At 45.5% G+C, this 274,812-nt stretch overlaps 5 protein-coding genes, 1 long non-coding RNA gene and 4 other non-coding genes across 21 annotated transcripts; 3 read left to right on the forward strand and 7 right to left on the reverse strand.

The window, feature by feature from the left end:
- Positions 1-7,666: 7,666 nt before the first annotated feature.
- On the forward strand, positions 7,667-82,730 carry MAP2K1 (mitogen-activated protein kinase kinase 1). 2 transcript variants are annotated; one of them, XM_027553027.1, is made up of 11 exons: positions 7,667-8,212; positions 44,458-44,668; positions 46,076-46,222; positions 53,440-53,517; positions 54,073-54,124; positions 74,602-74,726; positions 77,538-77,739; positions 78,739-78,803; positions 80,550-80,611; positions 81,011-81,056; positions 81,696-82,730. In XM_027553027.1, the coding sequence occupies exons 1-11, from the start codon at positions 8,133-8,135 to the stop codon at positions 81,807-81,809; spliced, it is 1,182 nt and encodes a 393-aa protein (XP_027408828.1). In that variant the 5' UTR covers positions 7,667-8,132; the 3' UTR covers positions 81,810-82,730. The 2 variants fall into 2 exon arrangements, with proteins under 2 accessions (XP_027408828.1, XP_027408829.1); XM_027553028.1 differs by lacking the exon at positions 7,667-8,212 and adding an exon at positions 18,474-18,502.
- Positions 59,525-87,705, reverse strand: SNAPC5 (small nuclear RNA activating complex polypeptide 5). Of its 7 annotated transcripts, none has more exons than XR_003512984.1 (5): positions 87,558-87,705; positions 86,271-86,360; positions 85,364-85,500; positions 63,999-64,148; positions 59,525-60,528 (listed from the first exon to the last, which is right to left on the reverse strand). XR_003512984.1 is itself a non-coding variant. In XM_027553032.1 (4 exons), the coding sequence occupies exons 1-3, from the start codon at positions 87,645-87,647 to the stop codon at positions 85,381-85,383; spliced, it is 300 nt and encodes a 99-aa protein (XP_027408833.1). In that variant the 5' UTR covers positions 87,648-87,705; the 3' UTR covers positions 59,525-60,392; positions 85,364-85,380. The 7 variants fall into 7 exon arrangements, 5 of the variants coding, with proteins under 5 accessions (XP_027408833.1, XP_027408832.1, XP_027408831.1 ...); XR_003512983.1 differs by having other exon boundaries at positions 59,525-60,533; XM_027553032.1 differs by lacking the exon at positions 63,999-64,148 and having other exon boundaries at positions 59,525-60,392.
- Positions 87,706-88,973: 1,268 nt separating this feature from the next.
- RPL4 (ribosomal protein L4) lies at positions 88,974-93,683 on the reverse strand. The gene is made up of 10 exons (XM_027553034.1): positions 93,590-93,683; positions 92,049-92,220; positions 91,749-91,855; positions 91,283-91,421; positions 90,818-90,942; positions 90,420-90,549; positions 90,008-90,164; positions 89,612-89,695; positions 89,381-89,501; positions 88,974-89,298 (listed from the first exon to the last, which is right to left on the reverse strand). The coding sequence occupies exons 1-10, from the start codon at positions 93,590-93,592 to the stop codon at positions 89,068-89,070; spliced, it is 1,269 nt and encodes a 422-aa protein (XP_027408835.1). The 5' UTR covers positions 93,593-93,683; the 3' UTR covers positions 88,974-89,067.
- On the reverse strand, positions 90,291-90,360 carry LOC113900525. Its single transcript, XR_003513165.1, has one exon. It is a non-coding gene; the product is annotated as a small nucleolar RNA SNORD18 (small nucleolar RNA).
- On the reverse strand, positions 91,028-91,098 carry LOC113900526. The gene has a single exon (XR_003513166.1). It is a non-coding gene; the product is annotated as a small nucleolar RNA SNORD18 (small nucleolar RNA).
- On the reverse strand, positions 91,483-91,580 carry LOC113900528. The gene has a single exon (XR_003513168.1). It is a non-coding gene; the product is annotated as a small nucleolar RNA SNORD16 (small nucleolar RNA).
- On the reverse strand, positions 91,929-91,999 carry LOC113900527. Its single transcript, XR_003513167.1, has one exon. It is a non-coding gene; the product is annotated as a small nucleolar RNA SNORD18 (small nucleolar RNA).
- A 212-nt stretch (positions 93,684-93,895) lies between the features above and the next one.
- Positions 93,896-136,325, forward strand: ZWILCH (zwilch kinetochore protein). Of its 5 annotated transcripts, XR_003512985.1 has the most exons (19): positions 93,896-94,065; positions 98,616-98,667; positions 102,631-102,726; positions 106,561-106,679; positions 109,734-109,933; positions 110,475-110,545; positions 110,851-111,006; positions 112,307-112,378; positions 116,395-116,488; positions 117,016-117,064; positions 119,031-119,136; positions 119,664-119,743; positions 121,326-121,482; positions 121,981-122,009; positions 124,940-125,076; positions 125,976-126,071; positions 130,095-130,207; positions 134,447-134,561; positions 135,776-136,325. XR_003512985.1 is itself a non-coding variant. In XM_027553039.1 (16 exons), the coding sequence occupies exons 5-15, from the start codon at positions 109,756-109,758 to the stop codon at positions 134,533-134,535; spliced, it is 1,239 nt and encodes a 412-aa protein (XP_027408840.1). In that variant the 5' UTR covers positions 94,007-94,065; positions 98,616-98,667; positions 102,631-102,726; positions 106,561-106,679; positions 109,734-109,755; the 3' UTR covers positions 134,536-134,561; positions 135,776-135,797. The 5 variants fall into 5 exon arrangements, 4 of the variants coding, with proteins under 4 accessions (XP_027408840.1, XP_027408837.1, XP_027408838.1 ...); XM_027553039.1 differs by lacking the exons at positions 112,307-112,378; positions 116,395-116,488; positions 117,016-117,064 and having other exon boundaries at positions 94,007-94,065; positions 109,734-109,960; positions 135,776-135,797; XM_027553036.1 differs by lacking the exons at positions 93,896-94,065; positions 112,307-112,378; positions 116,395-116,488; positions 117,016-117,064 and adding an exon at positions 94,072-94,183 and having other exon boundaries at positions 109,734-109,960; positions 135,776-135,797.
- Positions 135,900-151,860, reverse strand: LCTL (lactase like). The gene is made up of 13 exons (XM_027553035.1): positions 151,743-151,860; positions 150,954-151,117; positions 150,285-150,372; positions 149,678-149,787; positions 147,943-148,071; positions 147,745-147,840; positions 146,328-146,382; positions 146,081-146,242; positions 140,255-140,529; positions 139,324-139,450; positions 138,949-139,148; positions 138,154-138,217; positions 135,900-136,068 (listed from the first exon to the last, which is right to left on the reverse strand). Exons 1-13 carry the CDS (start codon positions 151,858-151,860, stop codon positions 135,953-135,955), a joined length of 1,704 nt encoding a protein of 567 aa, XP_027408836.1. The 3' UTR covers positions 135,900-135,952.
- Positions 151,861-157,905: 6,045 nt separating this feature from the next.
- Positions 157,906-171,477, forward strand: LOC113899318. The gene is made up of 3 exons (XR_003512896.1): positions 157,906-158,010; positions 163,405-163,515; positions 171,406-171,477. It is a non-coding gene; the product is annotated as an uncharacterized LOC113899318 (long non-coding RNA).
- Positions 171,478-274,812: the final 103,335 nt, after the last annotated feature.

Consider the following 274,812-nt stretch of genomic DNA (forward strand, 5'->3'; position numbering starts at 1 on the left):
AGGGAAGACCGTGAGTACTAGACTGGGTAGCCTATCCCTTCTCCAGGGGATCTTCCTGACCCAGGAATCAAACTGGGGTCTCCTGCATTGCAGGCAGAATCTCTACCATCTGAGCTACCAGAGAAGCCCTCTGAGGCACTATCAACTAACAAATACTCACCAACAAAATCTGGAAAACACTGAAAAGCACAAAATAAAAAATAAAATAATCTCACCCACACTTTTGTGTACTCAGTCACTCAGTTATGCCTGACTCTTTGCAACCCCATGAACTGTAGCCCCTGTAGCCTGCCAGGCTCCTCTGTCCATGGAATTTTCCAGGCAAGAATACTGGAGTTGGTTGCCATTTCCTTCTCTATAATTTTACCCCCTAGAAATAAACACTGTTAGCATCTTGAAATATTTCCTTTTTCTTCTCTCTCTCTCAATCTCTCCCTCTCTCTATCCATCATATATATTTACACTGTATTTTGATAATAAAATGGCGCTCATATGTATATAATTTTTATAAGTGCTTCTGTCACTACTTTTGCAGCATTTTCCCCTGCTGTTATATTATTATTTTAAAGAGAGATTTTTAAACTGATGCACTAAGTTTCATCATGTAGATGGATCATAAAATCCTCTATTTTGGGCCATTAGTTTCTTAAGATAACATAATTTATTACTTTTTTAGCACAGAGAAATTCAAAGAAGGGAAACAAAAATTGCCATTATCTTCCTGCCTAGGAAATACCTGTTGACATTTTCAAAGAAAATTTTTTAAAAATAAAGCAGTTCATTTATATGGACAGAAAAATCTAACAAAATAAAAAAAAGTACAAAATGAAAAATGAAAGCTTTTCTTCCCACTCAGTAAGTCTTTCTTTCTAAAGGTAATTACTGTTAACTAATTCTTGATTTTTTTTCTTCTAAGATGGGGAATGGGGGAAAAAAACACTGAATTCATTGAAAGAGAGCAAACAAAGTTAGTATAAAAGAAAAATTAATTTGTGTTTACAGCTTGTAATTATGAGTAATGCTGAAACACACATCTCTGTTATATATAAATCTTTGTGCACATCTCTGATGATTTCCCTAAAATAAATTTGAACTGTATGCATTATGGACATTATATGAAATTGTTTTTTTCCCAACAGTTTTTAAACTAAGTATGAATGACATTGAGTTTTGTCAGTTTCTAAGTTTGGCCCCAGATTCTTAGAACTCAAAAGCGTGGATTATGATCTACTCAAACCATTCAACTTATGCCAAATATGTGGCATATTTCGAGTGGTTTGAAGCCACTTGAAATTGAAGGTAAGTATGAAAATTACAGAAAGAGGTGGTAGATAAAGGAACAATCATCATTATTTATGGCATGATCAAGATCTTTAGTGTCATTATAATTGGAGATACTTGAAAATGTCACAGCCAAACTTACCTGATGACTATCAAATAAAACCAATTGTACCTATCTATTACTTGGCAAGGTACCAAGAGGTTCTAGAAGATCATTAACCTGGGAATTAGATGTGTTCCTGTTCTACCCCTAACTAGCTGTGTGACCACAAAGGGCACCACTAAACCCTCCAAGGCTCAGTTGTACTATTTAATTCAAGTTCTAAAATTCTAAAAGGAACTGTCTCCCACTCTCTTTACACAGAAACCCCATATCAGGTACCAGACAAGGATTTAGTTATAAAGGTCTATCTATTCAGAGAAAGCACACACAGGAGTAAGAATAAATAGCAGTATGGCTCAGTAGTAATTATAACGACACCAAATTGCTATCAGTATAATGACAATAACAATATTTTATATTTTATGAGACAGTACCATGAAAACAATCTGGAACATCACAGAGAAGAGATTCCTTGCTCCCTGGGAGTATGAAGTGAAAAGTGAAACTGAAAGTCACTCAGTTGTGTCTGACTCTTTGCGACCCGGTGGACTATACCGTCCACAGAATTCTCTAGGCCAGAATACTGGACTGGGTAGCCTTTCCCTTCTCCAGGGGATCCTCCCAGCCCAGGGATTGAACCCAGGTCTCCCACATTACAGGCAGATTCTCTACCAGCTGAACCACAAGGGAAACCCAAGAAAACTGGAGTGGGTAGCCTATCCATCTTCTCCAGACAATCTTCCCGATCCAGGAATCGAACTGGGGTCTCGTGCATTGCAGGTGGATTCTTTCCCAACTGAGCTAAAACACATTGATGTACCAATCAATATAATTTAAAATATCTTAAAATACACATAAACCCGAGACTATGTGTCATGCACTGCTCATTTGTGGGGACGAAACTCTCTTTAGACAAATTCTAAGCTCTCTACAAGATGACCTGGCCTCTGAGCAGGAGTATGAATTATAAAAAGATTGATAGATGTTACAATGACTCTACCTGTGTAGGCCCTGTATTCTTTTATCATAGCTCTCAAATCTGTAGATTAAATGGTCACTCTCATTTTAAATTTCCTGCCTGTAATCTTTGCAAAGCACTTGACAGGAAAAGGATGATGCTGGGGTTTTCCATTGAGTAGAAGCAAGAATGGGGAAAAAAAAAAAAAAAACTGACCAGTGATGACAAGCATTCAAATAAATGTTCTGGGAAAGATTTGTTTCATCTCAGACCAGATTAGAGATTAAGAATATCCGGGACCCTGGACTGTGATTGCAAAGGAAGTCAAGACTTCCTTCCCCACAGCTGCCCTTGAGGAAGCTAGTATGTCCCAAGTATATCTTCTTTCATTGTGCTCCCCAAGGGAGAAAAGCAAAGTAGCACATCTCTCACGGATGCCAAACCAGGGTGAGGTCCCTACCCCCACTCCCCTCCAAAAAAAGGTGCCAGATCTGACATCCTGTCTGGTTGAAGCCACATCCTTAGACAGCAATTGAAATTGCATCAGCCTTCACCTTGCTGGGGCACCTTTTCCTTTAAACGAAGGGCAAGTGACCATTAAATGTGGCTCCCAAAATAACCCAGTGGTTTCATTGCATTTGGAATGTCTGACATCTAGAACTGAGGAAGTGGATGTACTGCCTCTGAAGGGGGAGGGGAGGGTGGTGTTACCCTGTCCACTGTGACCCTTCACTCAGTTACTCAATAGGAACAGCTGCCAAACTCACAGGAGCTTCAAAATCTAGACAATGGATTATATTCCTTAGCTGTTTATTTAAACATTACAAAAGTCAGCCCCACCTGGCAGAATGAATTATAGGCAAAGGGAGTTTTAATGACAGTAAAAGCCTTTAATAAAGAGCCAGAGTTCTCTCATGACTAGAGAGTAGGAAAATGTGGTATAAAAATGAAGAAGGAAATTCCCTGGCGGTACAGTGGTTAAGACGCCAAGCTTCCACTGCAGGGGGTGTGGGTCTGATCTCTGGTGCGGGAGCTAAGATCCCACATGCTACTTGGGGTATGGCAAAAAAAAAAAAAGGAAAACGTAAGGTGGAATTTCCTCATATGGATTAACTTTTGTTTACCATAACTTGACTTTTTTTATTTTGAATTTCCCAGTTGAATTTGTCATAATAAGAGAATAAAAGGTCTTAATTTGTAAGAAGCAAATATGGACTTGCTGCTAAAATAAAACTCATAGGCTGATAATATCATAAACTTCACTGATCCTAAAATATTAACTGTGTGAGCATGGCTAGTACGAACACAGGACTCCATAATGTAAATGGCAGTGTTTCATGAATGGTTCTTATTATCTTTTTATACTATTCTAGTTTTTCCCCCCATATTAAGCTGGCATTAGTTACATAAAATTTTTTAAACCCACAAAATACTCAGAAGGCCTATATGTTTTAATGTGAGAAAGGCCTATATTTTCTTTCAGTCTAAAAACCAAAATAGAAAAAATAAAAATACATTTCAGCTGGTCTGACCTATTTTCTGACAGGGAAAAAAAGTCTTCTTGTGATTTCTTTTTCTCCCATGTTTTATGGAGATGTAATTGACCTAAGACAGGAGGAGAAAGGGATGACAGAGGATGAGATGGTTGGATGTCATCACTGACTCCATGGACATAAGTTTGAGCAAGCTCCGGGTGTTGGCAATGGACAGGGAAGCCTCGTGTGCTGCAATCCATGGGGTCACAGAGTCGGTTGGACATGACTGAGCGACTGAACTGAATTGACGTATAACATTGTGTAAATTTGTGTACAAAATGTTGATTTGACAAAGCTATATATTGTAAAATGATTATACCATAGCGTTAACTAAGCCTTCCTTGTTGTCCCATAATGACCATTTCTGTTTTGTGTAAGAACATTTAAAATTTACTCTGAGCAACATTCAGTTATATACTACAGTATTATTAGCTATACCATACTGTATATCAGGCTCTCAGAACTCGTGGATTTTATAACTGAAGTTTGTACCCTTTGACCAATATCTCCTCATTTCTTCTCCCAAAGTTTTTTGTAACCTCTACTCTACTGTTTCCCTGAGTTTGGCTTTTATAGATTTCACATACAAGTGAGATCATACAGTATTTGTTTTTCTCTGTCTGACTTATCTCATTTAGAGTAAGGTCCATCCACATCACTGCAAATGGCGGGATTTCCTTGTATCTCATGGCTGAGTAATATTCCATTCCAGGTCTTCTTCCTCTGTTCATCTGTTGATGGACACTTAGGCTGTTTCCGTATCTTAACTACTGTGAATAAGGCTGTGTTGAATATGGAGTGCAGAGATCTCTGTGAGATCCTGATCTCAGTTCCTTTGGATACATACCCAAGAATGGAATTGTTGGATCATTTGGTAGATCTATTTTTAATTTCATTTCTTTTTAGAAACTCCACTAATTTTATGGGGGTTTTTGATGTATCAATTTGGGTTCCCACCAAAAAGCCCAGGGGTTCCCTTTTCTCCACACCCTGCCAATACTTATCTGTTTTTTTTTTTTTTTTTTTTATGATAGCCATTCTAACAGGTATTAGGTGATATCTCATTGTGGTTTTGATTTCCATTTCCTTGATAATTAGTGGTGTTGGGTAAATTTCTTTTTTTTCCTCTAGTAATTGTTTTATTGAGGGGTAACATAGGTCCAGAACACACACAGTTTTATTGAAAGATAATAAAAATCATACGTGGAACACACTTTCCTGTGATCTCTACCCAGAGCAAGAAAGCAAACGTTACCAGCACCTTAAAAGCCTCCTTCAACTCACCTTTTGATTCCTCTCCTCCTCAAGGATGCCTCTATCCCAACTTCTGCCTCCACAGACTAGATTTGTTAGTTTTGAGTAAATATATGTATAATATATATATATGGTATATACATAAATACATATATATTTCTCCTGTCTAGTTTCTTTTACCCAACAGGATGTTAATGAGATTCATTTATATCATTGCATGGTGTTGGTGTTGTTCAGTTGCAAAGTCGTCTGACTCTTTGTGACCCCATGGAATGCAGCATGCCAGACTCTTCTGTCCTTCACTATCTCCCAGAGCTTGCTCAAATTCAAGTCCATTGAGTCAATGATGTTATCTAACCATTTCATCCTCTGCTGCCCCCTTCTCCTCCTGTCCTCAATCTTTCCCATCAGGATGTTTTCCAATGAGTTGGCTCTTTGTATCAGGTGACCAAAGTATTGGAGCTCCAGCATCAGTCCTTCTGATGAATATTCAGGACTGATTTCCTTTAGGACTGACTGGTTTGATCTCCTTGCAGTCCAAGGGACTCTCAAGAGTCTTCTCCAACACCACAGTTCAAAAGCATCAAGTCTTTGGAATTCAGCCTTCCTTACAGTCTGAATCTCACATCTGTACCTGACTACTGGAAAAACCAAAGCTTTAACTATATGAACCTTTATTGACAAAATGATGTCTCTGCTTTTTAATATGCTATCCAGGTTTGTCATAGCTTTTCTTCCAAGGAGCTAGTATCCTTTAATTTTATGGCTACAGTCCCCATCCACTTTGGTAGGCTAAAATAAAATCTGTCACTGTTTCTACTTTTTGCTCATCTATTTGTCATGAAGTGATGGGACTGGATGCCAAGATCTTAGTTTCTGGAGACCTTTTACCCTTTAGCAGTCATTCTACTGTTTCTTGCTCAGCTTTCCCACCAAATCCTAAACAATCATTAATCTACTTTCTGTCTCTATAAAGTTGCTTATTCTGGACATTTCACATAAATGAAATTACAAAATGTGTGGGGTTTTGTAGTTGGCTTCTTTCACTTGGCATGATGTTTCCAAAGTTCATGAATGCTATAGCACAGATCAGCACTTCATTCCTTTTTATGGTCAAATTATATTCCATTGCATGGATGTGCCACATTTTATTTATCTGTTGATGGACATTTGGGTTGTCTCCATTTTTTGACTATTATGAATAATACTGCCACACATTTGCATAAAAATTTGTGTACAAGTTTCGTATGGATATTATATTTTCACTTCTCTTGAGCACATAGGAGTGGAATTGCTGGGTCATATCAGAGAAGGCAATGGCACCCCACTCCAGTACTCTTGCCTGGAAAATCCCATGGACGGAGGAGCCTGGTAGGCTGCAGTCCATGGGGTCGCTGAAGGTCGGACACGACTGAGCCACTTCACTTTGACTTTTCACTTTCATGCATTGGAGAAGGAAATGGCAACCCACTCCAGTGTTCTTGCCTGGAGAATCCCAGGGACGGGGGAGCCTGGTGGGCTGCTGTCTATGGGGTCGCACAGAGTCGGACACGACTGAAGTGACTCAGCAGCAGCAGCATGGTAACTATATTTAACTGAGGAACTGGCAGACTGTTTTCCAAAATATCTTCACAATTTTACATTCTCATTTTAATCTTTAAACAATTTATAAAATATGTTTTACATTGAATAAATTATATACATAATAAAAAATTCAAACAGCATAAATGGCTAAAAAGTGAAAAGCAAACTTTACCCTCTACATATTGCAAATGGCTAGGTGGCTGACAGGCTGCTCTGGACCATGGGGTGTAGATGCTTACCTGGTTTTGCACACCTAATGCCTTTAGGACTGAATAGAAAGGGAAAGAGGAAGAGGTGAACTGAATGTGTATTTTGAATCATACAAGTCATCTTCATTTCATTAAGCTCTTTATTCACATCTTTTTTCTTCAAGTTTTATAGAACCGGAATTATCTGTTGAAAGGACTTTTTTCAAAAGGTTTTTAAGATATATTCCCAATCTGCTCTCAGAAATGCCCCAATTTAAAGTCTCATCCGGACTGAATACTCATTTCCCTGTACCCTTGTCAGCAGACTAATACTGTGTATTACCACTTTACATGTAACTTTCTACTTGCCAATTTGCTACACACAAGGAGTCTCTTGACAAGTTGTCTATTCCCCAACGCTGCCTCTAGAAACAGGAAGGGGTCTTTTTCTTTATTCATTTTATTACTTTAGCTCCATCAATGTGACTCGGCCCTGGGGCTACAGGCACCGTAGAGGAGGAGACCGCGTGGCGACCTACCGGATCAAGCTCACCTCGACTAGCTATGGGAGCCAGGATGCACAACCTTTCCCGGTAGGTCCACCTGGGAGTCTCTAGGCGGCAGAGGGCGCTGTGGAGCCAGGGCCGGACCCCGCCCCCAGGGCCGCGCGCCGCGCCCCGTGACGTATTTCCGCGTCATCTGCCGCCGAGGCGTGCTCTCATTGGCTGTCAGAGAGGCAATTGGGGCGGAGCCAGGTGGGCGTGTGGAAAACGCAGCCTCCTGGAATTGGGGGGGCGAGGCTTCCCCTGTCCCCAGCCCTCCCCCAACTCTCCCCCGCCCTCCAGTCCGTCTCTGGGACTGCTGCGCTGAGCCGCTTGGAACGCGGCAGTGGCGGCGGCGCACTTTCCCGGGCTGTGGCTGGATCAGCGTTGTGGTGCGCGCGCCCGGGACCGGTTGACTGAGGGAGAGTGGGAGGGAATCCCGGGCTGCCGAGCTGCGCCGGCGGGGAAGCCCTTCGGTTCCCTGTGCACTGAGCAAGTGGGCCGGGGGTTCCCCCAGACCGCCACTGGCCCTTTGGCCCTGACGGGACCGCGCAGGGCGCGCCCCCCGAAGGCAGCCTTCGGGCTTGCGGCCCAGACTTGGCCCCGCGAGACCGGCGCGGGGCAGCTCAGAGGGAGGAAGCTAGAGGGGCCGCCCTCAGAGTTGGGAGCGCCTTTCCTGGGTCCAAAATGCCCAAGAAGAAGCCGACGCCCATCCAGCTGAACCCGGCCCCGGACGGCTCCGCGGTTAACGGGACCAGCTCGGCGGAGTAAGTCTTGGGGTGGGGGGCGGGCTGGGGAGGCCCGGGCCGGGGTGCAGAAGCCAGTCGGGTGTGCGCCTCGCGCGGGGCTCTGCTCGGGTCATCACGTACGTCTCGGGCCGCCGGGCGCGAGGAACTCCCGGCCGCCGAGGTATCAGTGACTAAGCACTGATTGTGCTCCTGACTCAGACCAGTCCGTGCACCCAACGAGTAGCGATGCCCCATCCCCACCCCTTTACCGACCCTTTCAGTCATCCCTGACCTCTGGTTATTTTCCCTCTCCCTAAAAAATAAAAACTGGTTTATCGCCCGCCTGTCCCCAGCTCTTTCTCCTAGATTCTCTGGGATTCTGGTGTGTAACTGGGAGAAGGGAGCCAATGTTTTGGAAAAATTAAGATCGCATCTGCGTCTTGAGATCAACTCAGGATGTATAATGTGGAGTTGGGACCGGCAAGCAGTCCTCACCTTCGTGCTTGACACCTGTGGGCTGGGAGTGGCTAGTCGCGGCCGCTGCCTGGCCAGCGAGTACGTGTGTACACCAACACCCCCGAGGCTTTTTACTTGTCGACTTTGGGAGCTCCCATTCCTTGGCCTTCTTCCTGGAGACTCTTGTTTTGAAGGGAGCTGCTTTTCTTTTCTTCATCTGACTTTTCATTCATTCACCAGATCTCTTCTCATAGGTGTCTCTCCTGGGCTGCTTTAATTGGCCATGAGCCCAATTTTGGACCTGAGACATCACACCATGTTCTTGGAAATCACACACAAGGTGTTCCATCTCTGCAACTTCCAGTGTTCATCACAAACCAGCAGTTTACTTCTTTAAACAGTGATGAGTCTGTTTGATGGACGTTTCTGAGTTGCCAGCTCTTTTGTATCCTAGGTAAGGGACAGGACTGTGTGAAGGAGAAAGATCTGGCGAGCTGGAGAAATAAACAGAAAAGATTAAGAGTTCTTAATCTCTTACCTGCACCCTTGGAAACTTTAGGAAACCACCTGATGAAAAGAACAGATTAGGCCTCGACCTTCTGCCCTTTGGTGATTTCTGTAACCTCTGTTTGTCTCTCTCGATGTTAATAGCCTGGGGACTTGTTGGCTTGGTGGCTCTGTCCACCCCTATAATGATCACAAGGCCAGTGGTGAACAGACCTGTGATGTGAGCTCAACCACATTCCTCAGACAAACTCCTTTCGATACTGAAGTATCTGTTTTGCATGATATTAACTTGCCCAGGTTAGTGGATAACTTTGCAAACATTGATGCACGTTTAGTGTACGGAATTTTATCCCCTAAAAATAGTCTGAAATCACCCCCACCTCCACCACCACCACCAGAGCGGGGCAGGACAGGACAAATTTTGACCACAGTGGATTCTGACTGAATGTTGTGTCCTGACCATCGTGCTCCCATTCGTTTTGGAGGAAGGTAGTGAGTGAAAGTGGGGTTTCCCAAGTGGCACTAATGGTAAAGAACCCACCTGCCAATGCAGGAGACAAGAGATGCAGGTTTGATCCTTTGGGTCGGGAAGATCCTCTGGAGGGGGGCAAGGCAGCTCACTCCAGTACTCTTGCCTGGGAATCCCATGGACAGAGGAGCCTGGTGGGCTACAGTCCATAGCGTCTCAAAGAGTCGGACACAACTGAAGCGACTAAGCCGCAGCAGCAGCAGTGAGTGGAAGTACCTGTAGTCATTCTGTTGTTGTGACCCAGTGTTCTTACAAAGTGACTGTAAGAACTCACAAGGAACTTACAAAGTTCTTACAATTGTGACTGTGTTCTTACAAAGGGGAGAGGGAAGAAAAAACGGAAAAAAACTATGCTGAAGTTGGTGGCAGATATATTTGGTGGGACTGGGAGATTCTAAACAGTGGGTAAAAGGTTGGACTCTGGAGTCAGGCTAAGTTTGTGGTTTTTTGATCTGGGTCAGGTCTCTCTAGGGCTTAGGTTTAGCTTTTTTGTTTGTGAAAATGGGTCTAATGATAGATCTGTTTAGAGTTGTGAAGACTAAGTGGGCTAATAGTAGTAGCTCTCCCGTCAGTGTTGGCTGCTGGTACCTTTGTTACTGGGTAGAGAATGCTGAGGGAAGCCTGAAGGTAATTTGCAGTCGTGGTGGTAGATGAGGCGCCATAGCTTCTGGATAACCAACCCCCTTACTCAGTTTTCTGTGCCGTGTGCATCTACCTCCGTGACTCATGGCTGTGTTACAGTAGGAGGCATCTCTGTGTAGGCTGCCTGAGACAAACGGGGACTGTTCCCCTGCCCCTTGCCTTCATGGGGGAAAGCTGTACACATCTGTTAATACATCTTTCCCGTTTTTCAAGCAAAGCTGATGTATTCATGTTTCTCTCAGTAGATCAGGCCATGATTTGGCACATTTTCATAAAGTGTAAAAAGAAAAAAGTCCATTGACATTAAAGAACTCTTGGTACTAAATTGGCAAGGTTGTTTGTCTGTGACTCCCTGGCACTTGGGACTGCTCTCTAATGGAGCACTTACCCCATTCAGACAAAGTTATGTTATATGAGACCTGGATTCTATGCAGCTTCTGGGGGTCCTTGAAGAAAAAGACTGCAAAAATATTTCTTTTGCAAGTTTGCAAAAATATATGAGTATATTGCAAGGGTGCTGAATGTTAGAGTGAAATAAGTTGGAAACAAGATCATGTCATTTCCCTGTTTAAAATGTTTTCTCTGGGAATTCCCTAGTGGTCCAGCGATTAGGACTTCCTGTTTCCACTGCTGAGGGCCTGGGTTCAATCCCTCGTCAGGGAACTAAGATCCCACAAACTTCACAACTCAGCACCGCTCCCCACACCCAAAAAAAGTTTTCATAGTTTCATTGCAGTTAGAATAAAATAAAATTGAAATTCTTTATATTGGGCTGTACGTCTGCTGTATCCCCCCTTCCCTGCCCCATCTCTTTAACCACACTTCCTGCTGCTCCTTTCTTCCGTTACGCTGGTCTTCTTTCACTTCCTCCATGGGATGGTCCATGCTCCCTCCAGACCCTCGCACATGCTGTTCCGTTGGCCTGACATGAATCCTCCCTTTCTCTTCCCAAGCTGCGAAGGAAGCAGTCTTCACCTCTCTGAGTAACTGTCATTTCCTCAGAGATGTTCACAGACCACCTAATCTAAAGTGGGTCCCTCTTTCTCATGTCACCTGACTTTTTTAATGGCACTCATTCACTGTCCATAATCTTTTACTGGGGTATTTTAATATTTCTGTCTTCTGTACACCTTATAACCTGTAAGATCGGATCGCCCTTTTTATATTTGCTGTTCAATAAGTAGTGCCTGGAATAGTACCTGGAAAGTAATCAGTGCACAAATGTTTGTGGAGAAAATTAGGGAAATTTCTAATATTTGCATAGTCTGTTTATCAAGTCTTTTAATAGCTTTTCTTTTTTTTTTGGTTATTTCTCCCTTTATTTTCATTCCCTCCTCCCCACTTTCTTCTCTTCCCAAGACACCATCTCACCCACTCTGGATATTTAATATATGGTCCTATAATTCTACCTATTCGTTGGGTATATGTGTACTTTTGGGAGGGAGATAGTGTTGTTTTGTGTGCTTAGGGTGCTGTATACTATTGTGCTATTATTCAGCCTTGAAGGAAATCCTGCCATTTGCAACACCATGGATGGACCTGGAGGACAGAATGCTAAATGAAATAAGCTAGACACAGAAAGAAAAATACTGCATGATTTCAGATTTTATATAGAATCTAAAAAAAAGGAATACATGAAAGCATAGAGTAGATAGGTGGTTACCCGGGGTGGGGAGGTGGGGAAAATGGGAGGATATTTGTCAAAGGATACAAAGTTGTAGTTAATAGGGTGAATACATCTAGAGATCTAATGCTTAGTGTGATGACTATAGTTAATAATACCGCGTTGAATACTGGACATTTGCTGGGAGAGTAGATTTCAGGTGCTCTTGTCACACACACACCCCACATGGTAAATGTGTGAGGAGATGTGTATATTAATTAGCTTGACTGAAATAATCATTTCACTATGTGTATATAGTGAATCATCATGTTGTACACTTTAAATATTTTCATTTTTTATTGAAAATCCTATTGTGCTATAAATCTGCATCAGTTGGGATAGACTAGAAAATCTCAGTAGTTTAACATGCTTTCAGGTTAATGGGAGACTCTTTTGATTGGATTCCAATCAGGGCCTCCGGCTGACTGAGGCACCATGTCTGAAATACGCTTAATGAGAAGGGAGTCTTGAGAACCACATGCTGGCTTTTAAAGTTTCTGCCTAGAAGTGGCACTTTTGCTCCCGTTTTTGTAAAGCAAATCACATGGCCATGGTGACCTTCACAGGGGACAGGGGCCTTCTTGGAAGGAAAAGAAGCAGCAGTATTTGAACGGAAGCAATGACCACCCTTAACTTTTATTTCAGGTTTTTCTTTTTCAAACAAGTGCTGTATTTCTGAGCTCTGTTCATAGTGTTAGACGTGTATCTAGTTAATTGTTTCCTTGGTTGCAGAGCAGTCTATCATGTGCATGTACCACATTTTACTTATCATTCCCCTAGAATAAGAAGACAGTTTTGTCGTTTCTAACCCCTTGCTGCTTCACACAGTGAAGCCATCACTGTCCTTAAATCTGCACCTCCTTTTGGACTCTTATAAGAGTTCCCTGTGGAATGTACTCAGAAATGGGATTGCTGAGTGTGAGGGTACTTTGCCTCTCCTTCCATGATAAGGCATTCGCTTACTCTTTCTTTGTGCTTTATTTTTTTTTTCTGTTTCCTTTTTATTTTTGAAATTGTGAAAGTACAAAAACACACAGGAGACTTGGAAAATACAGAACAAGTTATATGTAGTTCCACTATATATTACAGTTGTTTTTTTAAGTAGATAAATTAAGATTTTTAGTTGGGAGTTTCAATATCAAACTCTCAAAAATTAATAGAATGAATATACAGAAAAGTAGAAGGATAAAGTGGATCTGGAAGGCACCATGAACCAATTCAGCCTAATTAAAATTCATAAAGTTCACGTAACAGTAGGATACAAAATCTATTCAAGTTCCCATAGACTGTAAACTAGGAGACATTGAAACATATCCAGGGACATAAAACAAGGTGCAAAAATTTCATGGTCTAGGGGAATTGAAATCATATAGAGTCTATTCTTTCTTTGTGTTTTAAAGAGTACTTTTAACCCTCCCAAGGAGAAGCTGGAGCGCTGAGTAGAGTTCGAAGTTGCAATGCAGGGTGCTCCCCAAGACTTCACTTTTTCTTTTACCTTAGGCAAGTCTTTTGTACTTTCTGACTTTTAGTTTCCTTATCTGCAGAGTGAGGATGAGAGTGGTTTATAAAATCTCTGTCTTAGTGGCCGACGAGGCACTGCCTGATCAGGTTCTTAGTTTTCCCCATCGTCCCCTTCACTCTTGGCTCCAGCCATGCTGTGTTCCCTTTGCTGTTCCACAGTGTTGGTTGGCTGCATTCCAGGCTCAGAACTTTTGCTGTTCTCTCTACCTGGAATTCTCTTCTGCCCAATACCCACATGACTTGCTCCCTTACTTCCTTTGGAACTCTGCTCAAATGTTTCTTCACACAGGCCGTCTTGGATCACTCTATTTGTAGCACTCCCTGTCATGCTTGACTCCCTTATTTGCCCTATTTTTCTTTGCAGCACTTACCGCTAATCAGTGTTGCATTGTCTATAAATATTTATCTCCACCTCCCCCTGCCCTAAAATGTATGCTTCATGAAGGTGGGGGGTTGGTTTGTTCCTTGGTCAGTGAGTAGATCAGTGTCTGGCCCATAGCAGATACTCAGTAGATATCTGTTGACTACATGATTGAATCGTTCCTACCTTGAAGGAGTATCGTGAAGATTAAACAAGATAACACATACGGAAATGCTTTGAAGACCACAAGGTGCTGAATAAACAAGGCACATTGCTTGGCCTTGGTGGCATCCACAGCTTTTTGATTTGCATCAGCACTTTCTGCAGGTTTGTGGGAACACACATCTGTTAGTGTGAAAGCCCTTAAGGAAGGGGGCAGAGAGATTGAAATGGGTTGTTGTGCTTTTGGGGGTTCTCTTACGGCCTTAGGCGCTTCCCTGATGGCTCAGTTGGTAAAGAATCCGCCTGCAATGCAGGAGATCCTGATTGGATTCCTGGGTCAGGAAGATCCGCTGGAGAAGGGATAGGCTACCCGCTCCAGTATTCTTGGGCTTCCCTTGTGGCTCAGCTGGTAAAGAATCCACCTGCAATGTGGGAGATCTGGGTTCGATCCCTGGGTTGAGAAGATCCCATGGAGAAGGGAATGGCTACCCACTCCAGTATGGGCTTCCCTTGTGGCTCAGCTGGTAAAGAACCTGCCTTCAATGCGTGGGTTGGGAATATCCCCTGGAGAAGGGAAAGGGTGCCCTCTCTGGTATTCTGGCCTGGAGAATTCCATGGACTGTATAGTCCATGGGGTCGCAAAGAGTTTGACACGACTGAGCGTCTTTCACTTACGACCTTACCTGGGATGTGCATTACGATAACTAGAAGCTTTTGAAGTGGTTTTAACTGACTTTGTAGTTCTGAATTTAGGTGCTTCTACTGGTTTGTTGCAGCAATAACTAGTACTGGTGCAGTCTTTTGAGAACAGCTTCAGGTAAAAAGTAGGGGCAGCTGAACCTTGTGTCCTTGGGAAGAATGTCTCTGCTGTTGCACCAGATATAGAAAGAGCAAAAGGTTCATAAAGATGGCTTAGTCTGGGGCAGGGAGATGTGTAAGGTCCTTGTTTGAACATAAGCATGTACAGCATTCTACTTTCACTTATTTATGCATCTTTTGAAAACAGGGAGAGAATACTTCAGCAGAGCTTCCCATCTCTAGATTGATTTTTCTCTGGCTGATCCCTTTATTGTCCTTCCATAGCCCCTGCTTTTTACCTCTGTCTGGTCTTGCTCACATGGTTTCCTTTGTCTGGAATGCCCTCCTCCACTTTCCTGTGTGATTTTATTTTTGTCTTGTATTTGCCACCACACTTTAGGTGAGGGGAGGACCTATCACTATGAGCAAAGGAACCATGACTATCTTGTGTACTGATATTTCCCTCACATCTAGTCCAGGGCCTGGAATGAAAGAATGCTCCCATCTTTCAAGACCTAGAATAGAGTTCATCTCCCATGTAGCCTTTTCTGAGTAACTCCATGCTATTCTAGGACCCGAGTTTGAGACTTAGTTATGCTACTTCTATATTGCTGATCTTTGGCATGTCGTTTATTTATTAAAAAAAATTTTTTTTTGTATGTTATTTAACTTCACTGAGTCTTAGCTTCCCTCATTAGTAAAGTAAGGATGATAATATAACAAACCTGTGAGGGAAGGAGGGCAGGTGAGCATCATCCAAAATAACGTTATAAAAGTATTTTATGATTGTTGGAAGCTGTCTACATGGGAAGTGTAATTAGTGGTGCTGGCTTTGGTTTCTTCCTTCTCAGTTGACTGTTACCTTTTTTTCTTAATACCAAATTGCAAATGTTGATACATCATGTTAATTTATACATTTTATATGCTGCCTGTTCTTTGAAGTCTTACCCAAACCTGCATCTAATCAAGCCTTGAGATCTGACTTTCTGTTTACAGCACATACAGGGACAGAGAAGCAAGTGAAATGACACCAGGAGGAAACAGACAAATTCAGGATGTGGAATATTCTCTAAGACAACCGACCCGGTCCCTTTAGTCAATGTCATGCGGGAAAAGTAAGGGAGGGTGCTGTTTGAGAATAAGAGACTAAGGAGACATGCCAGTCAAATGTAATGAACCTTGGTTGGGTACTGAATCAAAAAATGTAATAGCTGTAAAAATGATTTCTTGGAACAACTAGGGAAATTTAGAGAATTATGGTTAATTTTTTAGATGTAATAATGGTATGATTATGTAGGAGACTGTTGTTGTTCATAGTTGATGAGTGAAACTTTGAAATGGTTCAGGAAAAAAAATCACACTCACATAGTAGATAAAGCAAATGGGGCAAAATTGTTCACAGTTGTTTAGTTGGTTAGTGTATGAGTTTGACTCTTCCCTTCTTTCCATAGTTCTTATGTTTGAAAAAATTAATAATAAATTTTTAAAAAGTACCCAGAGATTAAAATTCATCCTAAATCTTACGTCCTTTTTAACATTAACTTACATTTTCTTTCTCCCCCTTTGTACTCTGGCCTGTGTGTTTGTGTGTGCGCTTCGTCGCTCAGTCGTGTCCTAATCTTTTAGGCCTCATGGATTGTAGCCTGTCAGGCTTCTCTGTCCATGGGGTTTTTTCCAGGCAAGAATAGTGAAGTGGTTTGCTATTTCCTCCTCCAGGGGGGTCTTCCCTGACCCAGGGATCAAACCCGAGTATCCTGCATCTGCTGCATTGCAGATGAATTCCTTACCATTGTACTATCTGGCCTGTATTGTATAATAAACATCACATTAAATTCTGTATCATTTTGAAGTCATATGCTTTCTTTTTCACTAAATGTTCCTTGTGTCTTTTTTTCCTCCATTAATTTGATTACTTGGGACCATGCCTTTTTGGACCCCTGGGTCTACATCACTCCATTCGCTTAGTATAGTAAATCATTATTGGTAAATTGGACAAAACCAAAATAACGTTAAACAAACTAACCAACAACAACAAAAAACTCTTCCATGCAAGCTTCCATTGGTATGAATTGGTAATTGTTTCTACCACATCCATAGGAAGCACAGGTCAAGCAATGGAGAATCTTTCCAACATATTGAAAAAACGTGGAGAACCCACAGACTGGGAAGAAGATGAGGTAAGCTTGAGAAGAAAGCTTAGAGTCTCAGTTTTGTTTCTCTTAGTCCTTTCTTGAAGCTGCCAGTTTTGAAAAAATCATCCTAGTCTCTTTCTGCCACTTGATTATATTTTTACTTTGTGTCCTGTATCCTGTCTCTTTTGTCTGAAAACCCACGAGAGCTGTTTGAAGGCTCACATACCTGTTTGCTAAATTAACAACCTTCCAGAATGAATTGCGTTTTTTTGTTTTTAAAAGAGCAGGTGTTCTCTGAATCCTGGTGCAGGGCCTACTGCTAAAAATGCTGATCCTAAAAAAAATAAAAATAAAAATGCTGATCCTGCCTCTGATTTCTTGGGGGAGCCCCCAGGGGTATCCTGCTTTGATGTCAGCAAGGGAGTCAGATAAGAAGATGTTGCATGGGGGTTGAAGAAAAATCAAATAGAGTGATTTCTTCCCCCTGAACCCAACTCTTTTTTGAATATTTGCTTGCTCATGTACAACTTTAAAAGAAAATTGAATATATCAGTACCTTTTTAAGGAAAGAACCTGCAGACATTAAATTTTCCAGTTTAACTTTTGGTTATTCCGTTATATACATACATAGATAACTGTAATCAGTTGATGGGTTCCCCTCCTACCCCATTTTTACTCACAGACATAATTCTCATGCTTGTCATTTATTTTTGGCTAAAGAGTAGAATTTGATAGGACCTGGCTTCACAAGTGACACTTGTTGATTATTTATATGGCTTCCAAAGTTTTATTATTTACTGATACTCTTATAAGTATCTTGAACTAATTTGTTTTGTTCTTTTAAACTAATTCATACACCAAATCAGAGGCAGTGAACCACGTTACCCATTTAGTTATGTATTACTGAGTGTGTTCCATAAAAAGACAGAACCAATTTACAGTGTATATTTCAACTAGTTCCTCAAGCTTTAGGAAGTTGGGTTTTTTTTTTTTTTTAAATTTAATGATTTTTTTTTTTTTGATAGTTCAATAGGGCTCCCTCTCAGTCTGCTTTGCTTTGTTTGTCAGGCTGTATTTTTGAAATGGGATTATTTTCAGTCTAAACTAATATTTAATGAATGCATTTTGAATGCATGGATTCTGCTGGATGGTGTAGACAGGTGAGTAAGATTCTTTTTGCCTCCACGGATCTTAAAATCTCATGTATGGAGAGGTTGCAAGTTCACAAGAAGGAGGAAACAGATGGGTAGAGTAAGAAAAGTGCCCCAAGAGAAAGAGGTACAAAGAAAGTACTGTCGATGCTCATTGAGAGCAGGAAGAACGCACATCCAGTGGGGAAGATTAGGAGGGCCTTCACAGAGGAGATGACATTTGAGCTGGGTCTTGAAGGATGGCTAGGATTTCCATGGGAATGGGGGAGGGAGGGGGCCTGGCAGGAAGAGAGCTCAGGATGAGCAGCTTCACATAAGTGGGAAAGCTTGGGATGTGTAGAGGAGCCGGCAGCGAGCTCAGTGTGCTGGATGCATAGCTGCAGGTCGCAGGAGATGAAGCTGGAGAGGTAGGTGGGAAGGCTTTGTGGCACAAACTGAACACTTTGAAAAGTTTCGTGCAAGCTTTTTTCTTCTCGGACCATTTTTTAATAGATATGTCTAACAGTTTTGTTGTGCTTTGTTTTATTTATTTATTGTTAGTTTGTGTCTTTTATTAGCCAGTAGACATTACTTGTCTTTTGGTTTGTTGAAGCGATAGGTCAGTGTGCTTCGTATTTTTTCAGTTTTATAAATTATGTGGCTACTACATCATCCCACTGTGATGTTTCCCTTTTATATTGTATTACTTAGGGAAAAATACGTATATTTTTTATTTTCCAAAGCATGTCTTTTGTATGGTACAACCTACTTTTCTTTTGTATTCATACATGTAGCATTATTTCATAACTAGCAGGAGTATGTGGCTTCATTTTCTTCTAGCCTTTTCTCTCCCTTATATGGTCCCATCTGGAATTAATGTGTTTGGGGTGAGGTATGGGTCTATGTTAATTTTTCTACACAATGAGGTCTAATATCTTCATGGAGTTTATTAAATAGGATTTTTATCTCTTGTATTTTCAGGTTTATTTTATGTGGTCTTTATGGTATTTTTAAAATCTATTTCTAAAATTTCTTTTTAGCTCTTACATACTTTTGAGTCATTTTTTGTTATCTTAAATTGGGTAGGGTTAAAGATAACTTTAAAAATTGCCATGGTGTATATTTCCATTTATTAGTGTCTCCCCCTCTCTTTCTATTATGGTGTTATAGTTTCTTTTGAATAATTCTCTTGTGTCCTGAGTTCATATTTCAAATACCTAACATTTTGATGCTGTTGTGATGGAACATTTTTTAATTTGTGTATTCCATCTTGACTGTGATTTGATTTGTATGAATTGTTTATATCCTGAAGCTTTGTTAAATTCATTTATTATATCTAGTAACTTTTGATTGAATATCAGTATTTCTAGATTTATTAGTGTCATCTGCAAAACGTAACTCAATTCTTCCCTCTCAACACCATTTCTATTTTATAGCCATCTCAACTTGCTTTGCTCTCAATAGCAGTTCTTGTGTCCCAGGGGAACATTTGAAACTAATGAGGCTTCCCAGGAACCTTCGGGGCTAGGGGCTTTTCTGCTCTTTCCAAAGAGTTGTGAAAATAGGAAGCAGCTGTCCAGCTTTATAGAAGCAGCGCTTGTTAGGGCTGGCAGGGTTCTTACAGATCCTCTAGCCCTGTGCCTCCTTTTGCAGTATAAGGAAACCAGACCTAGAGAGGGGAAGGAACTTGCTGGGACTTCACACAGCTGGAGTTAAAGAAGGTACCTGAAATTTTATCCCAACTCAGATATATTTTCATTTGGTATGCTTACTTGGTCTGAAAAATTTCTAAGTTTACCCAAAACTGAATTTTGGTAATTTTACCCAGTCTTCTTAAAAATTTTTATAAACCTCTTTTTAGGTAATAATCTGAAACTCTGGAAAAGGATATCTCTCAATATCACCGCTCACCTAAGGTGTTTGAGGAAAAAGGGAATGAGGAAATGGAGGGAGGAAAGGCTATTTTATTTTTGTCCAGGATCCTTAGTAGGAGGGCCTATTTTTAAGCTTCATAATGTCAGTTTTTAAAGCAGTGGTTTTCAGAATAACCACAGACAGAAGTCCCTGTGAAATGAATGCCTTCCTAGAATTGACCTATTTTGAGTTTAAACTGTTACCCAAGAAAGGTTCAGAATTTCAGATGCTCTTAAGCACATTTACTTTTCAGACAAAGTAGAACAACTGAGTTGAGTGAATGATCTGCATAGGTTCCAGAGTCTGGTTAAATCTTGAAATTTGGGGAGTTGTAAGGAGAAGACATGACTAATCAATCGCATTGTTGTACTTACATGTTGACTGGATCCAGGTTCATTATGTTTCTTTATTGAGTTAGAACTTTAATTTTCAGGTTATTGTTTTTTTAAATTAGATTAGACCCTCACCACATTTGAGAGTTCCGAGTTGAAATTATTTGCCCTATTTGATTTCATATCTTCCTTCAGTAAATAATCCTTCAAGGATGTCCTTGTTGGGGAGGCCTCAGAAGTTAGCAGGATTTCTAAGCTAACTATAAACCTTTTGTCTAATGGCTTACTCAAATTCAGATTGAAACCCTACCAAAGTGCTAGCCTGTATTTCAGCTCCTCTGTCTCTTTCCCTCTCTCTCTGAGTCTATGGGATGCTAGAAAAACAAGAAGAGGGTAGTTTAACATTCCAGTAATTATTAACAGTGGAAAATACATCCTGCTTATCGTAGGCATCCATTTGTGTCCACTGATAAAACTTGGACATTGGAGCCACAGAAGAGTTCTATTCACCAAAAGAAGCACCAGTGGAACATTGGACCAGGCTCATAACACATTATATTAGTTTAGATAGAGAGTGCAACACTTATATTATTTTACTGGAACACTTCTAAAATATAGTCTTTTTTTTGTTTGTTTGCCTTATTTTATTTTGGTTACTAAATTAGTGCAAGGTTAGCCATACATGCAGCTTGTAAAAAGGCAGTCCTGAAGCATTTACAAATAAAAAAGAAGTTATAAAATATTTATTAGGGGAAGTCAAGGGGAGAGTTAGCGAGGAAAGTACCAGAAAACCACCAACAGGTGTTTTGGTTGCACTGAACAAAGTTTCAGTTTGATGGGCAATCGGGGGGAAGGGTTTTGTGAATTCCTGAAATGTGAGGTGGCATGCGAGGTGGAGGGGACACAGGGTAAGCGGAAATCAGCGGTTCCGGAGACACAGAAGGCTTGGGTTACTGGAGGCTCACCCCTTGCTGAGGATCCGTAACAATTCCTGAGCAAGTGGCTTTCTTGAAAAACAAGAGCTGCATCTGTAGGGCCCAGGTACAAGTAATCAAGTATGGGTCCTAGATCAGGAAAGGCAAAAGATAGGATAAAGGCAAAAGACATAAAACTTTATCCCTGAAGGACATCATAACTGAAAAAATAACTACCACTGATTGAGGAACTTCCTGATCTGTTTCATCCATTATCTTAAACTTGCACTAAAACTCTGCAAGAAAGGTCATAATATTCTGTTATACAGATAAGGAAAATGAAGTTCAGGAATTTGCATGTTTGCCTAACTAGTTAATGGTGGAGCTAAGTTTGGAACCCAGGTCTGTCTTGCTCTAACACTCAAGCTCTTCCCACATAGCCCTCCAAAGATCACATAAAATACTAGAGGTCATCTTCCAGCTACTCTTGCCAGAACTGTAGCCACTAGCCATATGTAACTATTTAAATGTTAATGAGTTAAAAGTTAAGAATTGGTTCCTAATTTATACTAGCCACACAGAGGACACAGTGCCACATGTGGCTAGTGGTTACTGTACTGGGCAGCACAGATTACATTTTCATTGTTGCAGAAAATCTGTTAGTATCTAGCAGTTATCCAATTTAACTCTTATTTATTTTTGCCCCTTTATTTTGCAAAGGAAAAAATGAAGGACAAAGGTACTAACTTGTTCAGTGTCTCCAGGCCTTTGGGCTGGTTGCCTGGTAGCTTTTCCTATGTTCCACCCCCTTCCTTAAAAAAAATTAGCAGAATAGAGATGTGCAAAAGCAGTGACTCCTACTCTCTCAGCTTTGCCTGGCCTTCAAACTAGATTCTTCCTCCTGAAGTACAGTCCTGAGTTTCCATGAGTTCAAAGAACATTTCGTGGTTAATTTCCCCCAGGGAAATGAAAGATGTTTTTTGGAAAGGAATTCCATGCTAAATGTATGAAATAGCACTTTGATTCCTTCTGGTTCTTTCTCTGCTTTCCTACTAAGCACTTCGTAATTGAACTTGCAGCTGCCAACCATTTGTCTTCCAAATAAGGCCAGCTTCAAAACAGTTCAAATGACAGAGGTATATATACTTTGAATGCCAGCAGCTGCTTGTTATTTGCTGTTTATTCCAATGGCATTTGTGTTAGGGTCAAATAGATTTAGATTATGCCCAGAATTACAACAACAGATTTCTAACTTGTGTGTTTAGAAGATTAAGATGTATTAACATTCATTTAACTGATATTTAGTACATACCTAATATGTATCAGGTACTTGGCTGAGAGATGGACAAAAAGAAAGTTTGCTGAAAATTAGAAAAGATGCCAGTGTTATGGCCAAGTTGAATGTGTTTTAGATTTTCTGATTTTTATTGTCAGTATTTGCCACCCATATATATATATACCTATTTAGTCCTAAATTCAATAAAAGCTTCAGTTTGGATCATAGCTTTGAAATAAAGTGAAGAATCACATGGAAATGTTCTTTTAGTACATGCTGTTAAAGACGTTTAAATTATATACTCCAGTGTTTAAATGACAGTCTAAAATGTATGTGTGTGCTTGGGGGATGAACCTGTGAGAAAAACCAAGGCATTGTACTGGGGTAGTATTTTTAGGAAGCCTAAATGTGATGTTTGATTTCAGTCTAACAGACTCATAGCTTAGAAAATTGTCTTTCAGAAACAGAGAAATTAAAGTTTGGGGCTTTTCCCAAAGGAAATGTTAAAATCACGTAAATGAGTATGCTCAGAGAGATTAAAAGCAAATTTGAGGAGCTTCTGTGGTGACTCAGTGGTAGAGAACCTGCCTGCCAGTGCAGGAGATACCAGTTCGATCCCTGATCTGGGAAGATCCCACATGCTGTGGAACAGCTAAGCCTGTGCACTACAGTATTGAGCCTGCCTCCAGAGCCTGGGAACCATGACGACAGAGCCTTCGTGCCACAACTGCTGAAGCCCGTGCTCCCCAACAAGAGGAGCCACCACAGTGAGAAACCCACAAAGGACAGTGAAGAGTAGCCCCTGCTCACCACAACTAGAGGAAAGCCTGTGCAGCAAAGAAGACCCAGCACATAAAAAAACAGCAAAGAAAACCGATTTGACTGATACCAAGGTGTCTGGGAGAGTGCCTGTCTTCCCTGAGAGCACAGAGGCGGAGCAGAGAGCACCTGAAAGGCGGTGGAGATGGTAGCATGGAATCTTGGGGGGCTCTGACACCTGGCCTTTCTGTCTGAGAGCAGGGGATGGGTGGGTGGGTGCAGAGCATCCAGAGGTCTTCACTGGATTGTTGAGAGTAGGATCTAATTTCTAGAAAGTTGGGGATGGGATTATAAGAGTTTTGGAGGCAACAGACCCAAAAGCAGGATGGTCTGAGGAAGACATTCACCTCTGAGTGGTACTTGTCTTTGGTGTTACTGCAGTGAAGAACCCAGCTTCCTGATCAGATTTTTGAACAAATGTTTCTGCTCCCCCACCCCAGGTGTTTCATTTGAATCTAGAGACCGACCCCTTTTTCGGAGGGATTTGAAAGTCTTCAGAATTTTCAGGCTGCAGTACTTTTGAATAATAGTACCTTATGTAGAGCAACAGTGTGAGATCTGAATTCCTTTTCTACAACTATTAACTCGCCACATGACCATTCTGTGCCTGCTTTCCTGCAAGGTGAGGTTGGTGGTAATGCCTTCTTACCTTTCTGGGTTTAGGTAATGAGCTCCACATGACCCTACAGGTCACCCCTGGGCCCGTTTTCAAGTTCTAAGTAGATCATAAGTAGGTTAAACTTTATTGTTGAAAGGAATCTTGGAGATCTTTTTTGCAGTCTTAATTTTGGCATAGATAATCTAGGACTAGAAGAAAACCTTAATAGAAGTTGACCTTGTCACACAGCAGGTTCTGCTTTGAATTACGAGTGTGACTTCTGAGTGAACATAGCCTGGAGACAGTGAGGCTCAGGGGAGAGGCCTTGGAACCAGCACACTTGAGTTTGAATCTTGACTCCGCCTCTATTTTCAGTGATCTTGTGCAAGTTTTTTCATATCCTTGAATCTGTAAAATGGGCACAGTAATCCCTACCCAGCAGAAAGGATTCATAGATACTTGGTGTGTGTAAACTGCTTTTTGATGATTAACTGGGCTCATGAGGAGGACCAGGACTAGATTCCTGTCCCAGGGTGCCTTATTTTCTATCAGGTGAGAAGGAGAGAAAATTCTCACCTCCCAAAGAACTTCCAGTGATGAGACTCTTCAGCTGTTCTTTATCCACACAGACTTAGAATAGAGACAACACCGGGCATACTTGCAATATCTGGGGATGTGCAGGAAGGAAAAGAATTATTTTCAGTGAAAGAGGAGGCTGCACAAGGTGCCTGGGAAACAACTGCCACAGTGCATCCTAATATAGACTCCTCCCAGCGTCTCGAGGCGGCCGTCTGCCTGGCAGGCACCACCGGGAAGCTCAGCTTTCATCTCCAAGAGTTTAAAGAGGATTTCCTGGGGAGCGTGTGTGCGTGTGTGTAGGAATAGGGAGGGGTAGTCACTGTCATACAGGGAAGGTATGGCTTCCCTTTCTTCCTGGGGCTCAAACCAGATGTTGAGGGTCAGTTCCAGGTAGGTCTTGGGTTCAGCTTCTCCTTCATGTTTCTTCTAGAGGTCTTCCTCAATGGGCCCTGGCCTCTGCTCATACTATGTCTTCTATTGGGATTGCCTTCTCCACCTTTAGTACATGTTGAAATCCTTGTTGCCGTTAAGTCGCTCGGTCGTGTCCGACTCTTTGAGGACCCCATGGACTGCAGCATTCCAGGCCACCCTGTCCTTCACCATCTCCCAGAGTCTGCTCAAACTCATGTCCATCAAGTCAGTGATGTCATCCAACCTACTTATCCTCTGTTGTCCCCTTCTCCTGCCTTCAATCTTTCCCAGCATCAGGGTCTTTTCTAGTGAATCAGCTCTTTGTATCAGGTGGCCAAAGGATTGGGGTTTCAGCATCAGTCCTTCCAATGAATATTCAGGATTGATTTCCTTTAGGATTGACTGGTTTGATCTCCTTGCAGTCCAAGGGACTCTCAAGAGTCTTCTCCAACATCACAGAACGAAAGCATCAATTCTTCAGCGCTCAGCCTTCTTTATGGCCCAACTCTCACATCCATACATGACTACTGGAAAAAAAACATAGCTTTGACTATATGGACCTTTGTTGGCAAAGTAATGTCTCTGCTTTTTAATATGCTGTTTAGGTTTGTCATAGATTTTCTTCCAAGGAGCGAGGATCTTTTAATTTCATGGCTGCAGTCACCATCTGCAGTGATATTGGAGCCCAAGAAAATAAAGTCTGTCACTGTTTCCATTGTTTCTCTGTCTATTTGCCATGAAGTGATGGGACCTGATGCCATGATCCTAGTTTTTTGAATGTTGAGTTTTAAGCCAGTTTTTTGACCCTACTCTTTCACTTTCATCAAAAGGCTCTTTAGTTCCTCTTCGCTTTCTGCCATAAGGATGGTGTCATCTGCATATCTGAGGCTATTGATATTTCTCCCAACAATCTTGATTCCAGCTTGTGCTTCATCCAGCCCAGCATTTTGCATGGTGTACTCTGCATATAAGTTAAATAAGCAGGGTGACAATACACAGCCTTGACATACTCCTTTCCCTATTTGGAACAAGTCTGTTGTTCCATGTCCAGTTCTAACTATTGCTTCTTGACCTGCATACAGATTTCTCAGGAGGCAGGTCAGGTGGTCTGCTATTCCCATCTCTTTAAGAATTTTCCACAGTTTGTTGTGATCCACACAGTCAAAGACTTGAGTGTAGTCAGTGAAGCAGAAGTATATGTTATTCTGGAATTCTCTTGTTTTTTCTATGATCCAGCGGATGTTAGCAATTTGATCTCTGGTGCCTCTGCCTTTTCTAAATCCAGCTTGAACATCTGGCAGTTCTCAGCTCATTACAGTTGAAGCCTGGCTTGGAGAATTTTGAGCATTACTTTACTAGCATGTGAGATGAGTTGCAATTATACAGTAGTTTGAACATTCTTTGGAACTGCCTTCCTTTGGGACTGGAATGAAAACTGGCCTTTTCCAGTCCTGTGGCCACTGCTGAGTTTTCCACACTTACTGGCATATTGAGTGCAGCTTTTTCACAGCATCATCTTTTAGGATTTGAAATAGCTCAACTGGAATTCCATCATTTCCACTAGCTTTGTAGTGATGCTTCCTAAGGCCCATTTGACTTTGCACTCCAGGATGTCTGGCTCTAGGTAAGTGATCATACCATCATGGTTATCTGAGTCATGAAGATCTTTTTTGTAGAGTTCTTCTGTATATTCTTGTCACCTCTTCTTAATATCTTCTGCTTCTATTAGGTCCATACCATTTCTGTCCTTTATTGTGCCTATCTTTGCATGAAATGTTCTCTTGGTGTCTCTAATTTTCTTGAAGAGATCTCTAGTCTTTCCCATTCTGTTGTTTTCCTCTTATTTCTTTGCATTGATCACTGAGGAAGGCTTGACATCCTAATCTTGCTCAATTTGTAGGTCAGCTCTCCTGTAAATCCATCACAGACTTGTCTTCCACCCACTCCAGGTAGTGGTCATCGTCCAGAGCATGCACTACATATCCCATCACATGTCAGTTGTTTGGGTAACTCAGTCTAGTTGGACTGGACTTAAGGAAGTCTGGAACTGGGTCTTAGTCATCATTATTTCCAGTGCACATCCTGTTTCCTAGAGTCTGGTTTGGTACCGTTCTGTTGAATGACTCAAGCCTTGAGATAGCAGAGGGCAGAAGACACTCCTTTCCCAAGGTTGAGGCTTGGCTAATCCTTGTGAAGTCTGACTTTGACTCCAATTTGTGATTGGCTGTTTTCAGTTTATAATATCTTGGTGCAAGAGGGTCACAGTGTCGGTGGTAATCATAGCATTTGTTCTGCGAGGCTCTGTGTGCTGCTTATTGTTTTTACATCTATTTATTTCTTTACTCAACCACATGTGGCAGGTGCAGTGTGTTATCTCTACCAGGTAGATGAGGAAGCTGGTCCTGGTTAAGGGCCATGTGTGTGTCTTGCAGGCAGCTAAGTGCCTTTTTAGTCAGTACGAAGCCTGGTGAAGAAACCGGCAGTGACATTCTGTGGTGTTCCCTGAGTCGCATGCCTGGCACAGAGGAAGGTGCAGGGAGTGTTTGGGGCCGGATGGATTGGCAAGCCTCTTTTGCATGCTGAGCTGAACACTTATCCCCAGCAAATGCTGGGCTCTTTGATGGATATGTGACACTGGTGGCACCTGTGGCTTTTCACACTCTCCCCCCACGCCTCTCCAGGGACTGGGATAGGACAGATGGCCACAGACATAGGATTGTCAGCTTTGCATCCTCTCTGCAGATCGCATTGGGGAACAGTTAAGTTTGTGCAGTAATATAATTTCGGTAACATGGTTTCATACTGCTAAGTTCTCTAACATTCTGGATAAATCACACTTCAGCAGAATTCATTTGGGAAAGGGTTTAATTTCACTGTAGGTGGCTGTGATTCCCACCCTCCAGCCCTCCCGCCCCCCTAATAAATCTAGGCTGATAAGGTGAATGCAGCACTAAGCCAGGCTATTTCTGGACCCAGGATAGCGTCATGTTATATTAATCATCCTTTTCACCTCCAGCACCTCTCATTCTTTCTCCTCCAAGCACAGCCACCTGTCTGTCCTTATGTATTAGATGTGGAAAAGATTTTGAGAGTTCAGTCTCCTGGATGTATCATGAAGAGACTGAGGTCCAGAGAGGCTAGGAAGCTTACTTGGTGTGGTACAGCTGGTGAAGACCTGAAACGAGATCGGAGGCCTCTGCTTTTTAGAGCGGGGCTGGGTTCTGCCCTGTCCCAAAGCCTGCCCTTCGATCTGTCTTACAAGTAGGTCAGAGTCTATATGTTCAGTTTAAAGTGAGGGAAAATGACCAGTTGCTCGTTGTTAAAGGCCTCCGGCGCAGAGTGAGTTCATTTCCTGTGAACCCTCACAGTTGTTCTTGACATTTCTTTGGTAATGGCCACTGAAATCTTGACAGATTTCTGTAGAGTTAGCTGCTAATAGGATTCAACTTTCTGGGAAAAAAGAAAAAGAGGGAAGTATATGTGGAGGGAGAGAAAAAACTATTGTTAATTTGGCTCTAGAAGTCATTCAACTTTGGTGTTTCAAATATGGCAGACAGACACAGAATCCAAGTCAGGTGTTTAGACTGCTGAAGATTAGTGAAATGTAACGGTAGGTGCAAGTCTGGCGTGTGAAAAGAAATAATGCTTTTCGTTTGTGGTGGAAGCTTCCATGTTCTACATTCTCCTACTAGGGGACTTGCGGATGCTTGGGAGCTCAGCAGTTAGTACGTTGTCAGCTGGTCTCTGGTCACCCCTCGTTAGGGGTGGGCCTGTTCCTTGTCTGAGGGGGAACCGTTGGGAGCGACTCACGTGCCTGGCCAGCCGAAGGGGCCCGTCGAGCTGCACTGGGTGGTGTACGAGGCAGGACGTCCCTCTGTAACAGCAGATGATAGTTCTCGGCGTAGGTTTCACATGTAGTAGGTGGTCAGTGTTGATTCATTTCTTAATTAAAAATGTCTATATTTTTCTGTTCTTTCTTTACTAAGAGGAGCTCAAGTCTCTTTAATTAAGGGAAAAAAAGGAGCTAATGATGCCCTGCTCCACTTTCAACACCATGACTAGCTCCCCCCATAGATACAAACTCTGCTCTGACTCCTAGTGGGTGCTCTTGTTTGGTGGTGTAGGAGTGATCTCTGGAGGCAGACAGCTGAGTTTGCAGTCCTGGCTCCACTCCTGCACCCCTGTGTCGATTGGGCTCGTTGCTTAACCTCTCATCCAAGTTTGTTGCCAGTGTTTGGGAGCCTACCTCTCCTGGAAGTTTGATGTCAGAAATTATCTTGACCATGAACCTTTGCATGGTCTTCCTTGGAAAAGCTCCAGTGGAACTGTCTATGAACTACTCAGGAGACAGACCTCTTGGCGGGGCGGGGGAATGTGGTGATCTTCACACGCATGTGTTGTGTTTCACCGCCTGCCCTGTGAACTTCTGGAGATCAGGACTTCAGTCTCGATGCCCCATCTTTAGCCCAGGCCCGACGTATAGTAGATAGTCTCTAAACATGAAATGCGTGCGTGAATGTCAGTGTTAGCTTACCAAGGTCATGTGGGACGGGAGGTTGGCTTCAGTGGGTTTTCTCTGATATCAAATGCACTGTTATGTGCATTGAGATTCTTGATACTGATGCTTGGATCATTTCTACTCTTTGTTCTTTTTTTACTACTAAACAAAGCTGGGCTAGTTGGAGCCCCCAGATAGGGCCAAGAGATATGGCCCCTGCCTGACTCTGTGGTAGGTAAAGTGCTTAGTCCCAAACCAGTATGAAGAAAAGTTGGAAGTATTAATTATCTGATCAAGTAGAGTCTAGTTACTAGACTGTAAATGATAGATAATGGGCAGGGATGCCATAAGTATCTTCGGGCCTGAGGGCCTGAGGAGTTAAAACTCCTCTCAGAATAGCCCAGGCAGCTCCTAGGAAGTAGCTTCTGAGGCAGGATGTGGCAAACCAGTGAGTAAATGAGAGCCTTTCTCCTTTGGAAGAAAAGGAAGTGGGTGGGGAGAAGTGAAGAGGAAGAGCCTGTGGACAAACCTTTTTTATCTGCTGCAGTAAGAGCATGCTTCTCTTTTGTATGCCAGGCAGAAACTGCAGAATTTTAACCCAAAGCGATCAAGGTCCAAAGAATGCTTCATAAGGCTGGTTTTGCTGTCTTGTTTTTCTCTACATCTAATAACTCAAGTTTAATATGCAGTGGAGTACTGTCTTAGTAGATTTTGTTTTGTAATCTTGGTCATTCATTCTCAAAATTCTCCAAGGGAGGCTTCAACACTACATGAACCAAGAACTTCCAGATGTTCAAGCTGGATTTAGAAAAGGCAGAGGAACCAGAGATCAAATATCTGTTGGATAATCGAAAAAGCAAGAGAGTTCCAGAAAAACATCTGCTTTATTGACTGTGCTAAAGCCTTTGACTGTATGGATCACGAAAAACTGTGGAAAATTCTGAAACAGATGGGAATACCAGACCACCTTACCTGCCTCCTGGGAAATCTGTATGCAGGTCAAGAAGCAATAGTTAGAACCGGACATGGAACAACAGACTGATTCCAAATTGGGAAGGGAGTACATCAAGGTTGTATAATGTTACCCTGCTTATTTAACATATATGCAGAGTACATCATGTAAAATTCCATGTTGGATGAAACACAAGCTGGAATCAAGATTGTTGGGAGAAATATCAGTAACCTCAGATATGCAGATGACACCACTCATGGCAGAAAGCAAAGAGAAAGCCTCTTGATGAAAGTGAAAAGAGCAGAGTGAAAAAGCTGGCTTAAAACTCAACATTCAAAAAACTAAGATCATGGCATCAGGTCCCATCACTTCAAGGCAAATAGATGGGGAAGCAATGGAAATAGTGACAGACTTTATTTTCTCAGACTCTGAAATCACTGCAGATGGTGACTGCAGCCATGAAATTAAAGGATGTTTGCTCCCTGGGATAAAAGCTATGACAAACCTAGACAGCATATTAAAAAGGAGAGATATTACTTTGCCAACAGATGTCTGTCTAGTCAAAGCTATGGTTTTTCCAGTAATCATGTATGGATGTGAGAGTTGGACCATAAAGAAAGTTGAGTGCTGAAGAATTGATGCTGTTGAACTGTGGTGTTGGAGAGGACTCTTGAGAGTCCCTTGGACTGCAAGGAGACCAAACCAGTCAATCCTAAAGGAGATCGGTCCTGAATATTCATTGGAAAGACTGTTGCTGAAGTTGAAACTCCAATACTTTGGCCACTTGATGCGAAGAACTGACTCATTAGAAAAGACCCTGATGCTGGGAAAGATTGAAGGCAGGAGGAGAAGGGGACAACAGAGGATGAGATGGTTGGATGGCATCTCTGTCTTGATGGACATGAGTTTGAGCATTCTCCGGGAGATGAAGGACAGGGAGGCCTTGCGTGCTGCAGTCCATGGGGTTGCAAAGAGTCGGACACGACTAGCTACTGAACTGACTGAATGTGCTGTCTAGGTAGATTTTGTTTTCTAATTTTGGTCATTCATGTATTCTTTAATGCTTTTTGAGGATTCACAATTAATGTGAGGTGTCACCCACAATCACACTCTTTTTGTAAGCAAGAATAAGTTAGAGGAAAGGTATTCTTATTTATTTTAGAAAAGCATCTCTTTTAATGTGGCCAGCTGTTTGTTTCAGAGCACATTCTCACTATGTTCATAACAGTCTTTGGTAACACAGGACAAGAGTATGCTTCCATTTAATACATGTGAGAGAGCTTGTTCAAGGTTAGATGATCAGTTACCAGCAGAGTTGATGGAGGCTGTAGACCTCTTGATTTCAAATTCAGGGTTATTTCCACAATTTTAGTGTCTTTTGTTAAGATTGTGGTTATACATTGGAGGTAAAGTATTGACAGAGGGTGCAATTCTGCAAATAAAAAAGCCCTCAGGCATTCAGTAATGCATATATGAAATGAGATAGCCAAACTGAATTTGGTGAGCTTCAAGCATAGCTGGAAAAGCAACCATCATTTATTAATGTATTGCATAGATAGCAATAATATGAATCAGTGTTGGGTTTAGGAATTGACTCCAGGACTGTGGTTTGACAGGAGAGAAACGCTTCTGTCCTTAAAATGAGCTGGTATGCACGATGGACTCGATTTGACGGTACTATCAAAGGCTTCTTTGAGCCAGTCTTTGGAACAGATAACGAGAGTTAATTATCTAAAAGAGAATTCCCCAGTGGGTTTCCAAGGAATTGGAAAGTTGAACTCAGCTGTTTTTAGACTTCAGGTTTCTACATCCTCTCAAGGAAACCAGTGTCTTCTGAGTTGTGCAGTTCTTGACTCTATTTCTGTTATGATTGCAAACTAGAATTTCTTTTAGGTTGATGTATAGTTGACTTACAATATTGTGTTAGTTTGAAGTATACAGTGCGGTGACTTGGTTTTTTGGCAATTATATTCCATTATAAGTTTTTACAAGATATTGGGTATAATTTCCTGTCCTATATATAGTAAGTCCTGTTGCTTTTCTATTTTATGTATTTCTGTTCATCTCTCCTAATTTGTCCCCCTCGCTCTGTATCTGTGAATCAGTTTCTGCTTTGTATATAGATTCATTTGTATAAATTTTTAGATTCCACATATAAGTGGTATCATATAATATTTGTCTTCCTCTGGTCTGGTTTGTTTCACTAAGAATTATGTTCTCTGGGACCGTCCGCCTCGCTGCGCATGGCAGTGCTTCATTCTGTTTTACGGTGCAGTGATCGTCCACTGTGTACGCGTACCACGTGTTCTCAAGCCAGTCGCCTGTTGCTGGGCCCTTGTCTTGGCTATTATGAATAGTGCTGCTGTGAACGTTGAAGTGCGGGTATCTTTTCAAATTAGAGTTTTCTTTTTCCCAGATGTATACCCAGAAGTGGAATTGCTGGACCATAAGGTAGCTTTGTTTTTTGTTTTTAAGGAACCTCCATACTGTTTTCCATAGTGGCTGCACCGGTTTCTGTTCCCGCCCGCGGTGTAGTAGGGTTCCCTTTTCTCCACAGCCTCTCCAGCGTTTATTATTTAGAGACTTCTGTTCATAGCTATTCTGACCAGTGTGAGGTGATGTCTCATTGTGGTTTTGATCTGCATTTCAACTGTTGGCGATATTGAGCATCTCTCATGTGCCTTTTGGCTATTTCTGCGTCTTCTTTCAGGAAATGTCTGTTTAGGTCTTTTGCCTGTTTTTTGATTGGGTGGTTTGTTTTTTTGATGTTGAGTCATATGAGATGTTTGTATATTTTATATATTAACCCCTTGTCGATCGTTTCATCAAACTAGAATTCTTTACTTCTTTAAATGTCTGCTTTGCATGAGTGCATTATTGGTGATTTGACCCCAAAAGTGCATACTTAAATTGCATTCTGGTCAAATTGTGATATCTTGAATGTATCTTAAATATTTTGAGAAACACTTGCATATACGCAGAAGGCGTGCAACGTGAGAGGCATGATGTGAAGGATATTGCGGCTTGTCTAATGGAGAATCCAGTGTCCTTCCAGGAAACTGAAGATACTCAGAAGTTGTTCTCCAATTGCTGTTAACAACCCTCTAAAAGTGAACATTTTCATTTGATACAAATATACAAATTTAAAATAAGTGTACAGTTCAGAATGGCCTATCATTTTCAGATTGCCTATGTGCCAGAAAATATACAGTCAATAAAAAAATACCAGAGAGGTGGGGGACAAAAGGCTCTCTGGAGCTGTACAGCAAAAATGAGCATTGCTTCACCAGGTAGTGGATCTGCGGAGAAAGTGGAGTCTTTAGAAACCAGGATCGCTGAATGACAGCAGGTCACAAATCTGGTGATGGAAGGTAAGACGTATAATATAGAACCAATGTATGCTGAAAAAAAAAATGTTTAAGTAGTAAAATAAGTATTCTGATGGCATTTTTAGAAACTAAGATGCCAGGCTGCTGTTTATTGCTAAACCATAAACAACATCCTCAGGCATTTTAGGCTGGTGTGCTAGGGCCACGTCTTAAAAATTTTTTAACTTAGAGTTTTTATGTTTTATTGAAATATAATTGACCTATAACATTGCATAAGTTTAAGGTATACATTGTACTGATTTGATATGTATTGCAGTATGATTGCCACCATAGCATTAGTGAATACCTTTGTCTTGTCACATAATTATCGTTTCTTTTTGTGTGTATGTGTGGTGAGAACATTTAAGATCTAGTCTCTTAGCAACTTTGAAATATATAATATAGTATTGTTGACTAGAATCACTGTACTGAGCATTAGACATGCAGAACCTGTTTGTCTTCTAACCCCAAGTCTGTAGCCTTTGGCCGGCGTCTCCCCATTTCCTCCCAGACCTAGTCCCTTAGCGTGATGTGCTGTCTCCTTCACAGTCTCGCCCCAGCTCAGCCTCCAGTTTCGTCTGGGCTCTCTCCTGGGCGCACCTGCTCTCTGATCACTTGGGACGGCTTGTAACTTGCAGCGCTCTTCTGTTCATGCTGATGCCCGAGCCTGCATGGAGTGCTTTTCCCTCTGCTGCAGAAACTGATACCCTTCAGTTCTGTCTTCAGTGGGCATTACACTTTCTGACTTTTGCTTTCCCTTCCTCATCTTAGATGGAGTTGTCTTTTTTCTGTTCCCATGTCCCGCTGTGCCCACCTCAGTTTCAGCATTATGGTCTCCTTTACCCTGCAGTCGTTGATGTACATGTTAGTACCCTTCCCAGTGTTTGGCTTGCACTGTGATATCTGTCTGTCTCTCTGTCATCTCTATATCTCTGTCTCCCTGTTTACACACACACACACACACACACACACACACACACACACAGAGCCTGGTGAGGCAGGACATTGTCTTCCACCACTGTACCTCCCTAACCTCTAGCGTAGATAGTGCCTATCACACCATGGATGCTCCATAATGAATCTGTGTTGCATTTTCACGGCTATAGACAGCACAGCTGTAACCTAGATATCTACTCCCATTCCTTACACCCTGCCCTCCTCTAGATTGGGCAGTCCTGGAGATTTAGATTCTCTTGGTCACTTCTGTTTCTTTGGGACTCACATTTCCCTTCTGCGTTTTTTCTCTTCTCTTTGCTCTGTGCTGAACCAACTTGGAATTTGGCCCTCTTTCCTTTGTTTCCATCAAACAACAGTAAGAACAAAATATACACAAGGCTGTTTGTGTGCATGGCAGAGTAGACTGAAGGTCTGGGGTGGGGAGAATGTCTTGTAGCAATAAAGACAACATAAACTTTGGTGGTCTTAGGTTTAGATGACCTCTGCCACTCTGCCATGTTGTATCCTTTTCTTCATCTTTTGCTGCTTCACAGCCACTCCCCATAGAAGTCTCTCCCATTTTATTCTGCGATCTAATCCATCTCTCCAGCTCCACCCCTGTGTGCTGCCCAGGCCTGCTTCTGCCTATGCCAGAGCTCAGGAGCAGCCCCTTCTCAACTATGGGCCAGGCTTCCGGGCCTCAGGTATCCTCCACTGTGAGGGAATTTGTTACGAGCACACTTATTTCCTCACCCTTCACCTTCTTTGAGACGACAGAAACGAACACTGTCAGTTTGGGTTTTCATTAAATTTCATTCTCTCTGGTCTATGATGTTACTTCTACCAGCTAGGTTTTGACTCTGCCAGACCAGTCACTCTTAAGTGGAGAGCCTGACTAATAGTTTAGGAACTTGAGTGCCTCCGTGAGCACGTGTATGGCCTTCTAGCCCTGGTCCTGAGATCAGGCTTCCCTGAGATTGCTAGAGGGGCCCAGGCAGTGAGATTTCCCCCAGAGGTGGTATGTGCTCAAAGGTGAGGTTTGCTGACCTCTCTTGTCTGTACTTTGAGCAAGGAGAAGGATGTTGCTGTAACAAACATGTTGTTTGTGTATTTAAGGGGAGAAATGGGTCTGGAGAAATGAAAATTTCTCAACGTGATCTAGAATTGGAGATGTGTTTTGAGTGCTGTGTTTTGTTTTTTGTTTTTGTTGTTTTGTTTTTGTTTTTTTTTTGACTACATCTTCCTGCTTCTGGGCACTAGCTATTGATTTTTTTTTGCCCCGGGGACTCAGCTGTCCTCACCATTTTGGGTTATGAGGTCTAAGGTTGTGGTTGGATCCTTTCTCCTTAAAGAGCAACCTGCACCTGTCGTTCACAGAACACCGTGGGCCATTATTATGCAGGGAGTTGCTAAAATGTCTTTCTCTAGAGCAGGGAATTGTTTAGTCGCTAAGTCATGTCTGACTCCTTTGCGACCTCATGGACTGTAGTCTGTCAGGCTCGCCAGTGGGTGGGATCACATGCAGCATTGTATTAAGGCCGCTTTCACCGATTTGTCCTTTCAAGAACAGTCAGCGAGTCCCATTCCGCGGCTGCCTTTGTTTTTCTGATGGTGACCACCAGTTTATTGGATTTTCTACCTAGGTCAGCCTTGGTGCTTTCTTTCATCACTTTCTGCCCCTTCCCTGCCGCCCTCTCAGGGCCGCCAGAACGTTTACTGCTCACCCCATGTGGACACCCGGTCAGCATCCTATCTCTTCCCTTCCCTCCCCAACCAAATTGTATGTCAGCCTCGGATGTTCCTCTGAGAGAAGTTTCTTTTGGGGTAGATGTAATTTGCTGCCCTCTCAGGGATTTTACCTCTTAGCCAAACACACTTCTTACTTCAAAGTCACTAATGGGTAAATACCTGGTGTTAGGGATGAGCTAAGTTAGAGATTTGTTTGAAGGACATGAGCTCTTTAGCTGGTGTGGGGGAAAGATCAAACTTTGGAATTCCAACCCTAGCTTTGGTTAAGTCACTTAACTACTTCTGGCCTCCATTTCCATGTCTGTAAAACAGGAACAACATACCCATTTTTAAATGTTGTTGTGAGGATTAGGTGAGTTAATGAGTATACCATGACTAGCATTTAGGAGCTCATCTCTTAACTGCATCTAAATGTTCGTTCTTTGTCAGACTCTTACATCCCTCTTTTGTCCCTATTAAGTAAAGGTGATGCATACCTTTTTGTCCTCTGTCTTCTGATCTTTTTTCCTCTCCCTCCAAACTCAATCACTTTTTTCTTTCCTTTTGGTACCACTACAGAAGACTGGTCCTTCAGAAATTAACTCAAGTGTGGCTAATATGAACACATTTTGTCCACTGGGGCAGAAGGAACCATAGGCTGTCAGTTCTTTCAAGCAACAATTTGACACGCCCTGTCTGATTCAGGATGTTGTTCACTATTTAAGAAGAGTGTGAGTGGGTGATCCTGTCACTCCAGAGGTTCCTGTGTGTGTGTGTGTGTTTCAGCATGCCTGTCTGCAGAAACATGCCATGGGAAGGTTCTTTATATGATTTCAGAAGGCAGTTTGATTCCAAGGATGAAGTTGGGTTGTTTTTTTGAAGGATAGGAATATGTGATGATTATTTATTTCTTTTACTCAAACTCATTCTCTTGACTTTTAAAAATATTTGCTTATTGGCTTGGAAGCTATTTGATTTAAAGTGAAATCAGTGATAAACATCTGTCCCGACTCTCATTTTCTGATTTTTTTACTTTTAAACTTGATTCTCCCAGTGTTCTTTGCTCTTAATGTTCTTACTCCCAGTTCTGTACCACAGTCTATATTGTAGACCCTGCTGGAACGCCCTTTCTCCTTTTTTGCTATCTAAATTTTATGTTCTTCTAGAATCCTACAAAAATCATCTTGATTGCTCAGCATATTCCGAACTGCAGAGCCGTCTGTGTCCTAGGCTCTTTGTGAGGCTTAGGGAACCTGAAGGATCGTCTTTGCTCTGAAGTCTTTGGGAGTGGTGGTGAAGCTGGTAAAGGCAGTAAAGGTGGTGTTTAACAACGTTGTGCACTTTTCTACGCTATTACTTATTGCATGAAAACGGGAAAACACAGGGATTTCATCAGTACAGTGGGGCTGACAGTGGCAGTTGTGCCATGGTGGCAGGAATTTAGGTGCTTATCCATGTTTAGCAGAATACCTGGCACACAGCAGGTATGCAATAAATCAGTAGTAGGTACTGTCAAATCACACATTATTCTTATTAACCAACAATTACTGACAATACCATAGCAATATGAAATATTTGTTTATCATTTTTGGTGATTCCAGTACTTTTTATATTGCACTTTCACTTAATCTGTGAAATCACCTTTTATTTACCATCACATCATTGTCTTAATTTGCCCTTCTTTGTCTGTATTCCTTTCACTATTCACCGAGGGCTTTGTAGTGTCAAATGGCGTGCATTCTTACCGAAGACCTGGGGAGATGAAACAAACCTATAATATGACATCAGAGGTCAACAGGCTTATTGGCAAACTGGACAGAACTGAGGAAAGAATCAGTGACCTAAAAGAAGGGTTCATAAAAACTATCCAAGCTGAAACACAAAGAGGGAAAAAAAGAATAAAAGGAAATCAGAACGGAGCTTTCAAGGCAGATTAATCTGATTATCAAGAGATACTGAGATTGAGAAAGAGAGAGGAGACAGAACTGACTGGAACTTTTAGAGGAATTCACTTTTGTGATTGTGGAAGCCTGTTAAGGCCAAAAGCTTCAGGGTAGGCTGGCAGGCTGGAGACCCATGAAAGAGTTGCACTATAAGTCCAAAGGCAGTCCGCTGGAAGAAGAATTCTACTGCTGGTAAGGCCCGTTCACATTATGGAAGGTAATCTGCTTTACTAAAAGTTTACCAATTTAAATGTTCATCTCATTTCCCCCCCAACACCCCAAAAATCCAGAAACATCCAGAATAATGTTTGATGAAATACATTGGCACTGAGACCCAGCAATGCTGACACATGGAATTAACCATCATATGTCCCTTCCTAGTCACTACCCTCCCCCACCAAAGGGTAATCACTTTTTAACTTTGTTTTTATTTTTGGATTTTTAAGAAATTGAAGTATAGTTGATTTACAGTGTTATGTTAATTTCTTCTATACAGCAAAGTGATTCAATTATATATATCTTCTTTTTCATATTCTTTTCAACTGTGGTTTATCACAAGATATTGAATATAGTTCCCTGTGCTACACAGTAGGGCCTTGTTGTTTATCCTACTGTTGTTTATATAATATTCTGTATTATAGTTTGCATCACTGTTTATAATAGTGTAGTTTAGTTTTGAATTCTTTATAGATGGAATGACATAGTGTGTATTCTTTTGTATCTGGTCTCTTTCACAGAGCCTGTATATGTACTCCTAGAATTTTACTCCCCCATTAGTTAACCAGCCCTTCCCAGAGCGCCTGCAGGATGGAGGTGGGGGGCTATAAGCTTCTCCCCACCATGTTGTCCGGGGCTGGCCATGGTCGGCACACATGGGTGGGCTGCGCTAACACAGGTGGGCTAGTCCAGGTTGGAGTCTGGAGGTTGTGAGCTGTGCCTTTGGCCCCTTGGCCTTCCTCATCCAGGCCCCTTTTCCTCTCTCCTTGCCTTTGTAGCCCCCTGCATCTCCTGCTGTCTGTGGTTTGGCCATGTAGAGACCCTTGGTGCCAGCTCTACCCCTTTCCCCTCACCTCCCTGGTTGAAGCTCCTCAGCCCCTCAGTCCAAATACGCCCTCTGCCTTATTCTGCACCTCCTCAGCTGGCTATCATGTTGATAGACTTCCTTTGAGACATCTAGACCACTCTCTCCAACCTACTCCCCATATCCTTTTTTTTTTTAGTGGGTGTGGAAATCAAGGATACCAGAAAAGGAGGCAGCTCCCAAGACCTCTCGGATGGGGAGTGCATAGGATGTAGGTCAGGGGCGCATCCTTAGTCTCTGGGGGTTGTTCCCTTTCTGCCTTTCTTTCCTCCGGCCCTACTGGCCGAATTCCCCAGGAGGAGGAGAAGTTCATCACTCCCTGGGCTCTCTGGTGAGGAGACCCACGTGCACCGGGGCTCCCCCTCCCCTCCCAGCACAGTGAGTGGGGGTCACCCCCTGCTCTTCCCTCTGTGCTTCCTCCTGGTGGGGGTGGGGCCTGCCACCTGCCGCCGCCGTGCTCAGGTTGGTGACAGACAACGGGCTGGTGTTTGGCGTGCATTTGTGGCTCATTTCTGTTTGGTGTGTGTCAGTCTGATGACCCCATTCCTTGGTCTGGACATTGCCTCCCTCCACCTTTCAGGTCAGCTTCCCGTTGTAATGACCATCAAAGTTGAAGGTGGCAATGTTTTAGGAGTTGGGAGACCTGCCGCCCGTAAGCTGTGGGACCTCGCCCTCTGTGCACCTCCGTCTCCTCACTTGTGGAATGGGTTGCATAAGGTGGTCTTTCAGGTCTCTCCATGTGCTGCCTTGTGTGCTGCTGCTTGATGTGAACATCGAGCCAGGAATGAAAGGTTCCAGCTGTGGCCGTGTAATGAGGCTTAGCAGATGGGTGAGTTGAGAGGGAAGGAGATGTTCTGTAGGCTCATCCCCACCCACTTCATTGTGCCTCCCTGGTGTTTTCAGAACATGAATGACAACCCATGTTTTTCTCCAAGTCCCTTGTTTTTCTTCTGTGTTCCCATTTCAAGCCTGTGCTCGTGTGTCTGGATGAACTCGTGTTTACTGACAGCCCTGGTGCAGAGTTCACGTTGCAGTGTGTTGTTCCCTTTCTGCCGTAGGCAGTGTGCGTGCTGGGGGTCGGAGCTATCGCAGCTGCTCCCTGAAGAGGGCCGGGTGTGTCAGAGATGGAACCTGCTAGGCTCCAGGTTCTTTTCTTAATCCCTAGTCCTGATATTGCTGATTTCAGTGAAAACCAAAGATTGTGAGAGAGGCTGGTTCTCATCCTCTGAGTGTTGGAGATTTGTCGGGTGGCTGGAGGTGAGGGGCCCCTCTCTTCCTATTTCCTCTGTGTGAAGCATTTCATCTTGGGAGGGCACAGATGAGCCTGTTGAACATTATCTGTTCCCTGTGTGAGAGGAAGCAGTACTGAATGCTGATATCTTACTGATTGATTTCTCTTTAATGAGTCGTGAAAGTCGTTTTGTGGCCAGGACTTTCCTTTCACCTTCAGATACAATCTTTTGTCTTTCATTCTCTGAAATAGTTTTTAAAACACATTTAGAGGCTTTTTAATAATTTTTAAATTACAGGAAATTAAATTACAGGAAGGACAAAAGACAGTAGTTTTTGGAGCCTGCTGTTGATGCTGTGGCTTCTCCTTATCCTCCAACCCACTCCCACCTGCCCCAACATTTGTGTTGAAATGTGTCAAAATGCCTGTATTTTGTCCCATTAGTTTTCTGTTTTGATCCTGTCCTGGTGAAGTAAGCATCTTCACACTCTGTTTTATAGGAGAGAAAACAGACTGTCAAGTTAAATGACTTGTTCATGGTCACCCAGCTAGTTGATGCCCAGTTCGGGATAAGCATCCAGGATTTCTGATTACTGTGACTCATTAATTTGGTGACACCGGTCCACCCCCAGTCGTCAGGAAAGTCTTGCCACCGTAGCTTGTAGTTTTTGCCATGTCTCCTTGCTCCGTGGCTCCACCCTCTGAAAGCACAAATCAGAAGCTGGGTCCTTAGCTGATGGAGTAGGCGGAAGGACCGTGAAGCACAGGAGGGAGGGCAGGGAGGAAGGTGGCACAAAGCCCAGATTTAGTTTTTCTTCCTCAAAATGGGAGAATTCCTTATTTCTGCCGAGTCAGAAAATGAGCAGAGTCAGCGTCCCTCCCACCTTCCCCCTCCCCCTCCTCAGCCCCCAAATGGGCGTGGCTTCTTGTGGCCAGTGTTTCTCACAAGGCAGTTGTTCAGATTGACTTACGAGGGAGACGGGGTGGCATCTGAGGCAAAGTGCTCTTCATGTAGGGACACCATTTATACCATTTTTTCGTCTGATTGAGCCCTGGTGTGTTAAGTGCGCCACCCTAGGATCTCACCCATGTTTGCAAGTCACCACCCTTGAAAGTATGGAACTTTTTGAAGAGGTAATACAGCATCATGATTAAGGTTAGAGATTCTCTCTGCCCAGGTTTGACTCCTGGCTCTGCCATTTACTAGATTACAACCTTTGAAGAGTTACTTCCCCTGTCTGTGCTTGAGTTCACTCTCTGTTGTAATTGTAGGGGTGTGGATTAAATGCATTAATATGTGTAAAACACTCAAAAGAGAATACGGTGTTATTAAGGAGAGTGATGATCTTTTCATCTAGCCCCCCTTTCTTCTCTCCCTCATATATGCTCAGTGTGGGGGTGTGTATGTGTGTGTATGTTCTTTTTTTTGGCCGCACTGTATGGCATATGGGATCTTAGTTCCCCAACCAGGGATTGAACCTGTGCCCCCTGCATTGGAGGCGCAGAGAGTCAACCACTGGACCACCAGGGACGTCCCTGTGTGTGTGTGTTCTAGAGAGCTTTTTGAGTCTGCATTTCCAGTCAGACTACTGACCCTCTAGGCAGCTGTAACCTCATCCAGGTTTTAGCTGTGAGGTCTGTCTGCATTTGACGTGTGTTTCTAAATGTTGTCATCAATGGGCTCCTTTGTGGAGAGACCTTAGAGAAGGGAAACCAGAGGGTGTGAGCTGTGCACTCCCAGCAGCCATGGTTCCAGCGCCCTACCTGAAGGCCTGAGGGGAGCATGAGGCTGAGCTGAGCCTTTCAGGATGACGATATTGACCAACTGTCTCGGTCTGCGGGGGCTACATCACAAAATACCATAGGCTGGGTGGTTTACATAACAGAAATTACTTTTCTCCTAGTTCTGGAGGCTTGAAGTCCGAGATGAGGACTGGTTGACTTGCCAGCATGGTTGGGTTTTGGCGAGACCTCTCTTTCTGGCTTGTAGAGACTGCTGTCTTGCTGTATCTTCACACAGCCTTTCCTTGGAGTGTGTAGGGGATAGGCCACCTCTTTTACAAGACTATCAGTCCTATCTGAATAGGGCTCTACCCATATGACCTTGGAGAAGGCAATGGCACCCCACTCCGGTACTCTTGCCTGGAAAGTCCCATGGACGGAGGAGACCTGGTGGGCTGCAGTCCATGGGGTCGCTAAGAGTCGGGCACGACTGGGCGACTTCCCTTTTCACTTTCATGCATTGCAAAAGGAAATGGCAACCCACTCCAGTATTCTTGCCTGGAGAATCCCAGGGACAGAGGAGTCTAGTGGGCTGCTGTCTATGGGGTCAAACAGAGTCGGACACAACTGAAGCGACTTAGCAGCAGCAAACACTGGGGGTTAAGGTTTCAACTTACGAATTTTTAGGGGACAGTTCAGTTGATGGCCCCAGCCTTCTTTCCCCGCAGAGTTACCCAGTGAGGAAGATGGGGAAAATCAGCCCCGTGTCCTCTCTGGCCCCGTGTACCATGTTATTTGTAAGGCAGTATTGGATCCTCCCATACACTGGGGAGGCATAGGGTCTCCATCTCCTTCTTAAGGTTTGGAGTATAATGTGAACGAAGAGTGGAAGACGGTGCTTGCTGTTACCCTTCAAGCTCCGAAATGGTGCCTGTCGAGGGGAGGTCACCAGCTTCCTGATGCGTAATGCCGGCCTGTCTTGCCACCCGTGTTGTTTGTCTAGACTAAGGACAAAAATGAAACATGGTAGAAGCGCTCCTTACCACCCTTCTCTTCACAGGCTCCCGGGAGGTAATGAGCGCTTTTCAGTGCTTTATGTAAAACGCACTAGCGGGCTGCTCTCTGCCACACCCACTCACTCTGGCACCCACTGGTTGGATTACGTGCTTACTAAGAGATGATTTGTCCCCAAAGTCATTTGTACAGTTACACCTGGAATTGTAATTAAGTAATGTATGTATTTAAATATAAGATAAACTGATGAAATATGATTGCAAACGAAGTGGTTTTCTTTTTTCTCCCTCTGTGAATACTGGTTAAGAGCTGTGCAAAGACTCAGTAAGTCCAAGTCAGTAAAAAAAAAAAATTACTGTCAAATTAGGTGAGCATTAAAATGGGAGAAAGTCATCCAACTCTTAAAGTTTTATGGAGATTATTCCGTTGACATCTTTGCTCCACCTGAAAGAATTTGGAAATGATAGGCACTGTATGTGGGGCTCTTACTCAAAGAAGGTGGGTGAATGAATGCACTTCATGTTTGTTGCAAAAGTAAAAATTTTAGGTATATCCTGTTTGCTGTGTTTTGATTCACCTTGTTCCTGATCTGATCACATGGAGAAGGAGGGTTTCTGTTGTGATTCAGGTTAGAGCCTGTTTCGACGATGTGCTTTGGTTTCAATTTAGTGATTTTAGGAAATAGATTGTACTTTGTTTATGGTGTCGTAAAACCAACACTCGTGGGACTTTTTGAAACTGGGGTTTTAAGGCAGAGTAAGGTGGCTCACTCTGGATTTTAGTAGATTCTGTGGTTCCTTTCGTAGGCCCAGAGCCCACTGAGAGAGAACTCATTCCCTTATTTTACAAACGAGGAGACCAGACCTTGAGAGGGGAAGTGTGTCTGTGGTGCGCCGTGAGGGGTGGTAGAGTGCAGGGGGCAGAGCCACAGCAGGTGAGACCCTCCCCGAGCCGCCTCCGTCAGCTCGCTCTCTGGCCCCAGCGCTGGAGCTCTCCACAGCAGGAGCGCTCCTTTGGGTGGGCTTCTCTGATGCCGGTGTTGACCTGTGCTCCCCACTTTGGGACAGGACCAACCTGGAGGCCTTGCAGAAGAAGCTGGAGGAGCTGGAGCTCGATGAACAGCAGCGGAAGCGCCTCGAGGCCTTTCTGACCCAGAAGCAGAAGGTGGGGGAACTGAAGGATGATGACTTTGAGAAGATCAGTGAGCTGGGTGCCGGCAATGGAGGTGTGGTGTTCAAGGTCTCCCACAAGCCGTCCGGACTTGTTATGGCCAGAAAGGTGAGGGCACTTTAAAAAAAAAAAAAAAAGGACTGAATCAAGCTTGCCTTGGTAGACAGGTAATTGGATTATCTCTTAGAAGACCTGGGGGCCTGGAGACAAGGGTGGAAAGAAAATTGACTTTTCATTCAGTACACTTTTGTGCTATTTGAAGTTTGAATTCGTGTTATCTGTTAGATTACAGATAAACACACTCATGATGTGTTAGTGTATTTATCCCACTCCCCAGACTGGAAAATAATAGCAAGGAACCCTTTGTTAGCTTTCTGGGTGCTCTGGAAAGAAAGCTGAGATGGTCATTTGCCATTTTTCAAGAGCAGGGGCTGCTTTCATTTACCCAGCCCCAGGGACACACATTGGAGAAGGAAATGGCAACCCATTCCAGTGTTCTTGCCTGGAGAATCCCAGGGACGGCGGAGCCTGGTGGGCTGCGGTCTATGGGGTCACACAGAGTCGGACACGCCTGAAGCAACTTAGCAGGGACACACAAAACACTGACTTCGTGTTGCTTCTCCGAGCTCCACCCCTGCCATGCTTCCCCTTCGTCTCCCTGCACTACGGCGTCCTGGCTCCGCACCCTGGCGTGCAGTCCTTGAGCTGGACGTGCCTCCCTGGTGACCCTGAGTCCTCCTCTTTCTGGACAGCAGATTTGGACTCTTCCATGTTTTGCAGCACACCATGTTCATTTCTGTCCACATATTTTTGCTCATGCTGTTCCTTCCATCTTTTCAAACATTTCCCATCTTCAAGGCCCACCTCCTGTCTAGCTTTCACTAGCGCCCACGCTGCTAACCGCTGCTTCCATGTCTTCTGACACTCATTGTCCGTGGCTCTTTTTAGAAGCTCAGCCTTATTCGGTAACCATTTCATGTTTTTGTCACCTGTCTCCTCAGCTGAAACAAGGGACAGCATGGTGGGGCGAAGATAAGGAGGCCCCCCAGGCCTTGGCTAAATCTCAACCACATCAGGCTCCTAAGGTCAAGAGGAAGTCTCCTGGGCAGCTTAGACTGGCAGACCCAGTTCCTCATCCCCTTCTGGTCCTGCAGCCCTTGGGTATCAACCAAGTCTCTAAGGCCACTTCCCCTCATCTCTCAGCTTCCCAGGTCCTTTTGTTCTTGGGAACAAAAGGGCCCCTCTTCCTCAGTCTTGGCTCCTGGGAGTGGAGGCACAGCTGTCCCTCCCCTGGGTACAGCTCCTCCAGTGCCAACACCTGCCTTGGTTATGTTGGCACTCAGCACTCTAGCTGGCCAGTAACCTGTTTGTTGAAACTTGCCTGTTTCCTCTCTTCCCACCTTTAGGAGCTTAAGCATTTCAGAAAACTTCTGTCTATCCACCCACCCACCCCTCCACCCCTCCATCCATTCATATATGTTTAAAGCTTCTCTTCCTTCCACTTTCTTTCCCCAGCTAATTCACCTGGAGATCAAACCTGCCATCCGGAACCAGATCATAAGGGAGCTGCAGGTTCTCCATGAGTGCAACTCGCCTTATATCGTGGGCTTCTACGGGGCATTCTACAGCGACGGCGAGATCAGCATCTGCATGGAGCACATGGTGTGTGGCAGCCTGGCAGCCTCTGAAGAGCGGCCTGGAAAGCTGGGGGCTCCAGTCTGACCTTTGCTCTGAGATGTGACCTGACCGATTGCTTCCTTGTTCCTCCCTGGATCCAGATCACTATCTGGGGCATTTAGGAAACCTGACTGTAGAAGTTGGATTAACCAAGAAAATGACAGGCCTCCTTCCTAAGTTCCCTGTCTCTTCAGAGAGGTGGCAGCAACCAGGTGTCCCTAGGTTGTACCTGCAGCACATCTCTCAGTTTTCTTGATCCCAAGATTTTGATGTGGGTCAAGCCTGGTTAATGTAGTTTAAACCCATATATTACATGCCATGCTGTGTACTAGGTACATGGTTCAGGGGTTATGAAGATGAGTGAAAGTGGGTGAGTCCCTGCTTTCAGAGAGTTTATAACTTGCTATAAGAGCAGGGTTAGCAAAATTAATACTGATGAACTAATAGCTATTGGGTATATATCATATTAAGCACCACCCTAAGCAAATTAATATTATATTTCTACAAACACCTTATTGAGTTGGGTACATTATCTGCATTTTACAAGTGAGGAAACTGAGGCACAGAGAAATGGAATAACTTAATCAAGGTCAGGCAACTGGTAAGTAGAATTAGTAAAATGTGAACCAAGGCTGGCTTACTCCAGTGTACTTTGTTGAGTTTACTGGATAGGGATTGGGGATCTCTTTCTATCCTTGATGGCCAGAAGTTCAAAGGGAGAGAGGCTGGCTTCAAGGTTGTTAATCTTTTCTGTCCCCAGTAGGCAGCATGGCACAGGGCACTTTAGTATCTGAGATGTTGATTCATAATTCCCTTCTTCACAAAAATCCAAGCAGACACTTTGTTCTGTTTGCCATTGTTTCTCCAAAGCCACAGCAGGTGCTCAATAATTATTTGTTTATAGATGTCACTTTCTTGTCGTGTCCTTGGAAAGTTTTTTATCTTTCTGATTCTCCATTTCCTCATCTGTAAAATGGGCACTATTATACCTGCCTTGTTGTGGTGAGGATTAAAATAAAAGATGTAAGTCTTCTACCACACTATCTGACTCAGAGTACACCTTTTGTAGACTTTAGCTTTTGCTTTATCCTCACTGGAGCTGACAATTCAGAGACCAAGGCTAACGTGACCGAGTCTCCCTGCTTCATGGGTGCTCTGCTTTCAGTCCCAGCCTTGTGTCCTTCAGCAACTTCTCTGCTTCCTTCCTGATTCTCTAGACCTGTCTTCAGCTCTGTAATGAGAGCCCCAAGGCCTGGTCTTAATAAACTCGAGGAGAACCCTCCCAGGATGTTTGTCCCTTGCCGATGCCCCTGTTAAATTGAACATCTTTTCATTTTAATGATTAAGAAATGCCATTCACCGGGTTTCAGGCATGTGCTGACTGTCTCTGCAGTACCATATGGAACGTAGGTTCTGAAATATGTCTTTGGTGCACCTGAAGGTCCCTGAGAAAGCTCTCATTCCTTCTTGCTTCCACGAGAGTGAAGCAGTCTTTCTGGGAAGCATGTGAGCGTTTCTGGCTTGGTCTCAACCCAGGCCTGGGGTGCCGATTATTCTCAGCCTGGTGGGGTGGGGAAGGGCAGAGGGGCGGGGCTGCTGCTCGTCCCTGGGGTTTCTTGTGCTCTTTGTGCTGATGATGGTTGGTTTTCCAGCTTTAGCCCAAGAGTTGGATGAAAATGTGTAAATGGCAATGGAGGTCCTTGAAAACTAGAAGGGTGAGAGGGTGGAGGTGATGGTGATCAACTAGTGGTAAAACAGGAAAGGCCTGAGCAACCTTTTTCCCGCTTGGGTCTTGCTAAAATAACAGAGAATGGGTGGCGGCATGGCTCGACACAATGGTAACTAGCTTTCGCATCTTCTGCCACTTGAGTCCTTTTCATGTTATGTGACTTGTTAATCATATCAGCCCTGTCATATGACATGGATTGACCCCCACCCCTACCCCAAGCTGGTAGATGGAGAGAGTAAGGCCTTGAGAGGTTTAGTAATTAGTCTAAGTTTTATAACCAGTAAGTGTCAGAGCTGAACTCTTAACTGATGTCACTAACCAGATCCACCTCCTTTAAATTTCATATTGCCTCCATTACGCTATGTAAGTCATGTACCCTCTCAGGATTTTCTCATCTCTGCAGAAAAATGTTTGGACTGGATCTTTTCTAGGGACCCCTCCCCATGCTAACCTTTTGAGTTGCTGTGGTTTTTGGCCCTCATAGCCAGTCAGTTCACTACATTAGTTAATCATTATGGAATCAGCTTCACATGCACTTATTTTAGTGCCTATTAGTACAAAGTGCCACATGAGCTGCTGCAGGGATGGGGACATTGAGAGCAGTGTCATGGTGAGGGTGTCGCTGTGGACATGGGGGCTCTTTGATCACCAGATATGTGTCTCCTCATGTCTACTGTCTTCTGAACCATCAGAAATTCTTTCCTGAGTAACCTCCAACCCCTTTATTAGAGGGTAGCACAAAACTGGAGGTTATTCTTCCTTTAATAGAGGAGCCAGGAGGTGGTTTGTAGGTTTGAGCATGGTTGACCTCCAGGGTGCTTGCTTCAGAGGTTAGGATCAGGCCCTAAACATTGATAGTCAGTGGCCTCTTCATTTATCCAGATCCGGCTGGAAGCCGTATGTGGCATCTTGCCACATGGTGTTCAGTCTTTCTGTTTGTCTTAAATTAACCTGTGTTGAGACTTCCTCATACTGGAACCCTTCTTTCTTCAGTCTGGATTCAGAGATACTGATCACAGCCTCATGCTCCTTGCCCACGTTCAGCCTTTCCCTCCCAGAGGACGAGATGACACAGGATGTCACGGGGGTTGGCACCCATTCTCTTAGCCCATTGCTAGTAGCTGCAGGTTGGTTGTTTTCCCCCATGGATTTGGCTCTCTGGGGTGAGTGAGATCTTCTCACTTAAGTCCTCAAAACAAGGTGTCTCTGGAATTACCTGAGGAGGTAATTACCTGGGAAAGGTGAGCCTGGGAAACTGGCCGTCAAAAGCTTTCTGGGGCCAAGCACAGTGTAGGACACCTATTAGGTGATATGTGTTGACCAACTGATGAGGCAGGCCAGGATGGGGGGGCGCGTGGTCAGGCCTGGGGCTCAAGAGAGAGTTAGGGCCTCCTGTTTCTGGGGGTACCTAGGCCCAGCTGAAACTGCTTCAGTACTAGTGGAGAGGCTCAGAGCTGCCAGGGACGGGACCCTGGAAGGAAGCAGTTGTGGCCTGAAGTCTAAGCAGCCATGCCCCAGGGTAGCTGTCTGCTCTCGGCTGGGCACGCTCACCCCTTCCTTGGTCCCTGCACAGGCCTCCTGCAGAAGAGCTCCTGCACCGGCTGCTTTGCCAGGACAGTTTTCTAATGGCTGCCTGCCACTTCTCTTTGGGGATTTCTGCTTTGTCTCAGCTTCCCCATTTGAAAGGTGCTGTCATGTAGAGCTCTGTTCATTAGCCATATCCTACCTTCCCAGGCTCTCTGGCCCTCTCTGTATCACAGTGTTTGCATGATGTTCTTTGTCACTGGCATTTTCCCCCAATGCTTTACTATAAAAAATTTCAGAAGTACAGAAAGTTGCAGGAATTGTGTAATGTGCTGTCTAAACCCACCACCTCAATTCTACCATTAACATCTTCCCGTGTTTGCTTTTATCACACCTGTCCATTTATGTATTGCTCAGATACATAAATTATTGGGATGCACTTTAAATTTGTCATTAGCATGCACTGAGCCCTATCTTCTCAATGCACTTGGCTAGGGCTGACCTTTTCTAGAAAAAAGCTGTGTTTGTACTGCCCAGTCTGGATTTTGAGACCCAAGGGGTACCTGGATGCTGCCTGATCAGAACAGGAATGTTCTTATCTTTGGGGAAGGAGACTCCTGCTCAGGGGTAGCTGAGCAACCAGAGAGCTGGGAACTCAGGGTTGATGTTTCAAGCTCTCTTTTTTTTTCCATAAAGCATTTGTCTCTTCTATAGAAAACCTTCACAAAAGCACCACTGACTTAGTTAATAATCGGCTTCTAAAAATAAGCCCAGTTTTCAGCAGCTTTAGTCAGCGAAGGCAGGTCCTTGGCAACTGCAGTAGAATTGAAACGTTGGGAGGTGAGTCGCAGGCAGCACTGGGTGAGCCTGACTGTGGTTTGTGCCTCTTAAATCCTGCTCCTCCCCTTGCCCATACTGTAACTCTGCTTGTAGTATAGAAGGAGGCTAAAGGGAGGAGAGCCAGCATTTCTTCCTTGTTAACAGAAATGTTTACTATACCAAGGTACTTCACTGGGCTGCCTTCTGACCTGGCAGTGGAACCTGAGAGCGTTTTCTGCCTTGTTTGCATCACAAATTTGGGCAGAGTTGCTCTGTTCCCTAGCTTTAAGTATACAGTCTTCCCTAATAATTAGGCAAAGTCGTTCAAACAAAGGGTCTGAAATCACATTCAGTTGAAAGCAAAATAGAAATAGCCAGAAACTTTCTGCACTGGAGTCCCTGTGCCTGTCAGTAAGGGAAATTGAGAGGTGCTGTGGCCTTTCTTGGAGCCTGCTGACTTGGGTGTGTTTACCTGGGCTGTGGTGCTGGTCTGATTTGGCCACCAGGGGCTTGTGGCATTGTGAAGGCAGCCAGGCTCAAAGGGTGACTCAGGCACCCGCCTGGGTCACAGCCAGGGTAGGGCTCTCCCGAGGGCTCTTGGAAAATGTGTCTTTACGGAGAAGTTCTCTTTGGCTCTAGATTAATAATTCCCATCTCATAGCACAGTTGAATTTTCGGTTGAATTTTGAAATCTTCCCCTGTGCTCCTTGGTTGTCTGACCCATCGTTAGGTAGTTGTGCCTGGGAGTTTGTTGTGATGAGAAGTCTAACGTATTCAGGCTGTTAGTATGCATATGCCTACACGCCTGCACACCTGCACTGTCTTCTTTTTCATTAACATCCATGATCCGTAGCTGATCTATGATAGAAAGTCATTGGTCCAAACTGTCCTTTCTGTAAGCGTAGAATATTAAGTTGATAATCTGTGGTTAGCATTATTTTAGGTAACTTTAAAAAATGATTTTTATTTACTTATTTTTTTATTTTTGGCTGCCCTGGGTCTTCATTGCCAAGCATGGACTCACTCTAGTTATGGTGTGTGGGCATCTCATTGCAGCGGCTTCTCTTATTGCAGAGCATAGGCTCTAGGACATGTGGGCTTTAGTCGCTGGTGTTCAGGCTTAGTTGCCCTGTAGCATGTGGTGTCTTAGTTCCCTGACCAGGGATTGAACCCATGTCCCCTGCATTGGCAGGCAAATTCTTAACCACTTAGACCACCAGGGAAGTCCCTAGGTAACATTTTTCAAAAGCTCTGTATCCCTGAACGAGTCTTACTTGTTTTCTCACTTCCTTTAGAAAGAAAGCAGTGTTGTAACTTCCTAACAAATTTTGCACAAACTGGATGCTCAGTAAGTATCTGTTAATTGATTTATAGGTTTAATTCTCCACTTTCATAAATGAGGTCAGTTTTTTTTTTTACTTTTAAAAGGTAAAACATTTATTTATTGTAGAAAATTTGTAAGTCATAGAAAAGCATAGAGAAGAAACTATTGCACGACAGAAATCCCTGATCTTACTATATAGACTGGAGCATTTTGGTAACATTTTTGATACTCTGATTTTGTGTGAGTATATGCACACTTTAGTTTTATAAAAATGAGATTATGCTGTGTCCTCCTTTTGTTTATTACGTCATGCATTGCTCTCCAACCTTCTGTTTCTTGGCTGCATCATAGAGACTGGGTGGTGTTGGAAGCGGGATCTCTGTGGGAATGTCTCTCTACTTATCCTACCCAGATCTCGCCCTCCTCAAAGGCTCAGGTTCCGTGTCCCCTTGTTGTGAACGCTTCTGCTGGCCGCTTTGTCCAGGGATCGCTCCCTCTGAATACCTGTAGTGATGTCTTTTCTCTTCATTTAACTGTTTGTTCCCTGCCCTGTTTCAGAGGAGGATTCACGGTGCCTCACAACTTTATGATGTGTTCTGTCTTCCCAACCAGAGGGTGTTATTTCCTGTCCTTATAGTTTCTTCATTTGTAGTTCCTCACATATCCCTCTGCCTTATGCAGAGGTGATTAACAGGTGATAGTTGATGATGGTAGCTGCCCAGGGTAGACAGGATACTTTAGAAAATCAGTCTGAGTTTGTAGGAATCATCTCTGCTTCTGGGGTAATTTTATATTGTGACTGATAATTGGCTGCATCCCAGGAGTACTAAGCAATTTAGTGTTTCTCTGCTTATGATCTCGTTGAAATGCCCTGTTCTTGGGAGTCCCCTGGTGATCCAGTGGTTAGAATTCCACTCCTCCACCGTATTCTTTTCTCCCCTTGCTCCTCTCCTTTTGCAGGTATGGAAATCATACTCATTCCTTGAGTAAGATTTCAGCTCAAATGCTATCTTCTGAGTGAAGTCAGAATTCTCCCTTCTTCTCTGGGTGTGTGCAGCACTTTTACTATATACATTTATTCTGTTTCGTTGTGTTTTGTGGAGTGGTATATTCTCCTACTAGTTTATAAATTTATTGAGGACAAAAGCTTGGTCTTTTTTGTATCTTTATCCCCCACAGAACCTCAAACAGTGCATGGTGCTTTGTAGGATTTGTGGAATGAATAATTACTTTCTATGGTATTTTTCTTTGGATTTTGTGAAGTATAATTCGTTAGGATAATACCAAATGCAAGTTTTGACTTACATAATGGTGACAGAATGGCAAACATTTATTGAGAACTTACTGTGGGCTAAATACTATTCCAAGGGCTTTGGATGTATGAGCCTGTTTAATGCTTACAGTAGCTCTGTGAGTATTACAGTAGCCTTATTTAATTATTGTCATTCCCACTGTACAAGTTGAGTAACTTAGTCAGTGTCCACTAGATAGTAAGTGCGAGTTGGGAATGCAGATTCAGATAGTGCGCCTCTAGAGCACTCCTAGGCTCTACTCTGTCAGTTCAGCAGAGTGAACCGCTGAATTAGTAATTTATGGGATGGTTATTCATAGGATTTGAGTTATTAATCATTTGCTAGATCCCACAATGTTTCACATTCATATCTTACTTGATATCTGGAGCACACCAGAGGGTACCCTTCTAGGAAGATCTGTCATGTGTGAGATTGATTTTGGTCCTGAAGTTTAATTCTTGAAAGAGTAGTGAGAAACACTGCACTAAACAGGCTCTGGTATTCTTGTTCTTAGGATGGGGGTTCCTTGGATCAAGTTCTGAAGAAAGCTGGAAGAATTCCTGAACAAATTTTAGGAAAAGTTAGCATTGCTGTGAGTATATTGAGAAGCTTTTCTTCCAACTTCTCTCATTGATAAATAGGAAAGGGACAAGGAGGAAGGTGGGAAGTTGACAAAGGGAGGTTTTCTAAGAAAAGTTAGGTTTTTCACTAGAATTTTCTCTTATCTGGATTCTAGATACAATATCCTCTCCCTTTCACTAAAACTAGCAAAGTAACTTTCTGTATGTTAAAATCTATCTTGAAAAATAGGACAGGGTATCCAAAAGAATTCTCATTTTTGGCATCAGAAAGCTTCTTTTTAGATTGCAGATTAAAAAAATGAATTCAGGCAAAGTGTTTTTTAAAATGTAAGTTGTCTAAACTTGCAATTACCAATTTTGCTTAAAAATCATATGCTATATACCATGTAAAAAGATGGTTTCTTAATAAGACAGATGAAAAAAATCAAAAGAGAGAAGAAAAATAAGGGAAGAAGGCAAATTTGTGTTGTTAGAAGAAGTATTTTCTAGATAATTTTAAAATAGGTTGAATATTTTCTAAACACCACGATTTCAGTTTCCCTCTTTTTACATTTCCTCTCACCTAGGTAATAAAAGGCCTGACATACCTGAGGGAGAAGCACAAGATTATGCACAGAGGTAAGAAATTATTTGCTAGTTGTGATGTTTTGGATTTTAGCTGAAATCTAAAAGTTGTTGCATCCTCTTTTATGTTTTGTTTTGGTATAAAAGGCATTTGCTGGTATTTTTTATTTTTACTACGACTCTTTGTTTAGTTTGTTGTCTGGAGAAGTAAGAACCACCCTCTTTTTGCTTTGTGGTATGCCTGAATATTATGCCAGTATACATATGCCAGCGTATTAAAAAGCAGAGACATTAATTTGCCAACAAAAAGTCCGTCTAGTCAAAGCTATGGTTTTTCCAGTAGTCATGTTTGGATGTGAGAGTTGAACTATAAAGAAAGCTGAGTGCCGAAAAATTGATGCTTTTGAACTGTGGTGTGGGAGAAGACTCTTGAGAGTCTCTTGGACTGCAAGGAGATCCAACCAGTCCATCCTAAAGGAGGTCAGTCCTGAATATTCATTGAAAGGACTGATGCTGAAACTGAAACTCCAGTACTTTGGCCACCTGATGTTAAGAATGGATTCATTTGAAAAGACCCGTTGTTGGGAAAGATTGAAGGCGGGAGAAGGGGATGACAGAGGATGAGATGGTTGGATGGCATCACTGACTCCAGGGACATGAGTTTGAGTAAGCTCCGGGTGTTGGTGATGGACAGAGAGGCCTGGTGTGCTGCAGTTCATGGGGTTGCAAAGAGTCGGACACGACTGAGTGACTGAACTGAACTGTTGCCTGTTACCTGAGACTGTGAAAGACATAGTCACCCAGTACGCACAGACCAGATCCCCAGCTGGAACTTAGTTACCCAGCCCTCAGTGTCCTTGGCTGCCCACTGGACTAGACTGTGCATAGGCCCAAAGCCATGACTGACTGGGTATGAGTTTGACTCTAAAGAAACTCTGGGTTTTATAAAAGTATACATACACTTATCATATAACCGTACCATTCTTAGGTATTCAAGATAAACGAAAACATGTAGATAGACTCATATGCAGATATTTAAAGCAGCTATATTCATAGTAGAAATAACTAAAATATTCTTCAGCAGGCTAAGAGATAAGCAAATTATGGTATATCCATACAATAGAATGTTATTCAGCAATAAAAAGAACAGACTTGACACACATAGTTTTTAAAAATTAATTTATATATGGCTGCTCTAGGTCTTCATTGCTGTTGGGGACTTTCTTCAGTTATGGGGAGCAGGGGCTGCTCTTCATTGCTGTGCATGGCCTCTCACTATGGTGGCCTCTCTTGCAGAGGAGCACAGGCTCTAGGCATGTGGGCACAGGAGGTGTGGCACACAGGCTCAGCGGCCCTGAGGAATGTGGGCTCCTCCCAGACCAGGGTCAAACGCATGTCCCCTGCACTGGCAGGCGGGTTCTTACCTTGCATCTTGTCTTATTCTTATTTCGCTGTACCACCAGAGAAATCTGACACATGTAGTTTTTTTTTTTTTTTAAACTTTACATAATTGTATTAGTTTTGCCAAATATCAAAATGAATCCGCCACAGGTATACATGTGTTCCCCATCCTGAACCCTCCTCCCTCCTCCCTCCCAATATACACATGTAGTTTTGATGACCATCAAAAACACTTAATGTTAGATGGAAGAAGCCTGACACAAAATAGTATAGACTATTTCCATGTATGTAAAATTATAGAGAAAACACAGATCTTTAGGGACTGAAAGTAGATTGGTGGTTGCCTGAGGGCTTTCGGAGAGATTAACATCAGTGAGGCCTTAGGAAACTCTCTAGGGGTGTTGAAGTATTATATCTAGATTGTTGTGGTAGATATGTGGGTATATGCATTTATCAAAAGTTAAACTTTCTGATAAAGTGGTTGTATTTTATAGTGTGTGTGTGTGTGCTAAGTCGATTCAGTTGTGTCTGACGCTGCGATCCTGTGGACTGTAGCTTGCCTGGTTTCTTTGTCCATGGGATTCTCCAGGCAAGAATACTAGAGTGGGTTGCCATTTCCTCCTCCAGGGGATCTTCTGTCAAACCCACATCTCTTCCGTCTCCTGCATTGGCAGGAGAGTTCCTTACCACTAGCGCCACCTGGGAAACACTTAATAGTATATAAAGCCCTTTATGTCTTAATGAAGTTTATTTTTTTAAAAAAAGATGAAGAAGCCAGAGGAAAGACAAATGGAAAACATAGTTCTCTGGTCATGTCCCTTTAGCTACAATGTGCCTTAGCACAGGTCTAGGAGGGGATGGCAGAGGAAGAGAGGAGTGGACTGGTGGGATTTACTGCCCAGCTTACGAATCATTCTGTATTCCCAGTGTTAGTCACTCAGTCGAATCTGACTCTTAGTGACCCCATGGACTGTAGCCTTTTGGCTCCTCTGTCCATGGAATTCTCCAGGCAAGAATACTGGAGTGGGTTGCCATTTCCTTCAGGGGATCTTCCTGACCCAGGGATTGAACCTGGGTCTCCTGCATTGCAGGCAAATTCTTTTACCATCTGAGCCACTAGGGAAGCTCTATGTACTGTGCTGCTGCTGTTGCTGAGTCGCTTCAGTTGTGTCCAACTCTGTGCAACCCCATAGACGGCAGCCCACCAGACTCCCCCGTCCCTGGGATTCTCCAGGCAAGAACACTGGAGTGGGTTGCCATTTCCTTCTCCAATGCATGAAAGTGAAAAATGAAAGTGAAGTCGCTCAGTCGTGTCCAACTCTTTGCGACCCCATGGACTGCAGCCTACCAGCCTCCTCCATCCATGGGATTTTCCAGGCAAGAGTACTGGAGTGGGGTGCCATTGCCTTCTCCAGTATGTACTATAATACATTCTAAATTTTAGAATAAGTGTTTTTTTTTTTAATTAAAAATTTAAAATGTACAATATATATAACACAAAATTGATCATTTTTACCATCTCAAAATGTACAGTTCAAGTAGAATAAAAAAAGAAATAAAATGTACAGTTCAATGATATTAAGTACATTCACATTGTTATGCAACCACCACCGTCAGTATTCTTAAGATGTCAGATTTGCTTTACTGGATCTGTAGTTTCAAACACATCCCATTAAAAATCCCAGTAGCCTTTGTAGAGTTGATAAATTGTATCTAAAATTTAAATGTAAATGCAAAGGACCTAGAATAGCCAAAACAACCTTAAAAAGGTAAAACATAGTTGGGAGACTAAGACTACTGGACTTTAAGGTTTATTATAAAGCTACAGTAGTCAGTAGAGTGTTTGTATTGGTGTGAAGCTAAGCATAATAGATCAAATAGAACAGAATGAAGAGTTCAGAAACAGATGCACACATACATAGTCAGTTGAGTTTTGACAAAGTAGTTCAATAGAAGAAGAAGAATTTTTCAACAAATGATGCTGAACAATTGGATATCCATATGCACAAAAATGAACGTCTATCATTTCCTCACACCATATACAATAATTAGCTCTCAGTGGATCATAGGTCTAACTGTATGGGTTAAAAGTCTAAAACTTCTAAAAGAAGACACAGAAGACTATTTTAGTGACCTCTGTTTTAGCAGAGAGTTTTAAAATGGGACACAGGGGCTTCCCTGGTTGTCCAGTGGTTGAGAGTCTGTCTACCAATGCAGGGGACACGAGTTCAATCCCTGATCTGGGAAGAGCCCACATGCCACTGGGAAACTAAGCCATGCCCCACAACTACTGAGCCTTCGTGCTGCAAGTACTGAAGCCCATGCACCCAGGGCCTGTGCTCCGGAACAAGAGAAGCCGCCACAACGAGAAGCCCGAGAACCCCAACAAAAAGTAACCTGTGCTCATCGAAATTAGAGAAAGCCCATACACAGCAACGAAGACCCAGTGCAGCCAAAAATGAATGAACGAATAAACAAATTTTAAAAGAGAAAATGGGACACAGAAAGCACCAACTGTAAGGCAAAAATCAATAAATTGTGCTTCATCTAAATTAATAACATTTGATTTTCAAAAGATGCTGTGACAAAAATGAAAAGGCAAGCCACAGACTAAGAGAAAATATGGGCAAAATATATATCCATCAAAGGACTTTATTGAGAATATTTAAAGACCTCTTAAAACCTAATAAAAAGATAAACAATGCAATTTAAAAAAGGTGGGTAGGGTCTTCCTTGGTGTTCCAGCGGCTAAGACTCTGCAGTCTCAATGCAAACTCCCAGGTTTGATCCCTGGTCAGGAAACTAGATCCCACATGTCACATCTAAGACCTGGCACAGCCAAATAAGTAAATAAAATAAGTGTTTTAAAAATGGGTAAAAGATTTGAAGAGTCACTTTACAAAAGAAGATATATGAATGGCAAATAAGCAAATGAGAAGATATTTAACATCATTAGTCATGAAGGAAATGTAAGTTACAGCCACAATGAGTTACTGCTACACACCGACTAGAATGTCTGTAGAGACTATGTTATTCAGGATGTGGAGCAATTGAAACTCTCAGTCACTGCTGATAGGAATCTGAAATGGTGCAGTTTATCAGTGTTTTAAAGTATGAAGCATGTATCTATGATATATTCAATGAATTCATTCCTAGAATTTTCCCTAAAGAAAAAAAGAAAGCATAGGTTCAATAAGGCCCTTCTACCTGGATGCTCATAATAGTTTTATTTGTAATAGCCAAAAGTAGAGACAACCTAAATGTCCATCAGCAGTTGAACGCATAAACAGATTGTGGTATATCCATACAATAGTATACTGCTTAGCAATAAGAAGAATAAAGCATAGAAAAGTTCAGCAGTATGGAAGAATCTTAAAAGAGTATGCTAAGTGAAAGTCAGACAAAAAAGAGCTTTGTTACATGCTGTGTGAATCTATTACATAATTCTAGAAATTGCAGACTAATCCGTAGCAACAAAATACGCATCAGTGCTTGCCTGGTGAATGAAGGAAGGGGTGGAAGGGAAGAATTACAAAGGAGTGTGAGAAAATTGGGGGGAGGGTAAGAGATGTGTTTATAATCATGATTGTGGGCATGGTCATATATATACTCATCAAGTGATACACTTTAACTATCAATATATGGAGTTTATTGTATGAAAATTATATACCAATTGGGACTTCCCTTTTGGTCCAGTGGCTAAAACTTCATGCTCCCAATGCAGGGGGCCCAGGTTTGATCCCAAGTCAGGTAACTAGATCCCACATGCCACAACTGAAGATCCTGCATGCCACAACTAAATAAGTAATTTTTGTTTTAAAAAAGGGTAAAATTATATATCGGTAAAGCTGTAAAACAAACAAAAAATAGTCAAGTTGCTGAAAACTATCTCTTTATCAAGAGAGATATAAAGAGGGATTCTTAAACACAGCCAGGGAAAGGGACAATTACTTTGGAAACAGTTTGCTAGTTTTTTAAAAAAAAAATTAAACCATTTACTCCATTTCTCAGTATTGACCTAAGAAAAATGAAAACGTTTGTTTGCACAGAGACTTGGGCACACATGTTCATAAGCATCTTTATTAATGATAGTACCAAGCTAAACAACCAAAATATTTATCACCAGATGAGCAAGTAAACAAATTCTGACATATTCAAACAACGGAAGACAGCTCAACAATAAAAGCGAGCAAATTGCTGATACACGCAACTTGGACAAATCTCAAAAACATCATGATGAGTGAAAGGAGCCTTATAGAAGAGCCCATCCTGCATGGTTCTACTAGAACATCAGAATTAATCCGTAGTAACACAGGTTGCCTGAGGGTCTAAGGGGCTAGAGTGAGGGTGAACTTCAAAGGGGCATGAGAGACAGTGAAGCTGGGCCAGGAACCCACATCTTCTGTTTTTAATACAGTCCTAAGTCTAGTCCTGGTGTTCTCTGTCATGTGGCTTCTCTGTGCCATGCTCTGCATTGTTGGAGGAACACTCACTTTATTTCCCTTCCGAAGAGAGGAAGGTTTCAGCTTGTTCCTGGAATAATCAGCTTGCTTTGCCCTTCCTCCTGGTGCTGCCCTCACTTTCCCAGCAATTTCTTTTCTGGCTCCACCATTTATTGCTTTTTGGCATAAAGAGCTGCTTTGTGAGCCAGGCGGGATTCCGGACAGATGTCTTCATGGAGAGCTCACTCCTTGCCCAGCCGACGAGGAGGAGTCACTAGAAGGACTTCTGCTCTGGTGAGCAGAGTGTGTATGCAGGCAGCCGGGCCTGGCCGCTCTGCATTTCAGACTCGTGTTGTTTGTGGGTCTTGTCCAGAAAGAATCCTGAAAGAATTCACTGTAAGGCCAACCTGGAAATGGACCTCCTCTTGCACAACTTGATTCCTTATCAGGAAGCACGATGAGTGGACGATTCCTGGAAGCTGAATTAGAGTGAGAATGAGAGAGTCTCTCTGCCTCTGTCTTTAGGCTTTCTCACTGCTAGTAAGTTCAGTAAGTTCCTCTTCTGCTTTACATGTATTCTTTTGCACTGAAATTTAAGCTCCGTTTCTTCTCATTCTGTCCTTGAGGAAAAATGGGGAAGATTAAAAAGGCTTTTTGTTTGCCTCACATTTAAAAAAAATTCTTTACTTTTTTTTTTTTTTTAAATCTCTGGTGTAATTTTTTTTCTTTTTAAGAAGAATGTTGGCTTTACCACTAGTGTACCGGGGAGGCCCCAGAAAAGTGTAGATAGGCCTTCAAAAACCTGAACCCCAGACTGTGTTGGGGCTGGGACCAGGAAGGACTGCTCTGGTCTGGGAGCCTGGGTCACTCAGGCAGAAAAGCAGCAGCCTGAGTCCACGGCTCCCACAGGGTGCCTGCTGCTGGGCCAGTTGGCCCTTCTTAGCCTCACTGGGGGTGCGCTGCCGGCTCAGTCACCCCCCAGAGGGGTCCGCCGTCACTGCCTCTGACGCACACGCTGCCACAACTGTCAGGCAGGCATCAAGCGGCCCTCCCTACTGAATGTGGGGTACGGGCTGGCACATCCACGTGCAGGATTTTTTTTTTTTTGGGGGGGCCACGCCACACAGCATGTGGGATCTTAGTTCCCTGCCCAGGGATTGAACCCTCTCCCTGGGCAGTGAAAGCACAGAGAGAGCATTAAGCCCTGGGCCGCCAGAGAAGCCCCCAACATTGTTAGGTTGAAGGTGATTTCTAGGTGTGCCTTGCTCTAAATAAAAACTACGGTACAAAAGTAACTTACAGCACAAGTTGTTCTGGGGGCACTTTTGCTTTTTAAAACATTGGCTGGAAGATTTGTCAAATATAATTTCTCACAGAATCTTCAGGAAGGCAAGCAAAAATTTTATCACTTTGATTCAGACTTCTTTTTTAGGGGGTGGGAATATGCCGGTGATACAAACTTAGGCATACCTGCACTTCCAAATTACTTTTTACGTGAGAGGAAGTATAGTAATGGTGTTTGGGTGAACAACTGTTTTCACCTACTGCTGAGGCCCTGTTTTTGCAGCTGGGTCGCGACCTCTTGAAAGTTTCAGTTTTCTTTCTCGGAGTGGGTGTATGTGTCCTGGACCTAGTGAGCTGCACTGCCTTGGGTGTGCCTGGGGCTGGCTTTCCTGTGTTTCTGGATGGGAACCTAGATATCAGCAGATGCTCACCCTCATTCCTGAAGTTCTTGGTCTCTGTATCGTGGAACGGGACTTCTTAGGTAGGACAAGTACAACCAATACTCCCCAAGTCTGAAGTCCTGGCCAGCTGTCTGGATTTCATCCACAGTGACGTGGCCCACTGTGATTTGTCTGCGTGCTGGGCAGACATTGTATTCTGTTTGCCTGAGTGTTCAAAGGGAGCAGGAGTCTGTGTGGTTCGGCCTGGTGTGTGTGGTTTATGGGTGGTTAATGAGGAGGTGGGGATTAGATCTGTGGTTCCTCTGGGAGTGTACCTTTTCTCTGAACTCTTTGGGTGACAGTCTTGTGTCGGTGCATGCACGTATTCCTCCATGTTTACTTGCCCCTGTAGGCACTTCCAAGAAGAGCAATTTGTATTGTAAAATATTCATTGGACACCTACCAAATGCAAGGGACTGGGTGAACCGCTGAGGAGGGCAGAAGATGGCTTGTAAGTGACTCGTGTCCTCTGGGGGCTTAGTGTCTGACGGGGAAGAGTCATGTCTGTGAGTGCTCCCAGTGGGCGGCGGAACACAGCCAGCGCCGTTGCTTTGTGCGTGGATCACCCCACCACCAACTGTCAAATAGAATCTGATGTGATGTAATTAGTTGGGATTCTTTGACAGTATTAGAAACCTAACTCAAGATTATTTGATCAAAAGAGGGAACTTATTGGCTGGAGTTACCAGGAGGTCCGAAGGCAGGGATGGGTGTGGAGTTGAAATGATAGTCTCAGGACTTTGGTTGCCGCTTGGCTTGACTTCTCCTTCTGTGCCTGGGCTTCCTTTTCAGTCAGGTTCTCAGCCCTGGGGCCACAGGGACCTCACTAGCCCAACACTTCTGGTCCTTAGTGCTCCATGTCCCTGAGGAAGCTCTGCCTCATTCAAGCACTGACCTCAGCATCTAGGTCAGCGCTTGAATCATTGGTCGGCTCTGCCTGGAGAGCCCCTCGAGTCCTGGGCCACTTCTTATGTCCAGGAGACTAGCTTATGAACGTGTCTTGGGGCAGGATAGATGGGGCCTCTTCATTGGCACCCCAGCAGGAACACACACTGTTGTGGGGGAATATATCCCAAATGAAAAAGAGGAGTTCTGTAACTAGAAGATGGGAGGAACAGATTCTGAAAGCAAAAAAGGGTGAAAAGAGTTGTTCCACTGTAAATAATATTAAGCATTGGGTCAGCAAGACAGAAAACTGCTAACACAGGATCAAAACAATAATTAAGCATTGAAGGCAGGGGTGGGCAGATTGGCAGCTCGCAGCCTGCTGCCTGTTTTTGTATGGCCTGCAAACTAAGATTTGTTTTTCAGAATTTTGTGACATGTGATCATTGTGTGAAATTCAAATTTCAGTGTCCATGAAGACATTTTACTGGAACACAGCCCAGCTTACGTGTTGTCTGTGGCTGCTTTTGTACTGTAATGGCAGAGCTGAATAGTTGCTTGTGAAAGAGATTGTGTGGCCCTCAAAGCCTTAAAATATTTGCTCTCTGGTCCTTTGACAGTAAAAGCTTCCTGACCACTGAGTTAAGGGAAAGAGGAATTCCTCAGCTGAGGAAGCTTTAGAATTGAAGCACGGAAGTCAGCTGTAAGATGATTAAGTTCTTCACTGAAAACAGGGTGTATGGCTTGGGGAGGAGACCCTAGCGCTCTGAGAGGGGTTAGTTAACTCCACTGGTTTCTGTGTAGCCTTTCTACTTACGGTGGCAGGAAGTCAGAGATCCAGTTCATCCGAAGCTGACCCAAGTGGTTAGCCTATGAGTTAAGGGGTGTGTGTGTGGGATGGGGGGCTCAGGGCTCGCATACAGCTGTGTTTCATGCTATTGAAAGCAGTGACTTGCATCACCAGCCCATCAAGCTGCTTAGCCCTCTCTCATTGTCAAGATCTTGTTCTGATTAAGACCCTGAAGAAAGATTATAGGATTTAGACCAATGCAGAGTTCATACTGTGGAGCCCGTGAATAATGTCTGCTTTGGAGTTGCTGGCCAGTGAAGATCAATAGATGCTGATAACAGAGTTAAATTAAGCCTCAGCTGGGTTTTCTTTTCCTTCTGTCAGATGGAGCAGCATGTAACCTGCCTGATCTTTATACCCAGTAGCTGGGGCTTAGATTTTTGAGGGAACGCCCAGCCAGATTGTGATTAGAGTCAGCTGTGAGGTTCTCTGCAGAGCATTAGAGTCGCTTATACCTTGGGGCCCTCCTGCTCAGAGTACCCTCCCAGAGAGTTCCTTATTGCCCAGGATAAAGCATTCTGTGAAAACAGGGAGCTCTCGAGTCAGGATGAGATTTCAGCATTCTACAGAGACTGAGAGTGGTTTTGGATCCTAGCCCTGGGGATAGCGGAGAGTCTTCAAGTTACCTCAAGGGACCCCAGCAGCAGCCTCAGAGGAACAGGGTTCTCACAGCCATCAGGATTTCAACCTCTGAAGTCCTCCTCTTACTCCAGTCAGACTTGCTGTTGGCACCGACAATCAAGATTTTAAGTGGCCCAAGTTTGTTGTTGTACAAGCTGTTGGTGGCAGATTCACATATAACGGGTTTCTGAGTGGCTGCTTCTGTGACCCCTGCAAGGCACTGTCATCCCTGCCAGAGTTTTCCTGGCGTCTTGCCAGGCTTCCCTGAGGCCTGTGAGGGTGGCCCTGCAGCTGCGCACAGCGCTATGTCCTGAGCACAGTCCCCGCCCGTGTGTGGCAGGGGGATGCCAGCAGAGCCTCAACCCGTGGGCGGCTCATGGTGTCCGGGGGGCACCCTGGCTGCACCTCAGCTTCCTCTGCCCGCCAGGCTCATCTCCTGCCAGGTGGCGACAGCCTCAAGGGGGCAGTTAGCTTACAGGAGAACCGATCCCTTTGGACTGTGTCTGGACCCCCCCACCTTGCAGATGGAAAGAAACACAGTGGCTGATTAGTAGCTGGAATCCAGCATGTGGTCTCTGGTTCGAAATGTGAGTCACGTTCTCTAGAATTACCTCAGTGCTAGACCCACAGCGATGGATTATGTCTCCAGACGAGTTTGTTTCTTAGCATCTCAAGTGAGGCAGATGGGCCGTTGGAGGAGGAAAGTGCTTCCTCAGATCCCTTTAGGGAAGCATCGTGGAGGAGGTGGTATTTGGGCTGAGCTTGGAAACATGGGGAGAAGTTACGCAGGTTGCAGTGTTAGCACGAGGGATTCTAGGTAGGGAAACACATGAATCACGATGACACAGCGGCCAGGAAACACAGATAATGTCCTTGCAGGAAACAGCAAGTCATTTAGAATATTTAGAATGAAGGATTCCTGGTGGTAAGTGGTGGGAGTTAAGTGAGAATTAGTTGAAGCAGTTGAGGAGGGTCGTCCCCGCTGTGTGCAGGGACTGGATTTTTATCCTGGGCAGTGGGGAGCTGAGGGGTGCTCCTGCACAGGGAAGGGAGGCAAGCTGTCCTTGGAGGAAGAGGCCTCTGGCTGCTGCAGCTCAGGTGACAGGGAGGGGAGCGAGGTCAGCGAGGAGGCTGCCACCATGGTTCTAGAAGAAGGTGGGTCTGAGTCACAGTAGTCATTGAGTGAAGGGCGAGGAGGACACAGGCTGGGAGAGATGACCCTGGAAAGCCTCTGAGAGCAGAGGCTGGGTGTGGGAGGAGGGGGGTGGGGTGGGCACAGGAAGGAAGCCCCTAGCTTTGCCCCTGGGCGCTCCCTAAGGCGGGGGGTGGAGGGGACCCCGAGGCTGGGCCTGTTCCCTTTAGGAAAAACCAGGCTGAGAGGCGATCCCCGCAGAGCTGTGTCCTGCTCCTTCTCATGATAAAGCCCTGTTTCTAGGGACGTCAGGGCCAGGGCACTGCTGCTCTCCTCAGGTGCAGATGGCTTCCTGAGGAGTCTGTGGGCCCAGGAGAGCTGGTCTACCTTGCAAGTTTAGTGACCAAAGAAGGGGTAGCTTTTATTAACCAGTACCTTAGCAAGGTGGAAGCCACTTTGCTCACAGTGCCCAGCGCTGCAGTGACAGTGGAAAATCCAGTGGAGAATCTCAGCTAGAGGGCGGGAACCAATATTAGGCTTAACAGCACCAGATTCATTAGAAACAGAGTGGTCTTTTCTTTTTCCACCAAGAAAAAGTCTTGGTTGAAACAAGGCTGGCAATGAGTAGATAATTGTTGACGCTGATGTTGGTACATGTTTATACTCCACTTTTGTGAATGTTTGGATTTTTAAGAGGGAAAAATGGAAAGAAGGAGGCAAAAGTACTGCTGTGACAAGTGGCATACATGATAAGAGCTTCCGGGAGAAGGCAGCCTTGTGGGTGTGCAGTGGTCAGGTGAGGCTTCCCAGGGCAGGTGGGAGCCTCTCGGAGGATTTTTTTTTTTTACATGTAACAGAAACTGGGCTTCCCTGGTGGTCCAGTGGTTGAGAATCTGCCTGTAAGTGTATGTTACACGGGTTCAGTCCCTGGTCTAGGAGGATCCCATGTGCTGTGGAGCAGCTGGGCCTGTGCTCTAGAGCCTGGGTGCCACAGCTCTGAAGGCCATGCGCTCTAGAGCGTGTGCTCTGCAGCAGGAGAAGCCACCACAGTGTGAAACTGATGCAGTGCACCCTGCTCGCCACAACTAGAGAAAGCCCGTGCACAGCAGCGAAGACCCAGCACGGCCAGTCAGTCAGCCGAAAACAAACAGGTAACAGAAACCAACTTGAGTCAGTGTAAACAGAAGAGAGGACTTCCTTGTAAGGGGCTGGGGGACTTCCCTGAGCATTGGCAACAGCCCAGATGTTGCCAGTGCTCAGGAAGGGTCAGGACAGGGGTGGAAGATAAGTGGGATCCCGAGCAGCTTCTGTCCACTTTTGGCTGCCTTGTCTTGCATGGTCTGCAGCTTGGCTTTCTCTGCTACTTTGTCCAGGGGCAGGAGGAAGGGCCTGCCACCCCCACCCCAGCTCCTCCCACCTCCACCCCAGTAAGCATCAAATCTGTTCAGACACAGTGCAGGCCCAACCCCACCCTCTTAGCCCCACTGCCAAGTCCCTGAGTATCCTAGCAGAACTCACCTGGTGCAGATAGTCTGTGGCGCTCCCTGCTATAGGGAAGGGAGGTAATCAAGAGGACACTTTTGGGTCACCTTCTCCTTCCTTCCCTCCAACAAACAAAAAAGACTAGAAGGATGGTAGGTCATATAAATACAGAGGGTATCTGGATTAGAGACCAGCCAGAGCAAATGATTCAGACAGAAACATTCAGGGACTCCTGGGGAACAGCATGGATCCTCTTGGCACTGACAGTGGTTGGGGAGGTGGGGTGGGTGGGGACATAGGTAGGAGCCAGACCGAACAGGATCTGATTGTTTATATTGCTTGTGTTTTTTTCTCAAACAAATGTTAGCTTTTATTCCCCGGCCCCAAGCTTCAGACTTAGATGACAAATAACAAGCTTCAGAGCTGTTGAAATCTAAATTCTATTTCTCATATGTAGTTCTTCTTACTTATGGAGTCCTTAGTACCTGCCATCAAGGAGGAATTACTGCTCTCACCTGACAGCCAAGGAATCCGGCTACAGGAGGCTCGTGATTATGGCCGGGCTCACACAGCCTATGCTGGTAGAGCTAGGATTCAAATCCAGATCTGCCTGACTCCAAAGCTGGTGCTCCCATTTCCATACCACAGTACATGCCTACTTATGGTAATTTTTGACGCCAGTTGATAGTAAGAGTCAGTGGATGTTACGATTTTTGGTTGTTAATGAACACAGATTAGCTCAAGCAGTAAAAGAGGTTGTTTGTTTGTTTGGCTTAGCCAACCAAACCCCAGGAAGAGTAAGAATGTAGCCTGGCCTTAGGGAAGATTGTGTCCAGGGACTCAAATGCCATTAGCTGTTATACTTCAGTTAAGATGTGCAGTCGGTTCTCTATACCTGCGTATACCTTGGATTCAGCCAACCTACAGATGGAAAATATTTGGGAAAAAGTTCCCCAAAGCAAAATTTGATTTACATTGCATTTTCATTGTGTTTGTAACTGTTTACATTGTATTAAGTATTATAATCTAGAAGTGATCCGCAAATCAATCAATGTAATACACCACATTAACAAATTGAAAAATAAAAACCATATGATTATCTCAATAGATGCAGAGAAAGCCTTTGACAAAATTCAACACCCATTTATGATAAAAACTCTCCAGAAAGCGGGAATAGAAGGAACATACCTCAACATAATAAAAGCTATATATGACAAACCCACAGCAAACATTATCCTCAATGGTGAAAAATTGAAAGCATTTCCTCTAAAGTCAGGAACAAGACAAGGGTACCCACTTTCACCATTACTATTCAACATAGTTTTGGAAGTTTTGGCCACAGCAATCAGAGCAGAAAAAGAAATAAAAGGAATCCAAATTGGAAAAGAAGAAGTAAAACTCTCACTATTTGCAGATGACATGATCCTCTACATAGAAAACCCTAAAGACTCCACCAGAAAATTACTAGAACTAATCAATGACTATAGCAAAGTTGCAGGATATAAAATCAACACACAGAAATCCCTTGCATTCCTATACACTAATAATGAGAAAACAGAAAGAGAAATTAAGGAAACAATTCCATTCACCATTGCAACGGAAAGAATAAAATACTTAGGAATATATCTACCTAAAGAAACTAAAGACCTATATATGGAAAACTATAAAACACTGGTGAAAGAAATCAAAGAGGACACTAATAGATGGAGAAATATACCATGTTCATGGATTGGAAGAATCAATATAGTGAAAATGAGTATACTACCCAAAGCAATTTATAGATTCAATGCAATCCCTATAATCTAGAAGTGATTTAAAGTATACAAGAGGATGTGTGTAGGTGCAAATGTGCAAATACTCCATCATTTTATATAAGGGTCTTGAGCATCTGCAGATTTTGGTATCCATGGAGGTGGGGGTTGGGGGTGGGGTGGGGTGGTGTCCTGGAACCTGTTAATTCTCGCTCATTTGTTTCTCTTCCCAAGTTGGCTATTTTCTCTCAGGCCAGCTGTATCTACCACATGGGAACCATTGCCTCTGGCTTTAGTATCATTATCAGGGAGGCAAGAGCTTTTCCCAGCCTCTGACAGAAAATCCCGAAGAACGCTCTAATTGAACTAATACTGGTCTTGTACCCAGAACCTGCCGGGTCACAAGGAGGTTGGTGGCCCAGCCTGCATCAGGGGCCTGCCTTGTGGCGTGGGGACAGAGGTCTGATGGTCAGTCTCCATCCGAAGCAGCTGGCTGGAGTCAGGGAGGCACACTTTTCCCAAAGTTAGTGTATGTGTTGGGGTGGGTCCTTCTCTTCTCAGGAGACAACACACGGAATGCCAGCTCCGTTTAGCTTAGGTTTGTCCTCACCTGGCAAACAGACTGTCCTCGGTGTTTTCCTTCAGGGCCTGTCTCAGGCTAAGCTAGGAATGGCTGATGAGTGACCTGGACTTTACTAGTGAATCATGCTGACTGTGACCCAGGCATCAAGGGTAATGCGTTACTTGGGTGCAGCTTGGGTCCCCATAACTATGGTGATATTATTAGAAATTCTCTCCCACTTCCCATTTAAAACTGAACAGATTTCCAGTCTAACTCTGCCCTTCCTTTTGGCATCTTTTTTTCCCCTCTTTCCTCCTGCTGAGCAAAATTAACTTTCAGCAGGTCAAACCAGGTTTTTTGCTGATTCCTCTTTCTTGAAGTACAGATGATAATGTCCAAGTAGCCAGCATTATTTTCCTGTCCACCGGTGGTGGTTGATTGGCTTTGTGATAGATTGCATATCTGCTTGTCTTCGGAGGTCACTTAATCTGGAAGGCAAACTATACTGCTCTAAGGCAGTATATTTTTTTGGCCATGCCATGAAGCATGTGGGATCTTAATTTCCCAACCAGGGGTCAAACCTGTGCCCCCTGCATTGGAAGCATGATGGAGTCTTAACCACTAGACTGCCAGTGAAGTCCCTACCTAAAGCAGGTTCTTTTAATGGGAAGGTTACTCTGTGGTCTTTAGCAAGTGGCTTCTACTTGAACCTTAATTTTCATATCTATAATATGGGGCTGCTCTGCCATATGTTATTATGGGGTTATTTGGAATGAGGGATCAGGGAGTCCAGGATCCATAAACTCATGCCTTGACTACTCCCTTTCCCCCTTTTTCTTTCTCTCTCTCTCTCCCTTCTCTCCCTCTCTCTCTGGTTTAACCCGTTTACCTTCTGTTGAGGCTATTATTACTATCTGATTTCAGATTCTGACCATTTCTTGGAATGGCGTGTGCTGATGAAAACCAAATCATGGCTTAATGCGACATCATCTTGTGTTAATTGTCAGCATTTGCGTGCCTTTTGGGTCAGGGATGAGCACTGCATTTGCAGAGAGGGGCACACAAAGGTAAAGAATGAAAGCAATTCAGAACTAATAAATCATGGGAGGGAAGTAAAAATTAAAATGCAGTTGCTGGACTTGGTTGCAAAACTCTTGAAAGCAGAGAGATAAAAATAGCTGCTGGTTAGGACCTGGCACACGTGCTCCAATGGCTTATTGTGTGAACTCACTTGTTAATCAGGAGGCTCTAGTTCCCACTGTCAGCACGTCTCCTGCAGTTAAACTTGCCCAGGAGGGTAATGAGCTGAAGCTGAGAAGGAAGTGCTTGCTCACTAATCCAGAGCACAGAATTATAATTTCTCACAATCAAACTTTAAGGATTTCAACCTACCCCAAGTCAGCTCCTGTTCCCAGATAAAGCTTGTTTTATTGGTTACCCCCTTGACAGGTAAACTCTTGGACTCTGGGCCTCGGTGTTTCTTTTCTGTTCAGTTCAGTTGCTCAGTTGTGTCTGAATCTTTGTGACCCCATAAATTGCAGCACACCATGCCTCCCTATCCATCACCATCTCCGGGAATTCACCCAAACCCATGTCCATTGAGTCAGTGATGCCATCCAACCATCTCATCCTCTGTCGTCCCCTTCTCCTGCCCTCTATCTTTCCCAGCATCAGGGTCTTTTCAAATGAGTCAGCTCTTCACATCAGGTGGCCAAAGTATTGGAGTTTCAGCTTCAACATCAATCCTTCCAATGAATACCCAGGACTGATCTCCTTTAGGATGGACTGGTTGGGTCTCCTTGCAGTCCAAGGGACTCTTAAGAGTCTTCTCCAACACTACAGTTCAAAAGCATCAATTCTTCGGCGCTCAGCTTTCTTTATAGTCCAACTTTCACATCCATACATGACCACTGGAAAAACCATAGCCTTGACTACACAGACCTTTGTTGGCAAAGTAATGTCTCTGCTTTTCAGTATGCTGTCTAGGTTGGTCATAACTTTCTTCCAAGGAGTAAGCGTCTTTTAATTTCATGGCTGCAGTGTGCACAGGGGTTAATAATGCTTACTTCACAGCACGGTTGTGAGGGTTAAAGATGACAGTGTATTTAAAAGGCCTGGCATAGTAGGTGTTCAGTGAACCAGAGCTGTTATGATGTCTTCCTATGTTGGCTGGTTCTTATTTCTTGAGTTCCGTCTCCTGTGGTGGTGGCAGCCTGAACAGGGACTGGTCCTTTCTAATCACAGCTCAGTGCAGGCACTTTATTAGTGTTTATAAAGAATAAACAAGTGAATTCTTTAATCCACAGAGGGGTAGAAAATGCTCAGAAGTCAAGTTGAAGTCATGTGCTTATGGGGGGGAAATCAAGCTTTGAACAGTGGTTATTTCTGGTGCAGAAAATATCAGAAAAGAAAATTCTTTCTTCCACTTAGTTTTTTCATAACACCTTATTCGTTTATGAAGAAGAGGGGTTTATCCTTTTTCATTGTTGCAGAGGCTGGGCAGGATCTGGGTTTCAGACCTTAGCATCTTATAGGTTTCCTAGGGAAGCTTGTCAGCTTGGGAGCTTAAAGGCTAGTGGATACGTCCTGTGAAATGCAGCATGGCCCATCATCTTCTGGGGCTCCTTCCAGCTTCACTCTCCTGATATTGGAGGGTTGGAAAGAGAACCCAAGGCCTGGAGAGGCCTCGGGAAGTAGAGAGGGACCACCTGGGCCTGTAACATGAACAGTGTTTGAGGCGGCTGCAAGGGAAGATGAGGGAAGAAGCCTGACTAAAACCTCCCCGGGCTCCAGAGCAGGGCAGTATTCCACGCTGGGAAAGGCCCTCAGAAGAACCAGGCTTCTACCAGAGGAAGAAGTGAGAGGGCAGGTGGGAAAGGAGGATGTTTTAGGTACAGGGATCAGTTAGGCAGGCGAGCCGGACATGGAGATGTGCTGCGGCAAGAAGGTGGAGAAGTGAGCAGGACTTGGAAGTGCAGGCCGAGGGGCCTGGCCTGTGCTGGGAGGCAGATGGGAGCCGCTGCAGGCTTTGTGCAGGGGCAGTCTCACTGGAGGCGCGCCAGTAGGTACTGTGTAAGACCGGCTGGAAGAGGAAGCTGCTGGGGACAGGAGCAGAGGAAGGAGGGGCGGGGACTGTGGGAAGCAAATCCAGGAGGCTGCTAGTGGGAGGAAACAGCCTCTCAGGCCTTATCTGACCTCTTTTCTGTCCCCAGAAAAGAGCCTGACTTCGCTGGGGTGCCAGGGAGGACCATGTGCTCCAGCCACATGTGCTGGAGTGGAAGAAGTTAGGATGTCTCCAAACAGCTTCTTGTCAGGCCTTCAGGGTCACCTTGAGGGGCCCTGTGTGTGCATTTGGCTTCCAGGATGAATGTGGTCCAAGCAGGGAAACACCGTCCCCCCTCCATCTGCATGGGTGTCTCAGTCTCCCAGGCAGTGTTCCCTGGGGCGAGTGGGGGAAGCAGGAGCTGACAGCCAGAGAGGGAGGAAAGTGGCATTATATAAGTTTGCAAAAAAGGAGGCTGGCTTGCCATGTGAACAGAAATCAGCCACAGAGGCAGTGCAGCCTCTCCTGAGCAGCAGCTGTGGCCTGGGGAGTGGTGTCTGAGCAGCAGGGGCAAGTGAGGGAGCGGGTGTTTGGAGCCGTGAACTGCCGGTCGTGGGGTGCAACCGTGAAAGAATCCTTCTTTGTGATCCTGTCACGTGTGTGCTCTGTAAATGCCCACAGTTCATCCAATGGGTTCTGGTCTCCATCTGGTGAGACTACGAGAGCTGTGATGGTTACCACCATTTTACCGATCCGCAGGCCACAGACTACAGAAGCCAAGGGCTCGTCAAGGCTGCATGTGGAACGTGTGGCAGGGCCAGGACTCGGATACAGGTCTCCTGTCTCTGTAGCTACTGCTGCTCTTGTGCTTTTATAAGAAGACCTAATAGGTCATTTCTGAACGGGCCATGGGAACATTGGAAGGTGAGGGCGCTCCGGGCTTTGTGGTCAGTCACTCAGGGTATGAGTGATGTGGCAACAGGGTGAGTGGGGAGAAGACAGGTCCAGGCATCACAAGGTCTGAATTCTGGTTCCCACTTTATCCAGTTTTTGCTGTGTGACCTCAGTCAAGTCCCTGGACCCCTTTGGGCCTTAGGCTTTTCGTCTCCACCATGAAGGGGAGGAACCAGATGCCTTCTCAGGCTACTTCTGACACTTGTGTCTATATGGGAGATATGGGGGTGTGCCAGTAGGTTTGGAAAGATCTCGAATTCTGTGCTGCTGTGTCCTGTGACACGTGGATGGTTGGGTCTTAGACAATACCCATGGTGTGAGGTGTGTGTGTCCCCAGGAGTTTAGCCCCATTCAGTCACAGGCATCAAGGAGTGCTTCCTGTATTGTCCTGCATCTGCAGTTAAAGGGGTGAGGCAAACTGCCAGCGTCCCTGCCCTGGTGAAGCCGGTGGTGGGCAGAGAGAGGCTGGAGCTGGCATGGCTGGGGATGATGAGGGGCTAGGTGGAGGTGGGCAGGTGAAGGACTTCCTGGGGTATGAGAGAGGGATTTTTTTGTTTGCTTGTTTACCCTTGGAAAGATACTTAAATGGATCTGTTAGAATCTGTGTAAGAATAAATAAATGCATTCTTTTGAGTATTGAAGGAGAACGTAATAAAATCTTAATAGTAGCTTTGGTAGGTTGGGATTACGAGGGTTTCACTTTTCCCTCTGGTTCTCCAGATGTCCTGTGTTTGTATACGCCTGTCAAAGATTCCCTATCAGGGTTTATGATTTTGCTCTGGGGTTTGGCCTACTCTCGAGTAGGTCTCCTTGATTGCCAATGTCTGTCCACAAACCTGGTGCCTGGGGCCCCTTTACCAAGTCCCAGCCTCTGCTCTGACTGCTTCATGGGACAGTTGTTTGAATCAGAGGAGATGGTAAAAGGAAGATGTTGAGAAATTTACTTCTTGGCAAAGGGAAGGGCCAGCGGACTAATACTGGTGGTGGGTGCCAGGGTGGCCGTGGGGCTGGCTCGAGTGCAGCGAAGGGAATGGGGCCCGTGCTGGGGACGCTGTCCTGACCCCGAAGAGCAGCTTTCAGGCCTCCCTAGTTCTCTGACCCCGACAACGAGAGACTCTACTTAACCAACAGGTAGACGCAACTGTGCAGGCTCTTAGAGAAGTGACTTCAGTGAAAGAGAATTGAAGGTTGGCTCCCATCCCCTGGCACACACATTTTTAAAACCCCCATCTTCTGTGCTTGTTGGGTCAAGAATAGGAGTACTGCCTCCATCCCACCCTCCTTTAGTCTTTTTTCTGTAGCCTCAGCAAGCATACAGGTCTTACTACTCCTTCCTCCCTTGTGATCCGGTGATAGGCGTTGTGTCTTGCCAGCAGAGGTGGCTGAAGCAACAGACCTTTCAGTCTTGATTACTCATGGTAACTGACTCCTTCCTGTGGGTCATCTGGCCAAGACTGGATTCTGAGTGGAAAACATTGGCTTTCTGTCTTGCTTCTGTAGCAGCTTGTCACTCCTCTGCTGACAGTTCTGAACCAGGGGGAATAGGGGCCATGGTGTCCCGTGTCCATAAGCCAAGGACTGGCTCTGTGATGAGGGCATTCGTGGTCAGGGCTAGTCTGTCTGGGCAGCGCTTCCCAGTCTACCTGTGTCAGTTCTCTACTTCTCTGTTTTCTTTCCCCTACAGATGTCAAGCCGTCCAACATCCTAGTGAACAGCCGTGGAGAGATCAAGCTCTGTGACTTTGGGGTCAGCGGGCAGCTCATCGACTCCATGGCCAACTCCTTCGTGGGCACCAGGTCCTACATGTCGGTATGAGCACCTCGTTCCATTTCTCGAGGTTCTTGTCTCATCAGGAATAGGAGCCAAGTGGGTGTCTTCCCATGTGGAGCCAGACCCTTGTGCTTGGGTGATGGGGATGGCGGGGAAAGAAATGAGGGATGAGCCTTGTGGTCCCTCCCTGAGGAGATCACAGTCTCAGGGGAGATGGGCTCGGCCTTTCACAAGCCTTGGAGCATAGTTGGGGCACTGGGACCTTGACTCACTGGAAGAGACAGTGGATCACAGCTTCAGCTCAAACCAGTGCTTGGATGTTTCCAGAGCTTGGCTTTCATTCTGTAGACATGGAGCTCCAGCCACCCTCAGGACCTCTGCCTGCTGTCTTTAGACCCTCAGAATGGCATGCCCAGAAATGCCCCCACCCCAGGTTGCCCTGCCTTTTCCATTAGCAGTAAACAGCATCACTGTTTCCTTAGTCTCCCGGGGTAGAAATCTGAGCATCAGCTTTCAGCCTCTCTGCCCAATCTCCCCGTCCTTTCAGCACCTACTGACCCCGACTCCTGTCCTGTGAGTCTCTTCAGAGTTGTCTTTCCCTGTGCAGTCTCTTCTCTCCCGCCTTGCTGCCTGTCTCCCAGTTATCTGCCCCTCTCCCACCACAGCACAACTTCCTGGTCCCCTGGCATCTGGTTCAGCCGACAGCCTGAGGTCCCTGAGTCCCCCCTCCTGTTTCCAGCTGCTCTGGCTCCCCCACCCACCCCCACCCGCGCCCTCAGCAGCATGGCTCTGTTCCCTTGCTTCCCCAACCCAGCCAGCTCCCTGAGGGGCAGGGATAAGCCTGCGGGTGGCTCCGTTGTCCTGAGGGTCCAGTTTGGGGCCTGGGCCGTGGTCGGTGCTCAGGGAATGCGTCACCAAGTGGGTGAATGTGTGGTCGACGAATGGGCGGGAACATGGCTAACGCTCCTCAGAACGATTCAGAAAGGGGAAACGTGGCTTTGGGTGAGGGCCGACTGGGGCCGAGTAGAGGAGCCTTACTTGGAGTGAGTGGGGGGTCCTCGGAAGTGAAAGGAGGGGTTGGCACAGGGGCTCAGGGCGTCTTAGCATATTGTGTTTTGTGTGCAGTCTTTCGAGCACTTTCACATCCTGCAGTGACGATCCCGTTTGAACCGTATGGTTGTCCCATTTTAGAGATGAGGAAATGTAGACTCAGGGAGGTGCGGTGACCCATGCACTTCCTGTTGCAGAGCCAGGGTTGAAAGCCAGGCTCCTGGCCAGTGAGTCCACCTTGCACCGCAGGCCCTCACTTGCTCTTCAGTAAAGTTTGGCAGCTGCTCCTGGCCCCCGTGTGGCAGGTCCTGCTCCCGTCCTCTTCCTGCTTGCCTGTCCCCTGCCTACAAGTGATGCCAGCCAGTGGCAACATGACTCACCGGGCGCTGACCCACACCTGCATCCCCCCATTCCAGTGGCTGAAAGACATGAAACCCATGGGCCCTTCAGCTTCTTTCCTGAATGTCTAAAAACTGAGCAGCTAGCACCCTGGGCTACTCAACTGCTAACTCTTTGGGTTTAAAATCAGTTAATAGGCCCTGGAACTTATACTGATCCTGGGTTTAGTGGTTTGGGTTTTGTGGTTATGTAGTCAGTTCCAAAATAGTTCAGTGTTGGAGTTGGTGAAAAACTCTATGGGAGAAATGATTTTGATGCCTGTATGAGTGTATGAGGGCTTCCCTGGTGGCTCAGATGGTAAAGAATCCACCTGCAATGTGGGAGACCTGGGTTCGATCCCTGGGTTAGGAAGATCCCCTGGAGGAGGGCATGGCAACCCACTCCAGTATTCTTGCCTGGAGAATCCCCATGGACAGAGGAGCCAGGAGTCGGACATGACTGAGCGACTAACCACATAAGTGTATGATGGTCAGAATAAAGATTTTTTGATAGGGTTCTTAAAATACGTGTTTTATTTCAATTAATGCTCAATAAAAATAAGCACTATGTACTTCTCTCCCACTATTTCCACCAATAACAACTCATATTTGCATAACATTTTGCAACATCTAACATACATTTTCATTTGGTTTGACCTTCTCAGTGCCCTAGGTAGCAGAGTAGGTATTTTGTTTTGTTGTTACTATCATTAGCCCCATTTTAAAGCTGAGGAAACTGAGGCTCAGGATCACCTAGCTTTTAAGTCCCAGCTTGGGACTTGAACCCAGATCTCCTGACCCCAGATCCTTTGCCTTTTCTAGTTTTCCATGTTGTCCAGAACAGTGAGTTAGTGGCAGAGCTGGTCTTAGAATTCAGCTCTTCTTACTTGCAAGGCTGGTGTTCTTTCTACCCACTGATACCTCATTTGTGACCCATGTTCCAGAAACTTCATATTTTGGATTCAGGACTCAAGATGAGTCTCTCATGCTGTGCTTTGGATAGGCTGTCCTGCACATGCAAGACCAGGATGGGCAGAGCTGGAACCACAGCTGAGGCTCAGCCAGGGTCCAGCTGGATTGGATGCTGTTAGTTCAGGGTAGGTTGGGGGAAGACATCAGTTAGGGGTCAGAGCCACGAAGGCCAGCTAGGATTTGGTAAACAGATTATTTGGGGGTAGAAGGGAAGCCAAATTAAAGAGGTTAGTGGAGGTCCTGAAACAGGATGTGAGCTCTGCTAAGGGGCAGGAGATAAAATGCATCAGTAGAGCCAGGGCTGGGACCAGGCAGGGGAGCCCAGCACTCCTGCACTGCAGACAGGCCTCAGCGGGGCAGGAAGTCCCAGGCATTCATGAGGACTCACCCATCCCTCTCTGCATGGGCCGGGCTAGCTCACAGGTGATAACTGTGTCTGTCTCTCCTGCAGCCAGAGCGACTCCAGGGGACCCATTACTCCGTGCAGTCGGACATCTGGAGCATGGGGCTCTCTCTGGTTGAGATGGCTGTCGGGAGGTATCCCATCCCTCCTCCAGATGCCAAGGAGCTGGAGCTGATGTTTGGGTGCCAGGTGGAGGGAGATGCGGCTGAGACCCCGCCCAGGCCAAGGACCCCCGGGAGGCCCCTCAGCTGTGAGTGGCCCAGTGTGGCCCCAGCTTGGACTGTGGGTGGTCCTTTCCATCAGGGGTTTCTGGAAGGCTGATTCCTGTCTCTGGCTGCCAGGCTGGGGCAAGGCGGAAGCAGAGCATGGGGTTCCAGTGTAGGAGATTATCATCATTACCAACGTCTTCCTTCCTACCATTTGTTAAGTGCCCACTGTGTTCCTGGCACTGTGCATAGTATTTTATATGTATTATCTAATTTAAAAAATCATAACTTTTTTTAGGTAGATTTTTTAATTGAGGTAAAATTCACATAACATAAATGCACATTTTAAAGTGTACAGTTCAGTGGTTTTTAGTATACTTCTCCGTATCATGCAGTCATCACCACTTTGTAATTCAAGAACATTTCCATCACCTCCACAAGAAGCCATTTCCATTAGCAGTCAGTCACAGCTCCCCTACCTGACACCCTAGTCATCACCAGTCTATTCTGTCTCCATAGATTTGCCTAGCATCGTCTGATAGCAGTTATGTGTGAGCACTACTATAATTTCCATTTTAGCTATGAGGAAATTGAGGCACAGGGTGCTTGACTTGCCATACACTTGTAAGTGGCCAAGTCTGACTCTGAGGAGGTAAGCTCTGTGTAGCACTGCCCGCCTCTCTGACTGTAAAGTACACCCAGTACTTGGAAGATCCTGGCCCTGCCGTTACCTTCTGACATTGTCCCTGCCAGGACATTGGTGTCTGAGGCCCACACGAGGGCGTGTAAGCGGGCAAGGGTAGCTGGTGGTGGGTCGCCAGAGGGGCTGGTCACAAGTCTTGGGTGTGGCAGAACCCAGCCTCAGACCCTGGCCAGCTGTGGCTTTGGCCCCCTCTGTGTTCAGGCTTTATCTGTGGCTCTTCTGTCTCTATCTTCCACGACTTTGTTCTAGTCCCTAAGGTCCATGCCTAACCCTAGCCTCAAACTGGCAGTTAACGTGTTTCTGAGAAGTGTTTTCTTTTTTCTTTTCATAAAATTTGCAGCTTATGGAATGGACAGCCGACCTCCAATGGCAATTTTTGAGTTGTTGGATTACATAGTCAATGAGGTAAGGTACTGCATGGCTTCTGTGACCTTGGAATTTATTTGCTTTTAAGGAAAAAACTCACAATTGACCTGTCTGGGAAACCTCTGAATTGTTCCCACAGCATGGGCTGTCCCTTCCCCAGGAGCATCTTCACATAGCTCAGAGTCCCTCATCCTCTCTGATTCAGGAGCCTCCACCTGCCCATTGAATGCTTTCTCATCCTTCATTGACCAGGCATTTCTTTTTTTCCACCAAGCATTTCTTGTGCACTTACTATGTGCTAATAAGCACTTTGGGGTGGTGGTAGGAATGAGGTCGGGATCCAGGCAGAGATGGAAAAACAAGTCTCAGGTCTTAAAGACTGTTAGGTTGGGTAGGGGAAGCAAGGCAAACACATGCATTGTCTCTATATAAAGCAATGAGCATAACGGGTGACAGTGTAGAAAGATATGGAAAATATTCACTATAAATTGTATGGGAAAAGTTGGTTGTAAAAGAGTATGTATACTATGACTGATTCTTTTTAAAATATGCATATCATGTGTACATAAAGTCTGGAAAGTAATATGACTGGTTATCTCACAGTGATGGAATTACAGGTCATTACATTACTGCTAGCTAACTTTAATACAAAGAAGATATATTATCTGTGAAGTATATATGCCAGTATATTTAAATGTAAAAGGGACTGAGGAAGGACAAGACTGACAAGTATTCATCAGTATGGGCCTGGGGGAATTAGAAGCTCTGGACTAGCACCGTGGTTGCTCAGAGGGTGGGGCAGGGCTGGAGGAGCTGGAGGGTAGGACAGAATTTCAGATGGTAAGGCACCTGATGCATGCTGGCATCAGGAACAGCACGGGTAGAGGAAGAGAAGGGACGAGCTCTGGCCTGTTTGGGAGGCAGCTGGAGGCCCCCACTCCGCTGAGGAGCGTGGTAGTGGGCATTGCCCCATTCTCTTCAAGACTAGTGGAATAACTTTTCATGCTTTCTCATTTCTCTCTAAAACTAGACCCCCAAAGGGTCAAAAGGTCCCCTTGGTCATTACAAATTCAACAGGGAAAATCCTGGCTCACAGCAGTTTAGAAAAATCACTGCCACTGGTCCACAGGCTACTGGGCTCATTTCAGCTCTTCACTTAGCTTTGTGCTAAGCACTGTGGGACAGAGAAGGGAAGGGGAGGGTCTGATCTAAGCTACATAAGGATGCAAGGAAGGTAGACTGTGTTGTATTTATATCAGGAAAGTCATCCTTTCCTGCTGGGACCCAGCATTCTTCCAGACCCAGCTCTCTGCCAGTTAATATTTTACTAACCTTTCTGCACTCCTTCAGCGCTCAGAAGGGGTAAACATTTCATGGTCAGCCTTCTGTGATACCCACAGGTGCTGTCAGGCTGGGCTGTGCTGGTGGTTTGCACATCCTCCTCGCTGCTGCTCCTAGTAGTTACTGGCTGTTTCCCTGCCATACTCCCAGATGTACGGTGGTGGAGCCTCAGAGCTAAAAAGGGTCAGCTGAGGCTCAGAGAGGAAATGATTTATTCAGCCACTCACTTTTAGTCAGGTTTAGACTGGTGAGTAGTCAGAACACTGACCTGGCCCCAGTTCTGCCTGGTTTGAGACTGACCGCTCCAACAGGGTAAGCAGTAGCCACGCCTCTCAGCTCTGCCTTTCCTGGACTGGGTAAGGGCGGCACTGCCCAGAGGTGGGAGTGGAGGAGGGAGAGGTGGGTAGAGCAGGACACTTCTTAGGTCTTTGCGTGTACTTGCAGCCTCCTCCAAAACTGCCCAGTGGAGTATTCAGTCTGGAATTTCAAGATTTTGTGAATAAATGGTAAGTCACCTCCTCGTTCTCTGAAAGTACTCTGGTTTTGTCAGGCTCCCCATCCCTCTTGGGGAGCACAGCTTTGCCTTTCACCCTTTAGCTGCTGCCCTTCTTCCAGAGCACTAGGACTCGGGTGACATGTCTGACTGTAGCAGGGGGCAGAACAGCTGCTGCGCTCAACACCTGCTGTAAAGGGACTGCCCTATTGCCTTTTGGCCTTAATTTAATTCAGCAAGTGTTTATTAACCTACTGTGGGCATGACACTCTGCTAAGAACAGGAAGGTGGGTAAGGCTTAGGCACTCTTCCTTAGAGCCCGTGGGTGTGGGGAGGACAGGCATGCACACATTAAGTAATCTGAGTTAGAACCAGCAGCAGCAACAGCTCACACTGTCTTTCTTCCTTTAAGCTTAATAAAAAACCCCGCAGAGAGAGCAGATTTGAAGCAACTCATGGTAAGTGGTTTATTTCAAGTCCTTACACTGTCGTTTGCTGCGTTTCATTTGCTGTCCTGTCGGTCACCCGTCCAGTGTTTGCTGAGCCCACACCCTACTCTGCCTTGACTGCTGTGGCCCAGCTGATCTGGGGCCTGCAGGACCCCAGACACATCTCCTCGGTCTTCCCATCAGTTTAATGGAAAAGCAGGGATAACCCTGCAGCCAGAGGGGATCCAGGGAAAGAAAGGGCCAGCTCGCCCCACAGGGGGACAGGGCCTTTCTGCAGTACTGACTGGCTTATTTTGTATTCAGCACCCTCACCAAGTAACTGTCTCCTGTGTGGTAGCAGAGGAGTGGGAATCCTCTAAGTGTCGGCACTCACGTGCTGTGTAGACCTGGTCACTGTAACATGCGCTTTCTAGTCCATCAATTCTCTTGGTCCTTCAACAGCTGCAAGGCAGAGCTGCTGTCTCCATTTCACGGAGAGCAGGCTCAGGGAAGGGGTAAGACCAGCAGAGCCGGAGCTCTAGGCAGGCAGTTGGACTAGGGTAGGCTCCTGGAGCTCCTTCCAAAAGCAGCACAGCCTCCAGACCCAGGACTCTTAAATTTTCTTTCTTGGCTTTTAAGCACACTTTCTGTCCATTTCCTCACACACAGGTTCATGCTTTTATCAAGAGATCTGATGCTGAGGAAGTGGATTTTGCAGGTTGGCTCTGCTCCACCATCGGCCTTAACCAGCCCAGCACACCCACCCATGCGGCTGGCGTCTAAGTGGTTGGGAAGCAGCAGTCCCTGCCCAGGGGCATGCACTGTTGCTTCCGGGCAGCCTTCCCATGCCTGTCTCTGTTCAGACGTGCATTTCACCTATGACAAAGGATGAAGAACACAGCATGTGCCAAAATTCTATTTGTGTCATTTTCAATATTATCATCTTTACTCTTATTACTATTGTTATTCCCCTAAGTGGATTGGCTTTGTGCTTGGGGCTATTTTTGTGTATATTGATGATGAAGACATGTGCAATGTAGAATTACAGTGAAACTCTGGTGACTGTGGGTAGTCATTCTTACTGAAAACTGCACTGCTTTCCCACACCATGAACTGGCTGGTCGCCTCTATTTTCGGGATTCTTTGACACTTGGTGGTACTTCATTCTTGCCAGGCATACCTTCTAACTGAGTAGGAAGGAGCCTTGTAAGATCCTTCACAGGCAGTGCATGTGAAGCATGCTTTGCTGCTATAAAAATGAGCATCAGAAAGTGTGTATCATGTTATTTTATTATGTTCTTGCTTTTGATGTAGAATTCAGCAAATTTTCATCAAAATCTAGCCAGAGCCCTTCACTGCCATGATAGCTGGGGCTTCACCAGTCTGTCTACTGTGATGATTTGTAGACTTCTGGTTGTATTTCTGTATTTATTTTTAAATCTACCGTGTGGATATTTAGTGCTATGTCTCTTTAAGTTTGGATTAGTGTTTCTAAAATGGTGGAGTTACTCTGAATGTTACAAATGGATCAAGGCATTAAAATAAATGAGATCTACCTTTCACCAAGTACTGATGCTATTGTAAACAACAGTGTGTATAGTGCCTAACAACTGTATGAAAATCCTTTTACCATTTTAATCCAGATGTTTAACAAGCCTAATCTCTTACTCTAATAAATATACTATCAAATTCAAAGGATGAAAACAGTTTCTGCTTTTGTGGTGGCATTTTCAGTGTCTGCAGTGGATAAATCATCAAATGATTTAGCAGCCAGGCATTAATGAGAGGGGAAACGCAAAGACAGGAAGGAGGCTGCAAGGTGGAAATACCACACTAAGGACAAGTTCAGTGCTTTGAACCAGTGTGGCTTCCTGGAATTCTAATCTTTGGACTTTGTCCAGTTCTTCTCAGCAAGCACCCTTATCGTCCAGCCACCTTTCCTGTGGGCCTGTGAACAGATCCCATTGATTTCTTCCATCTCTTCATCCGAGAGGAAAGCAGGAGAGGGGGCAGGACTGGCGCAGCTGGCACTGGGGCCTCTACCGGGGCTGCGCCGCGCTGCTTACTCCACTGAGCGATGGCTCCCCGCTCAGTGGGTACACCTGACACAGGTTCCTGCAGAGGAGAAGGGTGCCTGGACTGACTTCCGTGCCTGTGGGCTGGCAGTGAAACTGCAAAAAACCCACAAAGCATGTCCTAACTGGTCACCTTTCTTTCTTTGAAAAGTAACTTTTGAGATTTAGGTCATATATATGAGGCTGCCTAGTCAGCGCCTCTTCCCTCATTTGAGAGAGCAGGTGATAGAAAACCAAAATAAATAAATAAATATGTTTAAACACTTATTTCATTTTCAAATTAAAAACAGGAAATCTCCTAAGTAGGTAGTTCCATTGCAGATCTACGAGAGCCTGAGATACAGCCAGGATTTTAAATACTGGTCACTACTACAGCTACAAGGCTGCCTCAGCCAATCATTTTTCCCCCAAGAGGCTAACATCTGTTCTCTAAGTCAACAGTCTAACGCACATGTTTTCAACATACAAACATTCAGATGAGGTTTAAGAGCCACACCCTCCTCGCACCCAGGGTCTTTTCCTAACAGAGAGGATGTCACCACCTCTGAGAATGTCTCACTGAAGTGTGTAAACTAAGGAGTGGTGTGACCTGGAGTCTAAAACCTGGATGTGAACACTTTCAGGCTCCGTGTCTTTTGAGTGCTGTTTTAAATCTGTATTCACATCCAAAGGTACTTCACTTTGACAGTCAAGAAGATTTCTTCCTAGTAATTTTCACTAAGAATGATCTCATTCTCAAGAATGATGGTGCCTACATCGCTCATGCTATATTTTTAGAGCTCCCCAGGCCAAACTCCTTTTTCAAACTCCCTTACTGAGAGATATAATACTTGGATATTTTAATTTTTTGGCTATGGCTCTCGCAATCTTCCCCAGCCAGGGGCTGAACCAGGGTCTCAGCAGTGAAAGCACGGGAATCCGCATCACTGGCCCGCCAGGGAATTACCAATAGTTGGATTTTAAGTGATGCCTCATCAGCATCTCAGGAGGACACCTGAACCTGCTAGAGCACGTGTGAGTGCTCTCGGTTCACAGACACGCGAGCGAGGACCCCCAAAAAGGTGAAACACAGGCAGCCCACCGGTCATCAAGCTGGATTCATACCCAACTTTCCAACTCTTAAAAACCCATGCTTGTGTCTTCCATTAGGCCCCAAAATGGATACCTCGATGCTTTTTGTTGCAAAATGAGATTCACACTGTGTTTTCCAAGAGACATGCTCATTTAAGCTTCTGGCTACTTCATGTAAGAGTAGCTCAACATAACTTTAATGAAACATCGATTAACAAATAAGGCCATGCTCTCTCCTGGAACACTTATGTAAGAAGCTGTGCTTGAGGAGGTTGTGTTTTGTTTGGCTTTTCTATTTCTGGGCAGGGCAAATTACTTTTATAAAATCAAGCAACTACATATTTGTATATTCACTGGAAAAGGGACAATATGCAAAAATGAGTGTCAGCTTAACATATGAAGTGTCTCTCATTCTGTTAACTGTCAGTTTTGTATTACAAAATCCAATCTCCCAAGCCTCGTGATCCTTCTTCAATAGCACAATTCCTAAGTCTAGAAATGGGTTTAAACCATGCTACTGTATCGTTCACCCCAGAGGAACTGATCCTTTGGTCTGTTGTTGTCTGGAAAGCAGCAAACTGCATGACAGCTATTTATGTGTGACTTATTTCTAAGCACATTTTTACCATAATGATGTCTCAACCGAGGTGCGACGGCAGCCACCCACGGCATGTTAGCAGTCAGTTTACGACGTCACTGAGAGGTGGCAGCAGCTGTACTCTCAAGAGGCCCTCTGCCCTCCTCTTTGTCATCTCTCTCCCAGACTGTAGCCTCGCTCTGCTCACAAGGGTTCAGTGGCATGCAAACAGTGTTTAATTGGTTTTCTTAATAGAGGCATTGTTGGCTGCAAGGCTGGCTTGTATTTAAACTCTGCCCTTTTTGCAGATGCCAGACCTTCTCAATAGCATTTCAGAGGAAGTTTTTTGTTTAGAACACAATTATTTAATCTGACCAGCCTATAAACACAGCACCACCCGTACTGCTCAATGCTGAAACACTGCATCTCTGCTTTTCTATATGTCACCAACTTTTGTTAAAGCACTCTGAAACCTGAGTTATTGATGGAACTATTTTTACAACTACACATTCTCCTAAAGTTCTTGCTTCCTTTTAAAGCAGGCTATAGGGCCCATGAGAATTCTTTGAAGAGAGAAAGTCTCTGAGACTTAGAAATTAACTTGCGTGACTAACCCGGGCTCTTCTCCCCTTCAGGAATCTTCCTCCTCCTCTTCCTCCTCCTCCTCCTCTTCTTGCACATGGCTCCTTGTGCTCAACTCCAGTGCAGTTTGGTTGATTGATGCTTCATTGTCTACATGCACCAACATCTGCTTTAGTCAAGGACATTATGGATTAGTAGGAAGAACATTAGCCTGAAAAGAAGTTCTTAATGTTTTATAATAAAATCTCAATTGTATATTCAATCCCAATACTATCACTAAGAAGTGTGGCCACTTTCCTATTTCTCCAAATTCTACCCTGACCCCCTCCCCGCAACCTCCACTGCCAAAATGAGAGCACAGTAAATGCCCTAGATTTGATAGATTACCTGATTTACACACATGGTTCTTACATAAGAATTATATACTGGCTTAGATGTGCTGCTTTTAAATGGTTTTAAATGCGTAACACACAGCTGGGAGAACGTTCAAATATGGTTTATCTAGAAGATGATTTTCCTGAGGGCACTTGGTCAGAGGATATAAGGAGGACTAGAACTCTAGTTCTAGGCTTTGTGGTTGAAGCTACAGTCTATTATCAAATCCTAAGCTTACTTATTCACAGAGCAGCAGGAATTTTGACATACTCCTGCAAAGATCTTCACACTCTCCCCAGTTCACTGGAGTGACTAGAGAGAATGGACGAGTAGGAAGGTGGAAGCGATACAATAGTACAGCCAACCAAAGTGTACCCAGCTGGTAGATGTTCCCTGTTTAAGAGAGTAATATACACTAGCCAGTTAATTAAACCAGAAGGTTCTTATTAGCACTCCCCAGAGTTCTTTGGGCTTGATAAGGTAATCTACAATTTCTGATCCCTCAGCAGCCTAAGAGCAGAATGGACTGCATTCTCTCCCCAGGCCCACACGGATTAAGCTTACATCATGTGATGGTTCCGGTGCAGGCTGAGAAGGCAGCATCTCACCTTCTCTTCTAGAACTAATCATCGACTGGAGGGCCAGCTCTTCAACCTAGAAAGAGTGGAGGACACTTTCTTTACTCTGTCACCGGGCTACTGATGTGGGTGAAATGTACTGAGCATGCTCGGAGTAGGCATCAGAACTGAAAACAATGTAACCTCTGTGAAGCTCTAGAGGGAAGGGATGGGGCTCCTCAAGCCTTCTGGGCCTCTAAAGGAAACAGCATAGAAAGCTTCCTGCCTCTTTCTCCTAGGGTGAACAAGTGTTCCAGCTGAGGCGAGACTTCCACTCGCCCAGACCTAGCAGCTCAGGGGAGGAAAACACAAGCATGCCCTCATTACCCCGTAATGAGATAGCAAAGGCAGGAAGAATGGAAAATGGCAGCGTTTCCTAGCCATCGTTGGCACGCACAGATTAGACGTGTGCAGGCACTGCCTGTGTCCTGAGGGAAAGCACGCTATTTTCATAGGTCTCAGTTTACAAAGGGCCTTCATAACCCGAAAGTGCCCAGCAGGGATTAGGAGGAACATCTCACTAAACGGGGTTTCCTCCGCACAGGTCTGGGAAATGGCTCTAGTGGGTCTCAATCTAAATTCAACAAAGCAGCTGCGTCGGTAACAGATCCGGGGAGAAAAGCTACCGGGAACTATTTGGCTTGGTCAAAAAGTTCGTTCATCTTACATCTTACGTTCATCGTTCATCTGTAGCATCTTACAGAAAACCCCGAAGGAACTTTTTGGCAAACCCAGTACTGCGGTAGGGTCTCTTCTGGCAGGGCCTTGCTGTCCTCTTTTGCACAATGGAACATCCGCGAGTGGGCTGCCTTTGTGAGACCAGAGCTGTATCGAGCGACCATACGAGGTAGTAAAGAGAGGCTAGTAAATGCTGCAGGGGCTCGGGAGGGGAGGCAGGGGCCGTCTAGGCGAGCTTCGGAAGATCGCCTTTCCTCAGCGCGTGGTGCGGGCCGCCCACGTTTACGGGGCTGTAGTGGTCCGGTGGGGGTAGCAGTGTATTCGCCACACTCAGATGAATGAGCCTCAGCCTAAACCTACAGGATCAATATTCTTAGAGGGGTGGACCCATAATCTCAAATCCAGCCGCCCTCGATGCCTGTCTACGCCCCTAGGTCCGGGCGCGACGGCCAGGTGAGGAAAAGCTAATCGGCCGCAGACGCCTGGGCTCCACGTAGAGCCCGGCGGCCTGGGGCGCGGGAACAACTGAATGGAGAAATGGGGGGCGCGGGGTCACCTTGAGCCGGTTCAGCTGGTCGTGAAGAGCCGCTTTCAAGCGGAGCAGTGTCTCCTCCTCCTTGCGCAGCTCCTGCAGCCGGCTCAACATCTCGACCCTTCACGCCCGCCGGGTCGCTCGATGATGACGCCACCTCCGCGCTACCGGAAGGGGAAAAGCGGACTGGGAGGGGCTGGCGGCACGCCTCTTCCTACCGGCGCCTGCGCTCGTTTCCCCTTCGTGGACGTCAACTCCTGTATATCCAAACTTGGTTGTAGATCTAAAACCTCAAACTCCGGGGATGAGAACTCCCTAAAGGAAAGGGTGTTGGCGATGTAAAGGACCTGGGGATACAAATGGTCGGATACCGAGTATCAAGTAATTCAGCTGAACAGTGCTGTTCTTTCATCGGTGGAGGCTACTTTAGCTCCTCCAAACTTCAGTCACCAGCAAACAGGACATCAGTACAAGAGCCCTACTGAGTTGAAGGCTCAGGCAGGCAGAGATTCCTGGTTACAGGAAAGGGGTTTCCAAGTAGGACTGTGCAAATTAGAGGGCAAGAAAGTTAACTATTTTAAGCTGGATAGTGCTTTTTTATGCTAAGGAACAGAGATCCTTTTACCTATAAATTGGAGGATAGACTGCCAACAGGGCAAAACGAGATGCAAAACAAGACCCTGAGTAGGGAAGCACAGGTCACTTCCAAGGTGTTAAGACCGCGACCCGAGTTAAAAGCTTTGGAAAGACGTTTGGGTACATCCATCCTCTGCAGAAAGTATACTAAACCTGAAATACACAAGTGACTGTGGAAAAAAAAACCACTTGGCACTTTTTATACCAAAAGTGAAGTTGCTCAGTCTTGTCCAACTCTCTGCCAACCCCATGGACTGTAGACCACCAGGCTCCTCCATCCATGGAATTTTCTAGGCAAGAGTGGCTTGCCATTTCCTTCTCCAGGGGATCTTCCCAACCCAGGAATTGAACCCGGGTCTCCTGCATTGCAGGCAGATGCTTTACTGTCTGAGCCACCAGGGAATCCCTTTTTATACCAAAGGGTCCAAATATTAAAACGTTGCCAAGCATCTCTTCCACCAATTGTATCACAGAAGACTATTAACACTTCTGAAAGGAAAATCAATTTCTTATTGCTATTCTTTAAAAAATGTTCTCTGAATCTGCCCTCTTGTGGTTATGGAAAATGTCAAATCTTTATGGAACATGGCCCATTTTCCAAAGTGGTTTTGGGGGGAAGCTAAATAATTATTTTCTGTGTATTTCTGAGATAAGTCTTAAAAATGGATTTTATGCCTGAATTTACGGAACATCTCACTTCTCATTCACCTTGGATTTATACTAAACCCAAGGCTCCATTTTATACCAGACTTAAATCGAAATTATCAGTTAAAAAAACCCCACAACTCACACACCACATCCAAGTCATGTTTCTCATTGCCTCTTTGTTTAAACCTTTCTTTATTCAAAATCAGCTGTCCCAAATGATTCGGCATTTATGGAATAAACAAATTTAAGTTTACGCAGCAGCCTTCTTTTCCTCTGAGGTGGGTTTCTTTTCTGTGGGCTTCTTTTCAGCTGCTGGTTTCTTGGTCCCTGCAGCCTTTTTTCCCACCACAGGCTTCTTCAGCTTCTTATCGCCAACAGCCTTCTTTTCTTTGTTTCCCACCACAGGCTTCTTGCCCTGAACCCCTTTCTGATCTGATTTGGCTTCTAGTGCTGCTGCTGCCTTATCCATGCGGATTTTGTGCTGCAACAAATTAGGAAAAAAATCTAAGAATCAAATCTTTCTAAAAATCAACAGGTCCAGCAAAACCCGCATTATTGCTTACATTCCTGGCCTGTCGAAGAATGGTGTTCCTGCGCATGGTCTTTGCATATGGATTAAGCTTCAACATGATTCTCAGGTTTTTCAGTGGATTCTTCTTCAGGACTCTGCGATGAATCTTCTTGCTATAAAAAAGCAAATACTCTATTATTAATAGTTTATACATTATCCATATTTCTGAAATAACTGATAGTGTGAAGCTGAACAAGAACTACTGTGAATATCAAAACTTTACCGTGGTGCTCGGAGTGCTCTTTGGATTTCTGGGCTTTTCAAGATTCTGCTAAGGTCTGTATTGAGCATCTTGTGCATAGGGAGGCTGAAAGAAAAAACATTTAACAGAGGCTTAATTCCTATTTCTTAACAAAAGATTAATCATTTAAGCTCTACAGAACCCAATCAGAATTTCCACTATACTATCCCTTCCCCAGAATCTATTTCCACATATCGCATCTGTATACAAGGAGGAAATGGCAACACATTATTTAAAAAACATGCAAATCCATTTTGAACAATATCCACAGCATATATGTGGTGAAGTCCTTGCTGTCTCAAGTGCCAAGAGTAAGACACGACTTTGTGACTGAACAACAGCATAAACATCTATGTCCAGCATACAAACTATACTCACTTGTAGTTACTCTTGAGGGAGGCTGCTTTACGCCAAGTGCCATATAGCTCATCTAACTTTCGGAAAGCACTTTCAGTCCAAATGCAGAAACGTCCCACGTGACCACCAGGAGCAAGTTTCAAAATGTTCAGCTTGCTTACATTAAGCAGAGTAATTCCTTTGTAAAGGAAAAAGGAGAATCAGGGATCCTGTATTTCAGTAAGTGAAATGCAGATCATCTTTATAGCACCTAAGAAGTATTTTAATCATGAATGTAAACATCAATGGTATACTTATTCAGCCACGAATCAGAAGTTCCACAAAATCATGTGTTTCAGAAACACGGACCATGAAGTGGAATCTCATCATAATAAAAGCTGGGTAAGCTTGCATAACACAGGTAATTAAAACATGTAAGCATTACAATTATTACCAGGGATGTTTCTGAAGGCCTTGATGATACCATTGTCCTCATTATAGATGATGCAGGGTCCCCTGCGCTGGATACGGCGACGGTTTCTCATCTTGCCTTTGCCAGCTCTCATTCGCTGAGAGGCATAGACCTAACGAAGTAAAGTTTGATATTCTGATTGAGATTTGATCCCTGTATTCAATCTTCATAGTTTAAAAAACTTCAGTTTTACAGATGAGGAAATTGGAGGCACAAATGACTTGCCTAAATTTAACATAGCAATGAGCTTCCAAACTCAGGGAATATGGTTCCAGAGTCCTTGCTCTCATATCCACTAAGGTTTACTTATACTGTCTTTCAGTAACCTTTTGAAATGTAAAATCTGGCAACAAACTTGTGTGAAGAACCACAAAACCCACCTTTTTGATATCATTCCAGGCCTTAAGTTTCTTCAGAAGCAACACAGCCTCCTTGGTCTTCTTGTAGCCTTCAACTTTATCTTCCACCACCAAAGGAAGTTCAGGAACTTCCTCTATACGATGACCTGACAAAGCCAATTAACACTGACCTGGTTACCCTGCACCTTTGAAAAATTTAATCAAACCCACAAATCAAAGTGGCACATTTGCCAAATCAGAACTACCACAAAGATCATGTGTTTCAGAAACACGGACCAATGAGTGGAATCTCATCACTTCGAAAAACGTTGTAAAATTACCTCATTACATAGTATTCACTGAGTTGTTAGACTGAGGTGGTTATAACTAGCATTTAGTAGAGGGAAATGCAGTCAGACACTCTAGGATGGAGAGAATTCACACAGGCTATCAGGTTCAGATGTAAGAAAGGTTTACAGGATTCCTAGACAATAAAGTATCACAAACCTTTAGACATGACCAGCGCCGGTAAGGCTGAGGCAGCCAGTGCAGAGCAGATGGCGTATCGCTTCTGCGTCGTATTCACTCTGCGGTGCCAACGTCGCCAGGTCTTAGTTGGCGCAAACATGCGGCCCCCACGACACATCTATTTTCCCAGTTAAGAATCACATTTCTCCAAGTTTAGCAACTACAAACAGGTTGTGCCTTGCTCAGTAAAATTTTCGTCACCCTTCTGCACCAGCCTACTGACAGCAGGCAACTGTCGCTGGGAACAGAGTCGGACGCAAATTACGACATCATGGCAAGGAAGCCTGCGCTGCAGCCCACCTCCCAACAGCAAACCTGCCTGAGGAGTGTTCCATCTGGACACCAGCATCTTGAGCACAACATTTTCAAATCACTAAAATGAATAAGCCAGGTTCAGTCTGCCAAATGCCACAGCTGACAGTCTAGGTGGTGCAACAAAGGATACGTTTCCAAAAGCGCCCTGACCGGAACGGTGAGTCCCGCCACCTCGAACCCTGGGAATTCGAGCCACAGCTCTGCCGGTACCCCAAGACTCAGCACTGGTTTGATGACCTGAAATTGTTCAGAAACACAAGCTTTAGCTCCTTAACACATCATTCTGTGACTACTGTGTACAGCAGCAAACAGCATCAGAACATCCAGGGAAATCATGTTGTTCAGAAACACGGACCAATGGAGTGGGATTTCATCACTGCTATGAAGTACCCCTTAAAAAGTCAACCCAGGAAAACAGCTAAATCCATACCTGCTAATTCACTGACAGCATAGGGCTGTCTGTTGTTTTTGCGCAAGTTGGTGTGAACAAAGTTAACAATATCGGGTCGAATGGGAGCCTTGAACACAGCAGGCAAAGTGACATTTTTGCCAGAGGACTCCCCCTTTTCGGAGTACACTGATATCAGTGGACGAGCACACGCCTGAAAAAAAAATCAAAAATATTTATATTGAGAAACATCATCAAAAGCACTCAAGCACCAACCAAAGCATTAAAGGCTCATTTACAGAAAGGTCTAGAATTTGATGAGGTAGATATTGCTTAAGCCAAAAACAAAGACTAAGTTATCAACACACCATCAGGTCTATTATCAGTAAGTATTTGAAAAATACCTAAATTTCTCAAGTTCTGCCACAGAATTTCCATCATTTTCAAAGAGATTGCTTTATTATTAAACTTTCAAATCGGGCCTTAAAGAGCAAGATAATAAAAACCATAGTGCAAGGTTTGAAAATGCAGTTTAATGTCATCATCCAAACTCTCTCAGCCCATATGTGACCAGATCTACCAGGGCTCCACTTCAAACATCCATCCTTCCCTGTCATCCCATTCCAAACACATCTTCCAAAACTTACTACTAAAAAACGGCCTTGTTCTTGCTCAATTTTCTCCAGAAACTTACCCCCTGAAAATAAAAGGTCCTAAGCATGACCTACAAAACCTGCTCAACCTCGCTGCCCACAGACCACACTCTCTTCCAGATTCTCAGGCCTACACTCAGGGCCATCCCTCTCCTTCCTCAGATTTAACAAGTATTCTACCTAAACATACCCTTCCTCACCTAGCCTCCTTCAGGTGTCTCTGATCACGGCTTATAAAGTCCAATTACCGCCTCCTCTCCAATTCCCTCGACAACAGTACCATCCAACATTACAATGCATCTTGAGAACCCAATTACAAACAAAGCAGCAAAATAGTGCTGTTTCCATATTGTGTTCACTGAACTACCCAAGGCACATGGTGCTTTTACAAACGTTATTTATGCAGAAGCTACAAAACAATTAAAATCTAATGCAAGATCAGAATGCTTTCAGAGGCAATTGCTAAGATAAGCACACAATAATAAGAAATAAGTGAAATAAAACTTTTTTAAACAAAATCTCTCTTAAAACTTTCTCACTAAATAGGGTATGGAGACACAAGACCCCAAATTGACTCACCTAGCCTTAGTCTAACGCTCTGAGAATCTTCAGAGCGGAAGTCTTCAGCGGAACCCATACTTTCTAAGATCCAAGAGAAGCTAGAATCTCAAAGGTCCCTCTGGCTCCAAGAACTATCTGGGGTTCCTCCGTGTTATTCCAGACGCGCCCGGCGCCGGCCCGCACACGTTGCCTCTAAGATGGCTGCCGTAGAGCATTACTACCCACGTCCCAGCCACAAACACACGCCTTTGGTCCCCATCTCCTTCTCCTTGCTCCCCCTCCTGAAGACTTCATGCTCTGAACACCCAAGCCCATTCCTGCCAAGCCCCGAAAATAGAAGCAGGTCCACCGGAGAAGAGTTCTGCTCACCATGGCGGGGAGAGGAGAAGGCCACGCTCCTCTCAACCCGGCGGCTCCCACAGGAAAAGGAAGTGCCTAGCACTCCCACCCCATATGTAACCTTCAGCTCTTCCCCCAGCCTGCCCCGCCTCAGAACCAACTCAAGGACATAAAATATCTCTCCATCACGTTAAAACAATAAAAATAGCATATTATTTCTTCATATATGTCAAATTACGGTATTTATTGACTTCCAAAGCTAAAAAGGGCTCTTAGAACCCAGGGACTCCTTTTCGCGGAGTAATCCATGAGAGGCCGTGGCCAACTCTCGCGAGACGAGCGTCTTTTCCCCTCAACCAGTATAATTTATTTTAACTTTTTCTTACGGAAAGGGGAAACTATTGGAACCAGAGAAACCGCTCTGTGCTATAAAACAATAGTTTAACTGCAGAATGGAGCCTGTTGGATGGGGGTAAAAGTAGTCCCGGCAAGGAAGTCACGACCCCGTACGTCAGCGCCCGGCGCGCATTTCAGCTTGGCGGTTTCGGGTGTTCGGTCAAACTGGGGCGCGATGTGGTCGGGGGCTAACCGAGCTGCTGAGGAATTTTACGCTGGTCTTCTGCAGTGAGTTGTAGCCCCTAGTTTTGGCTTGGCTTTGGCCACAGCACTTCTCCCCTGGGGTATCTCGATCCCCGCCCCAAGCCTCTTGCCGCAGCCTTGGGGATTAGCGCCTTCCCACTTTCCACCGGCGCGAATTTGTAAATTGAGTCCGCTTTCCCGGGATCTGGGAGCAGCAGAGAGGCCGGTTTTCTGCCCCATTGTGAGGTCGGCCCGGTAGGCCTTCTTGCTTATAGTCTCGTATAGAAGAAAACGTGTGCTTTGTCGCCGGCGGTGGATGGTGACGAATTTTACGAGAGGTGTATTATTCAATCTGATAATGCACACACAACTTGTGATATGTTAGAGGCATCGAACAGGTTACAGGAAACTAGATGTTGATATCGTTCGCCTTGCTGGTGTGAAACGTGTTTTATAGTTTATTCAAGATAATTTTTTGAGCAACAGTTATAGCGATAACGTGATGGTGTGTCTGCTCTTCAAGACACTTGTTTTACAGTACCCTAGGACTTCGTTTTATTCGTATAGTGAAAGTGAAGTCGCTCAGTCGTGTCCGAGTCTTTGCGACCCTATGGACTGTAGCCCACCAGGCTACCCCATCCATGGAATATTCTAGGCAAGAATATTGGAATGGGTTGTCATTTCCTACTCTAGGGCATCTTCCCGACCCAGGGATCCAACCCGGCTCTCCCGAGTTGCAGGCAGACTCTACCATCTGAGCCAACAGGGAATCCTCATATAGTGAAGTACTAGTAATAAAGTGGATTCCATCCAGTTCTGTATCCGACACAAAAATCTAATCCAATAGTTCTCAAACTTGAGCGTGAATCAGAATCACCTGGCAAGTTGCCAAAACAGATTGCCAGGCCCACTTCCAGAATTTTTGATTTAGTGGGCCTGGGTGGAGTGGGATGAGATGGTTAGATAGCATCTCCGACTCAGTGGACATGAATCTGAGCAAACTCTGGGAGATGTGAAGGACAGGGAAGCCTGTGTGCTTTAGTCCATGGTGTCACAGAGATACAAGACTGAGGGACTGAACAACAGCAGGTTCTGGGTAGGGCTAAAGAGTGTCCCTTTCTAATCAGTTTCAGGTGAAGCAGATACTGCTGGCCTGACATCACACTTTGATAACCAACTGCTGTAATCGAACCCCTTTTTCTAAATATCATACTTTTTCATTATTTGTCTTCATTGCTTTTTATCCTGCTTATAAAAGTGGTAATGCTTATCAGTTTTTTCAACATTGTAGAAAGATCACTAGCTTCTTTTTTAGCATTTATTTATATTTGTTTATTTGGCTGCGCCAAATCTTAGTTGCAGCCCCTGAGATCTTCATTGCCACGTGTGGGATCTTTAGTTGCGGCTTGTGGGATCTAGTTCCCTGACCGGTTTGAAACCAGGCACCCCCTGCAGTGGGATCTGGGAGTCTTAGCCACTGGATCACCAGGGCGGTCCCTCACTAGCTTTTTCTTTTAAGGCAATGGCAACCCACTCCAGTACTTTTGCCTGGAGAATCCCATGGACAGAGGAGCCTGGTAGGCTGTAGTCCATGAGGTCACTAAGAGTGGGAGGCAACTGAGCGACTTCACTTTCACTTTTCACTTTCATGCATTGGAGGAGGAAATGGCAACCGACTCCAGTATTCTTGCCTGGAGAATCCCAGGGACGGGGGAGCCTGGTGGGCTGCCGTCTATGGGGTCGCACAGAGTCGGACACGACTGAAGCGACTTAGTAGCAGCAGCAGCAACAATATGTTGGATAGCTTTCAGTATGACAGCCTGTTGATCTGTTTTTAATGGCTCTATAATATTTCATTGTTTGGCTATTTTATGTTTATTTAACCAGTCCCTTGTTGATAAATTTTATTTAGACTCTTTGGTAATTCTTTCATAAGTGTTAGTATTTCTCTCCACTTTGAAGCATCAATTGTCTGTGTGTCTTCTCTTCAGTCTCTCATATTACTTGTGTAGCCACCTGCCTACTGGAAATTTCCAAATGAGACCTCAAACTCATTATCTGCGAAACTGAATCCATCTGTTCCCTGCAGTGTGACAGTTTCCTGAATTCTGTCTCTGAGTTAAGAGTTCCAAGTCCAAGACTGTCATTTGGTTCTATTTTCCGCCACCTCCATCCCATCTAGTCAGTCACCAGCTGCCTTTGTTTTCCCTCCATCCTGACTGCTTTGTTTACCATCATCACTTTTTTAAGTACTACAAGTTATTCAGTTATTTTCTGGCCTCCAAGTTTATCTCTCCACATCAGGAGGTCAGGGAGATTTTCTCATTTAAAATCTTGTAGTGAGCTCCTCTTAGCTTTCAGGATACAGATTAAGCCCTCTAGCAAAGTCCCTTCCTGTGTGCCACCACAGCATCCTGCATCCCCTCTTTGAGGCTCATCACCCTGTATTGCAGTTGTTGGCTGCAGTCAAGACTGTGAGCCAGGAACTATGCATTTGTTTTATATCTTAGACATTTAGTAAGAATTGTTGACTTAAAAAATGCACAACCTAGAATTACTGTTATTCAGGGGCCTTACTGAGTAGTATAGCCTGGCAATCAGCTTCAGATAGCTCTAAAGAAGTGTTCCTAAAAGGTAAGGAAGGAGCCAGAATACATAAGAGTTTTGCTGGGGGAAATAACAAACAAAAATGTAGTTGAACATCAAAAGTTGACTACTAATCCCAAGAACAGACATCTCAGGTTAATGATTATAGTGCTTTTCCACTTTGGGGAAGGTGTGGGAGTCTGGGCTCATTGAAATTACTCCTTTGGTGTGTATGTTAACTGTCTAGTCCTGAATTCTCCTCAGGGTGCACCAAGGTAGCTGCAGTGGCTGATGGCAGGCAGTATTGGTGGTGTATCAGAAAGACAGGCAACACTTTTTTGTTCACAGAGTGCCTGCCCATAAAACACATACTGGTGAAATGATTATTGAATGATGGTTGAATGATCCTTGAGTTACGCATGCATAGAGATAAACTTTTCTCAGGGACTTACCATGGTGGTCCAGTGGTTAAGAATCCACCTTGCAATGCAGGGGACATAGACTCAATCCCTGGTGGGGGAACTATGATCCCACATGTCTCTCGAGCCGCACACCTACTGAGCCCACGTACTCCAGACCCAGAGAGTCACAACTAGAGAGCCCACATGACCCAGTGAAAAATCTCATGTGACTCAACAAAGATCCTGTGTGCTGCAACTAAGACCTGATACAGCCAAATAAATAAATATAGGGGGGAAAGTCACAGCCTTGTCCAAAATGGCCACAGTGAATCAGTCACAGGCCTCATTTTTATTTTGATGAGTTACAGAGTGAATCAAATAATGGCATCCTGAAACTATTCTGTGGGTTCCTTTAGGACTCTAAAGATTCTTTTCTCTTAGAATGTAGATCAAGCTGATGTGCATTTTTAGTATCTTTATAGTTTACATGCTTTGGGATCAACTTTTTTAATATATGTAATTTTACATATTTATTTTTGGCTGTGCTGGGTCTTCGTTGCTGCTGGGGTTTTTCTCTAGATACAGTGAGCAGGACTTCTCTGGTTGCGTGCGAAGGCTTCTCGCTGTGGTGACTTCTCTTGCTGCAGAGCACAGGCTCTAGGGCGCGTGTGCTTCAGTAGTGTCAGTTCCTGGGCTCTAGAGCCCAGGTTCAATGGCTGTAGTGCATGGGCTTAGTTGTCCCAAGGCATGTGTGATCTTCCCAGATCAGAGATTGAATCCACGTCCCCTGCATTTGCAGGTGGATTCTTTACCACTGAGCCACCAGGGAAGCCCTAGGATCAACTTTCTTCAATAAAATGATAATTAGGATGTATCTTAACATTTTGTGCTTCCATTTTTAAAATGTTTTAGCGTTATCCAGTTTACTAATTTTTTGGTGTCAACTCATGAAAACAGGGAGGATAGCAATAGAAACTCAAGGCCTGGGACCCTTAAATAACTTCTCCATAATAACCCACTGATTTCAGTTATTTTTGCTTCCCAAAAGTCATGTCGTAAATTACATTTTAATAGTAATTGGTACTGTGTTTTAAAAGTTATACGAATAGAGATGGGTGACCTACTTTCCTGCTGCCTCTGAGAAGCAGTTGTACCCAGTTTGGGGCAGCTCTCTATCTTTTTTCTCTGGCTGTACTTAAGGACATGTGGGATCTTAGTTCTCCAACCAGGGATCAAACCTGTGCCCCCTGCATTGAAAGGACATAGTTTTAACCGCTGGACCGCCAGGGAAGTCCCAAGGGGCAGCTGTCTATTAATCTTTACCACATCTCTTTTCTTATTAACCTAACGCTATTTTTCTGCTTCTCTTTTCCCAACTGTGCCTTAGTGCTGTCATGAGTATTCTGAATTTTTAATTTCTCTCAATAACTCCAGAGTTTAAATGACAAAATACTGTAGCTTTATTTTTCACATGTGTTTCTGCATTTTAGGGAATTTGATGAAAATAAAAAAGGAATCCGTAAAGACCCATTCATCTATGAGGTATGAACAATTTATTTGGTTTTTAAACAAGTCAGTCATCCTAAAATTGTTTTTAAAAGTTGAGTTTATCAAAGTTAATTTACATACATTAAATTTCACCCTTTTAGAGTACAGTTCTATGAATTTTTACAAATGTATTTAGTTGTATTACCACCTCCGTAATCAAGAACATTCCTATAATCTCCAAAAAATCTCATGTTCCTTTATATTCAACCCTTTCCCCCGTTCCCTGGCAACTACTGATCTGTTTTACATCTGTTTTTTTGTGTGGCCTTTTCCGAATCTCATATAAATAAAGCCATATGGTTTATACCTTTTCTGTCTGGCTTTTCTCAATAAGTATAATGCATTTGTTTTCTGTTTTTTTTTTTTTTTCCAATGGCCATGCCACATGGCATGTGGGATCTTAGTTCCCCAACCAGGAACTGAACCTTCACCCCTTGCATTAGAAGTGCAGACTTTTAGCTGCTGGAGTCCTGAGTATAATGCATTTGTGATTTGACTGTGTTGTTGTGTGTATCAGTAGTTCATCCCTTTTTATTGTTGAGTAATAGTCCATTGTATGAATGCAGTTTGGTTATCCATTAACCATTCAGACTGGATTGTTTCTAGTTTTTAATAGTTTTGAATAAAGCTGCTATAAACATTCGTGAATTAAGCATCTAACATGCCAGTGTTCCATAGGTAAAACTTCCCATAGAACTTAATCCTCTAAAACAGTTAACAAACTAAAATAAATTATGTCTAAAAGACTAGCTGAGGATATCATTTATGACATCAGTGTCATAAATGATAGGGTTAATATCCATGTATATGAAATATATGAAAAGCTCTTAAAACCAATAAGGAATAAAGATAATCATAATAGATGAATAGGTAGAGGATAAAAATAAGTGTTGGAGAAGACTGTTGAGAGTCCCTTGGACTGCAAGGAGATCAAACCTGTTAATCCTAAAGGAAATCAGTCCTAAATATTCATTGGAAGGATTGATGTTGAAGCTGAAAGTCCAGTACTTTGGCCACATAATGCAAAGAGCCGTCTCACTGGAAAAAAACCCTGATGCTGGAAAAGACTGAGGGCAGGAGGAGAAGGCTGGGTGGCATCACTGACTCAATGGACATGAGTTTGAACAAACTCCAGGAGATAGTGAAGGACAGGGAAGCCTGGCATGCTGCAGTCCATGGGGTTGCAAAGAGTCCGTTGGACACAACTTAGTGACTGAACAACAACATTTCAATCCACAACAGTATTTGATCAAGAATGAAGTAGATATGAGGCTCCCCTGGTAGGTAGTTCAGTGGTTGAAAATCCATCTGCCAGTGTAGGGATCACGGGTTTGATTCCTGACCTGAGAAGATCATACATGCCCTGGAGCAGTTAGACCTGCAGGCCACAACTGCTGAGCCCGAGCCTCCTAGAGCCTGTGCTCTGCACTGGGAGAAGCCACTGCAGTGAGAAGCCCACGCGCAGCACTGAAGACCTAGTGCAGCCAAAAATTATTAAACCAAAAGAGTTCAGTAGATCAGAGTAACAAAGCATCCTTTGCTCTCTGTACTTGGTGTCTAAATGCTTCAATTTCCAAACTAAGAAATTAAATAGGTTCGAGTAATGAGATAATTGTCAATAATAAGCATATTAGCGGCTGTTCACCATCATTAGTGATCAAATAAATGAAATTTATAAAATAACAAGATACTATTTTTTGCTAGTTGAAATGGTAAAAAGAATGTAAATAGTGTGTTGACGTAAAATGAGAATGTGAATATGTGAATATGACATTTGAAAGGCAATTTGACAGTATCAGTGTGGTTTTCGATACTCATCTTAAGAAATTAATTAAAGGGGAAGTTCCCTGTTGGTCCAGTGGTTAAGACTCCGAGCTCCCACTGCAGGGGGCATGGGTTCATCCCTGGTTGGAGGAGCTCCACATGTTGTGGGGTGCCGAGGAGGTAGTAATTAAAGAATATTCCTTATCAGTTGTTTATTATAGCATATAATTTGAAAATGCACAAATGTTGAATAATACAGAATTAATTATGTGATGGTAGCTCCATGGTACTAGACAGCCTAAAAAAGTTTAATGGCATGGAAAGAAGTTCATGATATAAAACTGTTAGAATATTCTATTTATTTAGTAAGCAAAAATTATTGCATTATCAAAATAATATATTTCTATTTAAGTAGGTTTATTTATATGTCTGGGAAAAGATTAGGCAAAATATACACCAATAAGACTAATAATAGTAGTGACTACTCTGGCTATGTGGGTCAAGAAGCCATAGTTAGAACAAGACATGGAACAACTGACTGGTTCAGAATTGGGAAAGGGGTACATTAAGACTGTATCCTGTCACCCTGCTTGTTTAACTTCTATGCAGAGTACATCATGCGAGATGACAGGCTGGATGAAATCACAAGCTGGGATCAAGATTGCTGAGAGAAATATCAGCAACCTCAGATGTGCAGATGATACCACTCTAATGCCTGAAAACAGAGGAACTAAAGAACCTCTTGATGACAGTGAAGAGGAGAGTGGAAAAGCTGGCTTGAAGCTCAACATTCAAAAATCTAAGGGACTTCCCTAGCCGTCAGTGCTCCCAATGCATGGGAGCTGGGTTCAATCCCTGGTCAGGGAACTAGGTCCCACATGCCATAACTAAAGGTCAAAGATCCTGCATGCCACAACCAAGACCCGGCACAGCCAAAAAATAAAAAGTCTGAGATGATGTCATCCGGTCCCATCACTTCATGTTAAGTAGAAGGGGGAAAAGTGGAAGCAGTGACAGATTTTATTTTTGGGGGTTACAAAATCACCAAGGACTGTGACTGTAGCCATGAAATTAAAAGATGCTTGCTCCTTGGAAGGAAAGCTATGACAAACCTAGACGGTGTATTAAAAAGCAGACATGTCACTTTGCTGACAAAGATCCACATAGTCAAACTTACGAATTTTCCAGTAGTCATGTATGGATATGAGAGTTGGACCATAAAGAAGACTTGAGCACCAAAAAATTGATGCTTCCAAACTGTGCTGAAGAAGACTCTTGGGCTACAAGGAGATCAAGCCTCAAGAAAAAGGACCTCAACCTTGAATATTCATTGGAAAGACTGTTGCTGAAGCTAAAGTTCCAGTACTTTGGCCACCTGATGTGAAGAGCTGACTCGCTGGGAAAGATTGAAGGCAAAAGGAGAAGGGAGCAGCAGAGGATGAGATGGTTGGATAGCATCATCGACCTAGTGGACATGAATTTGAGCAAACTCTGGGAGATCATGGAGGACAGAGGAGCCTGGTGTGCTGCAGTTTGTGGGGTGGCAAAGAGTTGGGCACAACTCAGGGACTGAACAACAACTCTGGTTAGTAGAATATAGATGAGTTTTATCTGTTAGCTATCTGTTTTCAAACTTTTCTACAATAAATGTTTATTGTAATTGGAATGAAGAAATACACAGTACCTATAAAGTGAAAAAGTTCTAAATTTCATGGAACAATCAAAAAATAATGTTTAGTAAAGAGCTAATTTTATGGTTCCTAACAGTAAATCCAGGATGATTAGGGGAAGAGGATGTCAGTGTGATCCTAATCAAAAGGCCTTACAAGGCAGGGTGCTCTCTAGGTGGGCCTTGAAGCATACAGATACAAAATATAAGAGCTAGATTTTGTTGTTTTGACCACTCTAGGCTTGCAAGGATCTTAGTTCTCCAACCTGGGATTGAACCTATGCCCTCTGCAGTGAAAGCTTGGAGTCCTAACCACTGGACTTCTAGGGAATTCCCCAGCTAGATTTTCTCAACATGAAAAACAACATGGGCAAAGAAGAAATGAAATTGTATTTTTAAAACATTAGTCTTGTTCACATTCTCTTTTTCAGTTACTTGCATAGAACTGGTGTTTATGTGTTTAAATATTTGTACATATATATGTGTATCTGTAACATTGCTGGACCTTAATCTGTTTTTAATAGGCTGATATTCAAGTGCAGTTGATCAGCAAAGGCCAACCAAACCCTTTGAAAAATATTCTACATGAAAATGAAACCATATTTATTGTGGAAAAAGTGGTAAGTAGTGCTTGGGCTTTGTGGCTAATTCTTAACAGCCAGGTTTGGTTTCTGAGGGATAATCTCAAATGTACACATTTTCATGTCAGCATATTAGTGTGGATTCTAACATCTTTTAGTGATAAGTAGAGTGCTGTCCAATAGATAATGTGAACCACATATGTATTTAAAAGCTTTCTAGTAGCCTCAAAACAAAAAGGTGAAATTAAATTTCATACTGCAAAATTTACTTTTTCTTTTGTTTAGTTGTGTGAATTTTAACACACTTATACAGTCTGGTAGTCATCACCATAATCAGAACACAAAACGGCTCCATCACCCCGAAAACTCCCTTGTGCTATCCCTTTACAATCATTCCTTCTCCCTCACTGTAGCGTGGTCTTTTTAAGAGTGTCATGAATGGAATCATACAAAAGTGTATAAACTTTTGAGTCTGGCGTATCTCAGTGTAATAATGCCTTTGAGACTCATTCAAGTTGTATGGGAGAAGGCAATGGCACCCACTCCAGTACTCTTGCCTGGAAAACCCCATGGACAGAGGAGCCTGGTAGGCTGCGGTCCATGGGGTCGCTAAGAGTCGGACAAGACTGAGCGACTTCACTTTCACTTTTCACTTTCATGCATTGGAGGAGGAAATGGCAACCCACTCCAGTGTTCTTGCCTGGAGAATCCCAGGGACGGCGGGGCCTGGTGGGCTGCCGTCTATGGGATCGCGCAGAGTCGGACACGACTGAAGTGACTTAGCAGCAAGTTGTATGTGTTTAGTGGTTCTTTTAGTTGCTGATCCATCCCTGATCCAGAGAGCTAAATAAACAAGTAATATGATCATTTTTGTACAAAGTCCTATGTGAGCACAAGTTTTCTTTACTGTAAATAGCTAGGAATAGGATTGCCAGGTCTGAAATTATGTTTATAGTTTTTTTTTAATCTAATGTTAAACATTTCAATAATTAATGTAAAAATAAAAATGAGATTTTAAGCTCTTTTTTTCCATACTGCATCTTCAAAATTTGATATGGATTTAACACTTAAGTCTCAATTTGGTCTGGCCACATTTCAGGTGTTCAAAAGCTACATGTGACTGGTGGGTGGCTACTGTTAGACACAGCATAAGTCACTCTGACTCATGAATTTCTACTTTACTTTTCTCTTGTTAAATCTAACAAGAGGGACCTTCTTATTTTTTTCATCACTTTATAATTACATCCTTACACCTTTGTGTTTTAAATAGGGGAACCGTTCTGGCCGAGCAGTAGCAGTGGTTTTGGTTGAGTGCTGATAATGCTGTCATTTTACAGTTACTTTGGGGCCAGGACCCATTCTTTGGGTCTGTCGTTTCTTGAAGTAGATAGAAACAGGATACAACAGGGGAAAGTGGACATTCCTTTAGAAGGAATGCCTCTGTTTGCTTTAGGACCTGCATGCTGTCTGGATGGGGATTGGGATGCATGAACAGAGAGCACTCTGTTTTACATACTACACGAAAACTCCTTTCTGAGGAGGGGACTGCTTTATTTGTTTTGTATTAGTGATGCTTATCTATGGTGGACAGATGCTTGGAAAATAATTATAAGTGAATTATGTGGCTGAATTTAGACTTATGAGGAGAGAGAAAATGTGTGTAGAGCAAAAGCTGAAAGGTGAAAATGAGTTTCTAGGGAAAGGTAGAGGAACAGAGGAATTTGTGGAAATTGGTTGAGATACTAGTGAGAAAACAGCTTGGAGTTGTGAGGACTTACCTGGAGTTCAGTGAGGTCCTGGCATTCTTGGATGGAAAACAAGTAAAATGGCCTTCATTTCTGCAAAGGTCAATAGAGCTTACAGCATGAGTTTTAGATGGATAATACTGAAAAGTAGAATGGAAGGGAAAATGACATTTCTTGGATACTTCTAGGAACTATTTGGAAACACAGGCCTAGAAGGGAATAAAATCTAGAATCTGGCAGAAGAAATTCAAAGTTGAGGATACATCTAGGTCAGATAACTATTAAGTATTCACTGCTAGAAGACCTTAGTGGACAAGAACTTGAGTTTTGAAGTCAGACTACCTAGATTCAGGGGCTTCCTTGATGGCTCAGTTGGTAAAGAATCCACCTGTAACGCAGGAGACCCCAGTTCCATTCTTGGGTCAGGAAGATCTTCTGGAGAAGGAATAGGCTACCCACTACAGTATTCTTGGACTTCCCCTGTGGCTCAGCTGGTAAAGAATTCGCCTGCAATGTGGGAGACCTGGGTTCGATCCCTAGCTTAGGTAGATCCCCTGGAGAAGGGAAAGGCTATCCACTCCAGTATTCTGGCCTATAGAATTCCGTGTACTGTATAGTCCATGGGATTGCAAAGAGTTGGACACAACTGAGCGACTTTCACTTTACCTAGATTCAAATGTGGGTTTTGCCGCTCAGCTGCTTATTCTATATAAGCTATTCAGACAGCCACTAGCTCAGTTTTCAGTCCATAAAAGAGGGTTATTAATAGGATCTTTCTCAGGGTTTTTATGAAGAATAAAAGAAAGCTTGGAACAGTAGCTGGTACATAGTACATGCTCAGGAAATGTTATTTCGTTTAATTTTTGTTATTATTGGCAGTACTGAGCTATTTCACTACTTAAACACGTGGATATGAGAAACACAAATGAGAGCTGAGAGTCCTAAGAGGAGTAGACTTAAGAAGTAAGGGCTGTGCATTAAAAAGAATGAAATAATGCTTTGCAACAACGTGGATGGACCTAGAGACTGTCACACTGAGCCCGAGACACAGTGACTTGGCTTGCACAGGCTGCAGGGCTCTGCTGGCTGCTGGAAACCCTTAGGATGTGTCTTCCTGAAAACTAACCAAAGTTGTTGCTGTTGTTTTAATTTTAAGAATTCTATTTGAATATCTTTCTAAAAGATAGGTTTCTTCCTTAATATAATATACCATTGACTCCTGAACAACACAGGTTTTGGGATGCCCCACCATCTGTGTTGTTGAAAATCCTAGTGTAACTTTACAGTCGGCCCTCTGTATCTGTGGCTCTACATCCACAGATTCAACCAATCACGGACTGTGTAGTACTGCATTAAAAAAGTCCACATGTAAATGCACCTGCCTAGTCCAAACTTGTGTTGTTCAAGAGACAACTGTATTGCATAGTATAGTTTAGTATATACTACTACTAGGGCAGGGAGGCCTGGCGTGCTGCAGTCCACAGGGCCGCAAAGAGTCGGACACGACTGAGCAACTGAACTGAATTACTAGTATAGTATGGTATCAGTACTAGTGTTATAGTATGCAATTAATATTATAGTATAGTGAAATTGGAACAATATTAGAATTATAGTATTAGTACCAGTATTATAGTGTAATATAATATAGCATAGAATTACTATAATATAGCAAATCAATATAGTCTGGAACCATATACCCTATATTTCTGTAATAATGAGGTAATTAATGTCAGCTGCTGTAACAAATCCTGGAGACTTAGAAAATGAGTAGAAAGGGCTATGAACCTTCAAGTTTGGGGAATGACAAAATCAGGGAGTCTCCCATGGGTTTCCCTTGGTGTTTTGTATATAATTTTGTACATGGTAGAGCACTTCCTTTTCTGATGGTGTCATATACTTCCTTTATCAGTAGCAACGTAGATCAATATCTTCTTATTGGACAGTGGAAATACTTCTGATGAATGGTGAGATTTATTAGTACCCCATTGGTTTCTAGCTATGATTCCTGTCCTAACCCAATCATTTTGCACTTCAGGGTCTGGAAATCAGTACATTGTTCTAGCATAGTGAAGAGTTGACTTTACCATAGTGTTCTCTTACCTGGTTAAATAATTAAATGTTTTTAAAGCCTTTAGAAAAGGAAGAACCAAGTCCTATTGAAGAGCTACAGTCTGAAGACACTGCTATTTCTGATCTCTCTACTGGTGAAAATGTTGGCCTGCTTGCTTTACCAATTGGGAGAGCCAGGTAAGTTTTTCTTACCATAGTGGTGAAGGGTAGGATGTAAACTCACCAGGCAGGCTACAGTCCATTGAGTCGCAAAAGAGTCGAACATAATTTAGCAACTAAACAACAAGAAATTGTTATAAACATTGGGAAAAGCATAGGTATTTAGCCCAGATCCCTCTCTTTCTCCTTCCCCACCTGCTTGATGGATATACTTAATACTTAGGATAGTTCTAAATACTTGACTGTCCCATGGGTAACTCAAGTGTGACTAAGATGATTACGGTGATCTGCCTTTTCTCCATCTCCTTCTACTGTTTAATGTTGTTGCTTCGTAATTGTTTTCCTTACTTCTAATCTGGTTCCTTGCCAATCTTTTTTCCTCACTCCTGCCAGAGTGGTTTTATGAAAGCCTGATTGTGTTGCTTCCATGTTTAAAAAGCCTTCCATGGTCCTTTTGCCTCGTGATAAAATCCAGATTCCTTCTGAGTGACACATAGGACACAAAGGAACCTTCAGCCTCCAGTCCAGGGCCCAGCAGGGATTTGGAAACACGCAGGGTACTTTGTGATCGTCACGATGACTCAGGGGCGCTGTTGGCCTGAGCCGTGGATGGTAAATGTTATGCAATGCCTGGGGCTCTCCTGTCCAATGACGAATTATCCCACCCGCATGCCAGAAGTGCCCCTGTTGGAATCCCTACTGCCTCTGTCTGCTTAGCTACCCTCCCCGCTCCTACCATATGACTTTCCGTCTGCCTGGTCTCCCTCAACTCCAAAGCCAAAAGTATTTGCTATCAGGGAGTCCTGGAGGATCTGGTCATATATATAATACTAGAGAATAAGGGGTCTTCCCTGGTGGTCCAGAGGTTAGGACTTCGCCTTCCAACGCAGTGGGGGTGCGGGTTCGATCCCTGGTCGGGGAGCTAAGACCCCACATCCCTCCTGGCCAAAAAGACAAAGCATAAAGCAGAAGCAATGTTGTAACAAATTCAGTAAGGACTTTAAAAATGGTCTACGTTAAAAAATCTTTAAAAAAAAAATACTGGAGAATAAGGACTATAGTAGTATTCAAAGTGACTTTCCTTCAGAGAGGGTTTTTTGTTTTGTTTTGCTGTGTAGAAACTTTTAAAATCTTTTGTAGTTGAGCACTCTTTAATGGCTTCTTGATTTTAAGTCCTATTTTTTCTTTCCTCTCCCACAACTTGAGAATTTTTTATTCACGTTGTTTCCTCTAGCCAGTGTTTGTTTGGAGTCATCCATATGCTTATCATTTCTTTGCTCTCCATTTCTTCTTGCATTTCAGACCTTCCTTCTGGGATTATTATATTTCTTTTCTGAAGTACAGTCCCTTAGAAATGCCTTTTCTGAACATATGTTGGTAATAAATTTAGTTTTCATCTCTGAAAATTTGTAAGCTGTATTTTTGGGTAACTTTTAATTCTGATGCACTCTGAAATTTACAGAGAAGTGTAAAAGAACAGTACAAGAACTTCTGTGGACGCTTAACCAGGTTTCACCAAAATTTACATTTTGCTGCCTCTGCTTTGTGATTCTATGGCTTATTCCTCCTCCCCTCTGCTCCTCCTCTTATTCCTGTCCACACCTCATCTATATAACCACACACACACATTTTTGTAATGAAATATTGACAGTATGTTGGAGACACTGTGCTCTTTTACCCTTGAATACCTCACGATGTATTTCCTAAAACCTAGTACCTTCTCTTGTATAACCACAAGTCATCAAAATCTGGGAATTTAACATTGTTAAAATAATACTATCTGATTCACAGACTATATTCAAATTTTTGTGTTCGGTGACTAATGACCTCAAGCATCTCTTTATGTATTTATTGACTTCTTCCTTCTCCCACCCCTAACTTTATTGAGAAGTAATTGACATATTCTGTTATTTCTTTTGCTTAATCTCAGAGCCTGCTTCCACTCCCATTGACCCTGTAGCCCCACCATACTGAACTCTCTGCTTGTAGTAGCTATACTTTGTCAGTTTTTGGTGTGTGGATCTTGATCTGTCTGGTGTGCCTGGCTCTCACTTCTTCTCCGGGTGAAACATTTATGTATTTTGCCACTTTATTTCCAAATTTTTGTTTCTGGGACACTGTGATAGTGTGATGTATAAGAAGAAGCATATTTAGTCTTGGTCCACTGTTCCTGGAACCCAGCTCCTAAAAACCTTTGGAATTTCCTAGGGATTGAGAAGAATAAAGGTGTCTTTTTTAATGCTAATGAAGTGGCTTTTGGACCTCCCGCCCCTCCCCCCCAGTAAATTATGGATAGGGGCTGGTTGCCTGGGGAACCAAGCCTGTGAGTAGAGGGTTGGAAGTTTGAGTCCCACCCAACCTCTGAAAGGGAGAGGGGCCAGAGTTTAAGTTTAGTCACCTGGTGAGGGGTTGGGACTCAACCCCTCCCTAAGTTCAGTCAGTCACCATTGTGACTATGTAATGAAACCTCCTTTAAAACCCAAAGGAGAGGGCTTGGAGAGCTTCTGGGTCGGTGAACACATGGAGGTACGGGGAGAGCAGCTTGCTGGGAGAGGGCATGGAAGCTCTGTGCCCTTTGCCCCATACATTTTCCTTTGCTTCCCTTCTGTCTGGCTGGCTGTTCCTGAGTTCTACCCTTGTGTAATAAACTAGTAATCTAGCAAGTAAAATATTTCTCTTGAGTTCTGGGAGCAAATTAATTGAATTTAGGGAGGGGGTTGTCAGAACCTGTGATCTATAGACACATAGATGACAACTTGGACTTGGAACTGGCAATACAAGTTGGAGGTGAGGCAGTCTTGTAGGACTGAGCCTTTAACCTGTGGTTGCTGATGCTGTCTTTGGGTAGATAGTGTCAGAACTGAGTTGAATTGTAGAATTGCTAGTGTCAGAGAATTGCTTAGTGTAAGGAAAAAACCCCATTTGGGAATTGGTACAGAATGTTAGATGGTGATCAGAAGTGGGATCAGAGTCAGCATCGTAGCTATTGTTCATGGTATCTTTGGAAAAGAAAACTTTTGACTGATCAAAAATCTCTACGTCTAATTTATTCTTCCTACTCTTGCTTGCAAGGCAGTTAATTGGATTTTATACCATGGCTCACAATCCTAATATGACCCATCTGAAGATTAATCGGCCAGTTACTGCCCTTCCTCCTCTCTGGGTAAGGTGTGATGGTTCAGATCCTGAAGGTATCAGTTGGCTGGGAGCTGAGCTTATCTCAACCAGTAGCAACATCACAGGAATTGTCTTGTACATGGTCACCTGTAAAGGTGAGAGCTCACTCCTCTTTTGTGGAGGTGTGTGTATTTATTTGTTTGTGTAATCACTGTTATTTGTGTACCACTGTATTTATTTGTGTAATTGCTGTTTCATAGGTTTTACTAAAACTTGAGCACGAAGTGCACACAATGTAGCTTGTGTCAGCCACCACGAGTGTGCTCTAGTGTGTAACCTGCAGCATGTGGGAGACATTTCAGAGACAGATTTCCAAGAGTCTAAATAGGAGTTTATGGCTATTTTATTTGGGTTTCATTTCATTTACATGTGTGTATTTTTTAAAATTTTCATTGGAAGATAAAAAAGCTGAATATAATGATAATATAATTCCAGTGTCATAATAGGCATTTAATTATACTTTTGGTAGCAGTACTGACCTTTGTTCCACTTCCCTTGTTTTAAAAACATTTCATCTGTGGTTTAAAATTAATTTTGATAGTTATTAATATTGTGAATTAGATTGTAATTTTCTAGCTCTAATGATGTAATTTTGAACTGTACCTATAAAGTTTTTTTTTTTATCATGTCCTACAGTGGATAAAAATTATTCTGTAAATCTTGAAGACCTAAAAAAGTCACACAAGAAAAGACATCACTTGTCTACTGTAAGTATTTCTCTTTCATATTATTTTCTTCTGACTGCTGTCAATCTGCCTTCCTAGAGTAAAGGATTTTTTTCATTCCTAATAGGACTAGATATTTTTCTATAGTATCAAAATGTTTATTTTCATATCAGCTAATGACTAAAAATATATGCCTTTTAGCTAATCTTTGTGATGAAAAAGAATTGTCTCGTTTTTCCATTTGGCACAGCACTTTTTCTTCTTGGGGAAAAGAATCAGTCGTTTTGATAATGGGCCTTTGGCCTTGTGAAGGCGCCGCTGATGGTCTGCTGAATGTCTCTTTACAGTTAACAGCCAGCGGCTTTGCCCAGTACGAGCTCTTTAAGTCCACTGCCTTGGATGATACAGTTGCTGCCTCACAAACCACGATCACTTTGGATATTTCCTGGAGTCCTGTGGATGAGATCCTTCAGACCCCTCCGCTTTCTTCCACTGCAACTCTGGTAGGAGCCAGCCCTGCTTTCTGTTGAGTTTACTCACTGTGGGTTTACTTTGAACTTGCTAGTTCCTGGACAGCTCTGAAAGGTTCAGCCTGAAGTCTCGCCAGCACAGCCAGTGAAGGTTTTGCCAGGTGGTCTGATCCGTCAGTTATCTACAGTGCTGTAATTATGTAACTTAAGAATTTTCAGTGGGGACCCAAATGGAATCATCACAGTGGCTCATTATCCCTGCTGTTCTTAAAGAATGCAGATGTTGAGAACACATCAACAATCGTTGTTCTGTTCAGCCCTTGCACCCTATATTTACATTTCTAGGATCTGTCTTAAGAAATTATTCAGAATTGGTAACAAAAATACATGGGCAAAGATATTCAGTGCAGTCATACAGCTGTGTTTTGAAAATATTAAAAACAAAACCTGAATGATGTTTAGAAAAATAAATAGATTTCCTGATGAAATATTATATACATATTTTAAAATTATGATTTAAAATATCTTTAATAATGAAAGAAAATGCTTATTATTAAGCAAAAAAAAAAGCCCCAAAAGTACAAAATTTATGTACAGTGGGATCTCAACTATGGTTTTAAAAAATATGTACACAAAGTCCTGGGTAGTGTTAAGAGTGGTTTTTCCCAGGGTGGTGGGCTGGTGAATAATTATACAATTACATTCTTAACACTTTTCTTTTCCTGCAGTAGGTGCTGACATACAATGGCGTTTACTAATTTCTTTCAAACCTCCTCACCCCGCTTCAGCTTTTTTTGTTTGTTTGTTTTACTGAGGGGAGGGAGAGTTGTTTTTGGTGTGTGGTAATGCTAAGTTTGTCATTGAGTCTTTTTTTTTTTAATTTATTTTTAATTGGAGGATAATTGCTTTACAATATTGTATTGGTTTCTGCCATATGTCAACATGAATCAGCCACAGGTATACATATGTCCCCCAGCTTCTGAACTTCCCTGTCACCTCCTACCCTGTCATCGAGTCTTGAAGTGTGTTTATATTTCTACTTCTTGTCCTTTTGGAAATTCAGTGACACAAGCAGGAGAGTGTGTGTTCTGTGTAGCTACAGTTGTATTGAGAGGGGTTGTGGTGGCCTGAATTGAGGTTTCTGTATTGGGATGGGCAGAGTCTATATTTCTGGGGAAGGCATACCAAATGGAAGTGTTGACCTAATTTTTCAATTCACTAGTGTTTTATGAAATATTTTTAAATGTGTGGGTAGTTTGAAATGCAAGTAACTGTGACCCTGATGGAGAAAAGATGGGATTACCAGTGAAAACTGACTCTGGGAACTTTTTAGAATATCAAGGTGGAATCGGGAGAGCCCAGAGGTCCTTTGAGTCAGCTTCACAGAGAACTGAAATTTCTCCTTGTGAGTATCCTTCTGGAATTTGTTACCTGCATTAGATCTCATATTTCCATAAAAATTTTTGCTAGTATCATTGTTATTTAATTTTGTGTTCTTCAAAATTTGTTCCAAATGTTACGTGCTTGGCAGTTGGGGCAGTTGTCCTTGCAATTAAAGGGAACATTTATCAGTGAGTTAGTAGTTAATAACAGTTCTTTCACCTTTTCTACTGAAGTATTTGGATTTTATTCATATGATGGATTCCCTACTTTCCAGGTGAGTCAGCTGCCAGTTTATTCCAAATGTGTATATAATCTGCTTGTTAATAACTGGAATTTGATCCTGAAGATTAATGAGCATGTGTTTCAAAAATTTTGTGTTTCAGTAATTTTAGCTCCGCTCTACAGATTCAATTCCAAAGGGGCGGGCAAGGGGGATTCATTTTAATGCAGAGGAAATTCTGTATGTCTTAAGTTGGCATACAAAGACAGTTATATCCAGTCACTGACTATAGTTACTTTTTTCTTTTCTTTTTTAAAGAGCTTTATTGATATAAATTATAGCCCATAAAATACTTTTGTTTTAAGTATAGAATTCAGTAGTTTTTAGTGTACTGACAGAGTTTGTACAGCCATGACCGTACTTAATTTTAGGATATTTTCGTCACCCCAAAAAGAAATCCCATACCCATTAACAGAAACCTGCCAGCCACTGATTCACCTTCTGTAGCACTTCCTTCCTTTTTATTACTGAGTAACACCAGTGTAGAGGTGTAGTGTGTTTGTGTTTATCCATTTGTCAGTTAATGGGTATTTCAGTTGTTCTTACTTTTTGGCTATTCATGAATAATGCTGCCATGAATAGTATTTAAGTTTTTATGTGACATAGAGACTCTTAGGTGGGGTTGCTGGGTCACATGGTAGCTCTTTAACTACCTTTTAACTTTTAACTTTTTGTGTTTAACTTTTTGAGGAGCTGCCAGACTGAGTGGCTGCATCATTTTACATTCCCATAGCAGCGTATGAGGGCTCCAGTTTCTCCATATCCTTGCCTCCATATGCTTGATACTATATTTTTTATTGATGTTATAGCCATCCTAGTGGGGATGAAGTGATATCTCATTATGGTGGTGTTTTCTTGTTTTTTGGCTGCTTTGTGAGGCATTTGGGAGCTTAGTTCCCTGACCAGGGGTCAAACCCACACCCTTTGCAGTGGAAGTGCAGTCTTAGCCACTGGACCGCCAGGGAAGTCCCACATTATAGTTATGATTTGCGTTTCTCTGATGGCTAATGACATTGCACATGTTTTCATGTTCTAATTGGCTCCTACTTATTTCTTTAGCTTGATCTCACATCCTCCTCTGCTGCATTGAGCTCCCTGCTTATGGTAGCTCCAAGGCCATCACACCATCGCGTTCTGGAGTGTGTGTCTCCATCTGCCCAGTGTGCCCTTTTCCCACCTCTTTGCCGGGTTATCTGTGACATCTTCACCTGAGACGATTTACTGATTCCCCAGAATAGGTTGTGCTGCCGTAGAACTTTACGCACACCCCTTGTCAGAGGGTTTATCAAACAGTAATTTCTCTACTCCTCTGCCTCCCCTACTAGACGTGAGTGCCAGGTACCTCATGGTGTCTTCCACTTCTACCACAGTACCAGGCATTTTTCATACTTTTACCTCCTCTCATTATTTCCCTGTTTGTGAAAAACTTGATACCTTTTCTACCTTTCTCATCTTTCTTCTTCCTTGAGAGCTTCTCTTTCAGGACCCTTCCCGTGGGCTTCTATCATACTTGTAACCTCCTATCTCTGCCCTCCTCTCTCCACCCCAGCAGAGGGCTTATCCATTTCGTGATTTGATGAATGCCTTTATAAGGGAACTCCAGACTCCTGTCTGTAAGCTGCTTCCACTTCCAATCTTTCCCACTTTCATCAGTTCAGTTCCCAGTCTAGTAGAGCGTTCTTCCCTCCAATTCAGTTTGTCCAAAATGAAACTTGAATCAAATCTCCAGACTGGATCACTTTAATAAGCCCCTGATTTCTGTCTGCAGTTTCACCATTCCTTCCGTTCACAGGCTGGCAACCTTATCTGTTACTTCAGTAAGATCGAGTTACTGCCACAGCTGGAAGCTGCCATTCTGCTGTGTGCCCAGTATGTGGTGCTAGATGGTTCTGGTATGTTGCCTGAGGTGTCAGCAACTGGTAAATAGAAGAGCTGGCTTAAAACTCATTCAAACATATGTCTATCTGACTTGAAAGTCCAAGCTGTGTAATTAATGTAATCTCCCTTAGAAATTCACAGACTCTTCGATGTGCACGTTGCCATAATTTCTCCAAGTTCAATCCCCTGTATTTTTATAAATAGGTAGGATTTTTTTTTCTTTTCTTCTATTCCTCATATATTTCTGCCTATCTGTCTGTCTCTTTCTCTGAAGTATACTTTTTTTTTTCCCTTTGAGGTTTCTTTCACTGTGCCTATCTTACATAAAGCCCCTATCACTTCCCTTCTGGACCACTCTAATGATCTTTCACTGTTTCTCCACAGGGACACACACTCTTGGCATCTTGGGCAGAATCATGCTTTGTGGTTTGGGACCATTCTACATGCTGGAAGATATGTAGCCTCCTTGCATGCGTGCCAGGTTGCTTCAGTCATGTCTGACTCTTTGTGACCCTATGGAACATAGCCCTCCAGGCTCCTCTGTCCACAGGATTCTCTGGGCAAGAATACAGGAGTGGGTTGCCATGCCATCCTCCAGGAGATCTTCTCAACCCAGGAATCGAACAGCAGTCTCCTTTGTCTCCTGTTTTAGCAGGCGGGTTCTTAACCACTAGTGCCACCTGTAGCATCCTTGCTGCTGCTGCTGCTAAGTCACTTGTCATGTCCAACTCTGTGCAACCCCATAGATGGCAGCCCACCAGGCTCCTCCATCCCTGGGATTCTCCAGGCAAGAACACTGGAGTGGGTTGCCATTTCCTTCTCCAGTGCATGAAAGTGAAAAGTGAAAGAAGTCTCTCAGTTGTATCTGACTCTTAGCGACCCCATGGACTGCAGCTTTGGCCCCTACCAAACTAAATGCCCACAGTCACTGTGACACCAGAATTTACCTTCACATTTTCCTGAAAACTCCCTGGGGGTGGAGGATGATCTTACTTCCATTGAGAAACATTGTACTTCTTTTTTTCCTTAGACTCTATCCTGAGTATTTGTGATGGGGGAATTCTCAGCTGCTTGATCATGTCATTTTCCTGCCAGAAAATCAACAGTGGCTGTTGTCTTCCAAATGAAATAAAAAAATTATTTAAGATCACTCTTCCTGTTTAATCCCTACTCCTAGTCATCTTATTTCCTGCTGTTGCCTGGGGGTTTATTCCACCCTAGTGGAAACAGCTCATCCTCTCCATCGTATTGCCTGGGATGGTTCCCTCATATGAGTCAAGCCAGTGTTTCTCATTGTTCCTCTGGCTATTCCAGCCTCTTTTGACCTCAACCTCTTTCCTTACTTCAGTTTAGATATCCTACGTATAGGCATACATATTCATGTTATTTTTATGTAAACTTCTGTTCAGTCTCTGTAGCACACATAATTAAAGTTCAGAATACCATCTTTGGCATCAGACTGCTGGATATATGTCCTGGCATTGCCAGTTACCAACTGTGTGAGCTTAAGCAAGTTAATTAACCTCTTTTGGGCTCAGTAAAATGTGAGTGATAGTGGTATCTGCCTCACTGGATTTTTGTGAGGATTAAATAACATACTGCATATGAAACATTTAGAATAGTTCCTGGCGTCTCATTAAACATTCAGGAAAAATAGGTGTTAGGAATGCCCTGGAGGTCCAGTGGTTAGGACTCCATGCTCTCACTGCTGAGGGCCTGGGTTTGATTCTTGGTGCAGGAACTAAAATCCCACAAGGTGGGTGGTGCAGCTAAGAAAAAAGATACTAATGTTATTAATATTGATAATACATCTTACTGATAACTTTGTATTTTGCTAACAAGTTTTGGGGTTTTTTTGTTTGTTTTTAAATCTCCCACAGGTTTTGGCTGATGGTTTGAGGACTGGTGTAACTGAATGGCCTGAGCCTCTGGAAGCAAAATCTGCTGTTGAACTTGTGCAGGAATTTCTGAATGGTGTTTGTTTTCGTGACTCACACTTGGCTTTTGTTTATTTTTTCTTAATTGGGAATTTATGCTTGCTATATTTAAATGTAAATTTTTTTTTAGGCTTAGTATTTTTTTTTTGTTAGCTATACCTAAAGCTGTAGGTCTGTCATGGTGAGAGGGGCAGCTTTCATTCTGAATTGCTAATGATAAAAATCTCAGTGATTTTAAGAATTAATAATATGTATTTAATTTACATTTTATATACTGCAGTCATATTTGAGATTGTGGAAGAAGAGGGACGAAACAGTGACCTTAGAGCGCCTACCATGTGCTTGACATGTGTGCCAGGGGCTTTCACTGTATCTCAGTCCATCCTTACACCCCTGCCTAGTGGGCATCTAGTCAACCTCCATTGGAGAGTTAAATAATTGCTAAAATACCTGGTCATCATTCTACTCTCCTCATTTGCCATTTGAAAACAGGATTAGAGTGGAAATAATTGGGAAAGAAGGAGAATAAAATCCAGAGTTTAATAAGCTTTTGCCACTTTCTAGAGTTAAGTAAGCTGAATGAATTTGGTGATTCTACAAAAAAGACACCGAGGTAAGTGATTGTTATCGGAAAAGTACACTGAAAGAGCTTGTAAAATTGGGTTGTACTGTTGTCTTTCACATCATACGATTGCAAATGGGTCTGCTACAGCCAAGGTGGCGTTTTGAGGGTAGTTTTTTGTTGGTCTTTGATGTCAGCACTAGTGATTACTTTCCTTAAAAACTGATGGATATGTTTAAAGAGAACTAGGACGTATTTATTATTAATTGTTTAATTGCAGAAAAATGGAAATGACTATGTTAATATACTATGAGGTGATAAGGCAACGCCAAAGAATGCTCAAACTACCGCACAATTGCACTCATCTCACACACTAGTAAAGTAATGCTCAAAATTCTCCAAGCCAGGCTTCAGCAATACGTGAACTACAAACTTCCAGATGTTCAAGCTGGTTTTAGAAAAGGCAGAGGAAGCAGAGATCAAATGGCCAAATCCGCTGGATCATGGAAAAAGCAAGAGAGTTCCAGAAAAACATCTACTTCTGCTTTATTGACTATGCCAAAGCCTTTGACTGTGTGGATCACAATAAACTGTGGAAAATTCTGAAAGAGATGGGAATACCAGACCACCTGATCTGCCTCTTGAGAAATCTGTATGCAAGTCAGGAAGCAACACTTAGAACTGGACATGGAACAACAAACAGACTGGTTCCAAATAGGAAAAGGAGTTCGTCAAGGCTGTATATTGTCACCCTGTTTAACTTATATGCAGAGTACATCATGAGAAACGCTGGACTGGAAGAAGCACAAGCTGGAATCAAGATTGCCGGGAGAAATATCAATAACCTCAGATATGCAGATGACACCACCCTTATGGCAGAAAGTGAAGAGAAACTCAAAAGCCTCTTATTAAAAGTGGAGAGTGAAAAAGTTGGCTTAAAGCTCAACATTCAGAAAACGAAGATCATGGCATCCGGTCCCACCACTTCATGGGAAATAGATGGGGAAACAGTGGAAACAGTGTCAGACTTTATTTTTTGGGGCTCCAAAATAACTGCAGATGGCGACTGCAGCCATGAAATTAAAAGACGCTTACTCCTTGGACAGAAAGTTATGAACAACCTAGATAGCATATTAAAAAGCAGAGACATCACTTTGCCAACAAAGATCCGTCTAGTCAAGGCTATGGTTTTTCCAGAGGTCATGTATGGATGTGAGAGTTGGACTGTGAAGAAGGCTGAGCGCCGAAGAATTGATGCTTTTGAACTGTGGTGTTGGAGAAGACTCTTGCGAGTCCCTTGGACTGCAAGGAGATCCAACCAGTCCATTCTGAAGATCAGCCCTGGGATTTCTTTGGAAGGAATGATGCTAAAGCTGAAACTCCAGTACTTTGGCCACCTCATGCGAAGAGTTGACTCATTGGAAAAGACTCTGATGCTGGGAGGGATTGGGGGCAGGAGGAGAAGCGGACAACAGAGGACGAGATGGCTGGATGGCATCACTGACTGGATGGACGTGAGTCTGAGTGAACTCCGGGAGTTAGTGATGGACAGGGAGGCCTGGCGTGCTGCGATTCATGTGGTTGCAAAGAGTCGGACACGACTGAGCGACTGATCTGATCTGATCTGATCTGATATTATTATAGCATGTTAATAGGCTATGAGATAGTACATTACTGTGCCATCGGTGGCATTATTAAATTGTGCTAAACCTGTTGTCATTTGACAAGTAGGAAAATGGAGACCTAGGTAATTAAATATTTTTCCAGGGGAGGAAAACCAAATGCTTGCTTTTAGGCATCAGAGTTTGAAAGCAATTTTAGGGGTTCTGTTTTTCACTGTCTGTTTACTTGTATCTCCTCATTAATGGATGAAGTTGTAGAAGATACATTCATGCCTCTTATATGTGTTCATGATCCCACCTTTTCTCAGAGCAACATTTGCAAGTTTACTGGTCTTAAACTATTGTGCTTTTTAAAAAATAAACTGAGTATTTTCTGGCACTCACTTCTTTTCCAGATAGTGAAGCATGACGCTGCTGCAGTTGATGGGTCTATTGAGTGTCTTCTCACAGTACGGGGTGATCTCGATTTTGCTGAGCAGCTGTGGTGCAAAATGAGCAGTAGTAGGTGTCCATCAGCATTGTGAAATAAAATTTTTCCTGTTATTTCTTAGGTTTACTTTTAAGTCTTTTGAAAATAATAATGTATATTGCTAGCCTTGTATGGACATCTGGTTTCTGTTTTATCAAACTCAGTTCTAATAACGCATTGGCATATTTTGCTCGAGAATTATACTAAGACCAGGCAATTCATAGAACCTGTTCTTTACTCCTGCCTGAAGATTTAGGTGGGTTCTATGCTGTATTTGTATTAACCAAAACATATCTTAATGAAATTATAATTATTAAGAAAAGGAAAAGATATTCCATAATATTTGACTGAATATATTATTTTATGGCAACGAGTTTAATTTCTTTCTTTAAAAATGCTGCCTTTGGAGGGGGAGGGGGACTTTAATTTCTCTCCCTTTTCACCATCCCTAAAGTTCAGATACTTGTCTTCCCTCTTCATTGTGTATCCTTAAAATGAATGACGTGTTTGATCTGCAGAAATAACTATGAGAATAATGTTAGACTAACTTGCTTTAAAGGTGTGATTTCTTATCAAGACTTGGTGAAGTGTTTCTCGTTGGTCATCCAGAGTCTGCAGCGTGGTGCTATTCAGCCATGGGTAGGTTCAGTAGTGTGTGTGTGCTCCTTTTCAGCAGCAGAGCAGACTGATGACGGGCACAGGCTCTGCAGCAGACTGCCTGAGTTTGAATTTTTGTTTTGCAACTCTCTTACCTGTATACACTTGGCCAGGGTCCTTAATTCATGTGAAGCACTTAGGACCTAGTTCATAGTTAAGTGCACAGCATTTATAAGCTACCTCTATTGTCATTGCTGTTGCTGTGAACAGTCCTTCTCATATACTACTGATGAGAGTACAGATTGGAACACTATAAAGCAATTATGATAATGTACTGAGATCCTCAAAATGAATTCATCCTAAGGCCATATGCAGAAGTATGTGTCAAGAGTTTATGTATTAGGGGCTTCCCTGGTCTCGGAAGATCCCACATGCAGTGGAGCCAGCTAAGCCTGCGCGCTGCAACTGCTGAAGCCCGTGAGCCTAGAACCTGTACTCGGCAACAAGGGAAGCCACGCCGTGGCACCGCAGTGAAGAGCGGCCCCCGCTTGCTGCAGCAGAGAGCCCATGTGCGCCAGTGAAGACTCACCATGGCCAAAAGAAATAAGCCTTTTTAAAAAAAGATTGTAGTGGGATGCTCGTTATAGCCTCATTTACAGTAGCAAAAATTGCAAATGACCTATTAATGAATGTCTAAGTAAATCATGAAACAGCCACATAATGGAACATGTTAATAGTTGCTACAGATGATGTGCAGAAATGCTTACAGTGGTGTGTGGAGAAATGCTTACAATGTTCAGTGAAAGATAGAAATCTTGGAGAGAAAAACCTGTGAACAAATATGCTAAAATACGCCAATCCCTTCTGGTGGTAGGGTTACAAATAAATTTCTCCAACTGCATTATACATTTCTGTATTTTATGGATTTTCCATGATGAATTTATAGTTTTATAATGAAGAAAAAATCTAAGTTAAAAGCTAGAAACAAAAAGATTCCTCATTTAGTAGAATTATTTTAAATAATGCAACTGCCAATTCATAACAAGATAGAAACTTCCTAGGTGTGAACAGAGATACACTCTAGAGCAGAAGCTTGCAAACCCTCCCTCTATTTGATCATTCTGTGCATTTTAGTCTTGCCCATTGAATTTTTCTTAAGAGCTTCTGTTTGTGAGATATTTACAAGTATATCCTACCATGTACAACAAGTGCAAAGTGAAAATAGTATTAAAAAAGAAAAATGCAAAGGATTGTGTTGGAAATTTGAGTTAACAGAAGGACAGTAAATGAGAAAATGTCAAATGTCAAATATTTTAGGTATGTTTAAATTTAATTGTTTAGCATTTAGAACACATGTTAGATCTAGTAAGTTCACAGCTTTTTTTATTCTCCAAATGATTGAGTTAGTCTGTTGGCTATTATAGCCAATAAGGAGGTTTTGGGAATGGCATTTTAGAAACAGATAGGTTTGTAACTTAGAGGCTTTCATTCAAATAATTTATAATGTCAGGAGATGAAAAAATTTAAGTTTATAATTTTTTAGTTAATGCAGTTTGCTTCTCTTTCACTTACTGGACTTTTTATAGTTTTAATTGTGGCTTTATAAACTTTTCCCAATCTCTAGCTTCATAGTGGGAGTAACAGTTTACTGAGTAAGCTCATTCATCAGTCTTACTATGGAACCATGGACACGGTTTCTCTCAGTGGGACTGTTCCGGTTCAGATGCTTTTGGAAATTGGTTTGGATAAACTGAAGAAAGATTATATCTGTTTTTTCATAGGTAAGTCCCTTTCCCAACTCAAAAAAGTAAAAGCAACATCATAGTTGTCAGCCATAGGTATGCTCAGATTTTATCTTTGTACTTGACCCTGATTGTTTGTGGTCCTGGCTTTGCCTCTGGATCACTATGAGACAGGCACTTTCATTTTCTGAGCCTTATTTTTTTGTTTAATAAATAGATTAAAGATAACTATAGGTTTTGTTTGTCTTTATTTCAAATGTTTTGAGATTCTTTAGGGTAAATGTAAATAAAACCCTTTTTTAAAATGACATGCTGTTTTAATACTCATCACCTTGTTTCTATTAGGGGCAAACTGTGATCATTTTTAGAATAAGTATTTATGATGTAATATACAAGAAAATTCAGCATTTTGTGAGAAACTGTTTAGCTTGAGCATTTCTTTTATATATGAACTATGAAATGTTTTTCTTAGCTTGTTTGATTTGTAGTAGATAAAACCTAAAGCTTATTGGCATCTCTTCGTTTTTTTCTTGATAGGTCAGGAACTTGCATCTTTGAATCATTTGGTGAGTTTTTATTCTCAAGTTGATTTTTCTTTTATTTGGTCATTCTGCCACACAGTTATTAAGTGCCTATTCTGTGCCAGCTTATGTCCTAGGAAACAGATAAATTAAGACAGGCAATTACACTGTCTAGTAAAACAAACAAAAAAGTAGCCCGTCTAATGTCACCTCTCATTCTCTGTAAACGTATGATACTGCCTGACATAAGGTTGTATCCTGCGTAAGCCAGTGTACTTCCACAATTCTTCATTTATCTAAAGTGGTTAGAGAATGCCTTTCTGTGTTTGATAAGCCCTACAGAGGAATATTCGCTTTATATTCTTTTGACCCATTTCTTTATTTCTTCTTTGTTTTTATTTATGTATTTATTTGGTTGGGCCTGGTCTTAGTTGGGCCTGGGATCTAGTTCACTGAGCATGGATCGAACCCAGGCCCCCTGCATTGGAAGTGTGGAGTCTTAGCCACCAGACCACTAGAGAAGTATCTTGACCCATTTCTTTTACACGTAAAAGATTACTTTTCAAAGAATTTGCTATGCTCTTTAACATATTGATTCAAAAAATATTTCTGTGTTTCAGGGTCATGATTATGAGCTTTTGTATTTCCCTAATATCTTGAATTAGAAACTTAAGGAGATTAAAGAACATCCATAATGACCTTTGACATTTGTTGGACGATTCTTTTAGAAAATAGATCTTCAAATGATATCTGGTCTCATAAAAATACAAGATAGGATAACTCCAGCTTCATCTATTATGCAATGTAACACTCAACTGGATTCTATTGAGGTTAATTTTTGATATTCCAAGTTTAAACATTTTATTAAAGGTGTACATTTTTAGTGGAAACTTTTTAATAACATTTTCTTAAGCTTAGGAAAGTAATAACTTTTTGAAAATAAAAATACAATGCAATTATACCCTTAATCTCATCACTCAAATGTGAGTACCCTTATTTTTATGAATTCCCCTCAAGTCATTTAATATGCCTGTTTTTTCAAATATGGTTTGATTTCAGATTTTTGACACAATATTTCTTAGACTTTGAGAATCTCCCAGAAGACTTGTTAAAATGCTGATTCCTAGACCCCTGACTCAGTAGGTCAAGGGCTCTGGAATATGTGTTGTTGTTGTTGTTATTGTTTGGCTGTACCACATGGCTTGTGCGTGGCTCATTTCCTTGACCAAGAATTGAACCCTGGCCGTGGCAATGAAAGCCCATAATGCTAACCACTAGGCAACCAGGGAACTCCTTGGAATATATTTTTCTAAACAAACCGTCTCATCTCCAGATGATTCAGATGCTGGTGGTTTGCAGCAATATTAGTTTTCTATTGTTGCTATAATAAATTACCCCCACACACTTAGTGTCTCAAAGCCACACACACAAATGCATTACTTTATAGTTGTATAGTTCAGAAGTCCAGTCTGGGTCTCACTAGGCTAAAATCAGGGTGTTGGCAGGCTGTGGTCCTGTCTGGAGCCTGCCTGTAAGGGAAGATCATTTCCTGCTCATATGAGTTATTATTGATAGCAGAATTCAATTCCTTGTGATTATAGACCTGAGGCTGTACTGCCTCCCAAGTAGTCAGGAACTTCAGGCTTTGTCACCTCTGCGGGGTCTTGGGGACAGGCAGAGGTAGACCAGCCTGGGTTGTAGCATGAGCAGAGAGAAGCGAAGGGGAAGAACAGTCTGGATCTGTTCTTTGTTTTAAAAAAAAAAAAAGATCTAGGTGGTCCACTTCCAGAGTGGTCAGGGGACCACTGGGAATGTTGGGTGGCAGCTGCAAGGAATGTCGTAATTTGTAGCCAGTGGTGAGTGGGACTGTTTTGGGTCTTCCCTTCCTGGGACTTGACTGTTTTCCTACTCGTGTTATTTTCACATTTTGGAATAATCTGGGTCAGCATTTTAGCTGGGTGCTCTGCTCAGTTTCACAAGGCTGAAATCAAGGTATCATCTGGAGACTTGATTAGGGAAAGATCCGCTTTCAAATTCCCTCGCATTGTTGACAGAATTCATTGATTCATGACCCTTTGATGAAGGTTCCCATTTTCTTACTAGCTGTTGGCCCAGGACCATCTCCATGTCCTCGAGGTCACTTGGGGGTTCTTCCATGTGGCCGTCTCCACAGTGCCACAGTTTGTTTCTTCAAAGCCAGCGGGAGAGCATCTCTGATGCTTAGAGCTCACTGACACAAGTAATGACCAGGAGATTATCTCCCTTTTGATTAATTCAAAGTCAATCAGTAACCTAATCATGGGAGTAACAGCCTACCATCCTGGCCTCACTTGAGGAGAAGGGATTATATAAGATGTATATTCCAGGGGGTAAGAATCTTAGCATTGTAGAATTCCACTTACCATGGATTATTTCCTTAGGATTAATTCTCAGAAATAGGTCTGAGCATTTTATGATGCTTCACATAACCTTGCCAACTTTCTTTTCCAAAAGGTCATACCAATTTACCAGTAATATATGTTAGTAGAAGCTTACCAATGCACTTGATTTATTTCTTGGTATTACAGGTTTACTATCTATTTTTAGAAGTGAATATGCCCATCAGCCTGGCAAGCTTATTGAAGTTAAGAATTATCTTGTGGGTTTGCCATTCTTTCCATCTGGAGAGTTTGGTGGGTGGTACCAGTTACCTACTTGGACCTCCTCGGTGAAGCAGTTCTGTGATTTGCCTTTACCAAAGAATATGCATAATGGTTTGCTTAGAACATTCTTAGAGAAGACTTACTTAAGAGTTTAGTTTAAAGAATAGTATTGAGAGGAGGAAAGCTACCTAGTGGCTTCTTCTCCCTAACCCCAAGCCCCCACCTGTTAATCAAACATCCCCACTCAGGTGTAGTAGGCATAGTTAATTCTTTCCGGAGATGCCGCTTGTTCTTTAACTCCTTATTTCCCATGTCCATTTTCTTTTATTCCAGGAATATTTCATTTCTCCATCAGTAGATACACAGGAGCAGGTTCATCGTGTTCAAAAACTCCACCATATTCTTGAAATAGTAGTCAGTTGCATGCTTTTCATTAAACCTCAACATGAACTCCTCTTTTCTTTAACACAGTAAGTATTTCTGTTGTTTACTTCATAAAAATGTACTCTCTTCTGAAATAGTTGCAGCCAAAATAAGTGCCCTTTTTATTATCAGTTAGGGTAGAATCTGTGTACCTTCTCTTCATAGTAACAGAAAGGTTCTAAGTCACTGCCATGAGAAGGAAAGACTTTGGATTCAGGAGGAATCGAGCTGCACACTTGGATCTGGCACTTCCTTTCTAAGGAAGTTTCCTTTCACTGCATCTTGTTTTTCATCTATAAGAACAGCGTAATATATATAAAGTACTTGACACTTAGGTACTTAATAAATACTAGTTCCTTCTGTTTTCTTCATATCCCTATAAATTTGAGTCAAGCTAATCATTGCCCGCCATCTATATGGTGACTGAATGGAATCAGATTTCATCAGACCTATGTCAATAGTGTTGCTGAAATTTTAGAGGGTCTGTCAGTTTGGCTAAAAATAGTTTGGAATAATCTTTACACATGGATCCTGGATGTCTTATTTGTATTTTTTGAGTCTTCAAACTGGAAATAAGTATACCATTGAGTGGAAGAACTGGGATTCTTTTTCCCTGTGAAAGAAAATGTACCATTGCCTTTTCCAGAATTAGAATTTGCCTTAGTTGTAAAGGGAAAAGTTTGAAATTGTTACTAGGTTTTTTTGTTTGTTTGGGGGGTGTTTCTTCCCATTAAAGATCAGTAGTATGGGTGAGTTAACTCTTTAATTCCCCATACTGGGAAAACAGTGGAAGCTGTATCTTTGTCTCTCTTTTGCCTTTCTTTGTCTTTCCAATACCTTTCTCCCCACTTACACCTTTACTTGAGCTCAACTAAAATGTATTTTATATTTATGAGCAGTATGTCCACTATTCATTTTTTAAAAGTGAATTTTTTTTTCTCTTTAGATCCTGCATAAAATACTATGAACAAAATCCTCTTGATGAGCAGCACATTTTTCAGCTGCCAGTCAGACCAACTGCTGTTAAAGACTTATATCAAAAGTAAGCAATTTAACCATTAAATTATACTTCACCAACCATGATTCCAATTTCAGTATCTGTTCCATGGCACCTCATGACCCAGGCCTGCTTCTTCTCTGAAACCAGAAGCATCTGATTCCCATTCTCTGAACATAGTCTGATAGAGTCCTCCCTCTCCCTTCTCCCAGGCCTTTGATCTGCTCTCTGTAGACTGTTGGTCTGCTATGTTCATTTTTCTCTGAATTTGTAATTTTTTCACAGAATAGGGCAGAAACTTTAGCCAGAAGGGAAGTGACAGATTGGGAAGAAAGGGATCAGGTGATGACAAGTTTTAGAAAAGGCAGAGGAACCAGAGATCAAATTGCCAACATCCATTGGATCATTGAAAAAGCAAGAGAGTTCCAGAAAAACATCTACGTCTGCTTTATTGACTATGTCAAAGCCTTTGTGTGGATCACAACAAACTGTGGAAAATTCTGAAAGGGATGGGAATACCAGGCCAGCTGACCTGCCTCCTGAGAAATCTGTATGCAGGTCAAGAAGCAACAGTTAAAAGTGGACATGGAACAACAGACTGGTTCCAAATAGGAAAAGGAGTACATCGAGGCTGTATATTGTCACCCTGCTTATTTAACTTATATGCAGAGTACATCATGAGAAATGCTGGGCTGAGATTGCCGGGAGAAATACCAGTAACATGCAGATGACACCACCCTTATGGCAGAAAGGGAAGAACTAGAGAGCCTCTTGATGAAAGAGGAGAGTGAAAAAGTTGGCTTAAAACTCAACATTCAGAAAACCAAGATCATGGCATCCACTCCCATCACTTCATGGCAAATAGATGGGGAAACAATGGAAATAGAGACTTTTTTGGCGGGGGGCTCCAAAATCACTGTAGATGGTGACTACAGCCATGAAATTAAGACACTTGCTCCTTGGAAGAAAAGCTATGACCAACCTAGACAGCATATTAAATAGCAGAGACATTACTTTGCCAACAAAGGTCCGTCTAGTCAAAGCTATTGTTTTTTTCCAGTAGTCATGTATGGATGTGAGAGTTGGACTATAAAGAAAGCTGAGCACTGAAGAATTGATGCTTTTGAACTGTGGTATTGGAGAAGATTCTTGAGAGTCCCTTGGACTGCAAGGAGATCCAACCAGTCCATCCTAAAGGAAATCAGTCCTGAATATTTATTGGAAGGACTGATGCTGAAGCTGAAACTCCAATACTTTGGCCACTTGATGTGAAGAACTGATTCATTGGAAAAGACCCTGATGCTGAGAAAGATTGAAGGCGGGAGAAGGGGATGACATAGGATGAGGTGATTGGATGGCATCTCTGACTTGATGGACATGAGTTTGAGTAAACTCCAGGAGTTGGTGATGGACAGGGAAGCCTGGCATGCTGCAGTCCATGGGGTTGCAAAGAGTCGGACTGAGCGACTGAACTGAACTGATGACAAGTCAAAGGCGTGGCTGTGGGAGTGAGGGAAGGATTTAGTATTGGGGATTTCAGAGGGATGGAACTGAGGCTAAGACTGGCCATCCATGCAGACACTGAGGTTGCCTCAAAAAATGGTCTTCCTCACTCTTCTCTCAGTGTACAGTAGACTTGAAATTTCTTTCATACTAAAACTGCTCTCTTTATACCCTTCCTCTGTATATTTCCCTCTTAGCCAAACCTCATCCCTTCCCTGAAATTGTTAATCAGAAGTTGCCAGTGGCCTTCTAATGGGCAAATCCAGACAATGCTTTCCAGGAGAAGAGTGTTTTTGTCCCCTTAGGTAACTAGCTAGCCCACCAGTTCTTTTTCCTTCTGTAAGCATTTGTAGTGCTCTGTGGCATTTGACACTACTGCTTTCTTGAACCCATCCCCTTCCTTTGTTTTCTTGACCTCACATTCTGTCTTAATTTTTTAAATTTCTTTATTTTTGGTTGCCCTGGGTTCTTGTTACTGTGCTTGGGATTTCTCTCGTTGCAGTGAGCAGGGGGCTACTCTGCTGTGGCACACAGGCTTCTCATTGCCGTGGCTACTCTTGTTGCGGAACACAGGCTCTAGGTCTCTCAGGCTTCAGTAGCTGTGGTGCATGGGCTTAGCTGCTCTGCAGCATCCGTCTTAATTTTAACTTTACCTCTCTGGCCCACCTCTAAGACTGAGAATGGTCCTCTTTTCAAATTCTTCTTCCTTTGCTTTATTCATATGCGAGTATCCACCAGAACTCCACCATCTGCCCTCTTTTCTTACTTTCTGTCTTCACTAGGTGATGGTGTTCACACCCCAATCTTCAGTTCCTCTGGGCTAATGATAATTCATAACCTTTGTCTCCAGCTTCTCCTGAGTTTTACCCCCATGTTTCTAGGTATCTATTAGACATGAATCCTCAACTTCAATGTCCTGTAGGTGATTCAGACTCTAAATCCCAACTCTTCACTCCCCTTCCCAACACTTTTCCTCCTCCTGTATTTCCTCTCAAGTAGCCATCATTAATCTTCATCCAGTGCCCACAACATAAACCTCGGACATATCTTCCACTCATTGCTGTCACTTTCTCCCTCCTTGAAATGATTCCCAAGTCCTGACCTCCTTGGAAGCTCTTAAATCTGTTCCTTTCTCTGCACCTTTGCATGTGTTGAATATTTCACATCTGCTCATTTCATCCCTGGACTAAGTACAGTAAAATCCTTTTTCCTAGCTGCTCTGTTTGCCTCCATTAACTTCCTTCTCTTCCTTCCTTTGCCACCACCAAAGTGATCTTCCTGAAGTTCAGATCCCACCATGACTTCCCTCTGTTTAAGTGGCTTCCTTGCCTTTAGGATAGTGTTTCATCTTGGTGTGGTCTGAGCCCGTCCTCTGCCTTTCTGGCCCAGGTGCCTCCACACCTTGCGTGTGTCGTGTCTCTTCGAGTCAGAGGCCCTGTGTCCTTGCGTTTCCTCAGGCACCACACGTGCTTACCTGGCAGTGCCTCCACCCGTGTCTGTTCTTCATCCTGGATCTTTTCTGTTTAATTAACTGCTTCTTCTAATTCCGTTACAAGCTCTGCTCAAAGGTCACCATCTCTGAGGATTCTTTTTCAACTCTGCAGTCCCAGTCTAAGTCAAATTACCTCACGATTATGGCCCCCTCTTGTATCTGATATTTCTGTATTACAACATTTTTCAGAATTATTATTATTTATTTTTATTGACTATAGTTGATAAACTGTATTGTATTAGTTGCAGGTATATTAGCAGAGTAATTCAGTTATACATATGTATTTTTTTCAGATTCTTTTTTAATTATAGGTTATTATATGATATTGAATATAGTTCCCTGTGCTATATAGTAAATCCTTGCTATTTATTTCTTTTAGATATGGTGGCCTACATTTCTTTTATATATAGTATCTGTTAATTCTGTACTCACAATTTATCCCTCCCACACGCCTTCCTCCTTTGGTAACCATAAGTTTGTTTTCTATGTCTGTGTGTTTATTTCTGTTTGGTAAATCAGTTCATTTGTATTGTTACTTAGATTCCACAGTTAAGTGATATCATGTATTTGTCTTTGTCTGACTTGCTTCACTCAGTATGATAATCTCTAGGTCCATCCATAACGCTGCAGATGGCGTTTGATTCTCCTCTATGGCTGAGGAGCAGTCTGTGTGTGTGCGCGTGTGCACCACATCTTCTTTATCCATTATCTGCTGATGGACATTTAGGTTGCTTGGCTATCGTAAATAGTGCTGCTCCGAACATTGGGGTGCACATATCCTTTCAAGTTAGAGTTTTTGTCTTCTCTGGGTATATGCCCAGGAGTGGAATTGCTGGATCATCTGGTAACTGTTTTTAGTATTTTTTAAGGAACCTCCGTACTGTTTTTAATAATGGCTGCACCATATTGTTATCGTTTATATTCTTGTTTCTCTCCCTCTTTTGACTGTGCTTCTAAGGGTGGAAATTGTGACCTCTCCACCTCTTTTTCCTCAGTGTTTATCGCAGAAGGACTTCGACTGTACCAAGAAGGAACTGGATTGTTTTTTCTTTGATATTTTTTTCTTTCCTTAGTGAGAAGCCACAGAAATGGAGAGTGGAAATAAATAGTGGTCAAAAGAAGGTGAAAACAGTTTGGCAGCTGAGTGACAGCCCACCTATAGACCATCTGAATTTTCATAGACCTGGTAAAGTGGTTTGCGGTCTATTCATGTAAATTATTCCAATAGGAAATAAACTAAATTTACTAATAGAGATTATTATTAGAGCCCTTGTGCCTAGTTTTAACGGAGAAGGCAATGGCACCCTACTCCAGTACTCTTGCCTGGAAAATCCCATGGACGGAGGAGCCTGGTGGGCTGCAGTCCATGGGGTTTCGAAGAGTCGGACACGACTGAGCAACTTCACTTTCACTTTTCACTTTCGTGCACTGGAGAAGGAAATGGCAACCCACTCCGGTGTTCTTGCCTGGAGAATCCCAGGGACAGGGGAGCCTGGTGGGCTGCCGTCTTTGGGGTCGCACAGAGTCAGACACGACTGAAGCGACTTAGCAGCAGCAGCAGCCTAGTTTTAAATAATTTTCTTGAACTCTAGATATAAACCTATTTATTCTGGAAAAAAAAACATTATGAAAGAGTGCTTTTTCTCATTTTCCTGCCTGGAGGAAATTTTATTAAAAGAGGCCAAGCAATAGGGACATAGATGTGAAAATAGGTTATGAAATGGAAATGCCTTGAGGAAAAAAAAATGAAAATGCTAGCTCATACTTCACACTTGTGTGTACTATTTAAAACAGTGATGACATTTCTGCCCTAATACCATCTCTGTTTCTAAAATAAGGGTTGAGATTTCTAGTATTGTATCCAAGACGGTGTGTGTCCATGAAAGATGTCTTTTTGTGCCTGGTATGATTAGCTGCCCCGCTGAGTCTCCCTCCTTCAATAAGTACCTGTAAAACTGTTGTCTCTGTGCACATGGATTTTGTGAGGCTGTCATGTCTTATTTTTATAAGTCTTAAATGGCTGATTTAAATATTGCAGATATATCCAAAATAAAATCTGATCGTTTTATGACAGAATTCAAGAAGAATTTGAAAGGCTGGGAACACAAATAGTTGTATTGTAGTGATTGATATGTTGCAAAATTATTTCCAGAAATTGTTTACTCTCCCCCCTACACACCCAATATGTTTTGATTCAGATGTAATGGAAACTTCTCTAAAGTAGAATAGAAACATTGTGATTCACATGGCTGAACTGTAAAAGTCCTAAAGAAACTGAAATTTCCTAAGAACCATCAGTTAAAATTGTGCTATCTTTTCTAAGTGTGATATAAAAGCTGGAGCCTATAAAAGATTAAAAATGAACTATATAAAAGTAAATTTCTGCCTGGCAAAAAATGCCAGAGGTTAAACAACAGACAAATGATAAACTAGGAAAACAAATTTGCAGCTCATGTTCAGAAAAGGGGTGACATTCCCCAGTATATAAAGAACTTTCAAATCACTAAAAAGAAAAATGAGCAAGTAATATGAACTGTGGCAACCCACTCCAGTGTTCTTGCTTGGAAAATCCCGTGGACGGAGGAGCCTGGCAGGCTAACAGTCCATGGGGTCTCAAGAGTCAGACTTGACTTAGCGACTAAAACCACCACCACTGCCAAAAAGGAAATTCAAGTGTAATCTTAAAAATAAAAGATGCTCAACCTCACATGTAATAAGAGAAATGCAAATTTATGTTATGTAGATACTTTCACATGTCAGATTAGCAAAGATCAACCGGTTTGTTGTCACCGTGCTGGCCAGAATTTGGGGAAATCTTACACACTGCTGGATGGAGTGTCAAGTTGTATGGCTTCTGTGGAGGGTGGTATCCACCAAAATAAAATTTTGACCAGATTACTAATTGTGGTATTGTTTACAGTAGCAAAAATATAAAACCGGAGCATAGAAGAACCTCTGAAAAGAGACGATTAAACTTAACCCTGAGGTGTGGAATGATGAGGCAGGGGTGGGTCTCAGCTTTGATCATTAGAATCTGCTGCTGCTGCTAAGTCGCTTCAGTCGTGTCTGACTCTGTGCTACCGCATAGACGGCAGCCCACCAGGCTCCCCCATCCCTGGGATGCTATAAGCAAGAATACTGGAGGGGGGGCCTTTAAAGCCCTAAAACCCAAGTGAATCAATCGTTGGACATCAGAATTTTTAAAGTTCTCCAGGTGATTTCATTGTGCCACAAAGGTTGCTGCTGCTGCTGTGTCGCTTCAGTCGTGTCCGACTCTGTGCGACCCCATAGACGGCAGCCAACCAGGCTTCCCGTCCCTGGGATTCTCCAGGCAAGAACACTGGAGTGGGTTGCCATTTCCTTCTCCAATGCATGAAAATGAAAAGTGAAAGTGGAGTCGCTCAGTCGTGTCCGACTTTAGCGACCCCATGAACTGCAGCCTACCAGGCTCCTCCGTCCATGGGATTTTCTAGGCAAAAGTACTGGAGTGGGGTGCCATTCTACAAAGGTTAAAGATCATCAATTTAAACATTTTATCTACATTTGTTGTTTCAGTTTTTTTTTTTACTTAAAGGTGATTTATGATTTTATGTATAATTTTATTTATGATTTTATTTTATGATTTTAAAAGTTTAAAATACATGAATAAATGTGATATATTTTTCAAAAATGCCATTTTAAAATTTATTACCTGAAGATTAAACCTTTGTTAGGAGATTAATATAAGATTAAACACCTTTTAAATAAGATTAAACACTTTTTCCAATGATGCTGAGTAAGTGAAGTATACAGAACCTATCTTCTAGAGTCTTTGATGCTTCAAAAAAGAATGCAAGATATTTTGAACGGTAGAGTTAAATCTATTTGCTAATGTATTGGTCCAGTGACTTCTTTTATGAAAATAAGGAATTTTTATGAAATCATATATTTGTGTGCTTGGAAACACACTCAAACTCCATTTGACTTGAACCTTATTACCTCTTCTACCCATCATGTATTATTGATGTGTTTGTCTAGAAATTATTCAATGACCTTTGGCCCAAAGGAAGACCCACTGTTAAAGGAGGACCTCATTTGTAAAAGTCATAGATTATTCACACAAAGCTTCAGTTGTAAATATTAAAGCCCAGTAAATCATTTACTTTTGGCCAAAGATCATAGCCATTTACAAAATTAGACTTTCTGTTTCATTGGACTGAGCACTTAGGTCAAATACTAGCTTTTCAAGATACCTAATGGTATGATGCTCTTGAATAAAACAATTTACATCAAAAGCAGAAGACTGAAGAGAGAGAAGTGTACTTTTAGCTGCCCTGGGAAGAGAGAATAATGACTTGGAGTTAATGGGGGAGAAAAAGTGTCCAGTAGAGTGCTACCCACCCAGGGGGTGCTCGGCAGATGGTTGCTGGTAATGGTGGGAATATGGAAACCAAAATGTTGACCCACAAGGAAGTGGACATGGTCTCGTCGAAATGTTAATTGTATCATTTATTTTTGAAATACAACAGTCTTCAGGAGAAAAAAAAATGGATGTATTTCTAGCTCTAAGACTATACATCCTAAGTAGAAAATGTTTTCTGAAATATATATTACGATTAGAAAAAGACAGTTGTTTAACTGTAGCGAAAGAGGCACAAAAATTAAAGCAGTAGGTTCCCATATTTAAAATATATCTTTTTTTTTTTTTACTACACCACACATTTTGTGGGATTTTAGTCCCTTTCCAAGGATCATACCTGGGCAGCCTGCAGTGGAAGCATGGAGTCCTAACCACTGGACTGCCAGGAAAGTCCCCAAAATATATAATTAAAAAATTTTTTTATTGGAATATAATTGCTTTACAATGTGTTTATAAAATTGCTTTACCATTTTGTGTTTACAATGTTGTGTACAATACGATTTTTAAGAATCTAGTTTATCTTAGTTTTTTTTTTTAATTAATTTTTATTTTTGGCTATGCTGGGTCTTCACTGCTTCTCAAGCTTTTTTCCTCTAATTGCAGTGAGAGGGGGCTTTTCTCTGGTTGTGGTGTGTGGGTTTCTCATTGTCATGGCTTCTCTTGTGGCTCCCAGGCTCTAGAGCACAGGCTCAGTACTTGTGTCTCGGAGACTAAGTTACTCCACAGCATGTGGCATCTTCCTGGACCAGGGATTAAACCCATGTCTCCTGCATTGGCAGGTGGATTCTTTACCACTAAGCCACCAGGGAAGCCCTCTTAGTTTGTTTAGTCATTGTTTTCAGTGCATCAAGAAGGTTAACTATTTAAAGAAATTGTCTTTGCTGATTTTTGTCTTAACTGGTTCTCTTCAGGTAGAAGACACATCATTCAGACCACCTCTTGATTATTGTAAAATTCAGCAGTAACTTAGTAGAAAAGCTGACTGGTAATTGATTTTGATCTCTCTCTCTCTCTCTCTGGTTATAGATTTTTCTGAATTAACATTAAGCGGTAGCTTGGAAGAAAGGATATCCTTTACTAACATGGTTACCTGCAGCCAGGTGCATTTCAAGTGAGGTGTGCTGCTGGGGCCCTCCGTAAGGTAGTGTGTTCATTCTTTATTCTCTGAAAATACTTTATAATGTCCTAAGAATCTTATGCTTTTTCTTTTTTTCTATGACATAAATGCTGATTTAATACATTTGAAATATGAATTATTAGTAATCACATAAAAGGCTTACCGGGTGTTAGCTGTGCAAGTCTAATTTCTTTCCTACCTTCTGTAGTTGAAAGAAGCTGTCATAGTCAACTGACAGTTTAATCCTAAAACCGGAGAAATGAAAAAACAATTTTATGAGTGATAATGTCTTTGCATCTGAAATCTGTATATATAGTAGAGAGTTTGGTTTCAAAACCATTGATGGAACAGAAAAACCCTAAACAGGCATGTTGATTTGACATTGAAAGCAAAGTTTTGTGAAAAACAGTTGTAACTCATCCCAAATGTAGGACTAAGCCCCAGATGTAAGTACCTTTTTAAAAGGTTTAACTTGAGATAGTATTAACCAAAAGAATGAATGGAATAACCCTTTCTATGATCTTACTGTTTTGTGTTTCACCAATACTAAATAGATAGTGAATGAGTTTTCCTTAACATTCTTTCTTAAGCTGTGTTTTATACCCAATAAATGGATATTAATTTTAGCATAGTTAAGAATAAAATGGACTTTTAAAAAACTATCCAGTTACAGAGAAGATACATGAATTAAGTATATAATATTTCTTTGAGGTATTTCAGTGAGTAAAGGATACTCATTTAGCAGAAGAAAATTTCTCTTAGCAAAGTATACATCCTCATTTACTTGGTCCACATCTAGTGCTTTTGCATGACTGCCTGAAAGCGTTGTTATCTAAAGGATTGACTTTGTCGTATGTAGCGCAGTCCTAATGTGGTAATCATTTCTGCATTAAAATAATATTTCCAGACAGATTTTACTTTTCATTTTTATTTTTTATGTTTTTGAGTTTTTTTGGCCACAAGGCATGTGGGATCTTAGCTTCCCCCCAGAGATCAAACTTGCACCCCCTGCAGTGGAAAGTGGAAGTGTTAACCACTGGACCACCAGGGGAGTCCCCAGGACAGATTTTAAAATGAGATAAATCATAAAACCGTTTGTGCAGTATCCCTTTCTGCAAAATAAAAATCAGTGCATGATATACAGCAAAATACTAACATTGACTTTGAGAAGCGTGAGATTACAGGTGATTTTTATTTTGTTTACACTTTCTTTTAATTTTCTAATTCTTAAATCCTAGCTCAAACTGCATCCCCCTCCCCCAAAAAAATGGACAGAGGTAATTGGAAGGTAATTATCACAAAACCTGAAAACAGATATATGCCTGAGCCTTTAAAGGAGAAAAAGGAGAAAGAAGCTGAGGAAGATCCTGATGGTTCTCTCTGAAAGATGCAGCTGCAGAACAGGTGACCGCGTCTCAGCTCAGACTCCGCAGGAGAAGCATCAGGAGAACTGCAGCGATCAGTATACAGAGGGTGCAGACTGTGGGTACCACGATCTCCGTCACGATCTGCATGTAACTTAGCAAAGGCTCTGCAGTGGGGGGGAGAGACCAAATGGCAGATGAGAAGGCGACTGCAGCTTCATCCTGAAAGTTTCAGCTGTCCAGAAAAAGTTGCAACATGGCACCATCACACTTGCTAATTCTCATTTGCTATAAAAAAGAGAACCTGGTATATTAAATGTTATAAAAAATTGTGTAAGGGCTTCGTGAGATACTTTAGAAAATATGGATAAAGAATGCTGACTTTTGGTTCTTCAGTACTATAATAAAGTCTATATGTATGTCAGTGCTTGTGCTTACTCAGAATATTAGCAGCCATATTCCTCAGCTTCTATAATTCTCACTGGGTGATTGAGATGGTATTGGGTATGTTCAGGGTGGTATGGCCGTGGACTCATTGGAGGGATTTAGGGGGAAAAAAAATTTCTTGAAAAATATTTGGAGCCTTTCAAAGGTGTGATGTGAGTTTGAGTGAACTCCGGGAGTTGGTGATGTACAGGGAGGCCTGCTGCTGCTGCTGCTAAGTCGCTTCAGTCGTGTCCAACTCTGTGCGACCCCATAGACGGCAGCCCACCAGGCTCCCCTGTCCCTGGGATTCTCCAGGCAAGAACACTGGAGTGGGTTGCCATTTCCTCCTCCAGTGCATGAAAGTGAAAAGTGAAAGTGAAGTCGCTCAGTCGTGTCCGACTCTTCGAAACCCCATGGACTGCAGCCCACCAGGACCCTCTGTCCATGGGATTTTCCAGGCAAGAGTACTGGAGTGGGGTGCCATTGCCTTCTCCTACAGGGAGGCCTGGCGTGCTGCAATTCATGGGGTTGCAGAGTCAGACGCGACTGAGCAACTGAACTGAAAGGTGTGATTGTATATTTTAAGAGGTGTAGGAATTTCTATATTGAAAATTTTTATGGTAATTCTTACCATAGCTAAGTAATTTTAAGAGTTAAATGATAAGCATTATTTCATGTGCATTAATATTGTGGTAGACATTTATGAAATGCCTGCTTTTAGGTTTTGTGCCGGGTACCCTTGGTTACTGAGATAAATAAGGCACAGACCCTATTCTCATTGAGCTTGTGGGCTCAGTAGTAAATTCTACATCATGTTTCTGTATTACTTTAATTTAATGGAATATACATCTTTAATATTGCTTGAATATTTAGATGAGGGGGGAGGGGACAGTGGTAGATTGGCCTGTAAAAATAGCTGAGTTGGTAGGATTTGAACTAGCATTTTCCACCTCTGATACCACATTAAAGATGAATTTGTTAAATGTGCATAACAGTAAAAAAAAAAAAAAAATTGTTAAAACAGAAAGTGTATTTCTCTCGTTGCCCTTATGTATGGTGGTTTAGTTGCTAAGTCATCTCTGACTCTTGTGACCCCATGGACTGTAGCCCGCCAGGCTCCTCTGTCCATGGGATTCCCAGGCCATAGTACTGGAGTGGGTTGCCATTTCCTTCTCCAGGGGATCTTCCGGATCCAGAAATCAAACCTGGGTCTCCTCCATTGCAGGCAGACTGACTGAGCTACAAAGGAAGCCCCTTATATGTAAAGACAAACTACAGAGAAAAAGATGATATGCACTGGCATTTCTTGATGCATGTTTACTATCCTGCTTATGCTACATCTCTGACCCTTTTAGATCCCATTGCATTAGAAATGCCTTCTGTGAAAGCAAGGACCTTGTTTTGTTTATTGCTATGCCCCCAGGGCTTAAAACACCATTGAGCCAATAGTGACTTTAATAATTACTTGCTGAGTGAGTGAATATAATGTAATGTGTTTGTGGATTTTTCTTCATTCCATTTGGTAGAATGGTTGAATTTCTCCCTCCTTCCAACAGCCCACAATAACAATAGTAGATTTATAAATATACACTATCATTCAGAATCAAACTAGAGTAGATAAAATATTTCTTTTTCGTGGTAGATTTTTAGAAAACATTTTAAATGCTGATAGAAATTTGACATTGCTTCAAAGTAAAGGAAAAAAAGTCCATTTCTAATCATGTGGTTTCGGAAGATTGACTTAAGGTGCGTCCACATTTTGAGATTTTGGTAATACTACTACATATGTTAATTACATGGTTTAATTATCAAAGAATTAAACTCACCTGCAGCAAGCATCTGGTTGTTGATAGAGCAAATTTCCAAGGCTTTGAAGTACCAAGTTTCCACCTAATAAAAACCCACTTGGTAAGTAAGTTGTCTTAGACTATGTTTGTACTCTTTGAAATCATTTTTGGAATAGTGTGGGGTAAAGATTTTTCCAAGAATCTGCTTATAGTTTAAATCAGTTAATATTTATTGAACGCCTGTGCATCATTGTGAGGGAGCTAAAGAGCAGTTTTGATTCTTATAATCTAGCTATCTTTTTCTAATAATGCATGACTATCTTTTCTACTAATGCAAGAATAGTGAATACCTGATAACCATCAGTCACTGCTTCTATTTATAGTCCAACCAGGCTCACCCTAAAAGAGTGTTGATGAACAAGTGAGATTTTTTCAAAAGAATTAAGACACTCTAAATTACAACTTACATTCCCTGCCATTGGGTGCAACAGCATAGAGAATAGAGAGCTAATAGAAAAACGTGTAGCTTATAGAAAATGGGAGGTTTTACAGAATATTTTTTACTATTTTAATCTCATTTTGGAAATAGTGCACTTGTATTGCTGTGCCATTTGGTGGGAAAAGAAATGAAAAATTTTAATAACCCTAGTCTGCTCTTAATGCTCTGTGTGCTAGGATTGCATTGTTCTTACCCCAATTCCAAGCAAATAAGCAAGGAGGGGAAAAAACACCGGGCTCTGTTCCCAGATACCCCTGTGAGGTGCTTGCTAAACTCTGTACTCCAGTTACCTAGTTCTAAAATCCAGAAAGAATAACATTGAGAATTATTCCTACCTCTCTCTGATTGGGAAACCCATTGGCAATGATGATCCTCTTGTAATATTCAACTGAAGCCTTTGGATAGCGCGGCCTATTTTTCTTGTTGAAATCAATATAGTAGAATCCATATCTATCTGAGTATCCTCTCTCCCATTCAAACTTATCCAACAGAGACCAGGAAGTATACCCTTTTACATTAGCACCATCTTTGATAGCTGCAAAGACATTTTATTCCATTTTGAATATGTTTTGTTTTCTTTGAAAAACAGTATTGTGAAGATAAGCTTAAATATTTTCATTTATGAGATTTAGAAACAGTTTTAATCAATCGTGTTATCAAATTTTGCCCAAGTTGAATAAAAAGATATGTGAAGACAGTTTGTATCTTACCTTTTAGCATTTCATTTGTGTATCCTTTAAGATATTGAATTCTCCACTCATCACACAGTTGGGTACAGTGTAATCTTTGAGACGCTCCATTTTCTGTCACATATATGAGTGGATTGCCGTATTGAGTCTGAAAGGAATCATGGCAACACATATTGAAGCCTGCCATATTCTAATTGGGCATTCTAATTGGCATTTAGTAGATGCCAGTTAGCATGTTTATTTAGAGATGAATGTAGGCAGAAGGCAAGTTCATATAGAAAAAAATTTTATATGTATGTATGTATATTTATTTTTGGCTGTACCATGAAGCAAATGGGATCTTAGTTCCCTGACCAGGAATTGCACCTGTGCCCCCTGCATCCCTGGACTGGAAGCATGGAGTCTTAACCACTGAACTACCAGGGAAGTCTCAGAAGAATTCATTTCTTGACAAGCTATCATTTTAGAGAAAATATGCTTCAGGTCTTGTTTTTGTCTATGTATTCCATTATAGGTGAGAAGAGCAGAAAAGTATGAGATTTTTGAAGTTTATTTATAAATGTATATAGTATCTGTATCACATGTAATCATATATTGTTATATATGATATATATGCATATTATATGAATTTATATAAGATATAACAACCATGTATATGATCTCTATATATGATTATTAGTAAACATTCATCTTTTCTTTGGCCATGCTGTGTACCATGTGGGATCTTAATTCCCTGACCAAGGATTGAACCTGTGCCCCCTGCAATGGAAGTTGAGAGTCTTAACCATTGAATCACCAAGAAAGTCCACATTAGTCTTTCTTTAAGGCCTGTATCTAGTAGCTTCTGAAGTGTAACTGGGTTTTTTAATTAACTTTAAAATGTAGGCACCTGAGCTTATGCTGTAAAAACATGAATTCAGGTAAAAAATGTCCTTCAGCTTAATGTAGTCACCTGAGCAAAGTTGAGAAGCCTCCGAAATCCCCATGGCACAGAATATAGCCATTTAGATCCCAGATCAAGCCAGTTTGGGTCAACCAGTTCTACTAAGTCACGATCATTCTGGTAGCTGGGCCCCTGGCCAGAAGGATAGCTCCTTTCCGTGATGAACCGAGTCGTAAAATGGCCTAAGCCCAAGAAGTCAGATGTGCCTTTAATGTAGCTCTTCTCCTGGAGTGAGAACACTGGCAGCCTTGACATTTCCAGACCTTGCTCTGCACTCTTTCTTCCTAATGAGACAAAAAAGTAGAACTTAACCAAGTTTTATTTTCTCACATTCTGTTGTCATACCATGATGATACTGGTGTGTTGACATGAAAGCCAATATCCAGATCCTAGGCTTTGGAATGCATCAGCATGGAAATTATAATCTTAGCCTTTCTAACTGCAATTTCTTCATTGGAATGCTAGCCAAAAATTTTTCAGTTCAGCTTGCTTAAAAGTAATATTTTCACAGATTACTCAGTAAGTGGTATATGGAAAGTTGTGCAGCTATCTGGAAAAAAAGTAGAACTAGGTTATTCCTTACATCAAAAATTGGTAATTTTGTTTGCCTCTTGGAAGGAAACTGGAGGCCAGTGGTAGTGGAGGCCAGTGGGGGAGAGACAGTCATGTTCAGACCTGTGGTGGTGTCAGCTGGTACCACCTCTGTGTTGGGCAGTGTCCTCACTTTCAAAATTGTAAAAGCGTATGTCCTTTCACTGACCGATTCTAAATCTACTTATCCTACACTACTCATGTAAAAGGATGTATGTACAAGGATCTTCATTAGCAAAAGATTGGAAGCAACCTGAAGGTCTGTCAGGAGAGACTAATTAGTAAGTAAGTGATGGGATGTGTTACATCAGTGCCACTCTGCAGCCATTAGAATGAATGAGGCGGTGTTTCATGTGCCAGCATAGAAGAGTGCCAAGATGGGACAAAGACGCAGAGCACTGTGAATGTGTGAGCATGTACACACACCTAGCAGCAGTGTTTTTTGCTTATGCGTGCACAGTCCATCTCTGAAAGTGTACTTCCTTCTGGGGAGGATAGGAACAGTGAGGTAGGGGAGGGGAGGAAGCTTAACCTTTTTCACTTTTTTATACTTAAAAAAATTTTTTTTTTAATTTTCTATACTAACATTAATGTTCGCGCCATCCTAAGGGTAGGTTCACCATTATCTTCAAAAAATGTTTTAGAGACAAGTTCCATTGTTTGAGGCTTAAAGAAAGACATAAATTAAGGTCAGAAATTTGCTGCCTCCAAAACATATAAAATGAGTGCTCAGGTTAAGACTTTATTCATAGAAAGCTCAGTAAACGGCTGTCATCCTCCCGGTCATGACCCTCACCATCATCTATGTTTTTACATCATTCTGTTTCATTATGTGTTTTTTGGGAACTACAACTAGACGTTTAAAAGATACACTTTGAAACATGTCCTTGTATAAACTACTCAAAAAAAGTTTAAGTCAATGTATAAAGGAAAGTAACATTTTTATATGAGTTGGTAACTAAAAATGCAGTGATAAAAATGTTTCCAAAGAGGTTACTGGTTTAGATTAAATGAGTGAAAAGATTGTATTATTAAATCCATTTAAATATTAAACATTATTATTTTCAGGAACTTGAGAAAAACCTTAGGAATCGTCACTGTGGTGTCTACTACAATAACCGCTCACCATACGTGGCTATTGGAATATGGCTAATGTGACTGCGTCTTCAACTCAGTCACACTGAAGGATTAAACTTTTAATTTTGTTTGATTGGAATTTAAATAGACACAACTGGCTACAGGCTCACTTTGAGCAGCACAGGTATAGGACGTGTAGAACATTTCCATGATCACCAAAGGTTCTGTTGCACAGCACTGGTCTAGAATTACCGTTCTTCATGTATTTATTGTGAATGAATGCTCCAGAGATGCCTGCAAGTAATTTGCGAATGAGATTTCAGGCAGAGTGCTTTCACTACTAAAGAAAATATTAACTGTTTTGTCAACTATAGTCAATAATGCTGGAGGAAAAAAAGAAAAAACTACTTAGAAGATCCTTCTTTCCACATTGTAAAAAGGAAAAATTGAGCCCTGTTCTTACTTGAATTATCAGAGTTGGAGTTGGTGGGGTCTAGGTTTATTGACCTTAAGCCCAAGAACTTCTCTAAGATACGTAATCAGTTTGGCTCTTTCGTACAGTCCTGTGGCGCCTGCAGTGGCTTCTGAGGGTCCTGAGAGCACAAACCCAGCGTGTGAATGATGGGGTGTGTGTGTAGGAATGTTCCATGTGGGCACTGTCCCATATGAGGGCTTTTTTCTTACACATCTTCAGGAATGATTTTCTCAAGATTTTGAGTGTATATGCACAGATGTGTCACAGAACTGGTTGTTGTCAAAAGATTTTCAGAGATTATTTTCTCTAATCCCTTCACTTTTTTTAACTGTAAAGTTTTTTTTTTTTTTTTTTAATGTGTAAAATAGGCAAAATTATTTAAGTCAATACATTTGAAAGGAATTCCGCATGTTCTGGTTCTTTCCACTGGCAATCACCTTAGTTCCTCCAGTCATAATTTCCAAGAGAATACAGCCCTTTCAAAAAGATTTGCTCAATCCACAGCCGTCATGTCAGTCAGCCCACAGGGCCTCTTTGATCTCCATTGGAATAGGTACACACTTCAAAATTCCCCACCTATAATCTTTGAGATCCAGTTTCCTCAAACAATTTATTTTAGGACCCTTGAAGTTAAAGATAGCAAGTACATTACTATATATTCCTTAATCTTTTCTAGTATTGAAAAGTCTTGTTATATCCAATTTTTTACTCATTAGCCTAGCAAAAAATGTTACCAGTCTCACTCACCACTTCAATAGAATAACAACAATGGAAGCAAAACCTGCATTCTCAATGTGGTCACATTAACAATTTATAGACACTAATCCCTTCATTTTTAGGTGATAAAGACTGAGACAGGAAGAGGTGAAGCACCTTGCCCAGAATCACTCACTGGTTAGTGACCGAGTTGGAATTAGAACTTGCTGCCAACTCTTCTAGAGAAGTCTGATAAATGGTCTGATAAATTTCCCCTTTAGAAGGGGAAATTTTTGATACGTTGATAAAAACATTCTTGGTCAAACATTAAAATAATGTTGATGCATGAGATTTTAATCTATTTCACCGTCATCCTTGCCTTTTCCTAGGGAGGCTGAAACCAAATCACAGTTACATGTTTTAGATTGGCTGGACACTGCTGGTTACCTACCCAGTCCCATGCTGGTCTGCTTCCGTGTTCTCCTTCTCACCCTCTTTCCAAGGGCTATATCCTTTCTGTAAGTCATAGTCCCCTCCTCCCACCCCCAGCCTCTGAGGCTCTGGTCCTGGTGGTCTAGGGCACCTTGGGGTTAGTGACAGTTCTGTTCCCTAAGGCACAAAGGGGACAAAGAACTGTACAAAACAGATCTTCACGACCCAGATACTCAGGATGGTGTGATCACTGACCTAGAGCCGGACATTCTGGAATGTGAAGTCAAGTGGGCCTTAGGAAGCATCACTATGAACAAAGCTAATGGAGGTGATGGAATTCCGGTTGAGCTATTTCAAATCCCCAAAGATGATGCTGTGAAAGTGCTGCACTCAATATGCCAGTAAATTTGGAAAACTCAGCAGTGGCCACAGGACTGGAAAATGTCAGTTTTCATTCCAATCCCAAAGAAAGGCTATGCTAAAGAATGCTCAAACTACCGCACAATTGCACTCATCTCACACACTTGTAATGTTCAAAATTCTCCAAGCCAGGCTTCAACAATACATGAACTGTGAACTTCCAGATGTTCAAGCTGGTTTTAGAAAAGGCAGAGGAAGCAGAGATCAAATTGCCAACATCCGCTGGATCATCAAAAAAGCAAGAGAGTTCCAGAAAAACATCTATTTCTACTTTATTGACCATGCCAAAGCCTTTGACTGTGTGGATCACAATAAACTGTGGAAAATTCTGAAAGAGATGGGAATACCAGACCACCTGACCTGCCTCTTGAGAAATCTGTATGCAGGTCAGGAAGCAACAGTTAGAACTGGACACACTGGTTCCAAATTGGGAAAGGAGTACATCAAGGCTGTATATTGTCACCCTGCTTATTTAACTTATATGCAGAGTACATCATGAGAAATGCTGGGCTGGATGAGGCACAAGCTGGAATCAAGATTGCCAGGAGAAATATCAATAACCTCAGATATGCAGATGACACCATTCTTATGGCAGAAAGTGAAGAAGAATAAAGAGCCTCTTGATGAAAGTGAAAGAGGAGAGTGAAAAAGTTGGGTTAAAGCTCAACATTCGGAAAACTAAGATCATGGCATCCCGTCCCATCACTTCATGGGAAATAGATGGGGAAACAGTGGAAATAGTGGCAGACTTTATTTTTGGGACTCCAAAATCACTGCAGATGGTGACTGCAGCCATGAAATTAAAAGATGCTTACTCCTTGGAAGGAAAGTTATGACCAACCTAGATAGCATATTAAAAAGCAGAGACATTACTTTGCCAACAAAGGTCCGTCTAGTCAAGGCTATGGTTTTTCCAGTAGTCATATATGTATATGAGATTTGAACTATTAAGAAAGCTGAGCACCAAAGAATTGATGCTTTTGAACTGTGGTGTTGGAGAAGACTCTTGAGAGTCCCTTGGATTGCAAGGAGATCCAACCAGTCCATCCTAAAGGAAACCAGTCCTGAATATTCATTGGAAGGACTGATATTGAAGCTGAAACTCCAATATGCAAAGATGCAAAGAACTGACTCATTTGAAAAGACCCTGATGCTGGGAAAGATTGAAGGCAGGAGGAGAAGGGGACGACAGAGGATGAGATGGTTGGATGGCATCACCGACTCGGTGGACATGAGTTTGAATGGACTCCGGGAGTGATGATGGACAGGGAGGCCTGGCGTGCCGCAGTCCATGGGGTTGCAAAGAGTCAGACACGACTGAGCGACTGAACTGAACTGAACTGAGGCTCAAAGGGAAGTCAGCTGGAAGTAGAAGCTGTTTCTTAGGAAGATTTTCCTTGTTCTTAAAAACAGATGATAGTACTATTCCCTTTTTTTCTGCTTCAGAGTGTTAATGTACAAAGATGTGGTACCTGGAGCTCCTGTAGCCACCTTGTGGCCTTGGAAAGTAGACGATGAATTAGCTAAAAGTGCCAGAGTGGAGAGATGAATCTGGGTTCCCAAAGACATCCCAGAATGCTGAGTTAACTACTTGTGGATCACCCTTTTCTGGATCTCAGGTAAGATGATAAATCCTCTACTTTTCAATCCATTTCATTTGCAGTTTTCTATGAAGTGGCAGTTAACACTGAAATTATAGCATTGTCTTTATTCTCTTCTCTGACGCTGTGGACACCAGAACTTGGAAAGTATTCCTCAAAGGATAAAAAGAACCAGCGATAGGACTGAGCCCACCCAATGCCATGTCTTTGACTCCTCACCCCTACTTGGCTGCATCTGGGTGGAGTGGAGTGGGGAGGAGGAGACAGGACAACGGAGCACAGAAGAGAGCTGCTTCGAGAATTGCAGCTGCTTTCCCCCTGGATTCTGATAGTCTCGTTTTCCAGGTCAGAAACCTGTTTGGATGTCCCTCACCCTTCCAGGTCAAATAACCAGATCTCAGTTCTTTGGGGGCTGGGTTATCCCTTGAGTGCTTCACCCAAACCACCCCGCGTATCCTTCTCTCTCCCTGACTTTCCATCCTCTCGCTCGAGCTCCGTACTGTTGCTGTGCTACCTGGAGCCTGAAAAGGTGACATGGCTCACCGATATGGTCCTTCATGACTTGGGGGTAGTCTCCAGCGTAAATGGGGTTGGCAAACCAGCCCAGGCAGAACTGTAGGTATCTCTCGGCAGCCTCTATGTCCTTGGGGTTACTAAGGTCCACAGGCTCCCCCCAGTCGCAGTTTAATGAGATCCCCACCAGACCTTAAAAGAAAGAGAAGGGGGTGGCAGGCAGAATGACACCGCTCCCTGGTCACTCTGTCCTCGGGGCCCTCGGTGCGGGACTCACCTTGCTGCTGGCTGCGCCATGTGTCGTTGTAGGCATGCCAGGCCTGGGCGTGGGCCTGGAAGAGAGAGGAGTCCGTCGGGGTGCCCACCTGCTCCATTTCTCTCCTCCCTTACAACCCAAGGGGGGCTTTCTCTCCTTTCTAACTCTGGAGATCACTTTAAGTTTTATCCTTTTCATGAGTCCAGCAGTGATTAGCCCAATCCATGGTCTCCCTTCCTCTGACTTCCATTTTCTTTGTATTACGGAGGAAACTTGGTCTAAATCTGGCATGGACACGTAAGCCACCGCTTCGCGTTATTTATTGTTTCTAAGATTTTTGCTCACGTGTCTGTTTTGTCCCTGGTTGTCCTACGCTGTCACTAGGCATTGCTTTCAGCACACGTGCTCAGGGAATTAGGGAAACACCAAGCATCTGAAACAGTCTTGAGAAATAGAATGCAAAATGTGCCAACCAGCCTTCTCTCCACATTCTCCCCCAGGGACCCGCTGATGTCTTCAGAGCTCTGCCCTTTAAATATTCACAGTTAAAGAAATCCTAAGCTAAGTAGGGAAAGAATGAGAAAGGTCTCTTGCTGACATGGATTTGAGGGTCCGGTGTGTCCCCAGTGGTCCCTTGCCTCCCCGCTTGATCAGATTGTCCACCTTCTGTTGAGAGACCACTGGGGGCCACCCCATCATGCCTGGCATCCATTCCCCAGTCATCATCATATATGTCCTGGAATGGGACCCACTTCTTTCCCCACTTCTCAGGCCTTTCTGGTGGTTTATAATTCAGCCTGTCCTCCGTGTCCTCCTCAGTTTTTGCCCTAACTGAGCCTGGCTGCCCCTACAGACCACTGCAGCCACTGCAGCTCTTTCCAGCAGATGCCAGTGTTTTCCCCTCACACCCCACATACCTTAGGAGAGTGTCTGCCTTGCTCTTTGTTGTTGCTTCCAAATGATTTCTCCTTCCCCCTCCAAAAACTCCAGATCCTTTGAAGTCCATGCTATCAGACAAGCACTCCTAACCCCTTCCTACTGCTGTCCTTCACTAACCTCCTCTTACTTCTGCTCATGCACTGAAGATTTTCTCCCCTAGCTCACTGTCATCCCCCTTTCCTCCTGTCACCATGCCCCACAAGGCAGTTTAGACCTGTAGGTGACAAGTTTTCACACTCATGTGCTCCAGCCCCTTGGCCAGATTGCCAGCTCTAGGGAGCCATCCTGGCATCTGGTCGCAGTGTCCAGCAGAGCGCTGGATGGGACCCTCCCTTGTAGATGCTCACAGATGGAAGGGAAGGGAATGGTGCACAGGTGCGAAGGTGGAGGCGGCAGAGGACTGGGCTCAGACTCGGGCCCCCGGGGCAGGCTTAGCTGTCACTGGCGCTCACCTATCCACTTTGACCCTGGCCTTCACTCCCAGAAGGACCCACCTCACCTTAATGACGTGATGTGCCGCCTTGTACAGGCCCGTGCCCTGGAGCTTCAGGCCAGGTGCGTGGTGGCCCGTCTCGTAGCCCTCTTCTGCCATTGTCTGCAGGGATGGCAAGTGAGAACCACAGGACCTGTGAGAAGTGACAGGGTGCGCTCTTGGCTGGAAAGTGGGTTTTCCCACCTGGAGCGGGGGTCTGCTTACCCGAGGATCACTGAAAGTAACCCAGTGTTTCACACGGTCCCCAAAAGCCTCAAAGCACAGGTTGGCATAATCACTGAAGTAGTTGGCCATGCTCACGTTCTGCCACCCGCCGTACTTGGCCTGGAGCAGCTGCAAACAGAGGGGCGGAGAGAGAAGCAGGTGCCCCAGGGGTCCGTCTCCAGAAAAGACTTTTGGGGTCAATGGGCCAAGTTTGTGGAAGAAACTTGGCTGATTGGAGCTACAGAGGATGTTTAGAGGAAAGGGGAGCAAAGATGCAGGGTCTCAGGCATTAAAACTTGAAGATTTAGGGGGGTGGAATGGGTCAGGTGGGAGGGCGGTCCAAGAGAGAGGGAACATATGTGTATATATATAGCTGATTCACTTCATTTACAGCAGAAACGTACACAGCACAGCTTTGTAAAGCACTTACACTCCAATAAAGAGAGGAAAAAAGACGGGGAGATAGTGGCAGTGTTTAACTGTAGAGAAATATGGAGACATATTATACCTTATACAAACAAGAGGGAGGAAGCAGAGAAAGTTTGAGATTCTCATGCTTAAAAAGAACTGTATAGAATGAGTATTTAAGAAAAACTGCCAGAGGAAAGAGGTCTGATCATGAGAAAAGAATCTTGATTATAAGAAGAAATAAGACACAATGCTGGGAGTGGGAACTCTGGTTAGAATTTTGAGGGCCATGCAGGTCTCAGAAACCTCCCAGAAGCCTCTGTCATGAGAGCAGTTCTGCTTCCTTCAGGGAAGGGCTCTCTCCCATCCAAGGGCATCTGCTCATCATGCAAGATTTCCCCAAGATTCATCGCTCCATCAGGATTGCCTACTGAACTCGTCTTGGAGGGTTTGCGGGAATGCCAAAGGGGCAGTGACAGCAATTAACCAGGGAAGAAGTTGGAAGGTGGTTTCCAGTTCACCTCCCCAAAGCCTGCTCTACAATCCCAGCCTCAGCTCAGAGGTCTTCCTCCCACCTCACGCCCAACCCACCAAAGTGTCGATGGAACTCCATCTTCTCCATCACACCTCCCTGAAGCCAATGTCTTGCCCTCTGACCTCCCACCACCATGTGTCACAAGAAGGTACAGAAACGACTCCTCTGCCAGCTGGGCTCTGAGGAGCCTTGTTGAACAAACAAAAAAACTCTTGAATGGTGATGTCTAACAGTGAGGTTCTTACAGAGATCACTTGGGAGGGTGGGGGTGCTCATCTTTTGTAAAATTTTTTATTAATTTATATATTTTTTGGCATGTGGGATCTTGATTCCCTGACCAGTAATCATACCTGTGCCTCCTGCATTGGGAGCACTGAGTCTTAACCACTGGACCGCCAGGAAAGTCCCAAGGGTGCTCATGTACGAGCACAAACAGTACTAATTCTAACAAACTAGAGAAAGAAAGGCTAAACAAACTTGTTGATTCCATGAACTCTTACTCAAAAGAGACTTCTTTCTTTGTAAGTTTGAGTTGTTGCTTCTAGGTTATATGTTTTGCGAAACATCAGAATCTGCCCTTACCACTTATTACAAACATCAGTTAAATCAGTGTGACCTCCCTGCCATGGGTGAGTTGAGAGATTTCTTCTTCACTTCCTGCCATCTTCCTATCCTGAGCCAGAGCCCAGACTCCAGGCTTTGCCCCCACCTTGGCCATCCCAAGTGCCCAGAGCACGCTCCCTCCTGCTGAGCGGAGCTTCCCCTTGGGCCTCTGAACCTGCACAGCCTCACCTGTGGGAGATCCCAGTGGTGCAAGGTCACGATGGGGGTTATGTTGCTCTTCACAAGGGCATCGATGAAGTCACTGTAGAATTGGATTCCCTTCCTGTTCACCCCGTCAGCTGAAGGGGAAATAAAAGGGGACGTGATGAGAAAGGATGCTGGCCTTCTGCAGTGCACTATGCCGGGACCCTGGAGCTTTCGGCAGGCCTGAGGCACACGCAGTCCACCAGCACTTGGGTCTCAGATGGTGGAATAGCTACTCCTGGGAGTCCAGCCAGGGGTCCCCAACCTCGAGGCTCTAATGCCTGATGATCTGAGATGGAGCTGATGTAATAGAAATGGAAAGCGCACAGTAAATGTAGTGTGCGTGCACCATCCCAGAACCATCCCCAAAACAAAACCATCTGTGGAAAATTCTTCTTCCACAAAACCAGTCCCTGCTGACAAAAAGGTTGAGCACTTCTGAGCCCAGCTACCTTCGGAACCCGTGAGAGACGCTGCTGGGGAAGCTGTGCCTGTGGGCTGTTCTCCCCACCCAGGACTTGTGGTGTCCCCACCAAGCCAACGTGACCAAAAGAGGCCACTCTGGGGCAGGGATAGGGTGGCCGTAGCTCACCTCGGACGCCCGTGGGCAGGAGCCGGGGCCAGGACAGGGAGAAGCGGTAGTGGCTGACACGCAGCTCCCTCAGCAGAGCGACGTCCTCCTGTGCACATGCGGGTGGGTGCGGGCTGGGTCAGCCGGGCCCTGCCAGGGCACCTCCTGGCCACGCTCCCATCTACACAGCGGGGGTGATGCCACCTCCCCCTGCCTCCTCCTGGGCCTATGCCAGGAGTAGAGTAAAAGACAGGATATGGGGGTGCTCTGAGAATTCCACCGGGGTTCTGGACCCCCAGTCCAGAGAGGGAAGTGGGTGCTGGGCAGAGGGAGAGAGGATGAGCTGGTCCCACTGTCTCCATGGGGCCGACTCCTATACAGGGGCCACGATGGCCGGTAGACCCTGGGGTCAAGGCCTCGGCCCTTCAGCTGCCCAACCCTTGGACTAAGGCCCTGGCTCAGGTGGAGCCTGCTTTCTTTTCCTTCTACATCCACATACCTTCCCATATCCTGGCACCCGCTCCCCAAGCCCCAGTCACTACCAGCCCCTCCCTGCCCAGCTGCATCAGGGTTGAGGGCGTTCACAGAGCAGCTAGTTGACATTGTCACCTGGGCTCCCCCAGCATGTCACCTCCCAGCTCTCGCTAGGTGATGCTCAGTCACACATGCGCACGCACACCCATCACTCACTTGGACCTTGTAGTAGCTGTTGCAGGCCACGTCTGCTGTCTCATCCCCGAGCACATTCCCCTTCCCGCTGTGCGTGAAGGTGTCCCAGATGCTGGGCCCTTTGCCATGCTGGTCCCAGGCGCCCTCAGTCTGGAAGGCGGAACTGCCCACACCCCAGGAGAAGCCTGCAGGGGGAGACCCCAAGCTGGGCCCTGAGCCCTCTCCCACTCCCCATCCGGGACTGGGATCCTGGGCTGTGCCTCCAGGACCACAGGACAAGCCCCCTCCCTGGCAGCCTGCCCTATCTCCCTAGGGGCAGGGGTGGGAGCATGTGTGGCAGGGGGAGGGGAGAGACATTATGCGTTAAAAGCATTATCTGCACTATTTTAGCTCTGATTGGCATTTACTGTCTATATAGTAACTTAAAAAACATATGTTAGGCACTGTAAACACCATATATAAAACACATAACTGATGAGAAACTTCAGTATAGCACAAGGAGCTCTACTCAGTGCTCTGTGGTGACCTAAATGGGAAGGAAATCTAAAAAAGAAGGGATATATGTATACATATAACTAATTCATTTTGCTATACAGCAGAAACTAACATAAGACTGAAAAGCAACTACACTCGAATAAAAATTTAAAAAATCTGTTAGGAACTTTTATTTCAGAACAACTACATGGAGTTATTTTCACCATCCTACCTATAAGGAAGCTGAAACACTGAAACTCCTGGACAGGTCAGCCAGCGTGGGCAAGCTGACAGACAGATGGACAGACGGACAGAGCAACTGGAGGGTGGACATACCAAGTGGGAAGTTTCCATAGTAGAAGGAGGCCTCTTCTGGGGATTCCTTCCTGGTGGTCCCCAGCCTGGACACCAGCAGTAGGACCCAGCAAAGAGTGACAACCCGCACTGGCTTCATGGCACCTGGCCCTCCCCCATACCTGAAAAAGCACATCTGACAGCTGTCAGCCCGAGCAGCCAGGACTCAGGGTAGGGGATGCAGATCCTGGCTTAAGGGCAAAGACCAGAGAGGAGGAGGTGGGACAGGGTGGGGGCACTGTCTCTAATGAAGCATTGGGTCTTTGGGGGGCAGGTTCTCTGTGGTTTTGCTGGGACACACCAGCACAGGCTGAGACTGGGCTCCAGATACAATCCTCAAGTTAGATACTCAGGAGGACAAAGACTGAGCTTGGGAAGCTCTGGGTCTGATGGGCAAGGCTTCAAACCACCCTGTGTCCGTGCCTGATGGGGGAGACCCAACCTATACCCTGTGATGGCTTCAACCCAATGGGAAAACCACTCTGGCTTAGGGATGCTCTAGTCTGATGGAGGAGGCAGAACAACCCACAGAACCCCTGCAGCACCCCATGTACACAAGGCAGCCTATGCAGAGAGACAGACCCCTCCCCGAGCCGGGGGTCATGAGAAGCGTCGTCATCCCAGGGTCTTCAATCCTAAGGGTCAAGGCAATTCCCTTCCCCTGGACTCCCCTCTCTGACCCAGCCTAGTCAGCTTACCTGGATTGTCCTCGGTCCCAGACACCCCCAGAGTAGCAGCTGGTGTCCAGGGCACTCTCCAACTGACCCCCCTAGTGCCTGTGTGCCGCCTTTCCTGACAGCAGAGCCCTCAGTGCAGCGAAGGCTCTGGGTTGGGGGTGTGACCAGTGGCCTAACCCCCCTACAAAGAGCTTCAAAAGCCCCAATTCAGTCGGGAGGGCAGGAATGCTGAGCTGGCCAGCAGGGCCTGAGTCAGCAGCCCAGCAGCTTGGCCCTGGGCCCGGGGCATCCAGTCAGCCCCCTCCCAGGGTAAAGGGGAGGCCACCCAGTCCCCTGGCCCCTTCTGGACCTGATGCATCACCTCCAGCCCACCTTAACCTGTGAAACTCCAGGTGGCTGGGTAGGGAGCATCATGTGAGAGCATCTGTCTCTGTCTCCACCCCTCCCCAGCCAGACAGAGTCCACTGTAGAAGGTAAGTTTGGTTATCCCACTTATTCTTCCTCTCTTTGGATCCCTCATTCATTCCTTTACTCACTCACTCATTCAGTCACGACTTCCGAGAAATTCTCTGGCGGTCCCGTGGTTAGAGACTTTCACTGCCATGGGTTGATCCCTGGTCGGGGAACTAAGATCCTGTAAGCCTCTTGGGGTGGCCAAAAAAATAAAAAATACCAAAAAAAAAAAAAAAGGTGAGACTTACCTGGTGATCCATTGGCTAAGACTCTATGACCCCAATATAGGGGGCCCAGCTTCAGTTCTTGGTCAGGGAACTATATCCTACATATCACAACTAAGAGTTGCATGCCACAACCCAACACAGCCAAATTCAGTTCAGTTCAGTCGCTCAGTCGTGTCTGACTCTTTGCGACCCCATGAACCGCAACACACCAGGTCTCCCTGTCCGTCACCAACTCCCGGAGTCCACCCAAACCCATATCCATTGTGTTGGTGATGCCAGAGAACCATCTCATCCTCTGTCATCCCCTTCTCTTCCTGCCCTCAATCTTTCCCAGCATCAGGGTTTTTCAAATGAGTCAGCTGTCCACATCAGGTGGCCAAAGTATTGGAGTTTCAGCTTCAACATCAGTCCCTCCAATGAACACCCAGGATTGATCTCCTTTAGAATGAACTGGTTGGATCTCCTTGCAGTCCAAGGGACTCTCAAGAGTCTTCTCCAACACCACAGTTTAAAATCATCAATTCTTCTGCCCTCAGCTTTCTTTATAGTCCAACTCTCAAATCCATACATGACCACTGGAAAAACCATAGCCTTGACTAGACGGACCTTTGTTGGCAAAGTAATGTCTCTGCTTTTTAATATGCTGTCTAGGTTGGTCATAACTTTCCTTCCAAGGAACACAGCCAAATAAATAGCTATTAAACAAACAAACAAAAAAAGTTACCCACCTCCCTGGGGTCCCAGCACCTCCTGCTCCCAACCCAGGCTGCCAAGCCCTGCCCCATGTTTCCTTCACTAGGTGTTCCCATCTTTTGCTCTCACTACCCACTCCCTCGCCCCAACTCCCTGCATATCACTGAACCACTAGCCTCCGTGCCTTCAGCTAATCCCCCCTGTGGCTCCATAACTGGGAAGTTCCTACACCTTTGTGGTTGATTAATTTCTTTCTGCCAGAGTGAAATGGGACTTTGTCTGAGCCCCCCCGGGGATTCAGGGTCTTGTGGGAAAGGGGGCAAGATGGAGAAGGAAAGCTGTACTAGTGGTCAGGGCTCTAGTGGAAGGATGGACAGAACTGTAGAGGCTCAGGGAGGTGGGGCTAGCTTCACCGGAAGGGACACTGGACAAGATACTTGAAGGATGTGGAGGCACTTGCTGGATGGTGTGGAGCAGGGAGGGTGTGGGAACTGACAGAGGTAACAGTATGAGCAAAGGCTCTGAGGGGTGTTTGGGGACCTGGTAGCCTGGTACCTTCTCTCCCCTCACATCTGTCCTGCACTGACCAGGCAGAACTGTGTCCTCAGGCAAGCAGGTCGTTGGACCTCATCCCCACGGCCATGTGAGGACCTGTGAGGGTCTGAAATAGGGGGTACGCTGTGTGCACTGATGCCACTGCCTGCCTCTCCAGGCCTGTGGGCCCCGGGGACCCTGCTCTCCAGGCTGAGGTTGGCAGGAAACATAAAACTTTAAGACCTGATGTCATCTCTGAAAAATGCTCCCCCTTCTCTGAGAGCCAGGGGCCTCATGTTTGTGTTGGGGGAGGGGCTGGCCATCCTGGCATGGCCGTGGCTGCTTGGGGTCTGTCTGCAGACCCAGTCTCCACTGTCTGACCTCCATTCTCCCCACAGGCTTCAGGCTGGAAGGACTTGGGCCTCAGGGCTGGGTGACCACCACCGCCCTTTCTGCCCCCAACCCCATCCCATCTGGGGCTGCTCGGGCCCTGCCAGAGGCTTGGAGCAACTATGATAGAACCCCTTCCTCAGGCGTGTGGGGGGCGGGTAGAGGTGGGGTGGGCAGTATTCTGAAGGCCCTGAAGGCCAGGCCTGGCTGAAGGTGAGGTGTGTTGGCGGATGGGTGGGCCTCTGTAGCTTCCCCTTCCTTCCTCCCTGCAAGGGGTTGCAGAGGTGGGGTGCCCTCTGCCAAGAGCCTCCGTAGGGCCCAGGCTAGGATCTAAGCTCCATGTCTTTCAGGAAGGGATGTGGTAGAAGCAAAATGTCTGGTCTTCCATGCTGGGGAGCACTGATGGGTCTCAGGCACAGGGTCAAAGTGGGTGTGGAGATGGAAGAGGCTCAGCTCAACCCGCTCTATACCTCAGGATCCTTCAGAGGGAATCAAAGGGCAGGTGTGGAAAGGACACCGGGGATTTAGGAAACCAGATTCCTCCATGCCACCAGGAAGTGGCTGTGGGATCCGGTAACAGTGACTGAGGCTCCCTACTTAGAACAAGAGCTACTATTTAAGGGTGCACCCTGATGACAACCAGGGCCCAGCCATTCTCTTTCCTGGCCCTAGGAGTCAATCCTTCTCTCTCTGGGGAAGAAAGGGGTCTCTAGGTCCCATCCACCCTCTATCTGACTACCAGTTGTCTGGAGTCTTCTTCAGCTCTGGAGTTCATTAAAGGGGTGACAGGCTGTTTTCAGGTTGTCTTGTCTCTGCAGGAACTGGGCTGAGGTGGAGGGGGCAATTTGCAAGGATGAGAATGGGCTTGGTTGAGCCCATCAGGGGATTGGTTGGTGTGGTCTGTCTATGTGTATATGTGTGTTTATCTGTCTGCAGGGAGCGTTGGGGAAGGAAGTCCATCGTGGGGTGCGCAGTTGATCTGGGAAGTACAGGGACAGGAATGAGGTGCTTGGTTTTCTGCGCCCAAGTCAGACTTTCTCCTGAGCTTTCTTCGTGACAAACTGCTGGAGGAAGAGTGGCCTATGGAGCAGAAGAGGGTATTGGTTAGGATCAGAGACACTACAGTCAAATATATCTTTGAATCCCTGCTCAGCATCTGCCAGCTGAGTGTTCCATACAGGTTACTGAATTTCTCAGAGCCATTTTTCATATACAAATGGGGATGACAATAGTACCTGCTTCATAAAGTCTTTAAGCATTAAATGAAATGATAGGTGTAGGTAAAAGCCTCAAAAAACCATCTCCATGGGAGCTCCCTGCTGGCTCAGATGTAAAGAATCTGCCTGCAATGCAAGAGACCGGGGTTCGATCCCTGGGTTGGGAAGATTCCCCTGGAGAAGCGAATGGCAACCCACTCCAGTATTCTTGTCTGGAGAATCCCATGGACAGAGGGGCCTGGCAGGCTGCAGTCCATGCGCCACAAACAGTCAGACACAACTGAACAACTAACACACACTAGTGTTTAGGATTCGGCTCTTTCACTGCCGTGGCCCAGGTTCAATCCCCTGTCCTGGAACTGAGATCACACAAGCCTTGTGGTGTGGCACAAAATGAAATAAAATGAAATAAAAACAAAATCACCAAACCACATCTGTCATCGATGCCATCATATCATGAAGGCTGAAGTCCACCTTGACCACTCACAAGGGCCCTTTGGTGAGGCACAGAGCCTCAGAGGGGAGATGCTCCCTGATGGTCTGACAAGGGCTTTCCATGATCTGAGAGCTTTGTCTGGGAGATGCCAAAATCCCTCCGGGCTGTGGGCTCTGCAGGAGTCAGGCCTCTCTGTCTGTTGAAGCCAAAACTCTGCACCCCAGAACCCCAGTCACCGCCTGAGGGCAAGTTGCCTAAGGGGTCAGGGGATTCTGAGGCTGCTGCTAACTCTGGCTAACAAAACCCAGGGTCTTTTATATTCTGAGTGTTGATGGTCACTTCTAAGGCCCACTTTATATCTCTGAGCCCCTCCCTACCTTTTATTAATAAAAATGTGCAAACACACAGAAAAGTGGAAAGAATTCTATTGCCTAGACCCTGTGCCCACTGCTGAGATTGTCCTTGCTTTATCACACGTCCATCTCTCTTTTCCTCTCTCCACCCAGCAATTCAACTTACCTTTCGGATGCATTTCAAAAGTAAGCTGAGCCATCAGGTCACTTCATCCTTAAACCCTTCAGTAGGCATATCATTAACCACGTTATGGTTCTTTTCTTTTTGAGGTAAAATTTGCAGTGAAATGCCCAAATCTTAAATGCATTATTCTGTGAGTTTTGACAAATGCAGTCACGTGTAACCAAACCACTGTTAAGATACGGAACGTGAATTTGTTTCTTTCTAACTCTGAGTCACGCTGCATCTTTTTGAGGACTTTGGGGGAAATTCCCATGGGTCTCAGAAGCAGGAATCCATGTCATCTTCTTTCCCTCTTACTTCTGGCTGCTTGGAAATTCTGAGATACGTTTGTGGCCTGACTCCAGCATGTACACAGGACATGAGTTATGCGTTTCTGTGTCATCTTGTTCTCCCTTCTCCCCGATTTCCTTGTCTGTTATTTTTAAATCCTGCTGAGGTATATACAACTCTACAAGCTGGTTCTCAAATCCTTTTTTTGGAACGAGACTGAAGGATTTCTGCATAAATAATCATAGTGGAATTTTCAAGATATTTCAACGGTCTGTGGTGGCCAAATATGTGGAATTGAGGCTGTTCCAGTAAATCTGGAATGAATTGACACTCTATCCACAGAGTATGAAACTGTGTGTAGAGTATGCATGTGCGCGCGCGTGCACACACACACACATACACACACACACACACACACACACACACACAGGAAGAATTCTTTTCTTGTCCAGACACTGGCATTGGCAGTGAAACCATCCATTCCAAACCAAAGGAGCCCCCTCACCAATGGCCTTGCCGCCCAGGAACCCTGCAGGGCAGAAGTTGGGGAGGGGATAGCAGTCTGAATAGCGGTCTTGGATGGCTGGAAGCTGGCACCTGTGAACAAGCACCCATGATGGTGATGCATCCGGAACCAGGCTGCCCAGCCAACCAGTGCTTTCCCACCGGAGCTCTTTGCTCTGGGCTCCTCTGCCGTTGATTTCCCAGGTCCCGCCTTGCATTTTCTCCCTCATCTTCACATGTGGGGAGCCCCTGACCGGCTGCTGAAGACCCCCAGACAAGCCTTCAGCTTCCAGATCATGGAAGGCAGCATGGGTGAGAATATGGGATGGAGAGGGTGGGGGAAGTCTCAGTGAAAGTGTGGGAGAAACCTCTTCAGTTTTTCTTTCCTCAGAACATTCTTTGGGTCTGTCTTCCAGACCATGCAAGACAGGAACTTCCCAGTGGTCCAGTGGTTAAGACTCCCTGCCTCCAATGCGGGGGGCACAGTTCCATCCCTGGTGGGGAAAACTAGCATGCCTTGCGGTGTGGCCAAAAAAGGAAATTAAAAAAAAAAAAACCTCCCCCTCCCCGCCCAACAAAACAAAACAGGCGGACCTCATTTCATCTCTGTTTAGGAGAATTAGAGTCTGCCTCTTTACTAGCCTCGAGTCTTTGCTGTTTTTATCTAGCATTGACTACTATTTAAGGAATGAAGGTTTTCTTGGCTGCTTTGTTTTCCCTCATCCTCACACAGAAGGTGTGAGAATAAGCTCGAGAGTTTTCCAAGGGCAGGGAGCAGACCTGAGGCAGGGGCTGGGGTCCCGGTCTGACAGGCCTTGGCACTACACAGAGCATATCGCCTGGGATAAGGCGCCGTCTTGGAAGAGGGGAGCCTGGGTCCTTCTCCATAGGCGGTCTCGCTGAACCATGGTGCTGTCTCCCTCCTCAGGAGGAAGTACCCACGGATACCAGAGATGGGAGCAGAAGCTTTCTGAAACAGCCAGGGATCCAAACTGTCAAAGATAGTGAAAGATTCTAAGGCTTATATAAAAATATATCCGTGCATGCTAAGTCACTTCAGTGACTCTTTTTGACCCCCAACTCTTTTCGACCCCACGGATTGTAGCCCACCAGGCTCCTCTGTCCATGGGATTTTCCAGACAAGAATATTGGAGTGGGTTGCCATGCCTCCTCCAGGGGATCTTCCCAACCCAGGGATCCAAGCCCTGTCTTTTGTCTCCTACATTGACAGGCAGATTCTTTACCACTAGCGCCACTTGGGAACCCCATGTAAACATATATGTGTGTTAGTAGCTGAGTTGTGTCTGACTTTTTGTGACCCCAGGGACTGTTGCCCACCAGGCTCCTAGGCTCACGGAATTCTTCAGGCAAGAATACTGGAGTGAGTTGCCATTCCCTTCTCCAGAGGATCTTCCCAGCCCAGAAATCGAACCTGGGTTTCCTGCATTGCAGGCAGATTCTTTACTATCTGAGCCACCAGGGAAGTCCTATAAACATATAAACATATGTAATCTGTATATTATATAAATATATATTTATTTAAATATATATGTGTTTTTAAGTTTACAAAATCATACAGAAAATACATGAATATATTCACATTTCAAAGAAATGGCAACCATCTCTGAAATATATGGAGTAAAAAAGGGTAAAGTCCTTTTCCTTGTCCCTTTCTCCCACCATCCCTCTCCTAGGTGGCCACTTCTGACAACTGGCCACTGTCCCTCCCTGCATTTCCTCCCTCTTTTCATGCAAATTGGGGATATGCAAGTTGCTTTGTTTGATGTTCTACATTAGTGGAGCTAAACTGGTAAGTGTTTGGCAACTTTTTTTTTTTTAATTTTATAATGTATGTTGGAGACCTTTCTGGATCAGTGCACCCAGCACTGCCTCATTCATTTTAATGCCTTCCCAGCACTCCATTGTATGGATGGTCCATGATTGATCTTACCAGTCCCCTGTGGAGGGACACTTTTTTTCTTTCCGATGCTTTGCTCTCACAAAGAATGCTGCAATGAATATTTCTGTTCATGTAATTTCATACCCACGTGTGTGTGCTGCTGCTGCTGCTAAGTCGCTTCAGTCGTGTCCGACTCTTCGAGACCCCATGGACTGCGGCCCACCAGGCTCCTCCGTCCATGGGATTTTCCAGGCAAGAGCACTGGAGTGGGGTGCCATCGCCTTCTCCACTGTATGTGTATATCTATTCCTAAACATGGAATTGTTGAGTCAATTGTGCTTTCAATAGATGTTGCCAAGTTGTCTTTCTTTAGAGATAACCTCATTCTTTTTAACTGAAGTATACTCAACACCAACATTTACCTAACACAACCAGTCAGAGATGAGATGAAACTGTGGCTCAGTATGTGGGGACCCAACCCTGCATTTTGCTCATGGTTGGGGAAGGACTTAACTCCTGTTGGGAGCTCAGTGGCAAGAGGGGTGGGTGTATTTGCTCTAGTTAGTTCCTGAAGAAACCATCACTGATCCACAACTTTACAGTTTACAAAAATACATTTCTGTGCATAATCTATCTCCTATTAAATGAGGAAGGGCTACATTACTCACTTGCATCCCATTCTATAGATGAGAAAACTGAGGCTTGAAAGAGTCATACTCAAATGACCGGCATGACCAGGGTCTAAGACTCCAACTTTCAGGTGTTTTTCCACTGTGTCAACAGCCTTCCCTTTTTTCTCTGGGACACTACTTCTGTCTCCCCAATCCTTACCACCCCCTATATACCAAATCCTCCCCAAAACATTGCTGCTCTCAGAATCACCCCCAACCCCAAACCTAGGGCTTCGATAAACCCAGGAATATGCAGTAAGATTAGAAGTGGTTTGGATTGGCCTGAAACACACCCATGAGGCTACCCCCGTGGGAGAATTTATAGCATCTTACTGCTCAGTTCAGTTCAGTTCAGTCGCTCTGTTAAGTCCGACTGTTTGCTACCTCATGGACTGCAGCACGCCGGGCTTCCCTGTCCATCACCAACTCCCAGAGCTTATTCAAACTCATGTCCATCGAATTGGTGATACCATCCAACCATCTCATCCTCTGTCATCCCCTTCTCCTCCTCCCAGCATCAGGGTCTTTTCAAATGAGTCAGTTCTTCGCATCACGTGGCCAAAGTAATTGGAGTTTCAGCTTCAACATCAGTCCTTCCAACGAATATTCAGGACTGATTTCCTTTAGGATGGACTGGTTGGATCTCTTTGCAGTCCAAGGGACTCTCAAGAGTCTTCTCCAACACTACAGTTCAAAAGCATCATTCTTTGGCGCTCAGCTTTCTTTATAGTACAACTCTCACATCCATATATGACTACTGGAAAAACCATAGCTTTGACTAGACAGATCTTTGTAGGCAAAGTAGTATCTCTGCTTTTTAATATCCTGTCTAGGTTGATCGTCTTCCAAGGAGCAAGTGTCTTTTAATTCATGGCTGCAGTCACCATGGTTGGAGCCCCCAAAAATAGTCTCTCACTGTTTCTATTGTTTCCCATCTATTTGCTGTGAAGTGATGGGACCAGATGCCTCGATCTTAGATTTCTGAATGTTGAGTTTTAAGCCAACTCTTACTGCTCAGACAGGCTCAAGGACAGATGTGAGGCCTGGACTCCTTTCTACCCACCCCCTCAGCCCCCAGACCAGAACATCAGTTAAGTTTTGGTTCAGTTCAGTCGCTCAGTCGCGTTTGACTCTTTGTGACCCCATGGATGGCAGCACACCAGGCTTCCCTGTCCCAGAGCTTCCCAACTCCCAGAGCTTACTCAAACTCATGTCCATAGAATCAGTAATGCCATCCAACCATCTCATCCTCTGTTGTCCCCTTCTCCTGCCTTCAATCTTTCCCAGCATCAGGGTCTCTTCAAATAAGTCAGTTTTTTGCATCAGGTGGCCAAACTATTGGAGTTTCAGCATCAGCATCAGTCCTTCCAATGAATATTCAGGACTGATTTCCTTTAGGATGGACTAGTTTGACCTCCTTGCAGTCCAAGGGACTCTCAAGAATCTTCTCCAACACCACAGTTCAAAAGCATCAATTCTTCGGCACTCAGCTTTCTTTATAGTCCAACTCTCACATCCATACATGACTACTGGAAAAACCATAGCTTTGACTAGACAAATCTTTGTAGGCAAAGTAATGTCTCTGCTTTTTAATATGCTCTCTAGGTTGGTCATAGCTTTCCTTCCAAGGAGCAAGCAGCTACTCCATGGTGTCGCAAAGAGTTGGACGCAACTGAGGAATTAACACTAACTAACCAGGAGATCAGCCCTGGGATTTCTTTGGAAGGAATGATGCTAAAGCTGAAACTCCAGTACTTTGGCCATCTCATGCGAAGAGTTGACTCACTGGAAAAGACTCTGATGCTGGGAGGGATTGGGGGCAGGAGGAGAAAGGGATGACAGAGGATGAGATGGCTGGATGGCATCACTGACTCGATGGACGTGAGCGAACTCCGAGAGTTGGTGATGGACAGGGAGGCCTGGTGTGCTGCAATTCATGGGGTCGCAAAGAGTTGGACACGACTGAGCGACTAAACTAACTAACCAGGTACTGATGCTGGGAGGGATTGGGGGCAGGAGGAGAAGGGGACAACAGAGGATGAGATGGCTGGATGGCATCACTGATTCGATGCACGTGACTTGGGGTGAACTCCAGGAGTTGGTGATGGACAGGGAGGCCTGGCATGCTGCGATTCATGGGGTTGCAAAGAGTCAGACATGACTGAGCGACTGAACTGAACTGAACCAGGTACTAATGGTACCTGGTTTCAGGACCTACAGAAGCTCAGGTTCTTGATGTCTGATTGCAGAAAGAATTCAGTGAGAGACAAAATGATAGGTAAGAAGTGGATTTATTCAGATTCAGCGAGAAGCACTCTGCCCAGATAGAGTGTGGGCCATCGTAGAGGGCAATTGAGGCCACGAAGTATGGTGTAGTTAGTTTTTGTAAGCTGGGTAATTTCATATGCTAACGAGTGGGAGGATTATTCAAACAATTTTGGGGAGTTCAGTTCAGTTCAGTCACTCAGTCGCATCCAATTCTTTGCAACTCCATGGACTGCAACATGCCAGGCTTCCCTGTCCATCACCAACTCCCAGAGTTTACTCAAACTCATATCCATTGAGTTAGTGATGCCATCCAACCATCTCATCCTCTGTTGTCTGGGTTTTGGCTGCGTTTAAGTCCCAGTCACATGGGTTTGCATCCCAAGCAGGGTTTCAGCTGGGTTTGAGTCCTAACCGTATGGGTTCAAGTCCTAAGCAGAGTTTTGGCTGGGTTTGGGTCCCAGCACATGAGTTCAAGTCCCAGTCCCACTCCCAATCTGAGGTAAACGGTTTCAGCATCCCTATACAACTGCCCACTCTTCATGAAACCCAACATAAAAGCACTCAGGGCTTTTTTTTCAGGTATTCATTTCCTTGTACAGGCTCATGTCACATAAAAGTCTAACTCTACGGGCATGCTTTTCTCCTGTTATTGTCAGTTTAATTTTCCGACTCATTCAGGGACCCTAAGAGGGTCAGGAGAATTCTTCCTTTCCCTATAGTTCCTGGGTATTCTCAGGATGCTTGTGTAATCTTTTCCCCTTGAACCTGGTCTAGACCTAGTGACCCACTTCTAAGGAACAGAATACGGCAGAAGTGAGGAGAGGTCACTCCCAGGGTCAAGTCACAGGAGGACTGATTGCCTTCCAGGTCACTCACTTGCCCTCAGGAAAGCCAGCAGCCATGTGAGCTATGCCATGGAGGAGCCCACAAGATGAGAAACTGATGAACCAGCAAAGAACTGAGATTGTGAACAGCCAGGTGAGTGAACTTGGAAGTGGATGCTCTCGCAGTCAAGTTTTGGGATGACTGCAGCCCCAGTCCACTCCTAGATCACAGCCCTCTGAGAGACCCTGACCCAGAGGCATCTAGCCAAGTTCCTGGATTCCTGAACCACAGAAACTGAGATTACAAATTCTCATTAGTTAAGCCACAGAGTTTGAGGGTAACTTGCTACTCAGACAAAGGTAGCTAATAATGCACTTTTTACAGTCTCCAGTTTTCTATTGCTGGATGTCTGGGCTATGTTTAACTTCTCATTAATATAAAATCCAGTTTAGTGAATATCTTCCTAACCAATCAACTTTTTCTGAATTTAAGGTCACTTTCTAAGAGTGATCCCAGCAGGGAGATGATTGAAGCCATGATTCAAATATGTCCTGTTTTTCATGTGTGTTAGTTGCTCAGTCATGTCTGACTCTTTGCAACCCCATGGATTATCGCCCACCAGACTCCTCGGTCTATGAAATTCTCTAGGCAAGAATACTGGAGTGGGTAGCCATTCCCTTCTCCAGGGGATCTTCCTGATGCAGAGACTGAACCCAGGTATCCTGCACTGAGACAGATTCTTTACCGTTTGAGCCACCAGGGACCCCCAAATTGCTGTCCTCTAAGGAAGCGAGTGATCCAGTTGGGCCACCAGGAGCATTCAGGTCCCCATTCCCATACACCCTTGGCCACATATTCCTTGGTCTCCTTGATCATCTATAGCTACCAGGTAATCATAATACTTTCCCCACCTACTTCACAGGGTTATTGTCTGACTTGAAATCAAAATTATGCAAATAACAAGTGCCCTGGAGAATATACAGTGTTCTGATAGCTGAGAGAGTTTAGGGTTTTTCTTAGAATCTCAGTATTTCTCAGAGTTCAGCCCCTCTGCATTTCATAGAAGAGGAAGCAGGGGCTTGGAATGGCCTAGGGCTGTGCTGGGGGTCACACAGTAATTCATGGCAGGGCAGGGCCAGGACAACCCGGGTCCTTGGCCTCCGTGTGTGGACATCTCCTGACCTATTCAGTCTCCCAGCTTGCCTGAACCAATCATTCAGACAGAACCACAGGGCTCTCTTTCAACCTCCGAGGACTCATAAAATCTTCACATTTTAAGGAAAGCCGGCCCCAACCCTCCCTCCCTTTGCTAATCTGGCCACCTAATGAACTGCCTCCTCTTCACCCCATGTGGCTCTGCTCAGCTCAGCCCTTCCACATCTCAGGGAAAGGGACGCTCACTCCCACCTCCTCCTCTCTCCAAGACCCCAGTCTTAGGCCATGAACCCCAGCCCGGGCTGCTTCCACCCCCTTGTCATTGTAGCCAAGAAAACAGGAAGTGTCTGAGTCACCCACTGTCCCCTGGGCTTTGGCTGTCTGGACCCGAGTTCTGGAGTCAGGGGAGGACATGGAGGGAGCATGTTGGCCTTATGGAAGCCAAGCCTGTCTGTGGAGCCCACATGCCCTGCACTTCCTTGCAGCTTGTGAGACCCCAAAGAGCCTATGGTCCAAGAACCACCCCAGTTCTTGGGAAGAAAGAAGGAGTATTCCCTTAAGATGTAGAATTTTTGTGTTGGTTCTACTTCCAACCAGTTATGGGCCATGAACTTGTCCGATGGTTCTCAAACTTGGTTATATCTTAGAATCACCTGGGCTCTACTCAGAGAGATTCAGACTTAATTTTTTTAAAAAACTCAGGTCTTCCATAAAGGTTCAATGGCTAAGATTCTGCACTCCCAATGCAGGGGGTCTGGATTCAATCCCTGGTCAGGGAACTGGATTGCATAGTCTGCAACTAAAGGTCCCGAGAGCTGCAACTGAGACCTGGCACAGCTAAATAAATATTTTAAAATAAAGAAATAAATAAAAGTTCCCAGGTGATTTCTAGGCACACCCAGGCTTGTTAAGCATTGGGCTATCTTACTCACCTCCTTAAGCCTCAGTCTCCCACCTGTCAAATGGGGCTAAATATGCCTGCTTTCCCCAGCCGCTGAGCAATACACACTCCTAGATGTGTGCAAGCATGCTGAATGTGCAAGGACTAGTGGAATGTGTCTTCCTGGGGCCACATGCGAGAGCTTGGGCAGAAGTGAAGGACCTACGGGTTTCCTTACCTCAGAACCCAGGTCAAGGTGACAAAGGCAGGACCTTGACAAACGTGCTCAAGAGCCTTAGCAAGCCTGTCCCCTGTCCCTCAGTGGTCGTCCTCCAAAGTGCTCAGTACTGAGCAGAGGATATGTAGGGTGAAAACAGCCACCTCAGGCCCAGCCCCCAAGGAGGAGAAAGGCAGGAACACAACCACCCAAAACACGAGGCAGGGGGATAAGAAGGGTTCTAAGAGAGGAAGATGAAAAAGGAGAAAAGGCTGTATTCTAGCTGGAGGGAGTAGGGACGCCTTCCTGTAGGAAAGGGCACAGCAAGCATCCATCTTTGGGTGTGGGATCCCCGAAGGAGGGAACCGCAGGAACAAAGGTTTAAAGAGGAAGGCAAGTGTAATCAGGACTTCCTAGGGTCACCTAGGGTGTGAGTTGTGAATGGAGGGGATGTGACAAGCAGGAGGCCAACGTGCAGCTCTCTTCTAGCCCTTCTCCTATGAACATACACGTACGCACTGCATGATTCCATTGATGAAAAACAGCAAGCGCTTTTGTTTGATAGTGTGATCTGATCATGTTGTGTTGTTGTTGTTGTTCCAGTGCTAAGTTCAGGCTTTGCAATCCCATGGAATGCAGTCCTTCCCTGTCCTTCACTGTCTCCCGAAGTTGACTCAAACTCATGTCCATTGAGTCAGTGATGCCATCCAACCATCTCATCTTCTGTCGTCCCCTTCTCCTCCTGCCTTCAATCTTTCCCAGCATCAGGGTATTTTCCAATGAGTCAGTTCTTCGCATCAGGTGGCCAAAATATTGGAGCTTCAGCATCAGTCCTTCCAATGAATATTCAGGACTGATTTCCTTTAGGATGGACTGGGTTGATCTCATTGCTGTCCAAGGGACTCTCAAGAGTGTTCTCCAGCACCAGAGTTTGAAAATATCAGCTCTTCAGCACTCAGCTTTCTTTATGATCCAACTCTCACATCCATACATGACCACTGGAAAAACCATAGCCTTGACTAGATGGACCTTTGTTGACAAAGTAATGTCTCTGCTTTTTAATATGCTGTCTAGGTGGTCATAACTTTCCTTCCAAGGAGCAAGCGTCTCTTAGTTTCATGGCTGCAGTCACCATGTCTCAGTATCTACTTTTCATTTGGTCATGGGTTGTGTTGTCTTGTCACCTTTCCTGCCTAGTTTTCTTCGATAGTAGGATGGATGTTGGAAAGGTAACCTTTAGAAGTTACTTGAGGGAATTGCCTGGCGGTCCATTGGTTAGGACTCTGCATTCTCATTGCCAAGGGCCCAGGTTCAATCCCTATTTGGGGTACTAAAATCCCACAAGCCTCTATATAGGGCCAAAAAAAAAAAAATTACCTGAGGCCTAAAATGATATCATCGTCCTTCAATTAGGATTTTAGTTAGCTTCTGCCATGTCTAGGGCATCCCATGATCACCTTAGTCCAGTTTCAAGGCTGAAGACCTCATGGCTTACCCAGATATCAAAGCCAGCCTGTGAAGACCAATTTGTTTCTGGTTCACCCTTACACTTTTCTTCTTCTTCTTTTTGACCATGCCATGTGGCTTGTGGAATCTGAATTCTCCAACCAGGGATTGAACCTGGACCTTTAGCCCACTGGATGGACAGCCAGGCTATTTCCACCATTACTCCTTTTTTTTTTTTTTAATAGTTACTGTTTATCAAATTTTGAATCAACTAATCTTTGATATTGGTTTAAAAAATTTTTTTTTTATTTTTAGTTTTGGCTGAGCTGGGTCTTCGTTTCTGTGTGGGCTTTTCTCTAGCTTCGGCAAGCGGGGGCTACTCTTTAGTTGCGGTGCTTGGGCTTCTCATTGTGGTGGTTTCTCTGGTGTGGAGCACGGGCTCGAGGGCACACGGCCTCAGGAGTTGTGGCGCGTGGGCTCAGTGGTTGTGGCTCCCGGGCTCTAGAGCACAGGCTCAATCGCTGTGGCGTATGGGCTTAGTTGTTCTGCGGCATGTGGGATCTTTCTGATCAGAGATTGACCTGTGTCTCCTGCATTGGCAGGCAGATTCTTTACCACTGAGCCACCAGGGAAGCCCCTCTACCCTCACTCTTAAATCGAAGTGTTTTAATTCCCCAGTCCCAGTTCTCTGCCCTAAGTTCTGTTCCCTGACTCCCACCTCAAGGATCTCAGAGATCCCATGCAGCTTCTCAGCTTCATCCCTGATCGGAGAACTCTACCATGGCAGGAGGGCCTCCCAACTCTGGGCTCTCTAGCTGGGCAGTTTCTTCATATATGGTTAGCTTTTTGATGCTTTTAAGATTATTTAAAATATTATGGCCAGTTTTTTTTTAAGTTGTCTTTATCAGCAAGGTGGGTCTGAGTCATCTAAATCTGTCCTCTCTAATTCAATTCTGACATGATAGTTTTTCTACTTAATTTTTTGATCCTAAAACTGTACCCTTTTTATACTGAAAAAATTATATCTAAAATATATACTTATTTGATTTTTCTGACCAAAAAAAAGTTCAAAACAACAGTAGCAATATGACTTTAAAAATCGCAGCCAGAGGCATCCATCCAGCACCTTCTGATGAGACTTGGTCTCTGCAGCTCACTGGGATCTCACTCTAGTCTTTCCTCAGGCTGTGGTGGCTGCCCCAGCACAACACCTCTCCTCTCTGGGCCAAGGGGTGAGTGAAACTAGGGGTTTGCTTCTAGACTTTAAGTCCAGCTTGCAAACCTTGTTTTTCTCTTTATATGCAGCAAATTTTAACAACCTCCTTTGAGAGGTCTTGGAATAACGTTTGGTCCAGTCTATAAACTAAAATATCTTAAAATATTTTAAACTTTGTCTAAAAATGAGACTTCCTATTTTAGTACTCTGTTCCTAACTTAACCAAGAAGAGCTTCCTTCCTACTAGGTAATCCTTAGAACCAATTAAGTTAAACTCATAAAACATTTAAATTAAATAACAGTAAAAATGGCTTCCCTGGTGGCTCAGATGGTAAAGAATCTGCCTGCAATGCAGGAGACCCAGGTTCAATCCCTGGGTAGTGAAGATCCCCTGGAGAAGGGAATGGCAACCCACTCCAGTATTCTTGCCTGGAGAATCCCATGGACAGAGGACCCTGGCGGGCTACATTCCATGGGGTCACAAAGAGTTGGACACGACTGAGCAACCAACACTTTCACTTTCAAAATTATGGTGAATTTGAAGTTCTCTTACGGGTTCTAGTTTTGTATATAAACTTGATAAGAGTTCAACCTAAAACCCTCAGTTTAAATTACTCAATTTTACACTTTCAATTATTTGTTAAAAGGCTGTCATTCTAGAAGATCAAATTATCTAATAGATTACAAGCATTATAAATACCAAACGTGTAAAAATTACTTCTTTTTTTAAAAAAATTTTTATTTGGCTATGCCAGATCTTTATTGCAGCAGGCAGGATTTTTAGTTGTGGCTTGTGGGATATTCAGTTTTAGCATGTGAAATCTTAGTTGCAGGATGTGGGATCTACTTCCTTGACCAGGAAGTGAACCTGGCCTGCTGCATTGGGCGCATGGAGTCTTAGCCACTGGACCACCAGGGAAGTCCCCAGATTACTTCTTACGACAAAAATATCAGTGTCGTGGTCACGTAGCCCGTATCCCTGGTGCCAAATTTCTCACATACCTCCTAGTTCTTCTGGTGCAGTACCCCTCTCAGGCTGATAGCCTGATTGCATTTTGACTCTTAAACTGGGTGTGGTGGGCACAATAATACCACCCCCTGCCAAAGATGTCCATATCCTAATCTCCAGAATCTGTGAATACGTAACTTACGTGACAAAAGGGACTTCACAGACATGATTGAGTTAAGGATCTTGAGATGGCAGATTAGTCTGCATTATCCAGGTGGCTCCAGTATAATCACAGATCCTCATAAGAGAAAGAGGGAGGCAGGAAAGTCAGAGATAGAGTTGAGGGTAACAGAAGCAGAGGTTGAAGTGATGTGATTGCTGGCTGGCAGGGAGCCATGAGCCAAGAAATGAGAGTGGTGTCTAGAAGCTGGAGGAGGTATGGAAGCAGATTCTCTGCTAGAGCCTTCAGCAGAAACGCAGCTCTGTGACACCTTGATTTTAGCCCTGTGAGACCCACTGGGGAATTCTGTTACCCAGGACTGCAAGATAATAAATCAGTGTAATTTTCAGCCACTAAGTTTGTGATAATTTGCTAGAGCAGCAGTAGGAAACTAATGACATTATACAGTAAGTCCCCGCATATGAACAAGTTCCATTCCAAGAGCACATTCATAAGTCTAATTTGTTCGTAAGTCCAACAAAGTTAGCCTAGGTACCCAACCAACACAATCAGCTGTATAGTACCGCACTGTTATAGGTTTATAATATGTGTGCTCAGTCGCGTCCAACTCTGTGACTTCATGGACTGAAGCCCGCCAGGCTCCTCTGTCCCTGGGATTTTTCAGGCAAGAAACTGGAGTGGGTTGCCATTTTCTTCCCTGGGGGATTTTCCCTACCCAGGAATCAAACCTAAGTCTCTTGCATCTCCTGCATTGGCAGGAGATGGATTCTTTACCATTAGCACCACCTGGGAAGGCCCTTTTGACACACATAATACATAAAAAACAAACAAAAGAGTAAAGAAAATATTTTTCATCTGATAGTATAGTAATTTGAAATGTACAGAAGTACAGTACAAGAGCTGGCCTACAGGGGCTGGCATCAAATGAACGGGCAAGAAGAGTTACTGACTGGAGACGGGAGAGGAGGTGGGAGACGGTAGAGCTGAAGGATCGTCAGCAACAGGAGACAGAGGGCGAGCTGCCTTCTGTCATGCCTGATGTTGAAGGCACAGGTTCTTATTTCTTGCTGGATCCTACTCTATCTACCGTCTAGAAAAAAGAGATCCAGTGATGTCCAGGTAGCTCACATCTTTGAAAGTTCACAATTTGAAAGTTTGTATGTAGGTACTTCCTATATAAATAGAATTTTTGACTTAACCCTAAGGCCTCTGAATTCTATGTGATCCTAAGATATTCAAATATCCATTCTATTGAACGTTGAGGACTTTCGAATGACTACCAGTGAGGTCACTGGATAAATGGGAGTTCGAGGTTGTCTACACAGTTGTTTGCGCAGCACAATGCCTTGTTCTGTGTGCCTGTGTAGGCGCTTACTGATACGTGATTGTCTCCGCTTGTTTCTAACCAGAAGGCATTTGCATCCTACAGCTGGCAGTCCTAAGTTCTTGGAAGGTGGTGTGCGCAGCTCCTGTGCTTCATAATATTCAGGCACCTGAGGACTGTTGGAGAAGTCCGTTCTGGTGGCCATTTGATGAGACTGGTTCTCCCCATTCTTTCCTCAAACCCTCTCAGAACACTGTGCCAAGGGACCCAGCAGTGAAGGGTGCTGGGTCTGGACCCTTAAAGCCCTCAGCTGAAGTAGGAGCCGTGGACAGTAATCCTGACACGGTACCGTCAGGTCAGAGCAGGGTCGGCCAGTATGCAGAACATTACCCAGCACAGAGGGGAGGGGGACAAGAAGGGTGGTCAGGGATTTGGAACTCAAGGGCTGAGAGGGGACAGCACAGCAGGTTGCTTGACATCAGACGCGGTCAGCCTGAGGGGCAGGGGGAAAGGGAATGAGGAGGACCCAGGCTGGAACTGGTGGGCATCAGGCTGGAGCCTGGTCCTTCCATCAGCTTGACTCAGGTATGCTGGATTCCCATCCTGGCCCTGTCTTGTGACCTCAGTTTCTTCATCAGAACAGAGTCATTCATACTAGCATCTTCCTCTCCACAGGGAGGCAGGAGACCCACGGGAGGGCGGAGCATGACTTTTGTCCAGGAGGCTGGACTACCGACTTCAGCAGGTAAGCCGGGCCCCAGCCAGTATAACCACTGGGGTTTGAGCCCACCACTCACCTTTGAGGAAGTCCCCTGCCCGTTTCCCGCTCCTCCAGGCCCAGATCCAGGCCTTAACTGGCTCTGATGACAAAACTGGCACCACCCTTCAATCGTGGAGGATGCGTGAGAAACAGGAGCCAGGTTCCAGCCTCAGCTGAAGGAGCCAGCCTCTGGGGGTGGGTGTGTGTGTGCGTGCGCAGAGGGGTAGCTCTGGGAATCTGAACCCTAGAGGACCCTGGAGCCCCACTAGGGCTGAAAATCTCTGGGTTACAGGCCCAGGATCTGGGGCTGGATCCACTGACCCGTCCCCTTTCACAGACAGGCACACGCCTAAGGCCTGGCCTTCACTGCAGTATCATTTCCCAAATGTGCCTTCTCCTGGTGACTTTAGGGTTTGAGCACGGGCCCTGGACACACACTCAGTGTCCCCATACTCAGTTGTGCTAACAATGTTTTGTCACACACAGACACATGGACTTGTGTTCTAAGGAGGGTTACCAGAATTAGCAGATAAAAACTCAGAACACCCAGGTATATTTCAATTTCATACAAGCAACTTATACTTTTTTAGTGTAAGTAAGTTCCAAGGATTGCATAGGACATATTTATTCTAAAATATTATTTGCTGTTTATCTGAAATAGAAATGAACTGGGTACTCTGTGTTTTCCTGGTAGCCCCACTCCAGTGGGGCACCTTCCTGGTTCTTCAGATATACTCAGAACCCCTCTAGACACACACTGATGCTGTCAGTTCAGTTAGGTGGGGGTGCTGACCTCTCTGCCTCTGGGGAGATGCCTGCCTAGCCTGGGCCCAGCATCACTGGCCAAAGTATCCAGGGAGGACTTGCAAGAGATAATGGCCTTGAAATGGCCTTGAGGAGTGAAAATGAAACCTGGACATTGTCCCCCATCAAGGAGGCCAGGCTGGGAGAGGCCTACTGCTGGGCTCCAACGTCCATTAAGTTCCCATGAAGGGGGATGGGGCCGGCTCCACCTCACCCCGCCCCCATCCCCTCCTGCACCTCCACCCAGGTCCTTAGTATGGTAAGAGGGCTCAGAATCAAAGGTGGTGAATCTGGAGGGTGTTTTGGAAACAGACATGGCGAGATACGAATCCTCTGTCCCAGACCGAATCATCAAATCCAGGGCTTCTTTCGGCCCAGCTTTCCTCAAAGAAAGGCTGACAGCCTGCAGAGGACAACCTCCCGCCACGGGGCCAGAGGCCCACCTCTCCATGCTGGTGGTGGTGGTTGGTGATGCGGTGAGTTTGGGAGATAGGTCAGGCCCAAAAGGAGGGCACCCACCCAGGTTTGAGGTTCTTAACTTGTCAGACCCATCACCCTCCTTCTGAAATAAAATACTGTGGACGCCCCTTTTATCATCCTGAAAAGACATTCACAGATATTACAACCAATCCAGACACATAATTAAAAAAAAAAAAAAATATATATATATATATATATATATATATATATATACTGCTCTAATTGTAAAATAAGGGAGAAATTAAAAGCTATTGAGAATAAAATAAAATGTATTTCAATCTCTAATGTTGAAGCATCACTACACTAGGAAGACCTTGGCATGTTTAATTACCCCTGGCTTTCGCTATAAACAGTAGCATTAAGAACGTGACAGGGGAAATACCGGTGGATAGAGGAGTGTTGTTCTGGTGAGTCAAATACCTGACATGATTTCCTGAAAGAGGAATATTTCTTGATAAAACTCCAAACTACACAAAGTATGCATGTTCCCTTGATTTATGTAATAGTTGTGTATTCCTAGAAAACTCAGTGTGTGCTTTTCAAAGCTGTACAACACTGTGTGTTTATATGTAAAACAGAGTTAGGTTCTCAACTAGGAGATTTAGAGACAGGTTTTCAACCGACTGGGGACCTGGGACAATTTGCTGTTGCAGGACCATGCCCCTGCCCCACTAATAGTGCCCCACACCCCTTCAGTGTGACAACACACACACATACCCACAACTCTATAGAACCCGTCCTGGAAGCAGTATCTGCTCCCTGAGGGCCGGCATTAGGAGGTCATGCAGGGAACCCTGACCCCCAGCTTCCCCAGTTTATAGACAGCCTCTGAACTCAGCTAGCCCTGGGGTCTGTGCTGAAGGCGGCACTTGGAGGTTGTTGAGGGTGGGAGAAGGGAAGCAAAGGATACAGGGTTGGCTCAGTCTCTAGGTTTCCTTCTCTCCAGGGACTGTGCTTGGAGCAGGTGGGGGAGGTGAGAGCCATGAGTCAAATCGTGGGGTCAGGGCACTGCAGCACCAGATCCTCCTTCTGAAGGACTCGTTGCCCCAGCTGTTGGGAACTCTGTCAGGTCTTCTGGGATGGCTCCAGCTGCCAAGAGATGCTTCACTAAGGTTATACTCCTTCCCGCATCGCCTGACTTACTGAGGCAGCAATATGAAGGGCCTACCTCAGCCCTACTCAGGACACCTCTCAAGGGCACATATGCTCCAGAGGCCCATGGCGTTGGCCCTGCACCACAGCTCAACTTCTCCTCTACCCACTCTTGTTTCTTCCTCTCCCTTCCACAGGTGTTGATCCCAGGGCCCTCCTTAATAAACACCTCAAACTCCATCTTAGAGTCTTCTCCAAGAACCCAAGCTGTGACACCTGGTAATGAGCAGTGTTGGTGAATTGTGTGACCCAAGTCAGAGGAAAGGGGTGGGGGGCTCATGTCTGCTGGGAGCATCTGGGAGGGTCTATATTAGTCAGGGTTCTCCAGAGAAGTAGAACCAATAGAATATACAGATAGATACATAGAAAGATTTATTACAAGGGATTAAGTGAAGTCGCTCAGTTGTGTCCAACTGTTTGTAACCACATGGACTGTAGCCTAGCAGGCTCCTCTGTCCATGGGATTTTCCAGGCAAGAATACTGGAGTGGGTTGCCATTTCCTTCTTTCCTGATGCAATTGTGGAGGCTGAGAGGTCCCACAATCTGCCACCTGCAAGTCAGAGGCCCAGGAAATCCAGCAGTGACGTTCCAGTCCAAACCCTGAAGCCTGAGAACCAGGAGCATCTGTGTCCAAGGGCAGGCGGAGATGGATGTCCCAGCTTAAATAGAGGGAAAAGTCACCTTTCCCCACATCTGTTGTTGTTTGTTTGTTTTCCTATTTTGCCCCTTAATGGGTTAGATGATGCTCACTGGATTGGTGAGGCATATTCTCCACTCAGTCTCCAATTCCAAAGCTAACCTCTTCTGGAAACACCCTGAAATAATATTTCATGAGCAATCTGGGCATCCTTTAGCCGTATCACATTTATACATAAAGTTAACCCTCAGAGGTCCCCAGAGGAGGTGGGAAATAGGTTGTCTAGAAGGATAGCTAGGACTTAGATGAGGAGGGAGAGAAGATTGCTTCAGCTGATCACGATCATCATCGATGATAATAATGCGCCTTTGTGATAGGTGTTTTATTTACACCTTTCACCTGTGTGGGGAGGTCTGTGGGGAAACGGTGAGGCATAGGGCACCACTGAAGCCCCCAGGGGCTCTGATGGAAGAGGGGCCTGGACTGAGTGGGAACATGGGCTTTATTTGGAAGGCAATGGGGAGCCACTGAAGGCTGCAGAGAGGGAAAGTATGAGGCTGTTGCTGGCTTCCAAGTGAGATAGTCTGAGATCTGCCCAGGTGCACATGGGAGATGGCTGGGTGTGGGGGTGCGAGGAAGGAAGGATCAGAGACTGTGCCAAGCCCAGCCCCAGCCCAGAACTGAGCATGTGCAGGATGCCACTGGGCAGATGTGGACAGCTACGGGGTCCCTGGTTTTCCCCAGTCAGGGGAGGAGGGAAGCTTACCTTTTCCAGGGGATTCATCAGACCTGAGGTCCCCCCAGTGTCTCTCTGTGGTTGGCCTGAGGGGAGGGGCCAGGAGAACAAGGGCTGGTATATCAAGGTAACAACACTAACTAATGTAGCACAGAACACCCCCCAACACCCCACCCCCATTTAAATGAATTAAGTGAAGTGAAAGTCACTCAGTCGTGTCTGACTCTTTGCGACCCCATGGACTATACAGTCCATGGAATTCTCCAGGCCAGAATACTGGAGTGGGCAGCTTTTCCCTTCTCCAGGGGATCTTCCCAACCCAGGTATTGAACCCAGGTCTCTGGCACTGCAGGTGGAATCTTTACCAGCTGAGTCACAAGGGAAGCCCAAGAATACAGGATTGGGTAGCCTATCCCTTCTTCTGTGGATCTTCCCGACCCAAGAATCCAACTGGGGTCTCCTGCACTGCAGGCGGATTCTTTACCAGCTGAGCTAAGAGGGAAGCCTTAAGTGAATTAACCCAATAACAATGACTATGGTGGCTCAGAGGTTAAAGCATCTGCCTGGAATGCGGGAGACCAGGGTTCAATCCCTGGGTCGGGAAGAACCCCTGGAGAAGGCAATGGCAACCCACTCCAGTACTCTTGCCTGGAGAATCCCATGGAGGGAGGAGCCTGGTAGGCTACAGTCCACGGGGTCCCAGAGAGTCAGACACGACTGAGCGACTTCACTTTCACTTTCATTCTCATAATGGTAAAATGCAGGTGTTCTGGCTGGCTCGTGGTTCTTCTCCATGGTGACCAAGCCTCCTCCTAGCCTGTGGCTCCAGGAGCTTCTAAGTGCCTTATTGTCCCCTGTATTCAGTGGATGGATAGGGAAAGAGAGGACACACCTTCTTAACATCTGTGGCCAGGAAGGGGCCCACCACTTCCGTTCACATTCCACCAGCAAGAACCAACCATAGGGCCATACTAGATGCAAGGAGAGCTGGGAAATGCAGTTTGGGGTGAGGCAGCCACTTCCCAGGGGTGCCCTGAAGAGGGGGAGCTTGAGTGTTTGGTTGAAGGTGGCCACCTTTGACCCAGCTGGGAGAGGGCCTGGCAGCAGGAAATACCCTCTGTCTCCAACAGGCTTCTCAGAACACTTTCCACAGTGAGTGTTGAGGGCACTTTGAGGCGCCTGTGGATGGGACGGACCCACAGTGGACTGGGTGGTTGTGGCTTGCATGGAGTGTAAACCTCGTATGCTCCATGGATGGTGTGGCACTTGGGGGCTGGTCCTTGTGGGCTCTGTGTGTTGTGGACCAGGGCTGAATCAGTTTTCCGTGGCTGTGTAGTAAATGATCACAGATTTAGCAGCTGAATCCACATGGATTAGCTCACAGTTCTGTAGGTCAAGAATCCAGGTGGGGATGGTTGAGTTCTCTGCTTAGGTTCTTGTAAGGCCAAATGAAGGTATTCAGTTCAGTTCAGTCACTCAGTTGTGTCTGACTCTTTGCAACCCCATGGACTGCAGCATGCCAGGCTTCCCTGTCCATCACCAACTCCCAGAGCTTGCTCAAACTCACATCCATTGTGTCGGAGATGCCATCCAACCAGCTCATCCTCTGTCATCCCCTTCTCCTCCTGCCTTCAGTCTTTCTTCAGCATCAGAGTCTTTTCCAATGAGTCAGTTCTTCACATCAGGTGACCAAAGTTTCAGTGTCAGCATCAGTCCTTCCAATGAATATTCAGGACTGATTTCCTTTAGGATTGACTGGTTTGATCTCCTTGCAGTCCAAGGGACTCTCAAGAGTCTTCTCCAATACCACAGTTCAAAAGCATCAATTCTTCAGCACTCAGCTTTCTTAATAGTCCAACTCTCACATCGATATGTGACTACTGACCCATGGATTGGAAAGGGAAAAATAGCAATATTCACATATGATAAGATTGTCTATATAGAAAATTCCCACCGAATCTACAGAAAAGCTACTAGTACTAACATGTAAGATCACAGGATATAGGATCACTGTACCAAAAAAAAAAAATTATCCTAATACTGTATACTAGCAATAACATTTGGAAATTTAAGTAAATTTTTAAAAAGCATTCTCTACAACAGCACCAAAAACCATGAAATACTAGTTGCCAGACATATAGGCTGAAAACTACAATCCAGCAGGACATTTTCCATAGAAATGAAGATGTTGATTCTAAAATTTATACAGAAAAAAAAAAAAAGAACTAGAAAAGCAAAAGCAATTTTGAAAAAGGACAAAGCTGGAAGATTTGTACTACCTGTTTTCAAAACTTACTATAAAGCTACAGTAGGAAAGAAAAGAGAGGGTATAAAACTGGTGTTTATTAGCTTTTCTTTCCTGTGAGATCATATGAGATAGCTTTGGGAACCTAAGACACAGGAGAACTTGCTGAGGGATTGGACAGGTGGCCTTGGCAGGTGGGGATCTTGGCTTGTGAGTCATGGACGGGTGATGCACAGATCTGAGCTCTGAATGACGTGATGTCACCAATACTGGCCTCCTGTCACGAGAGCAGGGGCTGCTGCTGCTTCCTGTTTGTGGGTCCTGTAAGACCCAGCTAAATGCGCAGTCCATAGTGAATATTCGTGGTTATAGATAAAGGGGAAATATGTATTAACACATGCGTACTTTGTGTGTGTGCTGATTATCTTGTGGAGGACCATTTCTCTGCTGCTTTTCCTACAGCCTAGATAGTAGAGAACTAACCCAGTAGAATGATCATTGAGTATGCGTAGGTTCTCTGTGACGGGCCAGAGCGAGAAGCTGCTGACTTCAGGGAGGAGGAATGCAGCCTGTCTGAAAAGTGCATGATTATGGATGGAAGGGGAAAGGCTGCATTTTTTCCTAGCAGAGAGCTGCCAGGAGTGAGCACACGTGTGTCTGTGTGTGGTGGGGGTGGGATTGGGGGGTAAGGGGCTGGATTGTGTGTGTGTAGTTGTAGGAACCCAGGAGAATGACATTTCAGTCGCTGAGCTCCAAGTCAACTCCCAAGAAACTTTTAACTCAAAGACACTGGGTCTCACTTCCTGCCGTATTCCCACTCACTGGCTGGCTGGGGCAGGGTAGGCAGTGCTGTTAGGGCTTCTGTTTCCAGTGTCCCTGCCAGGCTCTTTGCAGAGGCCACCTGAGGCTCCTTTTAGTTTGTGGTTCTATCGTTCTCAAGGCCCAGCCTCCATCTCGAAGCTGAAGTTGACTGTTCATCATGTCTCAGCAGTGGGAAGGGTAGAAGATGTACCCTTCCCTGTTAAGGGCAGATGAAAGCCAGGCCCATCACAAGTGCTTACACCTGTGAAGCCAGATCTCAGTCCTGTGGTCCCACCTGGCTACCAGGCAGACTGGGAAAGGGTAGCCCCCAGGAAACAAGGAGAGAGCTGTTAACTTGGAGACTGAGGCTTCAAAGCTAGTGCTTGGAAACAAGGTAGAACCAACAATGAATAGACAGGATTTTAGGCAAAGCAGAATTCACCTTCGCGCATGGGGAAGGTGAGGCAGGACTGGGCTCTCCGAGAGGAGGAGGCAGGCCTTCCAGCTGACTAAGCAGGAGGGCCCGGCTTGGAGGCGGCCTAACTTATTAGCAAGAACTAAGGCGGCAGCGATGGTCATGGTGCCGCAGAACAAGCCCGGCATTGGAGCCAGATGGCCTCGAGTTCAAATCCTGACTCTGTGATCAAGTGTTACAGGTTGGACTGTAAACTGGATCAATCTCTATCATAGATTGTTTGGCCCTATCTTTCAAAACTACAAACACAGCAATTCTACTTGTAGGAACTTATCCTACAGATATACTTGCACATGTGTGAAGCAACAAATATATGCAGCTATTCATGGCAGCATTATTCTTTTTAAAAGCAATTTATTTAGGTCTGTGCTGGGTCTTCACTGCTGCACGCGGGCTTTCCTAATCGTGGTGAGTGGGGCTACTCTTGGTTGCGGTGTGCAGGCATCTCATTGCCGTGGCTTCTCGTTGCGGAGCGTGGGCCCTAGAGTGCTGGCTTCAGTAGTTGTAGCACGCAGGCCTAGTTGCTACGAGGCATGTGGGATTCTTCCAGACCAGGGATCAAACCCATGTCCCCTGAACTGGCAGGCGGACTCCCAACCACTTTTTCACAGGGAAGTCCTGCAGTATTATTTTCGTAATGGTAAAAGATTGGAATGGACCCAATTCGATGGACTCAAATGTCCATCAATATAGGCTTGGGTAAATAAATCATGATATATTTATGCAATGGAATACTATGTGGGAAAGAATGAATTTACTTTCTTATGTATTAATATGGTAAGATCTCTAAACTATATTGTAAGTGATAAAAACAAGACACAGATCAATGTATATAGTTGACTACCATTTGAGTAAAGAACAAAAACAGATAGCGAAGGATAGCTACCTGTATATATCTAAATGTGTGTATATGTATATTTTCATATTTGCTTGGATATGCACAGGAGATCTTTGAATATGCACATACAAGGCCAGAGGCTTCCAGGACAGAGAACTAGGTGGCTGGGAGTCAGGGCTGGGAGGCTGACTTTTTATTGCACTCTTTTATACATTTGGAATTTCAAATTATGTGAAATGTATTATATCTTTCCCAGTCCTGCCATTTTGTAGCTATTGGACTTTAGGCAAGTTACTTGGCTTCTCTGGGCCTTCTTTTCCTCTTCTGTGAAATGGCGATAACACCACTGGCCACCTAAGGATCATCAGGGCTGCCTGGCACAAGGGTGATGCTCACATATCACTGTCCAGCAGCTCAGTCCTGCCTGGTTCACCTGCTTACACTTGCGAGCTGCCACCCAAGACTTGCTGGTGTTTGGGAGACGCAGTGAGCAGCACTTGCCAGCTGTCCCCACATCTCCCTGACATAACCAGCCAAGATGGGAGGCTCAAGAGGAAGAGTAGGTTTAGGGTGCAGAGCATGAAGTTAGTTCTGGTTAGGCGAAGTATTAGCATATCTGATGGAGCTCAACCTCTGGGCTGGTGATGGAGATCTATGGGTCTCCAGGCTCTTCCACTTACAAGAGATAATAATTGTAGTAGGGATAAACACTAACATTTTTCAAGCATGTACAGGCATTATCTCACCTTCAGCAACCCTTCAAGGTTGACTAATATTATCTCCAAAGCTACCCAGTTAGGAAATGGTGGACTAGATTCCAACCCAGGTCTGTCTGAACAGGACCTGGGACCCAGATTTACAGCAGGTCGGCAAAACCAGTAACTTTTGAGGCTTCCCTATTGGTCCAGTAGTTAAGAATCTGCCTTCTAATGCAGGGGACGTGGGTTCTATCCCTGGTTGGAGAGAAAAGATCCCACGTGTCTTGGGGCAGCTAAGCCTGTGTGCTGCAACTACGATTGGACACAAATAGATAAATATTTAAAAATCAGTAACTTTTGGGTTGGCAAATATTTTCCATAAATAATATTTTAGACTTTGTGGGCCACACATCTGTCCTAACTTCTTAACTCTGTCATAAAAGCAGCCACAGACAATTCATAAATGAATGAGCATGGCTATGCCCCAATAAAACTTTATTTAGGGACACTGACATTTGAATTTGATGGAATTTTCACGTCATAAAATTATTCATCTTTTGATTTCTTTTCCCCAGCCATTTAAAATGTAAATCATTCTTAGCTCATTGGCTGTACAAACACGTAGTATGAATCTTAAGTTGTAGTTTGCCAATACTCCCCGGACCCCACTCCTCTAAATCCTCTGATAACAAAAAAAGGTCCCTTTGGAGGCCTTGCCTCCTGGAGGCCAGTGGCCATGATGCTAAGAACTCTCCCTCACTGCCTGCATGCTTGTCTCCAGAATAGAAGTGCAACAGACAGGACCTGGGTCCTGTTCCCTGGCAAGTCCAGCCTTTTGAAGACCCAGCTGCTTTTTAAATGAAAAACACACCTTCTCAAGGGTCTGACCCTGACAAGTCCAGGATCCGTCTTGGGGTAGGAAGCGGGGGCAAAGTTTGACCGCCAAGGCTGCCCCTCTTCTGTCCTTCACCGGTTCCAAGCCTGCCTCTAGGGCAGTGCAGATGGGGCCAGCTCGGTGGGGTCAGGGGCTGTGGATCTGGGGGGAGGCAGGGGAGACTGGGCTGCTGTGGGGGCGGCCGGCAGTGTCGCCGGGGGCCTTCCTTCTGGGAGGAAGAAGGTCAGGAGGTTTTCTCCAAAAACCCACCACAGAGTGGGGCAGTGGGGCTCAAATGAGCAGGACTCCTGCCTCTAAAGAAACTTCTTTTGAAGAGAGTTGCTTTTCTCACTGTTCTCTGTTTTGGGGCTGGTCTCCTTTTCTTAACCCTTTTTTCTGCCTCTCCTCTCTGGTGCCCTCCCAAACAAGGCCTGACTCTGCTGCTCCTGAGTCTGCTCAGCCAGCTCCCTCCACCTGGAGGCCCCGTTCTCCTCGTCCCACCTGAACAACACTCTCCTTTCGGATCCCACCTCCTGCTCTCCCTCCTGGGGCCAGGGTTGGTCTGGGAGCGCACAGTCCTGGGTGTCAAGTGTAAGGACCTGATCTTACAAGAACTGCTTCCCAGACTCAGGGCTGCCCCTCTGCCTGGAGTTCAAGACCTTCCGTGATCTGTCTCAGACTTTACTCCCACTCAAACTGCCCTCGACACCCTCAGAGCGTTCACAGCCTACCAGGAGAGGGAATACTTGAGCCAACTCCTGTCCAATAAAAATATATAGTTTAAGCCACAGGTATCATTTTAACTGCTTTATGGCCAAATTATAAAAGTAAAATGAAGCAGGTAGAATTAACTTTAAAAATGTATTTTCTTTAACCCATTAATGAGATATTTTATATTCTTTTTTCCCTACCATATCTTTGGGATCTCATATACATTTTACACTAACAGCACCTCTCAGTTCGGACTGGTCACATTTTACATTCTCAGTAGCCGCACATGGCAGGTGGCCCCCATGTTGGACAGCTCAGGCCTAACTTAACCCTGAGAACTGCATAAGTAACTACAAGGTAAGGGTAATAGAAGGCCCTGTTGGAGGTTAAACTTACGGAGCTGCTGCTTTTTGGCACTGATTTCTCAGAGAAGAGGGAAGTGTCACATTTGCCAAGGGGAATCATGCTTGTTGGAAGCTCCATGTGCATCTGAGTCCTGCGCCCTGGGAGGGACAACCGAGACTCATCCAGCAAGTGGGGGATGGTCAGCACTTTGTGTGAGAGGGTCAAAAAGGAGAAGCTATGATGTGGGTCCCCGGAAGAGAGCCAAGTGGCTTCACTAGGGGCGGAGTTTCTGTGGGCCATTCATGACCAGGAGAACAGGGCTGTGGGCTCTTGGCAGAGCCCAGCTTGGAACCAAGCTCTGCCTCCCTTTGGAGTCCCGGCTGAGGGCAGCAACTCCCTGTGATGGGCGGCAGGGAATGGTTCTAGAAGAGTGTCTGAGCTCTTTCCTGCTCTTGTCAGCACCTCTATCCATTCTTTTCTCTCTCATGTCCCCTCCCTGTCCTGGCTCTGGATCACTCTGGACACTCTTCACAGGTGAGTGCCCCACTGAAAAAGCCTGTTTCTGTGGTCAACATGTACACATTGCTCCATTTAAAATGGATAACCAACAAAGCCCTACTGTATAGCACAGGGAACTCTGCTCAATGTTATGTGGCATCCTGGATGGGAGAGGAGTTTGGGGGAGAGTGGATACATGTATATGTATGGCTGAGTCCCCTTGCTGTCCACCTGAAACTTTGTTAATTGGATATATTCCAATATAAAATTAAAAGTTAAAAAAATAAAAGGGAAGAATAAGCCTGTTTCTCCTTGAATACCCAGGCTCTGGTTGGCTCTGGAGGACATCCCTCGAGAAGTGCTGGCAGATGTTAGATTCCCGCCACCTGGAGGCCTGACCTCACCTGAGGGCATCCCTGCCTGTCCATGTCTTTTGACTGTGTGGGCAGCCCCGCCTACCTCTCTGCGGCTTCAAACACCAGCCCCTTCCACTCAGAGACACTCAAAATGTGTGTGAGTGTGTGAAGGGGGACTCTGAGACTGAGGGTGGCACTGGGAGCCGTCTGGGGTGCAGGGTCAATGGCTGGGCTCTCCAGGACAGGTCTGGTATAAAGGGTCATTCATTCCTGACAGGTGTGTGTGGGGTGCGGGGCCTGGCCAGGGCCAGCCAGAGCTTTCAGCAGGATTTAATCAGGGCTGAGTGGGCCCCCCTGAAAGCCGGGATTGTGTTCTATCAGAGGTCACTGTTTCATGAGCCCTGTGGGGATACAGAAAGACCATAGAGCAAGAGGGCACCTGGGTGACCAGCTGCTCAGGGTGCAGCCTGCTCAGGTACGAGGGCCTGGTGGAAGGAGGAAATGGGTTTGGAGGAGGGTCGGTCTATGGGAATTAGCACGTTTGTAACTCAGAAGCTTGCTGAGCCTGACACAGGCTCTTGGCTGATCAGTGCCCGAGTGGGTATTCCAATCCCTGGACAGTGATGCAAATGTACTTTCTCAGTTTTTCTATCCTTCCTTCGAGGCTTTGTTTGATGGAGTTTGGGGACTGGAAGGGAGGATTTTAGGGTGTGAGTTGGGCAATGTGGCTGGAGTAAGTCTCAGGCTAGCGATTCAGTGAACAAGAGATAGAAATGATTTTTTTCTCTGATTCTACTTACTCTCCATTGGAAGCCATCCATGGGGAGCGGATGTAGGGGAGGGGAGTGGTAAAAATTGGTTCTCAGGTGGTTTGAGTTCTTCCCTTTTTCCGCAAGGGGTGATCTCACTTCCATCAAGCAGCAATCTCCTGACTTTAGTGCCTCTGTTGGGGCTGGAGAAACATTCTGCTGATTCTGAGAGTTTGCTGGGGCCCAGAAACTTCTGTGAGGTGCTCACAGCTGTCTGTCTGACATGCTCCCCTAGGAATCCCCTTGCTGGAGGGGTTCCCCTTAGTGCCTGGGTGCTTAGCAGCTTCCCAAGACATCTTGGATCTCACCATTTGTTTCCATTGTTTTTCTTCCCTGTGGCCCTGGGGCTGGGGCCTGGGTGAGCAGCGAGGGAGGTTGTCCTCTGGACTCCTGGGAATTGACCACCAGCATGCGCTGCTCCGCTGACAAGGTAAGGCAGCATGTTCTGAGGGTCCTTGAGGGTCAGCGTGGCCTTTATTCTCTTTCTAATAGAACAGGTCACACACTGCTCTGATGTCACTAGTTAACTGCATCCCCTGGACCCTGGGGGTTGGTGGCCCAGCTCTGCTGTGGAAGTCCTGATCAAGCCAGGGAAGAAGGGCCAGCTGGCTGCCCTGAAAGGGAAGGGCAGTCCTGGTTTGCCCAGACTGCAGGGGGTGGTCACTGGGATGAAGGACTCTTGGTTCTAAAACAGGGGCATCCTGGGTAAAGCGAGATGAGCTGTCAGCCTTTTCCCCTCCGCTCTCACTCCTTTCCTCTCCCTCCCTTCCCTTTCCTCAGCCTGGTATTACTGGCAGGAGGTTGGGGGTAAGGGGGACAGGGTGAAAAGGCCCTTCATTTCTGTGCTCTATGCTTGGGATACGGTGCCAGGCAGACAGGCCTTGGAAGTTGATTTGGGGGGATAAGACTGCTGGGTGAGTCCAGCTTCAGTCCTCTCCACCCCGAGTAAGAGTAAAGTTTGTTTTTGGTACCTCCTGCCCCCATGCTTGGAGCCTGCCAAGCCTGGCCTCCATGGAAGGTGGTCCTATGGATCAACTGGTAGTCCTGGGTCAATTCCCAGGAGTCCAGAAGACAACCTCCCTCGCTGCTCACCCAGGCCCCAGCCCCAGGGCCACAGGGAAGAAAAACAATGGAAACAAATGGTGAGATCCAAGATGTCCTGGGAAGCTGCTAAAGGGCTTATGGATCAACAGGGCCCATCCTTTCTGACTCAACCCATGAGTCCAACCCGCCTCACTGCATGAAGCAAACTGAGGCCCAGAGACGGAGTATAGATTGTCTAAGGTAACACAACAAGTGATGATCACCCAGCAGGCATTAGATGCCTGGTCTCCTGGCTCCTCACCAGGGTGTCTTGCCCCTTCTCAGGGTCCCTCATATTACTAAGTACTCTTCGTGTGGAGTATCTCCTCCTCCCAGCCCCTCTTACCCAGCACCCCTCAGCTTCCTGAACTAGCAGCACTTGGCCCCTCAGACTTGGTGGGACCCCCAAAACATGGAGGGGGTAGCGATCAGCTGTGGCTCACCTCTGAACTGCTGGGGACACTATGTGGGTCCTGGTGCCCCACAGGGTCAGGGAGTTGGGGAGTGGCTGGGGTACTTGAGAGTATGTGTAGAGTCTGGGTTCCTGATGGGTGTGGGGTGTGAAGCAGAGTCATTCTGTTTAGTGGGGTTGCTAAACAACTAAACATTTTGTTTACTGCAGTCGCTAGGCACTGCACAGGTTCTCAGACTTTAACACCTAAGACTTTCAATAATAGTAGCAATGACAGGAGTAATAGTAAGGAAGGATTTCATCTGTGGGTGCTGACTCTTCCGGGCTCTGTTCTGAGTGCTTCCCGTGTGTTTAATCCGAGCAACGGCCCTGTGGGGAAGGAAGCAGTGTTCCGAGCATCTGTTTTTTGGCTGGGCTGGGTCTTCGTTGCTTGTGCAGACTTTCTCTAGTTGCGGTGAGCAGGGGGCTCCTCTTTGTTCCGGTGTGCGGGCTTCTCATTACGGTGGCTTCTTGTGGAGCGCGGGCCTAGTTGCTCCGTGGCGTGTGGAATCCTCCCAGCCCAGGGATTACACTCAAGGATGACCATTTTATAGCTGAGAAGACCTGGCAGAAAGGGGTCAACACTATGGCATGGTCACTCCCCTGACATCAGGGCAAATAAGACCCTATTGTCAGGAAACTGAAATAGCTTGAAAGGTTTTCTCCTAAAATTTAGAGCAGAGTGACAGCCATTTTAGAGCATTGTAATTCCCATCTTTGACAATTTGAATTTAAAAACAGGTTTTTAAACAACAACTCTTCTCCACTAAATCTTAATTAAATGCCAGGGGAAGTGATGGCTCAGTATTTCCTGGGACGCTTGGATGAATTGCCCCCAGGGGGCACTCAAGCACCGCCTGGGCTGGTCTGCAGGCCCCTCAAGTAGCGCTTCTCCTAAGGAGTGGGAGAATCCTTGGGGGCCACTGAATTCAGCTCCAAAGTGTGATTCCTCACCCCATGGGCTTAAGGAATTTGTGTGCAAAATGATATGAGGGGATAAATAGAATACAGTAAGTCCCCTGCATAGAACAAGTTCTATTCTGAGAGTGTGTTATAAGTCCAATTTGTAAGTCCAGCAAAATTAGCCTAGGTATCCAACTAGCACAATCGGATGTATATTATTGTATAGAATTGTAATAGGTTTATAATGCTTTTTGCACAAATAATATGTACATAAAAAACAAACATAAAAAATAAAAGTTTTAGTATGACAGTACAGTGCCTTGAAAAATACAGTAGTACAGTAGAGCAGCTGACGTACGGGGGATGCCATACACGCTTGCACCTTTGACAGTTTGCAACTTGAGGGTTCATATGTAGGGGATATATATATACGTTCTTAGAGGGTTCAAGGTTTCCATTAAGTATCACAAAAAAGGCTGGTACTCCCTCACAGTTAGAAACTCTGCTCTGGGCACCAGAGTCCCAGGGCAGGGCACTAACTCCTGGACCAGGGCTGGTCCCTGGGGCATCCTCTAGACAGGGCGGGCAAGGTGAATTTTTCTGAGCACCCTGAGAAAAAGCCAGTGGAACCCCCCACTCTCTTCCCCAAAAGTGGAAGCTTGCATAAGACGCACCCTGTTCCTGTTGCTTTGCCCAGCCTGCCCTGCCCATGGGGTGTCCAGACCCTGATCTGGAGGAAGGAGAAAGCCCAGTCCAGATGCTTACTTGCCCAGCATCTTCACCTTCTTTGGCCTCAGTTTCCTCACCTGTAGAATGGGGATATGAGTATCTGCTTGGTCAGATGGTTCTGAGAATCAAAGGAGAGGACTCTCATGGGTTGGGGGCTATTACCCCTGCAGGGCTGGCACTGGGGAACCTTTTGGGCCATTCTCAACTGATGCTTCTTTTCTTCCAGGGAAAGGGCCCTCTGGCCCGCACAGCATGGATATGGGCAGAACGGTTTTTCCTAACTAGGCCTTCTGGGTTGCAGCAGAACAGCATGTGTCTGCTTCTCAAATGTAACAGGTAGGTATTGGGATTAAACGAGAATGTCAGCTCCACCTGAGTATGAGTTTGGTTTGTTTTGTCCACTGCGTCTCCTCAGGGTCTCAAACATTATCTGGCAAATAGCAAGTATTCAGTAAGTATTTGTTGAGTGACAGATGGGGCCATGGGGAGGGGGCAGCCAGGCATGATCCAGAAAAGTGTGGGGAGAGGCTGTATGTAATATTTTCTCACTCAAAGGCCCAGTTTCAGCTCTGCCACCCACTTTCTGGGTGACCCTGGGCAAATCCCTTGTCCTCTATGGACCTATTTTCCTCTCTGTAGAATGAAGGGATTGGCCCAGGGGGTCTCCAGGCTCCGTCTGGCTCTGAAGCCCTGTGCATTGGTGGAAAGCATAACCTGCTGTGTCTTGAAGGCAGGGTTTGATAGAGGGCAGAGGGACCTCAAGGGGCTGCTCTGCCCTGGGGTCGTGACCAGGGGGTACTCATCCTATGGTGAAATCGGATCTAGGGCTCGGAAGCTGGGGGCCATGGGCAACTTTCCGCGGCCACCCACAGAAGCAAGTGTTCCCGCTCCTGTCCCCAGCCCTTCCTGCTGCAGGAGCTTCCCCTGCTCAGCAAGAGGAAGAGCTACAGACACTCCTCCTTTCTCAGTTTGTGGCTATAAGTCAGGACTCCCTGATGCCTGCTGGAAACTCTAGCTGGGACCCTCCTCCACCCCTGAGCCCTTCACAGCCCCTGGACCCCGGGAAGACACGGGGTGGACACCATGGAGCTTTTACGTAGCTCCGTGTTATCATAAGCCATTAAACACTAAATCTGCTGCTTCTTCCCCTTTGTCTTCTCCCCTGAATTTCTTCTGGGAGTGAGCTAATGGTTACTTTTAGCTATAGCCTGATACAAAGACATATCTAGGCAGACTTCCCTGGTGATTCAATGGATAAGACTCAGTCCTTCCACTGCAAGGGGACTGGGTTTGATCCCCTGGCCAGGGAACTAAGATGCCATGTGTCACATATATGAGTGTGGCAAAAAAAAAAAAAAATCCCCCCAAAACAGACATGTCTAAGGAATATAATTAGTGTTTTATTATCTAATTTAAACAATGAATTTTATCAGCAACAGAGCACATATTTTGTTGTACTGGTGGCCAGTGGACTATTAAAATGAGATTCCTTGTGTCCCTGTGAGAAGTTCCAATGTGTTGTGCCCCCTAGCCCCAGAACTGCACTGCCTCTAGCAACCCCTGAATTCATAGAAAGCACAACCCAATTGCATTGAAAATTACTTATAACCAAAGTAGTAGGTGCTTTTGGGTGAACATCACAGAATTATAGGAGATTTTTTTTTTTAAGTGAAATCTGTCCTCTTGCCTCTTACTGTCTAACACTAGCAGCTGAGAGTATCATTCCAGACATTTCTGTGCATATGTCAACTATGCATATGAACATTTGTAGAATTTTTTTGTATAAATAAAATCATAATCTATGTACTGTTCTGCAACACGTAGACCCTTCCAAGCATGTGAGCATGTGAGACTTTGTCATTGTTTGCACGACCACATTAATGGACATTTGGGCCCTTTCCAGTTTTCCATTTTTGCAAACACTGCTGATATGACACTTTGTACCTAATCTTTGTGCAGGTGTATGAATTTATCTGCAAGGTACCTTTCTAGAAGTGGAATTTACTGAGTAAAGAATATACAAAGTGAAATTTTTGTACATTTACGTGTTCACAAATGTAATGTGTGTGTAATTGCTTGTTTCCCCACAATATGGGCAGGACCTCTTTCCAATCTTTATTTATCTGATTGTTGAGAGTTGTATCCCAGTGTTTAAAATTTGCTTTTTTTCAACTGTAAGTGAATTTGGACATCTCCTCTAATATTTATACTTTTCCTGATATCCATTGCCCACTTTTAAGTTGTCTGTTTCTTAATGATTGTAAAAGTGCTTTACATATGAAGGATATCATCAAAAGAAACTTTGACATGTTATCAGATCAGACCAGATCAGATCAGTCGCTCAGTTGTGTCTGACTCTTTGCAACCCCATGAATCGCAGCACGCCAGGCCTCCCTGTCCATCACCAACTCCCAGAGTTCAGAGACTAACGTCCATAGTGTCAGTGATGCCATCCAGCCATCTCATCCTCTGTTGTCCCCTTCTCCTCTTGCCCCCAATCCCTCCCAGCATCACAGTCTTTTCCAACGAGTCAACTCTTCACATGAGGTGGCCAAAGTACTGGAGTTTCAGCTTTAGCATCATTCCTTCCAAAGAAATCCCAGGGCTGATCTCCTTCAGAATGGACTGGTTGGATCTCCTTGCGGTCCAAGGGACTCTCAAGAGTCTTCTCCAACACCACAGTTCAAAAGCATCAATTCTTCGGCACTCAGCCTTCTTCACAGTCCAACTCTCACATCCATACATGACCACAGGAAAAACCATAGCCTTGACTAGACGAACCTTTGTTGGCAAAGTAATGTCTCTGCTTTTGAATATGTTATCTAGGTTGGTCATAACTTCCCTTCCAAGGAGTAAGCATCTTTTAATTTCATGGCTGCAGTCACCATCTGCAGTGATTTTGGAGCCCAGAAAAATAAAGTCTGACACTGTTTCCACTGTTTCCCCATCTATTTCCCATGAAGTGATGGGACGGGATGCCATGATCTTTGTTTTCTGAATGTTGAGCTTTAAGCCAACTTTTTCACTCTCCTCTTTCACTTTCATCAAGAGGCTTTTGAGTTCCTCTTCACTTTCTGCCATAAGGGTGGTGTCATCTGCATATCTGAGGTTGTTGATAGTTCTCCTGGCAATCTTGATTCCAGCTTGTGTTTCTTTCAGTCCAGCGTTTCTCATGATGTACTCTGCATATAGGTTCAATAAACAGGGTGACAATATACAGCCTTGACGTACTCCTTTTCCTATTTGGAACCAGTCTGTTGTTCCATGTCCAGTTCTAACTGTTGCTTCCTGACCTGCATACAAATTTCTCAAGAGGCAGATCAGGTGGTCTAGTATTCCCATCTCTTTCAGAATTTTCCACAGTTTATTGTGATCCACACAGTCAAAGGCTTTGGCATAGTCAATAAGCAGAAATAGATGTTTTTCTGGAACTCTCTTGCTTTTTCCATGATCCAGCGGATGTTGGCAATTTGATCTCTGGTTCCTCTGCCTTTTCTAAAACCAGCTTGAACATCAGGAAGTTCACATATTGCTGAAGCCTGGCTTGCAGAATTTTGAACATTACTTTACTAGCGTGTAAGATGTGCAGTAGTTTGAGCATTCTTTGGCATTGCCTTTCTTTGGGATTGGAATGAAAACTGACCTTTTCCAGTCCTGTGGCCACTGCTGAGTTTTCCAAATTTGCTGGCATATTGAGTGCAGCACTTTCATAGCATCATCTTTCAGGATTTGGAATAGCTCAACTGGAATTCCATCACCTCCACTAGCTTTGTTCGTAGTGATGCTTTCTAAGGCCCACTTGACTTCACATTCCAGGATGTCTGGCTCTAGGTCAGTGATCACACCATCGTGATTATCTGGGTCGTGAAGATCTTTTTTGTACAGTTCTTCTGTATATTCTTGCCATTTCTTCTTAATATCGTCTGCTTCTGTTAGGTCCATACCATTTCTGTCCTGTATCGAACCCATCTTTGCATGAAATGTTCCTTTGGTACCTCTGGTTTTCTTGAAAAGATCTCTAGTCTTTCCCATTCTGTTGTTTTCCTCTATTTCTTTGCATTGATCGCTGAAGAAGGCTTTCTTATCTCTTCTTGCTATTCTTTGGAACTCTGCATTCAGATGTTTATATCTTTCATTTTCTCCTTTGCTTTTCGCTTCTCTTTTTTTCACAGCTATTTGTAAGGCCTCCCCAGACAGCCATTTTGCTTTTTTGCATTTCTTTTCCATGGGGATGGTCTTGATCCCTGTCTTCTGTAGAATGTCACGAACCTCATTCCATAGTTCATCAGGCACTCTATCTATCAGATCGAGGCCCTTAAATCTATTTCTCACTTCCACTGTATAATCATAAGGGATTTGATTTAGGTCATACCTGAATAGTATAGTGGTTTTCCCTACTTGGTCCTCCCAGCCACTGCCCCTTGACACGTTATAATTACTGGCAAATATTTTTTCCTGAATTTGTTTATGTTTTATTGGTTTGGGTCCAACATCTGTATAGTAACAGGTATCGGCATCCCTTTCATGGAGTACTGGCGTCTTGCCAAGCTGCATTTGTAATACTATAATCCCAGTGTCTGAGGAGATCCTGAATCCACATTTTGAGATTGAGGGGAGAAAGGGTTTTCCCACTTGCAATTGAAAAGTGAGAGCTTGTCCTTTGCTAGGTCTGACATTTGGAGGGAGATAAAGGTAGCCGAGAGACAGCGTGCTGTGTTGGAGAGCCAGCCTGGACCTTAGTGCTCCTCCCAGCTGTCCTGTCCTCCCTCAGCCTCAGTTTGTCTAGATGCAAAATAAGGAGGGTTGAATCAGTTGGACCCCAAGATCACTTCCTGTTGGGAATTTCCTGGTGGTCCAGCAGTTAGGACTCTGTGCTTTGACTGCCAAGGGCCCAGGTTCAATCCCTGGCATGGCCAAAAAAAAATCACTTCCTGGTTTAATATTTGATGATCTGTTCATACATGATTTGACCTCAGGTTGCTGTCCCATTTGGGATCCATTTCTGGTCCTCCATAAAAGGCCGTAGTAGGACAGGGAAGGTCCTTTCTGGCACTGAGGACTCCATGGCCTTCACTTGTAGAGTGCCAGCCTTCACTGTGCCTCAGTGGCACCTGAGGAGCAGTCAAAAGCATGGATGCCCAGCCGCACCCTGCCCCAGGAAAATTAAACGGGAACTCCTGGAGGTGGGATTTTGATAGCTTTTAATGTTCCCAACTGACCAATGCTCCATATGCCTGGGGTTTCCCTGAGATTCTGCATTTCCCCTGAGCTCCAGGCAGTGCTGACGCTCTGGGTTCAGAAACACACTCGCACTAGGGGGCGGGCAGCACCAGCATCCCCGGGAAGCTGCTTAGCAATGCAGAGTCTCATCCTGATGCCCTTTGTCTGGCTTTCCCGAGTGCTTCTGCACTGCTTGTGTGAATATACTTATTCTCAAAAGCAGGGTTTTGGAGGTTATATTGTTGTATTTTCATTTTGATAATTCATCCAACTATACACTTATGATCTTGCCAAGGAGAAAGGACAGGACAGGACAGGACAGGGGTAGGTCATCCTCAACCCCAAAAAGGATCAGGAGCCCTGATGCAGCCACACTCTGCAGTAAGGGCAGCACACATAGGGCATTATTTGGGAGTCGAGAGGATAATGCCGTTGGGTGCCTTTGCTCTTTCTTTTCTTTCTCATTCGTTTTCTTTTTGAAGTACTGTTGATGTACAATATTATATAATTAGCTGTTCAGTCACCAAGTCATGCCTGACTCTTTGTGACCCCATGGACTGCAGCATGCCAGGCTTCCCTGTCCCTCACCATCTCCTGGCGTTTACCCAAGTTCATGTCCATTGCATTGGTGATGCCACCCAACCATCTCAACCTCTGTCACCACTTTCTTCTTTTGCCTTCAATCTTTCTCAGCATCAGGTTCTTTTCCAATGAGTCCACTCTTCACATCAGGTGGCCAAAGTATTGGAGCTTTAGTTTCAGCATCAGTCCTTCCAATGAGTATTTAAGGTTGATTTCCTTTAAGGTTGATTGATTTGATCTCCTTGTGAGATCAAGTTTCCTTGTGAGATCAAGTCTCCTTGATCAAGTCTCCAAGGGACTCTCAAGAGTCCTCCAGCATCACAGTTCAAAAGCATCAGTTCTTAGGTACTCTGCTTTCTTTATGGTCCGGCTATCACAATAGTACATGACTATTGGAAAGACTATAGCCTTTATTATAAGGACCTTTGTTGACAAAACAGTGTCTTTGCTTTTTAACACACTGTCTAGGTTTGTCATAGTTTTCATGCCGAGAAGTATTCATCTTCTAATTTCATGGCTACAGTCACCATCCGCAGTGACTTATGTAAGTTACAGGTGTGTAATAAAGTGATGTATAATTTCTAAAGGTTATAGTCCATTGAGTTATTATAAAATGTTGGCTATATTCCCTATGCTTTACAATACATCCTCGTTGCTTATTTTATACATAATAGTTTGTACCTCTTAATTCCTTACCCCAAATCACCCCATGCCCTTCTCTTTTGCTTTTTTTTTTCCTTTTTGTCATGCCATTTGACCTGTGGGATCTTAGTTCCCTGACCAGGGATCGAACCCTGGCCCTTGGCAGTGAAACTATAGAGTCCTAACCACTGGACCACTAGTGAATTTCCAGCTTTTGCTCTCTTTCTAACACAGAAGGAGGAGGTGAAGGGATCACTCAACTACTAAAGAGTACCCTGGGCCTATGGGTGTTTAAAGTGGATCTTGAGTGAGCCTCAGTTTCCTCATCTGTACAATGGGGCTAGTGATGCCTCCTTCTCTGAGTTATTCAGTTTTAGGTCAAATGACACTCCAAAAGCAGTTGGCCTGGCACACAGTAGGTGCTCACGTCAATCCAGTCCAGCCCTCAGTGGGGGTTTACCATGAAACAGATAATGGCCGGAACTTGGTGATGAGTCATTCATTACCCTTAGTGGTGTCAGATGGACCTGGTCTGCCCCTCATTATTGTAGGAACTTAGATGAGTCATTTCATCTCCCTGCACTTCGGTTTGCTTGTTCGTCAGTGCAGACAGTCAAGCCACTTTGGCAGGGTTGTTGTAAGGATTAAATGAGGTCACACGTGTAAAGCGTGGAGGCCTGTTGCAGGCCTGGAGCCAGCCTGAGTTCAGGCTGTGGGTAGCCACCTCCTCCCACTCTGGGGGAGTCCTGGCTTCAGAGAACAGTGTCCCCTTTGACTCTGCCGGCCACCGCGGTCACTATACCACAATCACGGAGTGCTGGAGAGCAAATAGCTCCTGTCAGGCCTGGCCTTTTTCTTGGCTGCTGCTGCTCTGGCCAGCCAGGTTTGGGTTGGCGGGCAGGGTGAGTAGCTTGGCTTTGATGTAAGCTGTACTGAAGCTGAGAAATGGGGGCGTGGGGATCCCAGCCTGCCTCAGTGACTCAGGGCCAGCTCCTAGTCTTTTCCCCAGAGCCTGGCAGAACCCTGCTTGGGGCCAGTAGAGGGAAGCAACTTGGCACCAGGGGGTCCTCATACCTTCCCTAAGACATAGGTATCTACTTTATAGATGGGGAAACTGAGGGGATTACTCCCTAGCTCTGGTGACCACCAGGCTGCATGGGTGGACAGAAGTGCCTCCTGGTTTGCTGTGGATCTGAAGGTCCAGCCCATTCCTTAAGAGTGGCCTGGTCTCCAGGAGACACCCCCTGCCCCATTTAAATGAGTATGTCAGGCCCCACAAACAGGTTTCCTGGGCATCTGATTCATGCCTGGCCCTGAGGCTGGCCAAGGGAGCAAGGAGGATGCACCAGACATAGCCTGTCTCAGGCACAGGTTTGAACTCCAGCTCCGCCACTGGCCAGCTCCAGGGGCAAGCCCCTCTGGGCCTCAGTTCCATCATCTGTAACATAGGATGTAGGGAAAATTGAAGTACTTTCTGTGAAAAGTGATTTTTAAAACTGTACTGTTTATGCAAGTGAGGGATTATTAACATTCCTGAGCTAAAACCCCAGTCTCTGTCACTGAAGAAAAGCTCAGGAGAGAAGGGATGAAGGGCTTTGGCAGGTCACACAGAAGGGATGTACTTCTAGTCAAGAGCCTGGAAGGGGCAGAAGGTTACTCATTTTTCAGAGGAGGAAAAATGGGCCTTAGACAAGGGTTTGCCCAAAGACTGGAGAAGCAGGAATTGACCCCAGCTCTTGGTGGGAGTCCCTAGCCTGGACTGCTGTGCAACCCTGGGAAACGGCAGTAACCTCTCTGGGCCTCAGTTTCCCCCATGCCAATCACACAGAGGGACTGCTGGGGGTGTTTTTCTTCTAAAGCATTTGTGCATCATCTGGCTTCTCTGACTGCTCTGGACAAGGTGGTCCCAGGTCCTTAGGAGGTGAGGAAGGCAGTGAGAACCCCAGCGGACCATGCCAGGGTGGGACCCAAGGCAAGGAGAGAAGTCCAGGTTGCAGGCACGCAGGCCCGAGGTGGGCAGGAGGAGGAAGGGGAGGAGGGAGGGGACTGTTGCCAGGCAGGAAATGTCTGCTGGCTGGCATCAGGCGTGCTGGAGCTAGCATGCTTCCTGTAAGCAGTGCGCACGAGCCTAGTGACCTCACCCCTCAGACATTCTGGGACAGCACCCCCAGTCCAAAGAGGCTGTCCCATTGTCCCCTGGAACAGCAAACGGGCGGCAGCGCCGACCTCTCGGCATCTAAACAACGTCCATTCATTCATCCGTGTTTACCAAGCACCCACTCTGGGCAGGCACCGTGCCAGACACCGGCACGCAGAGACTTGGGAGCCAGGGCAGTGGGCTCACATTTTCCAGCTGGGCCCCCTGTACCTGGAACGGGCGCCAGTCTCCTTGCATGCTCTTTGGATTGGGACTCTGAAGTGGTCATTGATGAGCAAGATCCTGGAGAGTGTGTCAGCCTTGGGGGCAGCAGGAAGATGACCCGTGAACATTGATTTGGCCCCAGTGGTAGCCAAGTACTGCCTCTGTTCCAGGTACAGGGGGCCCAGCTGGAAAATGTAAGCCCACTGCCCTGGCTCCCAAGTCTCTGCATGCCAGTGTCTGGCACGATGCCTGCCCAGAGTGGGTGCTTGGTAAGAAGGCAGGAGGCAGGGTCTGCACCTATTATCTCATTTACTTGCCCAACACTGAATAGGCCATCATCCTCATTTATAGAGATATAGCCTCAGGTGAGTGACCTTGCTTCAGGTCACACAGTTCAAAATGGTTTCAGCCAGGATTCAGATCTGGTTCTTTCCTAGGCACCAAGACCTCAGATTCTGAAACTAGTACCCCTGAACCCCTGACCTGGACCCTCAGTTGGAAACCACCCATTAGCCTAGTGGCTTTGGGCAAGTTGCTTGGGCTCTCTGAGCCTCGGTTTTCTTATTTGTCAAGTGGGGCTGAGGGCGATTAATTCGTAGGATGGCTGTGAAATTTAATTGGGACAGTGGATGTGAAAACAAAAAACAACAACAAAAAAAACTTGTTCACTGGCTGAGGCAAGTGGCTTTAGGAGACCTCATCATTCAGGGGTTTCACCTCTCAGACTTCTCTGGCCACAGAGGACTTGGAAAACTCCCAACCCCTTCCTCTGCCTCCAGGTCTAATCACTCTGAGTCATCAGCCAGAATTGACGGAGTACATCCCAGTTTGCTCGATGTATGGGCAGGGACAGATGGGAGGAATGAGAAGAGAAGGCACAGATGAAGAACAGGATGCTGTGGCTCTGTCCCCTTCCTCTCCTCCCTCAGGAGTCTGAGGATCTTGGGGGGTGAGGAAGGACCATTCTGTATGAAATAATGAGACCAGTACAAGCCACCATAAAGACCTTTTCTGCTCCCATTTCACTTCATGAAGATATCTCAAGTCTTCAGTCATTTCACAGAGGCTCTGAATTGCTAATATTCTCCCCATTTTGCAGATGAGCAAATGAGGAAACTGACACTTGGTCAGGTTTACTTGAAGCCCCTGAGTTAGTAGGCAAGTGGGATTTTAGTCTCTGCTAGTAACCCTGACTCCTCTGTGGAGACTTCCAGAGCCAGGCAAGGGAGGGGGAAGGTCCTCAACAGAGAAAAGGAGAAAGTCTTGCTTTTTACAGCTGTGCAGGACTCTTGCAAAAGCCTTGAGGCAGGTGAGATAGAAGCCACCAGAATAAAAATCCCTGCAGATGTTTGTCCCTCTCCTGCACCCTCCAGAAAGGCCTTCATCCCATCTACCCTAAAACCCTAGAAACCTCTGCCTGCAGTTCTACAGCCTCACTTGGGCTGATAACCTGGTTTTCTGTGGAACTCACCAACCTGGGGCTGTCTACAGGTGCTGGGGCCCTGACGACGGTCTTGGCTGCCACCATTAGCTTGATGACCTTGAGCCCATCACGCCTCTCCAAGCCTCAGTTTTGCCATCTGTTGAACAAGCTTATTAATGAATGTTGTAACTGGAAGGTTGCAGTGGGCATAACCTGGAATGGCTGGCCCAGCAAGCTTCTGAAGTTGACTTCCATGCTTCCCTCTCCCTGGGAACTTCTCCCTTCTCTTTTTCTTCTGCTGAGAGATGGCATCAGATAAAAGGGAGACAGTTTGAGAACTTGAGAAGAATCCTAGACGTTAGCTGCTGATAGCTGAGCTTAAAATCCATCTCTAGGGAATTGCCTGGTGGTCCAGTGGCTAAGAGTCCATGATTCCTGTGGAGGGGGCACCGGTTTGATCCCTGGTTGGGGAACTAAGATCCCACATGCCGCCTGGCCAAACAAAACAATCAATCAAAACCTGTCTCTCCTTTGTACCAGCCCTGATCAAGTACGTTGCTTTTCTGAACTGCAGTTTGCTCCTCTGTAAAATGGGGATATAAGGTCAACCATCCAGAGGGAACTCCCTTCTTTCATCTGGAGGTGGAGAACGTATGCTTAACTGAGAAGCATGCCTCAAAGGTGGTGACGTCTCAGAGGAGTGGGGAAGATGTTTCTGAGTGAGGTTTGGAGGAGGGTTTCTAGTACTTTCTGAAATCAAATCCCTTACATTATAAGTTACTCAGATATAAAACCTGGTTCAGATATTCATAAAGAGAAACAAGCCTGCCCCTGTTTAATCTAGGTCAATGCAATGAAAAATTTTGAGCCTCTGTTGTGTTCAGGAACCATGCAAGGCACTTTGTAGGATGAGGGGGATCATGAATCAGACATGAACTCCGTCTGCCCTCAAGAATCAAAAGAAGTAATGATGACATGAATAGGATATCTCCATGTAACCCTAACAGGCGCCTTGCACAGAACCTGCTACATGTGTGTGCATGCTCAGTCACTTCAGCTGTGTCTGACTCTTTGCAGTCCTATGGACTGTAGTCCTCCTCTGTCCATGGGATTCTCCAGGCAAGAGCACTGGAATAAGTTGCCATGCTTTCCCAACCCAGGGGGAGAACCTGTATCTCTTGCATCTCCTGCATTGCTAGTGGATTCTTTACCCACTGAGCCACCTGGGAAGTCCCATAGTAGGTGCTGAATATGTATTAATTGAAGGTAACAAAACTACAAACTATGATGGGGGGGTAGACCCTGAGTGAGGTGATTTCCCAGAGGTGGGGTCATTTATATTGGGCTTTGACGGCAGCCTAAGAGTCCTCTGCTCCTCCGTTTGTCCACTGATCCTCCATCAAGGCTGATGAAGACCCCAGCAGAGCAAAACCCTAACTTCTCCTCACTCCTGCCCACCAGCCCTCATCTGAACTCTGAGGAGTCTCCGGATGTGAGGAGGAAGTGGCTGGGCTGCGGAAGGCAGGCTCATTTCCAGTGCGGGGCTGGGCCGCCAGCCCCGGGTCCTGTTTACACAGCAAGGCGGACAGGCCGACAAGACTTGGCGGCAAATGCGCTTCTGCCTCTGAGAACAGAAGGGGCTGGCAGATCCTGGCCAGGCCAGGCGCAGAGTGGCCTGTGCCAAGGGGAAAGTCAAATGTAAAGAGTGTTTCCTCCTGGCCAGGCGGCCCCAGACTTTTGTCTCCAGTCTGCAGGCAGTTCCTCCAGTGATTCATAATCAGCGGGAACTTATAAATAAACCCCACCTCGACCTCGCACCACAGCCTGACTGGGACCTGGGCGGGAGCGAGGTAGGGGAGGGCGGGGCTGGGAAATGGGGAGGCCGAGGAGAAGCCCTGAGAAGGCCTGGGGGCCTGGGGTGATGCTAGCCACTGGGCAGGGGCACCTCTGACTCCCTATGGAGGGATTGCAGGGTGTTACCAGCAGTCCTATCCCCCCCGAGGCCTCAGGCATGGGGCCACCAGTCAGAAGCAAGGATCGCTGAGAGGCTGGAACTTTCATCTGCTTCCCAGGAGGGTGGTAGATGAGACTAGGTGGAATTTTGAAATAACTGGCCTTTAAAACCTTTTGGGGAATATAATTTCAAATTCATGAAAAAGTTGCAAAAATAGAACAGAGAACTCCTGTATAACTTGCAGCCAGATTCATCAATTGTTTATATTCTGTCCCATTTTGCTTCATCATTCTTTTTCTCCTATATTTTCTTTTTTGGAACCATCTAAAAATAGGCTTCCAATTATGGAAAACAGTATAAGGTTTCTCAAAGAAACTAAGAATAGAACTACTATATGACCTAGCAATTTCACTCTTGGACATATATCTGATGAAAACAAAAGCACTCATTTGAAAAGATACATGTACTCCAGTATTCATTTTTTTGTTCATTCTAAGTCTCTTCAGTCGTGTCCAACTCTTTGCGCCTCTATGGACTGTAGCCCAGTATCCTGATAGGCTCCTTTGTCCATGGGATTCTCTAGGCAAGAATACTGGAGTGGGTTGCTGTGCCCTTATCCACAGGGCCAATGTTCATAGCAGCATTATTTACAACAGCCAAGGTATGGAAGCAACCTAAGGGTCCATCAACAGAGTAATGGATAAAAAAGATGTGGTACATATATACAATGAAATACTACTCAGCCATAAAAAGAATGAAAGTTTTATATTTGCAGCAACATGGTTAGACCTAGAAGGTAATATGCTAAGTGAAATAAGTCAGACAGAGAAAGACAAATACTGTATGATATGATATGTGAAATCTAAAAAATACGACGAATGAATATAACAAAAAAGCAAACTCACAGATATGGAGAACAAACCAATGGTTATCAGTGGTTGGGGGCACAACATAGGGGTGGGGAATAGGAGTACAAACTATATTATGTGTAAGACAGGCTCAAGGGTATGTTGTACAACATGGCAAATATAGCCAGCATTTTGTAAATGGAGCATAACCTTTAAAAATTATATAAAGATAGTAAAAATAGGCTTCTAGCATCACACCTCTGTGCCCCGTATGCCTTCACTGTGCATTTCCTGAAACAGCCATTGTTTGGAATTCTGATCAACCACTTACTAATGTATTCCAGGGCAAGATGTTCAGGTCTTGTGTCCTCTGTGAAGCAGGGCTGCAAGGACCCCTTACCAAGGAGAAGGTGAGGAGAAGTAATAGTGGAAATATCTATCAGAACAGTAAAGATAGGCACAGCTCATTATTTTGTGCAAAGCAACTTGCATACATTATGTCGTTTGACCTGCACAGATGAAACAGGCTCAGAGACGGTATATAATTTGTCCAAGATCACACAGCAGGCTAGGCTTTGATATACACAGTAAGCACTGAACTAATCCTGGGGCCTGTCCTCATCCTTATTTGCTGCATGATTGTGATCAAGGGCTGGGTTCCTAGGCCTCTGTTTCCCCTTGTGATATGGGCACTGCTATCTCCGGGGTGCTGGGTGGGGAGGGAATGCAAGATGCTTCTGCACGCAGCCCAGCTCTCCAGTTTCTTGGAAGAAATACTTCCTGTGGAGTGGAAGCTGCTCCAGCAGTCAAACCAGCCTCTCTGAATTCTTCAGGTCGCTTTATGATCCAGGTTTAAACCTCTCTTGCAGATTGTCTCTGGAAACTGCGAAATCTGACCAGAAGGCCCTTAGCCTCCCAGGCTCTGTAGCTTCTGCAGTGATGAGGCCTGACCACCAGATGGCTCCACAGAGGCCACTGCTCTCTCAGGGAAGAGGAGGTAGGTGTTCGTCCAGGGGTGGTTTTAATGTGATTTCTCTCCTTGGGAGTGAGAGCAACCATGCTGTCTTCCCTTTGGCTTCAGGTTGCAGAGAAACAGGAGGGAAGCAGGTCTCCATGGTCCCTTGGCCCGCACTCTCTGCTTTACAGGGGTTGCTACCTGGTTGAGCAAGGCCCGGGACTGTAACAGCTGCTGGATTTCTCTAGACCTCAGTTTCGAACATTTGCAGAAAGGGGCAAGTCCCTTCTGCCTGGCTTTCTTCATGGGGTCTGGATGGCAGGTCAAACACCAAGCCTCCATTCCCACATCTGAAATTGGTATAATAGTAGAGGTTGTTGTGTGTCGTCATGAGGATGAAGAGCTGCCCACATATGAAGAGATTTGAGGGTTAAGCCTGCAGCCACCTACATGTGAGCTCTGGGATCTTCCTTCAGCTTCCAGAACAGCTTCCTTTATAAACTGTAGCGCAGGACTTCAGAGTGGGAGGCCTCAGGGCTCATTTCACCTGTACCTTCCATTCCTCAGAGGAAAGTCCGGAGAGCAACAGTGGACTCGCCCAAGGTCTTACCACCCCATCTGACCACACTGGAAGCCACGCCCACTAACCCTGGGTCAGGGGACAGCTTGCATTAACTCTTTTCTCCCCTCTGCCCAGAGACCCAGTGGAGAGACCCAGAGTTGGGAAGGGCTGGTACAACGGGGGCAGGAATGGGCACAGAGTGGGCCACCATGAGCTGAAGGCCGGGCTGCAAAAGAGCTCAGTTTAGAACCCAAGGAACCTCCCTTCTCCTGAGGGACAGCCAGTGCCCCTGCCCCCACCAAGGTCTTCCATGCCCCTAGGGGCTCACCTGCCCAGACCCTGGGGCAGGGGGGGATTTCTTTTTGAGGTTTGAACATTCTACAGGGAACTTGCTGGATTTCTATTCCTACAGTGTATCTAAGCTTTTATTTATGAAACAAGGTTTCTGTTCTTGGTTAATTAGTGGGCTCCTATAAACCCTCTCCCCCAGCTCAGGATGTGGAGGGCAGGGGGAAAAACCAATAAAAATATAAAAATATGGAACTCCAGATGCACTGGACAGGGCCAGCCTTCCTGCCTGGAGAGAGGGAGGGACGTATTACCCCAAATTAGTAACTGCCAGAATCCCAGGCTGATAACAAGCATATTTTGGGAAGAACATGCTACTAACTTGACCTCATTCACACACAACTGTAACAGACTGATGGAGTGGCTTTTTCTTCAGCAAGTTTGAATGTGGGAGGAGAGAGGGGTCCTGAGAGCCTGGGAGTGGGGTGAGGAGGCACCAGCAGGAGCTGGGGGTAGGCAACAAAGAATGAAAGCTGAGGGCTCCAGGGACTGACAGTACTGCCCATGCGCCAAAAGGAAATGGACCACTGACTTTCAGGAGAGGCCTACCTGGGTTGGGAGAGGGGCAGATACTCAATTTCCATGAGTCAGTGTTTTCTCTTAGGGGAGAAAAGCAGGGTACTGTAACCTCCAGTTTCCCCCGGAGGAAGGGTTCCTGCAGGCCCAGCCTCATGCCTGGCTCTCTGCAGAGCCCCTCAACTGCCCCCGGGGGGGAGCAGGACTGTCAGCTGTCAGTAGACTGAGGCCCAGAGAAAGAGAAGGACTTGCCCAAGAGCTGAGTTAGTACAAAATGCCTAGAAGAACCAAGGTCTCCTGGTCAGTTGCCTTTTACTCACGTTCTGCCTGAATATGAAGTTAGGCCAAATCAGTATTCCTGGCTCTGTGATCCTGGACCTTGCCAAGATCAGTTTTCCTCATCTGTAAAATGGGAGACTATCTCTTACCCACTGGAGTTGATGATAGGATTTGGTACTATACGAAATGCCCTGGCATATAGTCGGCATGCAATCAATGGTGGCTATAATAAAGAGGAGTCCAATCTTACTTCAGGGCATGGTTCTTGAGGTCATTTAATGCAAAGACTGGAAGATGGTGAAGGACAAGGGAAGCCTGGCGTGCTGGTCGCCAAGAGTCAGACACGACTAAGCCACTGAACAACAATGCAAAGAAAGAAACAAAACAAAAAATAGACCAAACCCTTGAAAATCCTTTAGGAAGTCACCGAGAAGAGGTAAATACTTATTCGGGGTAAGTGGGGAAGAAAGTAGAAGGCTTTAGGATTGCCAAGGAGCCAAAGGGTGAGACGTATGACAGGCAAACTGTATCCAGTGGACGGGGTGCTACGCAGGCCTAGCAGGTACAGGAGGGTCAGCGCCAGAATGGGCAGGGCCTTGAATGCCAGGCGGAGAAGTCCGGACCGGCTGGCTGCTGTCAGGAGATGTTTAATTTTGGCAGTGGGGTGATTAAAGGGAGGTTCCCTGTGTGCGTGAATTTCCACCCACCTCCAGGGTTGTTTCTCTGCTGGAGAGCCGGGGCCAATTTATGGCTCCTGGCTGCCCCTATGCAGCCTCTCCCAGCCCTCCTCCTCCCTGGCTGTCTGGCAGCCAACTGAGTTTTATGTGGGGAATCTGAGGAATTTGAAAAGGCAAAATGCAAATGCCACTGTTGGAGATTTCCTTGTCAGCCTCCAGAGGGGAAAGGCCCCTCTTTGTGGGTTAAGGAAGAGTGGCTCTCTCGGGCCCCAAAGAGCATCCCCATCTGTGGGGATGCTCAGGGCCAGTTCCTTGACCCCCATCTGTGAGAAGCAGGCAGTGTCACCATAAACAAGCACTCTCCTCTGGAGCTCTTGGAGAGCCAAGCTGGGTAACAGAGAGAAGTCCTTGGACACTGTAAAGAGCCTGCCGCACGCCCTGTGTTGAGACAGTAATGACGATTCCTGAGTGCCCTCCTTTCACAGAGGAGGGAGTCGACAGAGGAGGGAATGGGGAGACTTTTTGTCTGGGGGTCACCGGGGCCGACCTGGACAGGGGCCAGGGGCCCAGCGCTGATGGGACCGGGTGGCGGCCTGGTGCAATGAGCGCGCTGAGGTCGCGGGGCGGTCCCGGGTCTCGCACGTCCCGAGACCCTCAGGGCCTCGCCACCGCCCCCGGACCTGCCGCGGCTGGTGTGTGTGTTGGGGGGTTGGGGGGAGCGGTGTGGGGCGGCCGGGAGCTGGGAACTGGGAGCCGGGAGCCGCGCCCGAACTCGGGCGCCTCTATCTCCCGCGGCCACGGCGTCTCCGAGTCTCGGCGGCCCGAGCGCCGGGCGTTATCTGCTCTTGCCCGGCCGGGCCCCTTCCCGCCTTCCCGCCAGGCCGGGGCCGCCGTGGCGACTGGCTGCTCCCGCCTTATCATCGGCTGCCCCCGCCAGCGAGCTGGGGCCCAAGTCTGACCCCCGCCCCTGCCGCTCCGCGGACCGCCCCCTCCCGTCCCGGACAGCCACCCACCCACCCAGATGCCCCCTCCCAGGGTGGCCCCCTACCCGATGTCCCTCTTAGAGCGGCCCCTTCTGGGGCCAAGCTGCGGGAGCGCTTTCCCCAAGGGGCACGGCATCAGAAAAGGGTGTTTGTCAGATTTGTCCTTTTCTTAAAAGGCAAGCCTAACTATGGTTAATCCCATTTTAGTCACGTTTTAAAGGATTTCATAAGAGAGGCAAAGTTATGCAAAACAAAACAAAAGCAGTCAATCCCTAAACCCACTATACATCAGGGCTGGGCAGGGGCGGGGTGGGATAGAGTGCTTATTCATCAGGTCGCCCTAAACCGCTTCTGCTCAGGGCTTACTGTGTTAAGTGTGACACCCCTTGGAAGGGAAGCTTCCCCACCTAAGTACTGGAATCTGTAGGCCATAAAGCTTCCCGTAGAGTTGGTGGCAGAAAACAAGGGTGCAGCCCTTTGTAATAGCAATTTGGCAGTATAGACAGAAAGCCATAAAAGTATTCATACACTTTGACTCAGTAATCTCACTCTGGGAATGTATCCCAAGGAAATAGTTCAACAGCAGTGAAAGAAAAAGACAAAAGCAGAAAACGGTGGGTCCATCCATCTGTAAAGCTAGTGAACGTATCTTTCTGAGCGAAAAGTTGGAATACACAAATTGCATGGAACTGGGTTCGTACTCACCATGGTGCCACCGTGAACCCATCAACAAACCTCAAATAAGTGTCTTAACCTCACTGAAGTTCCCTTTTTGTTTCTGGGAGGTGGATAACCTCACCACTCAGAGGACTTTCATAGGAATTCCAGGAGACAGCCTGTGAAAGCATCTAGTACAGGGTTTGAGGGCAGAGGAAGAACGTAAGAAGTGTTTATTTCCCTCCTTTCTTCATCCTTACAGAAATGAAAATATGGAGTATTTCAGGTCACATTTGTAAATACTAGAGAAAGTGCACACGGTATGTTAAGAGCTTGGGATTTTTAAGTCCTTCAAACTTGGATTGGGCTAGAATCCTAGCACCACTTACTTCCTAGCTGTGTAATCTTGACAAGATATATTTCCTCATTTATTAAAAAATGATGATAGAATTTACCCTGTAACTGTTGTGAGGGTTAAATGAGGTAGTATGTGGAATGTGTTTAGGTCTGTGCCTGGCATATAATAAGCACTCAGTAACTGGTAGCTATTATTATTATTAAGTAGTATTTAGAACTAAATTCAATACCCCCAAATACTCCAAGTTAAATGTCATTATATCCTTTGTGGAATACGATGCAGCATTTAAAAAGAGTGAGATAATCAACATAAACTAATGATGCACATGATAAGTGAAAAAAAGACTTGCCTCTATCTGGATAAGTGACTGAAATATGAAAAATTAGAAGTACAAATATAAGTTTAGGGAAAGTCTTATACAATATTGAGAGTAAGGAGGATCTTCTCAAGAAAGCCAGGAAACCAGGACCATAAAGGAAAAGACAGATTAGAACATATCAGGTATTTAAATGTCTCCATGGTCAGAGGCCCTGTAAACAAGTCTAGAGACAATCATAGATGAGAAGTGTTTGTTACATACAGATAGATAAGAGCTTCACTTTTCTCATACCTTCAAGACCCCTCATGCAGAATTCCTACAAACTAATTGGGAAAAGACAAACAATAGAAAAATGGATGAAATTACTTCACAGAAGAGGAAATGCAATCATGAGAAAGGCAGACCTCCTCCCCATTTGTTGGGGAGATGCAAATAAAACCATAAACAAAATACAATTTTTCACCAGGCACTAACTATTAAAATAGAAATGGGCATGCCCTTTGCCCCACCAATTCCATTTTCAGAACTATCCATAAAAAATAATATCCATAAAAAAAAAATAATTTATTTTTTACTCTAGTGCTCTTCACAGTGACAGTCCCCATGTCTGCCTCTTAGGGCATGAGTGGATGAATTTGGTTACATCCATGCCAATGGATACTGTAGACTTCTAAGAAGGAGCTTGTTGAATCTCTGTGCAGTAACTTGCACGGTTGTCTGTTCTGTTAGGTATAAAAAGGCAATTGTGTAGTAGTGTGTAAAGTATGATCCCATTTTGTGTTTAAAGAAAGTGTGTGTGTGGTGTGTATGAGAGAGAGAGAGAGAGAGAGAGAAAGCCTCCAAGACTTCACTAGGATAAATGTTGGTTATGTTTGCCTGAACGTAAAGAAAAGTGGGTATATATACTGAAAGGGGGCAAGAGGTTTTGTCCAGTTTTCTTTTTTTCCAGTTTTATTGAGATATAATATTATACACATTTAAGGGGTACAATATAATGAATGAAAGTGAAAGTCGGTCAGTTGTGTCCAACTCTTTGTGACCCCATGGACTATGCAGTCCATGGAATTCTCCAGGCGAGAATACTGGACTGGTAGACTTTCCCTTCTCCAGGGGATCTTCCCAACCCAGGGATTGAACCCAGGTCTCCCCTATTGCAGGCGGATTCTTTACCAGCTGAGCCACCAGGGAAGCCCAAGAATACTGGAGTGGGTAGCCTATCCCTTCTCCAGAGGATCTTCCCAACCCAGGGATCCAACCGGGGTCTTCTGCATTGCAGGCAGATTCTTCACCAGCTGAGCTCCCAAGTGGTGCTAATGGTAAAGAATCTGCCCGCCAATGCAGGAGATGCAAGAGATATGGTTTTAATCCCTGGGTCGGAAAGATCCCCTAGACTAGGAAATGGCCACCCACTCCAGTATTTTTGCCTGGGAAACCCCATAGATAGAGGAGCCTGGCAAGCTACAGTCCATGGGATCGCAAAGAGTCGGACACAACTTAGTGAAACAACAACAATAATACTTTATATATATTTATACATACACACACATATACATATATATGTGATCATCACAATACATTTAGTTAACATCCATCACCTAACATATTTTTTTCTCATGATGAGAACTTTTAGGACCTGCTCCTTGAATATTTCCAAACAGCTTTGTTAACTGTAGTCACCATGCTGTATATTCCCAGAGCATAAGTAGAAGTTTATACCTTTGACCAGCTTCACCCATTTCTCCCACCCTCTACTTCTGGGAACCACCAATCTGTTTGCCCATTTGTGTAGTTTGACATTTTCGGCTTCATTTGTAGAAATTCTGAATGTGAGATTTATAAACCCTTCCTTCCCTGCAGGTGAGCCTGTGGAGAGGCTCCTGCCAGCCTGTTCTGGGTTTCTTGGTGGTGGGAGGAGAGGGGGGTGTTCTCAGGTCCCCATCTCTCTCTAACCTCTGGCTCGCTGCAGCAGCATGTGTTGTTGGAGTTTGGGAAAATGACAAACAGATTTGATCACACACAACAAAACAAGAGAGTTTGCAAGGCAATATGATCCCCGGTTGAGTTTTTGTGAGAAGGAACAGCCTGTGTCTGTGAGTGTGTCGAAGGGCTGGGAGGACCTGGCTGACTGCTAAAGTGGGGTGTGCTGAAGGGGGTTTTATTTTTGCACGTCTCGTTTGCATTTTTCTACACTGTGCATTATTGCTTTTGCAAGGATAAAACAACGGAGTATCTTTTCTCCTGAAGTATACTGTTGTATTTTTGTACTGCGATTGCAAGGAGAAAATGTGGACAAACACCAGAATTTGGGTTTGGATGATGGGACCCAACCCCACTACAATTTTTTTTTTTTTTAAGATTTGTGCCTTTTTTTTTTTCATAAAATTATCATCTTAACCATTTTTAAGTGTACAGTGCAGTAGTGTTAACTATCATATAACAGATCTGCAGAACTTTTTCATCTTGCATAACAGAGGCTCTATATCAACTGAATGTATTCCCATCTCCCCCTTCCTTCAGCCTATGGAAACCACAGTCTAATAGTACTTTCTTTCTCTGTGAATTTGACTACTTTAGAAACCTCATATAAATGGAATCATGTAGTATTTGTCTTTTCCTGGCTGACTTACTTTACTTAGCATAATATCCTTGGGGTTTGTCCATGTTGTAACTTATGACAAGATTTCTTTCTTTTTTTAAAGGCTAAATAACATTCCTTTGTGTATATAGGCTACATTTTGTTTAGTTCTTCAAAGGAAATTTAAGCTGCTTTCACCTCTTCAGTTTTCTGAATAATGCTACAATCAACATGGATATGCAAATATCTCTTCAAGATCCTGTTTTCAATTCTTTTGATATATACTTCTATGGGCTGAATGTTCCTATACTCCCAAATTCCTGTGTCGAAATTCTAATCCTAATGTGATGGTGTTTGGAGATGGAGCCTTTGGGTGGTAATTAGGCCATGAGGGTGGAGCCCTCACGAATAGGATTAGTGCCCTTATCCTTATAAGAAGAGGCCAGAGAGGTCCCTAGCTTGCTGCTGTGTGAGGACACAGTGAGAAATCAGCACTCTGCAACCCAGAAGAGGGCTCTCACCAGAACCTGACCATGCTGATAGCTTGATCTTTGATCCCCAGCCTCCAGCACTATGAGGAACAATTTTCTATGAGGAACAACTACGAGCCACCCAGTCTATGACATTTTGTTATAGCAACCCAAGTAGACTAAGGCATATACCAAGAAGTAGAATTGCTGGATCATCCACTCCAGTATTCTTGCCTGGAGAATCCCATGGAGAGGGGAGCCTGGCAGGCTATGGTCCATAGGGATGCAAAGAGTTGGACATGACTAAATTGACTGAGTACACACGCATGTACATGCTAATTCTATTTTTAACTTTTTTGAGGAAAGATCATACTATTTCCCACAGCAGCTATATCATTTTACATTCCACCAACAGTTCCAATTTCTCCACATCTTTGTCAGCACTTGTTATTTTCTGTTTTTTTTTTGATAGTGACCATCCTAATGGATCTGAGATGATATTTTGTTGTGTTTTGATTTGCATTTCTCTGATGGTTGTGATATTGAGCATCTTTTCATATGCTCGTTGACCATCTATATATCTTCTTTGGAGAAGAGTCTATTCAAGTCCTTTTTCCATTTTTTCATTGGGTTGTTTATGTATTTATTTGCTATTGGTTTGTTATGGATACTAACCCCTTATTATATATATGATTTGCAAATACTTCCTGCCATTCTGTGTGTTGCCTTTTCACTCTGTTTTCTTTGCTGTGTGAAAATGTTAAGGTTTGGTGTCTTCCCACATGTGTTTTTTGCTTAGGTTACCTGTGCTTTTAGTGTCATATCTGAGAAATTATTGCCAACTCCAATGTTTTAAAGTTCCTTCCCAGTTTTCTATGAGTAGTTTTATAGTTTCAGGTCTTACCCATCTTGAGTTGATTTTTGTATATAGTGTTAGATAAGAATCTAAATTCATTCTTTTGCATGTAGATACCCAGTTTCCCCAACACCAGCTGTTGGAAAGACTATCCTTTCCCCATTGTGTAGTCTTGGCATCTTTGTTGAAGATCATCTGACCATACACAAGGGTTTATTTCTGGGCTCTCTATTCTGTTCTATTGGTGTAAACATCTGTCTGTATGCCATTACCATACTGTTTTGGTTGCTGTAACTCTGTAATATGTTTTGAAAGCAAGATGTATGAGGCCTCCAACTTTGTTTTTCTTTCCCCCTGTATTTTAATGTGGCAAATTTCTATCAAGTAAAGTTTGAACTGTTATCCCTGGTTTGCAGGCTGGGAAGATCCAGGGGAGGACATGGAATTGGATTTTCACCTGGGGAAGCTCTGGTAAGCATACACAGAGTGGATGACCACTAACTGTTTGCCCACCCAGCCATCTGGCACTCTCTTTCTTGGTCTGCTCAGCCTGCACTAGCCCACAGTGGTTGGCTAGGGGTGGTAATGTTGCTTTCTTTTTCATCTTTCATTTCCTTCTTTTTTTTCTCTCTCCCTTCCCTCCCTCCCTTCTTTCCTATCCTTCACTTATTTCTTTCCTTCTCCTTCCTTCCTTTTTCTAGCCCAGTTAAATTGAGTGACTTGCCTAAAGCAACTAAGGAGTGACCCAAGGCCCAGGTCTACTGACTTTTGTTGCTCTCCTCAGGGAAGAGGGAAGTATCATGTCTGTAACCCCTACCACTGTCCAGGCTTCAGGTGAGGTACTTTGCTCTAAAGCATGATGTGAGCTAGGTTTATTGAGTCCATTTCCTTATCTGCAGATCTTAGATGAGGACAATGATGCTTAGCTGGCTAGTACCCTGCATGAGGTTTCACAGCTGTTGTTTCAAGGGCCTTTGTTTGAATCATGAAATGTGTCTTCCTAACAGCATTCTGAGGATGGTGCTTGTTCCCCCATGTTCCAGATGAGGAACAGGTGACTTTGAGCCCAGAGTCACCCAGGAAGTTTACACAGGAGCTGGGATCCAAACCGAGTCAAACCCTTGATCCCATGCTTCTCATCATCACACACTGTTCTGGACTCTGCTCAGGTGCCCCCCACCCCAACCTCCTGACAGAAGCCACTTAGCCAGATCTCCACAATCATTGTCATTGTGTTCCCAATGCCCATTTTATTATAATTGAGTAGGTTAAGGGTTGATTGTGTTCTCCTTGTCCTTTCACCACGAATGATAGATGGAGCTACAGCTTCTAAAGTGCAGAGCACCCCATAATCTCAGACACATTAGGGGCATGTGTGAAGCCACAGGTGCAGGAAAGCCTTGAAGACTGTTTCACCAAGTTGTGGGGAAGGGCATTCCAGCAAGATAGGACACCATAAGCCTGAAATAATGCCATCAATCAACGTCTACCAGCATTTACTCTGTATACACCCTGTGCATGCATGCTAAATTGCTTCAGTTGTGTCTGACTCTTTGCGACCCTCTGGACTGTAGCCCACCAGGTTACTCTGTCCATGGGATTCTCCCGGCATGGGATTCTCCCACCTACTGGAGCGGGTTGCCATTTCCTCCTCCAGGGGATCTTCCTGGCCCAGGAATTGAACCCATGTCTATTATGTCTCTCGCATTTGCAGGCTAATTCTTTACCACTAGTGCCACCTGGGAAGCCCGTATAGACTCTGTCCCTATGACTATTCTTGGGCTTCCCTTATGGCTCAGTTATCCGCCTGCAATATGGGGGACCTGAGTTCGATCCCTAGGTTGGGAAGATCCCCTGGAGAAGGGAAAGGCTACCCACTCCAGTATTCTGGCCTGGAGAATCCCATGGACTGTAGAGTCCATGGGGTCACAAAGGGTCAGACACGACTGAGCGACTTTCACATCATATGACTATCATAAGTACTCCGTATGTATTAATTCATTTAATCCACGAACAATTCTCTGAAGAAGGTACTACTATTAGTCTCACTTTACAGAGAAGGAAAGAGACTCAGCAAGGCCTAGGAACCTGCCCAAAGATACATAGCTAGACTGAGGAGGGCACCGGGCCAGGCTGAGGCCCCAGGACTCCATGTGGAGAAAAGGCTGTGTGTGTGGGAAAGGCATTTTCTTTTCTTTTTTTTTTTTTAAGCAAAAGGGGGTCCTTTGTTGAAGAGGCAGCTGTGCAGAGCTCCTAGACCTTCAGAAGCCAGGTTATGAACCCTCTGTAAGCTCCCCTGCAAAATGGGAACAATGATTATCGCTCCCCTAATTTTCTCTTTCCAAGCCTTCCCCTCTTCTGCAGCAGAGAGAATTCTCAACTTTGCAGCAAAGCTCTGGGGTGCCAGGCGTGTTGGTCCCAGGAGGACCCTGCTCCCGCAGTGCAAGGCTAAAGTGAGGCCTCTCCTCAGGTCCCGCGAGCTTGTGTCCCCGGCAGTGCTGTCCACCACGGGACTGGGGAGCTGGGGGGGTTTCTTCCTGCAAGCTCCCCCTCTGCGGGAGCCTGTACCTGTCAGGCTCAGAGACCCAGGAATAGCAGCGTACCCAGAGTGACCTCGAATCCCTGGCTCTGCCCCTCACTTGCCCTGTGACCTGGGGCAAGTGTCTTAACCTCCTGGAACCTTTGTTGGCTTCCTTGGGTGGTTATGAGAGTAAATGAGTTTATATGTATAAGGCGCTCAGAACAGTGCCTGGCACAGAGTAGTTGCTACATAGTGGGCTATTGTTTTTATAATGCCACAAATACTTATGGAGCCTCTGGGTGCTGGGAAGATGGGGTGAATAAGGCAGAGCTTTTCCAGGCCCTCACGGAACCCAGCATCTACTAGGGTGATCAGCTGTCCTTTTTGCTAGAGCCCTTTCCTAGGATGTGGGTTTATCAGTGCCCAAACAGGGAAAGTCCGTGGTGAGCTGGATTGGTGGGCCACCCTACCATCTAGTGGGGATACAGATAATTAAGAGGCCATCCCAGGCTGTCCAGCAGAAAAGTTTGGGGGTCATGGAAGCACTGAGTTGGGGGTGAGTGAAGCTTGGGATCAGGGAGGGCTTCCGAAAGGAGAAGGGCATTTAAGCTGAGACCTGGAGGATGAGAGAGGATGAGCTGAGTGAAGGAGAGGTGCGGGAGAGGGGAGTGCACAAGCAGACAAACGCATGTGGGCAGAGCTGGAAGGCAGTGAGGTTGTGGCCCCCAGGTGGGTGCTCGGGGAGGATGTAAGGGGCAGTGTGGCAGAGATGAACATGCATATATTTGCTTATATACAACGGTTGTCTTTTGGGGAAAGCATTGGGGGAGGGGGTGCTGGAGAAAAGGGTTAGAAATCCTATGGAGCTTTTGAACTGTGGGAATGTAATACCTATACCAAAAGATAAAATAATCTAAACCAACAACCACGCATGCCTGTGCTCACCCCTCCCCCATGCCCAGCTCATTCCAGCCGGGGGCCTGCGGATGGTGACTGCAGGACCCCCTGACAAGGGCTGTCCCAGTCCCAGGGGCACCAAGCTGGCCCAGGAAGGGGAAGAGGGCGCAGCCAAATGTCTGCTGCCTGGGCCTTCCCCCAGGCCAGCTGTAGACGGAACTAAACAGGCCAGCTTATCAGCTGTTGCCACTACGTCCCACTCAGTGGAGCTGGGCTCATTGCTGGAAAAGTGGCCCCCAGCCCTTTGCCAGGGACAGCACTGGCCCAGGGTGGGGGACCCTGGGAGGCATTTTCCCAGGGGTCAGCCTGTGGTGGGAGGTCTGGGGGAGTGTAGAGAGCCAGGCCTGGGGTCCAGGAGTTGGTCTGCTGCAGACTCACTCTGGGATATTAAAGGATAAACTTTCAGTGTTTTAAAATTATACAAATATTGAGGGTGAGAGAAGGGGCAGAAAGTGAGATCGTGGGATGGCATCATCGACTCAATGGACATGAATTTGAGCAAACTTCAGAAGGTAGTGAAGGACAGGGAAGCCTGGCGTGTTGCAGTCCATGGGATTGCAGTCAGGCATGACTTGGCTACTGAACAACAACAATCTCCCAGAATGCATTCTCTTTGTAAAATAATCACACTGTTCTTCAGCATATGAAATATAAGTTCCCCTTCTCTGGAAATGGATGTGTTAGGTACCAGGTCTGGGCTGTATCTGTGAGGTACACACTCTCAGTCAGTCCTCACAGACCCATGGGGAGGTGGGCACCTTGTGCTCATTTATCAGATGAGCAAGCCAAGGCCCAGATGGTAAAGGTTTGTTCTTGGTCCCAGGGCAGGGGAGTGGCAGAGCTGGCTTCAAGACTCCATCCCCACCAGTCCTGCCCGCAAGGCGGGGTGGGACGGAGGGCCTGTCCCGGGGTCAGGAGAGCTAGGCCCCACCCGGTCTTGAAGGGTGTGTGGCCTCGGCCCCCCGACCCCGTCTTCTCTGCTTCCAGCTGAGGAAAGGTGTGGGCGCCAGCTCTGTGCCCATGCACTCCGTTCCAGGGGCCGAGCCCAGTCCTGGGCTGCCAGCCCTGCCTCCTTCCCAGATGCCCATCCCTCCCATTTGCAGGAGGCTGGCCTCGAACTCTGGACCCTTGCCCCCTTGGAAGGGGTTTTTGTGTGATTTGGGAAGGACAAAGAACAACTTTCATCAACAGGGCAGAAATTACATGGTGGGCATTCCTGGCAGGCACTGGAGAATGTGATGCTAGCCCTGGGTCCGGGGCAGGCATCATTGAGCCATGGACCTCTGTTTCTAATTACAGCATGAATGTGGGCAGCTGGACCCAAATATTTTGCAGGATCCTAGTAAAAGGTTGCTAACCAGTTCCTCTCATGGTGATCGGCTGGGGCTTGGAGGTGGGGGAGATGGATTCACAGGTTGGAAGGGAAGTCAGGGAGGAGGGGCAAGGACTTCTCAAAAAGCAGTGATGGGTGATGTGATATGAAAGCAAAGAGGAACAGAGCCCCTGCTTTGGGAGGCAGACAGGCCTGAGTTTGAATCTAGGCTGGTGACCTCCCGGCTGTATAACCTTGGGTGAGTCACTTAGCCTTATTGCTTTTCAGAGTCTTAGCTTCTCAACTCCAAAATAGAGACATCTTTCTTGCAAGGATATCATGAAGACCATAGTGTGTGGGCTTCCCTGGTGGCTCAGATGGTAAAGAATCTGCCTGCAGTGTGGGAGACTTGGGTTCCATCCCCGTGTCAGGAAGATCCCCTGGAGAAGCGAATGGCAACCCACTCCAGTATTCTGGCCTGGAGAATTCCACAGACAGAGGGGCCTGGCAGGCTACAGTCCATGGGATTGCAAAGAGTCGGACATGACTGAGCGACTAACACACACATAGTGTGTATAGCATTTAGCACAGAGCCTTTACATGGCAGGTGGAAAGAAAGAAACTCTTTATGTCCCAGGGTAAGAATGAAAGCTTGGAATTCTGTTAATTTTATAATTTTGAAAATTAGTTTCTTTCTGTAAAGCAATATATGATCATGGTCAAAATATTAGTATATAGAGATAAAAAGAAGCCACCAGTACTCCCTTCTTCAATTATTATTGTTATTATTTATTACCAGTAAGTGTTAGTGGTGAGATTTAAGGCGTCAGAGGGGGCTGATGGCCTAAATAATCTCAGTGTATCTCATATTATTCTGCTTAGGTTGAATGTGTAAGCTACTGCCTTCCCTCAAAGGAAGGTAGTCTGCAGGGCAGCTGACCCTTGCGTTGATGATGGCGGAAGCTGCCGCTTCCCTGGGAGCACACCAGCCTCAGCCTGAAGGTGTGCCCTGCCCAGGCCCTCCTGGCAGCATGTCAGTGAGATATGACTGAAAAGGTCGAAAAAGTAAAGGTTTGGAGCCCCGCAGACCTGGATTCCAACCTGGCTTTGGCTCTAAGATGTTTTATAAAATTTTTTTTAAATCCTTTTGAAGAAATGGTACAAAGGATTGTAATACATTTAGAAAAGTCTAAGGAGAAAACTATAAACTCTACCACCCAGAGGAGGCCATGGTGGCCATCCTCTGGGAGCATTCTTCCTGTTCTAAGTGTGGGTTTATTTGATTTCGGAGAAGGCAATGGCACCCCACTCCAGTACTCTTGCCTGGAAAGTTCCATGGACGGAGGAGCCTGGTAGGCTGCAGTCCATGGGGTCTCGGAGAGTCAGACACGACTGAGCGACTTAACTTTCACTTTTCACTTTCATGCATTGGAGAAGGAAATGCAACCCACTCCGGTGTTCTTGCCTGGAGAATCCCAGGGACGGAGGAGCCTGGTAGGCTTCCGTCTATGGGGTCATACAGAGTCGGACACGACTGAAGCGACTTAGCAGCAGCAGCAGCAGCAGCAAGCAGGGTCACATGATGTATGCTCTTTGTATCATGTGTCATGGCAACTGCCTGATTCAGCAGCCCCTCATAGCTCAGTTGGTAAAGAATCTGCCTGCAACGTAGGAGACCCTGGTTCGATTCCTGGGTCGGGAAGATCCCCTGGAGAAGGGATAGGCTACCCACTCCAGTATTCTTGGGTTTCCCTTGTGGCTCAGCTGGTAAAGAATCTGCCTGCAATGTGGGAGACCTGGGTTCGATCCCTGGGTTGGGAAGATTCCCTGGAGAAGGGAAAGTCTACCCACTCCAGTATTCTGGCCTGGAGAATTCCATAGACTGTATAGTCCATGGGGTTGCAAAAAGTCAGACACGACAGAGCGATTCTCACTTTTACTTTTCACTTTCACATAGAGGGGTAGAGAGGAGACAGATGGCTCCACCACACTGTGGGGCCTCTTGTGGGGGTCACACTGAGATGCTGAACTTGTATTCTATTTGTTTTTTGGGGGGCTGGTGGGAGGGGCATGCCACACAGCTTCTGAGATCTTAGTTCCCTAACCAGGGATTGAACTCCGGCCATGGCTGTGAAAGTGCAGAGTGCTAACAACTGGACCACCAGGGAAGTCCCTGACCTTGTATTGTTAATGTATCCCCCGCTCTGTTGTGTCCCAGTCAGGGGCTGGGAGCGCTTCATACACACAGGGAGAGGAGCAGCAGGAAGGCTTATCAGCTGGGATCAAGGGTCCCATGTATGCTGGACCATTCTCCTGGGAGCCAGCACAGCACGGTGGTTAAAGAGTTAATGCTGGCACCAGGTCACCTGGTTGAAACCCCAGCTCTGTCCTTGCTGTCTGTCTCACCTTGGGTGTGTGCCTTGACCTCCCTGTGCCTTGGTTTCCTCATTGGCAAACCAGGGGATAATAATAGAACCTCCCTTACAGGGCTGCCTGAAGTTTAAATGAGTTAATTCAAATAAAGCACTTAACATTCCTGGCACAAGGTGAGTGATTCATAAGTGGTGGTTGTTATTAACGCCACCCTTATTATTCTATGGCCACATTGCTCAGTCGGTGGAGCCAGCAGGCAGCCCCAGGTCCCTGGGGGCCAAACTGGCCTGGGGCCAGGTGCTCTAGGCTCCCACATGGCCCTGCCCCTCCCTGCTTGGAACTTGCTCTCTGTGGATCTTGTTCACCAAAAGCACCCAGCCTTTAGCAAGGTTTGGGGGAGCAGAGATTCAAACCCACGTAAGCCCACTGTTATTCCTGGCTAGGCTCTCCATCCCCCAGGCCAGCAGCAGAGCCAGAGAAACTGTTGTTCTTGTGGTGGTTGTTTTATAAAAACTGGCCATTTCGGGCCCTCTCAGTGACTTCCCACTTCACACAGTAGGAAACCCGAGGCCCAGAGAAGTGGCGTGGTACCGTCACCTGCTGCTCGGTGGAGCAAGCCTCCAGGTGCCGAGCAAGAGCTCTTTCCCAGGCCCCGGGTGGTGGTCTGCCCAGACCTGCCTCTGTGTCCATGGTACAGCCTTGCTGCTGCCTGGATTTGGCTTGAGTCTCTGTTCATCCAGCTCTGTGCTCAGCTAGTGCTCACTCTGCAGGACTGTGGAGGTGCGTCTCTCATCCTCTGTGTTACAGAGGAGGCAACTGGGCCCAGAGAAGGGAACTGCTTAGCAGCTCTGGGTCACCCCATGAACCAGGACGGGGGAGCCACAGCCCAAGGCTCCTGGAGCCCGGGCCAGTGCTGGGTCACTCCCCACCCCACCTTTCTGTCCAGTCAGTGCACTGTCTGAGCACATCCACAAAGGAGCTGGAGCCCTGGGGGAGTGATTGGGCACCAGAAGAGGAGCAGGTGGAGAATGGCTCTAAAGCCAGGCCTGAGACAAAGGACAGAGACTAGAAGGTGGCTCAGGCCTGGACTTATACGCCAGGAGGGGGCCCTCTATCCACCTTAGGATGAGGGGCGGAGAGGGAGAAGGCCAGGCTTGTGCTTCTGCAGGTGGGGAGACTGAGGCAGAGAGCTTCAGAGCAAGCGAGTGATTGACTGGGTCCAGAGGAGTCCACACCAGTGCCTTTTGCTTTCAGCCCTGGGACGTCTAAAGCTCTGGTGCAGGCACCCCATGTCCCCGAGGGCACCCCTAGACCAGAGGGATCTAAAAGCAAGTGGTGAAGCCCACTCTGCCTCCTACTTGCAGGGTGACTTCGGGCCAAATCACAGCCCTTCCTGGGCCTCAGTTTCCTCATCTTCACAATGCATTAGTGGTCATCACTGGCCCCTGAGGACTGACATAGCAGATGTGACTTTTTTTTGAAAATTATAAAGTGAAGGGCATGTGTGAGGTTCATAAAGAGAATATACAAAGCAAAACAAAACCAGAGGGTGGAGGCTAGTTACAATCATCTAAGGAGAAAAGTTACGAGTGAGTGATAGTCGCTCAGTCGTGTCCAGCTCTTTGTGATCCCATGGACTCTAGCCTGCCAGGCTCCTCTGTCCATGGGATTCTCTAGGCAAGAATACTAGAGTGGGTTGCCATTTCCTTCTCTAACAAAGTTATTATGGGAGGTACCCAAACTCTCTCTATATTTTTAATATTGTTGTTCATATTTGGTTATTAAGTTGTCTTTTTATTGCCCCTTAGACAGACTTTACCACAGTGTAAGGAAACTTCATGGGAAATAGATGGGGAAACAGTGGAAACAGTGTCAGACTTTATTTTTGGGGGCTCCAAAATCACTGCAGATGGTGATTTCAGCCATGAATTTAAAAGACGCTTACTCCTTGGAAGCAAAGTTATGACCAACCTAGATAGTACATTAAAAAGCAGAGACGTTACTTTGCCAACAAAGGTCCGTCTAGTCAAGGCTATGGTTTTTCCAGTGGTCATGGATGGGTGTGAGAGTCGGACTGTGAAGAAGGCTGAGCGCCGAAGAATTGATGCTTTTAAACTGTGGTGTTGGAGAAGACTCTTGAGAGTCCCTTGGACTGCAAGGAGATCCAACCAGTTCATCCTAAAGGAGATCAGTCCTGGGTGTTCACTGGAAGGACTGATGCTAAAGCTGAAAGTCCAGTACATTGGCCACCTCATGCGAAGAGTTGACTCATTGGAAAAGACTGTGATGCTGGGAGGGATTGGGAGCAGGAGGAGAAGGGGACGACAGAGGATGAGATGGCTGGATGGCATCACTGACTCAATGGACGTGAGATGAGTGAACTTCAGGAGCTGGTGATGGACAGGGAGGCCTAGTGTGCTGCGATTCATGGGGTTGCAAAGAGTCAGACACGACTGAGCGACTCAACTGAACTGAACTGAAGGAAACAGAAGCAGAAAAAGGAAGAAAGAGAGAGAGAAAAGAAGGAAAAGGAAGAAGGAAGGGATGGAGGAAACCCATAGTTAACCTTTTGGCAGAGCTCCTTTTTTCTATGTATGTCTCAAAATATCTACATGTATACGTATGCGGAAGACTATAGAATAATATTTATATATTGCTTTACACAGTTTTCTCTATTTTTCATGTGCCAATATTCAGTAACAGTTCACCTTAACAGCAAGGGTTTCTGGACAGTGCCCGGTTCCTTCAGTGCCGTGGAGGATCTGTGGTGAGGGGAAACTGTGGTTTGGTGAAGCAGCCACTGTAGGTCTAAGCAGTTTAAGTGACAGATAGGGTAACACCCTGAGGTTCCTACCTCCAGGCATCTTCCCCGGCTGGGAGGCTGGGAATGGAGCCAGAGGCCTAGGAGGCCTTCTGGAGGTGAGGCGACAATGCTGGCTGTGGGGGGCACTTGGACGGTGCCCGGGGGAGAAGCTGCACCCAAGCCCTCCTCTGCCAGCTCATGGGGCCTCTGCCCCATGCTCTGGGGATGGCTTTCTCCTCAGAGACTTACCACTTTGCAGAGCCCATAGAGTGCTGCCCCTCCTGCTGGGGGCTCCTGGGTGTGGGCCACACAGCATGGAGGGCGCGGGGCAGCGCCTGTGGCTACGGCTGGCCTCACTCCCTGCTCTGCCATCTAGACCACGAGTCCCTGAGAGGAGACTTTGTTCCACGGCAGCGAGGTCCAAGACTACTCTTCGGAACCTGAGGATGGCCTCGAAGGGGCAGGGAAGAGGGAAGGGGGTAGTCTGCCTGGGCCTCAAGGCATCCGATCTCACCTGTCCTATGATAGCTGACAACAGTGAGGCCCAAGGCCCCCAGCAAGTGATGGAAGTGCCAGGCCAGATGACCAGCTAGGGTCATTTCACGCCATCTCCCCTGCGGTAGAGCCTTGCCGCCGACATCACAGTCCCTGCAGGCAGACTGCCGGGGACTAATTCCATGAGCACACTCACTGTTGAGTGTGTGACCGCAGGCCAGTTACTTAACTTCTCTGGGCCTGTTTCCTACAGATGCTTGTAAGAGTTGTCACATACTGCATAGGACCGCTGTGAAGCTTAAACCAGTCAACCCACGTGAAGCACTTTGAGCAGTGCACGCTCACAGGAAGAGCACATCAGCACAAGCCGTTTGCTTTCCGGTTCCCCGGGGAAGATGTAGGCCAACGTAGGTCCCCTCCCTGCCCTCACCAAAGTCTTGCTTCCCCTAATTTTCTGAGCCGGCAGAACACAGCAGTGTGATGACGTCGCCGGTGGGTGCCCTCGGCTGAGGGATGGTCCTCTCCCCATTGCCTTCTCCCTGGGTGTGTCCTGCAGGAGCCTGTGTGGTATGGATGCTTTTCTCCGCCGTGTCACCTGGGATAACCATTTACCCTCTCTGGAGAAACAGCTGGACTTCAGGACAGTGACAGCTCCTTCCAGGGCCAGGTGGAGGGTTCTGAGATGCAGCCCGAAACGGGGTGGCTTGGCAGATGGGAAGTTGTGAGTGTTATGGGCTTAACTGTGCTCAACACCCCCATTCATATATTGAAGTCCTAACCCCTAGTGCCTCAGAATATGACTGCATTGGAGATAGGGCCTCCTAAAAGGTAACTAGGGGGACCTCCCTGGTGGCCCAGTAGCTGACTCTGTGCTGCCAATGCAGGTGCCGGTTCCATCCCTGGTCAGGGAACCAGATCCCGCATGCCATAACTAAAGATCCCAAGTGCTACCACTAAGACCCACCACAACCAAATTAAAAAATAAGAAATATTTTTTCAAAAAAGTAACTAGGCTAAAATAAGGCCATGAGAGTGGGCCCTAATGTGATGTGACTGGTGTCCTTCTGAGAAGAGATTCTGTAGGACAGACCCCCGTAGAAGGACACAAGAAGATGCAAGAAGAAGGAGGCCATCTGCAGGACAAGGAGGGATGTCTCAGAGGAAGAGACCAGCCCCAGTGACATCTTGATCTTGGACTTCTAGCCTCCAGAAGTGTGAGAGGCTTAAACAAATTTCTGCTTTTTAAACCATCCTGTCTGTGGTTATTTATTATGGCAGTTCCAGCAAATGAATGGGCTGGAGGTTGTCTGTCTAGCCCCGTAAGTACTGTCTGTCTTTGATATACCAGGTTGCCAGGACCTGTAGAAGGTGAGGACCAGGAGCCCTGATGCTTCCAAAAGAGGAGAGAGTCCTTTGTTGTTGGGCTGTGGGCCCTGGGATCTCTGGGGTGATTAAAAAAATAGCCCTGGCCATTTCTGTCTTCGCCAGTCTAGATCTCCAAGGTGGGTATTCGTAGTCCCATTTCTCAAAAGGAGAAATGGAAGCTCAGAAAGTCACCTGCCCAAGGATTCCTGCCTTGGTCTGCATGTCCCCACCCCACATTCTTTACTGCACACCCTACTGCTTCTCCGTGAAGGCCCCCCAAGGCGCCCCGGGTGGGCCTGGGCCCTGTCACTGGGTGGAGGGGGACCCCAGCCCCCTGCACCCTGGGGACAAGGGAGAGCTGGGAAGGCACAGCGTGGGGCCGGAACGTCCTCCCCCAGCTTTCCTCGGTTCTGCTCTGTTGTCCCTTTGCTCAGCCAGGCCCTGTTATCTTCCTCTGAGTCTGACGCCTAGCTCTTCCTGTTTAAAATTCAGACTCTGGACTTTTCCTTTGGGGGCGGTTGTGTGTTTGTTTTGTGTTTTGGATTCTCCCTCAGCCCCTGTCTCTGGCACTTTAGGTCACCAACCCCATTTTCAGGACCCCAGGGCCCCGGTGAGTGAGGGGTCCTCTGCCCGATGCTCTGGCGGGGGCACTGGAGTGGCAGGGAGGAGGAAGGAGCCTGTCACTTGTTCCCCGGCTGTAACAAGCAGGGTCAGTTTTTCCTGCCCCAGTGCCGTCTTCTCACTCGTGGCCCCTCCCGTACCCCAGCCCATGCCGAGTGTCTCTGCAACATTCTGCTTGGAGCCCAGCACCTCCCAGGGAAGGAGATTCAGCCACAGAACAAGGAAAAACGGTACGGATGTGAGGTGCACTGAGGAACTCTACTCCTGAGAGTGGAGACAGGGCCCTGGGGAACATGGCCTGTGCTACCTGTATGGAAGGGAGCCCTGGGTTGCCACACTGGCTTCCACCCTCTGCTGTGGGAGGTTGGGCACACCAAGTTCTCTCTGGACCTCAGCTTTGTCACAGAAAGGTGGCTGAGGACTTGAGCCAGCCGGCCCCTGTGGGCCTCCCAGCCTGATGAGCTGTGATATTTTAGGGGTTCATCCCATGTTCCTAGGGACTCCATGTGGCATGATTGTGGGAAGACACAGGGCACAGAGAGCTGTCGGGGTGAGGTGTGCATGGTCTCCAAGGAACAGACCCAGGACCACCTCCTCCAGGCAGACCTCCTTCTCTAAGGCTCTCCAGTACTCCCCTGCCCCCACCCCCACCAGCAGCATCGGGAAGGCTTCAGGCTTGGAGTGAGACTGTGTGGGAAGGCTTGTAACCTCCCCAGCCTCAGTGGTGTGCATCTTCGTCAAATGGAGATGATGTCTGTCTCGTAGGCTGCCGATGGCTCCCAGCGCATGGGAGAGGCTGTGCGAATGGTGGGTCTGGTTGTCATCACCTCCTGATGGAGAGTGTAGGTGAGGAGCTGTGAATTCCTAGAGGGCAGGCCTGCTTGTGTCCCCTTGGCCCAGGGACCACTGAGTGAGACGGAGTGCCTCAGGGGACACGGCGTCAGGCACCTCTCGAGTCCCACCTCACATCCCCTTGGCTTACCTGTGTATTCCAACTCCTGCCAAGGCAACCAGCTCTGCACAGCTGTAAAGTCATGGCCTCTTGCCTGGCAGCTGGCTTAGCACTTGCCTTCGCCCCCAAGTGATGAGAATAAGTGGATAATATTCCCTTTCCAACCTGAGCTGCCCTCTGAGAGTCCCAACAGGGCGGAGCCTAGTTGCCCTCAGTTTGACTAGCTTGCTGATGCCCCTTCGGTTGACTCTCCTTTCTCCCTTATTTCACTCATCTCGGCACCTCATTTCTGACTTTGGGGTGCAGCTGAGAGAGGCCAGAGTCCTCGAGGAAGGTCCCCAGGGATCGCAGTCAGTGTGCGAGCGGTGGTCAGCGTTATCCCAGGCTGAAACCTCAGACTAAACCCAGCCGTCCGAGCTGGAGTCTCAAGACGGAGTCTGGTCCTGCCCAGAGCCTCCGGCCAGATTCTCTCTGCGCCTTTTCTCCCCCGCCCGGCAAGCTCGGGCTGCATTGCCCTGCCATGTGGATGGAGCGGCTGGATGTAAGAGGAAGATTGCCTGTCCACCCAGGTGTCATGCATCCCATTGGCTCCCCAAGGAAGGACCAGAACCGAGCCATGCTGCACCCCTTTCCTCCTTTTGTTGGCAGGTTTTAGACTATCTTTTCTGGTTATTGACTTTAGAAAAAAACAGCAGCTAGCTCTTCTTCTCCATCTCTCAGCCCTTCCTCTTTGAGCCCTTCGAGAAGGCTGCAAAGCTCAGGGGCAGGAGTCTAGGAGGCTTCCCACCCCTACTCCAGAGCCCTGGAGCCATGGACAAGGGGACAGCTGGTTCCCTGAGGGCCTTGCAGAGGCCCAGGTGTTCGGAGCATGGGCTTGTTACTCAACCTCCTAGGTTTCAGTTCCCTCATCAATAAAGGAGGAACGGTATAGCCCAGCCCACCTCAGAGGGCCTGGGAAGACCAAGTCAGAGAACATAGAAAATCGGCCTGGTACATGGTGAGCTGGGTCTACTGGATTTCGGTGTTCTAAGAGGATCCCTGCCTCCTCAGATGACAGCATCAGGTTTTGGCAGACTTGGGTGAGGAATGGGGAGGGAGAGAACCTGGAGCTTAGAGCAGAGAACCAGCTCCCAGCCTGGCTTTCCTCTGGCTGGTGGTGGGACTCTGGCCCTGTCAGAGGCTCCAAGATACCACTTGAGCTTGGGATAATTGTGGAGGAGCTCCAGTGAAGCTGAAGGGCCCGTGCACTGGGGCCTGTTCCTGCCCCAGCCAGCTTGGACACTCGGACAGGCAGGCATAGTGATCGCTGGGCAGCCGGCTCCCAGCAGCCTGCCGCCAGCTCCCCAGGCCTCCTGTCTGCACGTCCTGCCCTGCCCAGCCCGCCGGGGTGGCTGAGGGTTTGGAGCCGATGGAAATCAGTGTGCCCTTCCCTCCTTTGTCTGCTGGTGCTTCCTTCCCTTCACAGCGTGCTTTCTTTTTTTCTGGTTTATCAGGCCCTGGGGAAAGCCGGGGCCAGTCAGACTCCCAGCCGAGCACCCTGGGAAGCCGCCAGCCGGGAGCACAGCAGACGGCTCCGTCTCTGGGGCAAGCAGCTCAGCCATCACCCCCCTCCACCTGACCCCGGCAGCACCCGCCTGGCCTGGCGGATAGCCCCTCTCCCAGCATGGGGGAAGCCACTCGGGGTCCTTGGCTTCCAAAGCCTCCTTTTCAGACTGGAAGACTCAGGGATGCATAGGATATACTGAGGCCCCCCTCCTTACTTTAGGAGGGAGGAAACTGAGGCCCAGGAGCAGGAAGTGCCTGGAGGGCCTAGCTCCCAGCTCAGGGCTCCTACCAGCACGCAGCTGCCTGTCTTCTCCTTCTAGGCAACAAGAAAGTCAAGGGATCTGTGTCCTGAGAGTCCTGGCTGTGCACCCCAGCCCTGCCACTCACAACGAACACCTGTGCTTTGCCTCAGTTTACAAGTCTGTACAATGGGCACAGTGGTATGGGCCCCACAGGCTGTTTTGAAGGCTATAGGCAATAATACACATGACTGCCCACCCTAGAGCAGGCATTTCCATAGGGACCATATTACCCTCCAGGGGGCAAAAACTGGTTCAGGAAAAGGGTATGAAAAGAATCTTGAATCATGGATATACATATGGTACTTAGACATACAGTATATCTGGGGTACTAGAGCTTTTTAGTGGGAAGAGAATGGGAAAAACTGCCTACAGAGTCACCTAGAGGGCAGGGGTTGGCAATGAAACAGGTGGAAAGCACTGCTGCTGAGTTGGTCTGTGCCTCTGCTCAGTCTCTCCCTCTCTTCTCTCTCTGGTCCTGGCCAGCACGGGCTTTACAGTAACATCAGGGATCAGGTTATGCTCATTTTCTCAGAAACTGCTGAGAATACAGTGGGATCTCTCAAGTTTTAACACTGAGAACTCACTCATTGGTCCATGCATCCATCCATTGACCTTGGCCTGAGGTCACAAAGGTACACCTTAGAGCAGGGTGCAAGGTGGCAGTGACGCTGGTTCCAGCTCTCAACAAACAGGGCAAATGGCAGGGCAACGCATAGCCTGGACTGAAGGAAGTACAAAGCCTGTGGGCAGGCTAGGTGTGGTGGCAAACTTGTCCCACGAAGAGAGGAGGGGGCACTGGGGGTAGGCTTTGATGGATATGTATGTACCTCCTTCCTCAGCCCCTTAAGGGTCTGTGGCCTGGAGCCTTGCCCACTGCCTGTGTCTCGGCATCTTGGTGTCATTGGCCTACAGCTGGTATTTGATGTGGTTCAGCTGGGAGGGCTGGGTGCACCCGTTTATTTGGCTTGGCTGGGCTGCCGTGGCGCACAATGCTGCCTTAGTCTAGAAAAGCTCATGGGCGCCTGGGGAAGTGGGATGGGAAAGGCTTGCCCCGGTCTAGAGATTCTGACTGCACTCAGCTGCCTGGGTAACCAGCAAGCCCAGCTGACCTCCTGGCCATCAAGCACATCTCGGGTGGAAGGGAGAGGAGGGGGAGGGCAGCAGGCACAGAGATTGCCCGGCTGATGCTGGAAGCCATCAAGCCTCGCCGGCCAACAGAGATGACTCTGAAGCAACTGCTTCAGCCCTGAGCTTAGAATACAGACAGGGAAACTGAGGCATAGAGTCAAGAAGGCCTCTGCCCCAGAACCCATCAGCTGGCTGGAATCATAGAAGCTGAGTGGCACAGGATCTCAAAGGTTACTTGGTCCAATTCTATGAATTCTTTTTCTCAACATTTGTCTTAAAAAAACGGGGATGGTCTGGAAAACCACACACCAGTTGAGTATCGCCATAACTGCCTTTAGCGGTTGTTATATGTCAGGGATGAGGCTAAGTGCCCCACTTCTAGAATAGAGCCCATTTTGTAAGTGAGGACACTGGGGCTCAGAGAAGTCAAGCAACCTGCTGAAGGGCGCAGAGCGGCTAAGCCGTACAACCAGGACTGAATTCAGATCTAGGCGGATGCATGTGCTTGTACCCCTGACCGCTTGGCAATATGGCCTCTTGTTGTTCAAGGTGGACTTGTGGCTGAACGACATCACTTGATTCTTGCTGATTTCTATTTTCTAATTTGTCTTCAGTGACTATAAGATCCTTGTATAGTAATCAGCTAAATGAAAACATTAGTTGTATATATGTGTGTATTTCAGTGATTCTAAACTAGTATCAGGGAATTTCTGCAGTTCTGAGTGTCTGTGGGCATCTGTGTACACCCCCTCCAAGCCCAATGTATCATTTTTTAAGCAGCAGCTCCCTTTCAAAAGTTATTAAAGTCTTTAGTCTTCCCTCCCTACAACTTAACCAACTGTAAAGTCACTGGTGCCTTTTGAAAACACACTTAATCCTGAAAGTTTCCACACCCAGATGCTGAGGCTCTAGGGAAAATGCTGTCCTGGGGACCCAGGATCCTGAGGTCTGGCCTATCACCCTGCTCCTAAGCAAGCCCTTAACCCACTCTGGGCCTCAGTTTCTCCATCAGTCAAAGACAGGTTGTGCCAGATGAGCTCTGAGGACCCTACATGCCCTCACAGTCCTGTTTGAGAAGTGTTCTGTCAACCACAGAGAGTCAGGCACCTTGAGTTTTCCCAGTCTCAAATAACTTTACCCGCCAAGCTATCTGCAGAGTAAAGCAGGCCACCCATTCTGGGAAATAGCCCACTGGGTAATCCCTCCAACGTGAGTCTGTGCATGCACAGTTCATCAGGGTTCTGCTTTGTGTACGCAGAGGATGAAACATAGATACCCTCCTGCGGCGCAGCCTTAGACCGCTCACCAGCTTATCAGGCTTGGATGCTGTGTCTCAGGGGTTGATCTCTAAGGGGGATCTAGCGCAAAGGGCTGTTTCATGTATGTATCCCTTCTTGGAGGATTTGCAGTTGATCAGGAAAGATAAGAGGACAACGCTTATCAGAAGGTAGAGGAGATCTAAGGGGATTTTCAGAATGAGGGACAGGCACTGCAGGATGTCTTCCTGAGGCCTCCCGCAGCCCCTCTGTGTCAGCCAGTCCGGCTGGCATGAAGGGGTCTGGCCAGTGGTGATATCTCCATCTTTAAACAGGCTTCCACTGCAGTCACCCTGCTGGTCTAGCCTAGGGCTGTGCTGTTACTCTCTGTCTGTCCCTGATGTCCCATCTTTCTGTGGCCATGACTCCCTCTGTCGCATGGTGTGACGTGTGTGAGTGTGGAGTTGCTTCAGTTGTGTCTGACTCTTTGTGATCCCATGGACTGTAGTCCTGACCATATAGAAAAGGCAAAGTTCTGTCTTTCCCATCTATCACCAACACCAACTGGAGAAATACAGGGAGCAAGCAGAGCCAGGAGTCAAGGGAGGCTTCCCGGAGGAGGTCTCTGAGCAGAGTCTGGCGATCACTAGGCAGAAGAAAGAGCCTGTGCAAACACGCGTCTAGAGAATAGCAGTGTGAGGGCTGGGGAGGGCTGGTGGGAGATGAGACTGTAAGTCCTGGACCTCAGAAGGCATGGAAGCTGTGCCTGGAAACCTGGGCTTGTTCTGAGGCTGATCAGGAACCAGAGAACCAGCACGGAGCGGAGAGCAGAAGACAGATGTGTTTTAGAGAAGCAGTTGGTATGGGAAGGGAGAAGAGCTGATGAGTTTGAGATGGGAGGGGGATGGGTGGAGTCAGGTGATTGTGAGAGAGAGCAGGAGAGGTCAAGGCGGACTCAAGTTTCTGGCTGGGGGTGGAGTGTGCAGGATCTAAATAGGTCCTCTGGGGGCAGGATGCCTTCAGGGAAACCAAGAAAAGCCAGGTGGGATGTCCACTGTGCAGGAGACAAAGGTATTTGGACTGAGGGTGAAAAGAGTTGAGAGTCATTTGTGAACAGGGGTGGTTGAGTCTGTGACCATGGGTGAAGCTGTCTGGACAGTGTGTGGGGGGTTGGGGGGGGCGTGCAGGCAGGGAAGTGAGCCTGAAGCCAGCATGATGCTGGACACAGAGTGGGCATTCAGGAAGGGAAAGGCAAGCAGAGAGGATCATGTGAGGTTTGGCCACACAGAGGTCACCTATGAACCTGTCAAAACCAGTTCAATGGAGAGATGAGGCAGAAGCCAAATGGACCAGCTGAGGCCCTGGCATCTCTTTCATGGGCACCTGCAACAGCCTCCTGTCTGGCCCCCACTCTATCCCAACCCCTTCGAGTCCATTCACCACACAGTGGCCAAAGGACTCTTAAATACACCCAGGTCACGGCACTCCCAGATTTCTCATGTTCTCTGCCATCTCATCACCATCCCTACCATAGACCACCAGTCTTTGATGCCTTTTGGACTCTACCCACTGCCCATTCTTGTTCGGGGCCCCTGTTCTGAAAAGGGGGCCTGTTTCAAGCTTCTCTGACCTCTGGGGGTGCTCTATCCCAGCTTCAGCATCTTCACATGGGATCTCCTCATGGCCCGTACCTCATTCTTTTCTCCTTAGTCTGCCCAGCCTTCAGATCTCTGGGCAAACTGCCTTCTAAAGGGGACTTCCCTGGTGGTCCAGTGGTTAAGAATCTGCCTTGCAATGCAGGGAACACAGGCTTGATCCCTGGTTGGGGAACTAAGATTCCACATGCCATGGAGCAACTAAACCCACGAGCCACAACTAGAGAGTCTGTGTGCCCACAACAAGTTGTACTGCAATAAAAGAGCCTTCATGACAAAACAAAGATCCCATGTGCCGAAACTAAGACCTGACCCAGCAGGATAAACAAATAAATATACCTAAACTACCTTCTAAAGGAAGTGTCCCTGAACCCCGCACCCCAGTCCAAAGTAGGGCAGTTCTCTTGTTTCATATGCACTGTACCCCGCTGCAAAACACTCCTCAGAGCTGCAAATAAGTTTTTAATTGTATTTGTCATCTGTCTTTCTCTTTAGAACGTGAAATACTGTGGGGACCAGTTCTGCTGTGTCCTCCAGAAACTGCAATGCCAGGCACGGTGCCTGGCATGGAGTAAGTGCCTAGTAAATTTGCATGAATGTGTATTAGTGAAGAAAAACTCATACAACAGGATGAAAAGAAGTATACGGAGCCAGGTGGCCTGTTGAGCAAGAAGTTGTAGAAAGACGGAGTGTGATCCTTGCAGGGAACAGAGGCCTTCCTCAAGCCTGTCTCTCAGTCTGTTTCAAAGAATAATAGTAAAAATTGTTGGGTACAGTGTGTGGTCAGTCAGTGTTGGTAAGCAGACCTTTGCCAACCTCCGGAGTCTTAAAGTGCACCCCTATTGGGCTCCAGGGAGGTCCCACAAAGTATCCTTTCAAGATGGGGAGTCCCTCAGGGCAGGAAGCCTCTATTCCTGACCACCACCCCAATGCAATTGTTCTTTCGAGCTCAACACCTCTTTCCCCCAGTGGAGGACAGCCAGCTGGCAGTGGGGTGCTAGGGCGTCCTGGCTTCAGGCCCCTTCGTTCAAAGTTCCTAGCAACCCCTGCCTGCCCTAGTTCCTGGACCACGGAGCCCCCAAGATTGAGACCCCTGTCCTAGGCCTGTCCCAGTGGGATGGACCCCCACTGGGCAGGGGTGCACCCCAGCCTCTGGGAGGCAGAGGCAGGGTCCTAACAGGGTAAGCCCAGGGAAGGAGTCCCACGCTCATCGTTCGCGCCCCAGCCTCCGCCCTGATGGCCCTCCCCGCGCCTGCCCGCCACCGGATGCTGGAGTTCGGTTTTCTTGACCCGGTGGGGCTGGGGAGGGGCCACCCGCTGAGCCGCCGCCTTATCGCGCCCTGTCTCCGCGCTGTCTCCTGCCGCCAGCCCCGGGCTGGCCAGCCTTCCCCCCTAACCGGCTCCGGCTCCTGGCTCCACACTGGCGGGATGGTCCCTCTGGGCTCCCTGAGGGCAAAGCTGGGGTGGGGGTGTCCCGCAGAGCAGAGCTGCACTTCTCCCCCCGCCTCTCCCCGCCCCTCCCCGCGTGTCCCCCTGGGGTCTGGGGAGGGTGTGGGAGATGGGGCTGCTGGCGGGTGGAGGGGCCTCTGAGAGGGCAGGGAGCCCTAAACCGCCCCCCACCCGCCTTGGCTGCTGATGTGGGAGGAGCTGGCCAACTTGGAACAGCCGCAAGGGCGTTTTTTTTTGGGAGATTGCCCCATCCCCATTTTATAGAAGAGATACTTGGGGCCCAGAGAAGAACACAACTGGCCAGAGCGGCTCCCCGACGCCTGTCAGGACCTTCCCCATCCGGGGTCTAGAGAGGCATTCGTTTCTCAGTGGCTCGGTGCCCGCGGCAGAGAGGCAGGGCCGGCTGAGCCCCTCAGGGTGCCAACGTCCAGTGTGGTCTGTCGGGGCCCAGGCCCCGGCAGCAAAAATGGCTGGGTTCCTCCAGCAGTGAGGAGAGAGACAGCTGAGTCCCCGCCTAGCGGGTCCCTGTTCTCAGCACGCCTGCCCCCTTGCTCTGGTTGCTCCTTCTGCTTAAAATGCCCTCTTTGTCTTAGATTACAGGAATCCTCCTCTCTCTAAGGTGCCACCCAAGACCACCTTTGTCCCTAGGTAGTGGTGGGACTGGAATCTTATACACGAAAGAAGGACAAGGAGGCACCTCTCTGCCCCCTCCCTGCTGCAGGCGTCTGTTTTTTTTAGCAATCCAGGCGGTCACAGGTAAAGACGCTGGGGATGGGGGCAAGTGATCTAACCTGCTGTCTGGAGTTGTAAGGGAGGTCAGTCCTGCAGGGTACAGCTGAGGGTGAGTCTGAGTACAGATTATGTGCAGCCAACAACAGACCCTCCTCTGCCCACTGCTAATGCCGTGGGGCATGAAGAGCTGAGAGGCAGTGATGAGGAACTCCGGCAGGGGTAGAGCAGGCATTGTGGTGTTCTGGGGAGGAGTGAAGCCAGGGATTACTCAGGAGGGGAGGTTTGAACTGGTCTGGGGTAGATAATAGGAAGAAAAGAGGAGGAAGGTGGAGGGCCCAGCACAGGCGAAGCCTGGAGGCCCAGCGATGGAAGGATGGAGGGGCACTGGGGGAGGTGGTGATGAAAGGATGAACAGGGGCCAGACTGAGAAGGTCTTACACCCCAAGGCAAGAACAGAAGAGCGGGTTTCATATTACATGACTGTTAGTTCACCACACTAAAAAAAAAAAAAAGATAATAATAATGACAATAATAATAGGTTTATACCCATCTTATAGTCAAGCAAACTGCAGCTCGGGCAAATGACTCGGCCACGACCACATCAGTAACTGGGAGATCTGGAATTGGAGCCCAGATCGTCCTGTCATAGAAGCCCAGGCTGCTTGCTGCCTTCCTGCCAGAGCCTCCAGAGTAGGAGTTGTGGGGAGGCCTTGGCTTCTATTTGTCCCTCCCACCTCTTGCCCTATTTTTATGAATGAGAACACCGAAGTCCTAGAGGGCCAGGCTTAGCCATGAGAACACCAAAGTCCTAGAGGGCCAGGCTTAGCCTCGATGTCCTTCTTCCTGATTTGACTCTCCCTAATTTCCCAGGCCAGGAGCTGGTAAATAAGGCAGACTTTCATCTCCCTGTCCAACTTCCTGCCTTCCCGCTTAGTGAGTCCTGGGCAGGGCCTAGGACTCTGTATTTTTGGCAAGCATTTTGGTGGTTCTGGGTCTGCCATTTGCCCACAGGCATTTGGGGCCTATTGTAACTGTTTCCCTCAAGCCTCTCACTGGCTTCCTCCCTTCCCCCTCAGCTTGCCCCCATTCCCCTCCACTGGGTGCACCCCAGGCCTTCCTCTTCAGGCACCCCCTCTCTTAGAAAAGTGAAAACACATGGTTTCCTAGGCAACCAGGTCCCTCCTCCCGGCTTGCCCTGAGACCTCCCAGTGTCTCTCAACTGTTCAGAAGAATATTTCAAATACCAGCCTCACCAGGCAGGGTCTGACAAAGGCTGAGTTCCTCTCAGAGCCTTCGCTCTGAGGGGCAATAACCCTGCTCCCCTCTAACCTGAAGGCCTGGGGTTTCAGGGGCAAGTTCCAGACCATTGCCTTGGTTACCACCTAGGTCCACTCTGTTTAGCAGAGGAACTCATTACTATTTGGCCTTAGAGATCCCTTTAGATGGGGAAAAAGTGTGAAAGTGAAAGTCACTCAGTTGTGTCCGACTCTTTGCAACCTCATGGACTGTAGCCTGCCAGGCTCCTCTGTCCATGGGATTCCCCAGAAAAGGAACACTGGAGTGGGTAGCCATTCCTTTCTCCAGGGGAATCTTCCCGACCCAGGGTTCAAACCTAGGTCTCCCACATTGCAGGTAGATTCTTTACCTTCTGAGCTACCAGGGAAACATTTGATGGGGAAGCCGGAGCCTAAAAAGGAAAGGGACTCACCAGATCACATGGCAGAACTGCAGCCTGAGTGAGGGACTGAAGGCAAAGGAGGCAGGATGGATTGTGCCTGCTACCTGCGAGACACAGAGCTAGGTGCCCTGGAGACATGAACATTATCCCTCCCTCCAACTCAACGAGGTCAGTTTTATTCCCATTTTATACCTGAGAAAACTGAGGTTCAGAGAGGTGAATTACCTTACTCTAGGTCACCCAGCAAATGAATGGCAGAGCCAAGTTTCAGGCACCCTGACTCGTCTCCCCAGTGAGCCCAGTCTTTGCACTTAGACGATGGTCTTCTCATGGCTGGGTGGGGATTGGGGGAATGATGTAGAGTGCTTCCTGATTGTTTTTTACCTTATTAGAAGATTTGGCTCATCTTCTTTGGGGGCCGGGGTCCTGAAGAGTTTCTCTCTCCTGCCTTCTCTCAGCCTTGGATCCCTACTCAACATTTCTCATCCCAAGACATCTTTCACCAGGTGGGGAAGGATAGAGAAGCACCGTTTGTGCAATTCATGCTTTCTCTCTGGGCCTCAGTTTCTCCACTAGTAATGTGAGGGGAGGTTGGAAATGAGAACTTGCAAGTTCAGTCCTAGCTCAAATATTCTTGGATTCTCATATCAAGTATATGCGTGTGATTGTGTGCATGATTGTAGGCAATTAGGTGTGTGTGTGTGACTACATGAGTGACTGTAGTTAGTGTGTGATTGGATGTGGGGGATGGTGAGTAGGTGGGAATAACTGCACATGTGAAAGTAGATGGATTGTGTGTGGATGATTGTATATGTGGGTGTCGACAATCAGAGTGTGTGTGCATGATTGTATGTATCATCATCTAAGTTGCTTCAGTCATGTCTGACTCTTTGTGACCCTATGGACCATAGCCTGCCAGGCTTCTCTGTCCATGGAATTTTCCAGACAAGAATACTGGAGGGGGTTGCCATTTCTTTCTCTGCGGGATCTTTCCAATCCAGGGATCGAACCCGCATCTCTTATGTCTCCTGCATTGGCAGGTGGGTTCTTTACCACTAGCATATATGGAGAAGGGTGATGGAGAATATGTAGATATGTGCTTGGGGGTGAGTGGATGTGTGTAATTGTATGTGTGCATGTATGTGGGTTGTGGTATGTGGGTCTGTGTGCAATTTGGGCTGTGTGTATGTTACTGTGAGAGATTATGTGTTTATGTGGATTGTGTGTGTGGGGGTCATTGTGTGTGTTGGAGGACCATGAAGCCTCTTCTCAGCCTAGTTGATTAGCAGACAGCCCCTCCTCCCTGACCGCCCATGGGTGTGGTCCGGCCAGGCACAGGAGGGGACCCCATAGGCGCCCACAATGCCAGCTGGGCAGCAAGTGTATCCCTCCTGTAATCAACTCCAGACGCAGCAGCGTCGCCGCCCTCTGATGGGAGGGTGCTGGAAACACATTCTGGCCTCAGCCAGGTCTCTTTAGGGGAAAAAAAAAAGAGTAAGGAAAAAATCCCTGAAAGGCAGATCTTTATTGAAGTTTTTGTGACACGCACACCAACTAATTGATTTCCTTATTAGTAGCAGATTTTTCTCCCAGCCTCTTCTCCTGCCTGAACTTATAAAAACGAAGGATGGAGAGCCAGCTTGGTACAGAGCCAGGGCCAAGTTTCTCCCTGCATCCTCCCAGGGCCAGGGAGGCAGCAAGGGCGAGATGTGTGTTTGCTTTTCCAGCTCTAACTGTAGGTAGAGGGGGTGACCACCTGTGGGATCGGGTTTCAAAAGCCTGGAAAAGCCCCCTTGCTATCCCTCAATTTCCTCTCCCACCTTCTTGGCCTCAAATCACACCATTAACGAATCATTCTGTTTATTGGGTTAGCCAAAAGTTTTGTTTGGGTTTTTCTGCAACGTCTTATGGAAAAACCTGAATGAACTTTTTGGCCAACCCAATACTTTGGGCTTTCCTTTGGGTCAGAATACTTTGGACTTCCCTGGTGGCTCAGATGGTAAAGAGTCTGTCTGCAATGCAGGAGACCCAGGTTCGATCCCTGGGTCAGGAAGATCCCCTGGAGAAGGGAATGGCTACCCACTCCAGTATTCTTGCCTGGGGAATCCCATGGACAGAGGAGTCTGGCAGGCTACAGCCCATGGGGTCACAAAAGAGTCAGACGTGAGTGACTAACACTTTGGCGTCAAAATGCCAGTGAGTCCAAGCAGGATCTTGGAGCACCCGTAGTCATTTACACGTAGTTCACACTGTGGGATGCTAGGAACCTTGGTTTTCTCATCTGTTCAGTGGAAGACTTCCGTGATTGATGTTACCAATGCTTGTGGAGATGAAGATCAGATTTGTGACTTCCAAGGCTCTTTATAAATATAAGCTGTTCCCTGTTGATGACAGGGCAGCACATACATCAGTGGCGCAATTCAAGGCCTGGGAGTTTACAAGGGGGATGGGTCTTGCATTTATCAGAGGGAAAAGGGATTGAGCAGCAGCCAAATTCAACTGAGGTCTCTCAGGAGACTGCCAACCAGAAAGTCAAAGCTGCTCCTCTGTCTGGGCCAATGACAGGTGGTCACTCAAGCTTCATCTAAGAGTTAGTGAAAAGAGAAAGACAGACACTTTGCCCAGATGGTTCCAACTGATGCTTTAGGCAGCCACTGTTTACCACATTTGCCAGGGGAGGAAACTGAGCTGCAAGGTGGTTTACAAACACCACAGAGCACCTAACTATGAGGGGGCGGCAGGGATGTGAACCCAACTCTGATGGTTGTGGACACATTGACGCCTTTTATTCATTTAACATAAAAGTGCAGCCCTTCTCACTGAGATTAAGCTGAGAAAGACAGTCTGAGGCCCTCTCCCCTGAATATCTCAAGGGTCGGACAGATAAGGGAATAGGTGTTGGGGATAATGATGTGACAAGTGCTATAACAGGGTTAAGCACAGCCACGGGAAAGAACACCTCATCCTGGCTGAAGGGGTCAGAGAGGGCTTCCTGGGAGAGGTGGCACCTGAGTAGGCAGAGGGGGCTGAACCCTCAGGGCTGACCTTCAGCCAGTATGTGTGGGCATGGCTATTCCAGTGGTTAAAATATTGATGTGCTTATGTATGTGTTGCAAATACATATGGTCCCCTTCCCTCTCCTGTGCTCAGGCTGCCTGGCCCCTCCCTCAGGCCCTGGACCTCCCCAGATCCAGAAACCTTAAGGGCACATCCAGGAGTCTGCAAGAATGGTGGGTGACATTGTGACTCTAAAGGCACAGAGGAAGGCCCAAGGCCTGGCTGGGGTCCCTTGATCTTGTTACCACCCTCAGGCATGGGTGGGGGAGGGGGAGGCAGGGGCTTGGATGCTGGAGGCTGGGCTGGGCAGACAGGCCTGCCGCTGGACACGTCCACTTGCATTCCACGTGAACTTCCTGGGAATGACCGGGGGCCTCTAAGCAGTTCCTGTTCCCAGCGGCTCAGAGTCGCCAGGCCCAGGGAGACAAAACGTCCCTGAATGTGGTGGGTAAGGAACAATATGGGGCGGGTGGAGGAGGGCCACAGGAAGTATGTCGGGGAGCTGGCCACAGAGCTGGGGGTGACTCAGGGACTTGTGACTTGATAAGGTAAGATGACTCCAGAGGAAAATAGCCGGAGTCCAGAGGTGCTGAAATGGCCCACAGGACAGGATTTCTGCTCCTGTTCAGACATTAGTTGTTAAGCCCTCATGTGTCTCCACACAGTAGAGGTCCTTGAATAACATCCAACAAGATATGTTGTAGTCATTGACCCTGTTGGATAGGTATTAAGATCCCAGCTTCACAGAAGAAGAAGGTGAGGCTCAGAGAGGTAAGATGACACCCCCCAGGTCACGCAGTAGCAGTGGAGTCAGGGTGTACAGCAGAGAACTCTGACTCCAGAGCTTGCATGTGAAACCAGGCTTCCAGGCAGCACTGCCTGCCCCTACCCCCAGGGACCAGGCGCGTCTGTAGCAGGGCCCAGGGCCCCTTCCTGGGTCTTCACCTCCCCAAAGCTACCACCCCCTGAAAAGGCTCCCCCCAACCTGATACCACCCCCAAAGCTATCACACACCCTGAAAAGATTCCCCCACACCCCCACCACCAATAAATAGGGCCACTTTGCCCTTAAAACTGAGAGCTTAAGAAAATGTTAGAAACTGGGAAAAAGAACATGGCTTTCAGACACAACAAAAACACTACAAATAAGATGAATAATCAGAGTAAAAATCATAATCACTACAGAATCCACTGGTTTAATATGCCTTATATGGAGTAGGGTGGGCTCTCCAGAATAAGAGTGCCTGGCGTTGAGAAAAGGTTTTAAAGTGTCCTGCAACTACTGGTCCTCCAACCCCTCCGTGTGTGTGTGTGTGTGTGTGTGTGTGTGTGTGTGTGTGTGTGAGAGAGAGAGAGAGAGAATGAGAGAGAGAGAGACATCAGGGGCATGCTGTGGCTGGGAGGAGGGGGTGCTGTCAGCTCTTATTCTTGGAGCAGTAGTCTTCACCTTTCTCAGCCTCCATCCCCCAGTTTCTCACTAGTAAAATGGGCCCTGAGAACTAGCTCATACTGGGGCCATGGGAGGGTTAAGCATGATAAAGTGTGCAGCAAGAGCCTGGCCCCATAGTTGGGGCTCTGCTATTGTTCTTGCCTCCTTAGGCTTCCCTGCCCAATTTCAGGAAGTCTTTTTTGGCTGGAAACTTCTTAGGATGAAAGAATGTTGGAGGGAGAAGGCATTAGAGATAAGGCAGAGCCAGCCTCTCACGTGGGAGGGTGACTTTAGGAACTCAGAAGGCTCCGCGTCTCCAGCTCAGATTCCAGTCCTCACTCTGCTTAAACTCCACCCTTCCAGCTTCACCCTCCAGCCTCAGGCTTTGATTAGGTTACAATGCACAGCCCTCCTTCCCCTCCCCATCAGGGTGCTGGAAGCAGAGGCCAGGTCACACTTATCTCTGTTTCTTTCTTTCATGTTTTAAAAACAGCTCTGTTGAGATGTGGTTGACGTACACGAAATTGCACCTACTTACATTGTACAACGTGATAAGTTTTGACATATGTTTACAGTCATGAAACCATCATCATAATCAAGAAAATGAACATGTCTGTCACTGCCAAAAGTTTCCTCCTGCCACTTTGTAATCCTTCCCTCTCTCCCTACCCCCCACCTCAGTCCCCAGGCAACCACTGACCTGCTTCAGGTCACTATACATCAGTTTGCATTTTCAAGAATTTTATATAAATGGAGTCAGACAGTATGTATTCTTGTGTGTAAGGCTTCTTTCACTCAGCACAATTATTTTGAGACTCATCTATATTGTGGAGGAGGAAATGGCAACCCACTCCAGTATTCTTGCCTGGAGAATCCCAAGGACCGAGGAGTCTGGTGAACTACAGTCTGTAGGGTCACAAAGAGTCGGACATAACTGAGTGACTGAGCACATCTGTATTGTGCATGTATCAATTATTCAATCCTTTTATCGTTGAGTGTCCATTGAATGGATATCTCACAATTTGTTAATCTATCTGCTGATGAGCATTTGGGTTGTTTCTAGGTTTTCAGTCTTATAAATAAAACTGCTATGAACATTTGTGTTCAAGTCTTTGTATGAACAAAGCTAGTGGAGGTGATGGAATTCCAGTTGAGCTATTCCAAATCCGGAAAGATGATGCTGTGAAAGCGCTGCACTCAATATGCCAGCAAATTTGGAAAACTCAGCAGTGGCCACAGGACTGAATGAAAAGGTCAGTTTTCATTCCAATCCCAAAGAAAGGCAATGCCAAAGAATGCTCAAATTACCACACAATTGCACTCATCTCACACGCTAGTAAAGTAATGCTCAAAATTCTCCAAGCCAGGCTTCAGCAATATGTGAACCGTGAACTTCCTGATGTTCAAGCTGGTTTTAGAAAAGGCAGAGGAACCAGAGATCAAATTGCCAACATCCGCTGGATCATGGAAAAAGCAAGAGAGTTCCAGAAAAACATCTATTTCTGCTTTATTGACTATGCCAAAGCCTTTGTGTGGATCACAATAAACTGTGGAAACTTCTGAAAGAGATGGGAATACCAGACCACCTGATCTGCCTCTTGAGAAATTTGTATGCAGGTCAGGAAGCAACAGTTAGAACTGGACATGGAACAACAGACTGGTTCCAAATAGGAAAAGGAGTTCATCAAGGCTGTATATTGTCACCCTGTTTATTTAACTTATATGCAGAGTACATCATGAGAAAGGCTGGACTGGAAGAAACACAAGCTGGAATCAAGATTGCCGGGAGAAATATCAATAACCTCAGATATGCAGATGACACCACCCTTATGGCAGAAAGTGAAGAGGAACTCAAAAGCCTCTTGATGAAAGTGAAAGAGGAGAGTGAAAAAGTTGGCTTAAAGCTCAACATTGAGAAAACAAAGATCATGGCATCCGGTCCCACCACTTCATGGGAAATAGATGCGGAAACAGTGGAAACAGTGTCAGACTTTATTTTTCTGGGCTCCAAAATCACTACAGATGGTGACTGCAGCCATGAAATTAAAAGATGCTTACTCCTTGGAAGGAAAGTTATGACCAACCTAGATAACATATTCAAAAGCAGAGACATCACTTTGCCAACAAAGGTCCGTCTAGTCCAGGCTATGGTTTTTCCTGTGGTCACGTATGGATGTGAGAGTTGGACTGTGAAGAAGGCTGAGCGCCGAAGAATTGATGCTTTTGAACTGTGGTGTTGGAGAAGACTCTTGAGAGTCCCTTGGACTGCAAGGAGATCCAACCAGTCCATTCTGAAGGAGATCAGCCCTGGGATTTCTTTGGAAGGAATGATGCTAAAGCTGAAACTCCAGTACTTTGGCCACCTCATACGAAGAGCTGACTCATTGGAAAAGACTCTGATGCTGGGAGGGATTGGGGGCAAGAGGAGAAGGGGACGACAGAGGATGAGATGGCTGGATGGCATCACTGACTCGATGGACGTGAGTCTGAGTGAACTCCGGGAGTTGGTGATGGACAGGGAGGCCTGGCGTGCTGCGATTCATGGGGTTGCAAAGAGTTGGACACGACTGAGCGACTGATCTGATCTGAAGCTTTCATTACTCTTGGGTAAATACCCAAGGAATGGAAGGCTAAGTCATATAGTAGATGTATGTTTAACTTTTTAAAGTAACTGCTAAACTGTTTTCCACTGAGGCTGTACTATTTTCACTGCAACCAGCAGTGTAGGAGAATCCATATCCTTGCCAACACTCGGTATGATTGGTGTTTTTGTTTTAGACTTTCTAATAGCTGTGTAGTGATATCTCACTGTGGTTATAATTTATATTTCTCCACTGACTAATATAGAGTATCTTTTCATTTGCTTATTTGCTATCTGTAGGTCTTCTTTGGTGAAGTGTCAGTTCAAATCATTTGCCTAGTTTTATTTATTTTTCCTTTTAAAAAATTATTTAGTTTTGGTTGCACTGGATCTTCATTGCAGTGCGTGGGCTTCTCATTGCTGTGGCTTCTCTGGGTTTGGAGCATAAGCTGTAGGGCATGAGGGCTTCAGGAGTTGTGGCTCGAGAGCTCTTTAGTTGCTCCTCACTATGTGGAGTCTTCCCAGATCAGGGGTTGAACCCACGCCCCCTGCATCGGCAGGTGGATTCTAAACTACTGTACCACCAGGGAAGTCTACGTTTGCCTGTTTTTAAATTGGGTTGTTTATGTTCTCACTGTTGACTTTTGAGAGTTCTATATATGTTCTGGGTATACATCCTTTATCAAATATCTGATTTGCAGGTATTTTCTCCCAGGCTGTGGCTTATCTTTTCATTCTCTTACCAGTGCCTTTTCCAGAAGTTCAAAGAGCAGGAGTTCTTATGTTGATGAAGCTCAACTTACCATTTATTCTTGTATCAATTGTGTTTTTGACAAGTATTAAGAAATCTTTGCCTAATCTAAGGTCACAAAGATTTTCTCCTGTGTTTTCTTCTTAAGTTTTATAGTATTAAGTTTATCATTTAGGTCCTTCTTGAGTTTGTTTTTATATATGAGGCAAGGTATGGATTAAAGTTCTGTTTTTGTTTTTGCATATAGATAACCAATTATTCAGGTTTACCTGGTGGCTCAGTGGTAAAGAATATATCTGAAGTTCAGGAGACACTGGTTCAATCCCTGGGTCAGGAAGATCCCCTGGAGAAGGAAATGGCAACCTACTCCAGTATTCTTGCCTGGAAAATCCCATGGACAGAGGAGCCTGGCGGGGTACAGCTACAGGTGGCAAGAGTCGGACACAACTTAGTGACTAAACCACCACCATCTAATTATTCAAGTAACACTTGTTGAAAAGACTCTTGTTTCCCCACTGAATTGTCTTGAAACAATTGTCAAAAACCAATTGTTTATGTGTAGGTATATTTCTGGATTCTATTTAATTTCCTCTTAGCAACGTTTTGTACTTTTCACTGTACAGATCTTGCACAGCTTTTGTCAGTTATCTATTTTTCATATTTTAAAATGGTATTTCATATTTAATTAAAATTTTTATTGAAACAATTGATTTATAATATTGTGCCAATCTCTGCTCTATAGCATATTGACTCAGTTATACACATATAGACATAATTTTTAAAGTATTATTTTCCATTATGGTTTATCACAGGATATTAAATATAGTTCCCTATGCTACACAGTAGGACCTTGTTTATCCATCCTATTTATAATAGTTTACGTCAGGAATGCCAAACTCCCAGTCCTCCCCTCCCCGAACACCCCTGCCCCTTGGCAGCTGCCAGTCTGTCCTCTGTGTCAGTCTCTGCTTTGTAGATAGTTTCATCTGTGCCATATTGTGGATTCCACATTTAAGTGATGTCATGTGCTATTTGTCTTTGTCTCTCTAGTTTCACTTAGTATGATAATCTCTAGATGTATCCATGTTGCAGCAAATGGCATTGTTTTGCTCTTTTTTATGGCTGAGTAGTATTCCACTGTATATAGGCACCACATCTGCTGTGCCCATTCCTCTGCTGATGGACATTTAGGTTGCTTCCATGTTTTGGCTATTGTGAATAGTGTTGCTATGAACTGGGTTATGGGTACCCATGTGGTGCTAGTGGGCAGAACTCACCTGCCAGTGCAGGAGACTTAAGAGACCTGGGTTCAATCCCTGGGTTGGGGAGATCTCCTGGAGAAGGAAATGGCAACACACTCCAGTATTCTTGCCTGGAGAATCCTATGGACAGAGGAATCTGGTGGGCTAAAGTCCATGGGGTTGCAAAGGGTTGGACGTGACTGAAGTGACTTAGCATGAACATAGGGGTGCCTGTATCTTTTTGAATTATAGTTTTGTCTGGATATATGCCAAGGAGTAGAATTGCTGGATTATATGGTAATTCTATTTTTAATTTTCTGAGGAACCTCCATACTGTTTTCCAAAGTGCCTGCACTAACTTGTTCAGTTGCTAAGTTGTGTCTGACTCTTTGCGACCCTGTGAACTGCAGCACGCCATGCTTCCCTGTCCTTCACTATCTCCCAGGGCTTGCTCACACTCATGTCCATTGAGTCAGTGATGCCATCCAACCATCTCATCCTCTGTCATCCCCTTCTCCTCTTGCCCCCAGTCTTTCCCAGCATCAGGGTCTTTTCCAATGAGTAGGCTCTTTGCATCAGGTGGCCAAAGGATTGGAGCGTCAGCTTTAGCATCAGTCCTTCCAGTGTATATTCAGGGTTGATTTCCTTTAGGGTTGACTGGTTGGATCTCCTTGCAGTCCAAGGGACTCTCAAGAGCCTTCTCCAGCACCACAGTTCAAAAGCATCAATTCTTCAGTGCTCAGCCTTCTTTATGGTCCAACTCTCACATCTGTACATGGTTACTGGAAAAACCAGCAGTTTTGACTATACAGATGTTTGTCAACATAGTAATATCTCTGCTTCTTAATGCACTGTCTAGGTTTGTCATAGCTTACATTCCCACAAACGGTGTAGGAGAATTCCCTTTTCTCCACATCTTCTCCAGCATTTGTTATTAGTAGACTTTTTAATGATGGCCATTCTGCCTAGTATGAGGTGATACCTCATAGTTTTGATTTGCATTTCTCTAATAATTAGCGATGTTGAGCATCTTTTCATGTGCCTATTGCCATCTGTATGTCTCCTTTGGAGAAATGTCTATTAAGGTCTTGTGCCCGTTTTTCAGTTGAGCTGTTTGGTTTTCTGTTGTTAAGTTGTATGACCTATTTGTATATTTTGGAGATTAAGTGCTTTTCTGTTGCATCATTTGCAAATATTTTCTCCCATTCTGGTGGTTGTATTTTCATTTTGTTTATGGTTTTCTTTGCTGTGCAAAAGCTGGTAAGTTTGATTAGGTCTCATTTATTTTTGTTTTTATTTCTATTGCTGTGGGACACAAACCTAAGAAAACATTGGTATGATTTATGTCAGAGAATGTTTAAACCCCATTTTATTAATTTATTGGCTGCTCTATGTGGCCTGTGGGATTTTAGTTCCCCAACCAAGAATTGAACCTGGGCCCTCAGCACTGAGAGTGCTGAGTCCTAACCACTGGATCGCCAGGGAATTCCCTTAAATGCTATTTTAAATAGTAATATTTTTGTCCTCAACTTCTAATTCCAATTATTGACACTTCCACTTGAAAAAAAAATCCAGGAACTTAATTTACCCTGCCATCTAAAACAACCAAAGAACCAGACAAAGTATCAAAAACAGTGATTCTCAAGATGTTGGCTATAAGGCAGTAGAGGACAGTGATGGAGACCAAACGAGATGAGCTATGATGGCCTCAGCTTACTCCCGGAGAGCAGTTCCATCCACGGCAAAGGGAGAGTGATTCATGCAGAGCCCAGCAGTCATCTTGAGAAGATGCAACTAAGAGTCCAGAGAAGCCAAGGTAGCTAGAATTCACAGGGAAGAATATTAGAGAGGAGAGAGCTTCATAGGGAGAGACAGTCACTGTTTCCTCTAGTATTCAATGTGAGAAAGCTACCCAAGGCCATCAAAGAACCCCCAAGGGTTAGAGAGCAGTACCTGGAGCTCCACAGGGCTCAGGATAGTGCTTGCTTCCAAAAGCCAGAGTGTAAAAGATCATAAGGAAAGGAAAGTGAAGTCGCTCAGTCGTGTCCGACTCTTTGCGACTCCATGGACCATAACCTACCAGGCTTGTCTGTCCATGGGATTTTCCAGGCAAGAGTACTGGAGTGGGTTGCCATTTCCTTCTCCAGGGGATCTTCCCGACCCAGTGATTGAACCCGGGTCTCCCAAATTGCAGGCAGACGCTTTACCGTCTGAGCCACCAGGGAAGCCAAAAGATCATAAGGTGTCCATAACTTGGCATCTGCTAGAGTGCTATGAAAGTTCTTATCTCAGTAGTGGGGACACTTAACCCTAGACTAAATGCTCCTTTTGTCCTGCCTAATGAAGCTTATTGGATAAGGCAATGGCACCCCACCCCAGTACTCTTGCCTGGAAAATCCCATGGACGGAGGAGCCTGGTAGGCTGTAGTCCACGGGGTCACTAAGAGTCAGACACGACTGAGCAACTTCACTTTGACATTTCACTTTCATGCATTGGAGAAGGAAATGGCAACCCACTCCAGTATTCTTGCCTAGAGAATCCCAGGGATGGGGGAGCCTGGTGGGCTGCCATCTACGGGGTTGCACAGAGTCGGACACGACTGAAGCAACTTAGCAGACTTAGCAGCAATGAAGCTTATAATCAAGACCTAGAAGGATCAAACTCTTTCCAAGTAACTTAACCATGTTCCAGAACTAATTTCAAGAATAATTTTAGGAATACAAAAGAATTTTACCCCAAAAGGTAAAAGTCACAATCCTTAATATTTCATCAAAAGTACCAGGCATACAAAGAAGGAAAATTAAAAACTCAATGAAGAGAGGGTCATTAATGCATAATTGAGAAAAGGTATAAAGACAGGTATTATACCCATATACCATAAGTTCTGAAAGAGATGGGAATACCAGACCACCTGACCTGCCTCTTGAGAAATTTGTATGCAGGTCAGGAAGCAACAGTTAGAACTGGACATGGAACAACAGACTGGTTCCAAATAGGAAAAGGAGTTCATCAAGGCTGTATATTGTCACCCTGTTTATTTAACTTATATGCAGAGTACATCATGAGAAACGCTGGACTGGAAGAAACACAAGCTGGAATCAAGATTGCCGGGAGAAATATCAATAACCTCAGATATGCAGATGACACCACCCTTATGGCAGAAAGTGAAGAGGAACTCAAAAGCCTCTTGATGAAAGTGAAAGAGGAGAGTGAAAAAGTTGGCTTAAAGCTCAACATTGAGAAAACAAAGATCATGGCATCCGGTCCCACCACTTCATGGGAAATAGATGCGGAAACAGTGGAAACAGTGTCAGACTTTATTTTTCTGGGCTCCAAAATCACTACAGATGGTGACTGCAGCCATGAAATTAAAAGACGCTTACTCCTTGGAAGGAAAGTTATGACCAATCTAGATAGCATATTCAAAAGCAGAGACATCACTTTGCCAACAAAGGTCCGTCTAGTCAAGGCTATGGTTTTTCCTGTGGTCATGAATGGATGTGAGAGTTGGACTGTGAAGAAGGCTGAGCGCCGAAGAATTGATGCTTTTGAACTGTGGTGTTGGAGAAGACTCTTGAGAGTCCCTTGGACTGCAAGGAGATCCAACCAGTCCATTCTGAAGGAGATCAGCCCTGGGATTTCTTTGGAAGGAATGATGCTAAAGCTGAAACTCCAGTACTTTGGCCACCTCATGCGAAGAGTTGACTCATTGGAAAAGACTCTGATGCTGGGAGGGATTGGGGGCAAGAGGAGAAGGGGACGACAGAGGATGAGATGGCTGGATGGCATCACTGACTGGATGGACGTGAGTCTGAGTGAACTCCGGGAGTTGGTGATGGACAGGGAGGCCTGGCGTGCTGCGATTCATGGGGTCACAAAGAGTCGGACACGACTGAGCGACTGATCTGACCGTAAGTTCAAGAAGCTAAGGACTGAACGTGTAAATTAGAGATATATGAGACATAAAAATCAACTTTCTAAAGATGAAAATCACAAAGTGTGAAATGAGAAAAGTACTGGGTAAGATTAAGGAGAGACTGGAAGTTATAGAGGAAAAGAATAGTGAGTTTGAAGACATAGTTAAGGAAACTATCCAAACTGAAACACAGCAAGAAGAAGAATTAAGAACGATAAATGGAACTTCAGTGAACTGTGGGGGCAATTTAAAGAAGCCAAGTATATACCCAACTGAAATTTCTGAAGGAAAAGAGAGAATGAACTGATAAAAGATTTTTAAAAATAATGCCTGAAGAATTTCCAAATATGATGAAAATCATAAACCCACAGATGCAAGAAGTTCCAGAAAGTCCAGCAATTGAAACATAAAAAAACTAAACCAAAGCACATGAGAACCAAACTGCTTAAAACTAGTGCTTAAGGGAAAAATTTATAAGCAGCCAGAGGAGAAAAAGACATATTACATACAGAGAAACAAGACTAAGGATAACAGCAACTATTTAATTATAAACAATACAAGATAGAAAACAGTAGAACATCTTCAAAGTATCAACAGAATAAAACCACTACCTAGCAAAAACATCTTTCAAAAACAGTGGTAGAAAGACTTTTCACAAAAGTCTTTATGAGTACTTTTAAAGATATATAAAAATAAAAAGAATTCATCACCAGTATATCTGTCCTACAAGAATTTTTAAAGAAAGTCTTTCAAGAGAAGGAGAATGATGCCTGATGGAAACCTAGATCTACATAAAGGATACATAACACTGGAAATGGTAACTATAATTATTACTATTTAATATATTTAAAACATAATTGAATATTAAGAGGAAAAATAATTATAACGTATTATTGAATTTATAGCAAATTTAAATAAAAAATATCTAGCAACAATAACACAAAGGCTTAGAGGAGACATGTAATTATACTGTTACAAGATTTGTATACTCTAAAGTGGTACAGTATTATTTGATGGTAGACTGTGATAAATTAAAGAGTTACACACCAAAGAAACCACTAAAACATCACACAAAGAGTTATAGGTAATAAGCTAGCAAAGGCAATAAGATGGAATCATAAAAAGCTATTTAATAACAAAAAAAACAGAAAAGGGGGGAAAGGGGGAACAAATAAGAGTCGGAACAATTAGAGAGCAAGTACCAAATGATAGATTGAAACCAACCCTATTAAGAGTCACATTAAATGTGATTAAATGTGAACACCCCAAATGAACCCAGAATGTCAGATTGGATAAGAGAGAAAGAACCCCCCAACCTGTGTTTGTTATCTAAATTACTTTTTATTTAACTTTAACATAAAATATCACTGTTTAAAAATAACAGAAGAAAGACCCAACCATCTGCTGCCTATAAGAAACCCATTTTAAATATGAAGAAAAAAATAGCTTAAAAGTAAAAGGATAGAAAAATATATACTGGGACTTCCCTGGTGGTCCAGTGGTTAAGACTCTGAGCTTCCGCTGCAGGCGACATGGATTTGATCCCTGGTCAGGGAACTAAGATCCTACATGTCATGTGGCCTCCCGCAAAATAAGAAATAACATATATATATATACACCCCATACTAATATTAATCAAAAGAATATTGAAGTGGCTATGTTAATATCAAATAAAGTAGAAATCAGAGCAAAACAAATACCAGGGATAAAGAAGTTCACTTCATAATGATAAAGAGGACAATTCATCACAGTAATGTAACAGTCTTAAATGTTTATCCATCTAATAACCACATTTCAAAATACACGAAGCAAAGAGCAGAACTGCAAGAAGATATAGACAATCCACAATTATAGGCAGATGTCAACACTCCTCTTTCAATAATTCATAGAACAAGTTGACAGAAAATCAGTGATATAGAATGATATAGAAGTTTTTAACAGCACTGCCAACTACCTTGAATGGGCTTCCTAGGTGGCTCCGTGGTAAAGAACCCGCCTGCCAATGCAGGAGACGCAGGAGACACAGGTTCATCCCTGGGTTGGGAAGATCCCCTGGAGAAGGAAATGGCAACCCACTCCAGTGTTTCTGCCTGGAAATCCCAAGAATAGAGGAGCTTGGCGGCCATGGCCCATGTGGGCAAAAAGATTCCGACATGACTTAGCCACTCAGCACACACACACACAAACTAACTTGCCCTAATTAAAATTTCTAAAACAATATATCCAGCAGCTGCAGAATATAAATTCTTTTGAAGTACATACAGGACATTTATCCAGACACACTACTCATTTAAACAAGTCTCAATGAATTTAAAATGACTCATCATACCAAGTATGTTCTCTGATTACAGTGGAAGTACAGTTGACCCTTGAAAGACAGGGGTTTGAATTGTGCGGGTCCACTTATAAGTGGATTTTTTTCAATGGTCAGTGCTAAGGTGCTACACAGTCTGTGGTTGGTTGAATCTGCGGATGCAGAATTGTGGATACAGAGGGCTGGCTATAAAGTAATATGTAGATTTTTGACTATGTAGAGGATTGTCACTCCCTAACCCTTGCATTGTTCAAGGGTTAACTGCAATTAGAAATCAACAAAGAAAGATCTCTGGAAAATCCCCAAGTGTTGGAAGCAAAGTAATATACTTCTAAATGAACCGTGGGTCCAAGAAGAAAGCAAAGGTAAATTAAAAACTATTTTGAACAGAATGTAAACGAAAGCACAGTGTATCCAGGTTTGTGGGGTGGATCTAAGGCAGTATGTAGAGGACATTTTATAGCACTAGAATGCCTCTAGTAGGAAGAAAATATCCCAAATCTATTATTTCAGTGTTTACCTTAAAGAATCAGAAGAGAAGAGCAAATGAAACTCAAAGTAAGTAGAAGAAGGAAAATAATGATTAGAACAAAAACCAATGAAATAAAAACGGAAAAGCAATAGATTAAAAATGACCAATACTAAAAACAAGTATCGCAAATTCTACAGATATTACAGGGATAATAGGGAATGTTATTAATGTGTACAACATGTGACAATACACTTGACAACTTAGATGAAGTGGACAATTTTTTTGGAAGACACAAACTTCCAAAACTCACTCAAGAAGAAATAGACAACCTTAATAACCCAGGATCTATTAAAGACACAATTTGTAGTGAAAAAGCTTCTTACAAAGAAAATTCTAGGCCCAGATGGTTTCACTAAAGAATTCTACCAGACATTTCAGGAAGAAAGCATTTAATTATACACAAATTCTAGAAAACTGAAGAGGAGAGCTTACTTCCTATCCCATTCTATTAGGCTACTATTATTACTCTCTTACAAAAACCAAAGACATTACAAGAAAATTACAGACAAATATTCCTCATGAACATAGATGTAAAAATTAATAGCAAAATTTTAGCAATTGAATGTAGCAGCATATGAAAAGGATAATACATTATGTCGTGGCAGGGGGGTGGGGGTTATCCCAGGAATGCAAGGTTAGTGTACTGTTAAGAAATCAATGTAATTCGTCACATTAACAGACTACAAGTGAAGAATCACATGCTCATTTTAGGAAGTGCAGAAAAATAATTTAGCTAAATCTGCCATCCATTCCCGATAAAAACTCTAAATAAATTAGGAATAGATGGGAACTTCTTGTCCTGATAAAGGGCATCTATGAAAAATATAGCTAACATCTTAATAGTGAAAGATGGGATGCTTCCTCACTAAGGTCCCTAAAACAGGATGAGTTTGTCTGCTCTCACCATTTCTATTCACTATCATCCTAGAGGTTCTAGCTAGTATCGTCAGGCAAGAAACAGAAATAAAAAGCATCCATATTAGAAAGGAAGAATCCAGCTGACTGCAGGACGACAGGTGTTTCCTGGTCTCTTGGAGGTGGCAATGTATGCGTGTGTGTGCACACGCACGCACATATATGTGCAAACAGTGTTGTGTTGGCACATCTAGCACCTTGCTTCTCTGAAATACCCCTTGAGATAGGGGAGCAGAAAAGATTTCACAGACATGACCCATGCAAACCCCACAGTTTCTCTTAGGTCCGTCTTTTTTTTAAAAAATTCAAATGGTTTTTTCCCTTAATTTTATTTATGATTTTACCTAATAATATTTGTGTTATTTTAATAAAGAAGGCATGTGCTAGGTAATTTACGCTCAACAAAGCATCACAGTGGAGGAGAAAGGTCTTATTTATGTGATTGCCCGCACCCTGGCCACCAGGATGAGGCCAACACCCAACTGTGAGCAGCAAGGTTCCTGGAGAATGAGCGCAGATTCAGAGCCCGAGCTGGGAGGTGCATGTGAGACTCTGGGCTGGCGACCGAACTCTCCCACACTTTACAGTGGGGATGCGAATTGCCTCATGGCCTCCCACTGGGGATTAGCGAGCTGTGGATAACAGGTGGAAATGCTCTGAGGGGCTGCTCTCTTCTTGTCAACCAGTCGACTGCAAGTCCTCAGCCGACCCGCATGTGTTCTCCTCTTTGTGAGCTGTGAGGGACTTCTCTGGGGTGGGGGGCAGGCTGTTCCACTGTGCAGGCTTTGAGGGCTGCTCCAATAATTTTATGGGAAGGCAATGGCACCCCACTCCAGTACTCCTGCCTGGAAAATCCCATGGACAGAGGAGCCTGGAAGGCTGCAGTCCATGGGGTCGCTGAGGGTCGGACACGACTGAGCAACTTCACTTTCACTTGCACTTTCATGCATTGGAGAAGGAAATGGCAACCCACTCCAGTACTCCTGCCTGGAAAATCCCATGGACAGAGGAGCCTGGTAGGCTACAGTCCATGAGGTCGCTATGAGTCAGACACGACAGCGACTTCACTTTCACTTTTCACTTTCATGCATTGGAAAAGGAAATGGCAACCCACTCCAGTGTTCTTGCCTGGAGAATCCCAGGGATGGGGGAGCCTGGTGGGCTGCCGTCTATGGGGTTACACAGAGTCGGACATGACTGAGGTGACTTAGCAGCAGCAGCAGCAGCAGTGTAGCCACAGGAGTCCTTATAAGGGGAGGAGGGAGGCAGAAGAGAGTCAGAGGAAGAGAAACAATGAAGGAAGCAGAGTCAGAGTGGAGCGACACCAGAATGTCAGGATCTGCTGTGGCTGTCTTTGAAGATGAAGAGGCCACCAGCCAAGGAAAACAGGAGGCCTCTAGGAACTAGGAAAGGTGAGGAAGTGAATTCTTCCCCAGCATGCTAAGGAGGAACACAGCCTTGATGATACCTTGATTTTAGAGACCCATGTCAGACTTCCAACCTGCAGAACTGTAGCATAATAACTTGCATCATTTAAAGCCACTAAGTTTGCAGCAATTTGTGATGGGAGCAACAGGAAACTGCTGCCCTGCCAGCTCTCTCCCCTGTACTGGAAACCCCAGCAGATTCAGAGGTACAGGCTCCATATGCCAGGCTTCACGACCACCAGTGCTCTCTGTGCCAACTCTGAGGCCCTGCAGGCCTGGGGGTAATTGGGAAGAGATTCCAGTCAGCTCATGGGGAGGCCAGAGTTCTACCCCGGACCCCAGTGGGGAACAGGCCTGCCAGCTGCTGCATGTGGAAAAGAGCACTTGCTTTGGAGTCTGAAGGACCTGAATCGAAATTCTGAATTTATACAAAGTGCATAACTGTGGACAAGACACTTAACCTTTTGCTGCCTTAGTTTCCTTCTTTGTAAAATGGGGAGGGTGGCACATGCCTTAGAAGACTGTTGGATTAAATAAGTTCACACAGCTAAAGTGCTTAGAACAGTGCCTGCTGCTGCTGCTGCTGCTGCTAAGTCGCTTCAGTTGTGTCTGACTCTGTGTGACCCCTAGACGGCAGCCCACCAGGCTCCGCCGTCCCTGGGATTCTCCAGGCAAGAATACCGGAGTGGGTTGCCATTTCCTTCTCCAATGCATGAAAGTGAAAAGTGAAAGTGAAGTTGCTCAGTCATGTCCGACTCTTCTCGACCCCATGGACTGCAGGCTCCTCTGTCCATGGGATTTTCCAGGCAAGAGTACTGGAGTGGGTTGCCATTGTCTTCTCCAGAACAGTGCCTGACACCTAATAAATGCTCCAAAAAACGTGAGTTATTATTAGCATTATTTTTGTTACAATGACCATGACATAGTTGATGTCTTTAGGTAGTGAACAATCCAGTGGGAAGACACACTTGGGATAATAATAGTATTTATTGGGGCTTCCCTGGTGGTCCAGTGGTTAAGAATCTGCCTTCCAATGCAGGGGGCCCTGATTCAATCCCTGGATGGGGAACTGAGATCCCACAAGCTCTGGGGCAACTAAACCACAACTACTGAGCCAGTGTGCCACAGCTAGAGAAGCTGGAACCCTGCGAGGAAGACCCAGAGCAGCAAAAAAAAAAAAAAAAAAAGTATCTATTAATATCTATAGGGTTGTGGAGAAGATTGAATGAGTTAATACATGTGAAGTGCTTAGACAGTGCCTGGCACCTTAGTAAGGGCTGCAAACATTTGCTGCTTCTCCTCCTACTTTTCCAGAAAAGGAAACATCGAGGGTAAAAGCTGTGAGGTGGGAAAGAGCATGAAGTGTTCCAAGATGAGCAAGTAGGTCAGGAGTAAACAAGGGAAGTGTGGCAAGGGACGGTTAGGAAGGCGGGGGTATGGGTCGGTGGAGGCAGCTTCCTGCTGCACATGCATGGCCTTTCATCATCCAGGTTCAGGTTTGCTGACCCCTTTACTGCTCAGAAGCCTACCATGGCTCCCGACTCGGGCCTCAGTCGCCAGGGCACCCGGCGCTCTGCACAGGTTTATTGGATACCTCCTGTTGGTCCACCCGGCCTAGAACTTTGCACAGCCATTTTGGGTTTGAAAACTGGCCCCCCAAAAAGGGGGATCTCTCCGAGGGAGCGAGGGAGTGACCGCGAGGCCCTGCAGAAAGCAGGAGGGCGGCGCTTTCCCGGAGATGTTCCACCTGGCGTCGGCCCCGCCCTAGCCCCGCCGCACCCAGGTCCTGCTCCATCTAACCTCGCCCCTTGCCGGCCTTGCATCCCTCTCTGCACCCCGATCTGGCGAGTGTGGCCGCCTGTCTCCGCTGGCCTGAGTTAGGCTTAGGCTACGGTAGGCATACTAACCCAGGACGGCTGGGCCTGGAGGCAGAATGAGCAGGAGAGGGAGGAAGGCGTGTGGCCAGGTCGCAGCCGGTCCACAGGGCTCCCCACGGGGGCATACTATTAAAGGGCTGGGCCGTGTTGCCTATGGGAACTTGCTGAGCCTCTCTGGGGTGCATTCATTCAGTGAAAGTTTACTATAGACCTGGTCTGTGCCAGGTGCTGGGGACGTGGTAGTGAGCAGGAGCCATGTGGCAGTACAAGCCTTGGTGAAATGTGATCCCTGAAGCCCTGCTTTCTATCCTACTGACCAGGTGACTTTGCACAAGAGACTCAGCTTCTCTATACTTCTTATCCCGATGTGTAATTTGGGAGTAAAACACCCATTTCATGGGGTTGTGACGATTATATGACTGCATACTTATAAAGTTCTAGGAATAGTGCCTATTAAGCTTTCTGATTAAGTGCATAACAAGCTTCATTACTAGCTATTGTTATCTGCACCTTCTTGGAGCTTATATTCACTGACTTTGTCTTATTTTTTTTATAATTCAGGACATTTAAAAAAACTAATATTTTATTTTTGGCTGTGGCAGGTCTTGATTGCTGTGCCGGGGCCTTCTCTAGTTGTGGTGAGCAGAGGCTACTCTTGGTTTTGATGCTCAGGCCTCTTATTCCAGTGGCTTCTTTTGTTCCAAAGCACAGGCTCAGGAGCATGCAGGCTTTCAGTACTTGGGGCATGTGGGCTCAGTAGTTGTAGCATAGGAGCTTAGTGCTCCATGTCATGTGGAATCTTCCCAGACCAGTTATTAAGCCTGTGTCCCTTGCATTGGTAGGCGGGTTATTAACCACTGGACCACAAGTGAAGTCCACGACTTTATCTTTTTTATTTAAAATTTCCTTTTTCATTAGGAATTATTTGAGACATATTAAAAAAAAAAAGTAGAAACAGTGTCCCCATCACCCTATTTAAGAAATAAAGCATCATAAATACATTCTCTCTGCTCAACTAAAGTCAGAACTTCATATCCCATGCCCTGGAGGCCTCCACTCCCTCCTCTATGCTGCTCATGGTCTGTGAGAGATCCAGATAATACACAATCAGATCCTTCCATAACCCTCTTGAAAACCTCCACTTAGTTAGATAAAATCAAACACATCCCCTTAACATCCAGGCCCTTCGCTTCTGACCCCCCACTGACCCTTCCTGTTTGATCTCTGCCACCCAAAGTCAAAATTCCCCTTGGCATTTCTTTTCTTTTTTAAAAAAAGATTTATTTCTTTTATTTTTTGGCTGTGCTAGGACTTCATTCGTACATGGGCTTTCTCTAGTTGCGGCAAACAGGGGTTCCTCTTCGATGCAGTGTGCAGGCTTCTCATTGGGGTGGCTTCTCTTGTTGCAGAGCATAGACACCAGGCCCATGAGCTTCAGTGGCTGAGGGGCACGGGCTCAGGAGTATGAGCTTCAGTGGCTGGGGGGGGGGGGGGCATGGGCTCAGGAGTATGAGCTTCTGTGGCTGAGGGGCACGGGCTCAGGAGTATGAGCTTCTGTGCCTGAGGGGCATGGGCTCAGCAGTTGTAGCTTACAGGCTTAGTTGCTCCGAGGCATGTGGGATCTTCCCAGACCAGGGATACAGCTGGTGTCCCTTGCATTGCAAGGCAGATTCTTAATCACTGGACCACTAGGAAAGCACCCTGTTAGCATTTCTTAAGTGTCCTTGCTCTTTGCATATGTCAGCTCCTCTGCTGGGGGGTTCTGTGTAATCCTTCTTCTCTTTCCTTCTCCGCCTCCAGGAGGAGCAGCATCCTTTGATCTCTCAAGAGTCCCGGAGCACTGTCCAACTGGGATGCATGTGTGTGTCTCCCCTCGTCTGTAGGGTCCTTGCAGCAGGTCCATGACTGACTCATTTTCATCTGCTCCTGGTAAAGGAGACCCATACACTGGACTCCACAGTTGTAGTTGAGTGTGTTTGGGGCAACTTGCTAAGGTGCAGCATGGATGGTCATCCAGTGACTCCAGCCCATGCTTTTCACTGGGAATTCACAGTCCATCAACTTTGAAAGCCCTGGGGAAGAATCCAGAGGTCATTAAATGGGGGCCTCATTTTAAAGAAACTCCAGCACAGTGTGATTTCCTGCAGTGCCTGGTTTCCCCTACTCCTTCCATCTTCTTCTTGGTTCCCCATTTCCTCTCTTTGAGCTCCTCATGATGAGTGGATCATCCCTAAGAGTGAAGATGTGAGACATTTAGTGACCATGTCATGGATCCAAGATACTTGTAGGTTTTGGGAAACCAAGTGGATGCCAAGTCTGGCTCCAGACAACCTAGGAGCAAAGAGGCTGCTTCCAGAGTGGGGGCTCCTGGCCTGTTTTCATAACATCAGGTGTATCTGCAATGCACATTCTCTTCACAGAGAGAGGAGAGCCTGAGTATCCATTGAAAGTAAACGGAGACATGCACTCTGCCTCTAGGGAGGAAGCTGAGTGCCTCGCAGGAGGGTGGGGAGCGTGGGGAGAAGAGGGACACTTGCTTCTGTAGACATTTTGTTCTACGTTCATGTCTGATCAATTTTTTTTTTTTTAATGAAAACGTATTGCATGGTAATCAGAAGAGCTGGGTTCCAGTACTGCAAATACCAGTGACCAGCCTGTTCACCTTGGTCTCTCTGAGCCTCACTTTAATAACCACCCAGTTCTCAAGCTCAAAGAGCAGACATAAGGGAGACATTTGTAAACTAGATGGGGCTGGGTGCACTTAATTATTATTTACTCTGCACTCAGTTCATCTCAATAGACAATCACTGAGGCCTCTCTATTGACCATAGTGTGTGGATCTCTATATACAAGTTTGGGTGTGTATGTCTGGGCATGAGGGTGTGGGTCTGGGTGTGTGTGTGTCTGGACATGTCAGGGTGGGGTCTGAGGTGACTATGAACTTGACCGTTACAGGGTTTCTGCCCCAGGGAGCTCCTGGTGCAGCAGGACAGGTGACCAGGTGAGCAGCTTCCTCTAACACACCTGAACTCTGTCGTTGTTTAGTCTCTAAGTTGTGTCCAGCTCTTTGCAACCCCAAGGACTGTAGTCTGACAGGCTCCTCTGCCCATGGGATTTTTTAGGCAAGAATACTAGAGTGGCTTGCCATTTCCTACTCCAGGGGATCTTCCTGACCCAGGGATCGAACCTGCATCTCCTGTATTGGCAGGTGGAATCTATACCACTGAGCCACCAGGGAAGCCCCTCCTGAATTCTGCTCAGGGCCAAATAAAGAGATGAAAATGTGGGTGCACAGAAGAGGCAACATGGACTCAAACAGGGGCCTTTGTCCTGGCTGTTTCTTCTGCTTGGACTGTTCTTCCTCAGAATCCTTAAGGTCCACCGCCGTGCCTCCTTTGACTCTTTGAGCAAATGTCACCTTCTCAAGGAGGTCTACCTGATAATCCCACTAAACAGCAATTCCACCCTACACTCCCCAAATCCATCCTGGCATTTTTTTTTTTCTTTTAAACCTAAGCCCTTATTTTCAATGACAGTAAATTTATCTATAACAAAACTTACTTAAAGTAGTCTTATGCTTTACTCATTTTTGTTTAATCGTCTGTTTCCATCCTTTCCTTCATCAGAATGAAAGCTCCTGGTGTGTCCCTCCCCAGGACCTGGAATGGTATGCTTGGTGCAAAGACGCTCAGTGAGCATTCATGAGTAAGGGTGGTAACAGGCAGGTGTTCAGGGGTGGGTGGCAGAGAGGCCATAGCCTCTGTGGACTAAAGGGGTGCCTCGTGATGTGGGATCTGGGGGCCCTGTGGATGCTGGGGGTAGGATACTCCAGTGGGCACGAGGGAGAAGACGTGGCCTGGAGAAAACTTAAGACATTTTGGGAGCCATTCTGTATGTCCCAAATTCCAGCTCAGTGTCCATCTTTTCCCTCTGCCACCCTGAGAATCACAGTCTATGTTATGGGGGAGGGGAGATTCCAGGGCCCAGCTGGTATGTGGGGGAGGTGATGGTGGACCCATTCATGAGAATCAAAGGCAAACCTGGAGGTCCCTTGGCTACGAGAAGGCACCTGTGGGGACATGGGGGGAGGTGCATTTAGAAGAGAGAAGGCAACAGAAGTCCCTGAGATGGTGATAGTGGTGGTTGCATTGTAGACTCAGTGAAAGTGGAGATGTTTTTGTGAGTGTTGGTAACAGAGAGCAAGGTCCAGGCAGAGGGCACTCCTGGGACCATGAGCCAGACAAGAGCTTGAGCGTGGACTGAGGACAGGTTGGGAAGGGCCTCAAAGCCAGGGGAAAGAGTCAGGATAGAATCCTGGGAGCCCCAGGGAACACACGAGGATCTGGAGCTGAGACTAGGAGATGGCAAAAGAAGGAAACAATTTTCAAGAAGATTTGCCTCTCAGGGGTCTCTACCACTGTGAGCTGCCCAAAGAGGAAGAGGAGACATGCTCTCTGAGCCTCATAGACAGAGAAGGGAGACAATTCCACTCTCTGGTAGTCCACTCATTGACTCACTCACTTTATCAAGCACTTAATGTGTGCTGGACTCCATACTAGGATTTGGGGATCCCATGAGAAATCAGTCCCAAACTTTGACCCCATGCAAGGGAGAGAATACCCCAGGAGAGAAGGGACAGCTCCAAGGAGGCTATGGTTGTGCCCAACTGGAAGACCAGAGAGAGGGATTCTAGGAACAGGAGGCATCTGAACTGGGCACTAAAGGATGGTCAGGGGCTTGAAATTCATCTGATCAGGAAGAGAAAGCATTTTAATCAGGAGCTCCAAACCAGAGGTTTTAATGCGTACTGTTTCATTTAGTTCACCCAGCAACTCTTGGAAGAGGTAGCCGGGGCAGAGGAGATGCCATATTATGGATAAGGAAGTAAAGATCTAGGGACCAAGCCCAGAGAGGGGAAGTGCCCAGCCCCACCCAAGTCAGCACCCTGAAAACTGCAGAGTTGAGACTGGAACCCAGGGTTTTGGGCTCCCACCTGGGTGCCCATCCTGTGGGTTCACAGCCGCACTGGTTGTTTTGGAGTTGGATTCACGGCTGCTCACTAGTGCTGTGAGTGCTGTAGAGAAGCTGTCAGTCCATCCCCACCCCCAGGATCTTGATCTGCCTCTGCCTGACCCCAGAAAGGATCCAGGACAGGGACCCAAGACCCAGTGCAGGCTCCTCTGCAGTTGGCTGTGGGCCCTGGTGGCTCAGAAGGTAAAGAATCCGCCTGCAATGCAGCACTCAGGTTCAGGTTAGATTCCTCGGTCAGGAAGATCCCCTGGAGGAGGGCATGGCAACCCACTCCAGTATTCCTGCCTGGAGAATCCCCCATGGACAGAGGAGCCTGACGGGCTACAGTCCATGGGATCCCACAGAGTCGGGCATGACTGAGCAACTGAGAGCAGCAGCACAGCACAGGCGATGGCTAGGATGGAAAGGGATTTGTCCGACTTTGAGTCTGAGGGCTTGGTCCCAGCTGCGCCACACGCTGGCTGTGCAGCTTAGGCAAATCACCTCACCTCTCTGGGCCCTTCAGTTCCTGCCTCCGTCAAATGAGAATGCTGTTCACTCTAGTATTCCCCACATCCAGTCAGTGGAGAAACCGAGGACATAACAGGTGTGACCAGATAAAAGCTAGCTGTTATTATCTTAAGGCACTGGGGGTTGTCTGCACCACGAGAATGACGACAGGAACACTGCTACATTATGCCTCTGCAGGGTGAGTTTCTCTGAGTCCTTACCAAGCCCAGTGCTGAGCACTTGCTGTGTATTAATTCACTGAATGGAGTGTGGATGGGAAAATATTGTGGGTAAAACGATCATCAATATGAATGGTCTGTAAATATGATGATGATGAGGGAGAAGGAGGATAAAGATATCTTTTAAAGCCATGTAATTAACAGGTTCAGAAGTCTTGGCCAGCTCCTGGGGGCTTTGCAGACTCTGTGGCCTGGCCCCTTGACAACTCTGGGCCTTTGCTTCCTTCATCTGAGTGGCTAACGTCCTCAGAGCTCAGGCATCCAGCCTCCCAGCCCCAGGATGAGGTGTTTAGGCCCCAAGCCAGGCCAGCCCCAAGATTCCTATTCTGGGGCAGCCCAGCTACAGCCCCAGGAGGGCCGCCAACAAGGGGCCCAGCAGCTTATCACTGCGCGGGGACTCTCCAGCGGGCAGACTGTCTCCACTGCTGCTGAGCCAAGCTGATAAAGAGGACAGACCCTTATGTTTACAGTGGCTGGGAGAGTGGGGCCTCCTGGGGGCGGCCCCATCTCCTGTGGGAACAGACTGTCTGTTTGCTGAGATACCATCGCATTCCTGCAGCCCCAGGATGGATGGGGGCGGGCTGGGGTGCGGAGATGGGAGGGGAGGAGGAAATATGACAGCTGCCTGCTCTCTCTCTGTTCCCTGGGGCCCCACGTTGAGAAGGCCGACACTGGGTCTTCTGGTGGGTCTATGGTTTCCCAGCCTGATTGTTAAGCACTTCATTACGGTCAGTGATACCCAACACGGGCACTTCTCTCTACAGTTTATAAAATATTTTCTCAAAATTTATCTTTTTTTGGTCTTCCAGAGAACCTTCTGTTTAGTTAGTTTGGGGTCATAACGTGTCACAGAAAAAGATGCCTTTCTTTCTAACCAGACTGGAGCAGAGGACCGGTGACATGACCAGACACTGGGGCAGGGGTCCTGCATGACACTCAGCTGACCAGGCCACCCCACAATTAAAGCTACACTTACGTACTGCTTGCTATGGGACAATGACTGTCCAAAGCACTTGAGATGCATTAAGTCATTTAATCTTCACAACAGCCCTCGTGAGATAGGTGCTATCATTATACACTTTACGGTTGAGGAAATCAAGGCATGAGTCACACAGGAAGAAAGTGAGCGGGCTGGGATTTGAACCCCAGCAGCATGACTCCAGCACCCCAAATTTAACCACTGGACTACACTGCCAGCTTCAACTCAGCTCATGATAGTTATTGGGTTGGTCGACAAGTTCATTCAGGTTTTTCCATAAGATGTTATATCTCTCCCATGCTTACAAAGGCAGCAAGTGTTTACAACCACAGAAGCAGGAACTGGCCTTGGAGTTGGGCCTGTGTTCAACTTCCAGCGCTGACACGAATGACCGCGGAGGCTGACCCTCGCCTGTCTCAGTTTCCTTCTCTGGAAAGTGGAAACAAGACCAGCCTTAGCAGCCTTAACTCTGACCAGGGTGTCAGAGTCATTGTATGCGAAGGGTCTGGGACAGGGTAGATTTTCATTAAATAACTGCTCTTATTACTTTGACAGCTGATGTAGGGAGGTGGCCTGCCCAAAACTGAGACTTCAGCAGAGTATCATTTAAACAAGAGAGACCCGCCACTCAGCCATGGAAGCACAGAGGAGGGCTGACTTCTAGTTGAACAGACCTGGTGGCTTCACAGGATGCAGCATGCGGGGGGGGCCCTGGCTTCAGTTGGACAGCCTTGAGTTCAAATTCCCACATCCAGCCCTTACTCTCTGGGTAGACGTGGGGAATTGCTTAACTTCTTTGTGAAATGAGAACACCAGGAGAACTATCCTCCTAGGGTGGTGAAGAACGGATGAGATTGTTCAGGAAAAGAAGCACTGGGCACGCTGGCAGGAGCGTGGTAAGTGCTTGATAAATACTGCTGACATTACTGCTCCTGGCGTGGGAGAGGGGGTGGGAGACAGAGCAACGCTCCCCCCACCAACGATGTCTGTGTCCTAACCTCTGGAACCCTCAACTGTGTATCCTAATCGCTGGAACCTGTGACTGTGTTAGGTCACGTGGCAGAGGGGAATTCAGGTTGCTGGTAGAATTAAGGTTGCTAATCAGATGACCTTGAGATGGGGAATTACCCTGGGTTAGCAGTATGGGCCCAGGGTCATCGCAGGGCAGATGAGTCAGGATAAGTTAGACAATGCTGTGGTAACAAATATCCCCCCAATCCCAGTGGCTTTACTATAACCGTGTTTAGGTACTACCCGATGAGTTATCAGATGCTCTGTTCTTCAAAGTCACTCAACCGTCCAGCTGTAGCAAGTTCCGCGTTGATATGTTTCCATAATGACAGCAGGGAAAAGTGAATATGGCAAATCACACACTGGCTCTTAAATCACCTGCCCAGAAGTATCGCACATCACTTCTGGTCATGTTTTATTGGCCAAAGCAAGTCACATGGACACATTTGCGTTCAATTGGGTGGAGACACATAATCCAACTATCTTCCCAGAAAAGAGAGAAATGACTATTTATCAAGTCTTAATACCTATCATCAATGGTATAGTCCAGAGTGGGGCTTGGGTTGAATGCAGTTCAGACATAATTTGTTTGGCATGTTCATTATTTTAAATAATTATATAAAGTTTCCAACATGTATGACATCAAACTATGTCACATACAAGTTCATATAATCTGGCTAAATTTGAAAAGTTGAACTATTGTGATAGTGAGCCCAGCTGTATTAATTAGAATCAGGTTGGGCAGATTATAACAGAAAATGTCAAAAAAACAGTAGTTTAAATAAGATACATGTTTCTTTCTCATATAAAAGGAGCCAGGAGATAAACTGGCAGCTCAGGCCTGGGTAGGTAGATTCAAAAAACCATCGGGGCTTAGGCTTCCCTGTTCTGTTGTCTTCAGCGCACAGCTCCCATTTGCAAAGGCTGCTTCATAGTCCATGATGGCTTCCAGGGTTCCAGCCATCACATTCACATTCTAGGCCAGAGAAGAACAAGTTGCAGTCACATAGGGGGCCTCCAGATGAGCCAACTGTTTATGCAGCCTTCCCAGAATTCCTGCACAATGCATCTAATTACAACTTATTGTCCAGATAGTTGCATGGCTATACCAAGGGCAAGTGAGGATACAGATGGTCATGTGACTGTGCTCAAGCCAAAGTAGTCCTTCTCTCCCAGGATGAAATTTTCCCAGATGAAAATAAATCATCTTTCTGCTGTTAAAAACAAAGAGGAAGAATTGGGGTTGCCATTGGCACTTAACAGTCTCTGCCAGGAGCCTGCAGTCTTGATTGTCTGGAGTAGAATAGCAGATCCTCATTCACACTGGGCCTGAGTGCATCAGTTTCCCACAGACCCCACCACTCCCTGATGCCTCTCCAGCTCTCTGTTACTATTTATCATTGGGCTTGTGTTATTAAGAGGAGAAAGAAATATTTCTTTTATTTTGTTAAAAATCAGAAAGAGCAAAAAATATACCAAGAGAATTATGAGAGTAGAAGTATTTTTCTCTGGTGAAGAGAAAAATATTCTTTTTAAAAAAACTAAAAAAAAAATATTAAAAACATTTTTTATTGGCTGCAGTATGCAGTATTTTTGTTTCCTGACCAGGGATTGAATCTGTGCCCCTTGCATTGGGACTGTGGAGTCTTAACCACTGGACGACCATGGGAGTCCTGCGAAAAATATTCTTAGCTGTGTATCATGCAAACAAAGTGTATCAAAAAGAATGCAACTTAATACACTGTTCTGAAACAGCTGACTTGCTTTGTTCACTGCTCCGGCCAGGCGTTTAACTGGTTGTATAGCTCTCTGGGAAGACAGTGGGCCTGCGATCCTCCTGGTTTTGCACAGCTCACCTTCTTTTTGGGAGGAGAACAGCCCCATTTTGTCCAACATCTTTTACCCCTTATTTGGGATGACCCTGCCCTTCTTTGTATTCGGGACTTATTTTGAGCAAGTTCAAAACTGTCTTGTAAAGTTCAAGATCATTATGGCAGGCAAAAATGCAGTGAAATAGCACACCACTGTCAGTTAATTACTAAAAATCCTTTAATAGCTGACATTATTATAAATTATATACCCATTATGACAGGGACAATTGAGCTCTCTGTTTTTTTTTGCCCTGCATTGGAACCCCAAACAATGCCGTCTTGTTGGAGAATGACCTGGATGCTCTTGGAAGCAAGTTGGGAGTTTACATGGGCTACCTATGCTGACCACAGCAGCCTGTGGGCCTCTGAGGACACCCTGTTGCTGGGTGGGGATGAGGCAGCTACCTGAAAAAGCCTCAAAAACAACCATTTTCCTGTTCTTACCTGCCTCCCCCACTGCTATGGCTGCAAGAGTCTCTTCCCCAGTGAACCTCCCAACTCCCTCTGCTCTGCTGCCCGTTCTTTCCCTGTTCTAGACCTAGCTCAAAGAGCCCCTCTCCAGACAGCCTCCCCTGATTCTCCTTCCTAAAGCTCCAGGCACATGGTTGGTTGGTTCTTTTTGTTTTTGCTTTTAGGTTGAGCACATAAAGTACACATACTAAATGTAAACCTTGAAGATTTTTTACCTATGTGTACACTGTGTAGCCTCCTCCTGAATCAAGACATGGACTATGGGTCCTCTCTTGACTCAGAAATGTACCTGTGCGTGAGAATTCCCTCTGGAGAGTGACAGATGCAGCCTCTGGCCTAATCCAGAGATGCCAATTCAGTAGATCTCCAGTGGCTCAGGAGTGCAGATGAATAGCACTCAGGTCTTCAAGTAGAGGGGACTTCCCTGGTGGCTCAGTGGCAAAGAATCTGCCTGCAATGCAGGAGACCCGGGTTCAATCCCTGGGTTGAGAAGATCCCCTGGAGGAAGGCATGGCTAACCCATCCACTATCTTGCCTGGAGAATTCCATGGACAGAGGAGCCTTGTGGGCTGCAGTCCATGGGGTTGCACAGAGTTGGACACGACTGAACTGACTAAGCAGCAGGAGCCTCAAGTGGAGCAGGTCTGCAGTCCACCCTGGAGAAACCTACTAGTGCTTGTGGGGGTAGGTCCCCCGTCTTCTTTGTTACCCGCCCTGTCAGATGGGGGCATGTTCTGGTCCCTTGTCTCAGGACCCAGCAAGGTTCTGAGCTGAAAGAGGCATCCACAGGGGTGGATCTAGGCTGGGTGCTGCCTGAATCTATGCAATTTGGGAGGCTGGCCCAGAGAAAAAGAATACTCTGATGGGTGCAGGGCCTCGGAAGGGCCTCCTACAAGTTACTTTTACCCCACTTTCAGTCTACCTCTGGCAGCCACTTAAGAGTTCATGGTCTTAGATGTTGTAGGGGTGAGAAGTTGTCTGCTGGATAAGACAGCTTTCTCCTTCCATCCACAGGAATGGCCGCTGGGATGCTCAGCCTTGCTTCAAATTAGAATCACCTGGGAGAGCTTAAAAAAAAACCACATACCCAGCCCCCCATTAGATATTCTGATTTGATTGGTCTGGGGTAGGGATTGAGCTTTAGTATTTTTTAAGCTCCCCGGTGATGCCAATGCACAGTCAAGGCTGAGAACCCCTGAGCAGAGGCCTGGCTCTGAATTTTAATCTTTATCTGCTTCAGTTATATACTGAGTACATAGCTTCATAGATACTGTATATAAGTATATAATGTATATATACTTGATATATATATTTATAGTCTTATATATTTATACTCAGTATATATACTTATATATAATCTTTTATGTCTAAAAGTCTATGTATATACTTATATAAAAGATTATATCCATATATAAGAGTTTATACACTAGGAGTATAATTAAAACCAGGTAAATGCATGTCCTCCCACCACCTCCCTTCTGCCTCTCCTGAAGGGGCCAGGACTTCTGACTGTGGTTGGTGTCATCCAAGCCAACCTTGTCCCTGGGCTACCTTCAGAGCACCCACTTCCTCCTGGAGACAAATCAACTAATAATATTGGGCATTTGTGAAGCATCTTCTGTTATATTTCTAATCCTCATGGCAACATTGCATTTCAGCAGGAAGGAAACTGAACTTGGGAAACCTTAGTGATTGCCTTCAGAGCCTCAGTGGGTAGGGACTGGAGCTGGGATCACACCCAAGCCTTTAGGGTTCCAAAGGCCACGTGCATTTCCCTGGCCAGGCTGCTCCTGGAAGCAGTGCCTGTTTACTGAACACCAGCCATGCCCAGGGCACAGGCCTGGGGCCCACTTACCCATTAGGCATGGCAGACATAGTGCCTAGGGCCCATGGTAATTTTAAGGGGCCTAGAAAATGTTTTAGTTTTCATTTTGTTTGAAATCAGAAGAAAAGAAATAATAACCACAAACACAGTGATGAATCCAGCCTGAATTACATTTGTCAAATGTAGTGTCAATTACATATGCCAAAGCACTTGTAAAATAATTTTTTTTTATGGAAGAAGGTACCCATGAAGACAAAAGTGTCTAGGGACTGTGGAGGTCACAATGCAGCCCTGTGCAGAGTCCTGGGTCTTGGAAGTTGCTGACCATTGTGTCCCCCAGCCCTTCCCAGAGCACAGCGATGCTAGTGGGGACTGAGGCAAGAAATGTTTATTACACACCCTCTGTACACTGCTCTGGGAAGTAAACAAAAGCAACAAGCGTGCCCCGGTCTGGCTGGGAAGAGATGATGTGCAGACAGGAAGCCAAGAGCAGGACAGGACAGGATGCCGTCTCCCACCGTGGTCAGTTCTTACTTCTATCTCTTCTTCTTTTTTTTTATTGTCATTTGTTTGGGTCTTTGTTGCTGCGGGGGCTCTTCTCTCGTTTCGTTACGGCAAGCAGAGGCTACTCCCTAGTTGGATTGCCTCCATGTCTTGGCTATTGTAAATAGTACTGCTATGAACACTGGGGTGCATGTGTTTTTTCCAATTAGAGTTTTCATCTTTTCCAAATATATGCCCAGGAATGGGATTGCTGGATTATACAGTAGTTCTACTTTTAGTTTTTTAAGGAACCTCCATACTGTTCTCATAGTGTCTGTACCCATTTACGTTTCCACCCACAGTGCAGGATTCCTTTTCTCCACACTCTCCCGAACATTTATTATTCATAGATTTTTTGATGAAAGCCATTTGATTGATATTGGTTTTTTGATACAGACTTTGTGGTTGTGATTTGCATTTCTCTAATAATTTACAATGTTGAGCATTTTTTCCTGTGCCGGTTGGCCATCTGGATGATTTCTTCAGTGAAATGTATATTTAGGTCTTCTGACTATTTTTTCATTGGGTTGTTTGTTTTTAGTTACTTAATATCTCGATCTTTTCTTACTGAGGGCTGCCTCATTCTTTTTCAATAGCTAGATGATATACAGTAATTGATTTAACTAGATCCTTTATTGATAACCTTGTTTCCAATCTCTTTGTTATAAAGTCACCTTATGGAGCATAACTCCCACTCTTCCAATTGTGCATTAAATAACTGTATATATACATTATTTCCCTATGTGGAAGCACATGTGTATGTCTGCATATAAAATGGAATCACAGCATCAAGAGGTGCGGGCACTGTGAGGGAGGGGTTGTTGTTTAGTTGCTAAGTCGTACTCAACTCATTGCATCCCCATGGACTGTAGCCCGCCAGGCTCCTCTGTCCGTGGGATTTTCCAGGCAAGAATACTGGAGTGGGTTGCCATTTCCTTCTCCAGGGGATTGACCCAACCCAGGGATCAAACCTGTGTCTCCTGCACTGGCAGGCAGATGCTTTACCACTGAGCCACCAGGGAAGCCTGTGAGGGAGGGGAAGTTGGGACAACTTCCATGGGGAGTTGAAAGTGGCCATATTTATCTACATTAAATTCCTTCTCCCCAATTTTGGGAGCACCTCCTGGGTGCTGGGCTAGGGGTACAAAGGGGAGGAGCATTCACACTGCTCTTGGGGGCTCTCAGATTGGGACGATCGCTTGCGTTCCTGGGAAGGAGGGCTGTACAGATGCCAGGATAGCGAAAGGGAGGCAGCCACAGGCCTGTCTCTCAGGAGAGAGAGGAAAAAACTGGCAGAAAAGAAGGAAGAGCATTGCAGGCAGGTGAACCAGCCTGTACAAAGGCTGGGTGTCAGTTGGCAGGAAACAGGGGAACTTTAGGGGTGTTCTGGGGCGCAGGCCTTCTCTTGTTCAGGGTCCACGTGATGGGAGGGGAGATGAGAGGGGACGTTCACCTAATCGGGCTCGGAAGTGACTCTTTGCCCTCCTGGGTCATGGGGCTTGAAGGGTTCTCAGTCTGGGAGCCTCAAGATGAGAGAGAAATGCTTGAAACCTTTTTCTGGCTGTGGTGTGGAGGAATGATTGAATAACAAGGACTATCCAGTAATCTCCCAGTCCCTGAGGGGCAGGCTCCTTGCACTAAAGGCCTTTGACCCATAGCAAGGGCCCTATAGAAAAAAGCAGCTGAATTATAGTCAAGAACTCAAATGAGCCCTGCTCCCAGGCGTTGTCTCTGAGACGAGGGCTCCTGTATTTGGCTGAAGGCTAAGGAGAGTGAGCATCCTCCACCACGAGGCCTGGGCTCAGGCTGGGGGTCAGGTCTGGGGTCACAGTCCGGTGCTGCTCACAGCGATTGTGACATTCTTTAGGAATCTCTCATCTCTGTTCAAAGAAAAAAAAAAAGCCCCTTCATTTTGCATACTCTTCCCTGATACATCTAGGTTAGCTTTAATAGTAAAATGGGATACATTGCAAATATAATGTAAAAGTAAATTTCTCCAACCTCTTTGAGTCAAATTAGCCCTTCAGAAAAATCCTTTGACTTCGAGGGATTCAGCTAGTTTGAGAAGGATGGATGAAGGCAATCCAGTTTCACTGCAGCGAAGCTACAGTCCTCACCCAGGTCTCTGTGTCACTACCTCTGGCCCTCTTAACAAACAGACTTGTTGCTGAATAAGACTTCACTTATTCACGCCTCTGTTCATTCATTCACCTGGTATTTCTGAAGCCTGATAATGTTCAGGGCATAGCCCTCTCCTATGACACTCAGAAGGAGCAAAATAACAGTAGCAGCTCTAAATGCTTTGCATGTATATCAGTCAATACAATGACCCTACAGGGCAGGTACTATTATTATTAAATCCATATTACAGATGAAGAAACTGAAACTTGGAGAGGATAGGTAAAGTGACCGAGGCCACCCTGTAAGCACCAGAGCCAAGATTAAAACCAGGCAGTCTGACCCCAAGGCTGCCCTTTTATCTCCTGTTCTGTATACACTGCACAGTTAGGGTGAGAAGCCTTAGGCACCGGGATAAGGGGCAAAGAGCCCTGGGAGCTAGAAAACCTCAGGTCAACCTCTGACTCCCTCCAAGCAGCCCTGTGATCTTGGACAAATCACTCTCTTTTTCTGGTTCTAGAATCTCCTCTGGCTCCCCTCCCTGTCCTGTTCTGAGCTGTTTAGACTATTTAGATAGTGGAGGGTTAAGGGCAGCACAAGGGGTGTGACCAGCAGCATTGGGAAGGGCAGTTTCTCTAGGTTCCCAGGAGCTGCTGAGTCCCACAGGGTGCCAAGACTTTATTCCTGCCGCAGTTAAGCAGGCCCATTTTATCGATGAGGAAATTGAGTCTCCCAGAGGTTAAATAAAACAACTAACTCCTTGCTTATTTAGCTAATGTGCATGCTCAGTCGCCAGAGTATGTCTGACTCTTTGCGACCCCGTGGACTGCAGCCTGCCAGGCTCTGTCCATGGGATTTCCCAGGCAAGCTTACTGGAGTGGGTTGCTGTTTTCTTCTTCACGGAATACTTCCAGCCCAGGAATCAAACCTGCATCTCTTGCATCTCTGCATTGGCAGGCAATTCTTTACCACCGCGCCACCTGGGAAGACAACATCTCCCACAAGCTGAGCACCCATTAGGTGCCAGACACTGGACTAAGCCTTTGAATCTTCAAAACAACCTCCCAATATTATTAGTACCAGTTAAGTGTCAGGCCCCCCGTCTGTGGTCTCTAATCTGGGAATAATAATAGCACCCAATTGGGGTTTGTTTTAGGAAGTTAAGGAGGTTGCCCATGGTCACACAGCTGAGAGGTAACTGAACAGGATTTGAACCCAGGTCTGTTCGGTTCAACAAAATGATGGTTAAGAACCATTACCCCGTGCTGCCGGCACGGCATTACCCCGTAAAGTCGGCTTTTGATTCATAGAGGCTGTGGTAATAATAGGTTCCATAATTGTAGACAGGACCGGAAAAAGTCCTTCTGAGAGAAAGTAAGATGTGAACAAACAAAAAAGCCTAGAAGTAGGTGATATTAGGCATTCGTTAAACCGGCATTCCCAACATTGCATGTATTCAGATGGTTATTAGGATGATTCAGGTGATACACAGATAAACTACCTATTTTTTAATGCATTATGTACATACGTATTTATTTTGTAAGAAACGCTTTATGTTTAAAATTTTTTTGGTCACACTGCGCAGCTTGTGGGATCTTAGTTCCCCAACCAGGGAATGAACCTGGGCCCTCGGCAATGAGAGCATGGAGCCCTTACCACTGGACTCCCGGGGATTCCTGATTTTATATATTTGTTTCATTATTATTATTTAAAATTTGTATTTATTTTTGGCTGTGCATGCTTTTCTCTAGTTGTGGTGCATGGACTTGCAGTAGCTTCTCTTATTGGGAGCCACAGGCTCCCAATACATGGGCTCTAGGATACATGGGCTCAGCAGTTGTGCCTCCCAGGCTCTGGAGCACAGGCTGGGTAGTTGTGGTACATGGACTTAGTTGCTCTGTGGCATGTGGAATCTTCCCAGACGAGGAATCGAACCTGTCTCTTGCATTGGCAGGTAGATTCTTTACTACTGAGACACCAGGGAAGCCCCTATCATTATATATATTTATATTTAAATTTGGCTGACCCAGTTTTTAGTTGTGGCATATGAAATCTCAGTTGTGGGATGTGGGACCTAGTTCCCTGACCAGGGATCAAACCTAGGCCCTCTGCATTGGGAGCGTGGCGTCTTAGCCACTGAACCACCAGGGAAGTCCCTTTATGTATTTATTTTAAAATCATAAATTTAACTAGCACATTTGTGACTCCATGGCTATTACTGCTTGTGACAAGGCTGAATAAAAGTGGTGAACTGATTTTTAAAATTAAGTAAATAAACGTCAGTAAGGGGTCTACACTGTTCAGATGTTCTCTCACACTCTCAAGTCTGTGTAACAGCAAGTCACACTGGTTCTATCTTCAGATATGTCCAGGATCTGACCTCTTCTCCCCATGCCAGCATGGCCTCTCCTGGGCCATGGTCTCCCAACCAGGCTGCAATCTCTGCCCTGCCATCTGTTCTCCATGTAACTAGGGGGAGCCAGTCAAACAGAAGGCAGATCATGGCCCTCCTCTCAGAACCTCCAGGGGGTCCCCGCTCACAGGACAAGCCAAAGACCCACCAATGGCCCAGGTACCCTATAATCTGCATCCCCCCACCCCCTACAGTATTTGTCTCATCTCATGACCTCTTTGGTGGTCCTGGGATATGCAAGGCACGCTCCCACCTCAGGACCTTCACATTTGCTGTTTTCTGAGCAACATTCATCTCCCAGATAGTGTCAGACAGTGTCACCATCAAGACCTTGCTCAAGTGTTACCTTCCCAGAGAAGTATCCCCTGACCACTTTCTCTGAACCACATCCACTTTCTCCTGGCATTTGTCTCTTCTTATTTTTAACACTGGCACATTTATCTTCCAAGATGCTGGATACGATTATTTTGTTTATGGCCTATCTGTCCTCCCACTGGACTCCTTGAGCTCAGGAATTTTTGTGTTTTGCTTACTGCAGTATCCCCAGCACCAGGAACATGGCCTGGCACCCAGTAGGAACTAGATGAGTATGTGTCATGTGGGTGAATACATGCCTGTGTGCATTCTTCAAGACAGAAAGGGTCTGCAGCATTCGTCAAAGTCTCAGAAGGGTTATCCATCCCCAAAGGGTACCCATGCTCTCCCACTTGGGACCACGTTGACCAACGAGATTTAACCTTCTAAAGGGGCAGATGATACCACTTAGCCAGTTGTTGTTGGGCCTATGGTTGTTTTCCTGAGAATTAATAAGGGAAGCCTTGATTTATCCATTAGTTTTCTGTGAAGTGGGCTAGGATGACTCAGTCTCCCTGCCAGTCCATCTCACCATAGCAAGAGGCAGCCAGACTCTGTCTCTGACACCTCTGTTCATAAGCAGTAGCCTCTAGAGCCTGGCTCTTCCCACCACCAAGTTCTGCCTTGTATTCTTTTTGCTGTTTCATGCCTTGTGAATTCCTAGCTAATTTGGAAACATCCGGGCTTCCCAGGTGGCACTAGTGGTAAAGAACTCGCTTGCCAATGCACAAGACATAAAAGTTGCAGGTTCGATCCCTGGGTTGGGAAGATCCCCTGGAGGAGGCATGACAACCCACTCCAGTATTCTTGCCTGGAGCATCCCTTGGACAGAGGAGCCTGGTGGGCTATGGTCTATAGGGTCGCAAAGAGTCAGACACAACAGAAGTGACTTAGCATGCAGAGGCATGGAAACATCCCAAAGGCAAAAGACCGTGTTTCCTTTTTTAGGGCCAGATACTAAGAAGAAGCACACTCAACTCAAGCAGCCCTGGGTTCAAGTCCCATTTCTGTCACTTGTTGGTTGTGTGACCAAAGACAAATTACTTAACCTCTCTGTCTGCTTTAAAAATGATTTTGTAAGAACAGGAACAAAATCTGGGGGGATTTGATGAGATAGTGTAAATAAGTGTTTGGTCCAGATGATCATGAGCATGGAGCTTGGTAAAGCAAGGGGTTTTAAACCAAGCATGTCACAGATATAAAATGCCCACTATGTGACAGGTGTTATGCTAAGGACTGGGGAGAAGAAATGGGGTAAGTGCTGTCCTGTGTGAATTAGCTTCTCTGATGGTACAGACAGAGTGAGAGTAAGAGTGAAGCCGTTCAGTTGTGTCCGACTCTTTGTGACCCCCCTGGCCTACCAGGCTCCTCCATCCATGGAATTTTCCAAGCAAAAGTACTGGAGTGGGTTGCCATTTCCTTCTCCAGGGGATCTTCCCGACCCAGCAATCGAACCTGGGTCTTCCACATTGCAGGCAGATGCTTTACCGTCTGAGCCACCAGGGAAGCCCGATGGTACAGACAGAGGGGCATCAAATGGCCTGTTTCTGACTCGCCCAGTGGGGCTGTGGGTGGCCTGTGCCTGACAGTTTCCCCATCTCTAACCATGTGGCACTTACATTCCAGAGACAGAGGAGAATTGTCATCAGGTTGTATGAGTTTATTAACTGTGAGAAAACACAGGGTACTTTGGGGGAATATTAGAACAACAGGGAAGGAGCAGATTTGAATCTGAGGGGTCAGAGTTACTTCTTTGTGAGTAACTTTGTGAGTAACCTGACTGTGGAAACCTGAGGAGCGGCAGCTAGGACCCTACATTTCTCCCCTCCCGCACCCCCAGGAAATTTGAGCTTGTTCTCCAGAGGGGCGGTTTAGAAATGTGTCCTTAGGCTGCTGGAGAAGACTCTTGAGAAAGCAAGATCAAACCAGTCAATCCTAAAGGAAATCAACCCTGAAGATTCATTGGGAGGACTGATGCTGAAGCTCCAATACTTTGGCCACCTGACGGGAGGAGCTGGCTCACTGAAGAAGACCTTGATGCTGGGAAAGCTCGAAGGCAAAAGGAGAAGGGGGTGACAGAGGACAAGATAGTTAGATAGCTTCACCAACTCAATGGACATGAATTTGAGCAAATTCTGGAGACAAGTGGAGGACAGAGGAGCCTGGTGTGCTGCAACAGTCCACGGGGTCACAGAGTTGGACACGACTTAGCAACCAAACCACCACCACCTAAGGCTGAAGCTCGGAGGCCCTGACCTCTGGGCACTGCCACATGCAGCCTCTAGTGGTCACAACGAGGCAGGCGCAGGCCAGGCTGGACGGGCCCTGGAAATCTAAGGACAAGGGCACTGACTGTCACCATCCTTCCCTTCCTGATATTATCGCTATGGAGATGTGGTCTTCCTGGAATGAGGCATGACTCTGGGACCTCATGTCACTGAACTTTGGTTACCATCTGTTGCACGATTTCTATTCCCATCTTACAGTTGAGAAGCCCAAGGCTTATAGAGCCGAGGGAGGTTAAGCAGGATCAGTACTGAACTCAGGCCTGGCACACTACAGTTTCCGTGCTCTTTAGGTGTCATCTAGCTGGCACCTGAAGGCACCCCACCCCCAATGCCTCATCTCTGGGTGAGCAGAAGGCAAACTCTGTCCAAATTACTGCCCAGGGAAGAAGGCAGCCCTCCCCAGGGAGGTTACTGCTTCAGTCTTTCCTTGGTCTGAGGCCCCAAACACAGACCTGACATCCCTCAGGGTGCTCCCCCAGGAACCCTTCAGAAAGGAATGTCCTGGTACCTCAGGGAGGAATTGGGGAATGGAGGGGGAAGGAGACATGGTTTGACTCCAGGGGTAGATGTTGAGCATTTGTGGAAGCCCTGAGGGGTAATCTGTCTGCTTGCTGTCCTTTCCCTTCAGCTTCCAGTCACATACACCCCTTCCCCCAAACTGGCTGGGTTGAAATCCAGCCTGTGCCACTAAATACGAGCTTGTGCAAGTTACTTTAGGTCTTTGTGCCTCAGTGTCCTTAACTATAAGTTAATGGTTAATAACTATGCCTACCCCCAAAGTGTTGTTAAATGCAGTCTGGGGCCTTACCCCACAATGCTTTGATTCAGCAGGTCCAATAGGCCACAGTGTGAAAAGCACTGTCCTCAAGGATATGCTCTGGCAATACAGACCCACATCACTTCCTTGCTGTTAGGGTGAGCACACATACCGGCTGATGCTTCTGTGGTAGCATTTTAGCACTTTGAAGACTATCTTCATGTCAATGATTAATTCCTGCTCTTCAGTTTACTTACCTGTGAAATGGAGGTAATAGTATCTACCAGGGCTGTTGTGAGAATGACTAAAATCTCTGTAATGCCTGAAACATGGCCTTGCCCACAGTAAGCGCAAGCTATTGTTGTAATCCACAGTCAAACCAGGATACCCTGATAAAACACTTTACATTAAATTTCTCCTATTTTAAGACGCACTAGTTTCCCCAGGGGCCAGAAGTGACTGAAAAGAGGCCTCAAGGTCCGTTGTCCTCTGTGTTGCTTACACTGGTGTTTTGTTCACTTGTGAAAATTCACTGTTTGCTTGCGATTTGTACACTTTACATGCACTTATCTCATTGGGGCTTCATGGTCCCGTGCAGAACGCAGGACAGGCATCATCATCTCCGTTTTTCAAACCAGAAAATGAGGCCAAGACAGCTATTCTGCCTTGGCTAACGCAGAAGGGGATGCGGGTGAGGAAGCTTCTAAGCCCAGCCCTCCATTCGCCAGAGTAACCGCCTCTCCCAGAGGGCGCAGACTGAACAGTACCTGGTCCAGGTAAAGCTCAGCAAAGGCTGAGCCCGTCCAGCAAACACTGCCCTTCCCCCAGCGCACACTTAAGTCGGGGCGGCCCCGGGGACTTGCACAGCGGCTGCCTCACAAGGCCAGCCCCACACGTGGGAACCCCTGAGCGAGACCCGCGCGCCGGCGCCCCCTTCGCCCCCGCGGGGGAATGGCGCCCAGCCCCGGGCCAATGAGAGTAGCGGAATTTATTTCATTCAGTGCGGGGCCGGGCTCTTGCCCGGAAAGGGGCGGGACGCCACGCCGGGGGCGGTGCCGCCGCGCGCCCGGGAGAGGGCGGCGCCCGCCCCGTGGCCGGGCCAATCGGCGCCGCGCCCGGAGAGGGAGGGGGGACCAGGCCTTTTTTCCCTCCGCGCGGGGCCAATCCCGACTTTACAAGCTTGAACTTTTGCCACCCTCGGACGAGAGAGCGCGCCCGAGGAGGTACCCCGCCGCGCCGGCTCCAGGGGCAAGAGCGGCCTTAACCCTTCCCGCGCCAGGCGGTCCGCTGCTGCCACCGCGCCCCCACCAGCTTGCCCAGGATCAGAAGGGATCTGGGCCCCCAACTCACCCTCATTTCCATGGTGAAACGTCGCTGGGGAAATCACGAGCCCTACCTACATCCCTCTTTGTGGTGCAGAGAATAAACTGGGGAAGGAAAGGGGGTGGAGGAGTCACCCAGCCTCGAGGGGGCCCGGACGGCTGGCGGCCCGCCTAGCTCTGAGGGAAAGACTTGGCGACCGAGAGGAGCCCGAGAG

Source organism: Bos indicus x Bos taurus, chromosome 10, assembly GCF_003369695.1.
Source record: "Bos indicus x Bos taurus breed Angus x Brahman F1 hybrid chromosome 10, Bos_hybrid_MaternalHap_v2.0, whole genome shotgun sequence".
NCBI lineage: Eukaryota > Metazoa > Chordata > Mammalia > Artiodactyla > Bovidae > Bos > Bos indicus x Bos taurus.

What these genes read in the sequence shown, in the direction of transcription:
- MAP2K1 (XM_027553027.1), top strand. Translation starts at nt 8,133, where the DNA reads ATGCCCAAGAAGAAGCCGACGCCCATCCAGCTGAACCCGGCCCCGGAC. An exon ending in TAGGAAAAGTTAGCATTGCT is followed by an intron (nt 53,518 to 54,072) that starts GTGAGTATATTG and finishes CCTCTCACCTAG; the next exon opens with GTAATAAAAGGCCTGACATA. An exon ending in CAAGATTTTGTGAATAAATG is followed by an intron (nt 80,612 to 81,010) that starts GTAAGTCACCTC and finishes TCTTCCTTTAAG; the next exon opens with CTTAATAAAAAACCCCGCAG.
- SNAPC5 (XM_027553032.1), bottom strand. Translation starts at nt 87,647, where the DNA reads ATGTTGAGCCGGCTGCAGGAGCTGCGCAAGGAGGAGGAGACACTGCTC. An exon ending in ACCAGCTGAACCGGCTCAAG is followed by an intron (nt 86,361 to 87,557) that starts GTGACCCCGCGC and finishes CACTCTTTCTAG; the next exon opens with GTTGAAGAGCTGGCCCTCCA. An exon ending in CACCGGAACCATCACATGAT is followed by an intron (nt 85,501 to 86,270) that starts GTAAGCTTAATC and finishes CCTTGACTAAAG; the next exon opens with CAGATGTTGGTGCATGTAGA.
- RPL4 (XM_027553034.1), bottom strand. An exon ending in TGCTGTCAGTGAATTAGCAG is followed by an intron (nt 91,856 to 92,048) that starts GTATGGATTTAG and finishes GAACAATTTCAG; the next exon opens with GTCATCAAACCAGTGCTGAG. An exon ending in GGCCTTCAGAAACATCCCTG is followed by an intron (nt 90,165 to 90,419) that starts GTAATAATTGTA and finishes TCCTTTACAAAG; the next exon opens with GAATTACTCTGCTTAATGTA.
- ZWILCH (XM_027553036.1), top strand. Translation starts at nt 94,131, where the DNA reads ATGTGGTCGGGGGCTAACCGAGCTGCTGAGGAATTTTACGCTGGTCTT. An exon ending in TTTTACGCTGGTCTTCTGCA is followed by an intron (nt 94,184 to 98,615) that starts GTGAGTTGTAGC and finishes TCTGCATTTTAG; the next exon opens with GGAATTTGATGAAAATAAAA. An exon ending in GTTAAAGACTTATATCAAAA is followed by an intron (nt 126,072 to 130,094) that starts GTAAGCAATTTA and finishes TTCTTTCCTTAG; the next exon opens with TGAGAAGCCACAGAAATGGA.
- LCTL (XM_027553035.1), bottom strand. Translation starts at nt 151,860, where the DNA reads ATGAAGCCAGTGCGGGTTGTCACTCTTTGCTGGGTCCTACTGCTGGTG. An exon ending in CGGCACATCACGTCATTAAG is followed by an intron (nt 146,383 to 147,744) that starts GTGAGGTGGGTC and finishes TCTCTCTTCCAG; the next exon opens with GCCCACGCCCAGGCCTGGCA. An exon ending in CAACCAGATGCTTGCTGCAG is followed by an intron (nt 136,069 to 138,153) that starts GTGAGTTTAATT and finishes CCCCCACTGCAG; the next exon opens with AGCCTTTGCTAAGTTACATG.